The sequence below is a fragment of the Oncorhynchus mykiss genome, chromosome 30 (genome assembly GCF_013265735.2).
Source record: "Oncorhynchus mykiss isolate Arlee chromosome 30, USDA_OmykA_1.1, whole genome shotgun sequence".
Classification (NCBI taxonomy): Eukaryota; Metazoa; Chordata; class Actinopteri; order Salmoniformes; family Salmonidae; genus Oncorhynchus; species Oncorhynchus mykiss.
Genome location: NC_050570.1, coordinates 35,320,530 through 35,581,936, shown reverse-complemented (window position 1 = coordinate 35,581,936; position 261,407 = coordinate 35,320,530). Strand labels below are relative to the sequence as shown.

The window sequence follows — 261,407 nt, the reverse complement described above, 5'->3', positions numbered from 1 at the left end:
GGGTTAGCAATTAGGGTTAGGACTTAGGTTTAGGGTTTGGGTTAAGTTTAGGGTAAGGGTTAGGTTTAGGGGTTAGGGAAATACGATTTTGAATGTCCACACGAGGATAGAAGAATAAAATGTGTGTGTGTGTGTGTGTGTGTGTGTGTGTGTGTGTGTGTGTGTGTGTGGTGTGTGTGTGCGTACATGCCTGTGTTCTCTGTGGGAGGGTAGGCTAATTATCTCTCAGTGTTTCAGTCTATTGTTGAAGGTCAAACTAAAGAAGTCTTGACACTGAAATGTTTACTGTTTCTTTCCAACAGATCACTATTGAGGAAATTAATGTAGTAAGAGACTATCAGAAAAGGAAAGGCTAATGAACATATCGAAGGCGATCCAATATTGGTCATCTTTAAAAAACAGTAAGTGAGTTGTAAGTTTCAGACAATTGTGACAGTTCATCTCTAATGAGACATTCATTACAACAGCATTCATAACAGTATTCATTATAACAGTTTTTGGTAACACTTTACTTGATACCCAGCATCATAACATGTTTATGACACAGATATAACTATGTCATAACAACTGACATAACGTGTCATAACCTGTTATAATATAGTCATAACACTGTCATGACACATATTTAGACCTGTGTGACATATATTGCGTTATTTTATGGCTGGTTATGACACCTACATAAGAGTGTCAAAACGCACAAAACCTACCACACAAGGCAAAACATTACATTACACCATAGCCTACATGTCAACAGTATGTTTATGTTAATATATATATATATATATATATATATATATATATATATATATATATATATATATATATATATATATATATATATAATTGTGCACACATTGATGTCAGACATGCACCTACCCCAATGCTCTGTTGCTGGTGACTGGGATGAATGCAAGAGCAGGACAAGACACCCTCTTTTTGACTGATGACTGATGTAGGTGTGCATAATAGGCCTATCTGGCATATGTGATTACGATGGTCATAATGCTTCTTGACAGTGTCATAAAGTATATTTTCTTAGTCCAAGTAAAGTGACACAGGATGGTCATAATGCATCATGACGGTGTTGTAGTTGTAATAGATTCTCTACCGTCATTTATTTTCATCATATTGTAAATAACTTGTGGAAAATGCACTTTATGACAAATGATGTGAGAAACAAACTTTCAAACGAAAGGGAACTTCTTGGCAGGAGAAACAAACAAACTCAAGCTCATGTAGGCCATAACCAACCATAAAGTAACGCAATATATGTCACAACAGGTGTAAATATATGGGTCATGACAGTGTTATGACTATATTATGACAGATTATGACATGTTATGTCAGCAGTTATGACATATTATGACATGGTTATGAGCATGAGCATGTGTTAAAGGCACTGGGTGTCAAGTAAAGTGTTACCTAGTTTGGTAAATCCTTTTATCACTGTAACACACATGCCTAGACACTAACAATATGCAGATCCCTCATCCAAGACAATGGGTGGTGTCCACAGGAAAAACCAGTTTGACAGCACTCTGTCACTTGTAGAGAGAACCTGGAAGTCAATCTTACTGATTTTAATCAGCACAATAAAGAATGAGTTATACCTATTTCCATCTTATCATCTTACAGTATCTTTAAAGCGGCAATCAGCAGTAGAAACAATAACAAGGCGTTTCCCTGCCCCTGGTTCAGTAAAAAGCTGAGGGATAGGGCTGGAGAAATGTAAACTCTCTCAAATTCATAGACAAAGCTTTGGATGCAAGGACTGACCATCCATGATGTCACAATTATAGTTTTAACCATGTTTTAAGACTATATAGTGTTTGTTAACATTTTCTTTGTTTACAAAGTGTTGGAGTAAGACAAGCTTATATTTTGGGTTCTGATGGTGTCTGGTGTATGTAGCCTCGCTACTGTATATAGCCTCGCTACTGTTTTTCACTGTTGTTTTTATTTCTTTACTTACCTATTGTTCACCTAATACCTGTTTTGCACTATTGGTTAGAGCCTGTAAGTAAGCATTTCACTGTTGTATCCGCCGTACGTGGCAAATAAACTTTGATTTGATGGAGTAAGACAGTTGAACTAAGTTCATTAGGCATTTATATGTTGTATTCTTCAAGAATCAATGGGTAATTATCATTCATTTACAAGTCCAAAAATAGATGTAGCAACTGCTGAATGCCCCTTTAAAGATAATATAAAGATAATATGAAGACATTCAATCTTCACCACTAGGCATGAGCTCTTCTAAAAGGTTAACAGTAATGTGTCTTGGTCTCAAATGGTGTCAATTCTGAATATAATGTTGCAGTAATGTGTTGTTTACCATGTGGGGTAGCCTATCCTGTACACTGTACACAGACTGAACAGCCTTGGCCTCTGTACTTGACATTGACCAGAACGACTCTACCCCAACGAACTCAGCAGGCTCTGAGGAATCTCACAGCTCTTTCTGTGTGTGTGTGTGTAGGTGTGTGTCTGTGTGTGTGTGAGTGAGTGTGTGCATGAGAGCGTGCGTGTGTGCTTGCTTGCATAAGTGAGTGTTTATGATGATTGACTGTCAGGGTATAGTGTGTGTGCATAATTCATTTATTGCAAGACTGAGCGTCTCACATTAGCTCAAACATGTAACTGCAGAATGTTGCTCCTATGTGTGTGAGGTAGGCCTATTGTTGGAGACCTGGGTTATGACCCCTATGCTTGTTGTCATGGAAATGCAGAGCAACATACGCATAAACCACCCTTTCTTTATCAACCCGAATCCTTCCTTCCATTTCCAGAAGTGTCAAACTTTTAATAGCAGCAGTGTGGGTGGATTGATTTGTGTAAGCTATATCGAGTCTTGGAGTTTTTTCATGTAGAAGACCATTTCAGTACCGCCCTTATAATCACTAGGCTATAGAAAGGGTTGGTTGTTAAGCAGCGAAACTGAACACGTGTGCAACTATGGGGTAAAACAGACGGGGTTGGCTTAGATTGTTGACTACATGTAAACTATATTTAATCTCCAATGTTTATTGAAAACATACAGTGGGGCAAAAAAGTATTTAGTCAGCCACCAATTGTGCAAGTTCTCCCACTTAAAAAGATGAGAGAGGCCTGTAATTTTCATCATAGGTACACTTCAACTATGACAGACAAAATGAGAAAAAAAATCCAGAAAATCACATTGTAGGATTTTTAATGAATTTATTTGCAAATTATGGTGGAAAATAAGGCTTGACATTTGTATTCAGTAGACTCACCAAGTCCTCAAATTATTTCTCTCCTGGCTTTGCGCCGGGCTCAGTAAATTCCTCATCAAGGTGTAGGTTTGCACGCCCACACAGCTCAGTAAAATGGCCCTTTGCTTTGCTGCGTTGGCGATCTCATTTGCAACAAAAAAAATTGTTGAAAACTTCGCAATATTCTTCCCACAACTGTGTCTTGTAGTCAAATGGTGCCACCAATCCTACTGTGCCTTCCATCCTTTCTGTCGTCCAGTCACTGCTTCCAAAAAGAAGGCATTTGCTAGCTTCCCCATGTAGCTCTCACTCGCTTAGCCTTTCCTAGCTAACTAGCATGCTAATATTCACTCACGGTAGTTTCACCGTTCATAACTCATACAACTCTGTAGTCTCACCGAAAACTTCTTTCCCGATTTTGTCTCGTCGCCAAATGTAGTATATCGAATAGACCAACATATAATTGGAGGACACAGGATGTAATCTTTACTTGTAATTTATTAGGAACTGATTTACACCACTACCTATCATGGAGACCAATACTCAACTAACTAACTCTATTGCTCACAGAACAGTTACCAACCTAGGACCGGTGATAGCGCCGCCTATTGGTTAGATGAGCCAGCATAATTTTTCACTCTAACAAAAACAAAAATCCACCCTTGTTGAACTGATAAAAATGTAATTGATCTTCAGAAAAAGTCTTCATCTATATGTAACAGTATAACTTTAGACCGTCCCCTCGCCCATACCCGGGCGCGAACCAGGGACCCTCTGCACACATCAACAACATTACCCACGAAGCATCGTTACCCATCGCTTCACAAAAGCCGCGGCTCTTGCAGAGCGAGCGGAACCACTACTTCAAGGACTCAGAGAAAGTGACGTCACCGATTGAAATGCTATTTAGCGCGTACCACCGCTAACTAGCTAGCTATTTCACATCCGTTACATATATCTGCCGACTTTTGTCCATGCAGCGTTTAAGGTGATGTGAGCTGTAGCTGTTGTGAAGGAAGTTGTCAATTGAGATTTGTTTTATACAGGCAGGACCTCCAGCCCCCTCCTACCAGTCATGTCAATGTGGAGCTATACGGCGCTATATGGAGCCCTCCGCATTGTTACAAATTTGGGAGGCGTACAGCGATGTGGTACGGAGCTCAATTTGGCCTCTGCATGCCGACAGGGGCTCCGCCATTGCGTCACACCCTCCATAGGCGCCTGCGACCACATTTCCAAGCAAGCATAAATTGGCTTTAAACGTGGGTCAATGGAACCTGCCTACTGTCAAACATTAGGCAATGCATTATACCAGAGAGGAAGAGGCGAAGAGAAAGGTTTCACTCTTGCCAAAATATGTCAAATATAAGCCCAATTCGGTTTCTATCGGCTTATTTTGGACCTAAAACGTTTCGCCTACCTTCCCGCCTTTAGAAAAACGACTCCCATTGTTAGGGCGGAGACACGAGTATCTCGTTATTATGTACTGATCTCTGATTGCACTCGCCCTTAGTTTGTGATCATTTGGCGCCCTCTGGCGTCATACTATCCACACATCACCTTGCGGAGGCGACAATGTGATAATTGTACAGTAGGCTGCAGCTGCAACCCACCTGAGTGACAGGCTATTGTCATCTCCAGAAATGCAAACGTTATTATCTATTTATGAGTCAGACATTCTGACATGGATATTATAATCAACTGAGCTCGGTAGACTGTGATTGGGAGCCCCTCGCTCGCTTTAGTTGACACAAATCATTATAGCTTCCAACACATATTCAGTTAATCTACCTACCCTCATCGACAATAAACAGTAATTGTAGTATTTCGCATAAACTCATCTTATTATTTTATGGGAAATGGGACACGGGTTAAACAAAGGAGATCTTTGTTGCCGTTTGGTAGGCCTGGGTTACGGCACCGATGCCCAATTGCGCGTGAGTGGTGCAATCGCCCCGTAAACACTGACCAATCACAGCGCGGTGCACGACCAGGGCGGGCGGGGCTTGATTCTATCTCTGAGACTGGGTGTGGGATCGAATTGTTCAGGACTGGAGACCCAGACGAATAGAGAAATAGGTTACCTGTTCATGGAAATCAAACGGTGATCTCTTATAGTTTGAGAGCCGGACGAGATGTAGGATAACGGTTGGCTTTGTCTGTAAACTGGAGCAATGACCACCACCACAATACCTGCGAGGGGTCAAGGATTGGACAGGTGTGTTACCTGTGGAGCGCGTGGAGGGGCTAGCAGATGTGCAGCCTCGAGTTTAGACTGATCGGTCACCCACACCTCTTTGCCTGTGTGTTAGCCCGACATGGAAGCTATACCTGGTTGGAACACAAAGCACATGGTAAGCATGCCTGCCTCTCCGAGCCACCACCTTGCCTGTGTCCTCACCTCGGCTTTCCCCTGAGACCCAGGCTCCACCTGAAACTGTTATTCGGTCGGCCCATTCTAACCGGAGCACCATGGTGAGATGACCAACCGCTCGGTAATCTGCCAGACCTCATTCTATGCGTCTTTGTTGGACACACAAGATTGGTCTGCCTGCGCTCCGGGTTTCCTTTGTAACAAAGGGTTTACGCAGAGCGGTGTGGACAGGGCAGCAGAGCGCCCGGAGTTTGGCTGTGGGGTTTGGCACCTCTTTGTTGTATAGATAGATGGCAGCGGGACCAGAGCGGCCGGTGGCGGAGGCGCAGCCGCAGGACCGGGAACAACCGCCACCGGAGAACGGCTTCATGCGGCTGGAGCAGACACAGGCACCTAGGCTCCTGCCGCACGTCGACGGCACGGTACTACCGTCTCTCGGGGGATTTGGGAAACACCAAAAACAGCTCGTTGTTCTGACGTGGATACCGGCTTTATTTATCGGATTTAGCCAGTTTTCGGATTATTTCCTTTTGGCGCAACCAAAAGGCACGTGCGTGCAGCCTCTTGTTAACGGAAGTAATTGGACCGTTGGTTCTTCAAAGTTACCGGTGACCGCCACTAACGGAGACATTGGTAAGCCCGTGCCTTACAGCGGCGGCATGGAGTGCGAGTGCAAGGAGTGGAAACTCGAGCTGCAGACGGGACTCAGTCAGAACGTGGTTACCAAGGTAACGTGTGCTCCATATACCATACCTTCCTTCTGATGATTTCTGCGTCTGAAAATACATAATAGGCCTAATCATCAGAATCACCAACACTGCATCCTATGCAACTATAGGGCGGGCACAAGCTAATTCTCAAAGAAATGTAGCCTACCCAGCACCATGGACAGCGCATGCACTCTGTCCAGTGTTCCATTCTGTGCCATAGGCCTACTGTAAAACAGATCACAGTTTGCTCTCAGAGCACACAGTAACTCATTTTTCAACCACTTTAATTTATCCTGTGACCTGAATTGGCATTATCAAAAACACGCTGCACTCTGGAGTATAATTATCCATGCAAGCTAATTTAGTTATTCAGTGTTTAATGTGATATATGTGGCAGTGTAGCCTCTGTGGTGCTAATGAGAGCAAGGAATGTGATTATTCCACGATCCATCATAGAAGAAGAGTAGGTGTACGCTGTCTCTTGTTACCCCAACACATGAACCAGCATATGAGCAGGTTTGACAAACAATCAATTTCATCTTAAACTTCTATGAGATAAGGTTTCAGTGTGTGTGTTGTTAGTGTGTGTGATCCTTTATGGATGTTTTACTGTGTCTGTGTCTATGTGTGTGTGTGTGTGTGTGTGTGTGTACAGTGCCAGACATCTGCTTTCTCTGATAATGCTGAGTTTAAATAGCCATTAGATACACCTATTACAGACTGTGTCTTTCTTTATCTCACACTGCCCAGGCCACTGCAGACTTATCACTCATACCCAATAATCATCTCTCTTTCCTTCTTATCCTCTTTCTCTCTTTCCCTCTCTCTCTCTCTCTCCTCCCCTCCTGCTCTCTCCTCTCTTTCCTCTCCCCCTCCATCTATCTCCATCTCTCTCTTTCTCTTCATCTCTCTCAATCCCTGTATCGCTCTTTATCATCCCTCTCTCTGCTCCCTCTCCCATCCTGCTCTCTCTCTCTCTCTTCCATTTCTCCCTCCAACTCTCTATCCCTCTCTTCTCTCTCTCTTTCCCTCCCTCTATCTTTCCCTCCATTCTTCTCCCCCTCCTCTTCTCTCACTCCCTCCGCTCTGGAACGAAGCTGGGGGCTCAGCAGGGTGTGAGTCACTGTTAAACAGCCATACTCTTTCACTAACAGCTGCTTGACATCACACACACACCAAAATGCACACATTGAAAGCTGTTTTAAATGAACTACACCATTGTGTGCATTGACACAAAACATAGATGTTCTTATTATCTGATACTCATGAACACAGACAGGCTCTTTGTGACTTCAAATATATCTTCAGACTTTCATATATCACTCTCCCTCACATGTACACACACACACACACACACACACACACAATCTCTGGTTTCCTTGTGGGGCATGTTTGAATGGTACACATGAGATTACAACATGTTTGCACACTCAAAACTCCAAATCGCCCTTCATGAATAATCAACACATTCAGAGCATAACAGAGGGAAAGAAAAAAGGAGCGAGAGGGAGGGAGAGAGAGAGAGAGCAAGGGATAGAAAGAGATAGAGAAAGAGTGTATGAGAGACAAAGGAAGAATTAGAGAGAGAGAGAGAGATAGAGCGGGGAAGAAAGAGAGACAGACAGTGTTGATAAATCACACCACTCTGTGCTGTCTGTGCCTTCCATCTGCACACAGGTTCTCAGGGTAAAAAAACTCCAACCAAATTGTGCATAGGGATCTTTTAGTTTTTTTTTCTCTATTCTCTAACGAATGACTCATTACTCTTCCTGTTGTGGTGTTTGCTGTGGGATATAATGCTGTTGATATATATATGGTGTATGTTTGTCCCTCTCTTTCTTTCACCACCAAATAAATTGACCATGAAAATATAGATTTTTGTTGCATTAGGAACTAGTGGAATTATAAGAGGGGTTGGGGGTAAAAGGTGATACAAAATACTCATAACCAATAAGGATGTTTGAGGTATTATTTCATATTGTTAACAATATATTTAATTTCCTCTCTCTCTCTCTCTCTCTCTCTGCAGTGGAACTTGGTGTGTGATTCAGCCTGGAAGGTTCACATCGCTAAGTTCTCTTTCCTAGTGGGATCTATCTTCGGCTACCTGGTGATGGGAGTCGTAGCCGACTGGTACACTACCCTGCACTGTCCCCTTCTTTCATTTCACATCTGTGGCTGCATCCCCTTCTCCCATACATCTCAGAATAGAGCATCGTCTTGTGTTGAAACACCTACTGCTCTCCGTGTTGAGGTTGTCTGTAGGCAACAGAGGCTATAGCAACAGAGGCTATAGAATAACTGGTTCACAACTCTGACCCAATGACCTGCTGACCTCTGAACCAAACAGACTGTAGAGGATTGGAATGTTCTCTTCCAGACCAAAATACTAATTTCTTCCTCTCCACTTCCATTTCACACCATTTCTCTCACTTTCGCTCTGTTTCTCTGTCTGCCCCCCTCTCTCTCTATGTCTGCCCCCCCCCCCCCTCTCTCTCTCTCTCTCTCCTCTCTCTCAGGTTCGGTCGTCAACCTGTTCTGATCGTCTCGGTGCTGTTCATGTTGGTGTTTGGTTTGAGCGTAGCGTTCTCCTTCAACGTGACTATGTTCAGCACACTGCGTTTCTTTGAGGGTTTCTGTCTAGCTGGCCTCACTCTCTCCCTCTACATACTGAGTAAGTAGGGCACCTCCACTTCCTGGTATCTACTTCATACTTCCTGCTCTAGACGTTCTGCTTCCTGTTTCCTACCTGTATCAGATTGATAGATGTGCTTTGGTAAATTAGAGCTTGGTTGGTCCCTTGTTCAAGAAGGTCCTCATAGACTGGGGGGGGTGTAAATTCGTTTTAAACCTCAATGGGCTCTGAGAAGGCATCAACAATGTGTAATTCGATTAAATACACAGCATGAATAAGATGATTAGCATGAACTATCACTTAAAGGTCTTTGATGGGGGGACCTTGACAAAGTCTGGCATACTGACACCCCACCCCTTGATGGGGACATCAGTGTTGTCTATCTTGTCCTTTATCTACAGCGATGCCTGGTATTCTATCCTACTTACCCCCTACACCATATACCACCTAACCTCCAACCCCCCACTCATCTCCCTTGCCCCCTAGGCCTTTTATCACCAGAGAGATTAGTCAGTCAGTTTGAGGTTGGGGCTAAGGGGGGGGGGGGGGGTTCTATGAAGGTGGTCTTGGGAAGATGGTTTTGAGGCTAAAATGTGATGAATATAGGATTTCTAGTTTAAATCGTTTTGTTGTGTACTATGCATGTGTTTGTGAATGTGTAGCCTCAGATTGGTGTTGGTGTTGTTTGTGTGTTTGTCTCAGAAGGCTTCAAACAAAGGACTGTCTAAAACCTCTAAGTCACGTTTTCTCTGTGTGTGTGTGTGTGTGTGTGTGTGTGTGTGTGTGTGTGTGTGTGTGTGTGTGTGTGTGTGTGTGTGTGTGTGTGTGTTTGTGTAAGGTCATTGATACCAGGCCATACTAGAAGGGAGGCTGACAAAGCGTTTTTTTCCCCCTCCATCATGACTTCTGCTAAAAACTGTGCCATTACCTTTTTTCACCTGATCAGGTTCTTTCTCTAATATCAGCATTTCTTACCCTTTTAAACTCTTGTTTGGGCCCTGCAAGAAAATAGAAAGTTACATATAATTTGAAAGCTACAGCCCTTGTCTTTTTGGAAATTTGATTCAAATCTTAGTGTTAGCAACTTCTCAACATCATGTGATCTCCTACTGATATCTAGTGGACAAACTGTGAATTGGACAGGGGATATATATTTACATCAAGGAGAGACAAAAAATGAAGGCATGGCAAGTTGCAAAAAGGTAAAAGATCAAACTTTTTTACGAACAGTAAAAATGGGGATAAAAAAGAAGTACATTTTAGGTTTCTTTGGACCGGCTGTATCTCAGACTCTTATCATCGGCTCCACCGTTCTTACGCTTCTAACAGTACTAAGCATGTGTTTGTAGGACATACAGTGCCTTCGGGGGAAAGTATTCAGACACATAGACTTTTTTCCACATTTTGTTACATTACAGCCTTATTCTAAAATTGATTTAAAAAATGTCCCCCTCGTCAATGTACACACAATACCCCATAATGACAAAGCAAAAATAGTTTTTAGAAGTGTTTGCAAATGTGTATAAAACTCCCCAGAAATATCACATTTATATAAGTATTCAGACCCTTTACTCAGTGCTTTGTTGAAGCACCTTCGGCAGCGATTACAGCATGGAGTAAAAATAATATTTAAAAAACTCAGTAATCTACATACAATACACCATAATGACATGGCAAAAACAGTTATATTGACATTTTTACAAAAGTATTACAGATAATTAACAGAAATACCCTAGTTTAAAAAGTATTCAGACCCTTTGCTATGAGACTCAAAATTGAACTCATGCGCATCCTGTTTCCATTGATCATCTTTTAGATGTTTCTGCAACTTGCAGTCCACCTGTGGTAAATTCAATTGATTGGACATGATTTGGAAAGGCACACACCTGTCTATATAAGGTCCCACAGTTGACAGTGCATGTCAGAGCAAAAACCAAGCCACGAAGTCGAAGGAATTGCCCGTAGAGCTCCGAGACAGGATTGTGTCGAGGCACAGATCTGGGGAATGGTACCAAAACATTTTTGCAGCATTGAAGGTCCCAAAGAACACAGTGGCCTCCATCATTCTTAAATGGAAGAAGTTTGGAACCACTGAGACTCTTCCTAGAGCTGGCCACCGGGTCAAATTGAGCAATTGGGTGAGAAAGGCCTTGGTAAGGGAGGTGACCAAGAACCCGATGGTCACTCTGACAGAGCTCCAGAGTTCCTCTGTGGAGATGTGAGAACCTTCCAGAAGGACAACCATCTCTGCAGCTCTGCACCAATCAGGCCTTTATGGTAGAGTGGCCAAACGGAAGCCACTCCTCAGTAAAAGGCACATAACAGCCCGCTTGGAGTTTGCCAAAAGGCACCTAAAGGAATCTCAAACCATGAGAGACAAGAAAAAGGAGCCATTGGAGTCATGCTTGGCCGCGCAGTCGTTGATGACAGGGAGTACAGGAGGCGACTAAGCACGCACCCGAGGAGCCCCCGTGTTGATGATTAGTGTGGCAGATTTGTTGTTGCCTACCCTTACCACCTGGGGGCGGCCCGTCAGGAAGTACAAGATCCAGTTGCAGAGGGAGGTGTTTAGTCCCAAGGTGTCCCAAGGCATCTTAGTGATGAGCTTTGTTGGCACTATGGTGTTGAACGCAGAGCTGTAGTCAATGAACAGCATTCTTACATAGGTGTTCCTTTTGTCCAGGTGGGAAAGGGCAGTGTGGAGCGCAATTTAGATTGCATCATCTGCGGATCTGTTGGGGCGGTATGTGAATTGGAGTGGGTCTAGGGTTTCCGGGGGGATGCTGTTGATGTGAGCCATAGATAGAATTATGGTCAGATTTGCCAAATGGAGGGATAGGCAGAGCTTTGTATGCATTTCTGTATGGAGTAAAGGTGGTCTAGAGTTTTCCTGTGTTAAATTCTCCGGCTTCAAGGAGTGCCGCTTCTGGATGAGCATTTTCTTCTTTGCTTATGGCCTTATGCAGCTCGTTGAGTGCGGTCTTAGTGCCAGCATCGGTTTGTGGTGGTAAATAGACAGCTACGAAAAATATAGATAGTGTGGTCTACAGCTTATCATGAGCTAATCTAACTCGGGTGAGCAAAACCTCAAGACTTCCTTAATATTAGAGATTGCGCACCAGCTGTTATTGACAAATAGACACACACCACCATCCCTCGCCTTACCGGAGGTAGCTGTTCTGTCTTATCGATGCACAGAAAACCCAGCGAGCTGAATATTATCATGTCGTCATTCAGCCACGACTAGGTGAAACATAAGATATTACAGTTATTAATGTCCCGTTGGTAGGATAGTCTCAAACAGCGCTCATCCAGTTTATTCTCCAGTGATTGCACGTTGGTCAATAGGACAGATGGTAGAGGCGGGTTACCCATTCGCCAACAAATTCTCAAAAGGCACCTGGATCTGCTGAGATTTGGGCCTGGTCCGCGAGCAGCAGTACATTCTTAGCGTCAGACTTAATGAAAAAATCTTTGTCCGGGTGAGTAATCACTGTTCTGATATCCAGAAGCTCTTTTTGGTCATAAGAGACGGTAGCAGAAACATTATTTACTAAATAAGTCATTAATTTTTAAGTTTTTGCTTTAGAGCTTTAACTAAGATGTTTGGTGCAGTATTTTTCACAAAAAAATGTGCATGAAAACAAGTCGTCTATCAACAAAGACTCTATTGAAAAATCCCTACTTTTGACCAATTTCCGATGGAGGAGCAAACACTTTGGCTCCGAACTTCGGGCTTGCCTCCAGAAAAAAATGTGTGTACCCGAACAACCCAAAGAAACCTCTCCGGAGTCTAATATATGTACAACTGTTTCGGCTGGGAAGCATGCAGACGTCTTTACGGCCAAGGCGAAGGTGAATACTGCTGCTTTGTAGAGGAGGACCTGGTCATAAAGGCTATGCAAGTCCAGGGTTGAGTGGTGGGCCAGGTAGACGTTGGGTTTTTGAGGCACAGTCATGGGAATGCTTGCATTTACCCGCTGTATGGTAGCAGGGTGGAAGTCTTTTCATAGGTCTATCTCTCTCTCTCTCTTTTCTCTGCAGGTGATCAATTTCCGCCTTAGTCAGATGTTTGCCTCCTTGTGAAAGAAGTAGGAGGGGAACAAGGCCAGGGTGTGGAGGAAGAGGACAGGGCGGGAGTGGGAGCTTTTGAGGGTAGAGCCACTTCAGCTGAGAAGAGAGAAGTGGGGGAGGGAGGGAGAGAGAGGGATCAGCCTTGGGAAGAGCAGAGGAGGGGAGGGAGAGCAGAGGAGATTAGGAGAGGAAGGGAGGAGAGGAAGGAGAGAAGGGGGGTCAGTGAGGTAATCGACACAAGAGGAGTCTTTCTCCCTTTAAGCTGGAACAAAAGTCCCTGCCTGACTCACAGTGCTGTGTGTTTGTGTGTGTGTGTGTGTGTGTTTGTGTGTGTGTGTGCCATATCAAATTGTATTTGTCACATGCTTCGTGAAAAACAGTGAAATGCTTACTTACGGGTCCTTTTCCAACAATAAACAGTTAAAGATAAAGATTTTTTTTAAATAAATACAAATTGAAATAATGACACCTCACTAAGGGGTTACATTTTTGGGGAGGCAGCAGGGGTTACTGCTATATTTAGCAAGTAATTATATACCAGGCTCTTCTAGAGACATCTTTATTGTGAGCAGTACATGAAACTAGTGTCATACAGACTGCTACAGCATCTGTCTAATGAGGAGGTGGTTTGGACTTGGGCTCTGGGTCTGATTCTGTTTGAACAGAGGGGGCTGTGCTGAGTGGGCAGACTTTCATCACACACACACACACACACACACAGAAAGAGAGAGCGAGAGAGAGAGAACTTTGTGTTTGGGCTCCAGGGGAGAGGAGTGGGTGTTCTCAATCTTCAGGTATCAGCTGACTCCTAGCTCTCCTCCCTAGTGTAGAGAACATGACAGGGGGAGGAGGAAGGGGAGATATTCCCCTGCTGCAATACACTTCTCCTTTTTCAGTCTCTATGGCATTTTCTCAATTGAACTCCTGGGTCCACTCTCGCCTCCTTTTGAAAAGGTCAAAGGTAATCGATGAGAGGTGACAAGGAGAGTGAACATGGACGAAAATGCTCTTGTATGAAATGAGAAGCTTCTTCTCCACTTTACAGGGGTGGATTCCAAAACAAATATGTAACGTGATAAAAAAAATAAGTAGCATTTCGTTTTGAAATGTGCGCATGCATTTCTCCTCTGACAATACAACAGCTGGTTCAAAGAGGGTGTGGATCAAAACACTTCCACGGTAGGATACACTTGTGCTTCCTTGCCAAAAGGAGGCTATCGAGGAAGGGAGAACCATCTTCCGATTGCCTACTAACTAATTGACACACTCCTCAACCACTTATTGGTTTCCGGGTCACAGAGGAGAGAGGACAGACTTTTGCCCAAATGAGAATAGGCCTAACCAATTTTTATTTTTTTCTCTCTCTCTCGGTCTCTCTCTGTCTCTCTCTTTCTTTCTCTCTCTCTCTCTCTCTCTCTCTCTCTCTCTCTCTCTCTGGTTTATTATTATTCAACCAGTGAGCGAGCTGATGAATGGAGGAAGTTCTCCATTCAGAACACTTATTTGTGTTCTGCAACCTCTGCATTCTTTCCTTTCTCCCTCCTCTCTGTCATCTCTGCTATGGGAAGTGACATTACATGAGCCCTGGTTAGTGAGCATACAGCATAGAACCCCCCCCCCCCCCCCCCCCCCCCCCCCCCTCTCCTAAACCCCCCTACTGGTCGCATTTAAATAGACCTTGCCATCTGGAGTGGACCATCTGGTCTGTACCACAGGGTAGCCGGTAGAGGGATGAGATGACAGCCCAATCAGGGAAGAGATGGGCGGTGACTGTGAAATGGCTCACTGACTGAACTGACTGAACCCTTGAGAATGGCCATAGTGTGGATTTCTGACAGAAAGGCGAGCTCATGGTTCACTGGTTCTTAACTGGTTGTTAATGGTTGGTTAACTGCCGGCTTCTGAGGGAATTTTGTGACACAGATAGGTATTAAATTATTAATTGAGGGAATGAGCTGTAGGTTGAACACCTAAGCTACATCAGAGAGCTACAGCACTATACCTCAGTAATGTATGCCATTATACCCTTTCACACTATCGTGGCTACCCGAACAGAACTGTTCCCCCACATTGTCCTTTTCAGCACTGTTTCAGCAACAATGGTGGATTTGTAACCAGGACAGCCCAGTACAGTTTGAATTGGGCTCAGCTAGGTTCGTCTCAGTAGGATGAAAAGCCCTTAATAGCAAAAACATACAAAAAGCTCCGAGACTGAACTCACTGAACCCGCCCAATTTATCTGGCTGTAACTTCTGTCCCGCTCCCTCTCTCTCTATGGAGATTGGGCTGTGCCTGCCAAGCTGGCATTTCTCCATGGCCATGGTGGCTATATGACTAACTTCTCTCCCCTCTCTCTCTCCTCACCCCCTCCCCCATAGGGATTGAGCTGTGCCTGCCAGGCTGGCGTTTTTCCATGACCATGGTGGCCAGTTTCCTCATGGTGGGCGGTCAGCTGGTGATGCCCGGGGTGGCGGCTCTGTGTCGTGATTGGCCGGACCAGGATGACTGGCAGGTCCTGCAGATCATGATCATCTGCCCCTTCATCCTGATGCTGCCCTACGTCTGGTAAAGAGTCCCGCCCAGTCTTACATGTTACCACCATTCTGTTGAGACAATCCTCCTAGAGTTAGAGGTTGAAATTAGTTGTACCATGGAGTCCTTCCCACTGAGGGGATTGCCACACCCACTTAGGGAGTGGCTCCTCCCACTCATGAAGTAGCTCAGCACACTGAGGGGTCTTTTATCAATTAGATTTGCTTACCTCATGCGTCCTCTCTCCTCCGTCCCCTCTCAAACTCCTTTAAAAAAAAAAGTTAACCGAGAAGAGTGAATGCGGTTGGAAATGCGTTTTCTTCAAATGAGACTGTTCCACTCCACTCTCGCGTCATTAAGCAAATTACCTGAAATAAATGTGTAAAGTGCTTAAAAACATTATTTGTTGGTAATGCAAGACAGTTCATACTGTAGATAAAACAATAAGTAGCATATTGTTTTTAAATGTGTGCATGTTTTTCTCCTTTGACAAAACAAAAGCTGATTCAGGGGGGGTGTGGCAGATTTCAGAACTATTCATTGGTATGATACACATGAGTAGTCTATCCTCGATGGAAGGTGGCTATCGAGGAGGGGAGGACCCTCTTCCGTTTGCCTACTAACTAATTGGCACTCTCCTCGACCACTCAGAAGAGAGAGGAGAGGACGAAGCAAAGAGGACGGAGGACAGACTTTTGCTCAAACGAGAAAATCCCAGGGATTCCACCATGCTGTGGGGTTAGAGGATAATTAATAGGCTAGTGGCCAGTCCTCAAAAAGGATAGCCCTACCCGAGGTAGAACAAAACACAACCATGTTTTCACATCTCTTATGTCTCCATTTATGAAATGGATGGTTGTGTAAATTTCTTTGACTGCTAAAGTGGTTCAATTGATAGATATTGTGACACACCCCTTAAACTCAAAAGGTGCAGAATAATGCCTGGCTGGAGGGGGGATTGGCCACATAAGCTCATGTAACCCAATATTGCAAGCTCTGACATTGCTCAAATGTGAAATACAATACACTACATTAACAAGAAACAGCATTAGGATGTCTTAATGCATCTTGGAAATATAGACCTGTAAACACAGAGATATAATAGGCGTAAATATATATCTATGAATATTTATGATGAATGCAAGCTTTACTTTTTGGTAGCAGATTAATAGGCAACATTCCAAGTTAAAGTTGCTCTCATTCACTGTTGTATGGTCCTGACAAAAAATGTCTTAAAGTTGTGGCTATTGTGATCAATTTTTCATTTTTTTTAAATGTAACCTTTATTTAACTAGGCAAGTCAGTTAAGAACAAATTCTTATTTACAATGACGGCCTACCAAAAGGCAAAAGGCTTCCTGCGGGAGTTTGGGGTCACTTAGAAATGTCCTTGTTTTCCATGAAAACAGACATGAAATGAGTTGCAAAATATAATCAAGGTTTTTAATAATGATTTTTAATTGAAATAATAATTGTGTCCTTCAAACTTTGCTTTCGTCAAAGAATACTCCATTTGCAGCAATTACAGCCTTGCAGACCTTTGGCATTCTAGTTGTCAATTTGTTGAGGTAATCTGAAGAGATTTCACCCCATGCTTCCTGAAGCACCTCCCACAAGTTGGATTGGCTTGATGGGCACTTCTTACGTACCGTACCATACGGTCAAGCTGCTCCCACAGCAGCTCAATAGGGTTGAGATCCGGTGGCTGTGCTGGCCACTCCATTATAGACAGAATACCAGCTGACTGCTTCTTCCCTGAATAGTTCTTGCATAGTTTGGAGCTGTGCTTTGGGTCATTGTCCTGTTGTAGGAGGAAATTGGCTCCAATTAAGTGCCGTCCACAGGGTATGGAATGGCGTTGCAAAATGGAGTGACAGCCTTCCTTCTTCGAGATCCCTTTTACCCTGTACAAATATCCCACTTTACCACCACCAAAGCACCCCCAGACCATCCCATCAAGCACTCTAGCATCTTTTCTTTTTTTCTGCGCCTCACAAATGTTCTTCTTTGTGATCCAAACACCTCAAACTTAGATTAGTCTGTCCATAACACTTTCTTCCAATCTTTCTCTGTCCAGTGTCTGTGTTCTTTTGGCCATCTTAATATTTTATTTTTATTGGCCAGTCTGAGATATGGCTTTTTCTTTGCAACTCTGCCTAGAAGGCCAGCATCCCGAAGTCGCCTCTTTACTGTTGATATTTATACTGGTGTTTTGTGGGTACTATTTAATGAAGCTGCCAGTTGAGGACTTGTGAGGCGTCTGTTTCTCAAACTGGACACTCTAATGTACTTGCCCTCTTGCTCAGTTGTGCACCGGGGCCTCCCACTCCCTTTTCTATTCCTGGCAAGAGACAGTTTGCGCTGTTCTGTGAAGAGAGTAGTCAAATCAAATCACATTTTATTTGTCACATACACATGATTAGCAGATGTTAATGCAAGTGTAGCGAAATGCTTGTGCTTCTAGTTCCGGCCATGCAGTAATATCTAACAAGTAATCTAACAATTTCACAACAACTACCTTACAAGTGTAAAGGAATTAATAAGAATATGTACATAAAGATTAATGAATGAGCGATGTCCGAACGGCATAGGCAAGATGTAGTAGATGGTATAGAGTACAGAATATACATATGAGATGAGTAATGTAGAGTATGTAAACATTATATAAAGTGGCATTGTTTAAAGTGGCTAGTGATACATTTATTACATACATTACATACATTTTTCATTATAAAAAGTGGCTAGAGATGAGTCAGTATGTTGGCAGCAGCCACTCAAAGTTAGTGATGGCCGTTTAACAGTCTGATGGCCAGTCTAATAGAAGCTGTTTCTCTGTCCCCACTTTGATGCACCTGTACTGACCTCGCCTTCTGGATGATAGCGGGGTGAACAGGCAGTGGCTCGGGTGGTTGTTGTCCTTGATGATCTTTTTGGCCTTCCTGTGACATCGGGTGGTGTAGGTGTCCTGGAGGGCAGGTAGTTTGCCCCCGGTGATGCGTTGTGCAGACCTCACTACCCTCTGGAGAGCCTTACGGTTGTGGGTGGAGCAGTTGCCGTACCAGGCGGTGATACAGCCTGACAGGATGCTCTCGATTGTGCATCTGTAGAGTGTTTTTGGTGACAAGCCAAATTTCTTCAGTCTCCTGAGGTTGAAGAGGCGCTGCTGCGCCTTCTTCACCACGCTGTCTGTGTGGGTGGACCATTTCAGTTTGTCCATGATGTGTACGCCGAGGAACTTAAAACTTTCCACCTTCTCCACTACTGTCCAGTCGATGTGGATAGGGGGCTGCTCCCTCTGTCCACGATCATCTCCTTTGTTTTGTTGACATTGAGTGTGAGGTTATTTTCCTGACACCACACTCCGAGGGCCCTCACCTCCTCCCTGTAGGCCATCTCGTCATTGTTGGTAATCAAGCCTACCACTGTAGTGTCGTCTGCAAACTTGATGATTGAGTTGGAGGCGTGCAATGCCACGCAGTCATGGGTGAACAGGGAGTACAGGAGAGGGCCGAGAACGCATCCTTGTGGGGCTACAGTGTTGAGGATCAGCAGGGTGGAGATGTTGTTTCCTACCCTCACCACCTGGGGGAGGCCCGCCAGGAAGTCCAGGACCCAGTTGCACAGGGCGGGGTCGAGACCCAGGGTCTCGAGCTTAATGATATGTTTGGAGGGTACTATGGTGTTAAATGCTGAGCTGTAGTCGATGAACAGCATTCCTACACAGGTATTCCTCTTGTCCAGATGGGTGAGGGCAGTGTGACTGTGTCGTCTGTGGACCTATTGGGGCGGTATGCAAATTGGAATGGGTCTAGGGTGTCAGGTAAGGTGGAGGTGATATGGTCCTTGACTAGTCTCTCAAAGCACTTCATGATGACGGAAGTGAGTGGCGGAAGTGAGTGCTACGGGCCGAAAATCTACTCCAGTCAAAATATGTTTCTATTTACTCCTCAGACACCCTAAAATGTAATCAAACTAATATTTATTTCGGAAAGAAGTATGTTCAAAAGGAAAACGATTTTAGCAGGTGCGCAACTTCGCCAAAACCACGGATTTCCAAGACTGTGTCCTCATACAAAAACTGTTATTTCTTATTCGTTGTTGAAGTTACAAGCCTGAAACCTTGAACATAGACTGCTGACACCCTGTGGATCTCTTGCAATTCCGGTTGGTTTTTCTTTTGATTTTCTCCTACCATATCTATTGTGTTATATTCTCCTACACTATTTTAACATGTCTACAAACTTCAAAGTGTTTTCTTTCCAATGGTACCATTTATATGCATATCCTGGCTTCAGGCCCTGAGTTGCAGGCAGTTTACTTTGGCATGTCATTCAGGCAGAAATTGAGGAAAAAGGGGCCAATCCCTAAGAAGTTTTAACAATGTCTACACTGTATTTCTGATTAATTTTACATTAATTTAATGGACTTTTTTTTTTTTCTTTATAAAACAAGGTCATTTCTAAGTGACCCCAAATGTTTCAATGGTAGTGTATATAAATATAGGACAAAACACACATCACGACAAGAGAGACAACACACCACTAAATAAAGAGAGACCTAAAGACAATAACTTAGCAAGGCAGCATGGTAGCAACACAACATGGTAGCAGCACAAAACATGCTACAAACATTATTGGGCACAGACAACAGCACAAAGGGCAAGAAGGTAGCCATAATCCACTGGTTGTAACTGTCCGTAAGAGTGTCCATGATTGAGTCTTTGAATGGAGAGATTGATAAAGCAGCTTGTTTCAGTCACTAGCTGCATCAAACTGAAAAGAGGAGCAACCCAGGGATGTGTGTGCTTTAGGGATCGTTAACAGAATGTGACTGGCAGAACAGGTGTTGTATGTGGAAGATAAGGGCTGCAGTAGATATTTTATCTTTATTTAACTAGGAAAGTTCTTATTTTCACTGACGGCCTAGTGGGTTAACTGCCTGTTCAGGGGCAGAACGACAGACCTTGTCAGCTCGGGGGTTTGAACTTGCAACCTTCTGGTTACTAGTCCAATGCTCTAACCACGAGGCTACGCTGCCGCCCCATATCTCAGATAGGGGGCAATGAGGCCTAAGAGGGTTTAATAAATAAGCATCAACCAGTGGGTCTTGCAACGGGTATAATCGGCTCTAAGAAAAACAAGTGGGCTCGTCTGAACTGAAAAGAACATTACCGTTTTCAGTGTCTACTGAAAACGGTAATGTTCTTTTCAGTTCAAATTTCCTCTTGTACATTAGGGGGGCTCCCTAGATTTGACTAATCCAATATGGCACCCAAAATCCAATATGGCTGCCACAATAGCATTAAATGGTGGGTAAATCATCTGTATGTAGAAAGCTTTGATTTGTGTCCTGTTCTTATGACCTTAACTCAGTACTATTTCTGTGCAATTCAACTTGGTTGTAAATCCAATATGCCTGCCAGAATTACACTCAAAACACGTTTGTCTGGGTATATACTGAACAAAAAAATATGAACGCAACAATTTCAAAGATTTTACTGTTACAGTATGTGGAAATCAGTCAATTGAAATACATTCATTAGGCCCTAATCTATGGAATTCACATGACTGGGAATACAGATATGCATCTGTTGGTCACAGATATCAAAAAAGAAATTGGTCTCGGGATCTCGTTACGGTATTTCTGTGCATTCAAATTGCCATTGATAAAATGCAATTGTGTTCGTTGCCTGTAGCTTAAGCCTGCCCATACCATAACCCCACCGCCACCACGGGGCACTCTGTACACAACTTTGACATCAGCAAACCACTCACCCACACAATGCCATACACGTGGTCTGCGGTTTTGAGGCTAGTTGGACGTACTGCCAAATTGTCTAAAAACGACGTTGGAAGCGGCTTAAGGTAGAGAAATGAACATTCAATTCTCTAGCAACAGCTCTGGTGGACATTCCTGGAGTCAGTATGCCAATTGCACTCTCCCTCAAAACTTGAGACACCTGTGGCATTGTGTTGTGTGACAAAACTGCACATTTTAGAGTTACCTTTTATTGTCCCCAGCACAAGTAATGATCAGCTTCTTGATATGCCACATCTGTCAGGTGGATGGATTATCTTGGCAAAGGAGAAATACTCACAAACAGGGTTGTAAAATGTGTGCACAAAATTTGAGAGAAATAAGCTTTTTGTGTGTATGGAACATTTCTTCAATCTTTTATTTCAGCTCATGAAACATGGGACCAACACTTTACATGTTGCGTTTATATTTTTGTTCAGTGAAGAAAGGGCAACAGACTGCTTGGCATGGCAACATTAATTTGTCAAAGTTTATACAAGCCTCTTTGAGGATCAATGAGGCAACTCGGAGGCTCCAGCGTAAGGAGAGCAAATCCAACCCTGGACTCTTGACACCCTCTCCCTAACTTTACATCTTTCCCCCACTGTGGTATAACTTGTGCCTCCAGGATTGAGCTCTTAAGTCACCTCCTTATCATTTAGAAGGGAGCTTTGATTCATGACTAGTCCATTACGGCCTCCTGAATCCAACATGACTTTCCGCTGGCTCACTGCATTAGTGGTCCACATTGGGATGTTCGGGGGGGGGGGGGCACTCTTATGCTATTTAGGTTGAGCTGGCACATTGCTTTTTCCAGAAAACCATGTCCCCCATCCTGTCTGTCTGCCATGGATGTATGTTAACTTGGTGACATTATGGAGTGTGTGTAGAATGCAACCACACATGATGAGAAGCACATAAGGCAGGTGTTCACTATAATGAACCAACACAACCTGACACTCATTGACAAGAAATGCCATCAACTTACGAGGCCTTCACATATTATGGTAGGAATTGCACCTCTCCAATGTCAATGCCTGAATCTCCCAGAACTGTTCTCGATAGGCCCACTCCACAATAATTCCTCCCCTCTGGCAGTTACTAATGACAGACACCATGGAACTGGACTGCCAAAGGTCAGGAGGCCATTCGACCTTGACTAAATTACAAGAGTAGGGCCTTAAATAACAAAATCCTTCAACCCACTGAGCATACACTTGTTGAATCAATGTTGTTTCCACATCATTTCAATGAAATGACGTTGAACCTACGTGGAATACACGTTGAATTGACGTTTATGCCCAGTGGGAAGGAACCTTGAATCCCCAAAAATCGAATTACGATGTCTGAACCCACTTGATTTCCTTATAGCAGATTACCATGGCCACAACATCAAAAAACATTTGTAACTGTATGTATTCTTGTCAGTCAGGACCACGCAGCAGTGAATGAGAGCAAATCTGACTTGGAAGGTTGTCTATTAACCAGTTAACAAAAAGTAAAGCATACATTCATCCTAAATATTCATATTTACAGTAAGTTGACATTTCCGCCTGTTGTGTCTGTGGGGTGACAGGCCTATGCATTAAGATACCCTAATGCTGTTTGTTTGTGTATGTAGGTTACATTAGCTTTTGGTGTCCTTCCCCCCTCCAGCCAGGCATTATTCTGCACTTTTTGAATTTAGGGGTTGTGGCACAATATCTATCAATTTAACCACTTTTGCAGTAAAATATTTTTACACAACCATCCATTTCATAAATGGGAGACATTAGGGATGTGAAAATACATGGTCGTGTATTGTTCTACTTCGGGTAGGGGTATCTAAAAATATGGTGGACCTTGCCACTAGCCTATAAAGACTTGCTCATCAGGACCAGGTTTTGGCTTGAACAGTACACAGCACACTGCAGTCTCAGACAATACGATCTTTCTCGCACTTTCCTTCTGTCATTCTCTCTCTCTCTCTTTCTCATGTTTACTCCCCCCCCCCCCCCCCCCCCCCCCCCCTCCTCTTCTCTCTGTAGGATCTTCCCAGAGTCCCTGCGTTGGCTCCTGGCCACCCAGCACTACGGCTGCTCTAAAGCCATGATGCTCCACATCGCCAGGAAGAACCAGGTCGACATGACAACTGAACCCAGCGCTATTCTAGCAGGTGAGGAAGATGGAGAGGCAGGGAAATGTAGACAGACATTGAAAAAGAAGAGAGATGGAGAGATAGAGACGTGGTAGGTGATGATACACAGATGGGAGAGGTGGAGAGAACGAGGGGATATGGAGAAGTAGAGAGAAAGAGGAGAGATGGAGAGGCAGGAAAAACCCAGAGTTAAACAGAACCACACTTATTCCACCAGTGTCTACACACACCTCTGGTTTATAGCTGGCCATGCAGAATATACAGTTGAAGTCGGAAGTATAAACTTAGGTTTGAGTCATAAAAACTTGTTTTTCAACCACTCCACAAATTTCTTGTTAACAAACTATAGTTTTGACAAGCCGGTTAGGACATCTACTTTGTGCATGACACAAGTAATTTTTCCAACAATTGTTTACAGACAGATTATTTCACATATAATTCACTGTATCACAATTCCAGTGGGTCAGAAGTTTACATACACTAAGTTGACTGTGCCTTTAAACAGCTTGGAAAATTCCAGAAAATGATGTCATGGCTTTAGAAGCTTCTGATAGGCTAATTGACATAATTTGAGTCAATTGGAGGTGTACCTGAGGATGTATTTCAAGGCCTACCTTCAAACTCAGTGCCTCTTTTCTTGACATCATGGGGAAATCTAAAGAAATCAGCCAAGTCTGGTTCATTCTTGGGAGCAATTTCCAAACGCCTGAAGGTACCACGTTCATCTGTACAAACAATAGTACGCAAGTATAAACACCATGAGACCACGCAGCCATCATACCGCTCAGGAAGGAGACTCGTTCTGTCTCCATGAATGTACTTTGGTGCGAAAAGTGCAAATCAATCCCAGAACAACAGCAAAGGACCATGTCAAGATGCTGGAGGAAACAGGTACAAAAGTATCTATAGCCACAGTAAAATGAGTCAACAACAAGTGGGACACAATCATGAAGTGGAACGACATTCATTGGATATTTCAAACTTTTTTAACAAATCAAAAACTGAAAAATTGGGCGTGCAAAATTATTCAGCCCCCTTAAGTTAATACTTTGTAGCGCCACCTTTTGCTGCGATTACAGCTGTAAGTCGCTTGGGGTATGTCTCTATCAGTTTTGCACATCGAGAGACTGAAATTTTTTCCCATTCCTCCTTGCAAAACAGCTCGAGCTCAGTGAGGCTGGATGGAGAGCATTTGTGAACAGCAGTTTTCAGTTCTTTCCACCGATTCTCGATTGGATTCAGGTCTGGACTTTGACTTGGCCATTCTAACACCTGGATATGTTTATTTTTGAACCATTCCATTGTAGATTTTGCTTTATGTTTTGGATCATTGTCTTGTTGGAAGACAAATCTCCATCCCAGTCTCAGGTCTTTTGCAGACTCCATCAGGTTTTCTTCCAGAATGGTCCTGTATTTGGCTCCATCCATCTCCCCATCAATTTTAACCATCTTCCCTGTCCCTGCTGAAGAAAAGCAGGCCCAAACCATGATGCTGCCACCACCATGTTTGACAGTGGGGATGGTGTGTTCAGCTGTGTTGCTTTTACGCCAAACATAATGTTTTGCATTGTTGCCAAAAAGTTCAATTTTGGTTTCATCTGACCAGAGCACCTTCTTCCACATGCTTGGTGTGTCTCCCAGGTGGCTTGTGGCAAACTTTAAACAACACTTTTTATGGCTATCTTTAAGAAATTGCTTTCTTCTTGCCACTCTTCCATAAAGGCCAGATTTGTGCAATATACGACTGATTGTTGTCCTATGGACAGAGTCTCCCACCTCAGCTGTAGATCTCTGCAGTTCATCCAGAGTGATCATGGGCCTCTTGGCTGCATCTCTGATCAGTCTTCTCCTTGTATGAGCTGAAAGTTTAGAGGGACGGCCAGGTCTTGGTAGATTTGCAGTGGTCTGATACTCCTTCCATTTCAATATTATCGCTTGCACAGTGCTCCTTGGGATGTTTAAAGCTTGGGAAATCTTTTTGTATCCAAATCCGGCTTTAAACTTCTTCACAACAGTATCTCGGACCTGCCTGGTGTGTTCCTTGTTCTTCATGATGCTCTCTGCGCTTTTAACGGACCTCTGAGACTATCACAGTGCAGGTGCATTTATACGGAGACTTGATTACACACAGGTGAATTGTATTTATCATCATTAGTCATTTAGGTCAACATTGGATCATTCAGAGATCCTCACTGAACTTCTGGAGAGAGTTTGCTGCACTGAAAGTAAAGGGGCTGAATAATTTTGCACGCCCAATTTTTCAGTTTTTGATTTGTTAAAAGAGTTTGAAATATCCAATAAATGTCGTTCCACTTCATGATTGTGTCCCATTTGTTGTTGATTCTTCACAAAAAAATACAGTTTTATATATTTATGTTTGAAGCCTGAAATGTGGCAAAAGGTCGCAAAGTTCAAGGGGGGCGAATACTTTCGCAGGGCACTGTATGTTTGGAGGGAAAAGGGGGAGGCTTGCAAGCCGAAGAACACCATCCCAACCGTGAAGCACGATGGTGGCAGCATCATGTTGTGGGGGTGCTTTGCTGCAGGAGGAACTGGTGCACTTCACAAAATAGATGGCATCATGAGGGTGGAAAATGACATGCATATATTGAAGCAACATCTCAAGACATCAGTCAGGAAGTTAAAGCTTCGTCGCAAATGGGTCTTCCAAAAAGACAATGCCCCCAAGCATACTTCCAAAGTTGTGGCAAAATGGCTTAAGGACAACAAAGTCAAGGTATTGGAGTGGCCATCACAAAGCCCTGACCTCAATCCCATAGAAAATATGTGGGCAGAACTGAAAAAGCGTGTGCGAGCAAGGAGGCCTACAAACCTGACTCAGTTACACCAGCTCTGTCAGGAGGAATGGGCCAAAATTCACCCAACTTATTGTGAGAAGCTTGTGGAAGGCTACCTGAAACGTTTGACCCAAATTAAACAATTTAAAGGCAATGCTACCAAATAAAAATGTTGTGTATGTAAACTTCTGACCCACTGGGAATGTGATGAAAGAAATAAAAGCTGATATAAATAATTTTCTCTGCTATTATTCTGACATTTCACATTCTTAAAATAAAGTGGTGATCCTAACTGACCTAAGACAGGGACATTTTTACTCTGATTATATGTCAGGAATTGTGAAAAACTGAGTTTACATGTATTTGGCTAAGGTGTATGTAAACTTCCGACTTCAACCGTACGTATGGGATGTCACACGTAGACTCACAACAACACATTGTCAATTGCATTTGCACGGATTGTATTGTGGTAATACACAACATGCAGCAGCAGGTCTCTGATTTCAGTTATGAAATGTGTATGCAATGGATTCAGTCATTCAGACACAGTGACACACACGGACTATGCACATTCATTTTAACATGTGCAACTGCAGGACTCTAGTTAAATTTGATGAAATATCTGCACAGCTTAATCCCAGACACACACACAGATATAAAATCTGAGAAAATATTTTAAAGCTGGTAGCAGATTAATAGGTACTGCTAGATCAATAAAATAAAGTGTTTTATTTCAGATCTCATACACACACATCCACCAACAGAAGAACATTACTAAAGAGTCTGTGTGGTGTGGATTTCCCGAGGTGCTGGCTGGCTCTGTCTGTGTCTCAAATCAAATAAAATCAAATAAAATTTTATTTGTCACATACACATGGTTAGCAGATGTTAATGCGAGTGTAGCGAAATGCTTGTGCTTCTAGTTCCGACAATGCAGTAATAACCAACAAGTAATCTAACTAACAATTCCAAAACTACTGTCTTGTACACAGTGTAAGGGGATAAAGAATATGTACATAAGGATATATGAATGAGTGATGGTACAGAGCAGCATAGGCAAGAAACAGTAGATGGTATCGAGTACAGTATATACATATGAGATGAGTATATAAACAAAGTGGCATAGTTAAAGTGGCTAGTGATACATGTATTACATAAGGATACAGTCGATGATATAGAGTACAGTATATACGTATGCATATGAGATGAATAATGTAGGGTAAGTAACATTATATAAGGTAGCATTGTTTAAAGTGGCTAGTGATATATTTACATCATTTCCCATCAATTCCCATTATTAAAGTGGCTGGAGTTGAGTCAGTGTCAGTGTGTTGGCAGCAGCCACTCAATGTTAGTGGTGGCTGTTTAACAGTCTGATGGCCTTGAGATAGAAGCTGTTTTTCAGTCTCTCGGTCCCAGCTTTGATGCACCTGTACTGACCTCGCCTTCTGGATGATAGCGGGGTGAACAGGCAGTGGCTCGGGTGGTTGATGTCCTTGATGATCTTTATGGCCTTCCTGTGACATCGGGTGGTGTAGGTGTCCTGGAGGGCAGGTAGTTTGCCCCCGGTGATGCGTTGTGCAGACCTCACCACCCTCTGGAGAGCCTTACGGTTGAGGGCGGAGCAGTTGCCGTACCAGGCGGTGATACAGCCCGCCAGGATGCTCTCGATTGTGCATCTGTAGAAGTTTGTGAGTGCTTTTGGTGACAAGCCGAATTTCTTCAGCCTCCTGAGGTTGAAGAGGCGCTGCTGCGCCTTCTTCACGATGCTGTCTGTGTGAGTGGACCAATTCAGTTTGTCTGTGATGTGTATGCCGAGGAACTTAAAACGTGCTACCCTCTCCACTACTGTTCCATCGATGTGGATAGGGGGGTGTTCCCTCTGCTGTTTCCTGAAGTCCACAATCATCTCCTTAGTTTTGTTGACGTTGAGTGTGAGGTTATTTTCCTGACACCACACTCCGAGGGCCCTCACCTCCTCCCTGTAGGCCGTCTCGTTGGTAATCAAGCCTACCACTGTTGTGTCGTCCGCAAACTTGATGATTGAGTTGGAGGCGTGCGTGGCCACGCAGTCGTGGGTGAACAGGGAGTACAGGAGAGGGCTCAGAACGCACCCTTGTGGGGCCCCAGTGTTGAGGATCAGCGGGGAGGAGATGTTGTTGCCTACCCTCACCACCTGGGGGCGGCCCGTCAGGAAGTCCAGTACCCAGTTGCACAGGGCGGGGTCGAGACCCAGGGCCTCGAGCTTGATGACGAGCTTGGAGGGTACTATGGTGTTGAATGCCGAGCTGTAGTCAATGAACAGCATTCTCACATAGGTATTCCTCTTGTCCAGATGGGTTAGGGCGGTGTGCAGTGTGGTTGAGATTGCATCGTCTGTGGACCTATTTGGGCGGTAAGCAAATTGGAGTGGGTCTAGGGTGTCAGGTAGGGTGGAGGTGATATGGTCCTTGACTAGTCTCTCAAAGCACTTCATGATGACGGAAGTGAGTGCTACGGAGCGGTAGTCGTTTAGCTCAGTTACCTTAGCTTTCTTGGGAACAGGAACAATGGTGGCCCTCTTGAAGCATGTGGGAACAGCAGACTGGTATAGGGATTGATTGAATATGTCCGTAAACACACCGGCCAGCTGGTCTGCGCATGCTCTGAGGGCGCGGCTGGGGATGCCGTCTGGGCCTGCAGCCTTGCGAGGGTTAACACGTTTAAATGTCTTACTCACCTCGGCTGCAGTGAAGGAGAGACCGCATGTTTTCATTGCAGGCCGTGTCAGTGGCACTGTATTGTCCTCAAAGCGGGCAAAAAAGTTATTTAGTCTGCCTGGGAGCAGGACATCCTGGTCCGTGACTGGGCTGGATTTCTTCCTGTAGTCCGTGATTGACTGTAGACCCTGCCACATGCCTCTTGTGTCTGAGCCGTTGAATTGAGATTCTACTTTGTCTCTGTACTGACGCTTAGCTTGTTTGATAGCCTTGCGGAGGGAATAGCTGCACTGTTTGTATTCGGTCATGTTACCAGACACCTTGCCCTGATTAAAAGCAGTGGTTCGCGCTTTCAGTTTCACGCGAATGCTGCCATCAATCCACGGTTTCTGGTTAGGGAATGTTTTAATCGTTGCTATGGGAACGACATATTCAACGCACGTTCTAATGAACTCACACACCGAATCAGCGTATTCGTCGATGTTGTTGTCTGACGCAATACGAAACATGTCCCAGTCCACGTGGTGGAAGCAGTCTTGGAGTGTGGAGTCAGCTTGGTCGGACCAGCGTTGGACAGACCTCAGCGTGGGAGCCTCTCGTTTTAGTTTCTGTCTGTAGGCAGGGATCAACAAAATGGAGTCGTGGTCAGCTTTTCCGAAAGGGGGGGCGGGGCAGGGCCTTATATGCGTCGCGGAAGTTAGAGTAACAATGATCCAAGGTCTTTCCACCCCTGGTTGCGCAATCGATATGCTGATAAAATTTAGGGAGTCTTGTTTTCAGATTAGCCTTGTTAAAATCCCCAGCTACAATGAATGCAGCCTCCGGATGAATGGTTTCCAGTTTGCAAAGAGTTAAATAAAGTTCGTTCAGAGCCATCGATGTGTCTGTGTGTGTGTGTGTGCGTGTGTATTGCCCTGCCAGTGGGAAAGTCTTACAGCATGTTGTGTCTCACCACCAGAACTGGAACATGTGCTGCATAAGAAGCCAAAGAGGACCTGCATCATCAAGATGACCAGCACCAGAAACTTTTGGAAGAACATTGTGGTGCTCTGTGTCAACTCGTAAGTCTCTCTCTCTCTCTCTCTGTGTGTGCAGCTGAGCAAAATCAAGTCAAATCTTGTTTTTCTTGGCAAACAATTGGTGTAGACCAGGTATTCCCAAACTGCCATCGGGGGTACGCCAAATAAAGTGTACTTTTTTTCTCTTCACATTTTCAAACAGTCCATTTATATTTTCCAACAGGGGTATACATTTGAGTGAATTTTTTTCTCTCGCCTGAGTAGCCTCGTTTCACTGCCAAAAATAAAATGAAACCATCCAGTGTTCAGGGAAATAACAACACAATGTGAAATACAGGTAGCCTAGTCAAGTAATTAACATCCAATCACATTAAGCGTTACTCTCTCGCGGGAATTCCACTAACAGTCCGTAAGTAGCCAAATGTAGCTGCTGCTCATGTTGGTATCTATACTGATGGAGCAAAAGCCATGACAGGGAGACATAGTGGAGGAATTGATGCCCCCGATGTTCCTGCTAAGGAACTGATGCCCTTTGCAACCACGGACCTATGTGAGAATGGATTCTCGGCCCTCACTAGCATGAAAACTAAATACAGGCACAGACTGTGTGTGGGAAAATGATTTAAGACAGACTCTCTCCAACACAACCCAACATTGTAGATTTATGTGCATCCTTTCAAGCACACCCTTCTCATTAACCTGTGGTGAGTTATTCACAATTTCCAATTAGCAAATAAAGTTGTACATGTAAGATGGTTAAATAAAGAGAAAAATTATTGATTATCGTTATGTTATTATTTGTGCCCTGGTCCTATAAGAGCTCTTTGTCACTTCCCACGAGCCGGGTTGTGACAAAAACTAACACTCATTCTTATGTTCAATAAATGTATCGTATCTAGTGTGTGTGTGGCAGGCTTACCATGATGACCCTGGTGCTAGGGGGGGTACGCAGCTGGAGGTTGAATGTTTGAAGGGTTACGGGACTATAAAAAGTTTGGGAACCACTGGTGTAGGCTAACAGTGAAATGCTTACTTACGGCTCTTTTCCAGCAATGCAGAGTTAAAGATAAAAAATAATAAAAAATAGTGATATGAGGAATAAATACACAGTAAATGACGAATAACAATGCAGAGTAAAAATCGTATTAAAAGGCAGAGGGCAATGTGCCAAACAGAACATGAATTACACATGAGCTAGGTTCCCCATGAAGACAAGGCTCCGTACCAGCGTCTTGCTTCTAGTACTGATGGTGTGTGTGTGTGTGTGTAACTGGTAGGATCTGAACCCGGGTCTCCCACTTGGAAAACCAATGTCATGACCCTGAGACCAAGAAGAGGGTGACACTGATTTTAAGTTACTTCATCGCACTAGCGTCAATCCCACTCACCTCCGCTACATGTGTCTCTCTCTCTCTGCTGGTTGACGGGGTACGGTATCCACCACTGTTTTTGCTCTTACCAATAATGTGTTTATGTGTGTTTCTCTGTAGATTGACGGGGTACGGTATCCACCACTGTTTTGCCCGCAGTATGATGGACCCAGAGGCCCCTGTGTCGGCCATGTTCAATGCCGACTACTACACCATGGCCGGCATCGCCGTAGCAACCTGCCTGGCGCTGTGCCCGGCCGTGGCGTTCATGGGACGTCGGGGCGGACTCCTCACCTTCATGATCATCACCGCCCTGGCATCACTGCTGCAGCTGGGCCTGCTAAACTGTGAGTAGAGTACAGACAAGTGTTGTGCATTTAACACACGTGAAACACACACACACACAGAAATTCGATGTCCATGAAATAAACCTTTAGGTCAACCGCCGGCCTTTGAAAGCCCACGTTTTGTCAGATGTTTTAATGAGTGAGCAATGTGGGCATCCCCCTCATCGTCATCATCCACAAAGAGTTGTTTACATGGAAATTACAAAGCCACAACATCTCATTATATCCTGTTACACACAAAGGACGTACTCTGATAATGGAGTTATTTCAGTGATTCAGAGGAGTCACTACCAGAATGCCCTTTTCCGGATCATTGCCTCTGTTGTCCTCATATCAGATCTGTATCGGTCAGAAAAATCATGAGATTCTCTCATGGCTGTACTCATTTTCACTGTTTTTCTTCCCCCGCCCTTGACCTTGCCTTGAATGCAGTGATTGGGAAGTACAGCCTTCGCCATGACACAGGTACACAAAAAATATGCCAATCAGGTGCTCTGGGTTGCAGCTCCACAGGCCAGGCTCATGCTCCATCTGTTGATTTTGTGTGGTAGAATCAACAAAACAGTTGTTAAACAAAATGAAAGGCTGGCCAGTACACCAACTGTTTTCCGTGATCAAGTTCTCTGTTATGACTAGACCCAGTAATTGACATTTGTATATTTATGATGTACAGTATGTGTCTCACCTCCTCTCTCATGTTTCTCATCCTTCTTGCCTGGTTAGTTCTGAGGGACACACTAAACAGGAAGTTCTCTGTGGCATTCTCCATCATCGGAATGTTCTCCTCTCACGCCGTCAGCACCCTCAGCATCTTCTTCTGCGCTGAGATCACTCCCACCGTCATCAGGTAACACACACACACACACACGCGTAACAGTATAAGCTTAAACCGTCCCCTCGCCCATACCCGGGCGCGAACTAGGGACCTTCTGCACACATCAACAACTGACACCCACGAAGCATCGTTACCCATCGCTCCACAAAAGCCGCGGCCCTTGCAGAGCAAGGGGAACTACTACTTCAAGGTCTCAGAGCAAGTGACGTCACTGATTGAAACGCTATTTAGCGCCCACGCTAACTAAGCTAGCCGTTTCACATCCGTTACACTCACCCCCCTTTTGACCTTCCTCCTTTTTCCGCAGCAACTAGTAATCCGGGTCAACAGCATCAATGTAACAGTATAATTTTAGACCGTCCCCTCGCCCATACCCGGGCGCGAACCAGGGACCCTCTGCACACATCAACAACAGTCACCCACGAAGCATCGTTACCCATCGCTCCACAATTGCCGCGGCCCTTGCAGAGCAAGGGGAACTACTACTTCAAGGTCTCGGAGCAAGTGACGTCACTGATTGAAACGCTATTTAGCGCCCACGCTAACTAAGCTAGCCGTTTCACATCCGTTACACACACACACTATGTATGGTCTGACCGCACCCACACCAACAGTTATTGGATTCCTATATCGCACTTATTTGGTAAAATTATGTCCCGCCAAGTACGTTTGTGTTAGAATGGCTTACTAGCGCCATCTTGTGGTGCAATCTGTATGTGTCATATAAATGCAATTTGACAGACTATTGTTCAGGAATATCAGCCTGGTCTCATAGACTAGACTGGTAACATAGTAAACATACGTCTGAGACACTCAAATGAGTATGATATGTTACGTTTGCTATGGTTACATAAGACAGAAGGTTACTTAAGGCAAAAACGATGTTAGAGTGGTTGCATGTTCATATCTCATCATGGACAACTTTAGCATTTTAGCTAATCAGCAACTTTGTAACTACTTACTACTTTTTAGCTACTTTGCAACTACTTAGCATGTTAGCTAACCCTTCCCCTAACCTTAACCCCTAGCCTAGAAATCGTTAGCCACAACAAATTTCCATTCGTAACATATATGTTTTGCAAATTCGTAACAAATTGGAATTCGTAACATATCATATGAATTATACTTCTTAACATTTCATAGGACAAACGGATGATGGACATCCACAAATGAATACATACCTTACGAAACGTAACATATCATACTAATTGGAGTGTGCCGATTTACTATTACAATGTTACTTGTACCCGATTCCAGGTTGATAATTTTTTTTTATGTTGTCTGGTTTCAATGTTTGGCTAGCCGTTTCTGAAACTAGACTCTCCCTCTTTGTCTCCCTCTCTCGTCAGGGGTGGTGGTCTGGGTCTGGTCCTGGCCAGTGCTGGTTTCGGCATGCTGACGGCCCCTATCATGGAGCTCCACAACCAGAAGGGCTACTTCCTGCACCACATGATCTTCGCCGCCTGCACCCTGCTGTGCATCATCTGCCTGCTGCTGCTGCCTGAGCCGCGCAACCAACCTCTGCCAGAGAGCCTCGTGGACGGGGAGAGCTACACCCGCCAGCCCCTGCTCACCCACCGGCCTGGAGAACAGCACCTCCTTCTCACCAAGCCTGGGGATAGGGACTTATACTCCCGCGTCCATGATACGCCGCTGCGTCTCACGGCCACCGGGGGCGCCACAGCAGCAGCGGCTACTGCTCTTGCAGCAGTGCCTACGTCTTTTGCGTACGCTACCGGAGGAGAGGTGATCAGTAATAGTATGGTGGTAAATGGCGTGGGAGGGTCATTGTAGCAGCAAACACACACCCCCCCCCCCCCCCCCCCCGACACACACAGACAGAGGATAGGACAAGACTGTACTGTGCTGTGGGGATAGCTTGAACTGTCCCACTCCTGGTCACTATCATGACTGGTCTGATTCATTCAGTCCTGCTGGTAAGATTCTTCCACGAGGAACTCTTTCATTTTTAAAACTTTAAAAAACCTTCCGTTTGGTTTAATCGAGAAATGATGACCCTCTCATTATCACCCTCAGACACTCAATATGATTTATTAATATGATTTATGAAGTATTTGAGGGCCTGCAATAGGACAGGATATTCTTGAAACAAATGATGGAGTTATTCACACACCTGTGTATGTCTTTGCAATGAACAGAAACTCATTACAATGACTTACATCTATTTGTGCCCATAGGGTAGTTGTTGCCACGGGTTGGCGGTGTGTCTATGGGTACCATGGTCCCAGCATGGGACTGGGGAGGGATGTCATGGTGTCGGTTGTACGTTATAAGCAGAGTGGTGTACTCTAAACACAGAGAGACACATATAGAGCAGCAGAGCAGACCTGTTTCATTTGAAATGTCTTTCAACAGTGATGTGTGCTCTATGCATTTCAAATTCTATTAGCGTAACTTTTTTTGCACTAAAATTCAAAGTTCAATTAAATGTAATCAAAATGTGTCAGTCAGCTCATTTGAGACACTGGTTTTGGGTGAAACTGCTGCACTCTAAATGTAATAAAAGGAGAGGTCAGGCCTATATACTGAAGCCTACTTGATGGGTTCAATTGTGAATTTCTGCCTCCCACCCCCCTGTCAAAAGTCCAAGTTGGCACTTTATCCTTATTAGTAGTATAATCAATGTAAATACTTAAGAAAACTGAGTACTGCAGCCCCTATTAAATGTTGGTGAATGACAGCCGGAAACCTAAAGAAACTGTGATGGCTTAGGAAATTAGTTTGGACTTTGAATCTTTTTGTGTTTTTATTTCCATATTCTATGGAAAAATCAAAAGGCATCGAGTGTTGAGTGGACAATACTAATGTCCAGTTAGTTACTAGTATGTCTGCGTCCCAAATAACAGTCTATTCCTTACATAGTTCACTACTTTTGAGCTTTGACCAGAGCACTATGGGCCCTGGTCAAAAGCAGTGCACTACATAGGGAATAGAGTGCCATTTGGGATGCAGCCCGTCTACTGCTACCACTATGAAACATCTCAGTTATTGAATGGCTTTGTCACAATGGTTGTTCAGTTTTAAAAATCCTCTGATTTCAACTGGACAGGTGACTGAAAATAATCTATCAGTAATTCAGTATTTATTTTTTGTCATGTTGCCAAGGGGATTATTGTCGCTTGACATACCTCTAGTTTAAGCTAATTTTCACCTGGTAAAAAAAATGTTAGTTGTATATTGCTGTTTTTAGTACTTGTTTAAACCGCTCTCTAGCACGGTTAAATAATGTCTGGCCATGCCATGAATGAATGTCTATAGGGGTTTTGAAATGGTTAGTGTCTAGAATAGATGAAGTTATAATGCAATAGAGTGATCTAGTTAGAATAGCTGTGGCTGACAGAGTGTTTGTATACAAACTTTATACTCTTACAAAATGATTGAATACCAAATGTAAGGTATGTATTAATGTGCCATCCATTGACAATGCATGGACTATCATACGTTTTATGTACTATGCATATCAAATAGTTTTCATAGCACATTTTGTCACACGTATAGATGACCTTAAAAAGGCCAAGTATACTCTATACATTTCTACCATGAACTATATTTGAAGCAAATGGCACATATTTTGACACTTTGTATGGTTTATTTGTAAATGTTTTCAGCGATGAAATGTTGTGGTAAATAAAATGAATTTCCATGAGTGATCGATTGTCAACCACTAATATTTTGTACGTGTTTATTTTTTTATATATGATGCATTTGCAATATTAAAGCCATAAATGTTGTTTTGATAATAAACTTGTTGATTATGTCAAATAAATGAACTACTGAGGTGATACATGTCTGTAGACTTGAGTTTGTGGGCAGTGGGCACAGAAAATATAGTGTGTCTGCAGCCTCTACACAGAGACGTCTCTGGTTAGATCTCACTCATGAGTGCTAAAACAGCAATCGACAGAACATTCCAGACAGGTAATGTTGTTTTTCTTTCCTTTGTTTTATTTTGGTACAAAACAATTAAACTAGTAAAAAAAAAAGTGGGGGAGGTTAAAACTTAAAACTTGTCAGGGTGAACTTCCATCTCTTTCTTTATCCTGTTCTCTACCAGCAGAGACAGGTTGGAGTCAGTCATGGGCAGGCAGTAGCTCACATACACCTGTTTCTTAGTCCTTTTAGCTGAAACACAAAGGAGACGGAGGACAGCTGGGTTAGTGGTGTTTCAGATGGTGAAAACTGACACCAACAATAGAACATAATACTGGTTAGTAGTTTAAGCATCTAGCTTTCGGTTATTGTTCTGAAGAACATATAGCTATCAACGAAATCACTATATAATTGATGGTTAGACAGATTTGACTGTATAAACAACGTTGTGGCAGCCTAAAATTGCCATCAGATCATTTTGATGTTAGTAGCCTCGTGTTGGGTAACAATAGAGGCGTCAGGAATCAAATATCTAGCTTCCCATTCTTTACTTGGATGAGTTTGAACAAACTAACTCAGCAAATACCAAAATCCAGAAATTCATGACATACATAGACTGTGCTTGTGTGTATTTATGTGTGAGTGTATATGAATTGGTGGTTTGTTGTCCCCCACAATGAAATTGAGGAGGACTATCGGTCTGTCTGTCTCCGTTTGTACACCTGTTAGTATGTACACGTTAGTACATATGTAAGTCACACGCAATCTCAGACATATATATATATATATATATATACACACACGCCCTGGGGCAGCAGGGTAGCCTAGTGGTTAGAGCGTTGGACTAGTAACCGGAAGGTTGCGAGTTCAAACCCCTGAGCTGACAAGGTACAAATCTGTCGTTCTGCCCCTGAACAGGCAGTTAACCCACTGTTCCCAGGCCGTCATTGAAAATAAGAATTTGTTCTTAACTGACTTGCCTGGTTAAATAAAGATAAAAAAAAAGAAAAACACACACGTAGATTAATCGGTATCTGCTTTTTTTGGTCCTCCAATAATTGGTATCTGCATTGAAAAATCATAATCTGTTGACCTCAAATTAAGTTGCCAAAATGCCACGTGCGTTCACTTAAATCAGTCCATTCATATCAACCTAACCATCACGAACGTTTAATTTGATCAAATAAGCCTCACCTAGCAAAATAGCTATAACATTTTTTGTTGACCAAATTCGACACACATTGACCTCCATACAAAAATTCGTGTCCAGATTTGGAGCAGAGTAAAACCTCTTGCTCTCTGAGACAACAAATACCCATGAGAGAGATATGATAGTATCAGGATGAAAGGGTGCTTACTCAATCTCTGTGCCAGTGAATTTGGAGTGGTGTCCGATGGGTCCCCCAGGACTAACGTAGACAGCGGCATCGAATCCTGAATGAATATATATATATATATATATATATATATATATATATAAACACACAGATACGTAGGTTAGCTAAATTACAAATAGGACATAGCATCATCAGCCGTTAGAATAACGTTATAGTAGCGTAGCTAGCTAACAACATTGCACGGTGAAGCTAGCTAACAATCCATCTGTTAACTAGTCTGCTTTAAAACAATATATTTATAGTAGACTACTCACAAATTTACTTTCCATTGAAACAGCCAAGTTGGACAAGACGGGGTTCGAGCCCACCCAAAGGAAAAATCCTCCATTGAGTTTTATGACGTGAAAGTGAACCGTCTGCTCGAGAATCTTCTCGGAGAAATCGTGCACTGTAATGGCATCGCCTACTGCTCCACTTTCTGCTATGTTCATATTGAATAGATGTTTGTATGAAGAAAAGTACAATGAAACCAGACCATTATTCAAACATATCAACCACCTCATGTGCGTCCGTAAACAACAAGTCACTTCCTTGTTTTCTTCGTCGTTGGTATTCTTCTTAGGTTGGGTTTATCGGTGGTTGGCATCCAACGTTAAGGTGCAATACCGCCACCTACTGTAGTGGAGTGTGGGCCAGAGACGGAGAAACTATATAACAAAATATTTGAGACTTTATCTAATGAAGTTCTACTCGATATACTCTTTAAACTAATTTCCTGTATCCCTCATACTAGATCTCAGCCTCTCTCTTTCCCTCTGATACTGCCCACACTGTAGCAATATATGCTCCACGGTCTCTGTTTCCAAGCAATAATCACACTTTCCTGTTGGAAGCTTTTCCATCACATTTAAGGACTTATTCAACTGATTGTGTTCCACCCTTAATCTTGTAAAAATAGCCTCCTCTCTTCTGTCTCTTCCTGCCGTCCTCCCCTCCCCGACTTTCCTCTGCACTTGAAATAAATGACTGCTCTTAGTATCTCTATTCCACTGCTCCTGCCATCTTTGCACCATCACTGTCCATAATCAGGCTTTTTTCCCCTGCCTTGCTCATCGAAACTAAAACATTAACATCCCCACTTCTAAGTGCTTGTACATCAGCCAGCACTTCAACTGCCTCATTCCCCTCCACCTCCACATGGGCTGGGACCCAAGTAAATCTTATCTGTATACCCATCTGTCTAATCCTGCCATGGGTTTGTAGCACCTCATAAAACAGATCTTGTTTGGTACGTAACCTAAAGGACTGGAGACTCATTAACACTGCACATGAATCAGAACAAATAACTACTATGTCTGGCTTGACTTCCTCCACTCACTGCAAGGTCAACGGTAATGCAATGGCATATCCCCCATCTCCACCTGTAGTGCAGCCACTGGGGACGTCCAAAATGCCCCACTACATATTCTGAGTCCTTGCCCCTGTATGACATCTAGCCTTTCCAAAGATGTCCGGGCTGCGGAACCATACGGTATACTGCCATAGTCTATTACAGGTCGGATCAATGCAACGTACATGGTCCTCAATGAGGAACGGCCAGCCCCCCCACTCCTTCTCCATCAGACAGTGCATCACATTTAGTACCTTCTTACACTTTCCCACAACTCTCACAATGTGTTCTGCCCAGGTCAGTCTAAGTGTCAAAGTATACCCCAAGGAACCTGAAGGCCCCCACCCTCTCCAAGTTTCTCACATATACCCTAAAGCATATCTCATCATCCACCTTCCTCCAGGTAAAGAACACTGTCTGAGTTTTCTCTACAGAGAACCTGAATCCCCACATTAATGACAACCGCTCTACTTCATCAATTGCTTCCTGTACCTTCCTGACTATGTTTGGCACATTTCTTCCCCTCTTCCATAAGGCCCCATCATCTGCAAATAACAACCTCCCAATATCCGGCAGTACCTGAGAGTAAACATCATTGACCATGATTGAGAACAACAGAGGACTAATCACGCTCCCCTGTGGTGTACCATTATCCACATTTTTTGGTATCGTAGCGTTCACACATTTTGTTTGTGCATGCAGCCATCCTACTGTGCAGTAGTGTGTGATCGATCACGTTACATTTGTGATACAAAATAAAAAGGAAGAAAAAAATATATATAATAATTGCACCACCAACCAACCAACCCTACACCGATATACCACTATTTCATAAAAATCTGAGAACCATCATATAACTAACTCTTCTGCAGTAAAATCTCATACACCCAGGTACTTCTCTGCAGCTGCCACTTACACTCATTAAAATCCCACTACCCCATTCCACTACTACTTTCACCCTATCTGCTCCTGCACCATACCAATGGCCTGCCTGGAACACCACCACTCAACACACCCTTTAAATCTTAACTCAATTCTCGTACACCAAATATGTCTCTGCAGCTGCCACCACAACATCTATTTAATGTGATTTACGAATCATTTCTGTGGTACAGTTGATAACCATTGCTATCAGTGGTGCCTGCTGAGGGGAGGATGGCTCATAATAATGTCTGGAATGGTGTAAAATGGATGGACCGGAGTGAATGGAATGGTATCAAACACTTGAAAACCATGTTTTTGATACCATTCCATTTACTCCATTCCAGACATTGTTATGAGCCGTTCTCCCCTCAGCAGGCACCACTGATTGCTATGAATGCTAAGAAGCCAACCTTACTGAAGCATATGTAACAGGTAAGAAATAGGGTTTAGCTCAGTTCAGCCTTGGGAGGTTGAGCAACAAACAGAAATGTGTCTCTGTTGGCCAACACATTTAACCTCACCACAGTACTTAGTAGTAGCGGCACCTTTCCTAAGAGTATATGGTGAAAAGTTACAAACAACTCACCATATGCAGCTTGAATACAACCAATGAAACCATAGCAAAGAGTTTAGCAATCTTACAGCATTTATATCATCCCAATAACAAACAAACAAATAAAAAATAAAGAATGACAGACATTCCGATCACCCAAACTAGGCACCAAAAGGAATCGTCTGCTGCCTATGATTTACGATCGAGGTGTCATAAAACCCCCACATCCACCCCTCATTGTGTTCCTGATAAGCTACGACTGGGGGTGTGGCAATTTTCACATGGGTGCTGTCGTGCCAAAATCCTACATTTAGAACCATTTTCAATCTATAGATATTCTCCAGTTCAACAACCTGCAACGTCAGTAAAAATACACCCTCTGTGTGTGTACTCTGCAGTTGGTTATAAGGAGTCCTAAATTATCGCGGAGAACGATTCCCTTTGGGGGTCCGCTCGTGAGTACATCTGCTGGGTTGGTTTTGACTAGGGCGCAGTGTCAGGATCAGCCAAAGGAACTCCATCCTACAAAAACGCTTAATTAGAGATATTGTTGGATTATTTCAGTAGTTTGGTTTTTGTAAACGAAAATGTTATGACACAACAAATGTTGCTGATTTCCCTATTTCGAACAGCACAGGGCAGTACAATATCAACAGTGACAACGAACGTATATCTTGTAGCTGGGAAGAGAAGGTAAGGTGCAACTTATTGATCTCCTTGAAGGGATCAGCTGAGGACACAACAATTTTCTTAGTACCTCTGACTTTGCCAGGTTTCTATCTATTCGGTGCTGGCTTGCACCCCTTCTATTCCCATGAGGGGAGTGTACAACTTCATTTGATTCCTGTGGACCCACTTGAACGTGTTGTTTTGTCAACCTTTGCTGATTCTGATTTGATGAGCTACAGGTGACAGTTTCACCAAAATCTTGTGTGGCCCTGTCCAGTGAGGCAGGAACTTTGTTGTGACGCCCACAGGTTTGGTGTATATGACGTACCACACCTTATCCCCAACCTCGAACACGTGGTGTGAGCCCTTTTTGTCGTAATGGGTCGTGTCACCTTTTGAACTTCTTTCCAGCTTTCCTTGAGCGTGCGCAAAGGAAGTCTGGAGGTGGGTTCACAAGCCCATCACGTATTGATGAGTCGTGTAGGCGGTGGCTGCGGCGACATGTCCCTGTTGGTACAGAAGATGCAGTGGAAGTATCATTTGTTGGCCTGTCATCATCTCGAATGGTGTTATTCCCGTAGACTTGTTGCCTGTGGCTCTGATCGCCATCAGTACCAGTGGGAGTTTGACGTCCTAATCTCTGTGGTTGGCTGCCATGTATTTCCTCAGGATTCTGATGATTGTCTGGTGGCTCCTTTCTACCCTGCCGGAGCTCCTAGGGTGGTGCATGATGTGGAGGTTAACTCTGTCTCCCAGGAGCCTCCACAGTTCGGTCATTACAGCTTCCGAAAAGTGGGTTCCTCTGTTGCAGTCCACGGTTTCCCCTGGCAGGCCGAAACGGCTGAAAATGTGGTTTCCGCTGTGTCATTGGTTGCGGGCAGGCACTCCACCCAATTGGTGAATGCGCACGTCACTGTGAGGAGATACTATTTGCCTCTTGCCGACCTAGCAACTGGGCCAACCCAGTCAATCTGGATCGAGCTCCAGGGGTAAGACGCAATGGTGCACTGTGAAGTGGGTGGAAGGAGGGTTGAAACTGGCAGCAAACTAGACACCCCTTCACGGATTGTGCCACGTCTTGTTCCATGTGAGGCCAGTGGGCCACCTGTTGCAATGTTTCACATGTCGCCTTGACTCCCCTATGGCCTCCACATGGCTCATTGTGGGCATGAGGTATCATTAACCCCCTATGTGTTTTAGGAACCACCCACCTTTGTGTGGCGTCGGTTTCTGAAACATAAACCAGTAGGTCATCTACAAGTGTGAGGTGCTGTTTAGTTGCGTACAGCGAATGCAAGTCGTGTGAGCCTGCCAAAGCCAGTTCGGACATTGGGTGATTGACAGCATCAGACAAGAAAGCCATCAAAGTGGTGAGGGACTCATCTTGGTGTTGCATTGCTACCAGTTCACTGTTCAGGAATGAATGAGTTGAAAACACATTATGTTCGTGCGAAGATGTTTCCCGCGGTGCTACATGGCTACGCGTTACCGCAGACACCATGGGCACCTCGGTGATCATTGCGTCTCGAGCATCGAACACCCAAGGGGTGCAAGTGAATTGCCCCAGATTTCGCCATACTGTCGGCATGGTCGTTGGCAAGTTTGTTACGACCAGGTAATTTGGAGTGTCCCTTGACTTTCTACCAATACACCTCTATGTCGTGTTTGGTTATGAGGTCATCACAAGCTAGAATTAGAATGTTTTTCACTTATTTGCCTCTTGAAGTAGTCATGTGCTTTGTTTCCAAAACACCAAGTGGCATAAGAAGGTGAGTCTGGCGTAGTTTAAGTCAGTGCAGATTTCTAGTTCTGAAAATCGTGTTTCACCGCCGTTTGCAGTGTGGTAAGTACTTCTGCAACAAGCTGGTCTTGTTGCCTAGCTGAAATTGAAGAGGTTTGCATGGAATGTCGAGGTGCCATACCAATCCCATACCAGCTTGCAAGAGTTCTAGATGACGGTAAGAACAGCCATTCACACATGCCATCGGCATGCCGAGACACACATTCTGTTTCAAGTGGTGATGGTTCGAAGGCAACGGCGGAGCTACATTACACGGGAATGGTGCAAATTTGGTTTCATCGTCATCACACCGCCAAAGCCCCGCCCAAAGGCAGGTTTTTTTCTTTTGCGGAGTTGACTACCACATCATGGCTCTACAGCATCATAAGCCAAGCCGCTATTCTGCTGTTGAGTACAGCACCTTCACAGATTTGTTGGCTTTTCAGAAAGGTCACCAGCTGGTGACAAGTTTCTATGATCACCTTTTGTCCGCCGACATAACTGGTGATGTGCTTGACCGCCCAGACGGTTGACCGCAGCGCTTTTCCACAGTCTGAGCACTTGTCTTCGGCAGGGTTGAGTGGTTTGCTTGCGTAAGCAACCCTATGTCTGTCTTGGTCGTATTTTTGGTACAAGCCAGCACTAAGGCAGTGCTCTGAGAAACCAACATTCAAAAAGAACATATTTGTTGAGGTATACCAGGCAGGGTGCCTCACAAAGCAGGTTTTTCAAGGAAGTTACAGCTTCGTCGTGAGTGGCATCCCAAACGAACGTCTTTCTGAAGAAGATGGGTCAAAGGCTTTGACAAGTCGACATACATGTAGTTATCGATGAATTGATGGGAGTAATTACATACTCCCAAGAAACTGCGCACCTCATTAAGGTTTGTAAGTGTTTTGATTTTGCAGACTGCTTGGATTCTATTAGACTGTGGCAGGATGCTCTCAGTACCCATCAGAAGTCCAATGTAGTTTACCTTTGTCCTGCACCATTGTCCTTTCATGATGGCCAACTTAGCCCCTGCTGCCCCGAGTTGGGTAAGAACACGGTCCATTGAATCTGACAATTAATCTTGATTGTTGTACAGTTGTCTGTGAAACTGTGAAGGACCTCGGCGTTACTCTGGACCCTGATCTCTCTTTTGATGAACACATCAAGACTGTTTCAAGGACAGCTTTTTTCCATCTATGTAAAATTGCAAAAATCAGAAACTTTCTGTCCAAAAATGATGAATAAAAATGTATTCATGCTTTTGTCACTTCTAGGTTATACTACTGCAATGCTCTACTTTCAAAATGGGCCACACGGGAGCACTGTACATAATGTTGCATTCCTTGATTATCTGTGTACCTAATAGGGAGTCGATAATCTCTTCTACCACTGTGCACGCTGCAAGAGGAATTCTGTGTCGTCTCACAAACGTAGAAGCTGCTCTGGGTGGCGTAGGAATACACACCACATGAATACCTGCAACACAGCAATCCAGCGATTCTGGACCAGATCTCACTGTGTTAAATAATTCCCGCAAATGATTTTGTTCCGCGTCAGTCATTGACAAGTACACCTGCCTCCGACAGAAGTTTTAGTACCTGTGCATGGAAACCAGGATATGGTTCGGCCATATTGTACAGGTTTTCATCAGGTGGTGATGGCCTGTCAATTGTTGGGGAATGATCGGCTGTTCCCTCATCAGTGTTGTCATGACGTTGCCCTTTTTGGACACCGCGAGCACCATCCCCCTACCTAGACACCATCTCTCTCTGTCTCCTACAACCAGGCTGCTGTGGTCAGAGAGGTCGTAACATCCCAGGGAAGATCCTGCCTCATGGCCAGACAGTATAGAGAGAGATTGAGTTTCATAGAGAGAACAAAGGAATTTCTTCCACCTCACAGAACTGGAGAACCGAACAACATTTATGTTCTGGAGAATGTATAAAAGATCAGTGAAGAATCCAGCTACGAACTGGTCCGTTTGGTACAATTTTGTGAAACTCATGGGAGACAAATACGGCAACATTACGATAACACTGTTTATACAATAGCCTCAGTTATGAGGCTTACATCTAATTGTTGTATAAGATGAGTGAGGATGATACTGTTTGTGAAATTGTGTAATGTGATTTTGGACTGTTTAATGAAGGAAACTCCAATGCCCTAAAAAGTTTCACCAAGTCATTGGCACACCCTCATGGGCACATGAGACAGCCTTTTTCTATGTCCCAAATAAAACCCCCACCTGGGTTTTCTATCACCAGACCGAGCTCAATTACGAGATGGCTAAAGGTTGCAGACCAGCTTACCATGAGAGGGCCAAGGTTTGTGTAGAGACCATAAACCTGAGTATAAGCTAAGGTTTGAGTAGATGGCTGAATCTTTTAACCATACCACGTGGTTAAACTCTTAGACTATCGAAACAGACAGAATAAGAACAAGTCTTTGGTATTAATTACTAGACTGCAGCTAGGAATTCGGTATCATTGAACGCGAAGACCGACAACCGCCGAAACATCTATTCTATAACAACATGAATGAATGTCACTCTGAACTACCCATTCTATCCACGACAGACAGAGAGGGAGAGAGGGCGGACAGACTCTCCAACAGAAACAAACTTTTCAACAGAGATCCTGACGACAAACTGAGCGTAAATATATGTATTGCAATTGTTCCCGAATGAGTGAGCGTTCATGTGCAAAGGATTAGCATTTCAATTGTTATAATATTCAACTCTGTAGTGTCTCCTCAGCTGACCCCCCACTCCCCTTTTGTCTAACAAGCCACCATGCCGGTTTAGCCCACTAGGGCACATTCTCCTATCATTTCCTTGTAACCATATCTACTGTTTGTTATGCATTTCTGTGAATTACTTAGTTAGTAAATAAATTATTTTAAGAAAATGTATGTATGGATGACTCATAGGGGTGGCAGGGTAGCCTAGTAGTTAGAGCGTTGGACTAGTAACCGGAAAGTTGCAAGTTCAAACCCCTGAGCTGACAAGGTACAAATCTGTCATTCTGCCCCTGAACAGGCAGTTAACCCACTGTTCCTAGACCGTCATTGAAAATAAGAATTTGTTCTGAACTGAATTGCCTAGTTAAATAAAGGTAAAATATATATATTTTTTTTAAATAGTGAAGACTGGGTTCGTGCAGATAACCAACAATTTACGACGTTTGGAATGAGACTAACGTGAGCTAAATAATAATTTATTAATTTGAAGACTAATTGATCAGATATTAAAATATCTGAACGTTATATTAGGAAAATTATAACTTTGTAATCTGAATATTTTCCTTGGTGCTCCGACTAAATGTTAATTACAGTTACATGATTAATCAGTTTAATCGCGTAATAATAATTACAGAGAGTTATTTGATAAATAAGTCTTCAGTTTTAATGATGCCTAAGACACGACAGTGTGTACCTCACATGCAGAAGGAGATGAGGTATCATCCTCTATGACAATGGCGTATATCAACAGCTCTTTGTCAGAATCGACATCCAGCCTGAACGTCGATGTGTCATCAAGTGGCAATACGGGAGTTATTGCGATTGCCTTTGACGGACAAGTAAAAAGCGTTCCTCTCTCGCCACACAGGTCTAGGGAGGACAGAAGAGGCCCAATCACAGGAACAACAAGTTCAAAATCATGGAAGGAGTAATCAATCAATGTTCCTAGCTGAGTGTGCCGAGGAATGGAAATATCCGCTTGCGTCAGATTCTGTAACAAGAGATAAGTGGATCTTGCATTGGTATCGAGGTGAACACCCAATCTTACCAAAATGTCCGCTTCCAGATAGATTGTATGTGGGAGGTTCGCGACGACCAGTAGATAGTGAGATACTTCCTTGGTTCCAATGCAGAGTGATAGCGCATACACCCATAAGGCGGTGAGTGTTGTCTGGGGAGTCGTTGCCAGTGGGAATCTGAATGTTTTCGGAACAAGGGGGTGGCAGTTAGCCACTTTTGAAATGTTGTTGAACATTTCCAAACTGATTGCAGAATTTTCGGACCAGGTTGCCAGTATGGCATCCTCAACCATAGTGCCATTTAGGAGCAGACCACCTATCAGAGGAGGGCAGTATGTGTCGGCTGGTGAACCACCCAAGCCACACAGTAAAACCTCATGTTTGATTAAGAGTTGAACTTGTCACCCTGTAATTTGCCACCAATAGCGGACTCATGACCAAGTTCACCGGGGGTACGTCAGTAGATGATGTTGAACCCTCGTCGTTGCACAATGTATGGCATGTAGCCTTTGAAGAATGTGGTGAAGTCAACGGAGTTGGCATAGTTATTTTTGATCAGACTTGGCTGGTTTTCCAATCCATTAGTGGAACCAAAAGGTCAATTAAATCTATCCCAATCAGCATCTGTTCGGTGTCAGTGCTAGTCACGTACACGGGGTGGCTAAGTGACACGCATTTGAAGTTCAGTTTCAGTAGGAGACGCTTGGTTAGAGGCGAGGTAGCCTGAGTGAAACCTCGAAGTGTAGTGCTGCAACGTTCCGTTTTCAACCAAAATTTTGATGGGTCCACTGCTCTGTTGAGTTCATCCAGCAAAGTCTGCAATATGAGGGAAATAGTTGAACCCAAATCTATCAAAGCATCACAAGTCAAACAGTCCTCTAAGACGGCTTTAAGGTAAGGCCGGTTCAAGTTGGTTTCTCTCTTCAAAACCCCCACAAAGTGGAGTGGGTTGGAAGAACAGAGCGGTTGGTTATCTGTGTCGGTTTTCAAGACAGATAACCCACCTTCGTGTCCACTAACGGAATGGGAAAGGAGTCAGATGTATCAACGCTGCTTATTTTGTGCGTCTCCACATCTCTATCAGAGTTTGTAGACAAAACCAGGGGGCTTGTGTCTAGATCAAGTGTTCCCTGGACAGGGATTTGAGTGAGGGCCTGGGTAATGTGAATGTTGACGTCCTCACGAATGGTGTGAATTTCGGCGGACTCGTTCTCCAGCAATTTTACACCGAGTCATGGTGACTTATCCTTGTCCTCTTTCTCAAATTTCCTCCGCTGTCTTGAAGGAGTTCCCACATATGCTGAGCATTTTTTGGCTGCTTTTCCTTCACCCTGTGGTCCAACTTATCCCAAACCATCTCAATTGGGTTCAGGCTGGGTGATTGTGGAGGCCAGGTCATCTGATGCAGCACCCCATCACTCAAATAGGTCAAATAGCCCTTACATAGCTTGGAGGTGTGTTGGTTCATTGTCCTGTTGATAAACAAAGGACAGTCCCACTAAACACAAACCAGATGGGATGGCCTGTTGCTGCAGAATGCAGTGGTAGCAATGCTGGTAAAGTGTGCCTTGAATTCTAAATATATCACAGACAGTGTCACCAGGAAAGCACCCCCACACCATCAAACCTCCTCCATGCTTCATGGTGGGAACCACACATGCAGAGATCATCCATTCACCTACTCTGCGTTAGCAAAGACATGACGGTCGGAACCAAAAATCTCACATTTGATCTTATCAGACCAAAGGACAGATTTCCACCGGTCTAATGTCCATTGCTCGGGTTTTTCGGTCCAAGCGAGTGTCTTTTTCTTATTGGTGTCCTTTAGTAGTGGTTTCTTTGCAGCAATTCGACCATGAAGGCCTGATTCACACAGTCTCCTCTGAGCAGTTGATGTTGAGATGTGTCTGTTACTTGAATTCTGTGAAGCATTTATTTGGGCTACAATTTCTGAGGCTGGTAATTCTAATGAACTTATCCTGTGCAGCAGAGGTAACTCTGGGTCGTCCTTTCCTGTGGAGGTCCTCATGAGAGCCAGTTTCATAATGGCACTTGATGGTTTTTGCGACCGCACTTGACAAAACTTTAAGAGTTGTTGAAATGTTCCATAACGACCAATTTCACCAATGAACTTTTAAGGCATACCTGTTAATTGAAATGCATTCCAGCTGACTACCTCATGAAGCTGGTTGAGAGAATTCTAAGCGTGTGCAAAGCTGTCATCAAGGCAAAGCATCTCTAATATAACACTTTTTTGGTAACTATATGATATGTCCAAACTTTTGACTGGTACTATATATATATATATATATATATATATATACAGTGCCTTGCGAAAGTATTCGGCCCCCTTTAACTTTGCGACCTTTTGCCACATTTCAGGCTTCAAACATAAAGATATAAAACTGTATTTTTTTGTGAAGAATCAACAACAAGTGGGACACAATCATGAAGTGGAATGACATTTATTGGATATTTCAAACTTTTTTAACAAATCAAAAACTGAAAAATTGGGCGTGCAAAATTATTCAGCCCCCTTAAGTTAATACTTTGTAGCGCCACCTTTTGCTGCGATTACAGCTGTAAGTCGCTTGGGGTATGTCTCTATCAGTTTTGCACATCGAGAGACTGAAAGTTTTTCCCATTCCTCCTTGCAAAACAGCTCGAGCTCAGTGAGGTTGGATGGAGAGCATTTGTGAACAGCAGTTTTCAGTTCTTTCCACAGATTCTCGATTGGATTCAGGTCTGGACTTTGACTTGGCCATTCTAACACCTGGATATGTTTATTTTTGAACCATTCCATTGTAGATTTTGCTTTATGTTTTGGATCATTGTCTTGTTGGAAGACAAATCTCCGTCCCAGTCTCAGGTCTTTTGCAGACTCCATCAGGTTTTCTTCCAGAATGGTCCTGTATTTGGCTCCATCCATCTTCCCATCAATTTTAACCATCTTCCCTGTCCCTGCTGAAGAAAAGCAGGCCCAAACCATGATGCTGCCACCACCATGTTTGACAGTGGGGATGGTGTGTTCAGCTGTGTTGCTTTTACGCCAAACATAACGTTTTGCATTGTTGCCAAAAAGTTCAATTTTGGTTTCATCTGACCAGAGCACCTTCTTCCACATGTTTGGTGTGTCTCCCAGGTGGCTTGTGGCAAACTTTAAACAACACTTTTTATGGATATCTTTAAGAAATGGCTTTCTTCTTGCCACTCTTCCATAAAGGCCAGATTTGTGCAATATACGACTGATTGTTGTCCTATGGACAGAGTCTCCCACCTCAGCTGTAGATCTCTGCAGTTCATCCAGAGTGATCATGGGCCTCTTGGCTGCATCTCTGATCAGTCTTCTCCTTGTATGAGCTGAAAGTTTAGAGGGACGGCCAGGACGGCCAGGTCTTGGTAGATTTGCAGTGGTCTGATACTCCTTCCATTTCAATATTATCACTTGCACAGTGCTCCTTGGGATGTTTAAAGCTTTGGAAATCTTTTTGTATCCAAATCCGGCTTTAAACTTCTTCACAACAGTATCTCGGACCTGCCTGGTGTGTTCCTTGTTCTTCATGATGCTCTCTGCGCTTTTAACGGACCTCTGAGACTATCACAGTGCAGGTGCATTTATACGGAGACTTGATTACACACAGGTGGATTGTATTTATCATCATTAGTCCTTTAGGTCAACATTGGATCATTCAGAGATCCTCACTGAACTTCTGGAGAGAGTTTGCTGCACTGAAAGTAAAGGGGCTGAATAGTTTTGCACGCCCAATTTTTCAGTTTTTGATTTGTTAAAAAAGTTTGAAATATCCAATAAATGTCGTTCCACTTCATGATTGTGTCCCACTTGTTGTTGATTCTTCACAAAAAAATACAGTTTTATATCTTTATGTTTGAAGCCTGAAATGTGGCAAAAGGTCGCAAAGTTCAAGGGGGCCGAATACTTTCGCAAGGCACTGTATATATATATATTTTTTTATTTTATTTTATTTTATTATTATTGCAGAAACATCAGTATACATACATACAATAAGTATACAAACAGACAATGATAACATATGCTAGGTTGTACAACAAATTACAGGTTATACAAAGACCTTAAAAGATACACACATATTGATTGTTTTATCAGCTTTCTTTTGAAAGAATGGAAAGGTCTTAATGTACTGCTCAAATTCCTTAAAGAAAACATGGATGAGTGTTTTTATTAGTGAATTTACATTTGTGAATATAACATTTTCCCATTAACACAATTAGATATGAGGCAAAATTGTTTTTCTTTGTCCTTATTATAGTTAAGGAAACCGATCAGCACATTCTCCCATACTAAATTAAAGTTATCAAGAATATTAACAATTATTAAACTATAAATATCCAGAATAGCCATAATTTCTTTACACGTAGACAATGTCAAAATAAATGCAAAACTGTTTCTGTCACGAACCGGCTCAAAGCCCGTAACAAAGGGAGACAACGTGGAGATAAGGAGTAACAAAATATATATTTATTTACTAAAGCAACTAAGGAAAATATACAATGGTGTGTGTAATCAGTAATCAGTAGTGTAAGTGAGTATTTTGCATGCATGAATGTGATAATGCAGGGTGTTGAAAGGTGCCAAAGCAAACAAACAAAAGGCCACCAAGAACCACAACACAATCTACAAAGGTGTCTGCATGGAGAGAGTCCCTTCTATGAATGTGGAAGAGGTCTATTTATCCTGAGACACACCTGGCCCAGGTGTTTCCCATGAAGCTGACGACCCTCTCAACTCCGCCCACCGGCATCCTAATAAGGAAACAAGAACAAAGACAGAATACGGCAGACAGAGTGGGAGGGTCGTCACAGGAAGCTCAACACAAAAAGTACAGTTAAAGTTAAACAACAGAGTTTAGCCCAATTTATCTTTGAAGTATTATTCAAAATAGGAAAATCTTAAAAATTGAAACCACCATATTTATATGTGTTCATAGCTACAGAGGTTTCTATATAATGTGTAAAAATTTTCCAGATGAAGTTGAAAAGTCAACCGCTTTACCTATTTTGTTGTCAAGATGCAGGGACTGGGCTGCGTAAGTAAGTCTGGAGATACCTTCAGATTTAGAAAGCAATACTTGACCTTTCAAGGAGAAGCCCCTCTGCATCTAATGGTTCAAATTATTTTTGTTTTTTTCAATAACAGGTATGCAATTTAATAAGTATCTTTCTTGATGATCCTTAGATCCTAAGGTATGTTACTTTTGGAATATTGCAAATAGAGGGTATCACACTTGTCTTTAACAGAAAACAATTCACACTTATTAAGGTTTAGGCAGAGACCAGATGCTTTGGAAAAAATATTTATTACATTGACTGCTCTAAGAATCTGGTCAGCATCTTTTCAAAAAGAGGGAGGTGTCATCTGCAAGCTGACTTGTGATAATATCTCTGTCAGCAATTGAAATCCCTTGTATATCACTGGATTTAACAAAACTTGTAAGAAGTTGGGTTGCAGGCAGGAAGAGATAAGGTGAAATTGGGCAACCTTGCCTAATTCCTCTTTTCAAATGAAATCTATAAGTGCCATGTTTTAATTTAATTGAACTGTTCCCATTCATATAAAGAGTTTTAATAGTACAAAATAATTCCCCAAAACCAAATTTCTCAAGGGAGAGAAATATAAACTCGCGTTCCACTTTATCGAAGGCTTTATAAAAAAGTCTAACAAGACAATAAAGTGATCTTCGAAGATTAGATCAGAATAGTCAATAAGGTCTAACACCAGTCAGATATTATTATATATATATATGTCTATTCCTCATGAAGCAAGATTATAATAATTAACTATAATTGAGTCCATAATTGAGTCCAATACTGGCTTCATTCTTTTTGCAAATATAGAGGCTAATATTTTGTAGTCACTGAGCAGACAGATTGGACTCCAATTATCGAGGAGAAGCAAGTCTTTCTTGCGCTTAGGTATTAATGTAATTAGACCTTGGGTCAAACTGGGAGGGAGAGCATTATTTGCAATGCTTTCAGAAAAGACCAACAGAAACAGGGCTAGCTGTTTCATTTTTTTGTTTAAAAACTCAGTCCCAGGAGACTTTTTAAGGTGTTCAATAGAATCTCTTCAACTATAATAGGGTCATCACACCATTCCCTCTCAGCCTCCCCAATTGATTTCACATCCCCCAGAGAATAAAAAAACAAACAGTTGAGGACACCTCACAATAGTTAGAACTATATAAATCCCTGTAGAAGTTGCAACTAAAGATAGAGATTAATTTGGGATCATCTGTGATGAGACCATTCATCTTTAATTGTTGAATTGTATTATTTTTTAAAGTAGTATTTTTCCAACCTGAAAAAAAATATTAATTTTGTTCACCCTCCACTAGCCATTTCTTCCTAGATCTGACAAAGGCTCCCTCTGTTTTCAGTTTATACATATCATCCAAACAGAACAGATTTGTCCTCCTCTGAAAGACTTTCAACAGGCTTTTTAACAAGAGAGGTGATCTTTGTAATTACATCGTCTTCAGCTCTCCTTGTCTTGGCAAGAATACTCCCATATTTTCTCAGATTTAAAAACCTCCCAGTTGTTACTGTATGATATTTTGGTATTTTATTAGGATCCCCATTAGCTGTTGCAAAAGCAGCAGCTACTATTCCTGAGGTTCACATAAAACATGAAACATGACATAATACAGAAATTAATAGACAAGAATAGCTCAAGGACAGAACTACATAAAACATTTTTAAAAGGCACACTTGACAAACTATCTAGGTCAAATAGGGGAGAGGCGTTGGGCCGTGAGGTGTTGCTTTATCTGTTTTAACAAAAAAGGTTTGCTGTTTATTTGAGCAATATGGCTCTATATAATACTGTATGCTTTCTTGAATTTGTTCCTGATTTGTGGACTGTGAAAAGACCCCTGGTGGCATGTCTGGTGGGGTATGTGTGTGTGTCAGAGCTGTGTGTAAATTGACTATGCAATCAATTTGGGATTTTCAACACATTAATGTTTCTTATAAAGTGATGCAATCAGTCTCTCCTCAACTCTTAGCCAAGAGAGACTGGCATACATAGTATTTATATCAGTCCTCTGATTACAGGAGACGAGGAGATGCTCTTGTTCTCCATGGACTTTACAGTGTTCCAAAACGTTTTGGAGTTAGAGCTACATGATGCAAATTTCTTCTTGAAAAAGCTAGCCTTTGCTTTCCTGACTGACTGCGTGTATTGGTTCCTGACTTCCCTAAACAGTTGCATATCGCGGGGACTATTCGATGCTATTGCAGTCCGCCACAAGATGTTTTTGTGCTGGTCAAGGACAGTCAGGTCTGGAGTGAACCAAGGGCTATATCTGTTCTTAGTTCTACATGTTTTGAAAGGGGCATGCTTATTTAAGATGGTGGGGAAATTACTTTTAAAGAACAACCAGGCAACCTCGACTGACAGGATTTGGTCAATATCCTTCCAGGATACCCGGGCCAGGTCGATTAGAAAGGCCTGCTCGCAGAATTGTTTTAGGGACCGTTGAGGGGTGATGAGACAGTGATGACAGTGATGAGGGGTGGTCGTTTGACCGCGGACCCATAGCGGATGCAGGAAATTAGGCAGTGATCGCTGAGATCTTGATTGAAAACAGCAGAGGTGTATTTGAAGGGCAAATTGGTCAGGATAATATCTATGAGGGTGCCCATGTTTACGGATTGAGGGTTTACCTGGTGGGTTCCTTGATCATTTGTGTGAGATTGAGGGCATCTAGCTTAGATTGTAGGACTGCTGGGGTGTTAAGCATATCCCAGTTTAGGTCACCTAACAGAACGAACTCTGAAGATAGATGAGGGGCAATCAATTCACATATGGTGTCCAGGGCACAGCTGGGAGCTGAGGGGGGTCTATAACAGGCGGCAACAGTGAGAGACTTATTTCTGGAGAGATTCATTTTTAAAATTAGAAGCTCGAACTGTTTGGGCTTAGACCTGGAAAGTCTAAGAAACAGAACTTTGCAAGCTATCTCTGCAGTACATTGCAACTCCTCTCACTTTGGCAATTCTATCTTGACGGAAAATTTTGTAATTGGGTATGGAAATCTAATCATTTTTGGTGGCCTTCCAAAGCCAGGATTCAGACATGGCAATGACATCAGGGTTGGCGGAGTCTGCTAAAGCAGTGAGTTAAACAAACTTAGGGAGGAGGCTTCTGATGTTAACATGCATGAAACCAATGCATTTTCGATTACGGAAGTCAACAAATGAGAGTGCCTGGGGACACGCAGGGCCTGGGTTAACCTCCACATCACCCGAGGAACAGAGGAGGAGTAGGATGAGAGTACGGCTAAAGGCTATCAAAAATGGTCGTCTAGTGCGTTAGGGACAGAGAATAAAAGGAGCAGATTTCTGGGCGTGGTAGAATAGATTCAGGGCATAATGTGCAGACAGGGGTATGGTGGGGTGCAGGTACAGTGGAGGTAAGCCCAGGCACTGAGTGATGATATAAGAGAGGTTGCATCTCTGGACACGCTGGTTATACTGGGTTATGTCACTGCATGTGTGGGAGGCGGGACAAAGGAGGTATCTGAGGCATGTAGAGTGGGACTAGGGACTCCATAGTAAATTAAAACAATGATAACTATCCTAAACAACAATATACAAGGTATATTGACATTTGAGAGAGACATAAAGTGAGGCATAAAGCAATCACAGGTGTTGTTTGGGAGAGCTAGCTAAGACAACAACGGGTAAGACAATAACAGCTAATCAGCAGGTAAAATGGCGATGAATGGGCAGAGAGGGTCGGTTAACTACACACAGGGCTTGAGTTCGGGGCTAGGGCCGACAGATAAACAAAAAATAAACAAAGTGGAGTACCGTGACAAATGAACAGTCCAGCAGGCATCAGCTATGTAGCCAAGTGATCATAGGGTCCAGTGCACAACAATAGATGGAACAGGGAAGTCGCGGGTAGTCGCTACTACGCTAGCACGCGGGAGACACATCGTTTAAAGTTAGCAGGCCGCGGTAAGTAGAAGCGTCTGCTCCGACGTCAGGCAAAGGCCGGTTGAGGGCACAGTGGATGGAATTACGTCTGTGGGTCCGGTCCAGATGGCGAAAGAGGTATTGTAGTTGTAGTAACTTTGTTTGTTAGCCGGGAGATGCGCCTGGCTTGCGGCTAACAGGTGCTAGCTTCTGAGCAGGGGCGTTAGCCACTATAGCCACTCAGTAGCAGCGATGATCCAATGCAAAGGTCCAGAGCTTACGAGCAAGTATCCGGTGGAGTAGTGGATTCTAGCCATGCTGGGGGTAGAGTCCGGGAGGCATCGGCTGAGTAGCCAGGGAGGTGGGCTTGGCTCAGGGCTAGCTTCGGGGCTGGGTCACTCGGTGGCAGCTAGCTAACTGTGATGATCAGGAGTAATGGTCCAGGATTTACGGCAGGAATCCGGCGTTATTGTAGGAGAAAAACAGTCCGAGGCTGGCAGGTATTATCCAGGCTAAAAAAACGGCTGGTGCCTGTGCAGAAGGTAAAGGCCGCTAGCAGTGGCTAACAATGACTAAATAGCTAGTAGCTAATTAGCTGGTTAGCTGCTGATGGCTAGCTTCTGATGGAGGTTTTGGCTATAAGGTCTAAAAAGATGTCACATTGAGTAAGGCAGGTTACCGGAAGGTATATTTAATTTCAAAATTCCAAAAGAGATTGAAAAATAAATTGAAATATATACAAAAAATATGAAAAATACCAAAAGTAAACGAGAGGACGACAAACTACGTCTGCACTGCTACGCCATCTTGGGAGGAATAGCATATGAATAGTCACAAAGTGAAAGCATTTTTAATTAGTAAACAATATCATGTTGTACTTGTAACTTTTAGATAAGTAAATGCATTACCAGAAAGAGCCTATATTATCGGGAGTCGCACAACAAAAGTTTTCGCCGCCAAACCAATGGACGGTGCTCCCAACGCAAACTCTTGACACACATTTCTCATCTTTTACAGGCGACCAGCAACAATAATCTCGAACCCACAATATTATCAATAAATAGATGTGCTTCTCATCAACCGTAAATCATCATCAGTGTCTGGTTATTCATAATTTCTTGAGATCAATTGATGGAGGACAATCATCACAGGATCCTCGACTTGTGTTCTGTCTGTCCTGTGTTGTTCAGGCAACATCTGTATGGAGCTGCCTCAGATCAGCTGTCCCTCCCTCATCATCCACGGAGAGAAGGAACCCATGGTACCCAGCTTTCACCCTCAGTATCTACTCAAACACGTCAAGGGTTCAAGGTGAGCTGACATTAATACAGTTTTTTTTCTGAATGCTTAAAACACTAACAGTGATTATTGAAGCACCATCTCTGAAACCATTAACACTTGTAGCCAATGCATTTACCAAGTGTGCTAAACTGAATGTACTTTCTCTGATTTAAACTCAGTTTGTAATTTTATAACACACTTTTTACAAAACTGTAAACACAACTCACTGCTTTACACTCAGTTTGCAATTCAATAACACATTTCTAGCAAAACTGTAAACATTGCTCTTCTACATTGCTACGCTATTTCGCCAATTGCCTTTCTACATTGACACATGTGAAAACACTATTAGATAATGAGTTCACTTACAAATCAGAACACTATAAATAGGCCACAGGTAAACATTTGGTTTGGACAACAATGGAGGCCAATATTGGACAGAGAGTAAGAGGGGTGAGAACTAAAGGAGGACGAGGAGGAGGAAGAGGACAGGGGAGAAGTAGAGGAAGGGGAGTCAGGAACACAATAACTGATGAAATCAGAGCGACTGTGGTTGACCATGTTGTCAACCATGGGATGAGCATGAAGGAGGCTGTGCAACGGGCTCAACCAAATCTGAGCCGCTATACTGTTGCAGGTATCATCCGGATATATTGAAATGAGAACCGGTAAGTAACTGTAAGTGCTGTAGTCTTACTGGTACAGTAATATGGACTGTACTTTCAGAATGAGAAGGCTAAATCACTAAAACCATTCAAATGTTTTTACAGAACTGCAAGAAACTCAGTATCTGGTGGAAGAGGTCGACTCAGAGCAGGAGACCCACATTGTAAATATGGTCATTGCAAATAACTGCACCAGACTCAGAACTGCAGGACCACATAATGGCAGATAGCACCATATTCCAAAACGTTAACAGAGTGAGTCTCTGCACTGTCTCGTCTACTGAAACACAACATAATTAGGATGAAGCAGCTGTACAGAGTCCCTTTCGAAAAAGGAACTCAGACCGTGTGATACAACTGAGATATGAATATGTGCAGGTAAGCTATACTATCCTGTCATTGGTACTGGATCTGGAAGTGTATGGTGCTACATCATATTGACTGATCCTTGTCTTTTCGTAATGTGCTACATTGTTTTGTCTCTTTCAGAGAGTCATGGAGCTAGAAGTGCATCATGAGCGAATATAAGTGCACAAGGCAGGTTTCAACCTTGCAAAAACAAGGGGCCCGGCAGAAATATCATCGGACACCGTGCCATCATCAACGTCCTGGGACAACGTGGTGGCAACAGAACAATGTGTGTGGCTATTAGTCAAAACGGCGTCCTTCACCATCATGCAATCTTAGACCCATACAACACTGCACACATTATCACATTTCTGGACACCCTCCACAACAGACTAATCCCTAATGACCAGGGGCCAGAGCATCCCAGGTACTTTATCATCTGGGACAATGTTAGTTTCCACCGGGCTGCTGTGGTCCGCAATTGGTTCACAGGTTTCCCTCTTTTCATTGCACTCAATCTCCCCCCCACACTCTCCGTTCTTGAATCCTATTGAATAATTATTCTCTGCATGGCATTGGAAGGTGTATGATCTCCAGCCCCACCAACACATACTCTTTCTACAGGCAATAGAGGAGGCTTGTGGAGACATCGGTCAGGGGTCATGCCAGGCCTGGATAAGGCACTCCAGTCGATACTTTCCACGCTGACTAGCTCAAGACAACATCACATGCGATGTGGATGAAGTCTTATGGCCAGACCCACAAAGAAGGCGAGATGTAGCCTCATTCTATTCTGTTATTTTCTTTCTAGCACAAATGGTTTTGTTTTCTTCTACTGCACTTTTGTCGTTTGAGGAGTGTTAGAACATTTTGAGAAAAATAAACTTTTTCCCCTTATTTGTATTGATAGTGTGTTATGCTCGGAATACACATCCGTACTTTACACATTTGGATACCTGTGTGTATGTGTGTTTACTACATGTATGACAAAACTTGCAAACTGCTATGCCCTGCACACAGAAAAAGAAAAAGCCACAAGTGTTTTTAATTTATACTATCAGTACGTAGTTGGTGCTTCGTGTGCTTATTCAAATGGTTTGTGTGTACTGTATTGATGCAAAAACACAATTTTCTTAAAGAGTTTGAAGTGTTTTTCAAGAATTGTTTGCTTTTGCAAGAGATGTATAATGTTTTGCTGTTTGGTGTAACGTTTTCTGGTTTGTGTGTAGAGTTTTGCAAAAATAGTCTATAGCTTCAAAGACAGTGCCTAAGCAATCAATAAAAACTGTAACTGTCTTCAGCTGCGGCCCAAAGTAAGTCTGAGCACTTCCTGTGATAAGAACACACACAGCTTCACAGAACATTTAACCCGCACAACACCGGTAACAAACATTAAAGGTTTCTATTCTACTGTTGAGGGCCCAAAAAACGGTATTTATGAAGTTGTTAAACTGTAGGCTAATAGGTTTGAGGTCCTCTCAACATCAGTCACCTCTCAACATCAAAGTCACTATAATTAGTGTTGATGCTCTGATGGGCAGACGCCTTAATCAGTAGTGCGACATTCATGATTTAGGCTACTTTACATTTGAAAGAGCTCATCATCTACAACTTTAGACAGTTCATGGATAAGTTTGGATGAAGTGACAGGTCAGAGTGCTGTGCACCAGACACTTATAGCCTGGGGACCATGTTACTAGTGTTGTTACCTACCCAGAGCTCCAGGAAGTAGTAAAACAGCATGCTTTCCTGTTCCAGCCTGCTGGTAGAATAGATCCACTCCATTCACACACGGTCTGCCTGATACCGCTGAGGTACTGTGGGGGAAAAAAACAAAAAACAATTAGACAGATATCTACTTGATGAATAATACTGACAATTCGTATGTATTTTAAGTGGAAATATATGACATATCACAAATCAAATTGTTATTACTTGTCATACAACGCAACTGAAGCCTGAGCTGAGTGAACAGCACCATCTCCTGTCCCTAAATGAAACTGCACTGAAAGCCAGACAACAAGCATGACAGCTGTGTTGGTGCAGTGAACTGCTAACCACAAACATAGAACACTGCAATATTTGCAAAGAGTTAGCTAGCTAGCTACTGTAGAATGGACATCATATTTACTGACACTAACACTTCATTTTAATTACCAGTAGAGCTGGACCTTGCACAGCCTTTTTGCTAACTGTATTGCAAAGTCCTCTCCCCCACAATAACAAGCAATTTTCAAAAACGTTTCTAAATCACTTTGAACGGTTTACACTTGACTCAAAATTATCATCAGGTTAACGTATAAAGTAAAGTTTGTTTTGTTGAATCAATAGCTTGAAGTTCCTGCCGACACCTTTGACACAAGTGTGCGTTTTGGCTAAAGTACGGAGGGGAATCTTTCACTAGCTCAAATTAGCCTAACATGTAATTGCAATATAATTGAATTCTACTGCAATTGAGCAAATAAACTATGTTAATAAAATAACAATTGATTTAGAAAAATTATTTAGAAATAACATGAAAATATGTAAAGGATTCAATAGAAATAAATACATGAAAAATCAAATAGTTTTGAATTACTGGTAAATGTTAGTCAAAGCTCCACAAATCTTTGTCAAATGCATCTTCAATACCTGGCCTTCATACTATGGAGGATCAAACCTGCCATAATTACAAATAAATGAATAAATAAATGCACACATAAATAGATAAATACATGAATAAATAAATAAATGCACATATAGAGTAATTATTTTTTAAATGTATATTATTACTTAATTTATTTATATTTACTTTGCTTCATCCAAAATGACAATGAGGGGTTGTCAAGAAAACGTATGTGGGTGATATCTAACAGACAATTGCTTGATCAATGTCACGGCGCTCTGCTCAATTTGGATTTGCCTGGGGTGCGTTCAGTAGGACAGAACGGTGTTCAATGTTTAATTAAATGGAAACGGTACTGTACTTAACGACCAGTTGAAAACAGTGTGATTACGATTGCCCAAAGGGTTATTATCTATGGTATGCTGCACCAGGACACTCTGTTATCACTTGCAGCCGTACAACCTGCCAGAAGAACTGGGCTACTGTAGCTACAGTGATCTCCTAAAGTATTGTAACATCTGCTGATGTAAAAAGGGCTATATAAATACATTTGATTTGATTTGTGTGTGTAGTTCAATTGTTTACTTTTTAGGACAAACCAACCAATGGTGTGTTAGATACCACCCACAGACATTTGATGATAGTAGATCAATCATTTAATACAAATATATACTGTATGTAGGTCAGTAGTTTTGTATTTCCTTGCTCATTGACTTATTTAAGTGTGCATTTATTTATTAATTAATTTCAAATTATGGCAGGTTTGATCTTCCATACGAGTAGCCTATAGGCCTGTTGTACAGTCCTTTCTCACATGCCTTTCTGTAGCGTACATTTATTTTAAGCTTTATTTATTGAAACACACTCCTAGGTGGGAAATTTACCTCTGTTCTCCATTTACCTCCAACTCTTAGAGAAAATCCCCCCTCTTCCTTGTTTCAGAATCATTTCCTCAAATCTTATAAACCTACTACCCTCTTCTGCCTCCTCACACTGTACAATGTGGGATGGTGCTGTTGTTCATCTGAAGTGCTTTTTACTGAAATGGAAAATGGAATATTGTGCTTCGGTTTGTTGAACCTATTCTATTAAATTTGTCTGAAATTAAATAAGGAATCTGCATTATCAATTTGATTTAAAAAATGTAATGAAAGCTTCTAAATTGCTTTCAACACCTCATGCACAAGTGCATTGGACAGAGGTGGGGGCAATGTAGCAGGGGCAGTCTATCAGAATAGTTGGAGGTGTGGCTTATTGGGGGCCTGGCTTCCCAATTTTTTTTTGCCCACCCGTGAAAACTAATGTCATTCTAGTTAATGTGGTCTGTTGTATTTGTTATTCACTGACATCTTTACACTTTACCATCTATTGTAATACTTGCATAATTGCATGTGAAGATAATGACCCTGATAGGGTTTCTGTGTTAAGATAGTCATTACTTATTTATGGAGTTATGGTTGCTTACTGTAAAGGTGAAGAGTAAGTTTGGAAACAGTATTTCACATTGGACAAAAGGTACTTGCATTGTGCAAGGAATGTACAATACTGGTCAAAAGTTTTAGAACACTCACTCATTCAAGAGTTTCTTTATTTAAAAAAAAATTCTACATTGTAGAATAATAGTGAAGACATCAAAAAGATGAAATAAGATATATGGAATCATGTAGTAACCAAAAAAGTGTTAAACAAATCGAAATATATTTTATATTTGAAATTCTTCAAATAGCCACCCTTTGCCTTGATGACAGCTTTGCATACTCTTGGCATTCTCTCAACCAGCTTCACGATGTAGTCACCTGGAATGCATTTCAATTAACAGGTGTGCCTTCTTAAAAGTTAATTTGTGGAATTTCTTTCCTTCTTAATGTGTTTGAGCCAATCAGTTGTGTTGTGACACGGTGGGGGGGGGGTATGGAGAAGATGGTCTTTTACCAAATAGGGCCAAGTCCATATTATGGCAAGAACAGCTCAAATAAGCAAAGAGAAACAACAGTCCATCATTATGTTAAGACATGAGGGTCAGTCAATACAGACATTTCAAAAACTGAACGTTTCTTCAAGTGCTATGATGAAACTGGCTCTCATGAGGACCGCCTAAGGAATGGAAGACCCAGAGTTACCTCTGCTGCAGATTATATGTTCATTAGAGTTACCAACCTCAGAAATTGCAGCCCAAATAAATGATTCACAGAGTTCAAGTAACAGACACATCTCAACATCAACTGTTCAGAGCAGACTGTGTGAATCAGGCCTTCATGGTCGAATTGGTGCAAAGAATCCACTACTAAAGGACACCAATAATATGAATAGACTTGCGTGGGCCAAGAAACATGAACAAGGGTCACGAGACTGGTGGAAATCTGTCCTTTAGTCTGGAGTCCAAATTTGAGATTTTTTGGTTCCAACCGTTGTGTCTTTGTGAGACATGGTGTGGGTGAACGGATAATCTCCACATGTGTATTTCCCACCGTTAAGCATGGAGGAGGAGGTGTGATGGTGTGGTTGGGCTTTGCTAGTGACACTGTCTGGGATTTATTTAGAATTCAAGGCACGCTTAGCCAGCATGGCTACCACATTCTGCAGCGATACGCCATCCCATCTGTTTTGGGCTTAGTGGGACTATCATTTGTTTTTCAACAAGACAATGACCCAACATACCTCCAGGCTGTGTAATGGCTATTTTACAAAGGAGGACAGTGATGGAGTGCTGCATCAGATGACCTGGCCTCCACAATCCCCCGACCTCAACCAAATTGAGATGGTTTGGGATGAGTCGGACAGCAGAGTGAAGGAAAAGCAGCCAACAAGTGCTCAGCATATGTGGGAACTCCTTCAAGACTGTTGGAAAAGCATTCCAGGTGAAGCTGGTTGAGAGAATGCCAAGCGTGTGCAAAGCTGTCATCAAGGCAAAGGGTGGCTACTTTGAAGAATCTAAAATATATTTGAATTTGTTTAACACTTTTTTGGTTACTGCATGATTCCAAATGTGTTCTTTCATAGTTTTTATGTCTTCACTATAATTCTACAATGTAGAAAATTGTAAAAAAAAAAAAAAAATGAAAAACCCTTGAACCCTTGGGTGTTCTAAGACTTTTGACCGTTAGTGTTTATAATTGCTGCTTACTGAATTGAGGAAATGTAGATAGAACATCCCATAGTAAAAAGTGAACTTAAAATAAGATTAGTTGATTATAAATGAAATATTAGTTTTTCTGTAATTTATTAGATTTAACCAAAGAGGAAAAGTAAGTTGATTGTTGAACGAAATAGGTTGCAAAGTGAAATATAGGTTTCTAAATAATCAAATAACATTTGGCATTGAATCCTATATTTGGTATCAACAAATTTAGTTTTTGTTCAATTGAGAGAACCTAACTCATTTACTTGTAACTAGTTGAAGTCATGTTCTTTTAGGTTGATTCGAACATGACCTCCCTCATTACTGTGTCCAACCCCCTCTCCACCCCCCTTACTTTCACCAGTGTAGGTATACATACTTCTGCACTGTGCATGAGTTCTTCACCCCCAAGTACCATTGTACCATTCACCCACACATCCGTCATATCTCTATGAATGTTTCTCTTCATGAAACTTCTCTTTTATTGTGAACGCCTCTCCTCTCAGCTGCGTGCCATCTCCTGCTGTACACACAAACCACACACATGAACACGCCAGATCCAAAGCTCTGCTAAAAATGCATCACAGAACAGTGGAGGTGAAACAATGTTAACGTCAAAGGTTACTGTAATTGACATGAATAAAAGCATTTAATAGAATAACCTACCACAATGACAACAGCAGCATAAGAATATTGAATATAGAACAGAATATAATGAATTAATACTTTATAGTCCATTTTTGTGAGAAACAGAATTGTGCCCAAACCACGGGGCCTACTGGACGTCCAAAATTGTTTTTCTTTCTTCAATTTATAGACCTAGTGCGGCTGTACACCTACTGCAAATGCATGTATCTGCACAGCAAATTGGCCTGTGTTACCTAGTGTAGATTTTTTTGTGCCCGTGTTGATTCAGGATTTAAATGAACTATCTAACAGTGAAATTAACAACAGTTGTGTAAAATTACCCCAGTGTTGATGTTAATAATCAGTGTTGAGTGTGAGGGTGTGATTGGGTCAGTTTTACTCTGTGGCCATGAAAATCACATTGTTTCACCATCATTATCATAATTCCCAGCATGCTCTACTGCAGCTAGAATGTTTAGGATTGTTTTTAATATTTGTGTTTTTGCATGTACATTGATTGATTGATTGATCTTATGTTACACAAAGATAAATAACATACATTTTTCTAAACTAATTCAATCAGTTAGTTAGATTTATTGCACCTGTTACTGAAATGGTTGTTCTAGTTTAAATGGTTTAGGTAGTCTTCTTTATCAATGGCCCTGTCACGACTTCTACCGACCGAATTCAGGTCCTCTCCTTCTTCGGGCAGTGTTCTGCGTTCAACGTCACCGGTATCGCCTACGTGTTGTGTATTTAACTCTCTGTTACCCCCATATCTTTGTGTGGTATTGTTTGTTTGTAAGTGCTTGTGCACATGTTGACTGGTGCGAGTCGGCTTTTGTACCCAAGTTGTTATTTTCTTGATGCCGTTGGTTTTGTATTAAACTGCTCCGTCTATTACCTAGTTCTGCTCTCCTGCGTCTGACTTCCCTGCCACCAGTTACGCACCCCTTACAGTTCCTAATGATAGACATTCAGAATGCAGGTTGTGGGTGTATGAAAATTAGAACTGTTGGATGTCTTAACTTTGGCTGGATTCCAATAGGAATTACACATCATGTTGTAAACCAGCATAATCAGACTTGCTGGCCTTATGCGGCATGTAACCCAGAAGGTTCCTAACTCCACGGTGTTAGGGTTAATCTTGGACATCAAAGTAAAGCCTCATGATATATGTAATGTATTGTCATACATCACTTTACTTGTACTGAGAACATTCAACAACAGTAAGAACTAATGTGGTGAAGTCCACAGGACAGAAAATGAACAAATTCAACAAAGTGCATAGTCATTTTACCCCTATCTATGTATTACCTCAATTACCTTGACTAACCTGTATCCCTGCACATTGACTCGGTACTGGTACCCCCTGTATATATCCTCGTTATTGTTATGTTATTGTTACTCAGTAATTGTTTTACTTTAGTTCATTTAGTAAATATTTTCTCAACTCTTATTTTTCTTTAAACTGCATTGTTGGTTAAGGGCTTATAAGTAAGAATTTCACATTAAGGTCTACACCTGTTATATTCAGCGCATGTTACTGTCACGACTCCTACCGAAGGTGGCTCCCCTTCCTGTTCGGGTGGCGCACAGCGGTCGTTGTCACCGGCCTACTAGCTGCCACTGATCCTTTTTTTCCCCTTGTCTGTTTATTAGTTACACCTGTGTTTAATTAGGTTTATTGGTGGGGCTTTATTATCCAGCCGGCCCGCCTACTGGGTGTGCGGGATTATTCTCTGTGTACATTTGTGCACGACTGTAGGTTACGGTTGTCCGAGTATATGTGTATTGTCTGGACTGTTTAGTTCCCCGTGTTTTGGGGCATTTGTTTGGGTTGGCATCGGTTTCACCTGTGCAGTGAATTAAAAGTATCACTACCCTGAACTCTCTGTTTCCTGCGCCTGACTTCTTCCTCCACTACAACCAGGGCATTACAGTTACAAATAAAATTGGATTTGAATAAATTTGTCTCTGTCACGAACAAATGCAGTCATGGGTGGTAACGCTACAAATTACTCAAAAAGGCAAGTCACACTGGGAAATGATATTGGAGACATGGCTTGGTCGGGGCGTGGCTTTGAATTAGTTATTTTTGGCCACATGTGAGTGAAAGTGTTATACCAGTTTAATTGGTCTAGGTTGATGTTAATCAATGTTTGAACATATTGGTTACCACTTCAGATGTCTTTGTAAATGTGACATAGAAGCATGTGTCAATAAAGACTTGTAAGAAAATACTATTATGTGAGGATGACGATCATGCAGATGTGGAGGTCCTGGGCTGACGTGGTTACACGTGGTCTTAAAATGACATTGGAGGTGGCTTATGGTAGAGAAATTAACATTGCATTCTCTGGCAACAGTTTTGGCGGACATTCTTGCAATCAGCATGCCAATTGCTTGCTCCCAGCATGCCAACTGCACATTTTAGAGTGGCCTTTTATTGTCCCCAGTACAAGATACACCTGTGTAATGATCATGATGTTAAATCAGCTTTTTGATATGTCACACCTGTCAGATGGATGGATTATCTTGCCAAAGGAGAAATACTCACTGTAGTATCAGTGATCTACACTACATGGCCTCCCTTGAATGAGTAGGGGTTCTAAAACTTTTGACCGGTAGTGTATATCTGTTTATATTAGTTACTATGCTGTTACTTAGCGGTAATGTATTACGACAGTGTTATGTTACGACACCTAATCGGTAAGGCACATGCACACAATTGGGGTGGGCTGTAGAGCACGAGAGGTTTTTTTCTAAACCAAACTGTACTCCTGTATCCAGCCTGGTAATTTTCTCCACAACACAAATATTAACACTCAGAAGTGTGGACTTGTATAGACAGACACTGGCCAAGTGTCAAATTGAAAATGGTCAGTGTTGATTTAGCACTGGAGAATTTGCTTTGTGGTGAGTAGACGGTTAAAAGTTCAGATCAACTGAGAGATGGATTATTGGGGCTCTGTTGGAGCTCTGTGGGTTATGTAGGCTATTGTAGGTATGGGCTATGGGCTTGCCTCTTCTGCCCCCTGGATCTCTCTGTCTATCTTAACTCCACTCCACTGAGACATATATTTAGCCCCAGAGAGCAGTGGCCACGGGATGGCCACATACCAAAACAGTCACATAGCAGGGTTAAGGTCACATTGCGTCATTATTAATGACCAACAGTTAGATTAATCGACTGTCTGCAGCCATAACCACAACGGGCAAACCCGGTGCCACGCACACTCTATGAGAACTTCCAAGGTCTCATTAAATAGATGACGAGTTAGGAACAGGAGAAGATTGAATGGCCTGAAAACTACACGAAAGGAAAGACTACTATCTGCCTGTTGAGAGGGCTTGGCACCAGCTACCTGCTTCTGGGAGATAAATTATCCCGAAAACATTGGCTACTTTTCAAACAGGCTGTTCAGACTACTATGCTATCTATTTTGAATAAGACATTTAAGCATTAGGTTGAAGCGTCTGTCAGAGGGATACTTTCTTCCCAGGACATGGGGAATGGAATAAACAAGGTAGCGGTAATAATTATGTCAAATGGAGCACGTGTGTGTCCCGACGCTTTCTCGGAACGCCATCATCTGCTTTTGATTGTGAGAAAGGATAAGCTATAGAAATTCAGTTAAATAGAATGGCTCAAAGATAGACTGCAGTACATAGGCCACAATTAGCCGTCTCTTTATTATTATAAGCTATACAGAATCATTTGAGAATAAACATGCATTTCACCATGTAGGTGCTGCCTGATCTCTATCTGGGAAACTTCAAAGGTAAAGTCGTTCCCTCACAGTGTGTGTGTGTGTGTGTGTGTGTGTGTAGCAGTGGGTGTCCCACACCTGCTGTTCAGTTCTCCAGGTCCCTACAAAGATCCGCTCAAGCACAGTTATGAGGGTGTCTTTATTTAATAAGACTGTATGCTTGTGTATTAAGCATATACAGTGGGGTCCGGAATTGTTGACACCCTTGATAAAGATGAAAAAGAGGCATTTGCAGTTCATTTTGTTTGTGTTTTAGATGATTTTTTTTAATAGAAAGAAATGGTAAATCATGTATTGTGAAATGTTCAGTCACTTTTATTGTAAATAGGAATAGAATATGTTCCTGAACACTTCTACATGAATGTGGATGCTACCATGATTACAGATAATCCTGAATTAATCGTTAATAATGATGAGTGAGAGAGGGTCAAAGATCATACACCCAAGACATGCGAACCTCCCCTGTTATTGGTAATGGCGAGAGGGAGAGGTTATAGCATGTCTTGGGGCTATGATCTTTAACCCTCTGTAACTCTCTCACTCCGTATTATTCACGGTTCATTGAGGATTATCCGTGACCGTGGTAGCATCCACATTCATGTAGAAGTATGTGTAAAAGTGTAATGTAGAAACAAAGGATATTCTTATCTAGAATAAAAGTGACTCCAAAATGACACAAGACATTATTTACCATTCATTTCTATTGGGAACAAAATCATCTGAAACACAACCTATCTGAACCACAAATGCATCCAATAAGTTTGGAGATTCACACGCTTGATGTTGTCATTGTGTGCTATGAATATGGGACCAAATACTTAACATTTAACTACATTATTTATTAGAATCTTTGTGGGGTGTCAATACTTTTTACCCCTACCTTTTTGAAAAAAAGTATTACTTGTTAAACAAAATCTCTTTCTCTAAGCAATTGTATTAGTATAAAATAACAGAATTTCCATTTTTTTTGCATACAATACAGCTCAGCATTTGAGTTATTTATTTTATATATCCATTATTGCTCATTTTTATCAAGGGTGTCAATAATTTCGGACCCCACTGTATGTGTGTTTGTGTGTGTGTGCTATATTGCTCTAAATAATTGATTTGATGATTGTTATTATATAATAGATTACACCAGCCAATATCAATTCACTGTGCATGGTTTGGGTTGGACGTCATTTCATAATCAGGCTTGGGCCTAATTTCCTCAGTCCTTTCTAGTCCATATGTATATCACCTCACCATTCAGTAAACCAACCCAGTGTGAGAAAACATGCCCTTGGCACATCTGACCTAAGTAGAGAACCTTTAGCTTCCTTTTAAAGACTGAATTTGATTAGAAGATTTACTGTTTCTTGCTTTTGTGCTCTTTTAGAAACACTGGTTTTCCGGTTTTTCTTTCAGTTCAAATGAAGAAAAAACCTGTTTGTGAGAGCTTATTTGCTTGGAGATCCTTGGGGAGTTGGTTGTTGTTGTTGAGCAGAAAACTCTTTATTTAGGACAGGGGCGCCTAGGGTCTTTGTAATTTGAGGACAGGGCCTACGTGATTTTTATCAGCTGGTAAGTGTGTGGCGCTAGCAACTCCAGGGTTGTGGGTTCGATTCCTGCAGAGATCATGTACATACAGTAAACTTAAAATGTTAACACTCGCTGTACTGTAAATCGGTTTGGATAAAAGCATATCCTAAATGACATATTATGTTATATTATTATGTTTTCTATTCTCAGATGCGCGGGACAAGGAGCTGTTGGCGAAGCACAATATCACCCACATCCTTTCCATCCATGACACCGCTGCCCCCATTCTAGAGGTGAGACTATGCCTTGCCCACCCCTGACACAGATTAAGCCTAGTCCTGGATTGGAGATGGAGATTCTCCATTGAAATTGTATATTAGCCCGGGACTATGCTTTATCTGTGTCCAGGGAAACATCCCTTTGAGTTACGACCTGTGTGATATTGGAATCAGCAGTATAACCTGACCAATCAGTCTACTGCCTGCCTTGTTATATTAGCATGGAATGATATCTGGTTGCAGTAGTTGAATGGAACGATAAGTATAGATCATTTTTGATCCTACTCTACTTATATTATAACCTTGGGAGGCCATGCTTGATCTTGAATACCTAACACCCACTTAATCCCACTTGATCACAGTCATATCACCAATAGCAATACAAGGGCTGAACTTGATATAATCATTACATTGTGACAGTTGGAAAGTGTTCTGTTCTTTCTAGATTCGGCTGTGTGTTTTGTAAACAGTGTATTCTAGTCAAAGGTTCTACGCCTCAATGCCTGTATAATAATGGTTCTCAGATAGTTGTGGATGAAAGAAATACCCATAAGTAATTGCTGCTGTGTACTGAGTCAAATACTCATACAATGTTCATTATGTCACCAATTCACACTTCTCTGTTACGACTCCTGAAATAGAAAACTGAAGTTGAATTGAAAGTCGAACTTTCCTATCCCCATTTTCAATTGTTATATGGAAAGTATTAGACTTCTGGTATCACTCACAAGACAATGGGGTTCTTCACTCAGAAAAAAAGGTTCCAAAAGGGTTCTTCAGCTGTCCCCATAGGAGAAGCCTTTTGGGTTCCATGTAGAACCATTTTGGGTTCCATGTAGAACCATGTGGAAAGTGTTCTACCTGGAAACAAAAAGGGTTCTTCAAAGGGTTATCCTATGGGGACAGCCAAAGAACCCTTTTAGGTTCTAGATAGCATCTTTTTTTTAAAGAGTGTACCTCATGTTATGCAACTCAAGGTGGAGTTGTTGGTGAGTTTAAATGATTCTACACTTTTTTTAATCAAAATGTAGGCATGCATGCATCATTTTGCAGTTAGATTTCTGCCTTTTCTGATGACATTATTGAAACCTTATATTCCTACAAGCTTTAACAGTCTCACGTCAGAATGAGACGATCATCCATGTTTCGGAAACGTCAGATTTCGAAGTTGTTCCAAATGTCAAATTTCAAAGTGTTTAAGGTTAAGTTTAGGCATAAACTCATAATTCTTAAGGTTCGTCATTAACTTCGAATGGTACATGTAAGGGTTAAGGTTTGGGATAGGCTTAAAACAAAAATATCAAAAACAACTTTCTCTCGCTGTACTGGAACATGCAACCTTGAAATCAGAGGAAGACGCTTACACCTAGTGATGGGAAACCAAATTGTGCGCTTTCACCAAATTGTGCCAAAAAACGGTAAATTATTCAAAGCCTCTTTATCTGGTAGTAATGCACATTAGTGACATCTGCTGGTTAGCTATAAATAGTATCATGTGATTATCAGATAGAGGTATTTTTTCTCTGTTGTGTTCTTTATAACACCTTGGTGGAGCAGTAAATTGTTAGATTTAGTAGCCTATAATCAGTTGGAATACCAGGTTTGCATCTTACACCATGCTTCCTTTTTGCTATAGAGTGGACACTATATAAATAATTCCTACTGAATAGGTGGTGGACTTAACTGCAGTATAGTATTATTATTATTCATGGATGTTGGTGTTGACCATGACCTTTACCCTCCTGTGATGTCATCACACAGAGTTGGCACAGTATTAACGGGACACTACCTCATGTTGAGTTGGGTGTATCGATCTCCTGTTTTCAACCTTTGTTACATGGCTGTACCCCTTTATTTTGTAGTGTGCAAGTAAAGGCAAGGAAACATTGAAACGCATGTGGATAATCCTTGTAAAGTTACCACACTTTTTTTGCTTTCAAGTTCACTATTTAAAAAAACTGAATCGAAGGCATGATTTAGGATGCTTACGACAGAAGCTTATACTACACTAAATAAAACAAATAATTTGAACAACAGTGCAGAAAGACCAATTTTCAAAATAGTGTGCCTTTAACAGGATTCAAACTCATACCTTCACGAATATTCCTTAGTTCCCTCCTCTATGTACCTGCTAAACTACCGGTTAGGTGAAATGTTTTGTACAAAACCCGAACTATATTTACGGTGTCCACTAGAGGTCGATGTTTGAAAGCAGCTTGGAATAAATACAAAAAATCACTGGAAACACAGCAAAATCTGTGGGAGCTTGCATTTTGCAACAAATGATTTGAAAAAGCACGTGATCAAACAATGCTTCGGACGTCATTGACGACGTACTTCTGATAAACTGATACACGCAATGGCACACTGCTTCGAAGTTAGCTGCTTAGCAATTTCGAAGCATGCCTCGGAGCTCCGGTATCAAATGTAACAACACTACTTATGCCCATGCACAACTCCCTAGCAAAACCAAAACCTACTTGAAGGTGACAGTGCTCACTGTTGCCCCTAGTGGCCAGTTTTCACAGAATCTCCCGACATCCTGGAACATGTATGGATGTTGAATACTGACTTGTATCACGGGTGACCTGCCTGCATATTCATAATTACATGAAAGTGCAACTCTATCAAATCAAATCAAATTTTATTTGTCATGTCCAACAAATACAACAGGTACCTTACAGTGAAATGCAGGATCTAAACAACTGTGCAATTTTTAAGTAAAAAAAAGGTATTAGGTGAACAATAGATTAGTAAAGAAATAAAAACAACAGTAAAAAGACAGTGAAAAATAACAGTAGCGAGGCTATATACAGGCACTGGTTAGTCAGGCTAGTTGAGGTAGTATGTACATGTAGGTATAGTTAAAGTGACTGCACATATGATAAATCGAGAGTAGCAGTAGAGTAAAAGAGGGGTTGGGTGGTGGGACACAATGCAGATAGTCCGGGTAGCCAATGTGCTAGCTTAGTCGGGCTAATTGAGGAAGTATGTGCATGAATGTATAGTTAAAGTGACTATGCATATATGATAAACAGAGAGTAGCAGCAGCGTAAAAGAGGGGTTGGGGGGGGGGGGGGGGGGGGGGACAATGCAAATAGTCTGGATAGCCATTTGATTACCTCTTCAGGAGTCTTATGGCTTGGTATACTTACCAACATGGCTTGGGGGTAAAAACTGTTGAGAAGCCTTTTGGTCCTAGACTTGGCACTCCGGTACCGCTCGCCATGTGGTAGTAGAGAGAACAGTCTATGACTGGGGTGGCTGGGGTCTTTGACAGTTTTTAGGGCCTTCTTCTGATTCCGCCTGGTGTAGAGGTCCTGGATGGCAGGCAGCTTAGCCCCAGTGATGTACTGTGCCGTACGCACTACTCTCTGTAGTGCCTTTCGGTCAGAGGCCGAGCAGTTGCCATACCAGGCAGGGATGCTCTCAATGTTGCTGCTCTTTTGAGGATCTGAGGACCCGTGCCAAATCTTTTTAGTTTCCTGAAGGGGAATAGGCTTTCTCGTGCCCTCTTCACGACTGTATTAAATGTTTATCTGAGTTTTCAGATAGGGCTTCATTCGGATGTTCAAATATGTTTCTATATGAGAGAGTGGGAAAGGTGTGTTTGTGTGAGATAAGTACAGATGGGGAGAGGACAAATCTCAAACTGAGAATGCTAAAATGAGCTGTGCGGTTAGCTACTAGTTTTCCTTCAGTGCTGTTGACTGCAGCTGTTTCAGTTGCACTGAAAAGCAATAAAATACCAAATACACCATATTTGTGTACAAACACAACTATTGTCTCTGAACTTTAATATTTTCTCATTGAAAGCCAGCCTGGAAACCATGTATCAATCTCTTTACACTTTATCAGTCTGTGACAGCATCTCAGTTAGTTGTTGTGCATACAGTAGTGTGCTTTCACTATTATTATGCTGGAGAGAGAATGGCAACTTCTAAAACAGTATTAAGATACACAATAGTAGATTTTGGTAGACAGAAGGTGCTCTTTGATAAAAGGGGTGAATTGGTTATCAAAAAGAAAGGACGACCAAGGCACTCTTCATATAACTAACTAAAATGCCTTTATTCGTATGGCATGTTCAATGGAAACAAAGTTTCAGGGAGACCAGGGAGTACTCCCTGTCGAAGGCCATGCAGCTGAAACGCATCGGCGAGTCGTCACACTACTAGAGAATGCGTTATCATTCTACCTGTAAATCAGCTGATCAACTGTTTAGAAAGCCTCTATGACTCAGCTCTTTGCAGACTAATGGCAAGCCAGATGGAGGGTCAATTTGCATACCCAACAGTCAACTTGTGTGGTTATACTGATTGATTACTGCAAAGATAGCTCTGTAGTTTTGGAGAGGGAAGAGGTTAGTTAACAACCTGGTGAAGTTGACATGGGCAATTTTAGCAGAAATTGGTAATGCTTCTCAGGATTAGTATTCTATGTATTAATTGCGGTGTATTTTTCTAAATCTAATTCGTTGCACACAGTTTTGGTTAGAGTTGTGTGGTAAATTGTGGTCATGACTAATTGCTATGATGATTATTGATCTTGACAGTGTTGTGTTGTGGGTAGCTATGCTGATTGTGATGACTCATTGTTTGGGTGACCAGTTGAGATGAGTTTATTAAAAAATATCAAGTCGAAATGAGTTTTGGGACTGCTCCCACCTGTGTTCTACTGTCTATCGGGCGGCTGTCTGTCTGACCTGTCCAGTTGGAGGACTACCGTGGCTGTCATGTACTGTCATGTTGTGTCTTGTCTCTGTCCTTTCCCTTCACCCTGTCTCCCTCTGCTGGTCGTTGTTAGGTTACCTTTTCTCCCCCGCTTTCCCCCAGCTGTTCCTTGTCTCCTCTAACTACCCATTCACCCCGTTTCCCACCTGTTCCCTTTTTCCCTCTGATTAGGTCCCTATATCTCTCTCTGTTTCTGTTCCTGTCCTTGTCGGATTCTTGTTTGTTGTGTTTCATGCCTGAGCCAGACTATCGTCATGTTTGCTGTAACCTTGTCCTGTCCTGTCGGAATCTGCCGGTCTATCTGAGCCTACCTATGTTTGGTTATTAAAGAAGCTCTGTTTAAGTTAGTTCGCTTTTGGGTCCTCATTCACTCACCATAACAGAAGAATCCGACCAAGAATGGACCCAGCGACTTCGGATCCTCTCCACTCAGCCGTCGGGATCCAGGGAGCGATGCTAGGCAGACACGAGCAGGAAGTGTCTGCTGCTCGACATGCCGTTGAGACCCTGGCCACCCAAGTCTCCAACCTCACAGAACAGGTTCACCATCTCCGCCTCGATCCACCGGCCACTTCCAGGGCTTTCGAATCTCCGGAGCCCAGAATCAATAACCCGCCGTGTTACTCTGGGGAGCCCACTGAATGCCGCTCGTTCCTCACCCAGTGTGATATTGTGTTTTCTCTCCAGCCCAACACTTACTCCAGGAGCACTGCTCGTGTCGCCTACGTCATATCTCTCCTTATTGGACGGGCTCGTGAGTGGGGCACGGCAATCTGGGAGGCAAGGGCTGAGTGTACTAACCAGTATCAAGACTTTAAGGAGGAGATGATACGGGTTTTTGATCGATCTGTTTTTGGGGAGGAGGCTTCCAGGGCCCTGTCTTCCCTATGTCAAGGCAATCGATCCATAACAGACTACTCTATTGAGTTTCGCACTCTTGCTGTCTCCAGTGGCTGGAACGAGCCGGCCTTGCTCGCTCGTCTTCTGGAGGGTTTCCGCGCAGAGGTAAAGGATGAGATTCTCTCCCGGGAGGTTCCTTCCAGCGTGGATTCCTTGATTGAACTCGCTATTCGCATTGAGCGACGGGTTGATCTTCGTCACCGAGCTCGTGGAAAGGAGCTCGCGCTCTCCGTCGCCTCCCTCTCCGCATCACTACCATCTTCCTCTGCCGGCTCGGGTGCTGAGCCCATGCAGCTGGGAGGTATCCGCATCTCGACTAAGGAGAGGGAACGGAGAATCACCAACCGCCTCTGTCTCTATTGCGGTTCCGCTGGTCATTTTGTCACTTCATGTCCAGTAAAAGGCCAGAGCTCGTCAGTAAGCGGAGGGCTACTGGTGAGCGCTACTACTCCTGTCTCTCCTTCAAGATCCTGCACTACCTTGTCGGTCCATCTACGCTGGACCGGTTCGTCAGCTTCCTGCAGTGCCTTAATAGACTCTGGGGCGGAGGGCTGTTTTATGGACGAGACCTGGGCTCGGGAACATGACATTCCTCTCAGACAGTTAAAGGAGCCCACGGCCTTGTTCGCCCTGGATGGTAGTCCTCTCCCCAGGATTCAGCGTGAGACGCTACCTTTAACCCTCACTGTTTCTGGTAATCAAAGTGAAACCATTTCTTTTTTAATTTTTCGTTCACCTTTTACACCTGTTGTTTTGGGCCATCCCTGGCTAGTTTGTCATAATCCTTCCATTAATTGGTCTAGTAATTCTATCCTCTCCTGGAACGTCTCTTGTCATGTGAAATGTTTAATGTCTGCTATCCCTCCTGTTTCCTCTGTCTCTTCTTCACAGGAGGAGCCTGGTGATTTGACAGGGGTGCCGGAGGAATATCACGATCTGCGCACGGTGTTCAGTCGGTCCAGGGCCACCTCTCTTCCTCCACACCGGTCATATGATTGTAGTATTGATCTCCTTCCGGGAACCACCCCCCCCCCCCGGGGTAGACTATACTCTCTGTTGGCTCCCGAACGTAAGGCTCTCGAAGATTATTTGTCTGTAGCTCTTGACGCCGGTACCATAGTCCCCTCCTCCTCTCCCGCCGGAGCAGGGTTTTTTTTTTGTCAAGAAGAAGGACGGGTCTCTGCGCCCCTGCATAGATTATCGAGGGCTGAATGACATAACAGTGAAGAATCGTTATCCGCTTCCTCTTATGTCTTCAGCCTTCGAGATCCTGCAGGGAGCCAGGTTTTTCACTAAGTTGGACCTTCGTAACGCTTACCATCTCGTGCGCATCAGGGAGGGGGACGAGTGGAAGACGGCGTTTAACACTCCGTTAGGGCACTTTGAATACCGGGTTCTTCCTTTCGGCCTCGCTAACGCTCCAGCTGTCTTTCAGGCATTAGTCAATGATGTCCTGAGAGACATGCTGAACATCTTTGTTTTCGTTTACCTTGACGATATTCTGATTTTTTCACCGTCACTCCAGATTCATGTTCAGCACGTTCGACGTGTCCTCCAGCGCCTTTTAGAGAATTGTCTTTTTGTGAAGGCTGAGAAGTGCTCTTTTCATAACTCCTCCGTCACATTTCTCGGTTCTGTTATTTCCGCTGAAGGCATTAAGATGGATCCCGCTAAGGTCCAAGCTGTCATTGATTGGCCCGTCCCTAAGTCACGCGTCGAGCTGCAGCGCTTTCTCGGCTTCGCGAACTTCTATCGTCGTTTCATCCGTAATTTCGGTCAGGTGGCAGCTCCTCTCACAGCCCTTACTTCTGTCAAGACGTGCTTTAAGTGGTCCGTTTCCGCCCAGGGAGCTTTTGATCTCCTCAAGAATCGTTTTACATCCGCTCCTATCCTTGTTACACCTGACGTCTCTAGACAGTTCGTTGTCGAGGTTGACGCGTCAGAGGTGGGCGTGGGAGCCATCCTTTCTCAGCGCTCCCTCTCTGACGACAAGGTCCACCCATGCGCGTATTTTTCTCATCGCCTGTCGCCGTCGGAACGTAACTATGATGTGGGTAACCGCGAACTGCTCGCCATCCGGTTAGCCCTAGGCGAATGGCGACAGTGGTTGGAGGGGGCGACCGTTCCTTTTGTCGTTTGGACTGACCATAGGAACCTTGAGTACATCCGTTCTGCCAAACGACTTAATGCGCGTCAGGCGCGTTGGGCGCTGTTTTTCGCTCGTTTCGAGTTCGTGATTTCTTATCGTCCGGGCTCTAAGAACACCAAGCCTGATGCTTTGTCTCGTCTCTTCAGTTCTTCAGTAGCCTCCACTGACCCCGAGGGGATTCTCCCTGAGGGGCGTGTTGTCGGGTTGACTGTCTGGGGAATTGAGAGGCAGGTAAAACAAGCGCTCACTCACACTCCGTCGCCGCGCGCTTGTCCTAGGAACCTTCTTTTCGTTCCCGTTCCTACTCGTCTGGCCGTTCTTCAGTGGGCTCACTCTGCCAAGTTAGCCGGCCACCCTGGCGTTCGGGGTACGCTTGCTTCCATTCGCCAGCGTTTTTGGTGGCCCACCCGGGAGCATGACACGCGTCGTTTCGTGGCTGCTTGTTCGGTCTGCGCGCAGACTAAGTCCGGTAACTCTCCTCCTGCCGGCCGTCTCAGGCCGCTTCCTATTCCCTCTCGACCGTGGTCTCACATCGCCTTAGATTTTGTCACCGGACTGCCTTCGTCAGCGGGGAAGACTGTTATTCTTACGGTTGTCGATAGGTTCTCTAAGGCGGCTCATTTCATTCCCCTTGCTAAGCTCCCTTCTGCTAAAGAGACGGCACAAATCATCATCGAGAATGTTTTCAGAATTCATGGCCTTCCGTCAGACGTCGTTTCGGACAGAGGTCCGCAATTCACGTCTCAATTTTGGAGGGAGTTTTGCCGTTTGATTGGGGCTTCCGTCAGTCTCTCTTCCGGCTTTCACCCCCAGTCTAACGGTCAAGCAGAACGGGCCAATCAGACTATTGGTCGCATCTTACGCAGTCTTTCTTTTCGTAACCCTGCGTCTTAGTCAGAACAGCTCCCCTGGGCAGAATACGCCCACAACTCGCTTCCTTCGTCTGCGACCGGGCTATCTCCTTTTCAGAGTAGCCTCGGGTACCAGCCTCCGCTGTTCTCATCTCAGTTCGCCGAGTCCAGCGTCCCCTCCGCTCAGGCTTTTGTCCAACGTTGCGAGCGCACCTGGAAGAGGGTCAGGTCTGCACTTTGCCGTTATAGGACGCAGACTGTGAGGGCTGCTAATAAGCGTAGAACTAAGAGTCCTAGATATTGTCGCGGTCAGAGAGTTTGGCTCTCCACTCAGAACCTTCCCCTTAAGACGGCTTCTCGCAAGTTGACCCCGCGGTTCATTGGTCCGTTCCGTATTTCTCGGGTCATTAATCCTGTCGCAGTTCGACTTCTTCTTCCGCGATACCTTCGTCGCGTCCACCCGGTCTTCCATGTCTCCTGCATCAAGCCCGTCCTTCGCGCCCCCGCTCGTCTTCCCCCCCCCCCCCCCCCCATCCTTGTCGAGGGCGCACCCATCTACAGGGTCCGTAGAATTTTGGACATGCGTCCTCGGGGCCGTGGTCACCAGTACCTCGTAGATTGGGAGGGGTACGGTCCTGAGGAGAGGAGTTGGGTTCCCTCTCGGGACGTGCTGGACCGTGCGCTGATCGAGGATTTCCTCCGTTGCCGCCAGGTTTCCTCCTCGAGTGCGCCAGGAGGCGCTCGGTGAGTGGGGGGGTACTGTCATGTACTGTCATGTTGTGTCTTGTCTCTGTCCTTTCCCTTCACCCTGTCTCCCTCTGCTGGTCGTTGTTAGGTTACCTTTTCTCCCCCGCTTTCCCCCAGCTGTTCCTTGTCTCCTCTAACTACCCATTCACCCCGTTTCCCACCTGTTCCCTTTTTCCCTCTGATTAGGTCCCTATATCTCTCTCTGTTTCTGTTCCTGTCCTTGTCGGATTCTTGTTTGTTGTGTTTCATGCCTGAGCCAGACTATCGTCATGTTTGCTGTAACCTTGTCCTGTCCTGTCGGAATCTGCCGGTCTATCTGAGCCTACCTATGTTTGGTTATTAAAGAAGCTCTGTTTAAGTTAGTTCGCTTTTGGGTCCTCATTCACTCACCATAACAGTGGCTCTCTATATCGCAGAGGTTCTTTCCTTGCCGAGGCGCAGTCATAACGTGACGGTTCGTTTCTGCCCGCTGAGGCCATGGTTCACCATCAGCTGTCAGGTGCACATTCACCACACACACACACACATAGAGAGAGAGAGAGAGTAAACCTGTATTGTCATGATGCGCTACTGCATGGGGTTTGTCCCTTGTTAGGACCTGAAAGAGGAAGAGAGCAGAAGACCCCAACACCACAGAGTTCAAACTGAAGTGATAAAAGAGCCTCATCACTAGATATAGTACGTTGGCATACTGCATTACGACACAGTGTTTATAGACCCAAATGCATCATGTCAAATGCCCAATTGGGTATGTCAAAGTTTTACATGTTGTTGACTTGTTGTTCAGCTCCAGTTGTCCTCTTCCACAGGAGATGAAATACCTCTGCATCCCTGCTGCGGATGCCTCCAAACAAAACCTGTAAGTGTCTGTGTTTGCGTGCACGTGTGATGTGTGTGTACGCGCCAGGTGCTCTGGTGTGTGTGCGCGCGTGTGCGTGGTTAATTAACAAATGAAGAACGCCACGTGACTTTATATCCCCTAAATGTTCGTTTATTAGCTCAAACTGCAGCCCTAGTCCAAGCTTTATATCTGTCTTCAGGACCCCGTTTTTTAAGGACAGCATCATTTTCATCCACGAGTCCAGACTCAAAGGGAAAGGCTGCCTGGTCCACTGGTGAGATTTTTTTTTATGTACTGATATTTGATTGAATGTATCGATGAAATTCTAATTTTTGTAATTGATTGACTGATGTGTTCCCAGTGTTGCAGGTGTGTCTCGTAGCGTTACGTTGGTGGTGGTTTACATCATGACAGTTACTGGGCGGGGCTGGGTGGAGTCGTTAGCTGCGGTGAGGGTGGTACGGCCGTGTGCTGGACCTAACGTGGGGTTCTTAAGGCAGCTAGAGGACTTTGAGAATCTAGAGTTGGCACAGGTCAGTGACAGTCTTCTTTCGCTCTCTCTCTTCTTAACCCACTGAGTATTGCCCCTCTCTCGCTCTCTCTTTCTCTCTCTCTCCTCCTCTTATCTATTTATCTTTCTCTCACAATCGCTATCACACAAGTTCTCTACTCTCTCCTGGGTCTTCTCTCAATCAATCTCTTTTTCTGCTCCCTCTCATCTTTCCCTCTCTTGACTCTCTCCTCCTCTCAACTCTCCCACTCTTCTGACACTCTCTCCGGTCTCCTTCTCTGTCCTCAGTATAGGGAATGGTTTAAGGACAGGTATAAGGAGAACCATTTTAATGATGAAGAGGAGATCAGAGCCCTTCTGTGGCAGAAGTCTCAGGCCATCAGTGAGTCCATAGCAACGGCCACGGCAACGGCGGCTCAGCTAGCCACCAGCAACACATGACCCCATGGTCTCCTGCCTGCTCAGCCCACGCCAGACAGCTGTCACTCACCCAATGCCCAGCCAATCACCGTTTGACTTCAATATATATAGGTGGGACTGAGTTTCTTATTCAGTTCAACCAACTGTAGGTTAGACCAACTGGAAAATGTTGATTACAAAAAAATGTACAGGTACAGGTCATGAGGGGGATTTCTCAGTGGTCCCTGTGTGCGACTGGGTTCTTGCTCTCCCTTAACAGTCACAGCAACATGCAAGAGCAGTCAATCTGAACGCTCAGGAAATATACATTACAAGCCTACATTACACACACAGAGAGAGAGTGAGAGAGAGAGAGTAAACCTATAACTTCTATAATCTCCCCCACTCCTGTCCATACACACTCCCTCCCCCTCTGAGTGTGGCGTGTGTGGGTTTGTGTGTGTGTGTGCTTTGTGTTTAGCCTATTACAAGGAATACATCTCTGTATATTCATAGGCCTAAAAGTTATGTGAAACGTAGCACTGTATCTTTGTAGACCGACAGAGATTTTGATTGATTATTCTTGACCATGGATTATAAAAAAGTACTTAAAATGTGTCTACTGTTTCCATGCATATAGAGGTGGTTAAACTTAGGCAATATCACCAAGCACAGACACATTTTCATGTTATCCCCACTAGGCAATCTTCTTTATCACAATGATAATTAGCCTATGACTTTAGGAATTATAATGATTACATAGGTTACTTATTAAAAAATTGGTCTCTGATTAAGTTTGTTGGGTCTTTATTTGAAAGTTGGAATTCGATTTATAGCCCACATCTATAGCCTACTGGAGACAGATTTTATCATGAAAATAATATAGGTTTAGGCTTTCCGTGACAGGATGTAGAATTAGCCTATATCATTGGTTTATACAATTTCAAAGAATTGCTTTGCTCTCGACTGGTGAACAGATTGCTCCACTTTCCAGCGCTGCGGGTGTCTTTTTCTGCGACTGACGTTCGCGAGGGTTTCCCCTGCCGTTTACGGGAGGCATGCGCAGCATGAAGGTTCACAGACACGAAAAGCCCAGCATCCACGCTCGACTTCATTTCGCCCCGCCCCCATCTACAACTGATTTAAGTTGAGTTGTCACGCTGCATTATGATCTTTCAAGACTGATTGATTTCAAAACTCAAAGGGGTTTCGAGTTTCAGCGGTAAGTCAAGGACATTTGCTCTGCTCCCGCTCAAATCTATAGGCTACCTGCAGCAAAAAAAATACGTTTACATGCAAGTAAGTGTTCAAAAGTGAATGTAGCCTATTCTTAAATTATTTGAATACAATTTACATAATTGGTATGCAGTTTTAGTATACGCAAGCAATTTGTCACAAAAAAACTCCAGCAATAACATTTTCGCAGATATTTTTAGGCAAATTCATGTGTTATGGATAATTTGTAGTCTAAATATCTTAGTCCCTATAATATTTACCAATATTGCCTATACTGTCCTGACCATTCACCTGTCTCTTGGCTAGAGATGAACCCTGAGTCGGACTACGGGATGTCTACGGTGAGCTGTGGGAACGGAAAGCTCCGCTCGTGGCTAATCGAGCAGGTGGATACCGGGAAGTACCAGGGCCTGGTCTGGGAGAACGAAGAAAAGAGCATCTTCAGGATACCATGGAAGCACGCGGGCAAGCAGGACTACAACCGGGACGAGGATGCCGCTCTCTTCAAGGTAGGCTACTGTATGGTACGGGGCCTCAAATGAATGTCTCCAACATTCTGCATTTAAGCACTGCATGTGCGAGAGATGTGTAGGCTATTACATTTTAATATTTTAGCAGACACTCTTCTTCAGAGCTACTTACAGTACTGAGTTCATACATTTGAGCCACACAAGGAGCTACACACAGTACAATTAGACTAGTGATGAGTTAAGTAGGTGCTTTTTATTTATTTGAAATTTGTGCAGGATAAAATAACTTGAATCAAATCAAATGTTATTTGTAACATGCTTCGTAAACAACAGGTGTAGATGAACAGTGAAATGCTTACTTATGGGTGATTTCCCAACAACACAAGAGTTAAAAATAAAGATAACAAAAATAAAAAAAATGAAATAGTGACACGAGGAAAAAATGCACAGTGAATAACAATAACGAGTAAAAATAACATGCCTATTTACAGGAAGTACCAGTACCGAGGCGATGTGCAGAGGTACGGGGTAATTGAGGTAGCGATGTACAAAGGGTAGGGGTAAAGTGACTAGGTTAGATAACAGACTTAGCTGTTGCGGTAGCATCTCGTTTTCAAGTGTCCAAATATAAATATATATTTTAAATACTTAGTAACAAGAATAATATAGCAACTACTGTCTTGTAATAATAACAATGAAATAATAATAATAATAATACAAAACTTTAATTAACACCATAAAAAATTGTTTTACAACTACTAGGCCTTCCACTAATAAAAGCTACTGCTACAACTACTAACTTCAACTAAGCTTTGGTTAGGTTGAGGTGCCAAATCCATTACGCATAGGATTTACCAATTTATGCACAACTGCACCGGTGATTCATTACCCGTGTCTGACGACTCCGTTTTATGCGACTTTTCTGCAGGCTTGGGCGCTGTTTAAAGGCAAGTTTCGGGAGGGCATCGACAAACTGGACCCGCCAACGTGGAAGACTCGCCTGCGGTGCGCGCTCAACAAAAGTAACGACTTCGAGGAGCTCGTGCAGCGAAGTCAGCTGGACATCTCAGACCCATACAAAGTCTACCGGATCATCCCGGAGTGCGCCAAGAAGCGTCAGTTTAATATTTTTTGCATTTACTTTAAATATAGTGGCCTAGGATTCATGCTGCAATTTTACGTTGCAGTTTATAATGAATTCAAATGATGAAATTTGTGGAAAAACCTATAGAAAAAGTTATTGAATCAGCTTCCATATATGTATGTTTTTATTATATGCACTACTATCAGAAGGAAACACAGATGGCACCCATGCACTGAATGCCCCAGCAGGTTTTGATAGGGGCCAGTGACTTATGTGCAAATAATAGAAACAATAGAAACATTTCAGTATACTGGAAAATCAGGCTGCCAAACCGCAAGACTTTGGCAGCCTGACTTTGGCATCCATTTGCTTTCTCTGATATTTCATATTCATTATGAACTTTTATGATAAAGTCTTGATTATTCATGTGTAATTACAAACTACTATCTACCCTCTCATAATTTAAGAGTGCCGTTGAATGTCTGTGTGATTACTCATGTGGCGTGTGTTTAAATTATTACTCCTATGTAACAGATTTCTTGCTATCAGGATCCAAACAGGAGGATGGTGGCAGCCCCCTGAGTCCTCTGAGTTACCCCATGCTACCCTCCTACCCCGCCCTGCAGACACAGGTAATTATGGTAGTCTGTAAACTCTCACCTCTTAGAGGTTTTGTTTGTGGCGTGTGTTTACGTGTGTGTCTGTATGTGTGTTAGTGAGTGAGAGAGTGAAGGGAACAGCTGCATGGATTGGCGAGTGTGTCATCAACATCACATGACGAGGGACTCAGAACCCACCCCATGAACTCACACAGACACACTAGTACGCACATTGAGTGATTAGCGCACAATATCACATGAGCCCAGTCTTAGTGATACTTCCTCTTCCATTCATATTCTGAATCATAGTTGGTCCCGTGTGTAGAGGTGATTGTTTGACTGACAGGTATCTCTTTCTCTATAGATGCCTGGGTACATGCCCAGTACAGAGAGAGGTTGGATGAAGGACTATCTTCCAGAGCAGGCCTCTCTTCCTGAGCTGCCCTATGCCCAGTGCCCCTACCCCTCACGCAGCCTATCCTGGGCCCAGGGGCCCAGCATGGACAACGGTAGGCCTAATACCACAGCATATATATTTTTACTTGTGTGATAGAATCTAATGTAGGCTATGCAGCTGTTATGTATCTGTAGTTATGCAAAGGGCTCTCATGGGCCTAAACCCTAACTTGACATCTGCTCAAATAACTCACTTTTTTTGCGTAAGTCTTCCATTGACCTCAATGTTTGATCGTCAATTCAGGCTCATGATGTTTGCGTGTATGCTTTTCTGGTGTGTTGGAATACGTGCCTTTATTCAGGTCCTGTCTCTCTGTGTTTGCAGGGTACCAGATCACAGGGTCCTTCTACACCTACAGCGCTACTGACGCCCAGCCCTCCCCCTTCACACTGGACACCAGCATGAGATCAGCAGAGGCACTCTCAGGTACACACACACACACACACACACACACGCTTATTTACTTCAATGTTGACTTACAAATTATAATTTAGATTTTAGTCCACGTAATTGCGCATTATACTTAAGGCAAATTTATACTGTATTCCAAGAGTTAGCTAAATACTCTGATTTTTATGCTGTTTCTCTTACCTGTACTCCTTCCTCCACCCCAGATATGCGGTTACATGTGTCAGTGTTTTACCGGGACTCTCTGTGGAGGGAGGTGACCACCTCCAGTCCAGAAGGCTGTCGCATCGCTCCCTGCTCCCCAGACGAAAAGCTTTATTCCCCCACTGTGGGTCCAGACCTGGTGCCCCTACCCCTGGACAGCCTCCCAGCCCTGGGGAGGGGGGAGGAGTGTCCTCCTAGCCCCCCTAGTTGTCCCCTGGAGAGGGGCGTGCTACTGTGGATGGCCCCAGATGGCCTCTACGCCCGGCGGCTGTGCCAGGAGAGAGTGTTCTGGGAGGGAGGGTTATCATCCTATGTAGACAAACCCAACAAGCTGGAGAGAGAACACACCTGTAAACTACTGCACACACAGGACTACCTCACAGGTAAGTTAACGTAAACTGCAGGCAGTCGCACACGCACACACATCTCATTCACTGGCAAACTAAACCGCAGTTGTCATGCCGTTTCCTTGTCGTGGACAGGAAGCAGACACGTCCTCCTTTCCTGTAAATATTATGTTGAGCTTGCCTCCATACTCCCCACCACACACTTTTAAGAATAGGACATTATACAGTCATGTGACCTCATCCCCGCCCACCTTGCCCTACCACAGATGTGTTCAGCCTGATTGGGTTAATTTGCATATAGACACAGGACTTTCCACCCAGTCACATGACCTCTAAAGTAACCACCACACCAGTTCATAGGAATTCACATTGGTCAAAATTAATAAATTCTCTACCACCCCTCTCTCTCTCCTCCCCCCCTCCGCTATCTCAGACCTGCAGGGTTATTCCCTCCAGTCGCCCCTCTCCATGCCACTCCTCTGTACCTAACCTGACCATCTAGACCCTATTAACCTTTATTTCTCTGTCTACCAGAGTTGCAGGGCTATGCCCTCCACTGTCGGCCCCCTCCACGTCTCCAGGTGCTGCTGAGCTTCGGAGACGAGTGTCTGGATCCCCAGAGACAGAGGACCCTCACTGTACAGGTATAGAACCATCCCCTAACATCAACATGACCTCTACCGGTCTTCAATGCCCCTCTCTACTTTACTCACACCCCATCAACTAATCCTGACCCTCTATATACCCCGTAACCTCCATCTGTCTCTCACAAAATATCAGTTTGATTCCTTGTAACACCCACACTCATACATAGCACTTACAGTACAGTCCCCCTTCTATCTCACCACCTAACCCGCTTACCACCACCACCTCTGTGACACCAGTAGTAATCCCTGCTGTTCCCATCCACTCCTGCAGGTGGAACCCATGTTTGCCAGGCAGCTGCTGTACTACACCCAGCATCAGCAGTCCAGCGGACACTACTACCGCAGCTACGACCTCCCTCTCCCTGGGGTCACGGAACACAGCATGACCCCTTCCATAACCGAGGACTACCAGAGGGTCATCACACATCACCATAGCAACACCCTGCAGGACTGACTAATCTGACCATCTCTGATCAGTCAGACTGCGGTGCAGGACATGGGGAGAGGAGAAGAGAGGGAGAGCCTGGGGAGCCGAGGAAAGAGTTGTCACACTGTACTCTGGATCACACATTTCCATCAAAGCTGAAGTAGAACTATGCCCATCCAAGCCAAACTGAACTTAACCAGGCCATGGGGGAACGTACACTGGGACCACTGAAGAGGCTAACAGATAGTTGTATGCTGTAGATGTGTGTTGTAAGGGAGTCAACACCCCAAATTCTTATGGATCAAACTGTATTTCACCTACTCTCAGGGAGCCATCCTTTGGCCTTAAAGACTCAAACTTGACCGCCGTTTTGCAAGGTCCACTTTGTGACAACAGAACTGACAGCTGTAGTGATTGTATCGACATGCTCTAGAGTCGTTTGTGTGTGTGTTTTTGTATCTGCATTTTATTGTATGATCGTGTGTAGTATGGCCATGCTGATGTTGACATGCTTTCTTCTGTAAATACATTTGCCCTGTTACTTCTAGTGTATAGCATCACATTTCCTCAATCATAAATACTGCAGTTCAGAGATGACCAAAGACTACCACTGAGATTTGATCACACTGAAACACGTACTAGCATGCCGAACCTTTGGATTGGCTCACTGTGTCATACACTGGGGAATGTTTTGTAATGGAATAATTAAAATGTTTTAAGCAAAAAAACTTTGCATGTTTTGAGACACACATCAAATGAATAGAAAGAGGGCTCGTGTTAGATAAGGGATTTGTGAGAAGTGACATCCTTTGTGTGTGTACAGGAAGCCTGGTTCAGATGCAGGATGATGCTGGTTAATCAAACACACTCGCAGGAGAACGCGGTCATAAACAATGGGTGATGACATCACCAGGGGAGGAGGAAGAGGTCGGCCACTCTTTCCGCCCCAGAGAGGCATTAGAACTGAAGAGGGTTTAGAACTGTTTCCTGGGGTGCCTTTGACATGCCAAACAACATTTTAACTTCCATGGAAGAATAGTGAAAACCCCAGAATGAGTGACACATCTGTGTGGTTACTTCTCCACGGTCTGATAAGGTAAACAAGGCTGATGACGCCACTTGATACCACATTGTAATACCTTATGGAGGAGAAATGGCTGTCAATGTAATCACACAGAAAAATGTGCACACATGCAGCCAACTTAAATAAATGAGAAAACATACAATGGCAAAATAACAGATTTTTGATAATAATCAACACAGATAACCAACTGGTTTGCCTGACACTTTCCACTCCACCATCTACATACAAAAATCCCTCTACCTACTGCCAGTGTCAATATCACCTATTTCAGAGAATGAGATCAATGTAAACATGTTTTGATTGATAGGCCTGGTCCTCTCGACCTGCGGCGTCCCGGATGGAACAGAAGTGTGGTGTAAAACTCCCCTCCTCACCTCTCTATTGCTGTAAACAGTCTACCGGTGGAAGAAGGATGAGACCCGAGGGCTTTGAACCTACTGCTGTTGTGAATGAATCCGTGGGTGGACAGAGACAGAGCTAAGTTTAGAACAGACAATCAAAACACCCTGTCTAAATGACTTTTCCCCCTGCCTGGCCTTAGAAAAAAATGGGCTGCTGCTGCTGATAATGTAGCCTACATTAAGAAAATTGAGGTTTGACTTGTCTGAAACAGTCGATAGTGGCAATAAGAACATTGGCACGTTTTTGGGTTTGTTTCGTCGATAAGAACATTTACTTATTCAACATTTTAAGCAGGACGAAATCTCTTTTTCAAATGTCCCCAAAACCGACCACCCCCCCCCCCCCCCAAAAAAACCAATATACAGTAACAAGACTAATATGGCAAATTGTCTAATAATAATAAAAAACTAAAACTTACATATTGTTGTTAGACATTTCAATCTCATGATCTTTTATTATAATTTTTTGGTTAGAGCTAGTTGATTTCTGGTAGGTTATTCAAGTCCCCATCATGTTTTGTGTTGAGTTGTCTCGTAATGAGTGATGTTTTCATAATCAGTCATGTACGTGTGTAAAATGTTACAATATTTTGTGATAAAATCCCACAGTGCCGGTTCTAGGGACACGCCCTTTGATAATCCCACGACTCATGGGTGTGGCAGCCTTCGTCTACTACTACTACTACATCTGACATACGACCACACACACACTTCAAAACCGCAACCATCCATCCCAGTTCAGTAATTGCTAACTCCTCACACCTACAACCGAATCTCTGTGCAACATTTTGGTTTATAGCCAGTAACTAAGGAGTTAACATAGACCACTCCCCACCCCGCCCTACCAATACCCTAACCGGCCCTACCCCAGACTCTATTGTGCCAGACATTGCGTGAGCTGTCAGTACAACAACCGCCAGAGGTGACTGTTTTGGCTATTAACGTACTGTTGCACGGCTGAGGCCTTACCGTCTACGGGACAGAGATGACTATATGCTCTCCCTTTCACTGTCACAAATGTGGCTGGTTACAAGAACATAAATAATATAAATGTGTCTTTATTTGGCAATGGAGACAGTAATAAGAGGACAGAGCATAATGTGCAGTTTCTTTATGAACATACAGAAATCAGGGACCACATATGTTGACTGGTTTCTCAGTAGAAGAGAGACAGTCTTGTCTCAAACACCAGGCTAGCATGACCTAGCTTGCCTACAAGGGACTGGGATGCTGATTTCTAGATGAGTGGCCATCTAACAATAGCATAATTAGCATGATTCCACAGTAGAGGGGCTGCCCAGATTAACTATGAGATTAACTCAGAAAATGAATGTGCATATCTAAGATTAAAAAATAGATTAGCGTGAAAAAGACTAGTGTGCTAATTTCCATTCTAGATCTTATAACTATTTAACAAAAAGCTACGAGAGTTTATCGGTGCAAGTAAATAGGCATTGCACATATTTGATAGAGATACTATAGTGCCATTATATTAATGTTGAAGAGACATTGTACAGACTCATCTCTTGACAGGCTGGACATTAGAGGGCTGGAAACAGGTGAGCTGGAGCTGCATACTGCTCTTAAACTTATTCAGCAGCTCCTCCAGTAACCTAGAAAGAGAGAGAGGGAGGGAGAGAGAAGACAAGAGACAGACAGAGGGAAAATAAGAGGTAGAATCATCCCCACTGTACTGTGCAGGTTGGCATTTTTCATCATGAATCTTGTTCTAGTGGCAGCTTGAACCTTAATGAATTACTTACTTTTTGTCTGCTCCAAATATGACCTTGACGAATTACTTACTTTTTGTCTGCTCCGTTGTGTAGCTGGGGAAGGACCTCCAGAGCCTGCTTGAAGCTGGCGCTTAAACAAGATATACACAGTTAACACAACACCACACATACCAACAAATTATACTACACACAGAAGGAGAGAGAGACATACCATAACACAAAGACATACTTATATTAAGTCACAGAACCTGATTAAACTAGTTGGATTGCTGGTAAAGTTCTGCTTAAGTCACAGAACCTGATTAAACCAGTTGGATTGCTGGTAAAGTTCTGCTTTCGCTTCCTTTTCCATATACCACCAGGTGATGACGACTAGAGGTGTGGGGAAGATGAATGTGATTTACAGGAATGAAAGTGAGAGTAATGTATAATCTCTGTAATTCATGTACATTTGTATAGTATGCACAGTGTATGGAAGTGTAGTGTATGTGTACGTGTGGTAAACAGGTGTGTAGTGGTGTACAGTGTCAGTGGGGGTTCTATGGGCCTTACTGGCTTTCAGATGACAGGTAGGAGGCTACAGCATCTCTCAGAGAATCTATCTCCAAACGGGCCTGCAGAGAGAGAAAGAGAGGGATGAAAGAGGATAAAGAGCAAGAAAGGAACAGATAAAAGCATATACAGATATACTTAGGGTACTTAAAGTATCAACATCATATGACCCAGATGCAGACACCGGAGGTGAATAGTTCGATACTCAGAATATTTATTATACAAAGGGGCAAGCAAAGGGCAGGTCGAGGGCAGGCAGTGGTTCGTAATTCAAGGCCGGGTCAAACAGGGACAGAATGGCAGCCAGGCTCAGGGTCAGGACAGGCAGAAAGGTCAGATCTGGGAAAACAAAACTTGAGAGCAAGAGAAACGGGAACAGGAGACACAGGGCAGTGAGACAGAGGTTTAATCCTAGACACATGGAAAGTGGGATGTATACAGAGGGTGCGGGGCAACAGAAGACGATGGGGCTAAGGACTTTAGAGATGGGGAAAGGGCTCACCCGGAGTGCAGAGCCATACCCTCTGCCCGAGACGATAGCGGACCGCCACCGGGTCCCGGCTACCAGCTATACCTCATCCAGGTATGCCGACAGCGGTGGACAAACATCTGGAGCCGAGGGTGTTGACCTCTTCCTCTTGCTCAGGGAAGAGCCGGGGCTGATAACCCACGGAGCACTCGGAGGGCGAGAGACCAATTGTCGAGCAGGGAAGGATGTTCTGAGCGTATTCCACCCACACGAGTTATTGGCTCCAGGTGGGTGGGATTGGCTGAGATGATGCACCGAAGAGTCGTCACCAGGTCCTGATTGGCAAGCTCCGACTGGCCGCTAGATTGAGGATGAAACCAGGAGGACTGGCTGGCTGACGACCCAATGAGGTTGCAGAAAGCCTTCCAGAATCATGACGAGAACTGAAGACCACGATCCGAGACTACGATCCGAGAAGAACGCTGGGACAGGACGGGTCCAACGTCCGAGGTGTCAACCTCCACTACGAACTGACAGGACGGGTCCGGATGGATTACGAAGCTGCAGCTTCACTCTGGATGTGGGGCCACTCCACCACCGCTCTCACCTTGTCCGGATCAATCTAAAATGTTCCCGGCAGCGATGACGTATCCCAATAAAGGAGATGGTGGAGCGATGAAATTCACACTTCTAGTTCTTCAGGAGGTGCTGGAGGACTTGTCGGATGTGGAGAACACACTCCTGAACCGAATGGGAATAGACAGTGATTTTGTCAAGGTAGACAAACACGAACCAGTTCAACATGTCACAGAGCACATCATTGACCAGAGCCTGGAACACTGTGGAAGTGTTGGTCAGTCCGAATGGCACAACCAGACACTCGTAGTGCCCATTAGCTGTGTTAAAGTCTGTCTTCTATTCGTCTCCTTCCCGTATCCGAACCAGACGGTAGACGTTCCGAAGGTCCAACTTCGAGAATACGGTCTCCCCCTGGAGATGCTCGAAAGCCGAGGAGTGGTAGCAGGTAACGGTTCTTTACCGAGATATCATTAACTAGGGCAGGTGATCCGCTAGCGGAACCCCTCGACAACATTCCACTGAAAAGGCAGCGCGCAAAATTCTAAAATATTTAACTTTCACACATTAACAAGTCCAATACAGCAAATGAAAGATAAACTTCTCGTTAATCTAACCATCGTGTCCGATTTCAAAAAGGCTTTACAGCGAAAGCACAACATATGATTAGGTCATAGCCAAGTCAAAAAAACACAGCCATTTTTCCAGCCAAAGATAAAATTAATCACTAACCTTTATAATCAAAATCAAATTAAAAAATGTATTTATATAGCCCTTCGTACATCAGCTGATCTCAAAGTGCTGTACAGAAACCCAGCCTAAAACCCCAAACAGCAAGCAATGCAGGTGTAGAAGCACGGTGGCTAGGAAAAACTCCCTAGAAAGGCCAAAACCTAGGAAGAAACCTAGAGAGGAACCAGGCTATGTGGGGTGGCCAGTCCTCTTCTGGCTGTGCCGGGTGGAGATTATAACCTTTGATGATCTTCATCAGATGACACTCATAGGACATCATGTTACACAATACAATTCGATAATGTGCATATTTATATCCAAAAATCTCAGTTTACATTGGCGCGTTACGTGCAGTAATGTTTTGATTCCAAAACATCAGGTGATTTAGCAGAAATACTCATAATAAATATTGATAAAAGATATAAGTGTTATTCATAGATAGACTTCTCCTTAATGCAACCGCTGTGTCAGATTTAAAAAAAACTTTACGGAAAAAGCATAATCTGAGTACGGCGCTCAGAGCCCAATCCAGCCAAAGAAATATCTGCCATGTTGGAGTCAACAGAAGTTAGAAATAACATTATAAATATTCCCAGGAATCCCAGTTTGACAATAAATGACTGATTTGTTCCATAAAGTCCATAATTTATGTCCAAATAGCCACTTGTTGTTAGCGTGTTCAGTCCAGTAATCCATCTTCATGAGGCGTGAGCACCACGTCCAGACAAAAACTTTAAAAGTTATGTTACAGGTCATAGAAACAAGTCAAACAATGTATGGAATCAATCTTTAGGATGTTTAACATAAATCAGCAATAAGGTTCCAACCGGAGAATTCCATTGTCTGTAGAAAAGCACTGGAACGAGAGCTAACTCTGTCGGGAACGCACATCACGAGCCCGAGACACTGCCAGACCCATGACTCATCCAGCTCCCATCCCCCCTCCTTTATAGCAGAAGCCTGAAACAAGTTTCTAAAGACGGTTGACATCTAGTGGAAGCCTTTGGAAGTGCAACTTGACCCCATAGACACTGTATTTGGTAGGCCAAGCTTTGAAAAATTACAAACCTCAGATTTCCCACTTCCTGGTTGGATTTTTCTCAGGTTTTCACCTGCCATATGAGTTCTGTTATACTCACAGACATCATTCAAACATACTAATAATAATATGCATATATTAGCATCTGGGACAGAGTAGGAGGCAGTTCACTCTGGGCACGCTATTCATCCAAAAGTGAAAATGCTTCCCCCTATCCCAAAAAGGTTAAGGCCCCAGTAGTCGACACACGGGCGCAGGGTTTTGTCCTTCTCCACAAAGAAGAACCCTGCGCTGGCAGGGGAGGAAGAAGAATGAATGAACCCTGCTCCCAGAGAGTTCTCAATGTACCCTTCCATGGTCCTGGTCTACGGGCAAGACCGGTAATAAAGCCACCCCAAGGCGGTGTAGTGCCAGGGAGGAGGTCAATGGCGCAGTCAAACAGTTGATACGGGGGAAGAGAGGTGGCGCGTGCCTTGTTGAAAACCTCCCAGAGGTCCTGATACTCCACGGGAACTGCGGAGAGATCCAAGGCTTTCCCCAAGCCGAAGGAGGATGTCCAGAGGCGGGCTAAGCTGCCCTGAGGCAATGCGCATGGCAGAACGGGTTCCAACCCAGGATAGAGCCCGTTGCCCAGTCGATCAGGGGGTTGTGCCTCTGGAGCCACGACAAAACCCAAAACCACGGCTGCACGAGGACATTCAATGAGCAGGAACCGCATGGACTCACTGTGATTCCCTGACACTCGCAGGTTAATAGGAATAGTACTGTGGGTAACCCTGCCAATAGAGCGTCCATCCAACGCTCTGGCGTCCATGGGAACGGAGAGGAGTTGTGTGGAGATACCCAGCTCCGACACCAGGGTAGTGTCTATAAAGCTCTCATCGGCCCCAGAGTCCACGAGTACCTGGAGAGATTTAAACCGGTCACCCCACAACAGGATAGCATGGAGAGGAGTATGAGTAATGGGAGCTGGGAAACTCCCCGTATGACCCACCAGCGTATTCGTACCTACTGATGAGCCTGGGCTTTTTACTGGACAGTAATGTAATGTCCTGAAATTCCACAATACATACAGCTTTTAGAGCTCAGTCTGTGTAAACATTCCTCAAGGAACAATCTAGCATGGGCGCCGTAGGAGGCGAGTCGAGGAATGTCAATGATTTCTGAGGGAACTTTGGTGATATTGGATTCTCTTGGGAATGCAAGCATTACGGATTTCCGGGGTTCTTCGGAGGCGAGGGGAATATCGTGGACGGGTGCGTGTGCCCGGGATCAGACCTTTCTCTACTGCGTTCCAGTAGTCGCCCAACGATCCTTATGGTCAAGGCTATGAGAGAGTCGAGGTCCAAGTGCAGCTCCCGGGCTACGAGGTCATCCTTAATTCACACTGATAATCCATGAAGGAACATGTCGAACAGGGATTCTGGGGTACAGGCACACTCAGTGGCTAAAGTGCGAAAGTCTACTGCGTAGTCTGCCACACTACAGGGGTCTTGACACAGTTGAAGTAGCTTTACGAGCCACTTCTCTCTCAGACAACAGAGAGTCGAACACCTTCCTTACATCTGCCATTAAATCCTCCAGCCTAAGGCAAACAGTGGATTGTTGCTCCAACACCGCCATAGCCCAGGCGAGTGCCCTCCCGGACATCAGCGTTATAAGATATGTTATCTTAGAATGGTCAGACAGAAATGTAGAGGGCTGCAGCCTGAAAATGAGGGAGCGCTGGGAGAGAAACACCCGGCAGCTTCTGGGATCACCAGCATAGCGCTTCCGAGGAGGTAAGCCGGGATAGGCTAGGGAGAAACGCCGCTGGTAGCGGGGTTACAGAGAGTCTGGGAGGTTACCGTAGTGGCTTGCTGCCTGGTAGATAATCTGCGGAATAGCTCCAGTAATGCATTGAAAGCATGGTCATGGTGTTCTGCCATGGTCTGGAGTCTTTCCATAAGCCTATGAAGGAACTCCTCATGTCTTCCAATGGTAGCTACTTCGGAGAAAACAGCGTTGCAGAGCTGGTCTGAGTCTGCTGGGTCAGTCATGGCCAGTTCGTGCTACCACAACTCAGGATATGACCCAGCTGCAGAGACAGGAGGCAGATTGTATAATAAATATTCTGCATATCGTACTAAGGGGCAGGTAAAGGGCCGGTCGAGGGCAGGCAGTTCGTAATTCAAGGCAAGATCAAACAGGCGCAGAACGGCAGGCAGGCTCAGGGTCAGGACATGCAGAAAGGTCAGATCCGGGAAGAAAACACACTGGTAAGACCTGACAAGACAAGACATACTGGCAACAGACAAACATAAAACGCAGGTATGAATACACAGGGGATAATGGGGAAAAAAAGTAGGAGACACCTGGTGGGGGGTGGAGACAAGCACAAGACAGGTGAAACAGATCAGAGTGGACCAGTAGGTAGTACAGCTGGTTTGGAAGAGGTAGTTGGGGGTTACTGTGGTCAGTAAAAGAGGGTAAATCCCCGCACAATTGGCCCATTTGACTTACCCGAGAGAGTGGCAAACTGAAAGTGTGTGTATACCTGTATGGCTCCGTTCTTGCTGAAGGAGGAGACACACTGCATCAGGCGACTCATCTCTTCCGCCACACCCTCAATGATTCTACTCAAAACCCTGGGAACTAGGTCCTTAGACACTGTAAAGACCTAAATGAGAGAGAGAGGGTCAGATTGGAGGTGTCCACTGATTCAATGAATTATGTAAGTCTACTGATTTAATGTAAGTAACGGTGAGAGGTTCTAGTCATTGTACAGAAAAGCAGTGGTCTAAGGTACTGCATCGTAGGGCTAGAGGCGTTACTACAGACCCGAGTTAATTCCCGGGCTGTGCCACAACTAGCCGTGGCCGGGAGTCCCATAGGACAGTGCATAATTGGCCCAGCGTCGTCCAGCTTAGGGGAGGGTTTGGTTTTACTTGGCTCATCTCTCCCTAGCGACTCCTTGTGGCGGGCTAGGTGTCTGCAGGCTGACCCTGGTCGCCGGTTGAACAGTGTTTCCTCCGACACATTGGTGCGGCTGGCTTCCGGGTTAAGCTGGCGGGTGTTAAGGAGCACAGTTAGGCGGGTCATGTTTCAGAGGACACGACTCCACTTTCGCCTCTCCCGAGCCCGTTGGGGAGTTGCAGTGACGAGACAAGAACGAAATATGGGGAGAAAAAGTCAAATACACAAAAAAAAGAAAGTCATTTTTAGTCATGCATGTCTTTGAGTACAAGATTTACCTCTGCATGGACAGTGATGATGTTCACCAAGGCTTCTTTCAGGTAGTTCCTCACACCTGTAGGAGAGTAGTTTTGCAATGACATCAAAACCCAGTCCAACACCCAAACCTGATCAAATGAAAATGATCCCAGACCAAACACTGACACGCTTTCTTTTACAATAAGACCAGACTAAAATGGAGTGGGTGTGGAACAAAAGTTGTGTCAAGCTTGGAGTTCTATTTTTGTCTGGCATTAAGGCGGCACTAGTGTCAAACACACATTCATTTGCAATTTCGACCTATTAAAGCCAGCATTCTGCTACTTTCTGTTGAGCAAGGATTGTTAATTTACTGGTCTTAAACCAGCGTTGTGACTTTTTTATACTGGCAATTTTATGATATCATTAAAATGTACATGTATTTATTGTTGTTGTTTAAAAACAAAACAGATTGGTAAATAAAAAAAAATAAAAAATGCTAACTTATTTGAATGATTCAGTGTCCTGGCTTTATTGTGAGATCGTCCATGGTGTGCATGCAATGCAACTTCTGGAGAAGTGTGAATGTCATCTGATCTGTTAGATGGTTGTGATTATGTTTATACAATTATATTTGGCAGCAGCATAACGGTGAGTGGGCATTCTCCTTTATTCTTTATATTGTCTCTTTGTGCAGCGACTGAGAAAGGTTTGGATGTGTGTAACACCCTCCACAGTCTGCATTGTTCTAATATTATATGCACACAGTGAGAAATGAGGGTGCCTGTTAGTGTATTTAGAGAGAGCCTATTTGAAACAAATGGTTTCAATCGTTTAGAATTGGATTAGAATTATTCGCTCTCGGGGCCTCCCGTTTGAGGCGTCACTACAGACCCTGGATCAATCCCAGCTGGCCGTGACTGGGAGACCCATGAGACGGCGCACAATTGATCCAGTGTCGTCCGGGTTAGAGAAGGGTTTGGCCGGCCGGGGATTTCCTTGCCCCATTGAGCTCTAGCGACTCCTTGTGGTGGGCCAGGTGCCTGCAATGTGACTTCGATGAAGTCGAAGGTGTTTCTTCCGACACATTGGTGCGGCTGGCTTCCGGGTTAAGCGAGCAGTGTGTCAAGAAGCAGTAGGGCTTGGCAGGATTGTGTTTCGGAGGACGCATGGCTCCAGACCTTCGCCCCTCCCGAGTCTGAAGGGGAGTTACAGTGATGGGACAAGACTAACTACCAATTGGAAATCACAAAAAAGGGGTAAAAGTACAAAAAAATATATAGGAGTTGAAGTCGGAAGCTTACATACACTTAGGTTGGAGTCATTAAAACTCGTTTTTCAACCACTATGCCATATATTTTGTGAAGTGCACCAGTCCCTCCTGCAGCAAAGCACCCCACAACATGACATTGCCACCCCCGTGCTTCACGGTTGGGATGGGGTTCTTCGGCTTGCAAGCCCCCCCCTTTTTTCTCCAAACATAACGATGGTCAATATGGCCAAACAGTTCTATTTTTGTTTCATCAGACCATCAGTTGCAAACCATAGTCTGGTCTTCCTGGCTGATTGGCCTGTCAGGTTGTGTCGATATAGGACTTGTTTTACTGTGGATATAGATACTTTTGTACCTTATTCCTCCAGCATCTTCACAAGGTCCTTAGCTGTTGTTCTGGGATTGATTTGCACTTTTCGCACCAAAGTATGTTCATCTCTAGGAGACAGAACGCGTCTCCTTCCCGAGCGGTATGAAGGCTGCGTGGTCCCATGGTGTTTATACTTGCGTACTATTGTTTGTACAGATGAATGTGGTACCTTCAGGCATTTGGAAATTGCTCACAAGGATGAACCAGGCTTGTGGAGGTCTACAATTTTTTTCCTGAGGTCTTGGCTGATTTCTTTTGATTTTCCCATGATGTCAAGCAAAGAGGTACTGAGTTTGAAGGTAGGCCTTGAAATACAACCACAGGTACACCTCCAATTGACTCAAATGATGTCAATTAGCCTATCAGAAGCTTCTAAAGCCATGACATAATTTTTCTGGAATTTCCAAGCTGTTTAAAGGCAGGCACAGTTAACTTACTGTATGTAAACTTCTGATCCACTGGAATTGTGGTACAGTGAATTATAAGTGAAATAATCTGTCTGTAAACAATTGTTGGAAAAATGACTTGTGTCATGCACAAAGTAGATGTCCTAACCGACTTGCCAAAACTATAGTTTGTTAACAAGAAATATGTGGAGTGGTTGAAAAACAAGTTTTAATGACCCCAACCTAAGTGTATGTAAACATCCTGACTTCAACTGTAGTTGATTTTATTAAAAAAAAAAAAACATAGGGTTTGTCTATATATGGAAAAATACACATTTAAACATTTTTACCAATTGATTAGTCGAAATAACACTTTTTTGTTTTTGTCGGGGACAGCCCTAAACAAGTGACATCATTAAGGGACCATAGCTTTCACCTGGATTCAACTGGTCAGTCATGGAAAGAGCATAATGTTTTGTACACTCAATGTATATTTCCATATTGAAGCCATGCAATTACTTAGAACAATGTGGACAGCAAACAGGTTCAAGTTAACGTATTTCGCAAGATGGGATAGGTCTACATGTTGTTATGTTGTTTCTGTAAGCTATTTAACAAACTATAACAGACTAACATTGGAATTGGAGTTGATGACAATGCAATACATAAAAACACACAACTTGAAGCAACCACGTATTTAGCTATGGAGCGCATTCTCATTGGCCAGTGAGGGGCCAAGTCTCGACACACCCACAACTGGTTTATTCATCAAAACACAGCCCTTTGGCGCCACAGCCAGCAACGGCGGCCATAATTCTGGATGTGAAAATAGCAAAAATAGTTCTGACACAGCCCTGAACCTATTGCGCTACCGTCAGAAGTTAGATTTAACATTTTGTTAGATCGGTCCGAAAAATGCCCCTGGTCTTGGTCTTTCTAATGAGAAAGTGGCTTATAGACCCACATTCACTCTGGGGAATGGTGGATGTATAAATATAGCCACCACTAACAAGCCATGTTGAAAAGACAATAGAAGAGTTGTATGCTGGTGTCTGGTACGTTAGGTTAATACTTCCAAGGGGCGCTGTGAGAGTAATACCACGAGAAAAAAAAAGACCAAAACCAGTGAAAGTTGTCTTGCTTTTTCCGCGGGTAATGGTTTGCAGCATGCCCATACTAAATCACACACACACACATACATAGGCTAGTCCTGCACACGCTAAGCCAGTGAAAGTATCATATCCTATTCCTTATAGTTGTGGTTATTAAGTCCAAATGTTCCTGTTTCACTATTAGCAGAACACACACACACACTTTCACTCCTTGGAGCATTTTGGAGGTGGGGGAGTGGGGTTATGTCAAACACACACACCGATTAACTTCCTGTTCCCGTAAGGTACGTAAAACCACCAAGTTTCACCTGGTCTCACTGCACATCCGTGTGCACGTGTGTGTGCATGGACCTTTGCACACACCCAAAACCACAGACCATAATGATATATTGTCCATGTCACTACTTATATCAGATCAATTTAGATTGTGTGTGTGTACAGAACGAAGATTCACTGAGAATTCATGTTTGACATTTCCTGCACTGTGCAGATGACACACACAAGGAGCTCCCCCACCCACAAAAAAACAAACAACTTCTTAAGAGAGAATATAGAGAGAAAATGAAAGAGAGAGAGAGAGGAAAAATATACAAAGGGTAGACATCAAGCCCATAGAGAAAACTCATTTTTGAACCCCTGGCTAAGTGCATCCAAGCACTGTTTACAGTAACACTTCAAACAGACACACAGAGACATTACAGTATGTACTCCACATATGACATACACATAAACCACAAAACACACAGGGCTGCTCAGACAGTCCCATGAATTCCCCTGACAGTGGTCAGGTTTAGTATATTTCGAGGTAAGCCAAAAGACTACATACAGTGCCTTCGAAAAGTATTCAGACCCCTTGATAAAATCATTTTTTCCCCTCAAATCTACACAGAATTCCCCATAATTTCCCATTTACATAAGTATTCAGACCCTTTCCTTAGTACTTTGCTGAAGCACCTTTGTCAGCGATTACCACTGAGTCTTCTTGGGTATGACGGTACAAGCTTGGCACACTGGTCCACTGGTGGACTCCAATCAAGATGGAGAAACATCTCAACGATGATCAATGGAAACAGGATCCACCTGAACTCAAGTTCAAGTCTCATAGCAAAGGGTCTGAATACTTATGTAAATAAGGTTTTTGTTATTTAATACATTTGCAAAAAAAATTAATGTTTTCACTTTGTCGTTATGGGGTATTCTGTGTAGCTTGCTGAGGATTTAAAAAAATGTATTTTATCAATTTTAGAATAAGGCTGTAATGTAACAAAATGTGGAAAAAGTCAAGGGGTCTGAATATTTTCCGAAGGCACTATAGGTCAGGGGTTATTATGGGTAAACCCCCCTCTCTCTGTCACACATGTGGCTTGGCTCAGAAACTCAACATTGCGAAGGCAATCTCTGAAAACATTTGGGAAATTGCATTTTAAAAGTCTATCAACAGTGCAGAGGTCGTTAATCTGTGTTTGTTTGAATCCTGGCCATAGCGCATAATGTCCTGCGATTAAGGTGTGCAGTCCCTCCAATTGAAGTAGACAGCATAGACCTGTGTGCGTGTATACCTGTGGGTGTTCCGCAGTCTCTCCAGTCGAAGTGTCCAGCATAGATGCCTGGTTCCAGGGATCCTACGATGGGATCAGACTTCCTCTCGATGTAGGCATCAAACAAACTCTCATCTAACTCCTTCACAGCATGTACAGTCACCTGGAAACATAGGTAGAGACAAACCTAATTAACACAACTACACAAACACTAACCTGGGAGCAGATTTCAATGTCTTTTATTTAGAAATCCCTTCCAACATCAGCAGTTGTCGCAAAGTGCTTTTACAGTAACTTTATTGGTGGTCTTATAGTCACAATATTGTTCCCTAGGCAAAAACCCAATAAACTGCCCTGAGTGGCTTTGAACCAACTGCTACAGGCGCTCAGCTGTCTTTACGGGAAGGTCCAACCAATATGTGAGAGAGAGAACGAGACTGACTCAGAGATCTGACATTTAAGTGTTTAAAGAGAAAGTGAGTGTAATTGCTCTGCCCTGAAACAAACTTCTTTCTCATCATATCTTCGGTGACAAACATTCTTCTTCACAGAACAGCAAAAACTAAACACCAAAATATCTAAGGGGCCAGTTAACGGTTTGTTGTTTCTTAAAGTTGCAGCTTCCCAAGGTTGTGCGTGTGTGTGTGTGTGTGTCCTCTCTACTCACCCGTGTGATCTTCTCAGTCCCAGTGAATCCGTGTCGCTCAAAGTGTTCAGCCAGATTAAGGAAGGTGTGTTTCTCCAGGTACTGACAGTTACTGAGGATGATCAGCAGACGCTGCTCCTACACACACGCGCGTGCGTGCGTGCAAGTACACACACAAACACACAGAATTTTAAAGGTCAGAACGTTGGATTTGTCATATTGAGTGGTCTCTGAACATTATCTGCCAGTAATCTCATCTTTGACTCCAACCCTGTTTTACTGCATACCACACACTCCGGGTTTCCCTCTGATACAAGTTAAATGAGAACAGCTACCTCACTGACATGATTAGTGTAACAGGTAGGATTCACTCTTAACACAAAAACCGTCACAGGCCAACAGCCACTGACCTTTGATTTTGTCAATTAAATTATTATTATTATTTTTTAATGTCCTGCTCCTTCCCTGACTTTTCCTAAATGTTTGTATTTTACACTGCTCATTTGTCAAAATGTTGAAATCACAAACAGAAAAGTATTGAGCCTTTGTACCATTTGTTTCCACACCTATTCCCAACTTAACCCGCCAAGACAATGTGCTGTTGGACGTTGGTACCCAGTCCCAAGCTAATGAGTCTCTCTCTCCTCACCGAATGAATGTCAAATAGGTGAATGGGCGATAATTGTGCACCTTACTTCACAATTGAATTTAAATGAGGCCTAACTGAATGATAAGGAAAGACAATAGTGTAATGATGAGTTTGTGTTATGCCTATTTAAATCAGCAACCAATAATTTGACAATAACCTCAAGGAGTGAGGGTGAGGCCAAGAGAACTAATCTGGGGGAAGTGTTTGGAGTCAAAATAGGATATCGTCGGGTCCCAGGTGGAGTAAAATGAGTTGGTTGACCCTCGAATGGTATACTTAAATTGATTCTAATTTTAGGAACAGCATCAAATCTTTGAGCCAAAGAGAAGCTAAGGGTGGATTTACAGATTTTTACAATCCAATAAACTCCTTCTGCGGGTCAACAGAGAGGCAAAGGCATCTAGCTGTCTATTGGTCAGGGAAGGATTGTTGTTTGGTGCTCCAAAAATAACTATTTCTGTACTAGGCTGCAACTCTATACCAAATGCTTCAGAAAGGGTTTTAAATATAGTGGACCAATAGCCTATCAGATGGGGACAGGACCAGAACATGTGAGTCAAGTCCACCAAAGAGCTTTTACATTGGTCAAATGTACCTTCAACGTTTGGGTAGAATTTGGACAATCTGGCCTTACTGATATGGATACAGTGAAGTACCTTAAACTGTACAAGGCTGATTAAGAGGAGCTTCCATTTACCCTAAGTAAGGAACTATTCCAGACTTTGTCAGATCTCTCCGCCAAGTCCTTTACCCCACTCAGATCAGATTTGATTAAATGACGGATTATCAAGGGACATGAACGATTATCTAAAAAATATGGGAGATGAGTCCCTTTAGTTGAAAAGGTGTTTTCAAAAGGGCATTCAAACTCGATCCGGGTGATAGAATTGGAAAGGCGGGGGGGCTTTGATTGCAAATAAACTGGCGGATTTGGAAATACTCAAATAAACTTGAATGGGGTAGATTCAATTTGATAGAAAGGTCATCGAAATTGGCAAAGGTGCCATCAATATAAAAGGTAATTAAACTTAGTAAAGCCATTCCTCTGCCACAGCGTAAAAGCTGAATTTGCCTGGAAAGAAGAGTTGATTATTACATATATGACCATGAATATAAAAACACAGAATGTAAAACATTGATGGAATTGAGTAAAACATTTGAGTATTGACGACAATTGGATTGGCTGTGTAGCGCAAAGCTAACAGAGGAAGATTGGAGGTGACGAAAGCTGACAAAGAGGAAGAGAAACAGTAGTTGGCTTCTGTTTGACACCAGTCAGTTTCTGGGGTGCGAAGCCAAGTAAACAATCTTTTGTATATTTCGCTGCCTAGTAATAATACATGAAGTTAGGAGGGGCTAGTCCTCCATGTGTAATATCTCTCTGGAGGAATGCTTTACGTATTCTTGGATTCCGACTGCCCCGTTTAAAAAAAAAAAAGATGAAAGACTTGTGAAGAGAGGGAGACGTTGGAACAAATACTGAAATTTGGGCAATTACATTCCTCTTAACACAATTCACTTTACCAGCTAAAGTAAAATGGAGAATACTCCATCTCTGAAAGCCCAGTTTAAGTGTGCTAATCAGGGGGATAAAGTTCTCATCGTGGAGGGAAGACGAGGTACGGGTGATATTGATGCCTAAATATTTAAAGCCAGACTTGGACAAACGAAATGGAATAGTGTCTCGTGGAATGTGTAAAGCTAATTCATTAATAGGAAAACATACATTTAAAAAAAAAAAAACAATTTCTGACCTGAAAATACAACAAACCTACACAGTAGGTCCACTGTATCAGGGACACACTCTTCGGGGTCTGAGAGATATAAAAACAAGTCATCTGAATACAAGGAAACGTTGTGTTCCAGTCCACATCTGTAGATACCATGTATTAAGGGTGTGTCCTTTAGCATAATAGAAAGGGGTTCTAGTAACAGAGGGGACAATGGATATCCTTGGTGTGTGACCCTTGATAATGGGAAATACTGTGAACAAAGTTTGTTTGTAGGTACTGATGCCTTGGATGATGAGTACAACAGTTGGACCCAAGAAATGAGGTTCGCACCAAAGCCAAATTCTCTCAGTACAGAGAATAAATATTGCCATTCTACCCTGTCAAATGCCTTCTCCGCATCTAAAGACATAATTACTTCAGGAACATCCGAAGATGCAGGAACGTATCACATTAAGCCGATGTTGACTGTTAGAAAAGGGATGGCAACCGTTAATAAACCCTGTCTGATCCGTTGATATGTCGTCTGTCATAGTGGACTCTATTCGAGAGGCGAGCAATTTCGCAAATATTTTAACATCTGCATTTAAAAGTGGGATCGGTCTGTATGAACCACATTCAGACGCACCTTTGCCGTGTTTTAACAACAGTGTGATCGACGCCTCTGTCAGGGTTTGGGGTAAAACACCATGGTCCTGGGTGTTTTCTAACATTTCCAGCAGGAGAAGCGCCAGGTTGGCAGAAAACCTGTAGAATTTGATTGGGTAGCCATCTGGGCCAGGGGATTTCCCACTTTGCATTGCTGTAATTGAATGAAAAATCTCCTCGAACTGCAAAGAAGTTGATCAATTTCCCCTCTCTTCTCTGTACTCCTCTGGTAGGAGTTTCCGAATGGTCAAGAAAATCATTCATAATTGAATTGTCTTCAGGTGATTCTGATGTTTAAAGGTCTGAATAAAATGGTTTTGAAAGTATTATTGATTTCAGTGGGACTAACTGATAAAACACCTGAGGAATTTGAGGGATCAGCTGTGAGGCAGATTTGAACTCGAGTTGAGAAGCTAGAAGTCGACCAGCCCTTTCTCCATGCTGGTAAACAAAACCTGCGTGCGTGAAGTAGCTGCTCCTCAGCCTTATCAGTGGATAGTAAATTGTACTGAGTTTGAAGACTCAGCCTTTCTTTATGATGTTCTGGTGATGGAAATGTGGAGTATTGTTGGTCTAATTCCAGAATGGCGTCGATCAGCTGCTGTTGTTTAATTTTCCGTGGTTTATTGAGGAGAGGAATAGGACATTTGTTCTGAGAGGATAAACACTTTTAAGTGTTTCCCAAAGTGTAGACAGAGATCGAATCTGTTTTATTTGTCTCAATGAAGACATCAATTGCATTCGATAGAATTGGGCAGAGGGAATTGTTTGAAAGTAAAGATGAGATGAGTCTCCATGGGGGGGGGGGGGGGGGGGGGGGGGTGATATGTATAGTTCAATGAGAATGAGAGGTCGAGTGACAGAGGAGCATGGTCACTAACAACAACGGCAGAGTATTCTACTTTCTTTACAGATGGGAGACGGGCTTTATCTACATAAAAATAAAGACAATTCCTTGTTATTGGAAAAAAGGAATCTCCATGGATCTACACATCCTGCCAGTCTCATGAATGTAGACAAAGCGCTGGACATTTTTGAGGGAGAAAATGCTCTAGGGTTTGAACGCCTTGAATTGGATCACACAATTCAAGTCACCTCCAAAAATGAAATAGTGTGAGAGTTGAGATTGGGCAGCAAAGAAATAAGTTTGTTAAAAAAAAAAATCTACATCATCCCAATTGGGAGCATAAACATTTACAAGCAAAACAAAAAAGGTGTGAAAGAGAGAACCAGATACCATAACAAAACGCCCCTGTGGATCTGAGATTATGTCAGGAGAGGTAAATTGTACTTTCTTTGAGTAAGTATTGCTGTTCCCCTTGACTTAACATTGCATTTTGAATGCAAGTGTGTCAAAAATAAGGGTCCTCTCCCTTGTAAAAGACATGAAAAGTTGAGGAGCTGAAACTTGACCCCTTCTTGTAGAGACAGGTTTTGATTTCCTTGAATTCAGCTTCACGAGGTTGGCACACAGGTCCAGGTAGAATCATATATCTTGGCCACGGAATTTTGCTCCCTCGCCCAGCGCATTGCACGTTCCTAATCTTGGTAATGATGAAAGTGGGCTATGATTGCCCTAGGCTGCTCCCCTGAGCTGGGATTGGGGGCGAGAGATCTGTGTGTTCGGGCGAGACACCATTTCCCATCACTACTACCAGCATGTCAGAGACAAATTTCACAGGGTTGACTAGTCTCAACGATCCAGATACTTTCCCTTCTGGTTTAATTCTCCAACGAATCTACCCATATGCGAGGCAGCTGCCTCTACTAGCTCGGCAATATGCTTGGCGTTGTTAGTGGAGAAACCTTCTCGTGTAGTGAGTGCCCAAAAGTGTTGACTATTTCCCAAAAGGCATCAACGGAAGTTTGGAGAGGTGCCAGCGAAGGGCTGATGACAGAAGCCATATCCTCTTTTAGGCTACTTATTTGTTTAGCTAGCTCAGCTACAAGCGTGGTCATAGACAAGGGCTCCGACTCTGCATCAGGGCTGGCCGTGGCAGCCATTTTCAGTGTTCGAGTAGTTGGTTCGGCCTTCGACGATGTGTTGGTTGTAGCAGTTCTCTTCGGGTTGGTCTAGCTCATGGTACCATAAAAAATTATTCAAATAATATAACCAACCGATACAGCAACAGAAAAACAGCGGTGTCTAAAAACGTAAAAATTTAAGTTTTAATTAGGGACCTCTCTCAAAAACGTCTTCGTACATCGCCCGAGCGGAAGTCCACTGCAAAACATTTCCTTGACTCTATCCAAGTTGATGAGCGGGAAACAAACAATGCCTGCACAGCCGGCCCATTGAAACGACACCGAAATTAATTTCACACATAATAAGAGTTAGCCTATAGACAAGATAACATTTACATTAATCTGACGAGTGACAATATTAGGCCTATCAGTTTGTACATGATGAGATGGGCGCATCTTGTAATTGACAGATAGAGGGAAAGGAGTATCAATTTGTCAAATCCTCAATCAGAGTCACATGCAGGTAAAACATTTTGATTTCTATATAGTATCAGAAAGAGCATGTTCTGCAGCTTCTATGACATGTACCTTTGTCAAATAACTCTCAAATTCAAGAGGTGCATCTCTATTTACCAATGTCACTTTTTCCAAGAATATCCGTGCTGTCCATGCATTCAGCACATGACCACTCGAGTGGCAGCATTGCGGTGGCTACTAAGCAAATACTAGTAACCTAATAACATTTAAATATGCTATTCTGTTATCAATGGATGAATGGGCGATAGAAACCAAATAGAAACTGATAATGGTGCATGTGACTTCAATGAACTGAATGATGAGGAGGGTGATTAAACTAGATTTATCTGAATAATGAGGGTTAAGAGGATGATTGAATTTAGAACAATAGTGTAATGATGATGAATTGTGGGCTGTCTAATTATTGTATTATGAAAGGCTGGAAATTGTATATAATTTCCCATCGGAGAGTCAAATCAGACACTGAGTGTAGTTCAGAATGGCAAGCCGAACCAAACGAATGGACGCACTGACAGACTAGATGAATTGGAGTAACGAATATGGAGCTTGAAAATCGACATTGCTGATGAAGAGTCTTCATCTGATTCTGATGTTGACTTCGAGCCTCCGTCTCCGATGCCTGAGTCTCGCCGCGGAAAAACCAGAACAGAGCCAACTGAGGCGGTGAGCCCAACTGCCACCATGAGACAGGAGTCTGGGAGGGACGGCACGGTTTGGGTAGAAAAGAGTGACGAGTTTATGTGGCATGCAGATGTTGTAGCACATCAAAGATTGTACTGTTGCTCATGCGCACAGAAAAATAAACAGTATGTGGGACATGTCTATGGATGAACTCAAAGCATTTATGGCACTCTTGTATGTCTGTGGGGCATACGGCGGTAAGAGCATGGATGTGGAGTTATTTTGGTCTGATAGGTATGGTGTGGACTTTTTCAGAGAGACCATCCCACGCAACCTCTTCCCAGAGATTATGCAACACCTGTGGCAGGTGCTCACAAAACAAGGCTCGTGAAAACTGTGTGCAGTGCCACCAATTTATTTCCGGGGCTTTGTGTGAGCAAAGCAAAAGTGAAGAGGCGACTCCGGGATGCTAGCGTTCTAGGTTCCTCTGTCCAGTGTCTGTGGAATATAAAAGGCCACTCTAACATGTGCAGGTTTGTCACACAACACAATGCCACAGAGTGCAATTGGCATGCTGACTGTAGGAATGCCCATCAGAGTTGGTTAATTTTTCTATCATAAGCTGCCTCCAACATCATTTTAGAGAATTTGGCAGTACGTCCAACCGGCCTCACAACCACGTGTAACTACGGCCGGCTCAGGACCCCCACATCCGTTTTCTGAGGAGTATTTTGGACTGTAATAAAGCCCTTTTGAGGGGGAAAAACCCATTCTGATTGGCTGGGCCTGGCTCCCCAGTGGGTGGGCCTATTCACTCCTAGGCACACCAATGGCTGCGCTCCTGCTCAGTCATGTGAAATCAATAGATTAGGGGCTAATAAATTAATTACACGTGACTGATTCACTTATATGAACTGTAACTCAGTAAAATTGTTGAAATTGTTGCATTTTGCATTTATATTTTTGTTTTGTTTTGCTTGGCATGTAGCCTAGCGGTTAGAGCGTTGGGTCAGTAATTGAAAGGTTGCTGGATCGAATCCCCGAGCTGAACAAGGCAGTTAACCTACTGTTCCCCATGACCCGTCATTGTAAATAAGAATTTGTTCTTAACTGACTTGCCTAGTTAAATAAAGGTTAAATAAAATGAAAATAAAAAAGTATCTTACTATGAATATTTCTTCATGCAATTAATCCTTTACAATGGTTTATGCACTATTTATCAAGCGTTGGTGCTCATAAATAAACTCTGGGCATCTGCTCTGAATATTGCCTGGCTGTCAGTCTCACCATCTCACCCCTGCTAGAGACTAGGGGAAACCCCGTCTGCCCCCTGCTCTATTTCCCTTTACCAGAAAAACCCTACACACACACTCCTCTGTCATCACCCCCCCCCCACACACACATGACACCCATGCCATTCACTCTCATCTCAACATATAGTATTTACAGGAAATAAGGTTGTGCCTGCTTCCTGTCCATAACCAGGAAACAGCATCATAACACAGAGTGGTTTGGTTTGCCAGTGAAAGAGATACATGTGTGTGTTTGTTTGGTGTGTGTGTGTGTGTGTAGTGGGGTGAGATTGTAAGAGAGATAGAGCGCGAGAAAGAACCCTCATTGAGAACGCTTACTGACATCGGTAATCCTGTAGAGTGAAATTGAGGCCAATAGTCTCAGAATGAGAAAAATAAGATTTTCATACCAGTGTTGGACAGAAGTCCTCCTGAATGCCACTGAACAAGTTTGGAGAGGCCTGGTCCACGGACATACTGAGAACACACACCGAAGAGTTTAAAAAACACTAATGCAGACATATAAAAGGACACTGGAAGTAAAGTCCCTGCCTGTACTCACCGTGAGGTGTCGATGTCTCTGTCTGTTTTAGTGCTCAGCTGCTCCAGGCAGTTGATGAACACCTGGAATAGGTGTTACAGGTCAGTCACATATACAGATCAGTTACTCAGACACACCTAGACAACAGTAACAGTGTACTATATTCTAAATGTCTACTGAATGGGGTGAATGGATTGCACTGTAAACCTACAGTAAAACTACCTAGAATCTGTAGTGATTCCTTTGGGGTAATAGGAGTGTAATCCTAGTCTCTTATCTACTCTGTACCATACCTTATTGATGTCCTTCCAGAGCTTTTCCACTTGCTCTCGAACCTGCTCGGAAAGTAACATCATCTACATGTCTACTGAATTTGAACTGAATTTGTGCACTGAAGACCTACAGTAAACGACTGGTTTCTGTAAGTATTCCTATGGTGAAATATGACGTAATCCTTGACTCTACTTTGTACCGTACCTTCATGATCCTCCCACAGAGCTTCCTGGCCCCTTCATGCTACAAAGTTAAAAAGTCTACAATAATCTAAGGGCCAGTTCAACGGACATAGATAGACTAATCTCAGTGGAGATTCTCCATTGAAAGTCCAGGACTAGTTTTAATATGTGTCCTGGAAACTGTCCCTAAATGCCTACCGGACTTTTGCATTGTAGCTTATAGACAACCTGTGACCTGTAGGAGTCCCTTCAGTGTAGACAGAGTGAAATATAGAGTAAACTTATTCTCTAGTGACATTCACACCATACCTTCATTGCTAAACTACCAGTAAATTGAAGGGATTCCTATGTTGAACTATACTGTAATATGAATCTCTACTCCGTATTATTGTGGTAAAATATACTGTAAACCTAGTCTGCAGTGACTGTACAGTACCTTTATGATGTCCACACAGAGCTCTGAGGCCTGGTCCTGATCCAACTGGAGGATCTGAAGACAGGAGAGGAGAGCAAGGTGAGACAGGACACTCAGCCGCATAAAACAACTATCACACTGTAACATGGTCCAATACAACAACATATCCAGGAAACTACCAAAATAAAGGAAACACTTGAGTAAATGAGGGACACAACATATATTGAAAGCAGGTGCATCCACACAGGTGTGGTTTGTCAATTAAGCAATTAATATCCCATTATGCTTAGGGGTCATGTATACAAATGTCCAGTTGCCCATCATTTTGGCTACCATGGCTAGAAGAAATCTCAGGGACTCTGAAAGAGGGGTCTCAAAGGAGCATAGGGGGTTTAAAGGGTGTGTGTGTGTGTCTCATTCACCAAATCTCAACCCGAATTGAACACTTAAAGGAGATTATGGAACGAAGCCTGAGAATCTATGCCAAGGTGCAGTGAAGCTGATCTGGTGGCTCGCGTTGGACCAACACCCCTTGAGACACTTTATGTTGGTGTTTCCCTAATTTTGGCAGTTACCTGTAGTTCACATAGATGAATGAGATTCTGTGATAGTGTAATATGTGTGTGTTTGTGTGTGTTTCTTACATTGACCTCCCCAGGTTTGGTCTCCATGGGTTCTTTGAGTGACTGCAGCATCTGCACCATGCACTGCTCAAACTGGGCCGGCTGCTCACAACGCACAGATCGAATACATACAGTGTATTCAGAAAGTATTCAGACCACTTGACATTTTCCACGTTTTGTTACATTACAGCCTTATTCTAAAACTGATACAATTATATTTTTTTCTCATCAATCTACACACAATACCCCATAATGACAAAGCAAAACTGTTTTTTAGAAATGTTTGCAAACGTATTAAAAATAAAGAACAAAAACCTTATTTACATAAGTATTCAGACCCTTTGCTATGAGACTCGAAATTGAACTCAGGTGCATCCTGTTTCCATTGATCATCCTTGAGATGTTGCTACAACGTAAATGGAGGCTGTGGTAAATTCAATTGATTAGACATGATTTGGAAAGGAACACACCTGTCTATCTAAGGTCCCACACTGGACAGTGCATATCAGTTAACCCACTGTTCCCCGGGCGCCGAAGACGTGGATGTCGATTAAGGCAGCCCCCCGCACCTCTCTGGTTCAGAGGGGTTAGGTTAAATGCGGAAGACCCATTTCAGTTGAAAGCATTCAGTTGTACAACTGATTAGGTAACCCCTTTCCCTTCCAGAGCAAAAACCAAGCCATGAGGTCAAATAAATTGTCTGTAGAGGCACAGATCTGGGGAAGGGTACCAAAACATTTTCACAGCATTGAAGGTCCCCAAGAACACTGTGGCCTCCATCATTCTTAAATGGAAGAAGTTTGGAACCACCAAGACTCTTCCAAGAGCAGGCCGCCTGGCCAAACTGAGCAACTGGGGGAGAAGGGTCTTGGTCAGGGAGGTGACCAAGAACCCGATGGTCACTCTGACAGAGCTCCAGAGTTCCTCTGTGGAGATGGGAGAACCTTTCAGAAGGACAACCATCTCTGCAGCACTCCACCAATCAGGACTTTATGGTAGAGTGGCCAGACGGAAGCCACTCCTCAGTAAAAGACAACAGTCTGCTTGGAGTTTGCTAAAACGCACCTAAAGACTATCAGACCATGAGAAACAAGATTCTGTGATCTGACGAAACCAAGATTGAACTCTTAGACCTGAATGCCAAGCGTCACGTCTGGAAGACACCTAGCACCATCCCTACGGTGAAGCATGGTGGTGACAGCATCACACAGTGGGGATGTTTTTCAGTGACAAGGACTGGGAGACTAGTCAGGATAAAGGGAATGATGAACTGAGCAAAGTACATGGAGATCATGGATGAAAACCTGCTCCAGAGCGCTGAGGACCTCAGACTGGGGCGAAGGTTCAGAGAGGGTCTGGTGAGAAGAATGGGAGAAACTCCCCAAATACAAGTGTGACAAGCTTGTAGCGTCATACCCAAGAAGAATCAAGGCTATAATCGCTGCCAAAGGTGTTTCAACAATGTACTGAGTAAAGAGTCTGAATACTTAGATTATCTATAAAACATTTGCAAAGATTTTGAAAAAATGAGATGCTTTGTCATTATGGGGTTTTGAGTGCAGATTGATGAGAAAAATATATATATACATACACACACATACACTACCGTTCAAAAGTTTGGGTTCACTTAGAAATGTTTTTCATGAAAACATACATGAAATGAGTTGCAAAATGAATGAAGGTTATAAATAATGATTCTTAATTGAAATAATAATTGTGTCCTTCAAACTTAGCTTTCATCAAAGAATACTCCATTTGCAGCAATTACAGCCTTGCAGACCTTTGGCATTCTAGTTGTCAGTTTATTGAGGTAATCTGAAGAGATTTCACCCCATGCTTCCTGAAGCACCTCCCACAAGTTGGATTGGCTTGATGGGCCAACAGCTCAATAGGGTTGAGATCTGGTGACTGTGCTGGCCACTCCATTATAGACAGAATACCAGCTGACTGCCTCTTCCCTAAATAGTTCTTGCATAGTTTGGAGTTGTGCTTTGGGTCATTGTCCTGTTGTAGGAGGAAATTGGCTCCAATTAAGCACTGTCCACAGGGTATGGCATGGCATTGCAAAATGGAGTGACAGCCTTCCTTCTTCAAGATCCCTTCTACCCTGTACAAATCTCCCACTTTAACACCACCAAAGCACTCCCAGACCATCGCATTGCCTCCACCATGCTTGACAGATGGCGTCAAGCACTCCTCCAGCATATTTAATTTTTTCCTGCATCTCACGAATGTACTTCTTTGTGATTTGAACACCTCAAACTTTAGATTTGTCTGTCCATAACACTTTTTTTCCAATCTTCCTCTGTCCAGTGTCTGTGTTATTTTGCCCATCTTAATATTTTATTTTTATTGGCCAGTCTGAGACTTGGCTTTTTCTTTGCAACTCTGCCTAGAAGGCCAGCATCCCGAAGTCACCTCTTTACTGTTGACGTTGAGACCTGTGTTTTGCGGGTACCATTTAATGAAGCTGCCAGTTGAGGACTTGTAAGGCGTCCATTTCTCAAACTCGACACTATAATGTACAGTGGGGCAAACAAGTATTTAGTCAGCCACCAATTGTGCAAGTTCTCCCACTTAAAAAGATGAGGCCTGTAATTTTCATCATAGGTACACTTCAACTATGACAGACAAAATGAGATTATTTTTCTCCAGAAAATCACATTGAATTTCTTTTAATTATGGTGGAAAATAAGTATTTGGTCACCTACAAACAAGCAAGATTTCTGGCTCTCACAGACCTGTAACTTCTTCTTTAAGGGGCTCCTCTGTGTCCTCCACTCGTTACCTGTATTAATGGCACCTGTTTGAACTTGTTATCAGTATAAAAGACACCTGTCCACAACCTCAAACAGTCACACTCCAAACTCCACTATGGCCAAGACAAAAGAGCTGTCACCAGAAACACACCAGAAACAAAATTGTAGACCTGCACCAGGCTGGGAAGACTGAATCTGCAATAGGTAAGCAGCTTGGTTTGAAGAAATCAACTGTGGGAGCAATTATTAGGAAATGGAAGACATACAAGACCACTGATAATCTCCCTCGATCTGGGGCTCCACACAAGATCTCACCCCATGGGGTCAAAATTATCACAAGAACGGTGAGCAAAAATCCCAGAACCACACGGGGGGACCTAGTGAATGACCTGCAGAGAGCTGGGACCAAAGTTTTATTTTATTTTACCTTTATTTAACTAGGCAAGTCAGTTCAGAACAAATTCTTATTTTCAATGACGGCCTAGGAACAGTGGGTTAACTTGCCTGTGCAGGGGCAGAACGACAGATTTGTACCTTGTCAGCTCGGGGGTTTGAACTTGCAACCTTCCAACGCTCTAACCACTAGGCTACCCTGCCGCAAACAAAGCCTACCATCAGTAACACACTACGCCGCCAGGGACTCAAATCCTGCAGTGCCAGACGTGTCCCCCTACTTAAGCCAGTACATGTCCAGGCCCGTCTGAAGTTTGCTAGAGAGCGTTTGGATGATCCAGAAGAAGATTGGGAGAATGTCATATGGTTAGATGAAACCAAAATATAACTTTTTGGGAAAAACTCAACTCGTCGTGTTTGGAGGACAAAGAATGCTGAGTTGTATCCAAAGAACACCATACCTACTGTGAAGCATGGGGGTGGAAACATTATGCTTTGGGGCTGTTTTTCTGCAAAGGGACCAGGACGACTGATCCGTGTAAAGGAAAGAATGAATGGGGCCATGTATCGTGAGATTTTGAGTGAAAACCTCCTTCCATCAGCAAGGGCATTGAAGATGAAACATGGCTGGGTCTTTCAGCATGACTACGATCCCAAACATACCGCCCAGGCAACGAAGGAGTGGCTTCGTAAGAAGCATTTCAAGGTCCTGGAGTGGCCTAGCCAGTCTCCAGATCTCAACCCCAAAGAAAATCTTTGGAGGGAGTTGAAAGTCCATGTAGCCCAGCAACAGCCCAAAAAACATCACTGCTCTAGAGGAGATCTGCATGGAAGAATGGGCCAAAATACCAGCAACAGTGTGTGAAAACCTTGTGAAGACTTACAGAAAACGTTTGACCTCTGTCATTGCCAACAAAGGGTATATAACAAAGTATTGAGAAACTTTTGTTATTGACCAAATGCTTATTTTCCACCATAATTTGCAAATAAATTCATTAAAAATCCTACAATGTGATTTTCTGGATTTTCTTTCTTCTCATTTTGTCTGCCATAGTTGAAGTGTACCTATGATGAAAATTACAGGCCTCTCATCTTTTTAAGTGGGAGAACTTGCACAATTGGTGGCTGACTAAATACTTTTTTGCCCCACTGTACTTGTCCTCTTGCTCAGTTGTGCACCAGAGCCTCCCACTCCTCTTTCTATTCTGATTAGAGCACTCACTGTATATAGACTTTGTTTTCTACTGTATTATTGACTGTATGTTTTGTTCATTCCATGTGTAACTCTGTGTTGTTGTATGTGTCGAACTGCTATGCTTTATCTTGGCCAGGTCGCAGTTCCAAATGAGAACTTGTTCTCAACTAGCTTACCTGGTTAAATAAAGGTGAAATAAAAAAATAATCAATTAAAAAAGTTTGCGCTGTTCTGTGAAGGGAGTAGTACACAGCGTTGTACGAGATCTTCAGTTTCTTGGCAATTTCTCACATGGAATAGCCTTCATTTCTCAGAACAAGAATAGACTGATGAGTTTCAGAAGAAAGTTATTTGTTTCTGGTCATTTTGAGCCTGTAATCGAACCCACAAATGCTGATGCTCCAGATACTCAACTAGTCTAAAGAAGGCTAGTTTTACTACTTCTTTAATCAGAACAACATTTCTCAGCTGTGCTAACCTAATTGTAAAAGGGTTTTCTAATGATCAATTTGCCTTTTAAAATTATAAACTTTGATTAGCTAACACAACGTGCCATTGGAACACAGGAGTGATGGTTGCTGATAATGGGCCTCTGTATGACTATGTAGATCTCAGCTATTTCGAGCTACAATAGTCATTTACAACATTAGCAATGTCTACACTGCATTTCTGATCAATTTGTTGTTCTTTTAATGGACCAAAAAATGTGCCTTTCTTTCAAAAACAAGGACATTTCTAAGTGAACCCAAACTTTTGAATGGTAGTGTATATATTTTAGAATAAGGTTGTAACAAAATGTGGAAAAAGTCAAGGGGTCTGAATACTTTCCAAATGCACTGTAGATTACACCATGACATATTTTATATCATACTGTATCTTACCATAATAAATCATGATATTTCACTAAGTGGAGTGTATATTATAGTAACTATAGCTTTACCAGGCTGGTGATTCCTTCATTGTCTACGACCCAGTCCTCTTTCTCTGCAACCCTTTTGACATCTGACAAGGCACATACAAAAACATTAATGATTGTAGAGGCTACAAATGTGTGCACTCTTTACATGATTTTTGATCTACTAGGTAGAAGATGGCTAACAACTGAATGGTCATGACCAGTTCACATTACATTTTAAATAGGACTGAGAGAGTTGTTTGGAGGAAGACTGCAGTAGAGAGTGAAATGACCCTCTAAACTAGTGTATAACTAACTACCTTCAAAACCACCTTTAGTTGGTACTATCAACCCAGATGTTCTATAGAACTAGGACCACTGTCAGAATAACCACACTTGTTAACCACAAACCATCTTTCACTGAACACTAACACTTTCTCTAACCTCACATAACTCACCCCTTCCATTTCTCCTCTCCCCTATCCCCCAACCTCGCTATCCTTCCAGCTCCCCCTCTCTCCAGGGTGCAGAGGGCAGGATGACCAGTTGATGTCTCAGCTCCTACAGTAGATCCCTCCCTCCCTCCCTTCCACTCTGTGGTGTGGTGCAGGGTGACCAGTCAACAGTGGTGTCTCAGCTCCAACAGTAGATCCCCCCCCTCCCATATCTCCATCCTCCCTTTCCTCACCCTCTGCAGTGTGGTGCAGGGTGACCAGTAGACAGTGGTGTCTCAGCTCCAACAGTAGACCCCCCCCCCCCCATATCTCCATCCTCCCTTTTCTCACCCTCTGCGGTGTGGTGCAGGGTGACCAGTAGACAGTGGTGTCTCAGCTCTAACAATAGATCCTGGATCACCTGCAGTAGATCATTGGGGATCTCGAGAGCTACCAGAGCCTCAAAAATTATTCTGAAGACGTGGGAGAAAAAGAGATAGAAATGAGGGAGAAATAGAAGGCAGGAAAGCGATAGAGACGGTGGAAGTGGGATTGGGGGTCAGGAATATGGGGTACACACACACACACACACACACACACACACACACACACAAAATCAGTGATCATCAATTAGATTCAGATTTATCTTGAGCGGATGGTCGGGGGGCTGAAACATAATTACAAATCATTTGTAGACTACAAACTGCAAATTGACCGCAAGAATGCAAAACAGATATAATATTTGACTAAAACATAATCAATTCAAACCTGGCTTACATTTGTACAAACAGTTGAAGTTGGAAGTTTACATACACGTAGGTTGGAGTCATTAAAACACGTTTTTCAACCACTCCACAAATTTCTTGTTAACAAACTATAGTTTTGGCAAGTCGGTTAGGACATCTACTTCATGCATGACAAGGAATTTTTCCAACAACTCTTTGCTTGACATCATGGGAAAATCAAAAGAAATCAGCCAAGAGCTCAGAAAATAAATTGTAGACCTCCACAAGTCTGGTTCATCCTTGGGAGCAATTTCCAAACACCTGAAGGTACCACGTTCATCTGTACAAACAATAGTACGCAAGTATAAACACCATGGGACCACGCAGCCGTCATACCGCTCTGGAAGGAGACGCGTTCTGCCTCCTAGAGATGAACGTACTTTGGTGCGAAAAGAGCAAATCAATCCCAGAACGACAGCAAAGGAGCTTGTGAAGAGGCTGGAGGAAACAGGTACAAAAGTATCTATAGCCACAGTAAAACAAGTCCTATATCGACATAACCTGAAAGGCTGCCCAACAAGGAAGAAGCCACTGCCCCCAAACCGCCATAAAAAAGCACGCCTACACATGGGGACAAAGATCGTACTTTTTGGAGAAATGTCCTCTGGTCGGATGAAACAAAAATTGAACTGTTTGGCCATAATGACCATCGTTATGTTTGGAGGAAAAAGGGGGAGGCTTGCAAGCCGAAGAACACAATCCCAACCGTGAAGCACGGGGGTGGCAGCATCATGTTGTGGGGGTGCTTTGCTGCACGAGGGACTGGTGCACAAACCAAAATAGATGGCATCATGAGGAAAGGAAATTACGTGGATATATTGAAGCAACATCTCAAGACATCAGTCAGGAAGTTAAAGCTTAGTCGCAAATGGGTCTTCCAAATGGACAATGACCCCAAGCATACTTCCAAAGTTGTGGCAAAATGACTTAAGGACAACAAAGTCAAGGTATTGGAGTGGCCATCACAAAGCCCTGACCTCAATCCTATAGAACATTTGTGGGCAGAACTGGAAAAGAGTGTGCGAGCGAGGAGGCCTTCAAACCTGACTCAGTTACACCATCTCTGGCAGGAGGAATGGGCCAAAATTCACCCAACTTATTGTGGGAAGCTTGTGGAAGGCTACCCAAAACATTTGACCCAAGTTAAACAATTTAAAGGCAATGCTACCAAATACTAATTGAGTGCATGTAAACTTCTGACCCACTGGGAATGTGATGAAAGAAACAAAAGCTGAAATAAATAATTTGCTCTACTATTATTCTGACATTTCACATTCTTAAAATAAAAGTGGTGATCCTAACTGGATTAAATGTCAGGAATTGTGAAGAACTGAGTTTAAATGTATTTGGTTAAGGTGTATGTAAACCTCCGACTTCAACTGTGTTTCTTTATTATGCGTGGGAATACTTCGGAACAGATTTCCAAAATTAAAATCACTTGGAGCTCATTTCCTTGTGTTTTTAGAGTCTTATGTCCAACAATAAAGATAATAATAATTGTCAGCGAATTTGGGGGGCCAAATAAAACCACCCACGAGCCAAATTCAGTGTGTGGGCCACCAGTTGGGGAACTCTGCACTACAGTGACATGTCCATACCTAACGATGTGTATGACCTGAGTGAGCCAGGGTCCAGTGAGCTCAGTCTTATTCTCCCAGCCACCGTACAATCTCAGCTCCAGCTCTGTCAGGGTGGAGGGGAGCAGAGCACCTCTCACCAGCTTCACCAAGCGATGAGTCACCTCCTCTATCATTTTCTATACAGACACACAGAAACAGACTTGAGTCCTATAACAATACAACAATACCACTTTGGACCATTACAAGGCACTGCCCATTTTGCTTTAGCTCTGAAAACTGTACACTGATGAGAGGGCATTCTTATGGTTATAAAAAGTGTATCTAAAACTATATCCAGCACAACTCACCTTAAAGTCGTTCTGTCTCTGCCTGGCATTCTTCTTTGACTTTTCAACCTGGCCAGATTTCTCTCCAGTCTGATAAAAGCACACGTTTGACAACAGTGAAAATATGCTGTGTTGGATCATTACATTCATGACGCCCAATCACTGTCTGTTTTGCATACCTCGCTGAAGAGGCTGCCGTTGACGTAGGAGATCCAGAGCTTCCAGAAGTTGGGGAGCTGGCCAATCACCACGTCCGACAGCTTCTCCACAAACTGCACCTGCTGGGGTGTCTCATAATGCCAGGCTGCAACACACAAAGACAGGAGACAGACCGGTTATAGTGTAAATAAAAATACAGAATAGTTCACAATTAAACTTTACAAATGTACACAGTGCTGATGTTTTTTGGGGAAACATGTCCACAACCCTTTCAAAACTCCCAGGTTGAAAAGGTCTGGTAGAGTGTGTGCATTGTTATACTGTACTATAATATAGTAGGGTTACTCACTGCTGTGGCGTGGGGTATGCAAGATGCCCCCCTTATTCAGAGGAGCTGTGTCCCTGATCCTACTGAAAGCCGATGGGCGAGGGTCCCCCTCTAGATCCAGGGCTATGGCCCCCAAGCCCACTGAGATGGAGAGATAGAAGGAGAGGGGGAGAGAGAAAAATAGAGAAATAAACCCACAGGAACACATACTTGAGATTAAATAAACCTTTTTCATAAAACTCCCCATTCCTCAATAATCTCAGCAGGCTTTCACACCAAACAATCCCTCACTCGCTCCTCTCCTCCGTTCTTTATTTGTCTTCTCGTCCACCTCTCCCCTGGCCAGTAACAGATAGAATGCCCTGTTGTTTCAGGGTGAGAGAGAAAAGTAAAAGCGGGAGGATGAGGAGAGGAGAAGCGAGCAAAGGGGAGCTGAAGAGAGTGCAACCCCACTGTTTGTACGGGGCAGAGGCGAACTGGGTTTAGCTGGGCCACAGTGATGTCTGTGCGGATCTGGGTCAGATTACTCTGGCCTGATCAGGCCGCTCACTGCTCTCCACAAGATGGTGATAGAGAGCTACAGTGGTACTGCAGCCAGGGGGTGACTGGCTGACTGGCACCCTTGCTTCCAGTGCACTTGGCTTAGTGCACTCCTGTGGGTCACTGGGAGAGGTTTGGTAAAGAACCAAACGGGGTGAAAGGTCAGCCCCGTGACCTTTGGTCTTTGACATGAAAGTGAAACCTGCACTGATAAAAGACTATGATAGAAACTCAGGGTAAAGCACTAGTACAACAACACTACTAGAGCTTAAATAGCACGCCCACAGATCCTTATTGTAAACGCATTGAGAAAAATAACAGGGCTTATTTCCAGAACATATGACACACACACAGTGAGTCACAAACTCGTTCTCTTGTGTATGTTGCGGTCTATGAGCTTTGGAGAAAACCCCAGACTGCTTGGGCAGCAGGCTTACAGTACAGCAGATCAAACCCGTCCATCTCCAAATGTGAGAAAAGTCTACAAGGTGAGTCAGACAGACCAGAAACGGTTTTTCAAACACATGAATATATAGACGCACAGTAAGTAGAAACACATATGTTTGGAAGTTCATATTTAGGCATACACACAACCGCGCACACACACACACACACACACACACGACACCATGGGAAAGGGTTCACCCGACACCTGGATCAACAGCAGCAGCTCTCATCCCTCTCTCTATAAAAAGAAAGATAGGAAAACATGGACAAGAATGAGAGAGAGAAAGCAGCTCCATATGTGCAGTGTGTGTCTGTGTGCCCATTATGTGTGTTTATCGGGTATGGCCATACACTGATTGAGAGTGTGTTACAAAGTTTCTTGTGTGTTTAGTGTGTAAGATTAGAAAGTTAATTCCTTCTGTGAGTGTGTATATGCATGTCTGTGTGTGTGTGTTGAAGACCCTGTGTGTCTTCTGTCAGCGCGGTGCAGCTCACTTCCTTCTCTACCCTGCAGGTCGCACGACTTCCTGTTCCCCACGGGGTCGCAACCCCGACCACACACACACACACTGCTTTCTGTCTAAACACCATACACACACTCCCCCTGTCTCTATTGCACTCACTCTCTCCCACACACATACACGTGCAGAAGATACATATCCAGTGATCCTGAAAAGGACAAACACATTCTACATACACACAAAAGTATGTGGACACCCCTTCAAATTAGTGGATTTCAGCCCGTTGCTGACAGGTGTATAAAATAGAGCACAGCCATGCAATCTCCATAGACAAACATTGGAAGAAGAATGGCCTCACTGAAGAGCTCATTGACTTTCAAAGTGGCACCGTCATAGGATGCCACATTCCAACAGGTCTGTTTGTAAAATGTATGCCCTGCTAGAGCTGTCCCGGTCGACCATAAGTGCTGTTATTGTGAGGTGGAAAAGTTGAGGAGCAACAACGGCTCGGCTGCGAAGTGGTATGCCACACAAGCTCACTGAATGGGACCGCCGAGTGCTGAAGCATGTGGCGCATAAAAATCATCTGTCCTCGGTTGCCACTCACTACCGAGTTCTAAACTCCTCTGGAAGCTTCATGAAATGGGTTTCCATGGCCGGGCAGCAGCACACAAGCCTAAGATCACCATGCACAATGCCAAGTGACGTTGGAATGGTGTAAAGCTTGCTGCCATTGGTCTCTGGAGCAGTGGAAATGCATTCTCTGGAGTGATGAATCACGCTTCAGATCGGTGTGGAAGAACTTGACTGGCCTGCACAGAGCCCTGACCTCAACCCCATCGAACAACATGGGGATGAATTGAAACGATGACTGCGAGCCAGGCCTAATCGTCCAACATCAGTGCCCGACCTCACTAATGCTTGTGGCTAAATGGAAGCAAGTCCCAGCAGCAATGGTCCAACATCTAGTGGAAAGCCATCCCAGAAGAGTGGAGGCTGTTATAGCAGCAAAGGGGGACCAACTCCATATTAATGCCCATGATTTTAGAATGAGATGTTCGACGAGCAGGTGTCCACATACTTTTAGTATATGGAGCTGCTTTCTCCCTCTTATTCTTGTCCATGTTTTCCTATCTGTTATTTACATTGAGCTGTTCAAATGACAGAATTACCAGGCTGTTGATATGAATACAGAGATTCAGCCGAGTTTGAAATTGCCCCGTCAAGTTTTTCTTAATACCCTAACACTGCCTAATAAATACCCTAAGACTGCACAGTGAAGATCTGCACCAGTCAGTGTGTCCTGGCCTTCTAATCATTCACCTGACTGACAACGTTATTTTCCTACAAACACAATTGCTGCTAATTGTATTTCTCCTTGGCGGGGTGTGTATTGTTCAGGAACTAAAAGCAACACAGTTTGTAATTGAATTGGGCAGAGATCGATTGAGATAACAGACAAATAACATGGGAGCTTTTAGACATACAGAAGCAACTGACTGCTAGCGCTGACCTGCTCGCGATTAATTGGGTTTCAAACAAAAGGAAAATACATTTTAGGGTATTTTCACAGGTAATTATTTAGAGTCAAAACACACTAGAATGAGCTTCCGAACCTTCACGTTCTGGAACATTCCAGACATGAGAGGAAAATTACAAGAGTTACCAATAAATCGAAGAGCTATAGGCTTGCCCTGTCACGCGTGACTCTGACAATAGGTCAAGGCCCATTCTGCTAGCTACAACACTGGATAATAATTAGTGTGTGCGCACATTTGATGATAAAAACAAAAAAGTTAAATAAAAATATTGAACCTTTATTTAATGACGATGATTGATGTGAGGAGAGAGAGTGGGGCTGGTGGAGGAAAGGTTTGAGAGATACTGGCCTCAGGTGTAGCTAGCTGGATGTGGTCTTGGTGGGGTTGGGGCAGTGGGTGCTGCTGTTGAGGGATGCTTTTGGTAAGCACTGGTTTTCGGTTTGGTGTGTGTGTGTGGGGGGGGGGGGGGGGGGGGGGGCTGAGGGAAGCGGGGATGTGGTCTAGGAGTGTAAATGGCTGCCAGGTGCGTAGAGTGGCTGAGCTCACAAGACAGGGGGCAGGAGACAGCTGCTGCTGAGTGTGTGCATGTGTGTGCATTTGATATTCAATGATTCCTTTAAATAATGCCATAAGTGTATCTGAGTGACATCCATGTACTGAATTACAGACTCACCTTACATACAGTAGGCCTATGCACTACGAGCCCAAACTAAATTCACAGACAGACACTTGACTTCCTGTCTCCATATAGGCTAACAGCTGTCTGACAGCTGTGTCCAAGTGTCCATGTCTGTAGCAATGTGTAACTAACTCGATCCCAGAGATGAGTGATGCAGCTCTGTAGCTCAAGGTGAAGAGCATTAGAGAGCGCACAATAACCCCCCCCATACTCACGGAGCCCCGGAAACCACTGTTACCCTTAGCATTAGCCCTGTTTATACTCTGACTCCACTATATACGACAGCCACCACCCACGCAGTGTTCTGTCTGCAAGCCTAAGATCACCATGAGCAATGTCAAGCGTCGGCCGGAGTGGTGTAAAGCTTGCCGCCATTGGACTCTGGAGTGATGATTCACACTTCACCATCTGGCGGGAGAACGTTACCTGCCCCAATGCATAGTGCTAACTGTAAAGTTTGGTTAAGGAGGAATAATGGTCTTGAGCTGTTTTTCATGGTTCGAGCTAGGCCCCTTAGTTCCAGTGAAGGGAAATCTTAACGCTACACCATACAATGACATTCTAAACAATTCTGTGCTTCCAACTTTGTGGCAATAGTTTCAGGATGACAATGCCCCTGTGCACAAAGCGAGGTCCATACAGAAATGGTTTGTCGAGATCAGTGTGGAAGAACTTAACTGGCCTGCACAGAGCCCTGACCTCAACCCCACCAAACACCTTTGGATGAATTGGAACTGACTGCGAGCCAGGCCTAATCGCCCATCAGTGCTCGACCTCACTAATGCTCGTGGCTGAATGGAAACAAGTCCCCACAGAAATGGTCCATCAACATCTAGTGGAAAGCCTTCCCAGAAGAGTGGAGGCTGTTATAGCAGCAAAAGGGGGACCAACTCCATATGAATGGCCATGATTTTGTAATGAGATGTTTGACGAGCAGGTGTCCACATACTTTTATACACAAAATGCCCCATGTAATGTTAATATTCAGAAGTATTCAACTCCTTGAGTCAATGTTAGAATCACCTGTGGCAGTGATTACAGCTGTGAGTCTTTCTGGGTAAGTCTCAAAGAGCTTTGTACAAACCTTGCCCATTATTCATTTTTTTATTCTTCAAAATCTGTCAAGTTGGTTGTTGATCATTGCTAGACAGCCATTTGCAAGTCTTGCCATAGATTTCCAAGCTGATTTAAGTCCGTAACTAGGCCACCCAGTGTATACTTGGCATTGTGCTTTAGGCAACTGTCCTGCTGAAAGGTGAATTCGTCTCCCAGTGTCTGTTGGAAAGCAAACTGAACCAGGTTTTCCTCTAGGATTTTGCCTGTGCTTAATTCTATTCTGTTTCCTATTATCCTAAAAAACCTCTTGTGGTCCTTAGCCAATGACAAGCATACCCATAACATGATGCAGCCACCACCATGCTTGAAAATATGTGGTACTCCGTGAAGTGTTTTGTTGTATTCAGGACAAAAGTTAATTTCTTTGCCATATTTGATGCAGTATTACTTTAACTGTTTTAAGATCACCATTGGTCTCAATGGTAAAATCCCTGAGCATTTTCCTTCCTCTCCGGCAACTGAGTTAGGAAGGGCGCCTGTATCTCTGTAGTGACTGGGTGTATTGATACACCATCCAAAGTGTAATTTATAACTGCACCATGTTCAGGGGGATATTTAATGTCAGCTTTTAATAAAAAATTTAACATATCTACCAATATGTGTCCTTATTTGCAAGGCATTGGAAAACCTCCCTGGTCTTTGTGGTTGAATCTGTGCTTGAAATGTACTGCTCGACTGAGGGACTACAGCTAAGTGTACGTGTGGGGTACAGAGATGAGGCAGTCATTTAAAAATCATGTTCAACACTATTGTTGCACACAGAGCGAGTCCATGCAACTTATTATGTGACTTGTTAAGCAACTGTTTACTTCTAAACGTATTTAGGCTTGCCATAACAAAATGGTTGAACACTTACTGACTCAAGACATTTCAGCTTTTCGTGTCTGTAGATCAGTGACACAAAATCTCAATTCAAATCAATTTTAAATTCAGGCTGTAACACAACAAAATGTGGAAAAAGTCAAGAGGTGTGAATACTTTCTGAAGGTGCTGTACATCAAAGCTGTGATCGAGAGACTGAAAAACAGCTTCCATATCCCTCCATCAAACTGTTAAAACAGTCATCACTAGCCGGCCTCTGACCGGTACCCTGTCCTGAACCTTAGAGACTGCTGCCCTATGTACATACAGTCATTGAACACTTGTCACTTCTAAAATGTTTACACACCCTTTTACCCACTTTATATACTGTATATACTCTATTCTAGTCATGGCTCATCCTATATAACTAGAACAATAATGTCCATATTGTCTATGCACACCCTTATATAGACACTGAGTGTACAAAACATTAAGAACAACGTCCTAATATTGAGTTGCTGCCCCATGTTGACTCCAATGCTTCCCACAGTTGTGCCAAGTTGGCTGGATGTCATTTGGGTGCTGGACCATTCTTGATACACAAAACTTTTGAGGGTGAAAAACCCAGCAGCATTGCAGTTCTTGACACAAACCGGTGTGTCTGGCACCTGCTACCATACCCCATTCAAAAGGAACTTAAATATTGTGTCTTGCCCATTCACCCTCTGAATGGCACACAAACACAATCATGTCCTTCTTTAACCTGTCTCCTCCCCTTCATCTACATTGGATTTGGAAGTGGATTTAACAAGTGACATCACTTAGGGATCCTAGCTTTCACCTGGATTCAACTGGTCAGTCTGTCATGGAATGAGCAGGTGTTCTTAATAACAGGGGTGGCTAGCAATATGTACATTTGTGTGTGCGTGTCTGTGCATGTGTGTGAGCATGGGTCTGTACTGTTCATCCTGAGCAGATGGTTTCACATTATTCCTGGTACTGATTTAACAGAGAGACATCTTCATTGGGGTTAATTGTTCCAATCTATCTGTGCAGCTTAGTGTCGGTCGGCGTGTGTGTGTGTGTGTGTGCTGTAACATGTCGGTCCCTGAAACCCAAGTCCAACGCCAAGAGAGAGATGACAGGAGGGAGCGTGTTGACATATGGCAACCTAACCAGTCTGACTGAAATTGCAAAACGGGGGACTTTTCTTTATATCTTCCGTGCGTGTGTGTGAATCTGTGTGTGTGTGTGTGTGTGTGCATGTATACATAGATATAACATGTGTGTGTGTTTAACTCACCTCTCTGGTAATTGATAAACTCCTCCTTGCAGTTCTGCATGAGTCCGAGGATCCACTTGTGCTGGGCGGAGATACACTGCCAGGCAGGGTCCCCTGATGCATGCAGGTCAGACAGGTACCTGGAAGGAACACACACAGGTAAGGGTGAAAATGTGGGCGCAGCACTTCACAGGTGATACTGACACACTCAGGTGAGAAATGGGTGTAAACAGCACTTCAATAGGACACCCGTTAAAATCTAAACCCTGTGCCCTCGATCTCCCTCAGCCTTTGCCTTAACCTAACTTCCTCCCAAAAATCATCATCCCATACCCACAGTCCTCTTCCCCAGTACATTCCCTGTACAGCTGCACTCGGTACTCTGTTGGATCATCACAAAAGAGTCTGAGTCACTGACTGTGGCTCTGGGCTGGCTTCATCACATAGCAGGCAGACCAGACTAATTTGTTCCTCATTACAGGAGATGCCTCTGAACCCCTAGCCAGCCAGCCTCTACAGTATGTCCCCACAAGACCTGGGTTCAAGCAGTATTTCCCAAATACTTTAGACATTTCATTGCCTAGAGTACCAGACGGGGCGGGTTTTGGTATGCACTTTGGGGAATATTCTATTGGTTAAATTTGACCAGGCAAATTCAATCAAGCACAGTATTTAAAAGAACATAAATTGAACCATTTTACTGTGACATGTGGTTCGTCTCTGGAGACATTGTACCAATGCGCCAGGCTTGACACGTCTGTAGAAGTTCCCGTGTCAGTTGGGACAGAGAGGACGAGTCAGAAACTGGAAGCGCGTCACCGGTAACGCCACAGCTAAATTACTCAAATGTAAACGTTATGTAGAACCCAGGTCTGGTTTAGCCAACTTGGTCTGGCATACACTACAGGTCTGGTTTAGCCCCTTCCACAGCCCCCACCACAGCCCCCCAGCCAGCTAACCAGCTAGTTCACCCCCAACACAGCCTGCTAGTCCCCTTAATGTGTGTAAGGTAAACTGGGGGTATGGTGGGCGTGTAAAGCTAGCTAGCTATCATGTAATGTAATGTAGGAGGATGAAAGATGGCTGCTGTGGTCTAGGGCTGCGCTCTCTCGTTCTGACGAGTCAGTCTGAGCAATAATAAACCAGCCAAGACCACAACTATGCAGGATGTCGGGAAAGGGGGCGAAAGAGGGAGAGAACGAAAACGAGGGGAAAAGAGGAACAAGGATAGAGAGAAACAGGGACGTGAGCGAGAAAGAGAAAATGAGAGAGAGAGGAGAAAGAACAAGACATGAAGAAAGATTTATTTTAAAAGTACATTTTCAGCCAAATGACCGCGGTCACCGTAGAGTTACGGGGGGGGGAAGACCGTCAGGAAAATAAAATAACCGTCATAACGAAAAAGAAAAAAAATCATAACTAAAATGAAGACTGTTTCAGCAAGGGGTTGTTGCAAACCAATAAGCAACCATGTTTCATTGCGTTGTAAAGAGCATGTTACCACGGAAACGGACTCAACCGCACGTCGGCAGCAGCCGTCTTCAGTCCACTGTTTGCTCCACAACACAGAATTCTAAAACTGTCTAGAGAGGACGCAGTTTTAGAGTTTTGTGGAACAAACAGCTCACTGAAGATGGCTGCAGCCGACGTAAGGTTGAGTCCGTATCCATGGTAACACGGTCCCGTTACACGATTATAAAATTAACGTGCCAGCCCTAAAGATGAGGCAAACAACGAGCCAGAGACAGAAAGTAAGAAGAGCGAACAGAACGAATATGGGAAATGTAATACACTAAAACCATAAAGACATGACTAAATTTTGCACTGCGTGACATCTAACCCTCTACAGTGCAGTATGTGTATACATAGTGAGACCTTATGTATCTCTTCTGGTCATGCAGGGTTGAAGGTGTCTCCAGTAGCTTGTCCAGGAGCAGAATCTTCAGAGCCCCGATCCTCGTCTCCACCTCGGCATACACTACACACAGACAGGAGAGACAGGAGAGAACATGGTCATTTCTCTTGTTTCCAGCACAGTAAACTGGACATCCCCCCCCCCCCTTCCAAGAAGCTCAGTTCACCCTACCTTTTTTAAAGACCGAGACCTCCGTGTTGCTGAACAGAGACTTGGCTTTCTCATAGTCATTGATCACCACGTCATAATCTCCCTGAAGGAGAAAACATACAATTCTCAAGACAGCAATATCACAATGCTTAATTAAAAAAAAAATATATATATATTTTATTTGACAGGGGTTTATTTCATACGTGGAGACACTTGTGTGTAGAGTGCACTGGATATGAACATGACACTTTGACATTCTAGCTTCTCTAGCACCACCTTCTGGATGCCGGGCTGGAGTTTGAGCAACAGGTTGAGGTGTGCATGCTGTGCGTGTGTTCCATGACGTAGACTGACCAGGTGAATCCAGGTGAAAGCCATGGTCCCTTATTGATCTCACTTGTTAAATCCACTTCCATCAGTATAGATGAAGGGGAGGAAACAGGTTAAAGATTTTAAAGAAACAGGAAACAGATTAAGCCAATTGAGACAATTGAGACGTGGATTGGGTGTGTGCGCCATTCAGAGGGTGCCTTTGAACGGGGTATGGTAGTAGGTGCCAGGCGCACTGGTTTGAGTGGGTCAAGAACTGCAACGCTGCAGCGTTTTTTTTTCACGCTCAACAGTGTCCTGTGTATCAAGAATGGTCCACCACCAAAGGACATCCAGCCAACTTGACAAAACTGAGGGAAGCATTGGAGTCAACATGGGCCAGCATCCCTGTGGAACGCTTGACACCTTGTAGAGTCCATGCCCTGATGAATTGAGACTGTTCTGAGGGCAAAAGGGAGGGTGCAACTCAACCTTAGGAAAGTGGTCTTCATGTTTTGGAAACTCAGTGTATACCTTCTGTATGTTGCGTTCGATGTTGAGCGGCAGGTTGAAGAGGAACTTGAAGCGCTGCAGGACGTTGAGGGCGTTCCGCGTCGAGTCAGCTTTATCCTTCCGCCCCAACACCTCCTGGAACAGAGTGTCTGCTGTATCACTGGCTCCTGGGGTGGAGGGAGTGGGGAGGGGAAAGGGGAATACAGGGAGAAGATAGAGAGAAGAGGGGAAAGGATAGAGAGAGAGAGATAGAAAGAGTGAGGGTGAGTACTACAGACATCAAGAAAAAGTTAAAAGGTTACATGTTTTTATTATTTCACCATTAATACATATCTCTCAGACTTTAAGAACCTGGTTTTCCTCTGTGGTGATGGCATGTGTGTTATATTATCTGAACTTAGAGGGGTGGAAAAAGAGTCAAGGAGTGTGACAGCTATCTCTTACTCTAGTCCCTCTTTTTCTCTCTGGCCCATTAGTACTCTCCGGCTTCTTGGGTGGCCTCGGAAGTGGAGGCGAAAAAATTAAAAACAAGGACTCGCTAAAATGAATTTAAATCAGAAAAAAAAAAAAAAAAAAAAAAGACTCACCTGCTCCCGCCAACCCCAAATCTCGAAAGGAAAAAGATTGAGATTTAAAAACACTTTGCTCCCGACTCCATGCTCTGACTGACGAGATGTCATGTGTTTGATATTTCGAGGGGTTTGTGATTAGCTGATGGGTTGAGGGTTTGATGGGCGGGTGGGGTGGAGGTTAAGGGGGTGTATGGGAAGAAGACAGGGGTCTTGGGTCGAGGCGCTGAAGGGATGAAAGCAGCGTCCAGCTGGGAGGTTTATTAACCTTCAACCCTGAGGAAAGGACCTTTTCGTTTACTGACCCTCCATGATAGGAAATGCATTATCATGTAGGAGATGAGAGGGGCAGACAGAGGATCCGGCTGGAAGATCTACTCTCCAGACAGGGAAGAACAAACACACGCGGCGTGGTGTGTGTATGAGAGTGTGTGTGAGAGCTTGTAAAAAAACGTCCTAGTAATTGAACTTCCAAAAAAGACAGAAGTGGAAAGAGGATATTAACTAATGGCACCTGGGATGACTGTGCTCAGCTCACACTACATGATAATAGCAAGAAGTAGAAAGATGGAGAAATGCAGATGGATGGGTTGATAGATGATCATTCGTACATGGATAGAAGGATGGATGGATGGATGAACAGATAGCTGTATAGATGGATGAAAGATGCTTACTGTTGAGAACATTCTCCAGGCGTTGTGTCATGGAGCCTTCCACCCTCTCTGTCCCGTCTGACTCCAACCTCTGGTGTATAGCTGCAACAGAACAATACAGTTTTATTCAATTATGTGAAAGATTGTGATGATAACAGCTCAGTTCAATCAAAGTAGGCTGGCGCTCTTAGAAATCTCAGAAATCGATACAATGCACTCTTTTTTTTTTTATAAAGCCCTGCATGCATTAACTTCCAACGTACCTTACTTCATTGTTAATTTATAGACATAGGAGATACCAGACCCGGTCTCAGGGATGGCTAACTCTGGAGATCTCTGAGTAAGGTAAATCTGCTTTTCATTTCTTTGCATCTTACATGTGGAATAGGGGTGGCAGGGTAGCCTAGCGGATAAGAGCGTTGGGCCAGACACACATATAAATAAAATGTTATCTTATACACACAATATATGAATGAGTGATGGTTACAGAACGGCATAGGCAAGATGCAGTAGATGGTATCGAGTACAGTATATACATATGAGATGAGAAGAGTAATGTAGGGTATGTAAACATATAAAAGTGGCATTGTTTAAAGTGGCTTGTGATACATGTATTACATAAAGATGGCAAGATGCAGTAGATGGTATAGAGTACAGTATATACATAAGGGATGAGTAATGTAGGGTAAGTGGCATTGTTTAAAGTGGTTTGTGATACATTTTTTACATCCATTTTTCCATTATTAAAGTGGCTGGAGTTGAGTCAGTATGTTGGCAGCAGCCACTCAATGTTAGTGATGGCTGTTTAACAGTCTGATGGCCTTGAGCTTGAAGCTGTTTTTCAGGGCAGGGCAGGTAGTTTGCCCCCGGTGATGCGTTGTGCAGACCTCACTACCCTCTGGAGAGCCTTACAGTTGCGGGCGGAGCAGTTACCGTACCAGGCGGTGATACAGCCCGACAGGATGCTCTCGATTGTGCATCTGTAGAAGTTTGTGAGTGCTTTTGGTGACAAGCTGAATTTCTTCAGCCTCCTGAGGTTGAAGAGGCACTGCTGCGCCTTCTTCACCACGCTGTCTGTGGGGGTGGACCAATTCAGTTTGTCCGTGATGTGTACACCGAGGAACTTAAAAAAACGTACTACCCTCTCCACTACTGTCCCGTCGATGTGGATAGGGGAGTGCTCCCTCGGCTGTTTCCTGAAGTCCACGATCATCTCCTTTGCTTTGTTGACATTGAGTGTGAGGTTATTTTCCTGACACCACACTCCGAGGGCCCTTACCTACCCTCACCACCTGGGGGCGGCCCGTCAGGAAGTCCTGTACCCAGTTGCACAGGGCGGGGTCGAGACCCAGGGTCTTGAGCTTGATGACGAACGAGTTTGGAGGGTACTATGGTGTTAAATGCAGAGCTGTAGTCGAACAGCATTCTCACATAGGTATTCCTCTTGTCCAGATGGGTTAGGGCAGTGTGCAGTGTGGTTGCGATTGCGTCGTCTGTGGACCTATTGGGGCAGTAAGCAAATTGGAGTGGGTCTAGGGTGTCAGGTAGGATGGAGGTGATATGGTCCTTGACTCTCAAAGCACTTCATGATGACGGAAGTGAGTGCTACAGGGCGGTAGTCATTTAGCTCAGTTACCTTAGCTTTCTTGAGAACAGGAACAATGGTGGCCCTCTTGAAGTATGTGGGAACAGCAGACTGGGATAAGGATTGATTGAATATGTCCGTAAACACACCAGCCAGCTGGTCTGCGCATGCTCTGAGGATGCGGCTGGGGATGCCGCCTGGGCCTGCAGCCTTGCGAGGGTTAACATGTTTAAATGTTTCACTCACGTCGGCTGCAGTGAAAGAGAGTCCGCAGGTTTTGGTAGCGGGCCGTGTCAGTGGCACTGTATTGTCCTCAAAGCGAGTAAAGACATTGTTTAGTCTGTCTGGGAGCAAGACATCCTGGTCCGCGACGGGGCTGGTTTTCTTTTTGTAATCCGTGATTGACTGTAGATCCTGTCACATACCTCGTGTCTAAGGCGTTGAATTGCGACTCTACTTTGTCTCTATACTGACGCCTAGCTTGTTTGATTTCCTTGCGGAGGGAATAGCTACACTGTTTGTATTTCTGTCATGTTTCCGGTCACCTTGCCCTTGTTAAAAGCAGTGGTTTGCTCTTTCAGTTTCGCGCGAATGCTGCCATCAATCCACAGTTTCTGGTTTGGGAATGTTTTAATAGTTGCTGTGGGTATGACATCGCCGATGCACTTGCTAATAAACTCGCTCACCGAGTCACCGTATTCGTCAATGTTGTTGTTTGACGCAATGCGGAACATATCCCAATCCACGTGATCGAAGCAATCTTGAAGCGTGGAATCAGATTGGTCGGACCAGCGTTGAACAGACCTGAGCACGGGAGCTTCCTGTTTTAGTCTCTGTCTATAGGCAGGGAGCAACAAAATGAAGGTGTGGTCAGCTTTTCTGAAAGGAGAGCGGGGGAGGGCCTTATATGCGTTGCGGAAGTTAGAATAACAATGATCCACGGTTTTTACCAGCCCTGGTAGCACAATCGATATGCTGATAGAATTTACCATAGCAACAAAGTCATAAAACACACACACACACACACACTAAAGTGTTCCCCCATTTTCTAATTGGAGGGTCGACTATAAGGGGAAAAAAAGAACTGTCTCTATGGCTACAAAGAACACAGCTTTTAAACCTGTCCAACAATGTCATGAATTCCACAGATTAGCCAGGTCTGAGTTCATGTAAATATCATACAGCTATTAGATCGAGCCTAGGCTACTTCTCCATGCACTACTCACACAATGTCAATATAAGAAAAGATATACGGCGAGGCGTGGCTTAACGTGACCACACACCCAAGTAGGGTACTCCCGTTACTCCCATGTAATTAGCCTAACTTTGGCGTCATCCTAAACAAACTACTGACACTTTCAGCAGCATCACTTGTCGTTATTAAAATACTTGGCTGTCACAACAAATTACTTGCATGATACTTATTCTGCCATTCATTTATTACCCGATCTGCTAACACTTATTCTGCCGTCACTGTTTGTTTCCCCATAGCTTTTTCGCCGGTTAGCTGATGTTAGCGAGATAAGCAAATTAGATTGAGATTAATTTGTCTGAGATGTCGTGTCGTGTCGCGTAGCTACTTCCTGTCTTTTCCTACTCTTGAACGGTCTTGAGTTATTTGGCCTATATGTCCTTCCGACTTTCCAGAGACTAACTGGGGACACAACCCTACCAAATGGACCAAAGCAAAGTAGCCTATGATGAGATCTACACCCAGTTGGTGGAATCTCCAGGTTTGCGTAAATATCCAAATGCAGAAGAATATTATAGCTGTTACAGCTCACTCGTCATAACTACAAGATAACTAGCAACCTTTATACAAAGCGATTTACCGCGGATTAAGTGTTTGAACACACATACATGTATAGCGTAACCGGAGCCCACCGTTTTACATCGTCATCAAGCATGAAACAATGAGGTCCGCCGAACCAGGTACTTGGGCAGCTGATGAAACTGAATTTGGTGGTCTTTTCTCATACCATTGTTGAAACAAAAAAGGATACAACAGCTTTTCGGCATCTTAAAAGCAGGGTTAGTTAGCTAATTGAAGAAAGTCCGTTGGGATCGGCTCTTTGGCTGATAATCGTGACTTGCATTCCATGTGACAGTCATGCTAACATTGTTCATGCTAACATTTTTACATTTAGAATGAAAGTGTTTTTAGGTATGATGTCGTTTGTTGATTAAGTTAGTTGAATGAAGACTAATTCAGCCATGGCATTGTAAACATTATTTTGGTTAGCTAGCTAGCTAGCTAGCTAGCTAGCTAATGCTGTGCCTATTCAGTTTTTTTCTGTTATCTATAGAAACACCTAGGAATGTGTTTATGGTTGAACTTTCTGTAAGTTTTCCTTCAAAATTGTTGGTCAAAGCTGAGTGCATAGTGGAAGTTTAAGCACCACAATAGAGTCAGACAGCGCCACCAAGACTGAGTGCACACTGCAAAGAGCGTGTTGTAGGTTGCGCGTCAAAGGGTTTGTGTGGTGAAGAAACAGGGGTGCGAATAACGGCTTAAAAATGTTCACTTTGACAGGCCTGGTATTGATGTGTATGCAGGATTCATCTGAGAAAGAGACCTTTGTATCAGCATGACTCCCACTCGAAACCAAGGTTGAATTAAAAAAGACATTTAAAAAATGAACACTGAAAAATGGCTGAATTAAGAAGAGGCACATAATCGGGGATAGAGAAATAAGCAACAAGCAAAAGACAGAAATACAGAGAAAGAGTTATTTTAAGATCTCTGTGTGTTCTATAATGACAAATCAGACCGAGTGCCTCTGCTGCTCAATGTAACATGCTTAATTCTGAGATTCTGGAACATTTTCAATTTAAGGAACCAAAGGTAAAACAATAAACAGCCTCTCTGCCCCAGTGGTAGATGAGAGGTAACCTGCATGACCCTCCATCTACAGACACTTCTGTCAGACTCTGACCACACCTCCCTCTCAAGCTTTCCCACGCCAACCACTGACCTGACCCGGTCACCACAAGAACTGTAACGCATCAATACACCTGACCTGGCTTGACCAAATCAGCAGTACCACCCAAAATCGACTCCAAATGAGTATTTTCCCTACTATCAAAGCTGTTTTGGGGACCCCAACTGGAAACTACTCTATTCTAGGGGTTCCAAATGGAGCATAGACAGTACACACTCTGCACCCAAAGACAGAGTCCGGAGGAAATGTGCAAATTTTAATGTTATATCAGTTGGAGGAATAATATTTGGGTGAGGAGAGCTGAAAGACTGGAGAGCACTATTTCTACTGCCGAGAGGGATGCTGCTAGTGTCAGGTTGACTATACAAGAATAATGAAGAAAGAAAGATCTGTAGGGTGCACATTCCAATATCAACACTGAGTAGGACATAGTGCTGGTGAGGTAAGGCAAGGAGAAGTGGAAGAAAGGCAGAGGATGTAAAAAGGTGAGAGGACGAGAGGAAACGGAAATAGAGGAGAGGAGAGGTCAAAATAGATCTGAACATGTGGACCAGAAAGAGATTCATGTCAGAGATGGAGAGAGTAGGGTAGGCAGAGAGAGAAATAAGTGAGGGGGAGAGAAATAAGTGAGGGGGAGAGAGAGAGAGAGAGAGAGCGCACGTCAGGGCTGCTCACATGAACAAATAAATTGTGGCTGTAGTTAGGCAGCTGGGTGCTGAGAGGGGCAGTGTGGGTTTATTGATAGAACAGAGGGGGAGAGGAGGGATAGAGGACGGAAGAGGGGGAGAGAGGGTCGAAAGGGGGAGGGCGAGCGGACGAGATGAGAGAAATTGACAAGGGAAAGAGAAGGAGGGGGGAAGGAAAGAGGGAAGGAAAAAGAGAAGGAGGGGAGACAGTTCTGTAAATAAATGTGGGTATGTTCCTTCTGACAGATGGGAGGCTGGAGGCATTCCGGAACTTCACTTATAGTGCCTTTGGAAAGTATTCAGACCCCTTTACCTTTTCCACATTTTGTAACATTACAGTCTTATTCTAAAATGTATTAAATACATTTTTGCCCCTCATCAATCTACATACAATAGCCCATAATGACAAAGCAAAAACAGGTTTTTAAAATGTTTGCAAATGTATTACAAATAAAAAAACAGAAATACATGATTTACATAAGTATTCAGACCCTTTGCAATGAGACTCAAAATTAAGCTCAGGTGCATCCTGTTTTTATTGATCATCCTTAAGATGCGTCTAAATTTGATTGGAGTCCACCTCTGGTAATGATTTGGAAAGGCACACACACCTGTCTATATAAGGTCCCACAGTTGACAGTGCATGTCAGAGCAAAAACCAAGCCATGATGCCGAAAGAATTGTCTGTAGAGCTCTGAGACAGGATTGGTATCGTGGCTCAGATCTGGGGAATGGTACCAAAAAAATGTCTGCAGCATCGAAGGTCCCCAAGAACATAGTGGCCTCCATTATTGGTCTGGACAAGGGGAAAAGAACGACATTAACGCAGACACGGGGAAGCCGGCTGAGGCATGACGTGGGATGGGAGCCTGCCGAGCCAACCGAAGCAAGAAAACCTCCCGAGCCAGCTAAGGCATGGAAGCCCGACGAGCCAGCTGAGGCACCCCCGGTTCCTTCGGCAGCGGCACCCGGACCCGACGTCACCAACCCCAACGGAGGAAAAAAAAAAACTCCCCGATGCTTCCAATATTTGAGTTTGCATTCTGTGAGGACAGACACTGGGAGACGAGAAGCAAGTACAGGGAGTGAATATTTAAAATAATGGACATGAAACAAAACAAGGACAGCGTCGGAACAATGGGAACAAAACAACATTAATGTAGACACGGGGAAGAAACTGAGGAAGTGGCAGATATAGGGGAGACAATCAATAAGGTAATAGAGTCCAGGTGAGTCCAATGAAGCGCTGATGTGTGTAACAATGGTGACAGGTGTGCGTAATTATGGGCCCTCGAGCGCCTGAGAGGGGGAGTGGGAGCAGGCGTGACAAAGACTCTTCCTAGAGCTGGCCTCCCGGCCAAACTGAGAAATGGGGGCGGGAGAAGGGCCTTGGTCAGGGAGTTGACCAAGAACCTAATGTTCACTCTGACAGAGCTCTAGAGTTACTCTGAGGACATGGGAGAACCTTCCAGAAAAATAACCATCTCTCAGCAACACTACACCAAATCAGGCCTTTACGGTAGAGTGGCCGGACGGAAGCCACTCCTCAGTAAATGGCAAATGACAGCCCGCTTGAAGTTTGCCAAAAGGCACTTAACCTCTTTGGGCTGAGATCCTGCTAACGGGATCGATATGACAGTCAGTGAATGTGCAGGGCGCAAAATTCAAAACAGAAATCCCACAATTAAAATTCCTCAAACATAAAAAGTATTTTACACCATTTTAAAAGATACACTTCTTGTTAATCCCACCACAGTGTCCAATTTCAAAAAGGCTTTACAATGAAAGCAATCCAAACGATTATGTTAGGTCAGAGCCAAGTCACAGAAAAACACAGCCATTTTTCCAGCCAAAGAGAGGAGTCACAAAAAGCAGAAATGGAGATAAATTAATCACTAACCTTTGATGATCTTCATCAAATGACACTCGTAGGACTTCATGTATGTTTTGTTCGATAAAGTTCATATTTATATTTAAAAAATCTGTTTACATTGGCGGGTTACGTTCAGTCGTTCCAAAATATCCGGTGATTTTGCAGAGAGCCACATCAATTTACAGAAATACACATAATAAACATTGATAAAAGATACAACTATTATACATGGAACTTTAGATAAACTTCTCCTTAATACAACCGCTGTGTCAGATTTCAAAAAAGCTTTACCGAAAAAGCACACCATGCAATAATCTGAGTACAGCGCTCAGAGACCAAAACAAGCCAAACAGATATCCGCCATGTTGTGTAGTCAACAGAAGTCAGAAATAGCATTACAGGGCCTAGCGAGAGACCACCACAGACTCTGGGTTCGCGCCCAGGCTCTGTCGTAACCGGCTGCGACCGGGAGGTCCATGGGGCGACGCACAATTGGCCTAGCGCCGTCCAGGTTAGGGATATCCTTGTCTCATTGCGCACCAGCGACTCCTGTGGCGGGCCGGGCGCAGTGCGCACTAACCAAAGTTGCCGGGTGTTTCTTCCAACACATTGGTGCGGCTGGCTTCCGGGTTGGACGCACGCTGTGTTAAGAAGCAGTGCAGCTTGGTTGGGTTGTGTATCGGAGGACGCATGACTTTCAACCTTCGTCTCTCCCGAGCCCGTACGGGAGCTGTAGCGATGATACAAGATAGTAGCTACTAACAATTGGATACCACAACATTGGGGAGAAAAAGGGGTCAAATTCAATAATAATAAATAAAATAAAAATAAATAGCATTAGAAATATTCACTTTGATGATCTTCATCAGAATGCACTCCCAGGAATCCCAGTTCCACAATAAATGTTTCTTTTGTTCGATAATTTCCATAATTTATGTCCAAATACCTCCTTTTTGTTTGCGCGTTTAGCCCAGTAATCCAAATTCATGACACGCGATCACTAGGTGCAGACGAAGTCAAAAAGTTCCATTACAGTCCGTAGAAACATGTCAAACGATGTATAGAATCAATCTTTATGAAGTTAACATAAATCTTCAATAATGTTTCAACCGGACAATTCCTTTGTCCGGTTGAAACAAGCTAACTATCACGTGAATGAGCGTGGCCAGCTCGCGGCTCTCTGGCAGACCTCTGAGTCATTCGCCCCCACTTCACAGTAGAAGCATCAAACAGGGTTCTAAACACTGTTGACATCTAGTGGAAGCCTTAGGAAGTGCAATATGACCCCATAGACACTGTGTATTCAATAGGGAATGAGTTGAAAAACTACAAACCTCAGATTTCCCACTTCCTGGTTGGATTTTTTCTCAGGTTTTTGCCTGCCACATGAGTTCTGTTATACTCACAGACATCATTCAAACAGTTTTAGAAACTTCAGAGTGTTTTCTATCCAAATCTACTAATAATATGCATATATTAGACAGTTTACGCGGGGCACCTTATTCATCCAAGCTACTCAATACTGCCCCCAGCCATAACAAGTTAAAGGACTATGACCATGAGAAACAAGATTATCTGGTTTGATGAAACCAAGATCGAACTCTTTGGTCTGAATGCCAAACGTCATGTCTGGAGGAAACCTGGCACAATCCCTACCGTGAAGCATGGTGGTGGCAGAATCATGCTGTGGGAATGTTTTTCAGCGGCCGTACAGAGATCCTTGATGAACCTGCTCCTCAGAATGGGGCAAAAGTTCACCTTCTAACAGGACGACGGCCCGAAGCACACAGCCAAGACAAAGCAGGAGTGGCTTCCGGACAAGTCTCTGAATGTGCATGAGTGGCCCAGCCAGAGCTCGGACTTGAACCCAATCGAACATCTCTGGAGAGACCTAAAAATAGCTGTGCAGCAACCCCCCCCCCAACTGTTTTTGCTTTGTTATTATGGGGTATTGTGTATAGATTGATGAGGGAAAAAAATACAATTTAATACATTTTAGAATAAGGCTGTAACATAAAAACATTTCAAGTGGTCTGAATACTTCCCGAATGCACTATACCAAAACACGCCATCATATCATGGCTGCCTAATCGGCACAACCATCACTGGATCACCACAGCAAGCATAAATGGCTAGAACACCAGCCCCATGGTTTGGTAGAGGACACTCAGAGAACCAGGGCAGGAACCATAGACTTTAGCCTATAAGCAGAAACAGGGAGACCAGAGGTTTTATGGAAGAAGAACGCCATCTGCCTCTGCTCTGAAAAGGATAGGGTAGAGAAGAGAGAAGTCTACAATAAGTCTTTGTACTGTCTAAACAACCCAGTTATAAAAGCATTGGCCTGATTCTGTAGACATATCTATAGGGGGACAGGACTGGTGTGTGAGTACGCACATGCATTGCACACACACACAGCCTGAGGGGTTCTGGTTCTTGTCTCCTCAGAGAACCCTGTGCCTCCTTGCCAGCTGTGTGTCCTCGCAGTCTGCCACGCACTCTCGCTGCCGTGGCTATGACGTCACGGCTAACCTAAACACCCCGTCAGGCTCCGGATAAAACAAACACACACACACAGAGCAGCGGAGGAAGAGACGCAGGCAGCCCCACTCAGCTTCCTGGAACCCACTGATTCTAAAGCTGGAGATGTTTTGTCTCCCGACTGCTGTAGAGGAGTCGGAGGTTCGGAGCTTTGGGAATACGGCCCTGGGAAATCTTGGATTTTGGAACACGGTAGCGGTGGTCTGTTTCCTGTATTGCAGGGCCACTTCCTTTTCACACAACAATAAAAAAACTTGAAATGTGTACATTTTTCAGAGTCCCCCCCCCCCCCCAAAAAAAACCCTGCCTCTATCAGTCTGTTAGCCAGGTAGTCAGTCAGCCAGGTCTCAGAAGATCCCTGTGAAACATGGTTCATTTTGTTAGGGGATCAGCCTAACCAAACAGCCCCCTAGCATGAATATAAACCCCAATGCCTTTCACCAAGCTGTCTGGATCACAAAAAGTTTAGAGAACGGTTCCTTCACTTTCTTTTTTTACCCAGCTCCTGGCCCACTGGATGGGTGACCCCAGACATCAAGGTAATTTGACCTCTGCGACCTCATGTAATCCCTCAATGCAGACATGTACCCTGCAGGTACAAGCGTCAGTCTAACAGTGTAATAAGGGTACGAGGTTGTAATAAGGGTGTAATACAAATGTGCTTTGGGATGAGGGTGGGGTTAGCCATTTAGCAGCTAGTGCTAAACTGTGTTTAAGCCCAGCAGGGAAACACAAAGGCCATTATTACTGAGAGACATCAGTGGTCATACAGACACACACCCACACGCACATACGCGCGCGCACCCACACGTCTCGGTTTCTGTTGGGAGGAGACGAATGAGGTGAGATTGAGGATCGGAGAGGGCGGGACAAAAGAGAGAAAGCCAAGAAAGAGAACAGGAGAAAGAGAAGAAAACCATGGATTCTCAAAAACACACCACTTGTTTGAAGCATTTTGTTGTTGAACAGAACTCATTTAATTTTCCAGATGATTTGGCCTACGCAGAGACATTCCTTCCTTATTTACACACTGCGATCCCCAGTCCCCTACTCGCTCTTATTAATAAAACATTGGGCTTTTACAATAGCCATCAATAAAATTCTCACATACAGGCAGAAGAGAAAATAAACTGAAGAGGAGACAAAAAGTAAAGGCATTAAACGGTAATTGAGTGAGCTGGAGGCACCACAAGCTAAACATCAATTAGTACCGTGCCACTTTTAATGCAATACATTCTGACCACAGAGCACACCGACATGCACGTGCGCGATCGCACAAGCGCACTCGGACGCATGCAAACACACACACGTCGTTATTAAATTTCCTTTCAATTTGTACAGCAACACCTGAGGTGTAGCTAATTTGGAATGACTCCAACTGACGACCTGCCAAACACAGAGAGAGACAGAGAGAGAGAGAGAGAGAGACAAAGAAAGGATTCACAGTTTCACAGACGGCTGTGCTAACTGGGCATGGCAATGAGCGACTGCTGGAGCCGCCTAGAGCCGTCTGGCACGTTACTAAAGCTTACCCTTACGATATGCTGGGCTAGCACTCAGACATGCTTTATAACCAACCAAAACAGGGCCTCAGAAGCATCATTCTAAAAACAGGTCATAATCAGAGGACTAAATACTGTAATGAGTCAGAATATACTCTCAAAACCTGTAAAGTGAAGTGCATCCTAATGTCAAAGGTCAATTGGACTTTCACCTTACAGTCCATTGCTTCCTGACTCACAGGTCATTGGAGTCCATCAACGAGCACTACTTCCTGGGTCACTGAGGACTTGTGCCTCCCATTGGGTTCATATTGGGCATGATTAGTATAGTGAACGTGAGAAAGGGTCTGTATTGTTCCCCTCGGTCATGTTAGGGCCGTTATCACCCCGATTACTCTTGCCTGCATTGTGTGGCCCTGCTCCATTTATTTAGATTCAGTTGCTAACAATGAAAACATTGCCTCGGACCCCCCGCTCCTACAGGGCACAAACATTACATTAGCAAAGCAATAATAATAATGACAGAGGCATATAAATAGTAAGGGGAAGTAACTGAGTGGTTATGAGGGGAAATAAGAGTAAACAGACAAAAATATGAATGATAGAGTTGAACAATTGATTTCACTGAACTAACTGGCAGAGCGACAGTAGTCACAATGTTACCTCAGAGGCTTTAGAGAGTGGATCATAAAGGCTGTGTGTGTGTGTGAGGGGGGGGGGGGGGGTCAGTATATGTGTGAATTAGTAAACGTGTCTGTCCAGTATGTGGATGTTCCGTACGTGTGTTTGTGAGTATAGTGAGAGGCAAATGTAAGTGTGTATGTATAATCACAATTATAATTTGTGTAATGCAAATCAGCACACTCCACTCTAAGGTTATTTTTTTACATGTATTATTTTAACCTTTATTTAACTAGGCAAGCAAGTTCTTATTTACTATGACAGCCTAGGAGCAGTGGGTTAACTGCCTTGTTCAGGGGCAGAACGACAGAATTTTACCTCGTCAGCCTTCGGTTTACTGGCCCAACGCTCTAACCACTAGGTTACCTGCTGTCTATAAGGACACAGCAGAGCAGCAGTGCAGAGCAGCAGTGCAGATTGCCTCATGGCCCTGCGTGTGCCTGCTACCGTGCAAGTAGTGTGATTGACAGTTGAGAGCTGACGTGGTTTTAATGAAAGTGAATTAGGCGTGTTGTGGTTGGCTAGCCGTACTGCAGTACACTAAAGCACAGAGCACCACTCCACTGTAATCAACCACTGTTAGACCACACCGCACAGCCGCGTGATGATACACACACACAGACCCATGCATGTCCACACACACACACACACACACACACACACACACACACACCAGAGTTCTGAGAAATTGTCGGGTGTTACCTCAAAAGTCATTAGATTAGATGTCCACTGCAAAAGACTACTTAACCTTATCCCAAATCATGCTTGGCTTAGTCTTACACACACCCCGAGCCCGACAAACTCTTACCTGCATCATGAGAGCCAAGTTCCATCAACCCTGTAACAATTTTACATTCAATGTCTTAACAGTGTTAACATCTCTCGGTGTAATAACACACGTAAAATGTGTACCACACACTCTCTGTGTAGTATTGGCGTACTGTGTACCACACACTCTCTGTGTAGTAGTGGCGTACTGTGTACCACACACTCTCTGTGTAGTATTGGCGTACTGTGTACCACACACTCTCTGTGTAGTATTGGCGTACTGTGCACCACACACTCTCTGTGTAGTATTGGCGTACTGTGCACCACACACTCTCTGTGTAGTATTGGTGTACTGTATCTTACCTGCGAGAGCATCCTGAGCCTCGAAGAAGGTGCTGAGGCCTCCCTTCACATAGGCCAGACTGCCCTCATTCTTCTTAGTGGCCTGCTTCTTCAGGTTACTGGCTGCCATACGCAACTGGTCGAAACTGAGAGGGGGGAGTGCCATCAGTCAGAGGAGTTGTGTGTGCGTATTCTTTTGTGTGTGTAACAGAGTGCATGTGCGCCATGCCTGAGTGAGTGTGAGCTTGCGTGTCCGCAGGAGGGTGTGTGTGTGTGTGTGTGTCCTGGGAGTGAATGGAGGTTTCCTCTGGAGGAAGAAACACATGCCCTGTCAACCAAAAACAACCCGACCCAATGGACCCTGAAGTTCTGCAGTAACTAGTCAGCACTCGGCAGGATCCAACCGTTAGACTGGGGGGGGGGGGGGGGGGGGGGGGTTAGTTGGAGGGGAACCATGACAGATGACGGAAAGGAAACCAGGGGAGACCAATAATAACCTGACAGACAGGCTGACAAACACTGTCCTAGTATGACAAAGACCAGGGGTTAGAGGTCAACAAGAGAAAGGACACTTCCTTCACATGTCCAACGTTTTCTTGTTAGGTCAAAAATCAAAGTAGGAATGGAGGTAGATTGTATTTGTTTACAGACTAAACCGGTCTCTGGGTTAGTGGATAGATTGGAAGGTCTGAGAACCATGTAAAAGACAACATTAAAAAAGGTTCTCTCGTCTCAAGTCACACCAATAGTTTCAAAAGTTGAACTAAGCTGCCGACAAAGAAAACATCTAGGATTCATGTGTATGTTTGTGACTAGTAGTTTGGTTGTTTGGGCTGACGTTCATGAAGACGTTACAGTGCCTTCAGAAAGTATTCACACCCCTGGACTTTTTTCACAGTGTGTTGTGTTACAGGCTGTAATTACATTTACATGTTGTGTCCCTGGTGGACACAGAATACCCCACAATGTCAAAGTGGAATTTTGATTTTAGAAATGTTTACAAATGATAAAACATTTAAAGCCGAAATGTCTTGAGTCAATACGTATTCAACTCCTTTGTTACGGCAAGCCTGAATATATTCAGGAGTAAAGACTCATAATAAGTTGCATGGACATAATGTGCATAATGTGCAATATTAGTGGTTAACAACATTTTTGAATGACTACATCATCTCTGTACCCCACACATACAGATAATTGTAAGGGTCCTCAGTCGAGTAGTGAATTTCAAAAACAAATTCAACCACAAAGATAAGGGAGGTTTTCCAATGCCTCGCAAAGAAGGGCACCCATTGGTTGATGGGTAAAAAAAAATAAAAAGCAGACACTGAATATCCCTTTGAGCATGGTGAAGTTATTAATTACGCTTTAGTTGGTGTATCAATACACTCAGTCGTCCTTCCTAACTCAGTTGCCAGAGAGGAGTAAAACCGTTCCGAGCAATGGTGATTTTAAAACCGTTCCAGAGTTTAATGGCTGTGATGGGAGAAAACTGAGGCTGAATAAAAAACATTGTCGCTACTCCACAATACTAACCTAAATGACAGTGTACAAAGATGGAAGTCTGTACAGAATAAAAATAATTCCAAAACATGCAATAACTTTGCAATAAGGCACTAAAGTAATACTCCAAAAAATATGCCAAATAAATGAACTTCCTGTCCTGAATACAAAGCATTATGTTTGGGGCAAATCCAACACAACACATCACAGACTACCACTCTTCATGTTATGGAAATGCTCGTCATCAGCCAAGGATTAGAGAGATTTTTTTTAGGATAAAAAGAAACAGAACAGAATTAAGCACAGGCAAAATCCTCGAACCTGGACTTGGTTCAATCTGCTTTCCAACAGACACTGGGAGACAAATTCACCTTTCAGCAGGACAATAACCTAAAACTCACAGCCAAATATTTCACAGTTGCAAACCAAGACAACGGAGTGGTCTACTTGCAGTTTGACTTAAATCAGTTTGGAAATCTATGGCAAGACTTGAAAATGGCTGTCTAGCAATGATCAACAACCAACTTGACAGGGCGAGGAGTTTAAAAAAATAATAAAATGGAAAAATATATTACAATCCAGGTGTGCAAAACTCTTAGAGATTTACCCAAAGGTGATTATTGATTCAGGGTGTTGAAAACTTAATGCATCTAATCAAGATATTAGTTTGTCGTTAATCTTATAATTTACACTTGACATTTGAGTATTTAGTGTAGATCGATTAAAAAAAAAGACAATTCAATCCACTTCTAACCGAATTTGTAACACAAAAGTCAAGGGGTGTGATTACTTTCTGAAGGCACTGTAGTTGAAGGAGTGCTGTCTGATTGGCTGGTATAGGAGAAAGATGGTTGTGATTGGCTGCGTCTCAGACCCAGAGGCCGTAAAAAATAAAAATTGGTTGGTCTGACCTACCTGGTGACAGAGTGGTTCTCGATAAGGTACCAAGTAGCTGAGAAGTTCTCGCTGGTGAACTCTCCACTCACACCTGGAAACAATGCCTCCAGATCTTTCAGAGGGACCTTACCCCTGGGGGAGAAAACACACACATACAAGAGATTACCAAGGAAATTAAATATGTATGTTTTATGTCTCCTATGTTATGATCATGCTGTGGTCCCTGTATGGTTCAGTTGGTAGAGCATGGTGCTTGCAATGCCAGGATTGTGGGGTTTGAATCCTGGGGCCACCAATATGTAAAATGGATGCATGCATGACTGCAAGTCACTTTCAGTTAAGTGTGTACTAAAAGGCATATATTATTATGCTGCAAAACCCATTTCCCTCTTTGACAATAAAGTTGGAGCATGAAATCTACACAAACACAGAATTAGAGGGAATGCTTACAACTGTACATAGTTACTCAAATAAGAAAGAACATTTACCAGTTACATATATACAAAATAACAAGAACTTCATTCCATAATGTGAAAGGTAAGTTGACGTGTTGGTATAAAGTCCTCCAGCGGGGTCAGCGTGAGGCCAGGCCGTGCCCAAAGAGGAAGGCCCGGGCATGGGAAGAGCAGTGTGTGACGCCACTGGAGGACCCAGAAGTTGTTAGGAACGTTTGATCTGTGGTAATGACCCGTGGGCTACACAAACTAAACTCTAAAATGAAACCCACCACCCACCCAGCCTCTACTGTAGTGGAACACACTGAGCCCTGAGGGGATAAATACACACACACACACACACAGCAGAGCAGAGCAGAGCAGAATTATCTCAGTGCCGATCGGTAAAGATGGGTAGTCATGGGAAAGAATTGGGAGAAAGAGAGGGAGGGTGAAACTGCAAGTTTGATCACCATGAAAGTTTAACGTCAATTAACCTCTCAAAGCTCTTTCGTCTCAAAGTTCTCGTGCTGCTTCTTGTAACGGTGTGGCTCAGTTGGTACGAGTGTTTCGCTAGCAATGTACAGGTTGCAGACTGAATTCCTAGACCATATATATATATATATACACACAATAAAAATGTACTCACCGCACTGTTAGTAGACGCTTTGTAAAGCGCCTAAGTGGCATATTACATTTATACAGTTGAAGTCGGAAGTTTACATACACTTAGGTTGGAATCATTAAAACTCGTTTTTCAACCACTCCACAAATATCTTGTTAACAAACTATAGTTTTGGCAAGTCGGTTAGGACATCTAAGTCATTTTTCCAACAATTGTTTACAAACAGATTATTTAACTTATAATTCACTGTATCACAATTCCAGTGGGTCAGAAGTTTACATACACTAAGTTGACTGTGCCTTTAAACAGCTTGGAAAATTCCAGAAAATTATGTCATGGCTTTAGAAGCTTCTGATAGGCTAATTGACATAATTTGGGTGAATTGGAGGTGCACCTGTGGATGTATTTCAAGGCCTACCTTCAAACTCGGTGCCTCTTTGCTTGACATCATGGTAAAACCAAAAGAAATCAGCAAAGACCTCAGAAAGAAATGTGTAGACCTCCACAAGTCTGGTTCATCCTTGGGAGCAATTTCCAAAGTTCATCTGTACAAACAATAGTACGCAAGTATAAACACCATGGGACCACGCAGCCATCATAACGCTCAGGAAGGAGATGAGTTCTGTCTCCTAAAGATGAACGTACTGTGGTGTGAAAAGTGCAAATCAATCCCAGAACAACAGCAAAGGACCTTGTGAAGATGCTGGAGGAAACAGGTACAAAAGTATCTATATCCACAGTAAAACAAGTCCTATATTGACATAACCTGAAAGGCTGCTCAGCAAGGAAGAAGCCACTGCTCCAAAACCACCATAAAAAAGGCAGACTAAAAAAGCAAGTGCACATGGGGACAAAGATCATACTTTTTTGGAGAAAATGTCCTCTGGTCTGATGAAACAAAAATATAACTATTTGGCCATAATGACCATTGTTATGTTTGGAGGGAAAAGGGGGAGGCTTGCAAGCCGAAGAACACCATCCCAACCGTGAAGCACAGGGGTGGCAGCATCATGTTGTGGGGGTGCTTTGCTGCAGGAGGGACTGGTGCACAAACCAAAATAGATGGCATCATGAGGGTAGAAAATTATGTGGATATATTGAAGCAACATCTCAAGACATCAATCAGGAAGTTAAAGCTTAGTTGCAAATGAGTCTTCCAAATGGACAATGACCACAAGCATACTTCCAAAGTTAGGGAAAAATGGCTTAAGGACAACAAAGTCAAGGTATTGGAGTGGCCATCACAAATCCCTGGCCTCAATCCAATAGAACATTTGTGGGCAGAACTGAAAAAGCGTGTGCGAGCAAGGAGGCCTACAAACCTGACTCAGTTACACCAGCTCTGGCAGGAGGAATGGGCCAAATCCACCCAACTTATTGTGGGAAGCTTGTGGAAGGCAATCTGAAACGTTTGACCCAAGTTTAAATTGTTTAAGGCAATGCTACCAAATACTAATTGAGTGTATATAAACTTCTGACCCACTGGGGATGTGATGAAAGAAATAAAAGCAGAAATAAATCACTCTACTATTATTCTGAAATTTCAGATTCTTAAAATAAAGTGGTGATCCTAACTGACCTAAGACAGGGAATTTTTACTAGGATTAAATGTCAGGAATTGTGAAAAACTGAGGTTACATTTTTTTTGGCTAAGGTGTATAAACTTTCGACTTCAACTGTACATATGTATCTTGAAAGAGAGCGAGAGAGAAAAAGAGAGGGAGATTGAGAGAGAGAGTAAAAGAGAACTTTCGCAGTCTGTTCAGTTATTCCCTCACCTCCAAACCTGGCAAAGTATCAAAGCCTGCTTTAATATATATCGGCTCTGCTGCTCTGCTCTACACAGACGGACAGGAAGCACATACGTATACGCTGTGAGAAACCCTGCCCAAGTTCAGTAGGCTAACTCAAAATAAGCAGTTACAGTCCTGACTCCGGAAATGATCACTCGAGCATCGCGGCTTGGACGGTGCTAGGACGGGGTTTGTTCCTCTGTAGCATGCGGACCAAAATAAAAAGGAACACGTTGATGAAGACATCACCAGGAAGTGTTTCGCAGACCAACAAGAGGACTTCCTTTAAAAATATAGACTTTTTCAAACAATATAATCATATAGATAAAGAAAACAGACAGACCCAAACATTAACGATATCAAAGCTGTCCAGACCCACATGTTCCTACTGCATCCATCTCCAGTGATTGTAAGACTCTTTGCCATATGACCTCAAATTGAGCTATTCTGCATTTCCTCTGTCACCTTTTCAATATTGAAATAATGATTTGATTCTTCCATATATATTGCTGTAGAGCATGAGTTAAGTGTACCACAACAAGATGACTTCTTGTTTGACCTCTCTGTATAACCAATCAGTGACATCACCACCAGACAAACCTGTTTAAAAATCGGTTCAAGACATCATAATTATAATCACGATGGGTTTAAACGTATTGAATTACTATAACTAAAAAGGTTGTCCGACTTCGTCCGCTTCAATTCTTCTGGTCAGCTATTTCTAGTCTGAACAGCTAGCCATCGTCTCTATAGTGAACAGAATTGGCTACATTCATTAATGTGAAGCGTTTGTGTATTGTGCACTGTGTATGTGTGCGTGTGACCCTTTTCGAGTGTGTTGACTGTACTATGTGGTTATAACATGAAGAGAAGAGCCGTACAGTTTATTAGTTAGAGCTAACTGACTGATGTAAGGGTTGTAGTAGCCTACCAGTAGGCCCAGGAAAGTGACCCTGGACATGGAGGGTTTGCAGCCCAGTCAGGGGCTCTCCTCCCTGTCCACGAGCGATCACTTGCCCCCTGGATCCCCTGGCCTCTCTAAACCAAACAAACATCAGAAGGCCTAGAGCACAGATATACCAGAACTAAACATTACATTACAGACTGTACATTCCCTGCCAGTCGCGTGGGAGGCAGAAGCCACACCATACGACCTGCCTGCTATGGCCATGTGTGGTGGCTTGCAATCTTTCTATTCCACTTTTTCCTCTCTTCTTTCTCCTTCCTTTCAGGCCATGTGTAGTGGGTTGCAATGTTTCTTTCCAACTCAATCCGCTCTTCTTTCTTTCCCTCTCCTTTAAACACAATTATGGTGTTTCCAGTGCCTTTGTGCAGCAGAAAAAGCCAGTTGTAGCCATTGCTGTGTTGGCATAACATCTCAAACATCTCCACATGGGGATTGTTTGTTTGTTAGACTCAATGACTTAAGCCTGTGTGTGTGTGTGTGTGTATGTATGTATGTATGTATGTGTGTGTCCCTACTTGTCAAAGTCGATGCCTAGCGGATTGCTGGGCCGTAGGGAGAGGGGGGAGATGCCTTTGTAGCGGTCGGTTCTCATGTCGTAATAGTTCATCTCATCCACCCACACAGCAGACTGGTCCAGAATACCTACAGCACAGACACACATCATCGCTGAGAGGACAGCCCAGATCACACACACCCAATTATAGTACCTGACAGAGCTACTATACAGTTTGTAAAGCAACACAGGACAATAGAGTATGGGTTTGTGGTGTGTTTCCATACTCTATTTCCTAGTTGCCTGAGCTTGGAAAAACTGAGAAAGATTGTCTGTTCTTGTGCAACGGGGTAGTCATTCTAGAGTTCCTCTGATGATTGACAAAGAGAGATGTGTTTGTAGATTTATATTAGAACTGCCGTGGTCGCCGAGGGCAGAAGGAGTATCTTACCGATCTTCTCAGCCTTGAGCAGTTTGAAGGAGACGGTGGAGGTGCCGTGGCCTCCTGACTTGGTGCTGACGATGATCTCTCCCTTATCGTCTTTGGCTGGGCCCACACGACACACTATCTTACTGGCTGACATCCACTCAGCCGTCAGCAAGCAGTTGTGACCACATATGGACAGACCTGAGAGAGAGAGAAAGAAGTGAGGCTAATCAAATATATAGGCGAGCTAACAGCAACAGGATAAACAACCAAGTAATAACATGAGAGAAACACTGAGAGAAAAGGCATGACACATTGACACAAACAGCAGTTTAATAAACCCGTCATTAGGGGTCAAAGTTCAGGCCAGGTCCAGTCAGTCCTGTGGGTGGCCCTGACACGAGTCTCTCACAGCTTCATCATTCTGTCCACACAGAGTGCTGTCACTTCAATGCTAAGTGGCTCAATAAATATCTATTTACTGTACTTTTACACTCTGACCCTTCTTCTCCTTGTCAGTGTGAACACTGGAATAAAGAGCGAGAGGAGAGCAAAACTCCTTCCTCTAATTTATCTGACTAGATGGAACTCGACAGTGTCAGACATGTGTAATCAAACATCATAAAAGCTTGTGAGAGATGATACAAAAATAACCCTTGAAACAAACTGTGAATAATAATATGGCCATTAAATTAAAGCACATTTCCTGCCTCTGTACTGGTCATATGCAAAAACACTATTTTTTTGCTATCTAACATATACATTAAAAGGCTAAATTTTAGGCTCTGGGGACATTAGTGGTCAGAAATAGATCCAAATGATTGGCCAGGACTCCACCTGCCAAGTCCAAGTATGTGTGAGGCCATGTCTTTCATTCGCGGGTGTCTTGATTTTAATTCTTGAAAATAACACACTGAAATTCTAGGTATATTCTAATTGGTGACATTTTGACAATATAAAAAAGTTCATAAAATGCAGCAAAAAGAAAAGGGGTAGTGGAGTTTATTTTTGTTTCACTAGCGCTACTCTTTTTCAAAGTAAAAAAAATTGTGGCCACAGATGCTTAGCTTTTTAAAAAATGTGTTCCGTTTTTAAAGTTCTGTTAAAAAAATTCAATAAAAAAAAAATTCTGTGAAACAAATTCACTAATTATAAAATATCTTACACTTTTTGGCAATTCAATTCAGATTACATTTAAACAAAACATGCAGTATTTAGATAAAATGATTAACCTGATAAGTATTTTAACCAACAATCTGTTCTACTTAAAAATATCTATTAAACAAATCATGTTCACTTATATTCCAATTTTTTGTAGAACATTTGATGGTGGTGTAGTTTTTTCTTCTTTCTTTTGCATTTTTTCTTGCAATTCAAACATGTTCTCCATGGAGCTGAGATCCATTTTTCATTTTAAAGCTAATTTCCTGCAATTCTACACATTTTACCATAGAGCTGAGACAACATTTTGCAGTTTTAAGGCTAATTTTATGCAACTATGCATTTTTCCATGGCTAAATCTGTGTTCTTACGCACAAACATAACAAAATCAATACTGCTAAATTCATTGCTTTTGGAATTTCATACTCCCTAACTTTTATTTTGGTGATTGTTAGTTCTCAAAGACTAAAGAAATATATAGGTCTATTATCTTTCATACATAGTTTATATCTGGTTTCAGGTGTTGAAGTTTTTCCATGCCGAAAATGTATTTAAAACAATATTATTCTATTTTTTTACATGCTTAGGTGGCCTGCCCAAGGATTACAATGGCAGAAAAATCTCTGCCAAAGGCATCCAATTCAATATGATTCAGATATCCAATCATTTTCTTCAGCATATAAAATCAGTTAGTTAAATGACATTCTAAAATGTTAGTCATTATTTTTTCACTTAACCAATGTTGATTATCTTGGGTGTTTTAAATGCATTCGGGTTAAACGAAACAAAAAAGTAATTTCATCTAATCTAGATTCATAAAAATGTGTTTTCCACTTCATGAAGTCATGAAAACCCATTCAATTTGATCAACAGCAACAAACAGTCCGTGTAATGTAAGCAGAGCCTGACCATCGCTGACTGGTCCAGAGAGTTCTGTGGTAGACTGTAGGCTAGTAAGGCTCTAGCCTGGCTCTGGGTAAATTAGTTACGGAGTCCAACTGCGGACGGGTCATAACGGCATGAACTCTACTGTACACAGTCTAACACACTCTCTCTCACACACACACACACACACACACACACACACACACAAACAAATGTCATCAGTGCCAGTGAAAACATTCACATCACAAACAGAATAATTGAATGCATCAAAAACAACCGCACCAATGAATTCACACACTGGCTCATTTTGAGATTACCATTACAGGAAAGTGGGAGACAAAACATTCTAGGAAGTGATTTGACTGTTGAAAGTCAAATCTAAATAACAGTGTGTGTGTGTGTGTGTGTGTGTGTGTGTGTGTGTGTGTTAGTGCTGGTCATGGAATTTCAGGTGTCATGGTCGGCGTGTCATATGTGCACAGTTATCAGCACCACACTAGCGGATATGGGCCTAACTGTCTTGCTCTTGAATAATTCATTAATTGTCAGACACAGACACCCAACCTTTTTTAACAGATATTTATTTAACATAAATCAATAAAAACCTGCATTGTTTTATAGAAAGTCTACACAAACTTTCTCTACTAAAGTGCCATAGGCTAGCGCTTATACGATAAATTACCACTAACAACAGCAACATAAATAGGTAAGAGCAAATATTAACAGTATATCTATAGGGCCATAATAAAACAAAAATAATTAAATAAATATAGAATAAAATGTTTTGCTATTTTATAGCAAACGGCGACAGCTTGTAAAATGCAAACTATGCATATTGACTTTGTCCGGCTTGAGGCACAAGCGGACAGGGTTAACAAATGTATCCCCACAGTGCTGAACATTCGCTCTGATGCGGTGTTCCTTGGCTCAAATACACACGCATCTGCGTGCCAGCTTCGACATCAATGGATAGCGAGTCTGGTTGTCTCACCACCAGGTCAGGGGATTATTTGTTGGGTCAGGCTGTTCCTGCAGGTTGTTAGTAGGTTCGGTGTCTGCACGGACTCTGAGGGGAACAGGGGCAGTGTTTTGAACTCCTCGCTTCTGGAGGAGATCCCCTAAATTCCTTTTCTTGGCAGATGGTGGCGCACTCGCACCATCATTCGAGTCATCATCTCCCTCAGTTGCAATAGCAGCAATTGCACCGACACCCCGGCTCCGGCACCCCCTGCTTCCACAATCTCTTTGAAGAGTGCATCTGTCATCTCGTTCAAATCATGCCCTTTGTATCTTGGGTCGAGGAGGGAAGACGAGGATAAAGCCATTTTATTTCCGGTAGGCTGTACTTGTCCTCGAGAACATCTTCTGGACATCTCCCTATTGAGGCTTTGTGTCAGGCCGGTGTCGTTGGGGAGGCCGGCATGAGCAGATCTCCCCCAAGTAACTGGAACACAGGCTCCACTAACTCTCAACCGAGAGGACATCAGTGAAGTCAGCCACAGGTTTCAGTGCTGCTTGGACAGATGGCAAGAGGTCTTTATCCTGCCATTTTAGGATGAGGCGATTATGTTTACGATCCGAGACCAGGACTCGTTCAATGGCTGGTGCTTCCGCCAAAACCCGCTCTACCATTTTTGGTTAGGTTCCCCACCTAGTTAAACAATGCCTTGGAAGAAAACATTTGATTGGCAGGATAAAACAAACAAATGTCAATATGCATAGTTTGCAATTTACAAGCTGTCGCCGTTTGCTATAAATGACAACACCCCCCCCCCCACCCCCCAACAACATTGAATGATTCAATGTTGCATTACTATAAGCCAATAGTAATTTCACAATAAAATTAGCTTATGTTCTGAGAAAAAAAATGTATTCAGTGCACCTGAATAACATAATTCTACGTGAACAATAATTGAATATAGCATAGCTCTGGGATTGGCAAATTTGCTGGGGTGGGGGACACAAAATCTGAATTCACGAGGGGCCACAGATGCTCGTGCGTCTGCGTACTCACATGGCAACCCCCCCCCCCCCCCATCACATTGCGAACAAAACATTTTAGCAGCCCCCTTCTTGACAGCGCAGAGACATTTAAAAAATATGTAGTTTAAAGCAGGTTTGCTGCAATTCCACACATTTTGCCATTGGACGGAGAGGAACATTTGCTGGTTGCAGATTTTAATATAATATATGAGTGACACTGACTAAAAATATCAAACAGGGGCACCAGGCTGGGTTAATTGAGTGGCTATCAGTGGCTCCCGAGTGGCGCAGCGGTCTAAGGCACTGCATCTCAGTGCCTGAGGCGTCACTAGACACCCTGGTTCCAATCTGGTTCGAATCCAGGCTGTATCACAACCGACCGTGATTGGGAGTCCCATAGGGAGGTGCACAATTGTCCCAGGTTGTCCGGGTTTGGCCGGTGTAGGCCGTCATTGTAAATAAAAATTTGTTCTTAACAGACTTGCCTAGTTAAATAAAGGTTCAATTAAAAATATATAAAAATTCTATATGTGTATTCTAATATTCTTACTTGGAACAGTAAGTTCAGACCCAGACTGAGTAAAACATTTAAAAAAGAATAAACAATTAAGTCACTGAAATATATATATAAATCACCGAAATAGATAAGTCACTCAAAAATACAGTATATTTTATATATATATATATATATATATATATATATATATATAAAAATATAAAGGTCACTCAGGTTTATCTCACTGGTCATCCCCAAAGCCAACACCTCCTTTAGCCATCTTTCCTTCCAGTTCTCTGCTGCCAATGACTGGAACGAATTGCAAAAATCGACTTGTATCTCCCTCACTAACTTAAAACATCAGCTATTTGAGCAACTAACCGATCGCTGCAGCTGTACACAGCCCATCTGAAAATAGCCCATCCAATCTACCTACCTCATTTCCATATTGCTTTTATTTACTTTTTTGCACACCAGTATGTCCACTTGCACATCATCATCTGCACATCTATCACTCGTGTTAATTTGCTAAATTGGAATTACTTCGCTACTATGGCCTATTTATTGCCTTACCTCCTCACGCCATTTGTACACACTGTACATAGACATTTTTTATTTTGTGATATTGACTGTACGTTTGTTTATTCGATGTGTAACTCTGATGTTGTTTGTGTCGCACTGCTTTGCTTTATCTTGGCCAGGTCGCAGTTGTAAATGAGAACTTGTTCTCAACTGGCCTACCTGGTTAAATAAAAGGTGAAAAAATAATATATAGATATATATATACATACACACACAAAATTTAAGGTCGGAGGTTTACATACACTTAGGTTGGAGTCATTAAAACCAGTGCACACATTTCTTGTTAACAAACTATAGTTTTGGAAAGTCGGTTAGGACATCTACTTTGTGCATGACACAAGTCATTTTTCCAACAATTGTTTACAGACAGATTATTTCACTTATAATTCACTGTATCATAATTCCAGTGGGTCAGAAGTTTACATATGCTAACTTGAATGTGCCTTTAAGCAGCTTGGAAAATTCCAGAAAATGTCATGGCTATAGAAGCTTCTCATTGACTCAAATGATGTCAATTAGCCTATTGGAGGTGTACCTGTGGACATATTTTAAGGACTACCTTCAAACTCGGAGCCTCTTTGCTTGACATCATGGGAAAATCAAAAGAAAATCAGCCAAGACCTCAGAAAAACATTTGTAGACCTCCACAAGTCAGGTTCATCCTTGGGAGCAACTTCCAAATGTCTTAATTAAGGTACCACGTTCATCTGTACAAACAATAGTACGCAAGTCTAAATACCATGGGATCACGCAGCCATCATAACGCGCGTTCTGTCTCCTAGAAGTTAACGTACTGTGGTGCAAAAAGTGCAAATCAATCCCAGAACAACAGCAAAGGACCTTGCGAAGATGCTGGAGGAAACAGGTACAAAAGTATCTATATCCACAGTAAAACAAGTCCTATATTGACATAACCTGAAAGGCTGCTCAGCAAGGAAGAAGCCACTGCTCAAAAACCGCCATAACAAAGTTGTGACAAAATGGCTTAAGGACAACAAAGTCAAGGTATTGGAGTGGCCATCACAAAGCCCTGACCTCAATTCTATAGAAAATGTGTGGGCAGAAATGAAAAAGTGTGTGCGAGCAAGGAGGCCTACAAACCTGACTCAGTTACACCAGATCTGGCAGGAGGAATTGGCCAAAATTCACCCAACTTATTGTGGGAAGCTTATGGAAGGCTACCTGAAACGTTTGACCCAAGTTAAACAATTTAAAGGCAATGCTACCAAATGAGTGTATGTAAACTTCTGACCCACTGGGAATGTGATGAAAGAAATAAAAGCTTAAATAAATAATTATCTGCTATTATTCTGACATTTCACATTTTTAAAATAAAGTGGTGATCCTAACTGACCTAAGACAGGGAATTTTTACTAGAATTAAATGTCAGGAATTGTGAAAAACTGAGTTTAAATGTAATTGGCTAAGGTGTATGTGAACTTCAGACATCAAAAAAAAAATATATATATATATTTATTTTGTGTGTTTTCCTAGGGCCTTCAAAAGTGGGACCCGCCAGTTGCCCATCCCTGGCATATCGTATTCTTCAAACATTGAATAGGCTAATTTCTCACCAGAATGAGGCTGTGATTTGGGAGGTTCAGCTCCGTCTCAGCCTTCAGTAGGGCCCTCTTTTTTTTGCCAGATCTGCAAAAAAGTGCCCACCAGGGTTCCACATAGGCCTCGAGCCCTGCCTGTGTGTGCGCTTTTGCTGTTCACGCCTTTGGTGACGATGAGATGGAGATTGTGGCCAAAGCAATTTAGCCAGAGCCAGTTTAGTTGCCTCACTGCAGCCACAATGTTGTCCCGTGTGGTGATACAACAGTTTATTTTCATCAAGGGCCCAGTCTAGCCATCCCGAACACAGGGCTTTGGACAGGTTGTTGGCTGTGTGGGATTCCGGCATGTAGGTTGTTTCTTATCAGCGGGTTTCACTGTCAGGCACTCATATTTAAATTTGACCAATGTTCCCTCTAAGCTGCGCGCAGCAGCCCGAGACTGCCATGCAGCGTACCTGTTAGTTAACACTATCAATGTTACCCTTTATTGTGGCAATTGTGATTGAATCAACGCAATATTAGCCACTTTCAATGCAACATACAGAAACAAAAACAAACTATGCAAGAGATTTTGTTGTAGGCAGAACGCATCGGAGTAGGATTCTATTGCACAAGACTCAACACAGACTGGTGTGGCATAACCAATCAGAGCTGCAGTAGGCTTATATTCAAATAGATCATTGCCATATATGGATATGTGCCATTTACTTTGAACTGGACTGTGTTTACAGCTGTGGTCGTGAGTAGATGCGCTTGTTTTGAGATCAAAGCAAGAGCTGCATGTAGCCACGTGGGCACATTTTGTTCATGTTCTTTGCTATTTAGTGAGTCATTAGCCCAGTTATAGATAATTTGTAGTCAGCAATAGGGGATTGATTGCTTCCTACAAGAGCACAAAACATGTACATTTCCTTGAAATTGCTTTGAAAAGCGAGTCAGGTAAAGAGGGTTTTTATTTTTGTCTTAAAGGGGCAGTGTTGTATTTTGAGACATTTATTGGTGTCTGCAAACATGTTAGTCCAAGTCATCTGGTTCTCCATCGTCGTTAAATTTGAAACCAAAATGTACCCAAAGATAGGATGTTACTTTTTGTTTTTGCTACGAGAGCCAAAACATTTTCACCTCACTCCTCCAATCTACTGGAGCAATATTAAGGCCAGAGGTGAAGTGCAGTGGACACACCCACCCTATAGAATATAGATACTAACTATAGTTCCACCTGGTCCTCACTTCTCACCCCACCCCCTCCATTCTTCAATGAAATGACCTTCAAAGATTTTCTCCTATCCGCACCTAGCCCCTGCGCATATAGCGGATTTGCTGATTGTGGCATATACAGCTTGATAGACACACTAAGTGTCTGTGCAAGTTTGTGCTTTCATGTATACATGTGTGTGTCGTACCAACGAGGTCAGCGGGACCCGTGCCCAGGTTCTCTCCTCGGATGGTGACCTTGGTCCATGAGGTGCCCTCGTTGGGCGAGATGCCCGTGACCAGCGGGGGCTGGCGGACACGAGACATGGTAGGTCACGCTGATCGTCACGCGTGTGCAGGAACACAGGAAGAATCAGTCAGCAACCTGTGAACATGCCAAGGGGCAGCGGGAGGAGAGGACAATAATGGCTATTAACATGGAGATGAGGAGAGAGAGACAGTTGTAATGTACAGTTACAATGCATTATTACTTTTTCATGTCTTTATAAAATGTATTATTATAAGATATTTAATACATCTTAAAAAAGGTGTCTAAGAGTTTAAGTAGGAAGGCTACAACTTCTACACAGACAGGAGGACATGAAGGTGCTGGTAGGAGCTCCGAGTCTGAGACCAGACAGAGGGAGAAAAAAGGGGGAGGAAAGGAAGAATGTAAACCTCGGAGAGAATAATAAATAAACGTGCTCGCCCTCATCGATTCCACATAACCTACTCAATGTGTGTATGAGACTGTATAGCTAGGCCTAGCCTAATACCTAGAGGAGGTACGTGTAATGTGTATGTAATAATGGGGGAGAACATAGACAGTAAAACACCAATCACCTGCGTAGATGATATGCCAATGTGGAAGAGAAATGACACAGGCCAGTTAAAATTCTGGAAGAAATGTGCAACTATTAGCCTATCAAAAAGGAGGAAAACAGGATAGATGTGTTATGAATGGATGTGAGAATATCAACAAAAAAAAAAGCCAGTATGAGGGTTTTTTATATTTTTCGCTAACACGTGTGGCAATAAATTGCTGCCAGGTCCGGTTGAAAACCTAACTGCTTTGCAAACACTAAATCCAAAACACGTTCCCCACAAACAAGGCAGGAATTCACACGGAACAGAGCAGACAAGCAACCAGGGGTGACGCAGCAGATTCGTGGCAACATCATCTCAGAGCATACGTGTAGGCTTGTTGAACAAATCTTTCTATACACGTTTAGTTAAGAGCTTGTTGCGTAAAGAGACGGGGGTCTGTTAACTCAAATAAAGAATAGGAATATTTGTCACATGCTTCGTAAAAAACAGGTGTAGACAAATAGTGAAATGCTCACGTGTACTTTTCCAACAATGCAGAGTTGAAGATGAAAAACAAATACGGAAAAAAATTATATAAATAGTGACAAGGAATAAATACACAGTGAATACGAATAACAATAATGAGTAAGAATAACATGGCTGTATACAGGAAGTACAAGTACCAAGTCAATGTGCAGGGGTACGAGGTAATTGAAGTGCCTTCAGAAAGTTAATGTAGTGGATCACATATCCGTGTCCCCATGTTAAAGCTTTTTGGGTACAAAAAAAATAGCAAAAATCTAAGTAGCCAATCCTTCGGAGCATTTCATTGATTATTGACCGACGAGGTTGAGGTTAGGGAGGGAGCAAAGACAGAGCAATACTCTAAAAAGCAGCGTCTTTCCTTGACTTATTCCACGTTGCTGTTTTAAAGCCTGAATTTTTTTTCTCTCACCCATCTACACACGTTACCCCATAATGCATTGTTTCCCAAACTCGATCTTCGGGGCCCCAAGAGGTGCACATTTACGTTTTTGCCCTAACACTACACAGCTAATTCAAATGATCAAACCCTGATGATTAGTTGATTATTTTAATCATCGGTGTAGTGATAGGGCATTAAAAAAAACGTTTTAAAAAATGTGCACCCCTTGTGGTCCAGAGGACCGAGTTTGGAAACCCTGCCATAACGACTTAGTGCAAACACATTTTTAGAAATTGTAGCAAATTTATTGAAAAGGAAGTACAGAAATATCTAATTTATTGTACAGTACATAAGTACTCACCCCTGAGTCAATACACGCTAGAATCACCTTTGGCAGCTGCAAGTCTTTCTGGTTAAGTCTAAGAGCTTTGCACACCTGGATTGTAAAAAAAATGTTTTTATTCAAGCTCTGTCAACCCAGTCATCTACAGCCCCATCAATGTAGTCCTTTGTCTTGCTGACATTGAAGGAGATGCTGTTGCCCTGATCCACACTGCCAGGTCTCTGACCTTGCTATAGGCTGCCTCATCGTAGTCCGTGATCAGACCTAGGTCGTCAGTGTCGTCAGCAAACTTGATGAGGGTGTTGGGGGTCATGCGCGGCCACGCAGTCATGGGTGAACACTGAGTCCAGGAGGGGACTAGGCACACACCCTTGACTCAAAGGGGATGTAACTTAAGTAGCATAACCCCTGCTGTCTTGTGCTTGTCAGAGGAAATCTAGGAGCAGGGGCATCTGACATGGAGAAGATAAGAGGTTAACAAGCCTTAAACAAGCCCCTTATCTGTCATTCATCTAGCCCATATGTTTAGGGTGGGAGTCAGAGTGGAGGGGGAATGTGTGTCTTCTTCTGCATAACTGCACAACATGACTGTTGTGTTACCTCAACAGGAGTGATTCTATCCCTGTCTTAGGAATACATGCGAAGACACACACACACGAGGCTGGGCAGAATGACAGCTCTGCTCGGTTGCGTGCGAGGGGCCGAGCTGGCGCTGTGTGGTCTGTGTGTATGCGAGAGAGCATGTGGAGGGATATGTGCTGCGGAGAGGTCTGGGTAGTGTGTGTGTGTGTGTGTGTGTGTGTGTGTGTGTGTGTATATATATACATATGTGTGGTCTGGGTGTGTGGTCTCTGGCTCGGGCCTGGGGAGAGCCTGTTGACGGCTGGGATGAGAAAAGAGCTGCTGTGTTTACTTTACTCTGGGGGCCATGCATGGACATGGGAACACAGCCCAAACCCCTCCGCTCTGTAATACACACACACCCGTCACTGGAAGTAAGGGGTCTGAGTCCGAACCATGAAAAACGTCCCCAGACCATTATTCCTCCTCCACCAAACTTTACATACGGCACTTTGTATTGGGGCAGGAAGTGTTCTCCTGGCATCTGCCAAATCCAGATTTGTCCGTCGGACTGCCAGATGGTGAAGCGCGATTCATCACTCCAGAGAACGTGTTTCCACTGCTTCAGAGTCCAATGGCGGCGAGATTTACACCACTCCAGCAGACGCTTGGCATTGCACATGGTGATCTTAGGCTTGTGTGCGGCAGCTCGGCCATGGAAACCCATTTCCTGAAGCTACAGACAAACAGTTATTGTGCTGACGTTGCTTCCAGAGGCAGTTCGGAACTCGGTAGTGAGTGTTGCAAACGAGAATAGACGACTTCTACATGCTACGGGCTTGAGCACTGGGCAGTCCCGTTCTGTGAGCTTGTATGGCATACCATTTCGCAGCTGAGACATTGTTGCTCCTAGACGTTTCCACTTCACAATAGCAGCACTTACAGTTGACCGGTGCAGCTCTAGCAGGGAAGAAATTTGACGAACTGACTTGCTGGAAAGGTGACATCCTATGATGACGCCAACTTGAAAGTCACTGAGCTCTTCAGTAAGGCCTTTCTACTGCCAATGTCTATTGAAATTGCATAGCTGTGTGCTCGATTTTATACACCTGTCAGCAACGAGTGTGGCTGAAATAGCTGAATCCACTAATTTGAAGGGGTGACATACTTTTGTATATATAATTAGAATTTACATGACTGTTTATTTATTTGACAAAAATGCTCTAGGGGGCATTACAGGACCCTATTTTGACTTGTGGCAGCAGCCTACAATGAGAATCACCTAGAAGCCAAGGTAGGCTTCCCAAGTACACAGCACAGTTTTAACAGTTCACTTAAAGTCATATACAGTACCAGTCAAATGTTTGGACACACCTACTCATACAACAGTTTCTTTACTATTTTCTACATTGCAAAATAATAGTGAAGACATCAAAACTATGAAATAACACATATGGAATAACATAGTAACCAAAAGTGTTAAACAAATCAAAATATATTTTATATTTGAGATTTTTCAAAGTAGCCACAGTTTGCCTTTATAAACAGCTTTGCACACTTGGCATTCTCTCAACCAGATTCACGAGGTAGTCACCTGGAATGCATTTAAATTAACAGGTGTGCCTTGTTAAAAGTTAACGTGGAATTTCTTTCCTTCTTAACGCGTTTGAGCCAATCAGTTGTTTTGTGACAAGGTAGGGGTGGTATACAGAAAATAGCCCTATTTAGTAAGATACCAAGTCCATATTTTGGCAAGAACAGCTCAAATAAGCAAAGAGAAACGACAGTCCATCATTACTTTAAGACATGAAGGTCAACGCGGAACATTTCAAGAAAATTGAACGTTTAAGTGCAGTCGCAAAAACCATCAAGAGCTATGATGAAACTGGCTCTCATGAGGACCGCCACAGGAAAGGAAGACCCAGAGTTACCTCTGCTGCAGAGGATACGTTCATTAGAGTTAACTGCACATCGGATTGCAGCCCAAATAAATGCTTCAAAAACGTCAAGTAACAGACACATCTCAACATCAACTGCTCAGAAGAGACCGCATGAATCAGGCCTTCATGGTCGAATTGCTGCAAATAAACTACTACTAAAAAGGACACCGATAAGAAGAAGAGGCTTGCTTGGACCTAGACACACGAGCAATGGACATTAGACCAGTGGAAATATGTCAGTCAGTCTAATAAATCCAAATTTGAGATTTTTGGTTTCAACCGCCGAGTCTTTGTGAGACCCAGAGTAGGTGAACGGATGATCTCCGCATGTGTGGTTCCCACCGTGAAGCATGGAGGTGGTGGTGTGATGGAGTGGGGGTGCTTAGCTGGTGACACAGTCTGTGATTTATTTAGAATTCAAGGCACACTTAACCAGCATGGCTACCACAGTGTTCTGCAGTGATACACCATCCCATCTGGTTTGTGCTTAGTGGGATTACCAATTGTTTTTCCAACAGAACAATGACCCAACACACCTCCAGGCTGTGTAAGGGCTATTCGAGTGCTGCATCAGATCACCTGGCCTCCACAATCACCCGACCTAAAACAATTGAGTTGGTTTGGGAAGAGTTGGACCGCAGGGTGATGGAAAAGCAACCAACAAGTGCTCAGCATGTGGGAACTCCTTCAAGACTGTTGAAAAAGCATTCCAGGTGACGCTGGTTGAGAGAATGCTAAGAGTGTGCAAAGCTGTCACCAAGGCAAAGGGTGGCTACATTGAAGAATATAAAATATATTTTGATTTGTTTAACATTTTTTGGGTTACTACATGATTCTATATGTGTTATTTCAAAGTGTTGATGTCTTCACTATTATTCTACAATGTAGACAATGGTAAAAATAAAGAAAAACCCTTAAATGAGTAGGTGTGTCCAAACTTTTGACTGGTACGGTAAATGGCACTCTCGGTCAGTTTCTTCTGATCATTCTTGTTGTTAAATCCTGTGTTGTTTATCAAACATCTGCCTACTCATTGGCCACATGACTAGTGCTTAAGCATTCTCCCCCTCCCTTTCTCCCTCGCTTCCTCCCTTCCTGCTTACGTTCTAATTGGGCTAAAATGGCAGGTTTATTTTACTTGGAGAGGGACTTATAAACAAAGTGACTGCCCCTCCTCTATTTGGTAACTCTGTCACCCCAGAGCCTAGGACTGAGCAATAGGACCAGAGCTAACAAGCTCAGGGAGAAAGGAGCTCTCTGGCTAGGCAAGACTGTAGCCTTGCGTTCCAAATGGCACCCTATTCCTAATATATTTTGACCAGAGCCCTATAGTTGTGCATTAGCCTATAGGGAGTTGGGTGCCATTTTAAACACAGCTGTAGAATGGGCTGAATATGAGGAATGGATTGCTTCATAGGAAGTATGCTGTATATTTATACTATAACAGATGAAAATCATATAAGCCTAGGCCCTAGGACATTTACTACAGCACACTTTAAACAATATATACCCCACACTCACAATGCCAGGACACTGTTCTGTTTCAGAAAGAGGCATATGGAAGCTACACAGACAGCACAATGTTCTGAGAACCATATGTTTCTTTATTGGAATTTCAGCATAACATTTCCTACAGGTTTCCTCAAGGTTCTATTTAAAGTAATGTTCTCAAATTGTTCTGAGAACGTTAAGAAACAGCATTCTTCTGTGGGAATATCTATTTAAAGTCATGTTTTTAGAACATTAAGAAAACTTTCCATAAAAACCACAAGAAAAAAAATGAGTAACGTTCAAAGGACATTCTAAGAATGTTATTTAAAAAAACATACATTCCATTCTCAGCGTCAACAAAACTCCATCTATCTTCCATCTTTAAGTGTGTTCAGGTGTGTTGGCCGCACCCACTAATTTGCCACACTTGATCTTAATGATTGCTTGATTCCGTTCTCAAAATGTTAATAATGCCTCCCTGGAAAACTTTCAGGGAATCCCAGTAAAACATTCTCAGAACCTCCCTGCAACCAAAAAAATGTAGGCTTCCAGAACAGGCAAATTTTCATTTCCGTTGTCATAACGTTTAAAGAACATTCAGTTTTACCGGTCAGGAAACTTATGGCTTCATTCCCAGAACCAAAGGAACACCAAAAACGTGTGTTCCCACAACTTCCAAGGCAGTGTGACTGATAATCAGTCTGTCATATTAGCCCCCCTCTGAGAGCCTGCAGGGTGCAGTGTGGGTTTTAGGGGTTTGGCTGATTTTCCCCTGCTGTTTAGGCTAATGCACTGGATAGAGGGGGGGCGGGTATTCACACGAAAAGGGGGTGACTGTACTTACTGCTCCCAAATGTAGCCCTAAAGTTGTTTATTTAGGTCATCTGTTCCTAAACTTTCGGACTTACAACTTCCAGCATGAGTCCCCCCTCCTGCTACAGAAGGAATGAGTCACTGTGAGATGGACCTGTGGCGTAGAGGGCGGTTAGAGAGGGTGGAGGAGGGTCAGAGAGGCATCCCCTTGGCTATCAGGGGGATATCCCTGCTGGAGACAGTACTGGGCTCTTCACAAACAAATCCTGATACTCGCTCACGTTACACACATAACTGTCCTGCTCATTCTGAGCCAAATACTGGGTAGTGTAGAGGTCACCTTTGCTCTGGTCTGAGCTCTATGCTTGTTCTCTTCTTCTCAGCTCCCCATGTGGGAGTGATTGACAGGTGAGAGGGGGTTAGGTTGAGTGTGTGTGTGTGTTATGTGTTATGGTCTGGGCTAGGGGCACAAAGGGACCCTTTCAGAAATATCCGTCTGCCCCCCACACTGCCACCCCATCAGTGCTGCTACCACTAAGCCTCTCCCAGTACCCCACGCTAACACTCCAGTCAGCCCCCAACATTAAACAAACACCAGATTCCATCAAAGAGCACCCTCAGTCTGAATACACAGAGCTGGCCAAACATCATGGCCCTGGTATGACTGGCCCTGATCTCTGATCTGACAGACCAGCAATTTAAGAAACCATTCCTCACTCCAAACTCACACCAGAACTCATACAGACTGTTTTGAACTGACTCTCAGTTGCAGACTGGCAGGGGACAGAGAGAATGCTGCCAATAGTTTAACAGAGAGCATCAGTTAGGCTACACTCTGTCGGATTTGTGCATTAAAGGAAAAGGAATGTGATCAATTAAAGTTCAGAAGACTGAACTAGGCTAATACATTGGCACATTTGTGACTCGTTTCAGGAAACTAGGCCTATGTCGCGCGTCACTACTTCACAGGAGAGGCATTTGAATGTTTTTTTGGGGGCAGAAATGCCATCTGGAACATGTGAACTTTCAGGTGCCTTAATAAACACACTTGTATGCCATCTGTAAATACAAATTTTAAAATTACGAGCCTAGTTAGTTTAGCCACGGAAATAAGAAGGAACCGCTATCTATGATTGGCTGATATAATGGATGGGCTGGACATGCTGAGAGATGAGTTTGGATTGGTCTGCCATGTAGCACACTTCTGTCTACAACATAAGCTGCTCAGTCTCTGTAGGCAATCATTTCTAACGTGTTTTTTTTTTTTTAAAGATGCTCTCCACTTTTTGGAGTTTTGAAATCAGTGGAATGTCTGGTGGAAGTAGAGTATGACAGCTACGGAGAAAATTCTGCCGTTTGATTGCAAATATACAGAGGGAGTCGAAAAGAGACCACACAAAAAGCTGTTGCATAAAACAGCTGTATCTGGGTTACATCTTCAAACTAAGGTCAACCATGGCATCCATGACAGAGAGGAAGAAGTGTTAATCTATGTATTCGGGTAAGAGATTCTAGCTAGCTACATTTTCAGTTATTATACATATCTAATTTTGTCAGAAAGTCAATTTTATTGCAAGTTAAAGCGTACTGTTAGCTAGCTAGCTAAAGTTACGTGTATGATCTGTGTAGGAATATTATTCGTATCTCAGAGCTATTTGCATTGCTAGTTATAGCCTCATGCTTGCTAGCTAGCTGGCTGTATCCTGTGCTAGCTAGCTGGCTAGCTAGCTAACATTGAACCTAGTTGGTTAGTTTTAGCTACCAGCAGATTCATGCATGGTAGTAACATTAAGAGTTGGGATTATGGTTCATTGTTTAGCTAGCTAGCTACATGTCTAAACAAAAGACTCCGCTATGCAAGTAACCATTTCACTGTACCGTTTACACCTTCTGTATCCTGTGCATTTGACAAACTTTGATTTGATATAGTGTGTATTTACCAGAGACGGGAATGTGAAGAACAACATGACCTGCGCCAAAGTCATATTAGGATAACATTAGACCTACGAGACAGTATCCAATTTCTAAAATTCTGCGGTAGAGTGCCCTACTTTCATCACACACAACCATAAGCTATTTTCTGTAATTAGCTCACCATTAACTTGTAAATAATAATATTGTAAGTTTATTTTTCTGTAATAATGAATGCAAATTAGCTAAAGTTCAGACAGGTGTCAGCTTATGACATGGTCATTATTTGAAACGGGTAGTCAGCTAGCTATCTAACAAGCTAGAAACAAACCAAAACATAATTTAGAAAAGTAACTTTTAGTTGCCTGGTTTGCTGGATTGACATATACTAAATACATTTTTAAACGGGTGGGTTTATTGGGTGTTAAAATACACCGTTATCAGCAGCCTGGTGCCCCAGAATAGCATGTCATGTAGCCTGTCGTTTTTGAGTTTATACATTTTCGCAACGACAAGTTTGATGTCGGATAAAGAATGTTCATGATGTGACTGCGAAAACTGTCTACAGACATGTCGATAGACGTAGTATACATCAGGCTTTAGTCTTGAACTCTTTGGTTGTTCAGTACAATACCGTACTCACTTTGTTCAACACCTGGCCTCACATGTGAACCCTTAAAGAGATGGGTGGGGCTAAGGCTTAAGAGGTGGTGATGGATGCTGAATGGATGTAGACAAAGAAGAGCTCTCCAGTAGGTATACCAAAACATTCAAGGGCCATTTTTTAAAAGAGCGGTTACAAGTTAATCAAATTTCAATACCGATATTACTTTCCCATTGTTCCTCAACTGTAGTGTATGATATACCATTTTCTATCTCTGAGTCTCTACTTTTATCCAATGTAAAAAAAACAATTTCAGGAGTCCTACCCTCACATCACACCCATTGGCTGTGCTGCTCATGCATTGAATCTGCTCCTCAAGGACATCATGGCACTGAAAACAATGGATACACTCTATAAGAAAGCCAAGGAAATGGTTAGGTATGTGAAGGGTCATCAAGTTATAGCAGCAATCTACCTCACCAAGCAAAGTGAGAAGAAGAAGAGCACCACATTGAAGCTGCCCAGCAACACCCGTTGGGGTGGTGTGTCATCATGTTTGACAGTCTCCTGGAGGGGTAGGAGCCTCTCCAAGAAATGGCCATGTCACAGTCTGCCAATATGGACAGCACCATCAAGAGGATCGTCCTGGATGATGTATTTTGGGAGAGAGCGGTAAGCAGAGGAAACTGCAGTTCTGAAATACATCAAAAAGCGTGAGGACTTCTGCCTTAAGCTCATACACGCTGCAGCGTACATGTTGGACCCCAAGTATGCTGGCAAGAGCATCCTTTCTGGTGCAGGGATCAACAAGGCCTATGGTGTCATCCCCACCGTGTCTCGCCACCTTGGCCTGGATGAGGGCAAGGTTCTTGGCAGTCTGGCGAAGTACACACCCAAGCAAGGGCTTTGGGACGGAGATGCAAAGTCGTACCAATGTATCTCATCAGCCACCTGGTGGAAGGGACTTTGTGGATCTGAGGCTCTTTCCCCTGCTGCCTCCATCACCCTCCAAATCCCACCAACATTAGCCGTCTCAGAGTGTAACTGGTCCTTGTTTGGGAACACACACACCAAAGCATGCAACAGGCTGACCAATACAAACATTGGTGGCCATCCGGGCAAATTTTAGGCTTTTTGAGCCATACAACGAGCCATCCTCAACAAGGTTGGAAAGTGACAGTGAAGATAAGGCGTCAGTCGGATGTTCAAGAGGTGGACATTGAATAGGTCCACAGAGAAGACATGGAAGCCTGAGAGGAAGACAACAAAAGCTTTAGCTTCCAGACTACCATTTTACAGATGTTTGCTGAAAATGTTTTTGGGAGATGCGATGGATCATTGGGGATCATTTAATATTCCCTTTATTTTGTTGTTCAGTGAAATCATCCCATGTGAAGAGTCAAATCATTTAATTAAAAGTTAAATTTGTAACTAAATCAATTTTTTATTTCTATTGGAAGGATTTAATAATTTCCAATTATGTCTATTTATGATAAGGTAAAAATATTTATGTTTCACTCTCCATTTGATATGCTAGATATATATCCAATGCAAAAAAAATCTACATTTGCATATATTCCCATGGAAATTTTCCACAAAATGTGCAACCCTAAAAGGCAGGCATAAGCTATGGATAATGAACACAATTGCATTTTATGGATGGCATTTCAATGCACAGATATATCATGAAGAGATCCAGAAGCCCATTGTCATGCCATTACTTCATATTTCAGCATGATATTGCATGGCCCCATGTCACAAGGATCTGTACACAATTCCTGGAAGCTGAAAATGGCCCAGTTCTTCCATGGCCTGCATATTCATTAGATACAGTATGTCACCTATTGAACATGTTTGGGATGCTCTGGATCGACGTGTATGACAGCGTGTTCCAACTCCCGCCAATATCCAGTACCGCCGCACAGCCATTGACGAGGAGTGGGACAACATTCCATAGGCCACAAACAGCATGATCAACTGTATGCGAAGGAGAAGTGTCACGCTACAAGAGTCAAATGGTGGTCACACCAGATACTGACTGGTTTTCTGATCCACGCCCTACCCATTTTTAAAGTATCGGTGACCAACAGATATGTATTCCCAGATCGAATCCCTGAGCTGACATGGTAAAAAGTTGTTCTGCCCCTGAACAAGGCAGTTAACCCACTGTTCCTAGGCCATCATTGTAAATAAGAATTTGATCTTAACTGACTTGTCTAGTTAAATAAAAGATAAAATAAAACAATGGCAGTGGTATTCATATTTTTGAGCAGACAGACATTATTCGTTGTCAAATTCGTTGGCCAGTCAGCACTTCTCAGCCAACTGTAATACAGGACAGTAAGAGAGTAACCAATCCCAACGCAGTACAGTGAAAAGATCTAGGAGAGCACCAGAATGGCGCAATAAGGGGTCCGGCGTCCGGGTTTAGTTCTCTCTATCCCCTCTGTCTCACTCTCTTCTCCCATTTGTTGTCCTTTGGCAAGTTCTCTGTTTGTTGGTCTCAAATTGGACTTTTAAGATCTAACTTCTCCTCTCAGAATCCTGGCTAAATAAACCGAATTTGAAATGTGGGCGCATGAATGCAGGCTGAGGTTTATAGAGGGCTTAGGATGTGGAGACAGCCATAGAATGAGATTCCACGGGGAGTCAGGGTTTAAACCTTGGTAATGCCGTGTCACAAGTACAGTAACTAATATTTACATACAAAAACATGGCTCATGATGAGCGTGAGAACTGGGAACAAGGACTAGGGACCGATTACCAGGACATTTACTCAGAGCATGCGTGGAACAACTGGCAAGTGTCTTCAATTACATTTTCAACCTCTCCCAAACTGAGTCTGTAATACCTACGTTTCAATCAGACCACCATAGTCCCTGTGCCCAAGAAAGCGAAGGTAACCTGCCTAACTGACTACCGTCGGTAGCCACCATGAAATGCTTTGAAAAGCTGGTCATGGCTCACATCAACACCATCATCCCGGAAACCCTAGACCCACTCCAATTCATGGGTCCTCAAAAAGTTATACAGCTGCACCATCAAGAGCATCCTGCCTGACTGGTTGCATCACAGCCTGGTATGGCAACTGCTCGGCCTCCGACCGCAAGGCACTACAGAGGGTAGTGCGTACAGCCCAGTACATCACGTGGGCCAAGCTTCCTGCCATCCAGGACCTCTATACCCGGCAGTGTCAGAGGAAGGCCCAAAAAATTGTCAAAGACTCCAGTCACCAAAGTCAGACTGTTCTCTCTGCTAGCGCAAGCGGTACCATAGTGGCAAGCGGTACCAGAGCACCAAGTCTAGGTCCAAAAGGCTCCTTAACAGCTTCTACCACCAAGCCATAAGACTTTGATCAGTTGTTCAACATGGCCATCCGGACTATTTACATTGACACCCCACCCTTTTGTTTTTAGACGGCTGCTACTCGCTGTTTATTATCTATGTATCTATGAAAATGGGCAGGGTATATGCACATGTTTAATTGAACCTTTATTTAACTAGGCAAGTTAGTTAAGAACAAATTCTTATTTACAATGACTGCCTACCCCGGCCAAACCCGGAAGACACGGGGCCAATTGTGCGCCGCCCTATGGGACTCCCAATCACGGCCGGGTGAGACACAGCCTGGATTCGAATCAGGAACTGTAGTGACAGTGCCTTAGACCACTGCGTCCCTCGGGCAGTGTGTAGTATAGTATTCTACAGTTTCCTTAAGGACTCTTTAGTAAGTACTCATTGTGGGAAAGGCGGGACGACAGGGGTGAGAGAGAAGTGCCACTCCAAAAACATTGTCCGCATCAACCTTTCACCCCTGCTGTGACCGCTCTGGTTCAATCCACCCTAGCCTAACCCTATAGCAGGGTCTCCCAATGTCAGCCCTGGGGGCCCCCCCTGGGTGCACATTTTGGTTTTTGCCCTAGCACTACACAGCTGATTCAAATAATCCAAGCTTGATGATGAGTTGGTTATTGTAATCAGCTGTGTAGTGCTAGGGCAAAAGGACAGAGTTTGGGAAACCCTTCCTTAAAGCAGAAACCACTGATGAGAAAGTGCCGCAAAAATATAACCCGCCACTGCATTCCACCAAAACAAACAAGCAGGGGCCAGCCGGGCCACCCAACATTTTCAATTAGAGCCAGAGAGAGGGCAGGAAACAGCCCTGTGTCCCCTGCAGGGAGATGGGTGGAAGTCAGGGGTGAGGAAAGGGGTCTTCAAGGCTCCAACCAGAGAGAGGCTCAGCAACAGCTTAGCACTAATTTCCTGTGATATCATTGTGTGATTAATACACAGCATACATACACACGTGGTGGAAAAAGTTGCAGAAAATGTAATTTAAAAAAAAGATTTAGTAATTTAAAGAATCCCTCAAAATAATACAGTAGGCCTTATTGATATAGGCTTGCACACCCACACTAAAATATTTCCAGTAAAACGTACAGCAATTTACTGGCAGCAATTGGCCAGAATGTTACTGAAATGTATTGTAATCCATTTTTGGATAATCCATTTTACAGTGCCAAAAATGTTACGGTAACCTAATTTATAGTACATTACTGGAATTACCCATGCTGCGGCATATTACCCAGTGTTCTTTGCAAGTTTTCTTTTTTCACATTTACATAGAAATGTTGGTCATTTAAGTAGGCGCTCATGTCCTTAGCAACTTAGTCAGTGCAATCAACCAAGGTTGATAAAACATGTAAAAAAAATATTAAAAAATAACATTACAGTCAGTCAGTGTTTTCCAATAAGGCCGGCTGTCGGCTAATCAGAAGGTTACTGACTCATTTTAAGTCAGCTACATTTTCTACTTTCTACTACTTTTCCTTTAAAAAGTTTCAAATTGCTAGTCCGTCAAGCCTTCTCCTGCTAGAATGAATCATATGCATCTTCTAGTGATCTATTGATGGAATAGGTGCCTGTCAGTCAAAGTGAGTGATGACAGGGAGCGAATTACAGCAAAATAAGCCCAATGCGTTTCTATGTGCTTACTTTGGATTTAAACCTGTCAACTGCCTTCCCGCCTTTGGGACAACGACTCCCTTTGTTAGGACAGAGACATTAGCATTTTGTCATTATATACAGATCTCTCGTCGCTGTTTAATTATTATTTTCGGACACATTCGTTTATTTCCTTTTGCGTGTTTCACATAGCCAGCCACGCAGAGTCGTGTCGCATAGTAGGCTATTTACTCTGCGTTGGTTGACAATCATGTGATCAATCCATGAGGGCATACACAAAATGCAAGAATAACAGATCCTTTAATAAAAGCACAGAGAGTGGGAAACACTGAGAAGTACCTATATTACTGTTAGTCTTCATTCTCCAGTTGTTGTTTAACATACTGTATTCCTAGGTGTGATAACAGCAGAGGGCTTACGTTTCATTAAGCCTGTCATACCTTAAGCCGTAGAGAAGGAAGGTTCAAAGCTGCCTGTTCAGTCTCGCTCTCCTTGCCCACTGCTCCACCTGAAACAGCACACCAGTGTGCAGTATTTGAGGATGCACACACACACACACATCAACATCTATGCTCTGACCTTTCACCTCTGAGGGTAACACAGTAGGGGGTAATGTTTCTCTACCAATAACATGACCCCCTCAACACTGACCTGACACACAAAAAAATATCAATTAAAGACAGCGCTTGCTTATCTGCAACACTTAGGCCTACATCATTTTGGTGATGTCAAAGATTAAAAATCATACAAGAAGCTTACACAAAATGTAGGCTATTGCAAAGTCTCATTTAGATCAAAAGTCTGATAAAGCAATGGGGAAAAATGTATCCAAGGGGACTGAAGCACTAAGGTAACAATCATCTGCATAGTTTCAAGGCACTGACCTTATATCAGCAATATGCTGCTGTAGTGCAATTCCATGGTAACAAAATTATGCTTTGACTCAGTTCACTTTAAAATGTAAGCCAAACAAAAACCATTGACTTAAAAGTTTAACAAACCATAAAACTGTATGAACAAGGACAAATTTTAACAATTTCCACAGAAAATGTTACAAAAACAAATTCAGTAAAGTTATATCAATGCTGAATCAATGTCTGGGAAGAACACAATTTGCATTCCTCAAAACATAACCGAATATTAGCATAATAGGCCTATAAGTTTACTGTTACACCAAAAACACAGAATTTCTTAATGAGATTTTAGGATGGCTAGCTGAAGCTGAATATTCCCCCAAAAAGTATCATGCGCGAAAACTCAGAGCGCACAACCAGGCAGGATTTATGCTTTGATTAAAACAATATACAATTAATGCTAATAGTTTGTTAACAGTATCTGCACTTATTTAAAAAGATCTAAATGCATATTACCATGAAACTGATTGAGATAAATCAAGTGATTGACATGGAGATACAGTTTGAACGTTTCACCGATAAAACGTGAAGAATTATCATTCACAACTGACAGTGATGATGGCCTATTTTGAAATAAATTGGTGTTGAGGGTATTAGAAAAAGTAACCTTTTCTTTAGACAATATGGCATAGGCAGACATCGCAATTGGTGGATGCATTTTATGCATATTCTATAATGATAGGCTGGCTATTCAATTGGCTAAATATGTTGGTACAAACTTTGATTACCTTTTTAAAAAATTATTATTACGATCCCTCACCTACAAAAATAGCACTACACCACTGCCCATTGTGGAGTTGAGTTTAGTCGGCTACCATCAATCAAACAAAACAAGAGGCAAAGGCTATTAGTTTGACAGGCCATGGTTTCCATTATATCCTACAGAACTCCTCTACATCTGCGTAGTCAAATTTACACATATAAACACCGGATATATTTCATGAGACTGGCCTTACACAGGCCTAGCCCTGCGCTACAGTACAGTAGTGCCGAATAAACCAAGGAAAGCAGTAAGCAAGACCACATCGTTCATAAATGTGTCATTCTCTTTGGCAAGACCGTCCCAGGTAGGAATGTAGATTCTGTGTGGTCAATGACCCCTTGATGCGATACCTGTGCGCATGTCAAGAAAGGTGAGCAAGCGAGGTTGTTTTTTGGGGACATGTCAGCTGACACAGACAGCGCTAGCAGTAGTTAGCTAGCGCAACTAATAGTTAAAACATTTCTCAAGTGCGTTCGCTGCCAGACCAATATAATTACTTATACACATACTTAGACCATCAGACAAACATACATAGTAACGATATGAACAGTAAATTGGAAGTTGGAAACTGTTAGCTGACTAACGTTAGTAGCATGCAAGCCAGCAGGCTAGCTTTGATAACGGAAATGTAAACAATCATCGGAGAATTCTGCAAAATGAGACGAACTAAGACCGTGAATCCAATCCAATGGTAAAATAAAGCTTTCATATGTGTCACAATATTTTGTAAAATAGATAATAGGGTAACTTACAATGCAGCAGTTGAATGAAATATTCCAGCTAACCTTTTCAGATATCAACTTTGTTTGCCACTTCCTGCAACGCCCAGTCGGCGATGATGTCATCACGCACTCATCTTCATCCCCCTCGGAGCATCAGAGCCATCAGCGCAGGAGCTGGGTTGAGTTGAGTTGAGTACAATTTGGTATGGTGTGGATTGTTACTCAAAACACTGTAGCTAAAATGCATTGCACTGCTGAGCGTACAAAACATTAGAAACACCTGCTCTATCCATGATGTAGACTGACCAGGTGAATGCTATGATCCCTAATTGATGTCACCTGTTAATTCAACTTCAATCAGAGTAGATGAACGGGAGAAGACAGGTTAAAGAGGATTTTTAAGCCTTGATACATGGATTGTGTATGTGTGCCATCCAGAGGGTGAATGGGCAAGACAAAAATATTTGTGTCTTTGAACAGGGGATGGATGGTACTAGGTGCCAGGCGCACCGGTTTGAGTGAGTCAAGATCTGCAACGCTGCTGGGTTTTTCACGCTCAACAGTTTCCCATGTGTATCAAGAACTTAACACAACTGTGCATCCCTGTGGAAATATTTTGACACGTTGTACAACAATTCCCTGATGAATTGAGGCTGTTCTGCAGGAAAAAGGGGGTGCAAATCAATATTAGTAAGGTGTTCCTAATATTTTGTACCCTCTGTGTGTGTGTGTTTGTGTACTGAACAAAAATATAAACAGTTCCTGTAAGGGAATCAGTCCAATATCAATAAATGAATTATGCCATAATCGATGGATTTCACACAACTGGGCATGGGTGCAGCCATGGGTGAGCCTGGGAGGGTATAAGCCCATGGTACACTTGGGAGCCACACCTACTGATTGAAGGGTTTTTCTTTATTTATACTATTTTCTACATTATAGAATAATAGTGAAGATATAAACTATGAAATAACACATGAAATCATGTAGTAACCAAAAAAGTGTTAAACAAATCAAAATAGATTTGAGATTCTTCAAAGTAGCCACCCTTTGCCTTTGACAGCTTTGCACACGCTTGGCATTCTCTCAACCAGCTTCACCTGGAATGTTTTTCCAACAGTCTTGGAGTTCCCACATATGCTGAGCACTTGTTGGCTGCTTTTCCTTCACTCTGCGGTCCCAAGTCATCCCAAACCTACTTTGAAGATTTTTTTAACACTTTTTTTGGTTTCTACATGATTCCATATGCTTTTTTTTATAGTTTTGATGTCTTCACTGTTATTCTACAATGTATAAAATGAAGAAAAACACTTGAATGAGAAGGTGTGTCCAAACTTTTGACTGGTACTAATATTTAGTGCATTTGGAAAGTGTTCAGACCTAACTTTTTCCATATTTTGTTATGTTACAGCCTTATTCTAAATTAAATTAAATCTATCTACACACAATGCACCCCATTTGAAATTGAGCTCAGGTGCATCCTGTTTCCATTGATCATCCTTCAGATGTTGAGTCCACCTGTGGTAAATTCAATTGATTGGACATGATTTGGAAAGGCACACACCTGTCTACATAAGGTCCTACAGTTGACAGTGCACGTCAGAGGAAAAACCAAGCCATGAGGTCGAAGCAATTGTCCATATAGCTCTGAGACAGGATTGTGTCGAGGCACAGATCTGGGGAAGGGTACTCAAAAATGTCTGCAGCATTGAAGGTCCTCCAAAAACACAGTGGCCTTCATCATTATTAAATGGAAGAAGTTTGGAACCACCGAACTGAGCAATCCGTGGAGAAGGGCCTAGGTCAGGGAGGTGACCAAGAACCCGATGGTAACTCTGACAAACCTCTAGAGTTCCTCTGTGGAGATGGGAGAAACTTCCAGAAGGATAACCATCTCTGCAACACTCCACCAATCAGACCTTTATGGCAGAATATCCCAACGGATGCCACTCCTCAGTAAAAGGCACATGACAGCCTGCTTGGAGTTTTCCAAAAGGCACCTAAAGACTCTGAGACATGAGAAATTAGATTCTCTGGTCAGATGAAACCAAGTTTGAACTCTTTGGCCTGAATGCCAAGCGTCACATCTGGAAGAAACCTGGCACCATCCCTATGGTGAATCATGGTGGTGGCAGGATCATGCTGTGGGGATGTTAGCAACAGAGACTGGGAGAATCGTCAGGATCGAGGCAAAGTACAGAGAGATCCTTGATGAAAACATTCTCCAGAGCGCTTGGGACCTCAGACTGGGGGCGAAGGTTCACCTTCCAACAGGACAACGACCCTAAGCACACAACCAAGACAACGCAGGAGTGGCTTCAGGACAAGTCTCTGAATGTCCTTGAGTGGCCCAACCAGAGCTCAGACTTGAACCCGATCGAACATCTCTGGAGAGACCTGAAGTTATCTGTGCAGCGACGCTCCCCATCCAACCTGACAGAGCTTGGAAGGATCTGCAGAGAAGAATGGGAGAAACTCCCCAAATACAGGTGTGCCGAGCTTGTAGCGTCATACCCAAGAAGACTTGTCTGTAATCACTGCCAAAGGTCCTTCAACAATGTACTGAGTAAAGGGTGTGAATACTTTTGTAAATGTGATATTTCTTTTTTTAATTTTTAATTTTATTAGGATAAACGTCTAAACTGTTTTAGCTTTGTCATTCTGGGGTATTATGTGTAGATTGATGAGGGGGAAAAAACATTTAATACATTTTCAAATAAATAATATATTTAAAGTGCTTTCGGAAAAGTATTCAGACCCCCCTTGACTTTTTCCACATTTTGTTACGTTACAGCCTTATTCTAAAATTGATTAAATAAAACATTTTCCTCAGCAATCTACACACAATACCCCAGAATGACAAAGCCAAAACAGGTTTTTAGAATTTATTTCAAATGTATTAAAAACAGAAATACCTTATTTACATAACTATTCAGACCCTTTGCTATGAGACTCAAAATTGAGCTCAGGTGCATCCTGTTTCCATTGATCATCATTGAGATGTTTCTACAATTTTATTGGAGTCCACCTGTGGTACATTCAATTGATTGGACATGATTTGGAAAGGCACACGCCTGTCTACATTGTCCTTCGCTAATATTGGCACCATTGGTAAATATGAGCAAAACACGTTGTGAAAAAAATTATTTGCTATTTATCCTCTTCATCTTTCATTCAAAATATTCACAAAAATCTGACCTTTTAAATGAAGCAAAATGATTGAAAGAAATACATTTTAAATAAATATTTTTCCCCGAAAAATCTGTGCCACAATTATTGGCACCCAATTATTGGCATTCTTATGAATAAAATCTAACTGTAAAAGTAAATTCCCATTCATATTTCACATCTTTAAGTTCACCTGAGTGATTAGGAACACTTAAGTGTTAAGCCATGACTTCCTGTTTCACTGGGGTATAAATATGAGGTGACACACAGGCCAAGTTTCCATAGTCATCCATCACTATGGGAAAGACCTGAGACTACAGTGAGGATGTGTGACAAAAGGTTGTTGAGCTGTACAAATCAGGAAATGGCCATAAGAAAATAGCTCAACGGTTGAAAATGCAAATTTTCCACTATCAGGGCAATAATTAAGAAGTTTAAAACAACTGGAGATGTCCTCTTGTGGGCTGATTGTTAACATGTGTCTATATTGACCCCATGCACAGTGAGGAGGATGGTTAGAGTGGCCGAAAAGGATCACAGCTGGAGAATTGCAGACGATAGTTGGGTCTTGGTGTCAGAAAGTCTCCAAATCTACAATCAGACGCCACCTACATAACCACAAGTTGTTTTGCAGGGTTGCCATAAAAAAAGTATTTGTTGTCATCAAATAACAAACTCAAGTGCCCACCAGAGTTGGGTTTGGCGTAGACAGAAAGATAGCCATGCAGAAAAGTAACTCATCCCCACGGTGAAGTATGGAGGTGGATATTTGATGTTGTGGGGCCGTTTTTCTTCAAAAGGCCCGGGACAACTTGTTAGGATATATGGTATCATGGACTCCATCAAATATCAGCAGATATTAAATCAAAACCTGACTGCCTCTGCTAGGAAGCTTAAGCTGGGCCGTGTTTGGATCTTCCAGCAGGACAATGATCCAAGCACACCTCAAAATCAACACAAAAATAGTTCACTGACCACAGAATCAAGGTTTTGCCTAGTCCCCTGACCTAAACCCCATAGAAAACATGTGGGATGAGCCGAGCTCGGTATCTGAAGGATCTGGAGAGATTCTGTATGGAGGAGTGGTCTCAGATTCCTTGCCATGTGTTCTCCAACCTCATTACACATTATATGAGAAGACTCTTGGCAAAGGGAGGTTGCACAAAGTATTGAATGAAGGGGTGGCAATAATTGTGGCACACATATATTGAGAAGAATATTAGTTTTATGATTTATTTTTTCTTTCAATTATTTTACTTTAATTAAAGGTTAGATTTAATCACCTTCAAGACTATTGGAAAAGCATTCCTCATGAAGCTGGTTGAGAGAATGCCAAGAGTGTCATCAAGGCAAATGGTGGCTACTTTGAAGAATCATAAATATAAAATATATTTTGATTTGTTTAACACTTTTTTGGTTATTACATGATTTCATATTCATTATGCCTTCACTATTATTCTACAATGTAGAAAATAGTAAAAAATAAAGAAAACACTGCAATGAGTAGGTGTGTCCAAATGTTTGACTGGTACTATGTGTGTGTGTATATATAAATTCAGCAAAAAAAGAAACGTCCTCTCACTGTCAACTGTGTTTATTTTCAGCAAACTTAACATGTGTAAATATTTGTATGAACATAAGATTCAACAACTGAGACATAAACAGAACAGGTTTCACAGACATGTGACTAACATAAATTGAATAATGTGTCCCTGAACAAAGGGAGGGTCAAAATCAAAAGTAACAGTCAGTATCTGGTGTGGCCACCAGCTGCATTAAGTACTGCAGTGCATCTCCTCCTCAAGGACTGCAGCAAATTTGCAAGTTCTTGCTGTGAGATGCTACCCCACTCTTCCACCAAGGCACCAGCAAGAGCACTTTTTGCCAGTCCTGTCTGGTCCAGCGACGTTGGGTTTGTGCCCATAGGCAACGTTGTTGCCGGTGATGTCTGGTGAGGACCTGCCTTACGACAGGCCTACAAGCCCTCAGTCCAGCCTCTCTCAGCCTATTGCGGACAGTCTGAGCACTGATGGAGGGATTGTGCGTTCCTGGTGTATCTCGGGCAGTTGTTGTTGCCATCCTGTACCTGTCCCGCAGGTGTGATGTTCAGATGTACCAATCCTGTGCAGGTGTTGTTACACGTGATCTGCCACTGCGAGGACGATCAGCTGTCCGTCCTGTCTCCTTATAGCGCTGTCTTAGGTGTCTCACAGTACAGACATTGCAATTCATTGCCCTGGCCACATCTGCAGTCCTCATGCCTCCTTGCAGCATGCCTAAGGCACGTTCATGCAGATGAGCAGGGACCCTGGGCATCTTTCTTTTGGTGTTTTTCAGAGTCAGTAGAAAGGCCTCTTTAGTGTCCTAAGTTTTCATAACTGTGACCGTAATTGCCATACCGTCTGTAAGTTTTTAGTGTCTTAATGACCGTTCCACAGGTGCATGTTCATTAATTGTTTATGGTTCATTGAACAAGCATGGGAAACAGTGTTTAAACCCTTTGCAATGAAGATCTGTGAAGTTATTTTGATTTTTACGAATGATCTTAGAAAGACAGGGTCCTGAAAAATGTTTGCTGAGTTTATTTATATATATATATGTACATACACTACCATTCAAAAGTTTGGGGTCACTTAGAAATGTCCTTGTTTTTGAAAGAAAAGCAAGTTTTTTTGACAATTAAAATAACATCAAATTGATCAGAAATACAGTGTTACAACATTGTTAATGTTGTAAATGGCTATTGTAGCTGGAAACGGCAGATTTTTAAATGGAATATCTACATAGGTGTACAGGGGCCCATTATCAGCAACCATTACTCCTGTGTTCCAATGGCACGTTGTGTTAGCTAATCCAAGTTTATAATTTTAAAAGGCTAATTGGTCATTAGAAATCATTTAGCAATTTTGTTAGCAGAGCGGAAAACTGTTGTTTATGATTTAAGAAAATAAAACTGGCCTTCTTTAGACTAGTTGAGTATCTGGAGCATCAGCATTTGTGGGTTCGATTACAGGCTCAAAATGGCCAGAAACAAATAACTTTCTTCTGAAACTCGCCAGTCTATTCTTGTTCTGAGAAATAAAGGCTATTCCATGCAAGAAATTGCCAAGAAACTGAAGATCTCATACAACGCTGTGTACTACTTGTAAGGGATTTCCTCCTCTTCTTCCGAAGAGGAGAGGCAAAAAGGATCAGAGGACCAATATGCGGCGTGGTAAGTGTCCATGGTTATTTTAATACGTAAATGTACACATGAACAACTGAATACAAAAACAAGAACCGTGAAAACCCAAAACAGTCCTATCTGGTGCAAACACAGAGACAGGAACAATCACCCACAAACACACAGTGCAACCCAGGCAAACCTAAGTATGATTCTCAATCAGAGACAACTACTGACACCTGCCTCTGATTGAGAACCATACTAGGCTGAAACATAGAAATACCCAAAACCTAGTAAAACAAACAGACTGCCCACCCAACTCACCATACTAAATAAATACAAAACAAAGGAAATAAAAGGTCAGAACGTGACACTACTTCCTTCGCAGAACAGCACAAACGGTCTCTAACCATAATAGAAAGAGGAGTGGGAGGCCCCGGTGCACAACTGAGCAAGAGGACAAGTACATTAGAGTGTCTAGTTTGAGAAACAGACGCCTCACAAGTCCTCAACTCAATAGTACCCACAAAACAGCAGTCTCAACGTAAACAGTGAAGAGGTGACTCCGGGATGCTGACCTTCTAGGCAAAGTTCCTCTGTCCAGTGTCTGTTCTTTTGCCCATCTTAATCTTTTATTTTTATTGGCCAGTCTGAGAAATGTATTTTTCTTTGCAACTCTGCCTAGAGGGCCAACATCCCGGAGTCGCCTCTTCACTGTTGACGTTGAGACTAGTGTGCCCACACTAATAACCATATTTAACATAGAACCTGAAATATATTTGAACCATTCTGTATTCATCTCTCACATGATGCTTTATTTTGATCATAGCCATAGACAGAATGTGGGTCTACTGAGCTATTTGTTTTATACATTTTTCACAATTGTTAATTGTTTCTTTGAGAATAGGATCCCTATCGTCTTGATTGAACTGTAAATTATTGACAGTAAAATAGGCTTTTCTGCTGCTAATATTGCCATATTAGAGTTCTGTGCCTGCCAAGCACACTGCAAGAGTGTGCCTGTATTTTTCCTTCTAAAGCCATTGTTTCTTATTAGTTCATTCTTGACTCGCTGGGTCTCAAAACAAAGAGCCCAAACCAAACCTTGGGATGGCAACCTTTTTCTTTTCCTTGTAGGAAGGGATATAAGTGATATAAAACTCAAACATCTACTTGTGCTGGCTAGTTCACACAGACTTGCCCAGGAACCTACTGCACAGCAAACATCCTACCATTGTGCCTCCCGGGTGGCGCAGTGGTTAAGGGCGCTGTACTGCAGTGCCAGCTGTGCCATCAGAGTTCACGCCCAGCCTCTGTCGTAACCGGCCACGACCGGGAGGTCCATGGGGCGACGCACAATTCGCCTAGCGTCGTCCGGTGGTCAGTAGTAGTAGACACCTTCGATGCACCAGCGACTCCTGGTGGCCCGGGCGCAGTGCGCGCTAACCAAGGTTGCCAGGTGCACGGTGCTCCGACACATTGGTGCGGCTGGCTTCCGGGTTGGATGCGCGCTGTGTTAAGGTTGGGTGTATCGGAGGACGCATGACTTTCAACCTTCGTCTCTCCCGAGCCCGTACGGGAGTTGTAGCGATGAGACAAGATAGTAGCTAAAAAAAATATATATATTAAAAAAATAAAATGAAAAAAACATCCTACGCAACACTTCCAGGGAGACTGGCTGGTTTGGGGAAAGAATAACTCTTATATTGATATTATATTGATTCTGTCTGTGTATTGGCAATTTAAGATCATTTGAAATTAGAAAAACACATTTAAGAACTAGGCTTTGTTTTGCGGGAATTGTAGAGTACAGTAAATGTACAACACTGTTTCATTTTGCATTATTTCTGGAGTTTGCACTTTTGGGATTATAATGGGTTATTTTTTTCTCTACAATTCCCGCAAAACAAAGCATGGCCTAGTTCTTAAATGTGTTTTTCTAATTTCAAATGATCTTAAATTGCTTTTCTAAGCCAATACACAGTACACACAGTACACACTGTTTTAAAATCTTCCACATGGTTCTCTTGGAAATGTTCCATGCTCTATATTACTGTGTACTAGAATGTTAAATGTGTCTATGGATATTTATGAATATTTATGTGTAGTTGAATGTTTTTGTGTAAAATAATTCTACATGCTGAATGTTTCTGTTTATTATAATTGTTCATGGTGAATCTTTCTGTGTAGTAGATTTGTTCATGGTGAATCTTTCTGTGTCGTAGGAAAGTTCTCAGGGTCGTGCCTGGGGTCTGGGAAAACAGGAGCTGGATGGTGTGTCTACTGTAAGTGGTCATGAAACCCAATGGCGTGTGAAATGGACAACTGGGACTTGGTGTTGGATTTATCCTAGAATCCTCGGCCGCCAGGCAGCCACGCCTTGCATGCGAATCCCTCAGAACTCTAACTTGTTCGAAAAAAAAGAACCCATTATGACTCCCTCTGGACAAAGCACCAAAACCCCTCATCAAGTTCAGGAAGGAGCACCAGTCCAGTCGGTATGGGTGATATGTCACCTTTATTCTCTCTTCTTGGCAAAGGGCTACATTAGCCTACCCCTGGGGGCTGAGTGCCCACATCCTCCAGAGTCGTTAACCTAAGTTAGATGTTTACCTAGACAGATATCCCCTGCTGAGCTTAGAGCCAGATCTCAAAGTATCCACTAACACTCTGCAACGTGCTGTGTCTGGACCTGGGCCAAAGCACCAGAGAGATGGCGTAGTCGCTAAACCACCCGCCCAAATCTCAGTTTGATCCTCCATTATCACATTAACCCTGGCTAATTGGAAAATATAGGTTCCCCAGAGGAAGAGAGGGTATTTGTACTCCTTTAGGAACAAATCTGAACCTTTTTATCTGACAGTGTAATCCAATGACCTGAAACTCATGGTTTACAGGCCACATCAGGCCTGTAAATCACATTATGTTGGCTTGCAAGGTGATGTGTAAATCCGAATAAACACTCTGCCATGCCTTGGACAATTTGGTGAGATAAATATGTTGGTACTATCAGCGCTCAGAGCTCCAGTGTGCATTAGAGGTGGAAAAAGTACCCAATTGTCATACTTGAGTAAAAGTAAAGATACCTTAATAGAAAATGACTCAAGTAAAATTGAAAGTCCCCATGAAAATCCTACTTGAGTCTAAAAAGTCAAAGTATTTGATTTGAAATATAATTAAGTATCAAAGGTAAATTTAATTCCAAAAATATAAATCATTTCCAAGTCCTTATATTAAGCAAACCAGACGGCACCATTTTCTTGTTTTTTAAATTTACGGATAGCCAGGGGCACACTCCAACATAACAGACATAATTTACAAACTAAGCATTTGTTTAGTGAGTCTGCCAGATCAGAGGCAGTAGGGATGACCAGGGATGTTCTCTTGATCAATGTGTGATCATTTTATTTAGGAATATAGTGAAGTAAAAGTAAAAGTTGTCAAACATATAAATAGTAAAGTAGAAATACCCCAAAAAACGACTTAAGTAATACTTTCAAGTATTTTTACTTAAGTACTTTACACCACTGTGCCGTAGTGCTGACTGCTGACTCCCTGTCGTTGCTCTAATGTCGCTGCCTGTGCCTTTCCCAGAACAAGTGGAAATGCCACAGTGATACACTGTGAAGAGAGAGGAGGTCAGACTTACAGCTGGCATTTATACAAAGCAAATTCTCCCCCAAATTGTTTTACTGAGAGTGTTAACACTGAAGGTGTGGAGTCTGTGGACCCATATACACACCGGAACAGTGTTAAATTAACACTGCTTAGTGTAAAGTCTTACTCAAATATAAATATCACGGTTCGTTTTCTTCTGTTTGTTTTTGGTGTGTTGCATATTTATTAAACATGTGGAACTCTAAGTACGCTGCGCCTTGGTCCATTCCTTCCAACAACGATCGTGACAATAGCCAGCTAGCTAACATAGCATCCCTCTCTGTTTGAGACAAGTTTTTGAGTTGGCTAAACTAGCTAGCTGCATTCGCTAGCCAAGGAAGTGAAAGTTTAAAAAAAAAAAATATATATATAGTTAGTTCTCTCTTGATTCTCCATTTAAGAAGTGAATTCGTTCAATTATTTTCTTTCTCTCTTTGAGTCAACTACTCACCACATTTTATGCACTGCAGTGTTCGCTAGCTGAAGCTTATGCTTTCACTACTAGATTAATTCTCTGATCTATGATTGGGAGGAAAACAGATCAGTTCATGCTGCAATAGCTGATCAGTTGGTGTACATCCTCCGAAAGTTGTTATAACTACTGTGTAAGTCTATGGGAGGGGGTGAGAACCAAGTGCCTCCTGTGTTTTGTATTGAAGTCAATGTACCCAGAGGAGGATGGAAACTAGCTGGCCTTAGGCTACACCATGGTGCCACCCTACAGAGTGCTGTTAAGGCTACCGTAGACATCCTTTATTGCTAAACAGTTTTTTTATTTTATTTACCTTTATTTAAGTATAGTTATCTTTAAAGGGTAACGTTTGTAATGTTTCACTATTTGTACTATGAAATTCACTGAGGAGGATGGTCCTCCCCTTCCTCTTCTGAGGAGCCTCCACTGAAAGCTACTCTACTCGTGCCAAAATTTGACTGTAGGGTGTCAGCAAATATAATTAAAACTTGACCCTATTCACTAATGGCAAAGAGAATTTAATATTTCCACTTTCAACTGTGTCTGGTGTTAGCTAGTTACTGGCTAGCTATGTCTTCAGCCAGCCAGAGTCTCAGGCCCCTGTATTAGGCTAAGGTCATTGCTATCCGGTCCCTACCCTAAACCCTAACACCTATTTTAAATGTCAACTTCAATAGGGTAGGGACATCCCAAGAATCCCTGATAACACAGACCATTTAGCTAAAACTAGGCTCTCATAATAAGGCCCTATGAAATACAAATGGTATTGTGTTGAAAAATATATCTTTAATGTTTTAACATTCACTTAAGATCTCACTGGGTGAAGTCCATAGACCTGAGAACAGATGAATGCAACAACCATGTCTCTGTCACTAACAAACACAGTCATGGGTGGTAATTCTACAATTTCATAGTAAGGCAAGGCACTCTGGGAAATATTTGAATACGGCTTTACACTATGCAATGTGTTAATTTAACTATGTTCTGGTGTGTATAAGGCTCCACAGACTCCACACTTTCAGTGTTGATTTAACACTGTTATGTTTTAAATTTAATTAACACTGGAGAATTTGCTTTGGAGCATTCAAGAATGTTACGTTTGATGTTGAGTATCATTGACACTTCAGAAAGTTGCTGGCAGACCTCGGTCAAATACATATGTCACATACTTTCAAATACTTGTGCTGTGCTTGATTTGGGTTTACACGGTACAATTGAGCCAATGGAATAGTCTCAAAAGTGCACATTTCTGCTTAAAATCCCCGCTCAGGCATATTTCTTTTCCAGGTGTGCACTAAAGAGGGCCAGTGAAGTTATACCCCCCCCCCCCCCCCCCACACAATAAAACCAGGCCTAGAGAACCCCGCCCCTCCAATCCAACCCTCCCTGTCTCCCATGGCACATACTGTGTTGGCACCGTAGCTCAAACCCTAAAACCCTCTATTGTTCATTCTTTGTCTTTCATATGTTTTTCCCATGGGCCCCTGGCCGGCGAGAGGAAGAGCTCATTGTAAATATTACTCTCCTCCTCAGCCTCCCTCCCCCGGTCTCACTGTAGTTCAGATCCCAGGGTCTGCATCAAATGAGAGAGAGAATCGATCAATGTCAGAGAGCACTCCTATGAGACTGTGTACTGTTTTGTCATAACCAATACTAATACCTGGGTCTGGGCTGTGTGGATGGATTGTTGGCTCTATATACAGTACCAGTCAAAAGTTTGAACACACATACTCATTCCAGGGTTTTTCTTTATTTTCCAATTTAGTAGTGAAGACATCAAAACTATTAAACACATACAGAATCATGTAGTAACCAAAAAAGTGTTAAACAAGTCAAAGTATATATTTTATATCTGAGATTATTCAAAGTAGCCACCCTTTGCCTTGACAGCTTTGCACACTCTTGGCATTCTCTCAACCAGCTTCATGAGGTAGTCACCTGGAATGCATTTCAATTAACAGGTGTGCCCTGTTAAAGTTAATTTGTGGAATTTCTTTCCTCCTTAATGTGTTTGAGCCAACCAGCTGTGTTGTGACAAGGAAGGGTTGGTGTACAGAAGATAACCCTATTTGTATAACGCTCGTCTGAAGTAGAGGACCAAATCGCAGTGTGGTACGTGTTCATGATTATTTATTCAAACTTAACACTGAAACAAAATAACAAAGTGGAACAAAGCGAAACAGTTCTGTCTGGTGCAGACACAAAACAGAAAACAACTACCCACAAAACACAGGTGGGAAAAAACGATAGACAGCTACCTCTGATTGAGAACCACACCCGGCCAAACACAAAGAAATAGAAATAAAGAAACTAGAATGCACACCCTGGCCTAACCAAAATAGAGTATAAAAACCTCTCTATGGCCAGGGCGTGACAATTTGGTAAAAGACCAAGTCCATATTATGGCAAGAGCAGCTCAAATAAGCAAAGAGAAACAACAGTCCATCATTACTTTAAGACATGAAGGTCAGTCAGTATGGAACATTTCAAGAACTTTGAAAGTTTCTTCAAGTGCAGTCGCAAAAACCATTAAGCGCTATGATGAAACTGGATTTCATGAGGACCGCCACAGGAAAAGAAGACCCAGAGTTACCTCTGCTGCAGAGGATACGTTCATTAGTTAACTGCACATCGGATTGCAGCCCAAATAAATTATTCACAGAGTTCAAATAACAGACACATCTCAACATCAACTGTTCAGAGGAGGCTGTGTAAATCAGGCCTTCGTCCTAAAATTTCTGCAAAGAAACCACTGCTAAAGGACACAAATAATAAGAAGAGACTTGCTTAGGCAAAGAAACACGAGAAATTAACATTAGACCAGTGGAAATCTGTCCTTTGGTCTGATGAGTCCAAATTTGAGATTTTTGGTTCTAACCGGCGTGTCTTTGTAAAACACAGAGTAGGTCAACAGATCTCTGCATGTGTGGTTCCCACCGTGAAGCATGGCAGAGGTGGTGTGGGGGTGCTTTGCTGGTGACACTCTCTGTGATTTGTTTAGAATTCAAGGCACACTTAACCAGCATGACTACCACATCATTCTGCAGTGATACGCCATCCCAACTTGCACTTTGTGGGACTATCATTTGTTTTCAACAGGACAATGACCCCAAAACACACCTCCAGGCTGTGTATGGGCTATTTGACCAAGGAGAGTGATGGAGTGCTGCATCAGATGACCTGGCCTTCACAATCACCTGACCTCAACCCAATTGAGATGGTTTGGGATGAGTTGGATGGCAAAGTGAAGGCAAAGCAGCCAACAAGTGCTCAGATTTCATCATGAAGCTGGTTGAAAGAATGCCAAGAGTGTGAAAAGTTGTCATCAAGGCAAAGGATGGCTACTTTGAAAAATATAAAATATATTTTGATTTAACACTTTTTTGCTTACTCTATGATTCCATATGTGTTATTTCATAGTTTTGATCTCTTCACTATAATTCTACAATGTAAAAAAGAAAGAAAAACCCTTGAAAGAGTAGGTGTGCCAAACCTTTGACTGGTACTGTTGATTAAACAACATATAGACATCAATTAAATGTGTTGAAATAATGGAATCAACATTGATAAAACAAGGCTAATGATTGTTCACGAAGAGTCTAGCTCAAAGGACAGGGAATGGTTTTGGTGAAATGCTAGGGGGTCGGGGACTGTGCCCTATAACAGAGTGTTGTAAAGGCCATATTGCTCATTTTACCATGCAAGGATAATATTTTAGAGGTGTTTGAGACCCCATATGACACTGCATGTAGTGTTGCTGTGCCTGTAACGGGCCAAGAGACCAGATATGGCAGAACGGAGTGCATAGCCGGAAGGTAGGGAGGGGCAGATCCTCTTGCTGCTCCGTAGGCAAGCACCATGGTCTTTTATTTTGTATTTTATTGAACCTTTATGTAACTAGGCAAGTCGGTGAAGAACAAATTCTTATTTACAATGACGGCCTACCAAAAGGAAAAAGGCCTCCTACGGGGATGGGGACTGGGATAAAAAATATTTTAACAAATATAGGAAAAAACACATTACAACAAGAGAGACCTAAGACGACAACATAGCATGGCAGCAACACATGACAACATAGCATGGTAGCAACACAACATGACAACAATGTGGTACTGTAGCAACACTACATGGCAGCAGCCCAACATGGTAGCAGCACAAAACATGGTACAAACATAATTGGACACAGACAACAGCACAAAGGGCAAGAAGGTAGAGACAACAATACATCACGTGAAGCAGCCACAACTGTCCGTAAGAGTGTCTTATAGTGTAGGGTCTCCACACTCGCTCCTACTACCCTGTTGTAGTGAATGCGCGCTTCGACTGGAATCCAGTGGAGTGTGCGGAGGAGTGGGAGAACTTGGGAAGGGTGAAAGCCAGGCGTGCTGCAGCGTTCTGGATACATTGCAGGGGTTTAATGGTACAATCGGGGAGCCCAGCCAACAGCGAGTTGCAGTAGTCCAGACGGGAGATGACAATTACCTGGATTAGGACCTGCACTGCTTCCTGTTTGAGGTAGGGTCTCACTCAACGGATGTTATAGAGCATGAACCTGCAGGAGCGAGTCACTGCTTTGATGTTTGCAGAGAACGACAGGGTGTTTTCCTGGGTCACGCCAATGTGCTTTGCACTCTGGGAGGGCGACGCTGTGGAGTTGTCAACTCTGATGGAAAGGTCTTTGAGCGGGCAGGCCTGCCTAGGGAGGAAGAGTAGCGCCGTCTTGTTGAGCTTGAGGTGGTCGGCTGACATCCAAGCTGAGATATCTGGCACACACAGATCCGTGTTGCCACTTGGGTGTCAGAAGGGGGGAAGGAGAAAAGTAGTTGTGTGTCATCCACATAGCAATGATCGGAGAGACCCTGTCAGGATAGGATGAACCGAGTGACTTGGTGTATAGAGAGATGAGAAGAATGTCTAGAACTGAGCCCTGGGGGACACCAGTAGTGAGAGTACGTGGTGCAGACACAGATCCTCTCCACGTCACCTGGTATGAGTGCCCTGCAAGGTAGGATGCAATCCAAGAGTTTGCAGAGCCTGAAACGCCTAGCCCTGAGAGGGTGGAGAGGAGGATCTGATAGTTCCCTGTGCCAAATACAGTGGATAGATCTAGGAGGATGAAAACAGAGGACAGAGAGTCAGTTTGGCAGTGCGAAGAGCCTCTGTGACACAGAGAACACCCACCACATGAGTCACTAGTGCGCAATGGAACAAGGACAAACCCTCCCCTAACCCAGACAACACTGGACAATTGTGTGCTTCCCAGCTGCGACAGAGCCTGGACTCAAACCCAGAAACATTAGTGGCACATCTAGCACTGCGATGCAGTGCCTTAGACCACTGCGCCACTCGGGAAGCCCTCAATGTAATGATTTAATCTGTTCTTAATTAACCTACTTGGTCTTTTGAGAACAACTGTTTACTCTATAATGTTCATTGATTGCATTTATGACCATATAGAGTGAAAGAAAAACACTGTGTAGTGGCTTGTAAGACCAGGTTAGAGAATAGTTGTAGTGTACTGTTTACTAAAAGACTGTAGTGGAGGGATTGGATGTTGACTGCATATTTAGCTCAGGTTAGAGAGTGAGGTGTAGACGCCAATGAACATTCAACCATTTATTTTAGCACCAAAAAACCCGTACCAGCACAGAGAGCAAACACCTGAATGAGAACTGTATTTACTGTGTGAGTATTGTTTCTGTGAACAGACAGAATAAGTATTAAGGTAACTGAAATCTTAACATAAAGATTACACAATAGTAAGGCAACACACAAAGCTGTAGGCTACAGTGAACACACCATAAATGGGTCCTATGGCTTTAGATAGGCAGATAAACATAAAAAGCAAATGTGCTTCTACTCTTTAACAAAGGGCCATGAACATCATAAGTAACATAAAGTAGAACATTAGCAAATGAATACATGCTACATTGGCCTAACAAGAAATACTTGGGTCAATACAGACCTGAATTAAGTTCTACTAGCAAGAGAACATCCTAAATACTAATAGACCATATAGCTTAAGTGCTAATAAATGCTAATGACTAGAGTTCAAACACATCAAAGGTATAAGTTGAACTTATAGCTAAACATTGAAATAGCACATCAGTAATTCATAATCGATAATTCATAATGGCGCCGGAGGGATGGCTGCCGTTTTACGGGCTCCTAACCAAATGTGCCATTTTGTGTGTGTTGTCACATATTTTGTAACCTATTTTGAACATAATCTTGCTGCTATTGTCTCTTATCAAAAGAGCTTGTGGATATCAGAACAGCAATATTTTTCTTTAATGAGTCCGAAGCAAACGATATACTGCTTCTCTGAGACCAGATCCAAATCCATGTCATTCGTGTGAAGAAAAAAGGAAAATACAGGGGGCGGAGATCGGAGTGCCTTGTGAGAATTCTTTGGCGAGTGGGTAACACACCACTACCAGCCGTTCTATTGGCCAACGTGAGATCACTGGAGAATAAACTGGACGATCTCCATTCGAGACTATCCTACCAATGGGACATTAAATACTGTAATATCTTAATGTATGTTTCACTGAGTCTTGGCTGAACGATGACACTGATAATATACAGTTGGCTGGGTTCTCCAATCCCTGCTGTCAACATGTAAACATACAAAGCCTTGGATTCCAGGGGAAATGAAGAGAGGCTTAAGAAGCCCTGCCCCATGTGTGGCTAATCGCTAGCGCTCGCGTGTAGCACTGCTGTTAATATAAGAGAGATTTAAATACACCCCCCCCCTTCCCCGATATTTGGGTTTGTTTTCCTTTTGAGTTGCGCTCCAACACCCCTCCTGCTACCCAGCTCCCTTTCCCGGAGAAGCTAGTCCCTTTCCTTTGGCTCAGAGTCAGTGTTTGGCCTCTGGAAATCCAGGCCTGTGCCAGGCTTAGGTTGGAAAAGCACTGGGATAGTCACAATGGGGCAGGAAGAGACAGGGGAGAGCTGGGAGGAACCAAGACCCATTCAGTCAGCCTGCTGCTGCTGTATGCTGACGATACGAGGACAGAGCAGAGAGGTTAAGGGAGAAATGTAGGAAGAGAGATATGGAGAGAGAAGATGGAAAGGAATATTGTGATGATGATGTACCTATGTAACACTTGCTGTTGTCAATGTGTTGCATTCTTCTCTGATGCTTTACCTGAATTGACCTTTGAGGCTGAAACATCACACTTGAGATTGAAAGATGATGTTTATACCGCTCAATGGAGTTACACATCTGCCCAGACCTGCTGTCAAATAACTGACGAGTTCTGGCTCACACACACTGATATCATAACACACACATTAGCCATTTAGCAAGCACTGGATCTGCAAGCATAGGCAGGATCATATCAATTGAAAGGGGCTATGGTGGGATACATAGAGCTAGGTAAAGAGGGCAATTCACAGTGATGTCCCAAGTCTCTCTCCCCTCTTAACCTACACAACCTAGAGAACAGGCTACTGTGTCTCCCTGAACGAGCGGGATTATATGTAAGTCTATGGTCTGAATGTGGAAGAGCTGTCTCCATAGATAGCTTGGTCATTACAATGCATGATAGGAGAGACAGGAAGGAGGAAGACACGCTTATTGACCAGTGTTCCCATAAAAGCCAGTGAATACATAATACGAGAAATAAATACATCCTTATGGACCCTTTTTCCAACATGGCCACCTGTCTTCCACTGTAACGTTCAGGCCCATCAGCCAGTAGCCCTCTGATGGACAGTGACAGCTCAGAGTGTGTGAATACTGTTTGTTGTTTGTCAACAGGGGAAGCTTGTTACGGACTGATGTTTGGTTACCGGATGGGTCGATGCCAGGATGAAGAACGGACCCGGACTGCCGTGTTGGGAGTGAGGTCACTGGACTGGACTGAGGTAACGTGGCGCTGATACACTACAGCGGAGGTGGGTGGAAGAGGACACATTTTGGGGTCAAAGAAAATCAGAAACGATTCACACTATTGTCGTTGCTATCCGTATCGACCACTGTGCAAAATCCTTGCTCCCGTCATATGCAATAACTGTGGCGTACAATATAAACGTCACCGTGATGTAGTAACGCACCATTGTAGGCACACAACGCTATGAAGACATGAAACCCAAGTGCTTCATGCTTTCATCTTTACAGAAAATAACTTGGAACAATATAGTGATGTCGGGGGAATGGAGGAGAGGAGATGAGATGAGCACAGAGGAGAGGAGAAAGTGAAAGGATGCCTGCTGCTTGAGTGTGTTTGATACGTAGGCTGAGGTGTTATGACACCAGAAGGGGGCGCCTAAGAACATAATTTGCCAACCACCACAGTGGTTACAGCCGTGTGCATGGCCTCTTTCAGGGGAAGAGGAGAGTATGAAAGGTAGAGAGAGGCAGGAGTTGTAATGTCTATAAAGTCCAGAAAAGAATAAGAGGACCACAATGGAAATAAGCCTTTGGACCTTGTTGTGGTCGTCTTCAATGAGTATGTGTTGTCTCCAGCTGGAGAGAGTAATGGAGAGTCTCTGTCCCAACACTTTCTCACTCCCTCAGTCACTGCATTATCCCGTTTACCTTGTTTACTCACCGTTTACAGGAGGACACAACTTTATGAATACGTTGACACAGACATGTAACAATGGCCTGGAAGACCAGCCCAGGGTTTAGGCCCCATGTATGGCATCAGGACCATATCACGTGGACTGGCTTACATACTGTATATGTTGATCTTGATCCTCTGACCTCTGAATCTCAGATAAACAATGGACAAGATATTGTGTCTCAGAATTTGGTGTATGGTGGTTGGAGCATCATGGTTTGGGGCTGCTTTGCTGCCTCAGGGCCGGGACAGCTTGCTGTCATCGCCGGAAAAATGAATTCCCAAGTTTATCAAGACATTTTGCAGGAGTATGTTTGCTCAACAGAAGCTGGGTGATGCAACAGGACAACGACCCAAAAACACAGAAGTAAATCAACAACAGAATGGCTTCAACAGAAGAAAATACACCATCGGGAGTGGCCCAGTCCTGACCTCAACCCGATTGAGATGCTGTGGCATGACCTCAAGAGAGCAGTTCACACCAGACATCTCAAGAATATTGCTGAACTGAAACAGTTTTGTAAAGAGGAATGGTCCAAGATTCCCCCTGACCGTTGTTCAAGTCTGCTCCACAACTACAGAAAACGTTTGGTTGAGGTTATTGCTGCCAAAGGAGGGTCAACCTGTTGTTAAATCCAGTGATTTACCTACTTTTTCCACCCTGCACTGTGAATGTTTGCACGGTGTGTTCAATAAAGACATGACAGCGTATAATTGTTTGTGTGTTATTAGTTTAAGCAGACTGTGTTTGTCTATTGTTGTGACCTAGATGAAGATCAGATCTAATTTTATGACCAATTTATGCAGAAATCCATGTATTTCCAAAGGGTTCACATACTTTTTCTCCACTGTATGTAGCAACAGTGGATTGCCCCTTTAAGGCAACATCTGTATGTATGTATTTACATGTACGGTACAGTAGGTGTATTTATGTATTTACACAGTATGCATGCGTATGGCTGCTGATCCATGTATATGTAGATGTGTATACAGTCTACACGTGTGTACGTTGATCTGTGAACGTGTATGTATTTGTTATACATGGGCGGATGGGGAGTTTGAGTATGACTGTGGCTATTTGCAGTTAAAACACTGGCACAGAGGACAAGGTGAGGAAGCTAAACACAGAGCAGTCAGAAATGGAGAACAGGGTAATGCTGCTATTGTCAGGGAGTTTGTCAATGAACACTAGCTAGCATCTGGGGGGTGGAGTGGTCTGGTTGTACAGCTATACTGCTTTCTCCATGGGAAGTAGAAGGTGAGGGACAGGGAGAAGGACTTTTGCGGGACGAGTGGGCCGAGGTGGCGCATACAGGTGTATTAGTTTATATATGTGTGTCTGTGTCCGTGTGTGTGTAGTATTGGATCTCTATAGGTTCTCAGAGGATAAGGACCTGCGCAAGACCTTCTCAGAGGATAAGGACCTGCACAGGACCTTCTCAGACCTGCACCTGCACTGAAAGGCAAGACTGGGAGATGAGTTAGTGTGTCATGCAGGAAGTGTGTGTGTGTGTGTGTGTGTGTGTGTGTGTGTGTGTGTGTGTGTGTGTGTGTGTGTGTGTGTGTGTGTGTGTGTGTCTCAAGCTTTGATCCTTAAACTGGGCTAGATGAAAGACATCCTGCTTCCCTCACGATAGAGAGAGAGAGAGAGAGAGAGTGAAAAGTTTGTTTTCAGGGGTAGGGCCTTTTCCAGTGGTTGACATTTTGTGCCCTTTGGCTGCAGGTGTGTGTGTTTGACTGTGTGCATGTTTGCGTGCATGGGCCCACGAATGTGTGCCAGTGGACTTGCGTGTATGCATGCGTGTGTGTATGCATGTGTGTGCTTGGCAGGTGCCCACAGCCTTAGACTGGAAATCTGATCAGAACACACTATTATTAACAGTGGGAGAATGCAAATTATGTCTTTGTAATATCAAATGGTCCAACGGACAAATCAGTTAACCTGGGGCTGATCTCCCATCCTGGGAATAACTGAGCCAATCTAACACACAGTCAACTCTCTCTTGTGTGTGTACACACACACACACACAGACACACACACACACACACACACACACACACACACACACACACATACACACACGGCGGCGTACCGTATGGCTGCCATATTGAGGGTTCCGACCCAAACTTTGCTATTTGTGACTCTTTTCGCGATTATCTATCCAAGAACTATAGAACATCAGATCGGCAGTTACTAACTTCAATTCCAACATCGACTCATCTGCACATGACTCTTTGTGTAGTTCCGACCCCATTTTCGGGCTACTCAAGAGGAAATGCGAAAAAGAGGCAGGAGAGGGGGAGTTCTGGCAAGATTAAGGTAATGGATATCCGGCCACTTGTTCCCTCCATTCTATTGGCCAAGACACCTGATAATAAGATGGATGACCTACAATTGCGGGACTCTCGTAACTTCAATATTCTCTGCTTTTCTGAAACATGGCTTTCAGACAGGATAACCCCCATTGCTATCCAACTCGATGGATTCTCCATTCCCCGAGTGGACAGGACATTGGATTCAGGGAAATCAAGAGGGGGGGGGGGGGGGTATGCCTCTTCATCAACAGAAAATGGTATGCTGACTCTAGTGCAGTGGAAGACTCGACCCATAGTTCACCTGTCTTGGAATACCTGATGGTCAAATGCCAACCTTTCTACCTCCTGAGAGAAGTTTCTGCTGTTATCGTGACTGCTGCATATATTCCATCTCAGGACAAGAAAGACAACAAGTTGGCACTTAATGAACTGTATGAGGCTATAAAGAAGCAGGAAGCCATGCATCCGGAGGCTGCTTTTCTGGTTGGTTTAATTCCGCGACATTAAGTCATGTGATACCCAACTTCCATCAACACATCTCTTTCACCACTAGGCGATAAAGTCCTTGACCATTGTTACTCTTTAGCAAATCAGATCATGACTCTATAACTCCTGCTTCCTGTCTACAAGCAGAACCTCAAACAGGAAGTACCCGGGACACTCTCTGTAGAGAAATGGTCCTCTGAATCAAAGGCCATGCTACAAGACTGCTTTGCTTGCGCTGACTGGAATATGATCCGGGACTCCACCAATAGCATCGATGAGCTTCATTAGGAAATGCATCACCGACATTGCCCCCACAGTGAAGATTCGCTTCCCTAATCAAAAGCCATGGATTAACACTGAGGTTGGCGCTAAGCTAAAGGACAGGGTTAGCGGACACAGTACTATAGCAGCCAACCCCCGAGGCTACGGCTGAGGACACGAACAAGTACAAGAAGTCCTGCTACAACCTCCTCAGAGCCATCAAACAAGCAAAAGGAGAACATGTTCAGTCTTATGCAGCAAAATTTGAAATTGTGTTTTTTTACATTGGATAAAAGTGCAAACTCAGAAGTAGAAAATGGTATGTCATACACTACAGTAGAGGAATAATGGGAAAGTCATTATTTGATAAACTTGAAACCTCACTTTTGAGAAAATGTCCTTTGAATGTTTTGGTACTTACTGGAGAGCTCTTCTTTGTCGACACCCATTCAGCATCGTTCACACCCTCTTAAGTTTTAGTCCCACCCATCTCTTTAAGGGTTGATCCAAGTGTTCTTCAATCAGCAGTCAAGTACCCAAGCTAACTGGCTAACTTTGGATAATTTGCTAGCTACTTCCAGACACAAATCTCACTGACAATTTTACTCACCCAAACAGAGCTGATTAGGCTATTTTTGTGTTATCCAAAGTGTTGGGGACTGCAACTGTGCTGCTGGCAAATATTTACCTTTTTTGCCAACGTTTACTGACACCGGGCACATTCAACCGGTGTTGAGTGCTCATAAATCTAGCAGTTATTCTGCGCTCTGGCTCACTCAGATGAGAGTGATGAGCTACATCTATCAATAGTTGTCGCATTGGCATTCTATTGAAATGGTTACTTGCATAGTGGAGTAAGACATGTAGCATAGTGGAGTAAGACATTAAGACATGTAGCTAGCTAGCTAGGTAAAAAATTAACCATAATCCCAACTCATGACATTACTAGCTAACCAACCAGGTTCAACGTTAGCTAGCTAACATTAGGCTATAACTAGCAATGCAAATGAGATAAGAATAATATTACTACACAGATCATAAATGTAACGTTACCTAGCTGACCTAACAACTGGCTAACGTTGGCTAGCTTGCTAGCTACTTCCAGACACAAAAGACCCTGCACGAATCTGTGGTTAGCTAACCAACCAGGTTCAATGTTAGCTAGCTAACATTGGGCTATAACTAGTATAGCAAATGGCTCTGAGATAAAATTATATTCCTACTGTTGACTAACCCCATTGCGTACAAATTTGCGCAACCGTGGCATTCAAATGAGGCTGCAATGAAAACTAATGGGACTGTAGTGACTGTGTTGGCATCAACATCTGGGGTGTGAACTACGTTTCTATTCAAGCATTGAATGACATGGTAATGGCCCGATAGTATTGGAGAAAAGCTGAAAAAACTGACCCCTCCGATGCTTTACGGTAAATTGTGACATGTCATGATGTAACGTACAGCACGCATAAAGCAACTCACTCGGTGTTGTACAGCCCCTCTGAGGGGCGATACCTAGCCAATTGTACAACTGAATGCATTAATTTTTTGCGTCATCACTGCAATCCATCATGACTCTCAAAAGCCACAACAGCCGCTGTTTACTTCTGAAGATATCTTTAGTGCCGCCTTAAAAATCCGATTCAAATTCAAAACAAACCTTCAAATATGTATGTAATGACACATTATATAAACTCTTTATAGTGTTTCATTTACATTTTAGAGGTGACAAGTTGGACAGATCAGGTGAAAAAGCCATTTCCCCACACGGCTTATCTCCCCCTTTCCCTATCACGCAGTAGACGGAGCTCATTGCCTTCTTCAATCACGCAGAGCGGGCAGCATGAAGGTCTCATCATTGATTTTGCTGGAAAGAAGAGAAATTGTGCTTTGGAGCCAGCCAGCTCATTAACTAGTGAGCCAGCCAGCCAGCTAACGTTAGCTAGCTAGCTAACAGTTCACTTTGGTGTCAAGAAAATAACCTCACACTCAATGTCAACAAAACAAAGGAGATAATCGTGGACTTCAGGAAATAGCAGAGGGAGCACCTCCCTATCCACATCGACGGGACAGTAGTGGAGAGGGTGGTAAGTTTTAAGTTCCTCGGCATACACATCGCAGACAAACTGAAATGGTCCACCCACACAGACAGCGTGGTGAAGAAGGCGCAGCAGCGCCTCTTCAACCTCAGGAGGCTGAAAAAATGTGTCTTGTCACCAAAAACACTCACAAACTTTTACAGATACACAATCGAGAGCATCCTGTCGGGCTCTATCACCGCCTGGTACGGCAACTGCTCCGCCCACAACCGTAAGGCTCTCCAGAGGGTAGTGAGGTCTGCACAATGCATCACCGAGGGCAAACCACATGCCCTCCAGGACACCTAGACCACCCGATGTCACAGGAAGGCCATAGAGATCATCAAGGACAACAACCACCCAATCCACTGCCTGTTCACCCCGCTATCATCCAGAAGGCAAGGTCAGTACAGGTGCATCAAAGCAGGGACCGAGAGACTGAAAAACAGCTTCTATCTCAAGGCCATCAGACTGTTAAACAGCCATCACTAACATTGAGTGGCTGCTGCCAACATACTGACTCAACTCCAGCCACTTTAATAATGGAAAAATGTATGTAAAAAATTTATCACTAGCCACTTTAAACAATGCCACTTTATATGTTTACATACCCTACATGAATCATCTCATATGTATATACTGTACTTGATACCATCCACTGCATCTTGCCTATGCCGTTCTATACATCCCTCATTCATATATTTTTATATTTATTTTATTTTTATTACTCGTTGGATATTACTGCATTGTGGGAACTAGAAGCATACGCATTTCACTACACTTGCATTAACATCTGCTAACCATGTGTCTGTGACAATTAAAGATGTGATTTGATTTAATCCAGAGACGGGTGTTTTCAACAGCTATCATACTCTAATTCCACTGATTTCAAAACTCAGTCCTCCAGAAAGTGGAGAGCAACACCTACACCACTGGTCAAAAGTTTTAGAACACCGACTCATTCAATTTTTTTTTCTTTATTCTCACTATTTTCTACATTGTAGAATAATAGTGAAGTCCTCAAAACTATGACATAACACATATGGAATCATGTAGTAATAAAAAAAAGTGTTAAACAAATCAAAATGTATTTTATATTTGAGATTCCTCAAATTTGCCTTGATGACAGCTTTGCACACTCTTGCCGTTCTCTCAACCAGCTTCATGAGGCAGTCACCTGGAATCCATTTCAATTAACAGGTGTGTAACGGTTTTCTTCTATCTCCTCCTCTGACGAGGAGGTGTAGCAAGGATCGGACCAAAATGCAGCGTGGTTGTTATTCATGTTTTTTTAATGAAGAAAACTATACATGAATAAACAAAACAAGAAAAGTGAAAACCTAAACTGTCCTATCTGGTGCAAACACAGAGACAGGAACAATCACCCACAAACACACAGTGAAACCCAGGCTACCTAAATATGGTTCCCAATCAGAGACAATGACTAACACCTGCCTCTGATTGATAACCATATCAGGCCAGACATAGAAATAGACAAACAAGACATCCAACATAGAATGCCCACTCAGATCACACCCTGACCAACCAAAACATAGAAATATACAAAGCAAACTATGGTCAGGGTGTGACAAGGTGTGCCTTGTTAAAGGTTAATTTGTGTAATTTCTTTCCTTCTTAATGCATTTGAGCCAATCAGTCGTGACAAGGGGGGGGTGTCTTGGAAGACTCTCTGCATCTTCCATATTATGGTATTATGGCAAGAACATCTCAAATAAGCCAAGAGAAGCGACTGTCCATCATTACTTTAAGACAAGTCAATACGGAACATTTCAAGAACTTCGTGCAGTCGCAAAAAACATCAATCGCTATGATGAAACTGGCTCTCATGAGGACCGCCACAGGAATGGAAAACCCAGAGTTACCTCTCAGCCTCAGAAATTGCAGCCCAAATAAATGCTTTACATACAGTAGTTCAAGTAACAGAAATATCTCAACATCAACGGTTCAGAGGACACTGTGTGAATCAGGCCTTCATGGTCGAATTGCTGCAAATAAACGACTACTAGACAGTTGCGGTCTAAGGCACTGCATCTCAGTGCTAGAGGCGTCACTACAGACCCTGGTTCGATTCCAGGAGGTATCACAACCGGCCGTGGTTGGGAGTCCCATAGGGTGGCGCACAATTGGCCCAGCTTCGTCTGGGTTAGGGTTTGGCCGGGGTAAGCCATCATTGTAAATAGGAATTTGTTCTTAACTGACTTGCCTAGTTAAATAAAGGTAAAAGGTATTACAGTAGATGACAGTTTTCACATTAGGCAATAAACTTATATTACCCAACAAAATTGACAGAAAATCTATAATCCTCGTAATATCTATCCATGTGTAATCAAATCAAATTGTGTTTGTCACATGCGCCGAATACAGCAGGTGTAGACCTTACAGTGAAATGCTTACATATAAGCCCTTCAACAACAATGCAGTTTTAAGAAAAATAAGGGTTTACTAAATAAACTAAAGTTAAAAAATAAGAGTAACAATAAAATAACAATAACGAGGCTATGTGCAGGGGTTACCGATACCGAGTCAATTTGTGATTGAAGTAATATGTACATAGGTAGGTAGGTGTACAGTGACTATGCAGAGAGGGGTGTTGGGGGTCAATGCAAATAGTCCTGGTAGCCATTTGATTTTTGATTAGCTGTTCATCAGTCTTATGGCTTAGGGGTAGAAGCTGTTAAGAAGCCTTTTGAACCTAGATCTGGCGTTCCGGTACCATTTGCCGTGCGTTAGCAGAGAGAACAGTCTATGGCTAGGGGGGCTGGAGTCTTTGGCCATTTTTAGGGCCTTTCTCTGACACCGCCTGGATGGCAGGGAGTTTGGCCCCATGATGTACTGGGCCGTACGCACTACCCTCTAGCGGTGTGATCAACGAAGACATCCTCTACAATCATTTATGCAACAAATACAAAAAAGAATCAGATACTGGATAATTGCAACATAGATGTACTGTCTGAAACCAAATGTAACAAATTAAATTCCTTAAAACAATTTCATTGAGAAACACAATGGGGTGTGCAGTGTTGTGGGATCCATGTAACGGCCTACGTCCTACCACGCCATCTTCAGCGACAGCTGCGCACATGGAGATGTTTCCCCCACGTTGTTCAGGCACTTGTACGGTCGACCGGTTGGCCGATGAGGTTCCAAGCCTGCTTCATCAACAAAAATATATGGTGCATCAAGCACCATCACCCTTTAAAATATATATTTTGGTTACTTATGGTATGGCAACTCCACCGCCACGGACCGCAAGGCTCTTTCGAGGGTGATACGTGCAGCCAAACACACCATTGGGTGCACACTGCCTGTACTACAGGACACCTACAACACCTGGTGTTGCAGGAATGCCAAGAAGACCATCAGGGACCCCGCCCCCCACCCCAATGACATTCATCACTGTTGCAGTTGTTAATATGTATATTATTCCTTTGTTGTTTTTATGCTACTGCTCCCCCTATGGTCATTTCACCTTACCCCCTCAACAGTCTTTACTCTGCCTCCACCCCAATGGATAGGTAATTTATTCATCACTGCCACAGTTATTTTGTATTTACTGCTATTTCTATTTGTATTGTTTTCATGACCATCTTCATTCTTTTATTTCACTAGTCATTCATGTTGGAGCTCGAAGCCTAAGATTTTCACTGTACCCTGCAACCCTGTACATGTGACTATTAAACAATCTGAATCCGACTCAGTATCAGCATAGTTCCAGTATGATATTGTGAATAAGCATGTGCATCAAACAGCAACAGTAACACAGTATATAGTGCTGTACCTGAACATGCTCGACCCGCAGCTGTTTCACCGTGTTGTTGTTTCTTTCCAAATATTACCAGGTAACTGTGTTTCATAGAAACCTGGCACCTCTTCAAAAGGTGGGCATATTGTGGTAGGCTGATGGATGCCGCATTGGCAAAGGTGTCATCATTCTCCTCAATGGCCTGCTGACAGCCGTACGTCATTCCTGGCCCTCACCATTTTCACCACTGCCCATTCCCGCTGGTCGGTCAGCACACGGCCACCATCAAGGGGGCTTCTTTCAATTCTGAGGGTAGAACAGAGTATACTGTCAATAGATCATACTGTAAGAATACTGTAACGTTTTGTGAATTTACATGCATTACAATATGTATTTACTGTAAATGTAATGGTAAAGCATAGTGCATATCCTTGCAGACTTCCTGTTTTCATGACAAAATATTTTCATGATCGAATTGACAGTGTATCTTTTCAGATTGGAGTGAACAAATCTGTCACCCTCTGCCATGGTAATGCCTCTGTTTACCATGTGGTCAACAACGATGGCCCGGACTTCTTTAGACACAAGTTCCCTGCTGTCTGCCTCCGTCTTTCTTATGTCCCCCTCTTTGACGAGGCCCATGCCCACCTCTTTGACCTCTTTGACCGGGCCCATGCCCACCTCTTTGACGGGGCCCATGCCCACCTCTTTGACCTCTTTGACGGGGCCCATGCCCACCTCTTTGACCTCTTTGACCGGGCCCATGCCCACCTCTTTGACGGGGCCCATGCCCACCTCTTTTACAGGGCCCATGCCCACCTCTTTGACAGGGCCCATGCCCACCTCTTTGACCTCTTTGACGTGGCCCATGCCCACCTCATTTGACCTCTTTGACGGGCCCCATGCCCACCTTGTTTGACCTCTTTGACGGGGCCCATGCCCGCCTCTTTGACGGGGCCCATGCCCACCTCTTTTAAGGGGCCCATGCCCACCTCTTTGACAGGGCCCATGCCCACCTCTTTGACCTCTTTGACGTGGCCCATGCCCACCTCTTTTGACCTCTTTGACAGGGCCCATGCCCACCTCATTTGACCTCTTTGACGGGGCCCATGCCCACCTTGTTTGACCTCTTTGACGGGGCCCATGCCCACCTCTTTTGACCTCTTTGACGGGGCTCATGCCCACCTCGTTTGTCCTCTTTGACGGGCCCATGCCCACCTTGTTTGACCTCTTTGACGGGGCCCATGCCCACCTCTTTTGACCTTTGACGGGGCCCATGCCCACGTCTCTGACGGGCCCCTTGTCCACAAGCTTTTTGATTTCTTCCTCTCCCTTGCTGTCTATCCTGCTCCATGTTGAAAGAAATGGGACGTGTTCACACCCTTTTATATGGTGATCAATTCTGTCTTGTTTAGGAGACTTCTGATCATTCTGTTTTTTGGGCTATAATAGATGTGTGGTGGATGTGTTTATGTGAGTATTTGTTTACCTTAACAACTGAATTTTGATTTCATGTTTATAAACGGTCTTATTCTCTGTCCTGGTCTCTCTCCTCTCTCTTTCCTCTATTTTCAAGTCGAAGACCTCAAGTTAGCACACAGGTAACAGGATAGTAGGGTGGTTCTGCCAATTTAGTACCTTTAAGTTAATCAAGCAATCAGTCAAATGTTATTTGACACATGGTTCGTAAACAACAGAGGGGTATTCCAGAAAGATGGTTTAACAAATTCAGGATTTCCTGAACATATCCGGCTTGTCTTAACCAGATGAGGGAGTCCAGGATTTCTTGGTTCTAGAACGGCTGCATCTCGTTTAAGTTATTAGCCTTGGCGAAGCGCAGATTGGTTGATCTGACAATTGGCTTGTGCACACAACATTCAAAAGGTCCTCATGTCGATGACTGAAAAAACGATAGATAGAGTCGAAAGACAGAGTCCAATAGTCTAGAACAAGAAACAATTGTAAGAACATAGTGCATTCAGAAAGTATTCAGACCCCACAGCATGATGCTGCCACCAACATGCTTCACTGTAGGGATGGTGCCAGGTTTCCTCCAGATGTGACGCTTGGCATTCAGGCCAAAGAGTTCAATCTTGGTTTCATCGGACCAGAAAATCTTGTTTCTCATGGTCTGAGAGTCCATTACAGTAGGTGCCTTTTGGCAAACTCCAAGCGGGCTGTCATGTGCCTTTTACTGAGGAGTGGCTTCTGTCTGGCCACTCTAATATAATAATACTCGTAGGAAAGGTTTTCATCTTCACAATGTTTTCACACACTGTTGCTGGTATTTTGGCCCATTCCTCCATGCAGATCTCCTCTAGAGCAGTGATGTTTTGGGGCTGTTGCTGGGCAACACGGACTTTCAACTCCCTCCAAAGATTTTCTATAGGGTTGAGATCTGGAGTTCGGCTAGGCCACTCCAGGACCTTGAAATGCTTCTTACGAAGCCACTCCTTCATTGCCCGGGCGGTGTGTTTGGGATCATTGTCATGCTGAAAGACCCAGCCACGTTTCATCTTCAATGCCCTTGCTGATGGAAGGAGGTTTTCACTCATGGCCCCATTCATTCTTTAAGGGAAAAAAAAGTATTTAGTCAGCCACCAACTGTGAAAGTTCTCCCACTTAAAAAGATGAGAGAGGCCTGTAACTTGCATCATAGGTACACTTCAACAATGACATTGTAGGATTTTTTATGAATTTATTTGCAAATTATGGTAGAAAATAAGTTTTTGGTCACCTACAAACAAGCAAGATTTCTGGCTCTCACAGACCTGTAACTTCTTCTTTTAAGAGACTCCTCTGTCCTCCACTCATTACCTGTATTAATGGCACCTGTTTGAACTTGTTATTAGTACAAAAGACACCTGTCCACAACCTCAAACAGTCACACTCCAAACTCCACTATGGCCAAGACCAAAGAGCTGTCAAAGGACACCAGAAACAAAATTGTAGACCTACACCAGGCTGGGAAGACTGAATCTGCAATAGGTAAGCAGCTTGGTTTAAGAAATCAACTGTGGGAGCAATTATTAGGAAATTGAAGACATACAAGACCACTGATAATCTCCCTCGATCTGGGGCTCCACGCAAGAGCTCACCCCGTGGGGTCAAAATGATCAAAAGAATGGTGAGCAAAAATCCCAGAACCACACGGGGGGGACCTAGTGAATGACCTGCAGAGAGCTGGGACCAAAGTAACAAAGCCTACCATCAGTAACACACTACGCCGCCAGGGACTCAAATCCTGCAGTGCCAGACGTGTCCCCCTGCTTAAGCCAGTACATGTCCAGGCCCGTCTGAAGTTTGCTAGAGAGCATTTGGATGATCCAGAAGAAGATTGGGAGAATGTCATATGGCCAGATGAAACCAAAATAGAACCTGTTGGTAAAAACTAAACTCGTCGTGTTTGGAGGACAAAGAATGCTGAGTTGCATCCAAAGAACACCATACTTACTGTGAGCATGGGGGTGGAAACATCATGCTTTGGGGCTGTTTTTCTGCAAAGGGACCAGGACGACTGATCCGTGTAAAGGAAAGAATGAATGGGGCCATGTATCGTGAGATTTTGAGTGAAAAGGAGTGGCTTCGTAAGAAGCATTTCAAGGTCCTGGAGTGGCCTAGCCAGTCTCCAGATCTCAACCCCATAGAAAATAGTTGGAGGGAGTTGAAAGTCCGTGTTGCCCAGGAACAGCCCCAAAACATCACTGCTCTAGAGGAGATCTGCATGGAGGAATGGGCCAAAATACCAGCAACAGTGTGTGAAAACCTTGTGAAGACTTACAGAAAACGTTTGACCTCTGTCATTGCCAACAAAGGGTATATAACAAAGTATTGAGATAAACTTTTGTTATTGACCAAATACTTATTTTCCACCATAATTTGCAAATAAATTAATTAAAAGTCCTACAATGTGATTTTCTGGATTTTTTTTTCTCATTTCGTCGGTCATAGTTGAAGTGTACCTATGATGAAAATTACAGGCCTCTCTCATCTTTTTAAGTGGGAGAACTTGCACAATTGGTGGCTGACTAAATACTTTTTTGCCCCACTTTAGCCTGTGCACCTATGGGATAACAGGGTTGGTGTGTTATGCTCGACCCACTCAGTTTTCCACCGCAAAACACCAGAAAATGGCCAAAAAGAGCACATCCAGCTCACCATGATTTGACTATTAGATCAGTTAGTTTTTTTTTAAATAATTGTATTTAAAAAGGAATATTAAATATTAAAATGAGAGTTCAGTTCACATAACAGGGTTGACATTAAAATGAGCGACAGGCGTAAATTAATCACTAATCAAATTAAATAAATTATCTTCACAAGCAACTTGGTCAAAACAACAAAATAAGCAACAAAAAAGCAACAAAATAACTTGGGCTTTATAATGATGGTGAAAACTTTGGAATACATTTTGGAGTTAAGTGAGTTAAAATTGAATTTTCCATGTGGTCTGTATTAAATGGAACTGAATGTATACGAGGCTTTTAAAATTCAATATTGGTGCGTAATTTCTACTTAAAATGTCAAAGAATCGCAAAAGGCACTGTTTTTGTGGAACGATCCATTAAACTGTCCTGGTCTCTCTCTCTCTCTCCTCTTCACCTCAGGTAGGTGCTGTGATAGCATGGCCTGATCCTCCCACCCACAGGCCAGGACAGTAGCAGAACAGTATCAGTCCCAGAGGGTTTAATTTGAGTTGGAAGTTGGAGCAAAGAAGAAACTCTTCTCTGGTGTGGCCGTCTCCGGCATGGAAGTTTAGAGCATAGGTGAATCTAGGGGAATCAATCCTTTCCTACTATACTTGCATTCCCTTCCCTCCTCACCACCATGCTGATGAGCAGGAAATGGAATTTGAGGCATTTGCATTATTTAAAAAATGTTTCATAAACACAACAATAAGAACATCATTACAGAGTAACGATTTCCTCCACCCACATCCATCATGGAAAGAGCATGCACACAAACACATGTACACATGCTCACATGCTCACACACACGCACGCACGCGCGCGCACACAAATAAACACCAGAAAAAATATGCAGGCAGGTAGCCACACGCACCCCCCCCCCCCCCCCACTCAACCACACACACCACAGTATGTACTGCATATAAAACTCTTCCAACACCTTAACAAACGCAGACTTAAACACACAAAAAATATAGTATAGTATTACATCAATAATACACAGACAAAAAATCACAGCAGACATTTACACTGTTTAGATACTGTTTAGATACACCACACACACACACACTGATAGAAGTGCTATGCTTTGGCTAATTTTATTTTCTCTCAGTCTCCAACATAGGAGGCTAGTGAGACGAGCTATAGGAGGACGGGCTCATTGTAATGGCTGGAATGGAATAAATGGAACGGTACACAGTGTTAATATCTCGGTGTTATGTCCAGGGGTTGGAACTGGTTCAGGGAACAGAACCAAAAACCGGAAAAGAACAACATTTTCCAATGAACAGAATCAGAACCAGGAACGAAAGTGATCTATACTGTTCCAGAACATAACAGTTATTTTAAAAGCATAGGAACTGGTTAATAATGTTACTTTACGCTCCAGGCATTTGTTTCACAGTCCCACAAAGAAATGCAACAAAGTACATATGCAGAGCCCTCCCTCTGTCAAGCAAACTTCGTCCAATGGCTGCCTACCAGCTGAAAATCAGTGTGTGTGCCTGTAGGCTTTCCCCCTCCGAAGCATAGCTGTAGCCTGCTGACATTACAAGCGTGATTCAGAAGATGGGGAGAGAGATTTTTAATTAGAGAAGAATGGATTCACTTTTTCAATGCTAAATAGGGATACTATAGTTATCACATTTTACATTGGATTTAATAACTACAAAACGGTAAGACGTGTTTAAAAAATCTGGTGCCGCTTTCCACACGCAAGCTTGTTAGCTAGCTAGCTTCTCTGGTCCAACGTTGATCCAACTCTGAACTTTAAAGGCATTCAAAGATCCTCGATAGAATCCGCTCCACCATAGGTATAATTCTGTGGGCCTAATTCAGATAATGCATGTCATCACAAGATGCCCAGTGCTTCAAGCCAAGCCTCCTCCTCCTCCACTCTCTCTCTCTCTCTCTCTCTCTCTCCTTACCCGCAAAATGTCAGTTGCATCTCACTCCATACACTTGTCTTTACATCACACATGTAAGCAACTCACTGAGCTACAGCTTTCCCGCTCTGTAGCAAACTGCTCTATCCACACTGACGTAGTTTAATGATGAGCTAAATGTAAAAATAAAAAATAAAAAAATGGATTTCAAAGGTTAAAAAGGGAACAGAAAGGAACCATTTTGGGATCAAACTGATTCAGAACTTTATTTTTCTGGTCGGAACAGTGGAACGGAACGGAAAAAAACAATAGTTATGTTCAGAACAACACGATGGGGAAATAATTTTGGTTCCATCCCCTGGTTATATCTGAGTATTGATTATAGTGGGTTTAACACCAGTGAGATTGAAATTGAACTACCCGCGGTGATGTTGTTGTTACTCGGCTGTGTTGAGTTAATTTCTGTTAACACTGTTAGCATAAATTGGGCTGCTTTGTTGCAGGTTGTTTTTTTGAATATTTCGCTTTAATATCTATTTTATGTTTCTGCATGCACATTGATTAATTGCTATTGTAATATACAAATATAAATAACAAACATTTTATAAACTAATCCAATCTGTAAGGGGTTGGATTTATTGCACCCATTACTGAGATGGTTGTTCCAGTTTATATATTTTAAGTCAGAGCTACCTTCTTGTAGGTTTTTGCTTGACTCTGGTTTTACTTCATTATGCACAACCCTGATGTTGAAGATTTTCTGGGGTTGTGTCCCTTTCTCTACTCTCGCTACCCTCTCTATGCTACTCTCTCTTCTATAATTTTCTTTGGATGGACCTGGAGGCAGCAACGGTAACAGTGGATTGACCGTGGCTGGCGCTGCCTGACTGGTTCAGCTAGGAATGAAGGACATGGGGACGATGGATGGAAGGGTAACAGTGGCCTGATCACGGCCCGATGAAGGACTGGGGATGATGAAAGGTGGCTTGATCACGGCCCGAGCTGACTCCCCAGTCCACGGACCACCCCGGACCCCCCCCCCCCCCAGCATCCAGCACTGGACCAGCTGCTTGAGGAAGAGACGACAAATCGCAAGCCTTGAGGCGAGTAGAGTGTTGCCGAGGCAAGGCTTTCTCCCTCTACCCATGGCATGCAGCCCTCCTCCCCTGCCTTTATTTTTTCCCCCACCATCTGCCCTTCTCAGGCCACTAACGACCAGCAGACCACCAACCACCCGGAGCAGACCAGACAGCATTACCACCAGAACCAGAGGCGCAGAAGAAGGACCAAAGACACCAACCTACGCCTGGAGCGAGCAGACCACAGGGAGTGCCTCCATTGACATATGGGTCACGGGCTTCCAGGCGTGTCTGCCGCTCTGAGGTTTGTCCTTTCTCCCCCTGCAGAACAGGAGCAGACCCAATAATCAAGATGACCGGGATGAACCCAGGAGCGATGCACCGCTACAACTTGGTGAGGCTGATGCTAATTCTTAAAAAGGAGGCTGTCGAGGACAAAGCCGCCAATCGCTGGGGGGCTGCAGGAGCAGCAACAACAACCACCAGACCAGAAACCACGACCCGCCTATAATCCCCCAGGGCCACAGAAATCGTTCGAAGACAGTTTCAAGATCTCCCAGGTACAAAAAATTCTGAAAGTGCAAAGATTCAGCCTCGTTGTTACGGTGCGTGAATGAGGACCCAAAAGCGAATTAACTTAAACAGAGCTTCTTTAATTACCAAACATAAGTAGGCTCAGACGGACCGGCAGATTCCGACAGGACAAGACAAGGTTACAGCTAACATGACGACAGTCTGGTTCAGGCATGAAACACAACAAACAAGAATCCGACAAGGACAGGAGCAGAAACAGAGAGAGATATAGGGACCTAATCAGAGGGAAAAAGGGAACAGGTGGGAAAAGGGGTGACGAGGTGGTTAGGAGGAGACAAGGCACAGCTGGGGGAAAGAGGGGGAGAAAAGGTAACCTAACAACGACCAGCAGAGGGAGACAGGGTGAAGGGAAAGGACAGAGACAAGACACAACATGACAGTACATGACAGTACCCCCCCACTCACCGAGCGCCTCCTGGCGCACTCGAGGAGGAAACCTGGCGGCAACGGAGGAAATCCTCGATCAGCGCACGGTCCAGCACGTCCCGAGAGGGAACCCAACTCCTCTCCTCAGGACCGTACCCCTCCCAATCTACGAGGTACTGGTGACCACGGCCCCGAGGACGCATGTCCAAAATTCTACGGACCCTGTAGATGGGTGCGCCCTCGACAAGGATGGGGGGGGGGGGGGGAAGACGAGCGGGGGCGCGAAGGACGGGCTTGATGCAGGAGACATGGAAGACCGGGTGGACGCGACGAAGGTATCGCGGAAGAAGAAGTCGAACTGCGACAGGATTAATGACCCGAGAAATACGGAACGGACCAATGAACCGCGGGGTCAACTTGCGAGAAGCCGTCTTAAGGGGAAGGTTCTGAGTGGAGAGCCAAACTCTCTGACCGCGACAATATCTAGGACTCTTAGTTCTACGCTTATTAGCAGCCCTCACAGTCTGCGTCCTATAACGGCAAAGTGCAGACCTGACCCTCTTCCAGGTGCGCTCGCAACGTTGGACAAAAGCCTGAGCGGAGGGGACGCTGGACTCGGCGAACTGAGATGAGAACAGCGGAGGCTGGTACCCGAGGCTACTCTGAAAAGGAGATAGCCCGGTCGCAGACGAAGGAAGCGAGTTGTGGGCGTATTCTGCCCAGGGGAGCTGTTCTGACCAAGACGCAGGGTTGCGAAAAGAAAGACTGCGTAAGATGCGACCAATAGTCTGATTGGCCCGTTCTGCTTGACCGTTAGACTGGGGGTGAAAGCCGGAAGAGAGACTGACGGAAGCCCCAATCAAACGGCAAAACTCCCTCCAAAATTGAGACGTGAATTGCGGACCTCTGTCCGAAACGACGTCTGACGGAAGGCCTTGAATTCTGAAAACATTCTCGATGATGATTTGTGCCGTCTCTTTAGCAGAAGGAAGCTTAGCAAGGGGAATGAAATGAGCCGCCTTAGAGAACCTATCGACAACCGTAAGAATAACAGTCTTCCCCGCTGACGAAGGCAGTCCGGTGACAAAATCTAAGGCGATGTGAGACCACGGTCGAGAGGGAATAGGAAGCGGCCTGAGACGGCCGGCAGGAGGAGAGTTACCGGACTTAGTCTGCGCGCAGACCGAACAAGCAGCCACGAAACGACGCGTGTCATGCTCCCGGGTGGGCCACCAAAAACGCTGGCGAATGGAAGCAAGCGTACCCCGAACGCCAGGGTGGCCGGCTAACTTGGCAGAGTGAGCCCACTGAAGAACGGCCAGACGAGTAGGAACGGGAACGAAAAGAAGGTTCCTAGGACAAGCGCGCGGCGACGGAGTGTGAGTGAGCGCTTGCTTTACCTGCCTCTCAATTCCCCAGACAGTCAACCCGACAACACGCCCCTCAGGGAGAATCCCCTCGGGGTCAGTGGAGGCTACTGAAGAACTGAAGAGACGAGACAAAGCATCAGGCTTGGTGTTCTTAGAGCCCGGACGATAAGAAATCACGAACTCGAAATGAGCGAAAAACAGCGCCCAACGCGCCTGACGCGCATTAAGTCGTTTGGCAGAACGGATGTACTCAAGGTTCCTATGGTCAGTCCAAACGACAAAAGGAACGGTCGCCCCCTCCAACCACTGTCGCCATTCGCCTAGGGCTAACCGGATGGCGAGCAGTTCGCGGTTACCCACATCATAGTTACGTTCCGACGGCGACAGGCGATGAGAAAAATACGCGCATGGGTGGACCTTGTCGTCAGAGAGGGAGCGCTGAGAAAGAATGGCTCCCACGCCCACCTCTGACGCGTCAACCTCGACAACGAACTGTCTAGAGACGTCAGGTGTAACAAGGATAGGAGCGGATGTAAAACGATTCTTGAGGAGATCAAAAGCTCCCTGGGCGGAAACGGACCACTTAAAGCACGTCTTGACAGAAGTAAGGGCTGTGAGAGGAGCTGCCACCTGACCGAAATTACGGATGAAACGACGATAGAAGTTCGCGAAGCCGAGAAAGCGCTGCAGCTCGACGCGTGACTTAGGGACGGGCCAATCAATGACAGCTTGGACCTTAGCGGGATCCATCTTAATGCCTTCAGCGGAAATAACAGAACCGAGAAATGTGACGGAGGAGGCATGAAAAGTGCACTTCTCAGCCTTCACAAAAAGACAATTCTCTAAAAGGCGCTGGAGGACACGTCGAACGTGCTGAACATGAATCTGGAGTGACGGTGAAAAAATCAGGATATCGTCAAGGTAAACGAAAACAAAGATGTTCAGCATGTCTCTCAGGACATCATTGACTAATGCCTGAAAGACAGCTGGAGCGTTAGCGAGGCCGAAAGGAAGAACCCGGTATTCAAAGTGCCCTAACGGAGTGTTAAACGCCGTCTTCCACTCGTCCCCCTCCCTGATGCGCACGAGATGGTAAGCGTTACGAAGGTCCAACTTAGTGAAAAACCTGGCTCCCTGCAGGATCTCGAAGGCTGAAGACATAAGAGGAAGCGGATAACGATTCTTCACTGTTATGTCATTCAGCCCTCGATAATCTATGCAGGGGCGCAGAGACCCGTCCTTCTTCTTGACAAAAAAAAACCCCGCTCCGGCGGGAGAGGAGGAGGAGACTATGGTACCGGCGTCAAGAGCTACAGACAAATAATCTTCGAGAGCCTTACGTTCGGGAGCCGACAGAGAGTATAGTCTACCCCGGGGGGGGGTGGTTCCCGGAAGGAGATCAATACTACAATCATACGACCGGTGTGGAGGAAGAGAGGTGGCCCTGGACCGACTGAACACCGTGCGCAGATCGTGATATTCCTCCGGCACCCCTGTCAAATCACCAGGCTCCTCCTGTGAAGAAGAGACAGAGGAAACAGGAGGGATAGCAGACATTAAACATTTCACATGACAAGAGACGTTCCAGGAGAGGATAGAATTACTAGACCAATTAATGGAAGGATTATGACAAACTAGCCAGGGATGGCCCAAAACAACAGGTGTAAAAGGTGAACGAAAAATTAAAAAAGAAATGGTTTCACTATGATTACCAGAAACAGTGAGGGTTAAAGGTAGCGTCTCACGCTGAATCCTGGGGAGAGGACTACCATCCAGGGCGAACAAGGCCGTGGGCTCCTTTAACTGTCTGAGAGGAATGTCATGTTCCCGAGCCCAGGTCTCGTCCATAAAACAGCCCTCCGCCCCAGAGTCTATTAAGGCACTGCAGGAAGCTGACGAACCGGTCCAGCGTAGATGGACCGACAAGGTAGTGCAGGATCTTGAAGGAGAGACAGGAGTAGTAGCGCTCACCAGTAGCCCTCCGCTTACTGATGAGCTCTGGCCTTTTACTGGACATGAAGTGACAAAATGACCAGCGGAACCGCAATAGAGACAGAGGCGGTTGGTGATTCTCCGTTCCCTCTCCTTAGTCGAGATGCGGATACCTCCCAGCTGCATGGGCTCAGCACCCGAGCCGGCAGAGGAAGATGGTAGTGATGCGGAGAGGGGGGCAACGGAGAACGCGAGCTCCTTTCCACGAGCTCGGTGACGAAGATCAACCCGTCGCTCAATGCGAATAGCGAGTTCAATCAAGGAATCCACGCTGGAAGGAACCTCCCGGGAGAGAATCTCATCCTTTACCTCTGCGCGGAGACCCTCCAGAAAACGAGCGAGCAAAGCCGGCTCGTTCCAGCCACTGGAGGCAGCAAGAGTGCGAAACTCAATAGAGTAGTCTGTTATGGATCGATTACCTTGACATAGGGAAGACAGGGCCCTGGAAGCCTCCTCCCCAAAAACAGATCGATCAAAAACCCGTATCATCTCCTCCTTAAAGTCCTGATACTGGTTAGTACACTCAGCCCTTGCCTCCCAGATTGCCGTGCCCCACTCACGAGCCCGTCCAATAAGGAGAGATATGACGTAGGCGACACGAGCAGTGCTCCTGGAGAAAGTGTAGGGCTGGAGAGAAAACACAATATCACACTGGGTGAGGAACGAGCGGCATTCAGTGGGCTCCCCAGAGTAACACGGCGGGTTATTGATTCTGGGCTCCGGAGATTCGAAAGCCCTGGAAGTGGCCGGTGGATCGAGGCGGAGATGGTGAACCTGTTCTGTGAGGTTGGAGACTTGGGTGGCCAGGGTCTCAACGGCATGTCGAGCAGCAGACAATTCCTGATCGTGTCTGCCTAGCATCGCTCCCTGGATCCCGACGGCTGAGTGGAGAGGATCCGAAGTCGCTGGGTCCATTCTTGGTCGGATTCTTCTGTTACGGTGCGTGAATGAGGACCCAAAAGCGAATTAACTTAAACAGAGCTTCTTTAATTACCAAACATAAGTAGGCTCAGACGGACCGGCAGATTCCGACAGGACAAGACAAGGTTACAGCAAACATGACGACAGTCTGGTTCAGGCATGAAACACAACAAACAAGAATCCGACAAGGACAGGAGCAGAAACAGAGAGAGATATAGGGACCTAATCAGAGGGAAAAAGGGAACAGGTGGGAAAAGGGGTGACGAGGTGGTTAGGAGGAGACAAGGCACAGCTGGGGGAAAGAGGGGGAGAAAAGGTAACCTAACAACGACCAGCAGAGGGAGACAGGGTGAAGGGAAAGGACAGAGACAAGACACAACATGACAGTACATGACACTCGTTTAACAAACTCTGAGCATACCCCCTTTCCGACACAGAATCCAAGGTTGTAACAGTACAGTTTCACAATGAATGCATCCAGGACTATGACATACAAGTTTGGTTATGCAGGTCAGCAACCCTCAAGTAAGCAGCTAGAAGACAACGTCTGGACTGGGACATGAAAATGTCTGGTCCTGTTAAAACCGGACTCAACCGGAGTGTGCAGAGTCCAACACCTCCAAAGGATCATCACCCTGGGAAACAACAGAGGCTCCGTCCACTACTACAGCAGGCCTGAACTGTGCAGGAACTGCGGCCAACTGGACCATCTGGCCACAGCCATCATCTGCAAGATCTGTAAAGACAACCACTTTTTTCCGATCTTCCTCTGTCCAGTGTCTGTTATTTTTCCCATCTTAATCTTTTATTTTTATTGGCCATTCTGAGATATGGCTTTTTCTTTGCAACTCTGCCTAGAAGGCCAGCATCCCAGAGTCACCTCTTCACTGTTGACGTTGAGACTGCTGTTTTGCGGTTACTATTTAATGAAGCTGCCAGTTGAGGACTTGTGAGGCGTTTGTTTCTCAAACTAGACACTCTAATGTACTTGTCCTCTTGCTCAGTTGTGCACCAGGGCCTCCCACTCCTCTTTATATTCTGGTTAGAGCCAGTTTGCGCAGTTCTGTGAAGGGAGTAGTACACAGCGTTGTACGAGATCTTCAGTTTCTTGGCAATTTCTCGCATGGAATAGCCTTCATTTCTCAGAACAAAAATAGACTGACGAGTTTCAGAAGAAAGTTATTTGTTTCTGGCCATTTTGAGCCTGTAATCGAACCCACAAATGCTGATGCTCCAGATACTCAACTAGTCTAAAGAAGTCCAGTTTTATTGCTTCTTCAGAACAACAGTTTTCAGCTGTGCTAACATAATTGCAAAAGAGTTTATAATGATAAATTAGCCTTTTAAAATTATGAACTTGGATTAGCTAACACAACATGCCATTGGAACACAGGAGTGATATTTGCTGATAATGGGCCTCTGTACGCCTATGTAGATATTTACAACAATAACAATGTACACTGTATTTCTGATCAATTAGATGTTATTTTAATGGACAAAAAAAAATATTTCTATGTGACCCCAAACTTTTGAACGGTAGTGCACATTATGAGATTATTATGGATAATAGTTATATTATTTGTAGACCTATTTGTCAAACGGCAGCCAAGCATCTATCACCATGTCACCAGAATAAGAATAAGACCCATAATATTTGTTGGAAAGGAGCATCCTTCACCCTGTGAATTTCATCATAATTTATTTACTTTGTAGCCTAATAGACTGCATGCTTTCCGGAGTCGCAGTGGGAGGACCACATAAAATATCATTGCGTGACTCCATGTTTACTTCGATATGATGGTTATGATATCAATATTTGCGCATAAAGGCGTTTCCACCACCATTTCTCGCATAATTAATTTTACAGGCACAAAAAGATCCCACCATGTCAAATGAACAAATTGCCAGCATTTAGAAAATCTTACCGGCATTTTATGTTTCCACCAGCCTGGTGGTGACTTTTTTTAATGCGTCAGGTAATTAATTGATCCATATGAAATGGTTGGATGGGAACGTGGTTACAGACGCAGAATTAAAATCGCAGGCAAAAAAGAAAGCAGCTTCCGGGTTACATTTCATGAAAATAAAGTACAAATAAACGCCCCAAGATCACAAGATCACCAAATAGCAAAGTTGGGTCGGAGCCTTCAAAACTGCGGCCACACAGTACGGCACCATCTTGTTCACCCTACTGTCACGCCCTGACCATAGAGAGTGATTTTGGTTGGCATTCTAGTTTTTCTATTTCTTTGTTGGCCGGGTATGGTTCCCAATCAGAGGCAGCTGTCTATCGTTGTCTCTGATTGGGGATCATACTTAGGCAGCCTTTTTTCCACCTTTAGTTTGTGGGATCTTGTTTGTGTGTTGTTGCTTTCTGCACTGCATGTAGCTTCACGTTCGGTTGTAGTTTGTTATTTTTGTTTCGTGTTCATCTAATAAAATTATGTACGCTTACGACGCTGCACCATGGTCCAATCCATCTCTAAACGAACGTGACACCTTAATTGTTAAAACAACACCCACAAAAATACTGTAACATTAAATGTGTTATTCCCTAACACTGAGAAAGTTTAACAGTATCAACTCTACTAAAGTGTTATTTTAAATTGGAATTTGCAACACCCATGATGTTAGGGAACCAACACTATGGATGTTAGTTTGTCAACACTTTGAAAAGTGTTAGTTTAACACTATTTCGGTGGGTCACATATCATTTCTAAGAAAGTGTTATTTGGGAAACACTAGGCTTTAGAACACCAGCTAACTGTAACTGCAAATTGCCATATTGGCATTGTTAAATCTCTGGCAGGATTTCCTCTGGCAGGATTTCCCCAAAATGGCTGAATCCCAAAACTGTCTGAAAGACCATGAACTCTTCTGCAACATTTTCTGGTATCAAACCATATTTGAAAACCTGATACATGTTTTAAAAGATGAGAAACAGCCCTTTCAAATTATATGACATATAATAGCACTACATTAATCAAATGGTAATGAGTCAAGAAAAAACAAGTCAAAATGCTTTTCTCTTATATGACAATCAACGTCCCCCCCCCCCCCCCCAACACCTGCCATTTACACAACTTCCTAATGAAAATAGATACAAATTTAGAGCATATTGAGCCTTCCAGATTTTGTAAGAATTAAAAATCTGGAATCAGAATAGTAATACATTTTACTGTAAATGAGTTACAGCTGTTTTAGTGGACAGGGGTATTTTTATAGACATCTATAGAATGTTCATTTATCAGACACTTTGTGGATTGTATATCCACATATCTGCACCAAAACATATTACAAATTACATTTGTAATAGACCTAAAGCCTAATACACAAGGCCTATAGCCTTATACCTTCTACTAGGCCTACAGTATAACCTAATACACGAGGCCTATAGCCTAATACCTCCTACTAGGCCTACAGTATAACCTAATACACGAGGCCTATAACCTAATACCATTTACTTAGCCTACAGCCTAATACACAAAGAATCAGAATGGAAAAAAATTATAGTCATGCAAGGGAGGCGGAAGGACCAGAAAATCTGAGCTACTGGGTGAAGACCCACTAGGCAAAAGCTGATTTGATTCAACGTTGTTTCCATGCCATTTCAACCCCCCCAAAACTATGTGATGATGTTGAATCAATGTGGTAAACTGATTTTATTTGCAAAAAGTCCTCCACCCAAGGGCATTTCGTGTTTTTTTTCACCCAACTTGTAAATCAAATGACATGGTGACATTTTTTGTTGATTTCACATTGAATTCACATGAGTTTACAACCAAATGTAAATCAAAACTAGAACAGATGTTGAACAGATGTTTGTGCACACTGGAGACTAGGAGTCACTTTACTAGTGGCCATGTCCGCAATGAGTCGTACTCACTGGAGTACCACAACCAAACACAATTTCGGTCCTCTCTGATACATAACTGCTTGCCCTTGCATTCTGGTGGAACACAAAAAAAAACACATCACATCCTCCTTGGCTGCGAAGGCGAGTGTGTGATAGTCCCCCAAATCCGTCTGCAGCCTCAACTGCTTGTTGTCCAGTCTCTCTAACCCCGATCTGTACTTGGCACCGTGGGGAAAGCTTCTTTTGACTTACTAGTACAGAAGTGATATGTCTGCAGTGTCATCCTCCTCACAAAGGTCTGAGAGCTGACAGTCTACCAACGTAGAGTTGGGGATGACATACAGTCCCATGAGTGACAGACAACTGAGCCAATCGTGACAGAAAACTGAGACAATCAGGCGCAACACTATTTTCTGCTGGCTAGCCCCCCCCCCCCCCCCCCCCACCACCACCACAGAAAGTACTGAGCTAGGCTGAAACACCTGCATTTTGGAGCTGCCCTACAAACATCGTCTCTTTTTTGCTTTTTGAGTATGAGGCTTTATGTTTTACACTGTTTGCAAACTGATATGTGACATTTGCTTGTCATTAAGGCCAAAATAACATGCAAAACAGGCAAGCCCCCCAAAAAGTGTGGGGCTGAGCCCCACCTGCCCTGAATGACGGGCCGCAACTGGTGTCATACATTGTATAGTTAAAATAGTAATCCTGCTAACTACAAATCGAATAAGACACTAGCCAGTTCATTTTAGCTCTTAACTAATACCAATGACAAATGCTCTTCAAATTGTCAAAATGAGAATTGTACAAATATCAAAGAAAACATAACAAATACAGAGAAGGGCTAGCTAAATCAATTGAACAAACACTTCAAATTAAGTATGTGTTTGGTGTAGACTTACGTTGGCATGACGTTTTGATAACCATGTAATTCTCTCTCGGACAAGGTGAGTTTCATCAATATATTTGCCTCAATTTACTCCCCAAAAATGTGATGTCTACTTCAGACCTCATGGCATTTTTCAAGGATTAGCATAAGAGCATCAAAAGAGGAGGAGACCACTATAAGTCTGGCCATGTGGAGAAGTGCAGCTATAGTGATGGGAAACTTACCGGTTTGGTCAGGGCCAGCATGAAGCATAAAGTTTATCCTGTGTCGCTGAGTGTGGCTATTAAGTTTGAGCAGCTTAGCAATACAATGTGTTCTACACAGCTGTCAGCATTCTACAAGGAAAAAGCCATTCGGTCAGTGGAGGGTCTATTTCAATGCTATATCAACATCTTTGTCTGGACAGAAAATGCATTGTTTATCATAACACAAACCCACTTGGTCCCTCAACACCCAATCCTCATGCCTCATTGTTTGTTCTTGTTTTCCCAATTAACAGTCTTGATCTTCCTCTTCTGCCATGGTGGATGAGCTACCTTTTCTGGTAAATACAGGGCCATTTCTCTTTTCCACTGGAAAATTGCAGGTGCAGCCCCGAGTGTTGTCACTGGGTTTCCGGTCTGCCCATCTGAAAGAAAAAAAAAGTTACTTTTAATAGCTAGCTAAGTTTATTACTAAAATGGTTACAGCCATATTATAATACCATAACCCACAGACTTGACTATAGTAACGGTGATCAGGACAGTCTAGGGTACTATTTGCCTGAAGAAGTGATGTATTGCGATAAGCTATACGACTGTACTTCTGATTATAAAAAGTTAAAACCCTCAGCCGTGAGATCAATGAGGAGGACCAACAGTGATAGAGGGATTGTCTGAAAGGGACTGACATGCATGGATGGAACATAAGGATTTTGGGCACTGGCCAGCAGACCATGTTTTCTGTTAGCCCGGGTAACAGTCCTAAATCTGTGGCATGTGATGTTTGTAAAGGTAAAATTTCACTGCTGTGTCAGGCTAGTTTGGCACATTGTCTACTAGCCCAGTCTGAAAAGTACTAGCCTCTGGCTAGCTTAATTTCCATCCCTGAATACATGTAAAACTGACTTCATAGGTAATTTGATTAGTCATGAACAACAGATGCACAAATGATAAGCCAATGTTAGCCCACCAGAGCAGGGATATTTAGCTAATGTTTAGCTAGCTAGTTACATTAACTTATCATTAATGTGGTCCTACCTTTCCCCAGGTGGCCTAGTTAGCATGTTGACATGCTAACTTGGCCATCAGGGCAGGAATATTTTACGTTAGCTAGTTAGCACTAATCACTAACATTAGGCACATTCTCTAGCCTGACAGGAAAGTCAGACTACACTACGGTGAGATACCGTGCATAATGTAGCCAACTAGCAAACCAAGATGCCTAACTAGCTAGCCTAGTAGGTGACATTGAGCAAGCTATATCCCTCCTCTGGTGGGCTAACATTAGCTAGCATGTCACCACGTGAAAAAGTATGACTACACAAACAGTGAGCTAAGGTTAACTAGCTGGCTAGCTCACAAAGGACTTGTCAATAATAAAATTATACAACAGTCATTACGCTAGCCTATGCTTATTATCAGCTAGATTTATTTTTTAATGTAACCTTTATTTAACTGGGCCAATTGTATGCCACTCTATGGACCTCCCAATCACGGCCGGTTGTGATACAGCCTGGAATCGAACCAGGGTGTCTGTAGTGACACCTCAAGCACTGAGATGCAGTGCCTTAGACCGCTGCTTCACCTGGGAGCCTTAAACAGGGCTTACCTTATCACACAGCTTCAGCAACGCCTCTCGCATCAGTAAACAATAAAATGCACGTGCATATTGGAATAATGGTTACAATCTGGTACATAGCATAGAACCATCCTTGCTTCTGATCGATTGAGATAACTAAGGTTAGCAAGTTACAAAGGCCAGAGTAATTAAAAACAATTATAGTAATTAAAAGCTAGCTAAGCAATTAGAAAAATTATGAACAAGAATACACACAAGAAATGTACAATATCAATTGCTTACACTCGGAACAAGGCTATAATATTTACTTGCTAGGTTACTTGCTACAGTCGGTGCCAAAAGTTTTGCGAATGACACAAATATACATTTTCACAAAGTCTGCTGCCTCAGTTTGTATGATGGCAATTTGCATATACTCCTGAATGTTATGAAGAGTGATCAGATGAATTGCAATTAATTGTAAAGTCCCTCTTTGCCATGCAAATGACCTGAATCCCCCAAAAACATTTCCACTGCATTTCAGCCCTGCCACAAAAGGACCAGCTGACATCATGTCAGTGATTCTCTCGTAAACACAGGTGTGAGTGTTGACGAGGAAATGGCTGGAGATCACTTTGTCATGCTGATTTGAGTTCGAATAAAAGACTGGAAGCTTCAAAAGGAGGGTGGTGCTTGGAATCATTGTTCTTCCTCTGTCAATCATGGTTACCTGCAAGGAAACACGTGTCGTCATCATTGCTTTGTACAAAAAGGGCTTCACAGGCAAGGATATTGCTGCCAGTAAGATTGCACCTAAATAAAACATTTATCGGATCATCAAGAACTTCAAGGAGAGCGGTTCAATTGTTGTGAAGAATGCTTCAGGGCGCCCAAGAAAGTCTCCTAAAGTTGATTCAGCTGCGGGATCGGGGCACCACCAGTACAGAGCTTGCACAGGATTGGCAGCAGGCAGGCAGCATTTCATTTTGGGGGGTAATTATCGATAGTATATTGATAAAAGTTATCTTGTCCAAGACAGATTTGCGCGGTTCTCAAAACATCACGCCAGGGTAAGCCGACATGAAACACAGACCTTATATGAAGTAGTTCTAAAATCCCCTACGAAAAAAATGTATGTTGGAAAAATTATTGGAACCATTTCTGGGTTTACCCGCTAGGTTTTATGGGTGATATGACTTATACTGTTGTACTCAATGACACAATGTCAGTCGTTACTATGGCAATTCAAGATGGCGCTACCCATACCACTAATAAACGTTGTTCAATATCAAAATCCTAAAAATAGATATGTTTACATGTTAAATGCACATGTTTTGTATTTGTGGATGGAATACATCTCTTTGTTTAGCTTTACTTCCTAGTGTTTCCATTCACCTTTAAATGTAACACTGTGGGTGTTCAAATTCTAATCTCAAATTTGCTGTGTATCAAACACATCAAACATATGAAAACCACATGTTTAACTCCGTTCCAGATATTCCATTCCAGCCATTACAATGAGCCCATCCTCCTAAAGCTCTTCCCACCAGCCTCCTCTTGCCTCCACCCAGAGATTGGCCAGGCATCGTGTGAGACTGGTGTGTTGAGGGGAGGATGTACGGGGAGTTTTCTTAGATGTGGTAGAAAATGTAATCCAACCTGTAGAGCGATAATGAACTGACGGTTGGATTGTTATCGAGGTGAGGAAACAAAGGCATGACACCTCAAAGAGCTGGGATCTGATCTAAAGTCAGTCTAAACTGGAGGGGTGATTGAGAAACAGCTAACCTCACATAACTCACTTATTTTGGATCAACTTAAAAACCTCTTAAGAATCCGCCCTTTTTTTCAAATTTCGCCTAAAATGACATACCCAAATCTAACTGCCTGTAGCTCAGGCCCTGAAGCAAGGATATGCATATTCCTGATACCATTTGAAAGAAAACATTTTTAAGTTTGTGGAAATGTTAAAGGCATGTAGGAGAATATAACACAAGAGATATGGTAAAAGATAATACAAAGAAAGAAAACTACCATTCTTTTGTATTTTTTGTACCATCATCTTTGAAATGCAAGAGAAAGGCAATAATGTATTATTCCAGTCCAGGTGCTATTTCTATCTTGGCCACTAGATGGCAGCAATGTATGTGCAACATTTTAGACATATCCAATGAACCATTGTATTTCTGTTCAAAATTTGGTATCAAGACTGCCCAAATATGTCTAATTTGTTTATTAATGACTTTTCATGTTCAAAATTGTGCACTCTCCTCAAACAGTAGCACAGTACTCTTTCACTGTAAAAGCTACTGTAAATTCAACAGTGCAGTTAGATGAACAAGAATTTAAGCTTTCTGCCAAAATCAGATATGTCTATGTCCTGGTCTTGTTACTTCTTGTTACTTCTATGTCCTGGTCTTGTTACTTACAACCTCATGATAATCGCATTAGCCTACGTTAGCTCAACCGTTCCGTGGAAGGGACACCGATCCCGAAGAAGCTTTAGAGATGGCTGAGAAAGGCTGAAGTGCTTTGAGAGGCTGGTTATGGCACACATAAACTCTGCCCTCATAGACACCCCAGACCAGGGGTTCCCAAACTTTTTTCATCCATGACCCCATTTTGATATTTCAAAATTTTCACAACCCCAACCATGTGAACAAAATTGTCATTAACAGCCAATGTTTACTGTTTTACTTGGGGCTATGGCAGCCAATTGCAAAACATTCCAACTATCATGACACAAGGTTAGACCCAGATGCAGACACAGGAGGCAGATGGTTGGAGTCTTACAATGTTTAATAATCAAATCAAAGTTTTTGTCACGTGCGCCGAATACAACAGGTGTAGGTAGACCTTACAGTGAAATGCTTACTTACAGGCTCTAACCAATAGTGCAAAAAAGGTGTTAGGTGAACAATAGGTAAGTAAATAAATAAAACAACAGTAAAAAGACAGGCTATATACAGGAGCGAGGCTATAAAAGTAGCGAGGCTACATACAGACACCGGTTAGTCAGGCTGATTGAGGTAGTATGTACATGTAGATATGGTTTGTTACGATGAGTGAATGAGGACCCAAAAGCGAACTAACTTAAACAGAGCTTCTTTAATAACCAAACGTAGGTAGGCTCAGATAGACCGGCAGATTCCGACAGGACAGGACAAGGTTACAGTAAACAGGACGATAGTCTGGTTCAGGCATGAAACACAACAAACAAGAATCCGACAAGGACAGGAACAAAAACAGAGAGAGATATAGGGGACTAATCAGAGGGAAAAAGGGAACAGGTGGGAAAAGGGGTGACGAGGTGGTTAGGAGGAGACAAGGCACAGCTGGGGGAAAGAGGGGGAGAAAAGGTAACCTAACAACGACCAGCAGAGGGAGACAGGGTGAAGGGAAAGGACAGAGACAAGACACAACATGACAGTACATGACAGTACCCCCCCACTCACCGAGCGCCTCCTGGCGCACTCGAGGAGGAAACCTGGCGGCAACGGAGGAAATCCTCGATCAGCGCACGGTCCAGCACGTCCCGAGAGGGAACCCAACTCCTCTCCTCAGGACCGTACCCCTCCCAATCTACGAGGTACTGGTGACCACGGCCCCGAGGACGCATGTCCAAAATTCTACGGACCCTGTAGATGGGTGCGCCCTCGACAAGGATGGGGGGGGGGGGGGGGGAAGACGAGCGGGGGCGCGAAGGACGGGCTTGATGCAGGAGACATGGAAGACCGGGTGGACGCGACGAAGGTATCGCGGAAGAAGAAGTCGAACTGCGACAGGATTAATGACCCGAGAAATACGGAACGGACCAATGAACCGCGGGGTCAACTTGCGAGAAGCCGTCTTAAGGGGAAGGTTCTGAGTGGAGAGCCAAACTCTCTGACCGCGACAATATCTAGGACTCTTAGTTCTACGCTTATTAGCAGCCCTCACAGTCTGCGTCCTATAACGGCAAAGTGCAGACCTGACCCTCTTCCAGGTGCGCTCGCAACGTTGGACAAAAGCCTGAGCGGAGGGGACGCTGAACTCGGCGAACTGAGATGAGAACAGCGGAGGCTGGTACCCGAGGCTACTCTGAAAAGGAGATAGCCCGGTCGCAGACGAAGGAAGCGAGTTGTGGGCGTATTCTGCCCAGGGGAGCTGTTCTGACCAAGACGCAGGGTTGCGAAAAGAAAGACTGCGTAAGATGCGACCAATAGTCTGATTGGCCCGTTCTGCTTGACCGTTAGACTGGGGGTGAAAGCCGGAAGAGAGACTGACGGAAGCCCCAATCAAACGGCAAAACTCCCTCCAAAATTGAGACGTGAATTGCGGACCTCTGTCTGAAACGACGTCTGACGGAAGGCCATGAATTCTGAAAACATTCTCGATGATGATTTGTGCCGTCTCTTTAGCAGAAGGAAGCTTAGCAAGGGGAATGAAATGAGCCGCCTTAGAGAACCTATCGACAACCGTAAGAATAACAGTCTTCCCCGCTGACGAAGGCAGTCCGGTGACAAAATCTAAGGCGATGTGAGACCACGGTCGAGAGGGAATGGGAAGCGGCCTGAGACGGCCGGCAGGAGGGGAGTTACCGGACTTAGTCTGCGCGCAGACCGAACAAGCAGCCACGAAACGACGCGTGTCATGCTCCCGGGTGGGCCACCAAAAACGCTGGCGAATGGAAGCAAGCGTACCCCGAACGCCAGGGTGGCCGGCTAACTTGGCAGAGTGAGCCCACTGAAGAACGGCCAGACGAGTAGGAACGGGAACGAAAAGAAGGTTCCTAGGACAAGCGCGCGGCGACGGAGTGTGAGTGAGCGCTTGCTTTACCTGCCTCTCAATTCCCCAGACAGTCAACCCGACAACACGCCCCTCAGGGAGAATCCCCTCGGGGTCAGTGGAGGCTACTGAAGAACTGAAGAGACGAGATAAAGCATCAGGCTTGGTGTTCTTAGAGCCCGGACGATAAGAAATCACGAACTCGAAACGAGCGAAAAACAGCGCCCAACGCGCCTGACGCGCATTAAGTCGTTTGGCAGAACGGATGTACTCAAGGTTCCTATGGTCAGTCCAAACGACAAAAGGAACGGTCGCCCCCTCCAACCACTGTCGCCATTCGCCTAGGGCTAACCGGATGGCGAGCAGTTCGCGGTTTCCCACATCATAGTTACGTTCCGACGGGGACAGGCGATGAGAAAAATACGCGCATGGGTGGACCTTGTCGTCAGAGAGGGAGCGCTGAGAAAGAATGGCTCCCACGCCCACCTCTGACGCGTCAACCTCGACAACGAACTGTCTAGAGACGTCAGGTGTAACAAGGATAGGAGCGGATGTAAAACGATTCTTGAGGAGATCAAAAGCTCCCTGGGCGGAAACGGACCACTTAAAGCACGTCTTGACAGAAGTAAGGGCTGTGAGAGGAGCTGCCACCTGACCGAAATTACGGATGAAACGACGATAGAAGTTCGCGAAGCCGAGAAAGCGCTGCAGCTCGACGCGTGACTTAGGGGCGGGCCAATCAATGACAGCTTGGACCTTAGCGGGATCCATCTTAATGCCTTCAGCGGAAATAACAGAACCGAGAAATGTGACGGAGGAGGCATGAAAAGTGCACTTCTCAGCCTTCACAAAAAGACAATTCTCTAAAAGGCGCTGGAGGACACGTCGAACGTGCTGAAGATGAATCTGGAGTGACGGTGAAAAAATCAGGATATCGTCAAGGTAAACGAAAACAAAGATGTTCAGCATGTCTCTCAGGACATCATTGACTAATGCCTGAAAGACAGCTGGAGCGTTAGCGAGGCCGAAAGGAAGAACCCGGTATTCAAAGTGCCCTAACGGAGTGTTAAACGCCGTCTTCCACTCGTCCCCCTCCCTGATGCGCACGAGATGGTAAGCGTTACGAAGGTCCAACTTAGTGAAAAACCTGGCTCCCTGCAGGATCTCGAAGGCTGAGGACATAAGAGGAAGCGGATAACGATTCTTAACTGTTATGTCATTCAGCCCTCGATAATCTATGCAGGGGCGCAGAGACCCGTCCTTCTTCTTGACAAAAAAAAACCCCGCTCCGGCGGGAGAGGAGGAGGGGACTATGGTACCGGCGTCAAGAGCTACAGACAAATAATCCTCGAGAGCCTTACGTTCGGGAGCCGACAGAGAGTATAGTCTACCCCGGGGGGGAGTGGTTCCCGGAAGGAGATCAATACTACAATCATACGACCGGTGTGGAGGAAGAGAGGTGGCCCTGGACCGACTGAACACCGTGCGCAGATCGTGATATTCCTCCGGCACCCCTGTCAAATCACCAGGCTCCTCCTGTGAAGAAGAGACAGAGGAAACAGGAGGGATAGCAGACATTAAACATTTCACATGACAAGAGACGTTCCAGGAGAGGATAGAATTACTAGACCAATTAATGGAAGGATTATGACAAACTAGCCAGGGATGGCCCAAAACAACAGGTGTAAAAGGTGAACGAAAAATCAAAAAAGAAATGGTTTCGCTATGATTACCAGAAACAGTGAGGGTTAAGGGTAGCGTCTCACGCTGAATCCTGGGGAGAGGACTACCATCCAGGGCGAACAAGGCCGTGGACTCCCTTAACTGTCTGAGAGGAATGTCATGTTCCCGAGCCCAGGTCTCGTCCATAAAACAGCCCTCGGCCCCAGAGTCTATTAAGGCACTGCAGGAAGCTGACGCTGGACCGACAAGGTAGTGCAGGATCTTGAAGGAGAGACAGGAGTAGTAGCGCTCACCAGTAGCCCTCCGCTTACTGATGAGCTCTGGCTTTTACTGGACATGAAGTGACAAAATGGCCAGCAGAACCGCAATAGAGACAGAGGCGGTTGGTGATTCTCCGTTCCCTCTCCTTAGTCGAGATGCGGATACCTCCCAGCTGCATAGGCTCAGCTCCCGAGCCGGCAGAGGAAGATGGTAGTGATGCGGAGAGGGGGGCAACGGAGAACGCGAGCTCCTTTCCACGAGCTCGGTGACGAAGATCAACCCGTCGCTCAATGCGAATAGCGAGTTCAATCAAGGAATCCACGCTGGAAGGAACCTCCCGGGAGAGAATCTCATCCTTTACCTCTGCGCGGACACCCTCCAGAAGACGAGCGAGCAAAGCCGGCTCGTTCCAGCCACTGGAGGCAGCAAGAGTGCGAAACTCAATAGAGTAGTCAGTTATGGATCGATTGCCTTGACATAGGGAAGACAGGGCCCTGGAAGCCTCCTCCCCAAAAACAGATCGATCAAAAACCCGTATCATCTCCTCCTTAAAGTCCTGATACTGGTTAGTACACTCAGCCCTTGCCTCCCAGATTGCCGTGCCCCACTCACGAGCCCGTCCAGTAAGGAGAGATATGACGTAGGCGACACGAGCAGTGCTCCTGGCGTAAGTGTTGGGCTGGAGAGAAAACAAAATATCACACTGGGTGAGGAACGAGCGGCATTCAGTGGGCTCCCCAGAGTAACACGGCGGGTTATTGATTCTGGGCTCCGGAGATTCGAAAGCCCTGGAAGTGGCCGGTGGATCGAGGCGGAGATGGTGAACCTGTTCTGTGAGGTTGGAGACTTGGGTGGCCAGGGTCTCAACGGCATGTCGAGCAGCAGACAATTCCTGCTCGTGTCTGCCTAGCATCGCTCCCTGGATCTCGACGGCTGAGTGGAGAGGATCCGAAGTCGCTGGGTCCATTCTTGGTCGGATTCTTCTGTTACGATGAGTGAATGAGGACCCAAAAGCGAACTAACTTAAACAGAGCTTCTTTAATAACCAAACGTAGGTAGGCTCAGATAGACCGGCAGATTCCGACAGGACAGGACAAGGTTACAGCAAACAGGACGATAGTCTGGTTCAGGCATGAAACACAACAAACAAGAATCCGACAAGGACAGGAACAAAAACAGAGAGAGATATAGGGGACTAATCAGAGGGAAAAAGGGAACAGGTGGGAAAAGGGGTGACGAGGTGGTTAGGAGGAGACAAGGCACAGCTGGGGGAAAGAGGGGGAGAAAAGGTAACCTAACAACGACCAGCAGAGGGAGACAGGGTGAAGGGAAAGGACAGAGACAAGACACAACATGACAGTACATGACATGGTTAAAGTGAATATGCATATATGATGAACAGAGAGTAACAGTAGCGTAAAAGAGGGATTGGCGGGTGGCGGGACACAATGCAGATAGCCTGGTTAGCCAATGTGCGGGAGCACTGGTTGTTCGGCCCAATTAAGGTAGTATGTACACGAATGTATAGTTAAAGTGACTATGCATATATGATAAACAGAGAATAGCAGCAGTGTAAAAAGAGGGGTTGGGGGGCACACAATGCAAATACTCCGGATAGCCATTTGATTACCTATTCAGGAGTCTTATGACTTGGGGGTAAAAACTGTTGAGAAGCCTTTTTGTCCTAGACTTGGCACTTTGGTACCGCTTGCCATGCGGTAGTAGAGAGAACAGTCTATGACTGGGGTGGCTGGGGTCTTTGACAATTTTTAGGGGCTTCCTCTGACACCGCCTGGTGTAGAGGTCCTGGATGGCAGGCAGCTTAGCCCCACTGATGTACTGGGCCGTACTCACTACCCTCTGTAGTGCCTTGCGGTCAGAGGCCAAGCAATTGCTGTACCAGGCAGTTATGTTTCCTGAAGGGGAATAGGTTTTGTCGTGCCCTCTTCACAACTGTCTTGGTGTGTTTGGACCATTCTAGTTTGTTGTTGATGTGGACACCAAACTCTCAACCTGCTCCACTACATTCGGTCCTCCTTTTCCTGTAGTCCACAATCATCTTCTTAGTCTTGGTTACATTGAGGGATAGGTTGTTATTCTGGCACCACCCGGCCAGGATTCTGACCTCCTCCCTATAGGCTGTCTCGTCGTTGTTGGTGATCAGGCCTACCACTGTTGTGTCATCTGCAAACTTAATGGTGGTGTTGGAGTCGTGCCTGGCCAGGAAGTTGTGGGTGTACAGGGAGTACAGGAGGGGACTGAGAACGCACCCCTGTGGAGCTCCAGTGTTGAGGATCAGCGTGGCAGATGTGTTGCTACCTACCCTCACCACATGGGGGTGGCCCGTCAGGAAGTGCAGTTGCAGAGGGAGGTGTTTAGTCCCAGGATCCTTAGCTTAGTGATGAGCTTTGAGGGTACTATGGTTTTGAACGCTGAGCTGTAGAATGAATAGCATTCTCACGCAAGTTTTCCTTTTGTCCAGGTGGGAAAGGGCAGTGTGGTGTGCAATAGAGATTGCATCGTCTGTGGATCTGTTTGGGTGGTATGCAAATTGGAGTGGGTCTAGGGTTTCTGGGGTAATGAGTGATGTGAGCCATTACCAACCTTTCAAAGCACTTCATGGCTACGGGCATGAGTGCTACGGGTCTGTAAGCATTGAGGCAGTTCTTGGGCACAGGGACTATGGTGGTCTGCGGTGATCTGCTTGAAATTTGTTGGTATTACAGACTCAATCAGGGACATGTTGAAAATGTCAGTGAAGACACCTGCCAGTTGGTCAGTACATGCCCGGAGCACACGTCCTGATAATCCATCTGGCCCCTCAGCCTTGTGTATGTTAACCTGTTTAAAGGTCTTACTCACGTCGGCTACGGAGAGCGTGATCACACAGTCATCTGGAACAGCTGATGCTCTCATGCATGCCTCAGTGTTGCTTGCCTCGAAGTGAGCATAGAAGTCATTTAGCTCATCTGGTAGGCTCGTGTCACTAGGCAGCTCGTGGCTGTGCTTCCCTTTGTAGTCTGTAATAGTTTGCAAGCCCTGCCACATAAGACGAGTGTCGGAGCTGGTGTAATATGATTCAATCTTAGCCCTGTATTGACGCTTTGCCTGTTTGATTGTTCGTCGCAGGGCATAGCAGGATTTCATGTAAGCTTCTGGGTTAGAGTCCCACACCTTGAAAGCGGCAGATCTACCCTTTAGCTCAGTGCGAATGTTGCCTGTAATCCATGGCTTCTGGTTGGTGTATGTACATACAGTCAGTGTGGGGACAACATCCTCGATGCACTTATTGATAAAGCCAGTGACTGATGTGGTGTACTCCTCAATGCCGGAGGAAGGAATCCGGAGGAATCCCGGAACATGTTCCAGTCTATGATAGCATAGCAGTCCTGTAGTTTAGCATCTGCTTCATCTGACCACTTTTTTATAGACCGAGTCACTCGTGCTTCCTGCTTTAATTTTTGCTTGTAAGCAGAAATCAGGAGGATAGAGTTGTGGTCATTTACCAAATGGAGGGCGAGGGAGAGCTTTGTACGCGTCTCTGTGTGTGGAGTAATCCTAAAAGAGTAGGCAAGAGAATAGTTGTGGACAGGCAAAAGTTCAAAACCAGATCAGAGTCCAGGAGGTACAGAGTGGCAGAAAGGCTCACGGTCAGGCAGGCAGGTACAGAGTCCAGAACAGGCAAGGGTCAAAACCAGGAGGACTAGAAAAAGAGAATAGCAAAGGCAGGTGTACGGGAAAACCGCTGATTGACTTGGAACATACATGACGAACTAGCACAGAGACAGGAAACACAGGGATAGATACACTGGGGAAAACAAGCGACACCTGGAGGGGTGGAGACAATAACGATGACAAGTGATACTGATCAGGGTGTGACACAAACAGTATTTCAGATTGTAATCTCAACTCTTTATCACATACCTTTAATGTGGGCCCATTTTGAGAACTGAAAATGTTCGCGACCCCAACCATGTGAACAAAATTATGTCATTGTATTTGGGGTTATAACAGTCAATTGCAAATGAGTCTCTTGGAAAGGAGTCAATTGCAAATGAGTCAATTTCAATATTAGTCTGACATAATTCAAAACAATTGGGAACTTGGAACTTGGAAATATCCAACTTCTGACTTCAGTGCCTTCAAGACAAGGAACTCCAAAACAATACAAGTTCCGGCTGGAATTTCAACTCTGAAACTTGAGCCTCTTTCTAGAGCTCCGACTTTCCGACCTGAAGATCACTGACGTCATGGCTTTGGCTTAGTAATTTTTGACGTCCCATGAGACAAAATTAATGCCAGTTAATGTGTTATGTTGTGTTATGTGACTAACAGTAATGTAACAAAATGTGAAAAAAGTCAACGGGTCTGAATTATTTCCAAATGCACTGTACTTACTTACTTTATTGTGTTCTTCATATTGGTCATTTTTGTATCTGTGTTTATTTTTAGTGTTACATTGTCATTGTTTACTGCATTGTTGGTGATAGAGCTTGCAAGAAATGCATTTCACTGTACTTGTGCATATGACATTGAAAATTGAAAGGCTGACACCTCAGGAGACTAATTATTCTGGAGTTAGCCTGAAATAAAGGGATGATACTGTGAGACATCAGAGGGGGATGTAGTAGCCGATGCCAATTCACTCCCTACCCCTACCACTTGGCCTTAGCTCTTCCACATTTGCAGATACAGTATGTCCTTCTGTTTCTCTTCAGTAGTTTGTTCTCTCTCTCTCTCTCTCTCTCTCTCTCTCTCTCTCTCTCTCTCTCTCTCTCTCTCTCTCTCTCTCTGTGTGGTCTCAACAGCCTCCTGCTATTAGATTGTTTACAGAAGTTAAAGCTGAGTGCTGCTGGCTGCCTTAAGCCAGCATTCCAATACAGTGGCTCATACACGCACGCACACACACACACACACACACTTTACCTCCCTCTGCATTAGTACAAAATAAAATAACAAATACATATATATATTGCCGCATGCTTCATAAACAACAGGTGTGACAAACAATGAAATGCTTACATACTTCCCAACAACGCAGAGAGAAAAATGTAAAATGATTGAAAAACAATTGTAACACATAAATACACAATGAGTAACTTGGCTATACACTACCAGTCAAAAGTTTTAGAACACCTACTGATTCAAAGGTTTTTCTTTGTTTGTACTATGTTCAACATTGTAGAATAATAGTGAAGACATCAACACCATGAAATAACACATATGGAATCATGTAGTAACCAAAAACAATTCAAAATATATTTTATATTTGAGGTTCTCCAAATAGTCACCTTTTGCCTTTATGACAGACTATTGCACACCCTTGGCATTCTATCAATCAGCTTCCCACATATGCTGAGCACTTGATGGCTGCTTTTCCTGCTTTCTGACTCATCCAAACCATCTCAATTTGGTTGAGGTCAGGGGATTGTGGAGGTCAGGTCATCTGATGCAGCACTCCATCACTCTCCTTCTTGGTCAAATAGCCCTTACACAGCCTGGAGGTGTGTTGGGTCATTGTCCTGTTGAAAAACAAATGATAGGGTCACTACGGCCAAACCAGTTGATATTGAGATGTGTCTGTTACTTAAACTCTGTGAAGCGTTTATTTGGGCTGCAATCTCTGAGGCTTGTAACTCTAATGAACATATCCTCTGCAGCAGAGTTAACTCTGGGTCGTCCATTCCTGTGGCGGTCCTGATGAGTGCCAGTTTCATCATTGCGCTTGATGGTTTCCGTGACTGCACTTGAACAAACTTTCAAAGTTCTTGAAATGTTCCGTATTGACTGACCTTCATGCCTTAAATTAATGATGGACGGTCATTTCTCTTTGCTTAATTGAGCTTTTCTTGCCATAATTTGGATTTGGTCTTTTACCAAATATGGCTATCTTCTGTGTACCACCCCTACCTTGTCAGAACACAGCTGATTGGCTCAAACACAAGAAGGAGGGAAATAAATTCCTCAAATTATCTTTTAACCTCTAGCGACGAGCAATCCCGTATCCGGGAGCGTAATCATAGCCTCAAGCGCATTACCATAACGCAACTTTTCCTATTCATGAAAATCGCAAATGAAATGAAATAAATATATTCAAACACAAGCTTAGCCTTTTGTTAATAACACTGTCATCTCAGATTTTCAAAATATGCGTTACAGCCAACGCTAGACAAGCATTTGTGTAAGTTTATCATGGCATAATGCTATGCTAGCTCTGCTGGCAGCAGGCAATATTTTCACAAAAATAAGAAAAGCAACCAAAATAAATAATTTACCTTTGAAGAACTTCAGATGCTTTCACTCAGGAGACTCCCAGTTAGATAGCAAATGTTCCTTTTTTCCAAAAATAATATTTTTGTAGGCGAAAAACGTCCCGTTTGTTCATCCTGCTTGGCTGAGAAATCGACAGAAAAATACTTAAACTATAACGGCAAACTTTTTTCAAAATTTGCTCCATAATATCGACAGAAACATGGCAAATGTTGTTTAGGATCCATCCTCAAGGTGTTTTTAACATATGTATTCGATAACATATCCGTCGAGGCAGTTGGTTTCTCATAAGAAACGATTGGAAAAATGGCTACCTCAGTATTTTACGCAAGATTTTCTCCGGGAGACACCATGCGTCCACTCGCCCTATATGGTCTCTTACAGCCATTCTCCAATGGAAATGCCTAAAAAGACGTCACAATGCTGTAGACACCTTGGGGAAAACGTGGAAAACGTAAGCTGACTCCTAGCACCTTCACAGCCATATAAGGAGTCATTGGCATGAGGCGGTTTCAAAAAATGCGGCACTTCCTGATTGGATTTTTATCTGGGTTTCGCCTGTAACATCAGTTCTGTGGCACTCACAGACAATATCTTTGCAGTTTGGAAACGTCAGAGTGTTTTCTTTCCAAAGCTGTCAATTATATGCATAGTCGAGCATCTTTTCGTGACAAAATATCTTGTTTTAAACGGGAGCGTTTTTCATCCAAAAATTTAAAGAGCGCCCCCTATATCCAACTGGTTAACAAGGCACACCTGTTCATTGAAATGCATGCCAGGTGACTACCTCATGAAGCTCGTTGAGAGAATGCCAAGAGTGTGCAAAGCTGTGAATGTAAAGTGTGACTATTTGAAAAATCTCAAATATAAAATATATTTAGATTTGTTTAACATTTTTTTGGTTACTACATGATTCCATATGTGTTATTTCATAATTTTGATGTCTTCACTATTATTCTACAATGTGAAAATAGTACAAATAAAGAAAAACCCTTGAATGAGTAGGTGTTCTAAAACTTTTGACCTGTAGTGTATACACAGTTTACCAGTACTGAGTTAATATGAAAGGGTACGAGTTAATTGAGGTAGATATATACATATAGGTTGGGCTAAAGTGACTTGGCAACAGGATATATAATAAACATTAGCAGCAGGAGCTTATGTGATGAGTCAAAAGAGTTAGTGCAAAAAGGGCCAATGCAGATAGTCCGGGTAGCTATTTGGTTAAATATTTAGCTGTCTTATGGCTTTCGGGGTAGAATCTGTTCAGGGTCCTGTTGGTTCCCTACTTGGTGCATTGGTACCGCTTGCCGCGTGGTAGCACAGAGAACAGTCTATGACTGAGTGTCTAAATTCGTTGACAATTTTTAGGCCTTTCCTCTGACACTGCCTGGCATGGAGGTCCTGGATGGCATGGATCTCGGCCCCAGTGAAATACTGGGCCGTGCGTACTTCCTTCTGTAGTGGATGCCAATCAGTTGCCAGAACAAGCGGTGATGTAGCCCATCAAGATGCTCTTAATGGTGCAACTGAGTATCTGCGTATCTGAGGGCCCATACCAAATATTTTCAGCCCCCTGTGGGGGATGAGGCATTGTCACGCCTTCTTCATGACTGTGTTGCTGTGTGTGGACCATGTTAATTCCTTAGCGATGTGGACACCCAGGAACTTAAACTCTCGACCCACTCCGCTACAGCCCAGTGGATGGGGGTGTGTTAGGTTCTCCATTTCCTGTAGTACACAATCCACTCCTTTGTTTAGCTGACATTGAGGGAGAGGTTGCTGTCCTGGCACCACACAGCCAGGTCAATAACCACCTCCATATAGGCTGTCTCATCACCACCGCAAAATAGTACAAACGTAAACATGCGCAAAAGTCTGCAAACACAACAAACACACCTCTTAACTAGATCCCATTTCTCTCTCCCTCTCTATCTCTCGACCCTCTTTTGCTTTTCCCATTTGTCCTACCACTGTATAACCACTGTCCTACCCCCTCCCCCTCCCCATATATGTTATGTGTTACTCTCTCTCTTCCTCTCCGTGTCCCTATATCGCTATTTCATCAATCTACCGTATGTATACCTGTGAATGACAGCCAATTGTTGTGGTTGTCCGTTGGTGTGGTTGTATTCGTGTGGGGGTCTCAACGTCCGTTCTGTGGTCAGCCCCACCCTGTCATCGTTAGAGAACAGAACTGTCATGATCCTGAGAGTGACAGGTGATAAACGTGTGTGTCCAAAATGAGCTGTTACACGAGTATTTGAATGTACAGGAGAGATGTCTCACACAGATAAGAACCCCCACCCTGCGTTCCTGACACTCATCTGTGTGTGTGTGTGTACGGGTGAATCATCCCTTACTCACCCAGACCAACTGTCAAACAGGTCTGGTTCAGGACAGGACAGGGGAATCCTCAACGTTAATCAACCTATATACCTGTCAATCAGAGTGATGACTGGACACAATCATAGTGGTAAAGTACGCAACGGTTGCTAACATTCAAATACACACACACACACGCAAAGGTTACTGACCTTACAATCTATTGTTTAAATCTGTTGAAACACTACCTAAAAGAAAACGCACAACTTCAACATGCAGGGATAGTTCAGCTAGCCTGCTAGCTCGAGGCTAGTTTACATTTCAGACCTGGCTAGTAGAAAATATGTCAAACTAGCCTACCAGACGAGTGAAATCTTGTCTTTTCAAATATAGTATGGAACAGATTTTTGACCCGATTGATTGTCACCCGGACTAGTAGGAATGGTGGTCTCTTAGCCCGGCTTGCCAGTGCCCAAAATCCTTAAATTCCATTCCTGTCAGCATGTCTTACATAAGCACAAAGACAACAAAGATATTTTGATACAAAGACAACACTGATAATATAATTTCAAACATGTTAAATGGCTGTCTTTAAGTGTGTGCCTGTGTTCGTATCATTATTATAATGTAAACGTTACATTTCTTCAGTTTCTGTAAACTGAGCATGAATCAGTCAAATCAACATCTAGATTGTTCTCAACTTAAAGTGACGAAACGTCCGTTTGAGGACAGATTGAACATGTAGAACAGAAACTGTCTTAGTAACTATGGGAGCAGGGTCTGATCAGGGTCAAGTGTTATTGTTCTTAGAGACTAATGTAAGTGATATCATCCACCACCTAAAAGAAAAAATAACATCTTAATTGTTTTGCACATCGATAAGGGTGTCATTTTAGTCTCTCTCTCTCTTTGTCTGAGCGTTAAGTTTTGAAGTGCTTATCATTCCAGGTTATGTTTTGTGTGGAGTTTAAAATAGAGTTGGTTTTAAACGGGAACACACCTGAGTCTTGGGTTTGCGTTCCAAGTGGCACCCTATACCTAATGGGCTCTCGTCAAAAGTAGTATGCAACACAGGGATAGGGTGCCATTGGGACAGAGCCTTGTGGGGTAATGGACTGTCTTCTTTATCTAGTTTAAACAGCTCCGGTGTTTCAATGGCGAGGCTTGTCTGTTCACACCTAGAAACAGGCGAGAGAAACGCAGATAAAAACAGAGATAAACAGCGAAGCTGAATCTTATCTGCTACTGTTCACATTACTGTGTATACACACCCCACTCTGTACCTGCTTCAGTCACATATAAACTATTAGTCTGATAAAGAATTAAAACATCTGTGGGAAATGTGAAGTTAATGTGTTTTATTTAACTAGGCAAGTCCGTTAAGAACAAATTCTTATTTTATAATGACGGCCTACCCCGGCCAAACCCTCCCCTAACTAGGACGACGCTGTGCGCTGCTCTATGGGACTCCCGATCACGGCCGGTTGTGATACAGCCCAGGATTGAACCAGGGTCAGACACCTCTACCACTGAGATGCAGTGCTGAGACCACTGCGCCACTCGGGAGCCCTCGATTTAAACCCCTTGTATAACGTGTGTGTGTTTTATGTATGTGTGCATTTGTCTGTCACCTATCCTGTTACCCTGAGATATATGTGATTAATTAAGTAAATCTGTCATCAGATTTAGGCTAATGTCAACACTTACTCAGCCTCACAAAGCAGAGAAACAGAGAGGTTGTCCATATCCAACACTAGTGGGCTCTAATGTAGAGCCACAGTGATCCCCGAACCCTTCTCCACTTGGCTACGGTTCAGGACATGTGAGCCCTGCAGGTTAGATTGAGGACAGCAATGCTTCCCCATCTTCTTGTAGTCTACTCTAAACTAATTGGATTTCCTTTGCCACAGTGGCTACTGATGTGCTCCTGTGTAGCTATAGGACATTTTTTTATTTACTATAGCACTATGTACAGCCTAGATCTTGCCTCAGTCTCTACTGTGGCCCTGTCCTCCTCTGTCCTCCTAACCTCTGTTATGCATGTCCTTGTCTCTCCCGTAACCTGTACTGTGTTATACCGCACTGCTCAGTCTCCTTTGTGAGAACCTTATCTACAGTATATAGCGGCCATTTGTTGAGAACTGTGCATTGTAACTCCATCTACGTTTGCATACACAGTTCCTTATCAGATTAGACCTACATAGAGTACCGCCCATACACATCCCAGGTGAAGTATTGGGGACTGTAATTCATTTTTAAAAAAAAACTGTTTTAAGTGAATTATTAGTTTACGTCTGAAGCTGAAAAAAATAGAAAATTCCAAATAGATTTGGACCTATGCACTAACAAGGCTTTTCAGCGTAGACATGTCGACACCTGCTAGAGTACTGTAAATGTAAATGCGATACGTGTCAGGGTTTGGTATGAGGTGTATGGCGTCAGTGTGTCGCTGTGGCCCGGCGACACAGTCTGGGACCATCACAAGAACGCCTTGCATATGGAAGGTGAGATCAGCTGACCTCCTGGTTTACTCATGCGAGTCAAGGAACTGGTGCAGTGACATAAGTCAACATTTCATCTCTGTCCTTCCCGTAACCCCTCTCCTCACTGCAGGTCGGATGTGGGGGTTTTGTATTTCTCCATCGCCAACCACAACTCCCTGTACCATGTGCAGACCATGATGTACCCTGAGATCAGGCACCTCTGCCCCCGGGCTCAAGTCATCTTTGTCATAATTTGGGCAGCACATGCACCAAATATAGAACAGCTTGTTGCGTTGAGGGGATTTTGGAACCTCTAACCCTGGCACTTTGACTGTTAAACACATGGGTACACTAGGAGTAGCTGCCAGTCCTGACTTGAATGGGAACTTCCCATCTATGGATTACATTTCTGAGGTTGTTTGCGGTTGTCAGTTTGCCTACCGTTTGGAAGGCAAATGCCTACTGCTGAAAACAGAAGACTAATCTGTCTGTAGAAGCTAACAATTAAAAAAAAATGTTACATGGAGTACCAGTCAAAAGTTTGGACACACCTACTCATTCAAGGGTTTTTTCTTTATTTAAACTATTTTCTACATTGTAGAATAATAGTAAAGACATCAAAACTATGAAATAACACAATGGAATCATGTAGAAACAAAAAAAAACGATCAAACAAATCCAAATATATTTTACATCTTAGATTCTTCGAAGTGACCACCCTTTGCATTGATGACATCTTTGCACACTCTTGGCATTCTCTCAACCAGCTTCATGAGGAATGCTTTTCCAACAGTCTTGAAGGAGTTCCCACATATAATGAGCACTTGATGGCTGCTTTTCCTTCACTCTGCTGTCCAACTCATCGAAAACCATCTCAATTGGGTTGAGGTTGGGTGATTGTGGAGGCCAGGTCATTTGATGCAACACTCCATCACTCTCCTTCTTGGCCAAATAGCCCTTACACAGCTTGGAGGTGTGTTGGGTCATTGTCCTGTTGAAAAACGAATGATGGGCCCACTAAGCGCAAACCAGATGGGATGGCGTATCTAAATAAATTCAAAATAAATCACTGACAGTGTCACCAGCAAAGCACCCCCACACCATCACACCTCTTTCTCCATGCTTCATGGTGGGAACAACACATGCTGACATCATCTGTTGACCTACTCTGCATCTCACAAAGACACAGCGGTTGGAACCAAAAATCTCAAATTTGGACTCATCAGACCAAAGGACAGATTTCCACCTGTATAATGTCTCTTCTTAATGGTGTCATTTAGTATTGTTTTCTTTGCAGCATTTCGACCATGAAGGCCTAATTCACACAGTCTCCTCTTAACAGTTGATGTTGAGATGTGTCTGTTACTTGAACTCTGTGAAGCATTTATTTGGGCTACAATTTCTGAGGCTTGTAACTCTAGTGAACTTATCCTCTGCAGCAGATGTAACTCTGGGTCTTCCATCCCTGTGGCGGTCCTCATGAGAGTCAGTTTCATCATAGAGCTTTATGGTTTTTGCAACTGCACTTAAAGAAACTTTCAAAGTTCTTGAAATGATCCGTATTGACTGACCTTCATGTCTTAAAGTAATGATGGACAGTCATTTCTCTTTGCTTATTTGAGCTGTTCCTGCCATAAAAAGGACTTGGTCTTTTACTAAACAGGGCTATCTTCTGTGTACCACCCCTACCTTGTCACAATCCAGCTGATTGGCTCAAACGCATTAAGAAGGAAAGCAATTCCACAAATGACCTTTTAACAAGGCACACTTGTTAATTGAAATACATTCCAGGTGACTACCTCATGAAGCTTGTTGAGAGAATGCCAAGAGTGTGCAAAGCTGTCATCAAGACAAAGGGTGGCTACTTTGAAGAATCTCAAATATAAAACATATTTTGAGCAATTTAACACTTTATTGTTTACTACATGATTCCATATGTGTTATTTCATGCGTAAAATATTAGGGCGTCCACCCACGCAGGAATATTAAACAAGGGATATTGGTCAAATGAGCCACATTAACATTTCCTTAAAAACAGCCTATAACAAATGACAAAAACACTATTCTTTGTGTTCTGATGTGTAGCATATGCTAAACTTTCTAGCATATTGCTTAGTTGGTTTTTACTTTCTTAAAACAACATTTGTCCACCTCATGGTTCACTGTATGATGTTAATATTTAAAAAAAAAAAAATAGAAAGGAATAGAAGTTTAGGCATAGCCCCAAAGAGAGCTAGAGCTAGAGATATGCTGGTGACATGCTAAGACAACAACGTGCATTTCTTTGTTATCTTCAGACAGGCTGGCTACTGTGTCTGCTATGCAGATATAGGCGTACAGAATTAAGGAGGCTAATTAAAAAAATAAAAAAAAATCAGAATATTTTTTATAAAGATGAACATTATATTGTCAGATTATAGGAGTAACTCTTTGTCCGAAAACATTCTTCCTCACCTCAAGTTAAGCTGTCGGAGTCAATTGGAGCACTGCTTTCATATCATAGGCCTGCAGTATTATAGGCTAATAGCTACACCACACCAAACCTTCACAAACATTTCTAAACTTTATTAGGGTAATATCAAAAGTAAGTAAAGACATTGTTTATAGGAAAAATATGAGCATGATATTCTATCACGCCAAACACAAAATTACATTTGGAATTTAATTTGGCAAAAGAAAATAGCTCAACAGAACAAAACTAAACACTTGCAAACTGGTTTAAACCTTCACAAAAGGCTAGTGCCGACCATACCCAACAAATGACAGCAATAGGCTAATGATATTTATTTGACTGAAGGCCTACTTATAACCTACAGTATCTTAAACTACATACAGAGCACACAATTAAAAAGACAGATCAAACTTAATTTAGCCAACAAAAATGTCTCAACAGACTGAAACAAAACATGTTTGCATATTTAAATAAATTGTTAAGATGAACCCTTTAGACCCCGATAGAATTATAGAATGCTGCCAGTAGATTACTGCGAATTTTCAAGATAAAGCACATTTTAACACACATTTCAAACTAACAAACAAAAACAAATGACAATTACAAGTTAACCTACTTTTAAAGAGCACAACCTCTTCTTTAATATGACAACACAATGATGTGAATAGGACACAAATATACTCTTCCATTGTGTAAAAACACTATAAAACAAATGATTGACATTCAACACAAAAAAAAACAGTAGTATTTAAACTGTAGAACATTTGACTAAATAACACACTCAAAATGTACCAAGTATAATATGTCATACTTATAAATGTAATTTACATTTAAATATTGAAACAATTATAAAAAAATGTGACCAGATTACAATATTCATAAAGTATTTCAAAACCCACACAGAGTAGGCTATTTGATTGACAACGAGTCTTACTTAAAATGAAAACAACCATTCAGAGACACTTTAATGTTGATAACCTCTCTCAATAAGAGTTAGTACAGTCCAGGCCTGACACAAAATGTAGAAATAGTAGCTTACTTTGACATCAATTCAGTGAATTGAATCTGGTGGCAGACAGGATGGTGTTAACAGACTCTTGCCACTTTTAAAAACAACTCCAAAACACCTGCCACTGTCACTTTAGACCCAGGCTGTTTGGTACAATGGACAATGTACTCTTCCGCCTCCTCTCCCTCTGCTTCATCCTCTCCCTCTGCTTCCTCCTCAATGTTCCTCTTCCTCTTCGTGTTCCTCTCTCTCCACTTTCCTTGCCCTTCCTCTCTCCCGCCACACTCCTCCCGCTCCACTCCTCTTCCTCCTCACTCCACATCTCTATCCTTTTATATGATCTCTAACTCCTCTTCCTTCTGCTTCTGAGCCCTGACTCTCCACATCACCTCCCTCACCTTCACTGACCTAGAGGAACAGACTAACCGAGGGAGAGGGAGAGACAGAGAGAGAGAGAGACAGACGCACACACAGTAAACAGTATCATCATGATGCTATACAGCACATTTAATCAGTCAATAGCCGCTGTGGGTTCTAAAGGGTTATTAATTCAAATGTCCTACAATAATAACAGTGATATACAATAATAATAATAATAATGATAAAACAAATTATTATAAATTCCCCCCAAAAAACAGTTCCAAAATTGCATTCTATCTGAATAGTGAGATGCACAGTAGGTGGCATTTGGCCATTTGTGTGGTATTGAAGAACATTCTGGTAATGTCTTCTATCAGGTAAATGACATAGAATTGCAGGCCCATTGAAAATATGAAGAGTGCTACTCAATGATGTGTTATGTTGGACTTGCCCCAAACACAACACTTTGTATTCAGGACAAAGTACATTTCTCTACAATTTTCTTTGCAGTTATACTTTTGTGCCTTATTGCGAACAGGATGCATCTTCTGGAATATGTGTATCCTTTTCAGGCTTTCTTCTTTTCACTCTGTCAATTTGGTTAGCATTGTGGAGTAACTACAGTGTTGTTGATCCATCATCAGTTTTCTCCTATAATAGCCATTAAACTCTGTAACTGTTTTAAAGTCACCATTGGCCTCGTGGTGAAATCCCTGAGCGATTTCCTTCCTCTCCGGCAACTGAGTTAGGAAGGACACCTGTATCTTTGTAGTGACTGGGTGTATAGATACACCGTCCAAAGTGTAATTAATGACGTCAACATTCTCAAAGGGATATTCAATGTCTGCTTTTTAAGTTTTTACCCATCTACCAATGGGTGCCAAGTTTACATACACCTTAGCCAAATACATTTAAACTCAGTTTATCACATTCCTGACATTTAATCCAAGTAAAAATTCTCTGTCTTAGGTCAGTTAGGATCACCACTTTATTTTAAGAATGTGAAATGTCAGAATAATAGTGGAGAGAATGATTTATGTCAGCTTTTATTTCTTTCATCACATTCCCAGTGGGTCAGAAGTTTACATACACTCAATTAGTATTTGGTAGCATTGCCTTTAAATTGTTTAACTTGGGTCAAACATTTTGGGTAGCCTTCCACAAGCTTCCCACAATAAGTTGGGTACATTTTGGCCCATTCCTCCTGACAGAGATGGTGTAACTGAGTCAGGTTTGTAGGCCTCCTTGCTCGGACATGCTTTTCAGTTAATCCGTGAAGAGGACACTTCTCCAGCATGCCAGTGGCCATCGAAGGTGAGGATGGTTGGATGAAATGCCAAACTCTCTAAAATTATGTTGGAGATGGCTTATGGTAGTGAAATTAACATGACATTATCTGGTATGAACCCCGGTGGACAGGAATTGCAGTCAGCATGCCAATTGCACTCTCCATCAACATTTGAGACATGTGGGTGGCATTGTGTTATGTGACAAAAATGTACATTATAGAGTGGCCTCTTAATGTCCTCAGCACAAGGTGCACCTGTGTAATGGTCACGCTGCTTAATCAGCTTCTTCATATGCTACACCTGTCAGGTGGATGAATTATCTTGGCAAAGGAGAAATGCTCACTAACAGGGATGTAAGGAGAAATAAGCTTTTTGTGCACATGAAACATTTCTGGCATCATGTATTTCAGCTCATAAAACATGGGACCAACACTTTACATGTTACATTTATATTTTTGTTCAGTATAGATCCTTATAGTCCCAAGCTCTGGGAATACTAATGGTAATGACAATCAATAATAAAAGAACAGCAGAGTAATGGTATCTACAACTCTAATCAATAATAATTTTAGCAACAGCGTAGGTGTGAGAGGGTGTATGTCGTCAGTAAATGAGTGTGTGAGTGAAGGTATGTGTGCGTGTGAGTAATAGTGGCAATGTAGGTGTGTGTGTCTGAGTGGGTAGGAGACTTGTGGATGGGCATAGAATGAGGTAGACAGTGTGGATAGTCTGTGGGAGAGGGAGAGCATTAGTTTTTTGTCTTATGGCCAGGGGATAGAAGCTGTTTAGGCAGACTGGTCTCATATACTAGACGTAACATAGTATATGTAAATCCGGGGACATTCAAATGAGTATGATATGTTACGCTTGATATGGTTACTTACATAAGATAAAAGGTTACTTAAGGCATTAACAAAAGGAGGGTGGTTGTTTGGGGTGGATGGTTGAAGTACAATGCGAACAATGTGATGATCTAGCAACCCAAATGTTGCGTGTTCAAATCTGATCACGGACAACTTTAGCATTTGAGCTAATTAGCAACATTGAAGTACTTATTACTTTTTTTTAGCTAATTTGTAAATACTCAGCATGTTAGCTAACCCTTCCCCTAACCCTAACCCTAACCATCTTAGCTAACTCCTAACCTTAACCCCTAACCCTAACTCCTAGAGTTAACGTTAATGAGCTAGCTAATTAGGTGGCTAGGCGAATTTGTAACATATCATACTTAGCAAATTCGGAACATGTTGTACAAATTGCTATTCATAAATTCTCATACAAATTGTATTTCGTAACATATTAAATGAAATGGATGATGGACATCCACAAATTAAAACATATCATACTAAATGGATTTACCTACAGAATAATACTAAACTTAGACCACTTGGTTGAGGTGTCTGTTAGTCTGAGCCTTTATGCACCGGTACCTCCTGCCAGACGGGAACATGAAGAGAAGTCCATGTCTAGGGTAGCTGGAGTCTTAGTTAATTTGTCATGCCTATCTCAGACACCAACTGTCAAGTACATCCGGGATGGCTGGGTGGCAGGACCCACTACAGGTACTCCAAGTTCCACTCCTGTGGGTAGAAAGGTGGAAATCTCTACAAAGAACAAAACAAATATCTGTCAGACAAGCCCCATAGATAGCTAGACATTCATGTTACCCATCTGGTAACAGGTATTATCCCGATACCATCATTGCCATTGATAGTTGTAGTATGTGGGGCTGGGGGATTTTCTCAAATGAATGGTATGGGTGAAGGTAGTTACTATCCCACTGTCTGTGTGGAGACCAAAGCTGGGGTTGGCGAGGAAGCATGCACCCTCCCCAATCCCAGCTAGCATTCCTTGCCCCAGTGCCCACTCCTGACAGCAGTGTTATTCCTCTTCTTTGGCCATCAACAGTTGGAAACGTAACTTTATGGCTATACTTGTTGGTTGCTTGGGTGGCATGTTTAACTCTTGAGCCTGCTCAATGTAATCTAACATAAATATAAAATTTTAAGCATTCTGTCTTGAATTCAATTGTGAATATTGCTGAGAATTTAACCAAATAGAGTATATTGATCACCACTGTTGTCAGGATATAGCTAATGTCATGTAGCAAGTTAGCTAGCTACTGGTTGCCACCAGTGCCAATTAGTCAAGACAGGAGAATGACGTCACAGACGCGAACATAAAACACATAGATCTCCAATGCTGCATTCTCACTTGGATTTAGACTGTATGATTTGTAATCCTAATACTGTCTATCTTTTTCAATTTCTCCTTCAACAAAAATGATATATTAGCCTGTTAGCCCCCATGTAATTAGTTAGCTTTCCTTCATGCCTTACTGTAAAAGTTAGCATAGAAAATATATTTTTTAATTACATCAACAACACCTTTCTCGGACATTCAAAGGACTTCTGGTATGTAATCGTTCTCTGTCATTCGAGTGTCACCTTTGACAATTTAGTGGAATTTCTTAAATGTCTTCATAGAATGTTACATTTCTATCCATCCTTCCAGCGTGAAAACTAGCGTCCTCTGCTGATCATTGAAGGAATATAGTTCTCAGCCGGTGGCCATATTTTTTTTTTCATAATATGGAGTATTGACAGAGAAATTCAAGAGAGAAACCCACTTTAACATGCATTGCTGGCTCAAAACCTAATATATCATTGTGTCTATAATTTACAGATCAATTCAACACAAACAGATTCAAAGGATGAGATGAGTTCATGTTTTTCAGAATAGAAGGACCATACACTATAAAACTATGAAACGTGATACGTTTATAACCAGACGTCAGTGTATAAAACTTCAACATTAGGCATTTAGATTTGCCAATAAGTTTTCTCATCTTAAACACAGGAGTTTAGAATGCAAGATTACAACACATGACTGTCAGCTCCATAGTGTTTTAGATTAGATTTGAAACGCTATTGTTTACTTTCCCATCGTCCATTTAGTCATTAGAAATGTCTGACTTTCCATGCCTTTTATTCAGATCGGTGGTAAGAATGCATGTCACTTTACCTACATTTCAACACAACTGAACAGGAGATTTGATTCAAGTGATCTGTTCAATCGCATGATGTTATTGTTACTCGACTGTGTTGAGCTCATTTCAGATACTCTCTGAGTGAAAAAGATGTGGGAGGGGGCTAATTATCATATTTCCCAGCATGCTTTGTTGTGGGTAGATTGAATAGTTTGTTTTGAATAGTTTGTTTTAATATCTATGTTTCCTCATTGATTAATTGATCTTATACTATACACAGATAAATAACTTACATTTTTCTAAACTAATCCAATCTGTAAGGGGTTGGATTTATTGCACCTGCTACTTTGATGGTTTTTCCAGATTATATGATTTAGGCTTAGTTCAGTCTTTTGCTATAGTAGTCATTCTGAGTGCAGGTTGTGGGTGATAAAATATTTAAAGAGTTGGATATCCTCCCTCTAGGCCATAACTAAAGGCCTAAGGAAATGTATATCTGTCCATAAAGGGTTTACTTTTAAATGGAACACATTCATTGAGGCCAGGGATGGGCAGCTGGCGGCCCGGCCCTTATGAAGGTCCTCAAATCAATCCCCCCCCCAAAAAAAACACAGACTGCAATTTTTACATTTTGTTGTGCATCAGCAGTTTTTCTCTTGTCATATATCATTTTTGATAGCTAAATTAGTTTAGCAGCCAGCTATCTAAACAAACGTATCATGGTCGAATTACCGTCTGGGTGGCCCCCATTGATTATCACTCAGGTTACTCAAATAGCATATTAAAAATTGCAAGTATTTCTCTCTACACTATGGCAAAATGTGTAGAATTGTAGGAAACTAACTGTAAAACAGCTCATTTACCTCTCTGCTCAATTTCAAAATGTGTAGATCTGCAGCAAACTTGCTTTAAACTGCAACATTTTCTGAATTCCCCTTGGACTGTGTGTCTCCTACTCTCTGACACACTCACTCCTATGTCTCATAGCCTTTAATGTAAATTCAGGTTTTAGGTGTTAGTGACTTGGCGAAATGGATGACACAGTTCCAGCTCAGATGTGTTTTTACATCATTTGGGATAATTTACTTAACGTCTTTGTGTGTATCATAGCAATGGGTGTTTCTTTGCCTGTGTGTATATGATACGTAAAGGTTCATTTCTGTGTATTCTGTCTGTGTGTGTCTGCAAGTTCAGTGTTTGATTCTTTGCCTGTATGAATATAATACATAAGGGTTTGTTTCTGTATGTTCAAGTGTATTTTTCTATATATTGGTGTCTACACATTTTTCATTTGAGGTGTTACTGTATTTACAGTATATACAAGTTGTGCATCTGCATGTGTTTGTGTGTGTGTGGGGGGGGGGGGGGGTTGTGGGTTGTAGGAGGTTTTGGGGTGATGATCACCTTGTGTAACACCATATGTCTTGGTGTGTCTGTCTACGAAATTATTTCTATTTTTACCCCTTTATCTGAAACCTAGGGGCATCATGTAACAAAATACTGTGAGTGGATACTATTTATCTTTATGTGTGTGTGTGTCTGTGTGTGTGTCTGTGTGTGTCACGATCGTCCTCCTCTTCGTCTGAAGAGGAGAGGCGAGAAGGATCAGAGGACCAATATGCGGCGTGGTAAGTGTCCATGGTGAATCTTCAATAAAGAAAGACTGAACACTATGCAAAAGAGTAACGAAAACCATAAACCAAATACGACCGTGAAGCTACCAAAATGAGACCTGTGCTGACACAAGCCACTAACATAAACAATCACCCACAAACAAACAGTGCAACCCAGGCTACCTAAGTATGATTCTCAATCAGAGACAACTAATGACACCTGCCTCTGATTGAGAACCATACTAGGCCGAAAACATAGAAATGCCCCAAAACATAGAAAAACAAACATAGACTGCCCACCCAACTCACGCCCTGACCATACTAAATAAATACAAAACAACAGAAATAAAGGTCAGAACGTGACAGTACCCCCCCCCCAAAGGTGCGGACTCCGGCCGCAAAACCTTGACCTATAGGGGAGGGTCTGGGTGGGCGTCTGTCCGCGGTGGCGGCTCTGGCGCGGGACGCGGACCCCACCTCATCATTGTCTTAGTCCGCCTTATTGTCCGCCTCCGTGGCTCTCTCAGCATGACCACCCCTCTCAATGACCCCACTGGACAGAGGGGCAGCTCGGGACAGAGGGACAGCTGCTCGGGACAGAGGGACAGCTGCTCGGGACAGAGAGACAGCTGCTCGGGACAGAGAGACAGCTGCTCGGGACAGAGAGACAGCTGCTCGGGACAGAGAGACAGCTGCTCGGGACAGAGAGACAGCTGCTCGGGACAGAGAGACAGCTGCTCTGGGCAGAGGGGCTCCGGCAGCGGCGCCGGACAGGCGGGAGGCTCCGGCAGCGGCGCCGGACAGGCGGGAGGCTCCGGCAGCGGCGCCGGACAGGCGGGAGGCTCCGGCAGCGGCGCCGGACAGGCGGGAGGCTCCGGCAGCGGCGCCGGACAGGCGGGAGGCTCCGGCAGCGGCGCCGGACAGGCGGGAGGCTCCGGCAGCGGCGCCGGACAGGCGGGAGGCTCCGGCAGAGGCGCCGGACAGGCGGGAGGCTCCGGCAGAGGCGCCGGACAGGCGGGAGGCTCCGGCAGAGGCGCCGGACAGGCGGGAGACTCCGGCAGAGGCGCCGGGCAGGCGGGAGACTCCGGCAGAGGCGCCGGGCAGGCGGGAGACTCCGGCAGAGGCGCCGGACAGGCGGGAGACTCCGGCAGAGGCGCTGGACAGGCGGGAGACTCCGGCAGAGGCGCCGGACAGGCGGGAGACTCCGGCAGAGGCGCCGGACAGGCGGGAGACTCCGGCAGAGGCGCCGGACAGGCGGGAGGCTCCGGCAGAGGCGCCGGACAGGCGGGAGGCTCCGGCAGAGGCGCCAGACAGGCGGGAGACTCCGGCAGCGGCGCCGGACAGGCGGGAGACTCCGGCAGCGGCGCCGGACAGACAGGACCACCTGCAGGGAGGAGACAGAGAGACAGCCTGGTGCGTGGGGCTGCCACAGGAACCACCAGGCTGGGAAGACCTTCAGGAGGCTTGGGGTTAAGAGGAGGCACCTGAAAGACCGGGCTGTGGGGGAGCACTGGAGCTCTGGTGCGCAACCTTGGCACCACTTCCCCAGGCTGGATAACCACTCTAGCCCGGACCGTCCAGAGTGCAGGCACAGGTTGAACCGGGCTGTGTGTAAGCACGGGAGATCTAGTGCTTACTACACGCACCTCTCCCTTCGGCTCCATTCCCACAGTCGCCCGGTACGAGCGGAGCGCGGGCAGAGGACGCACTGCACCCTCCCAGCGCCCCGGAGACACAGCACGCAGAGCCGGCGCAGGATACCCTGGGCCAAAACTGCGTACCGGCGACCAGACCCGCTGAGCAGGCACCATACGCCCTGGCTCGATGCCCGCACTCGCATGACACTCTCGGGGGGCTGTCCTATAGCGCACCGGGCTATGGACACGTACTGGCGACACCGTGCGCTTAACCGCATAACACGGTGCCTGCCCAGTATCGCGCTGCTTATAATAAGCACGAGGGGTGAGCGCAGGTCTGCTACCTGGCTTAGCTCCACCCCTCGTGTGCCCCCCCCCAAAAAAAATTTGGGGCTGTCTCTCGTACCTGTCGCACTGCCGTGCTGCCTCCTCATATCGCCGCCGCTCAGCTTTCGCTGCCTCCAGCTCTGCTTTGGGGCGGCGATATTCCCCAGCCTGTGCCCAGGGTCCCTCTCCGTTCAGTATCTCCTCCCATGTCCAGGAGTCCTGTGATACCGGCCGCTGTTGTTGTTGCTGCTGCTGCTGTCGTCGCTGTTTTCTACCACGCCGCTTGGTCCTTGGTTGGTGGGTGATTCTGTCACGATCGTCCTCCTCTTCGTCTGAAGAGGAGAGGCGAGAAGGATCAGAGGACCAATATGCGGCGTGGTAAGTGTCCATGGTGAATCTTTAATAAAGAAAGACTGAACACTATGCAAAAGAGTAACGAAAACCATAAACCAAATACGACCGTGAAGCTACCAAAATGAGACCTGTGCTGACACAAGCCACTAACATAGACAATCACCCACAAACAAACAGTGCAACCCAGGCTACCTAAGTATGATTCTCAATCAGAGACAACTAATGACACCTGCCTCTGATTGAGAACCATACTAGGCCGAAAACATAGAAATGCCCCAAAACATAGAAAAACAAACATAGACTGCCCACCCAACTCACGCCCTGACCATACTAAATAAATACAAAACAACGGAAATAAAGGTCAGAACGTGACAGTGTGTGTGTGTCTGTGTGTGTGTGTGTGTGTGTGTCTTGTGTGTTGTGTGTTGTGTAAAAGTCATTTTGGGAGGTTTTGTGACACCCTAATCATCTTCAGATTTCTCCTCGTCTGGGAAAGCCTTACATAAGGCATGGTCTACTATATGTATACACTCAGGCCATGTTACTGTCACAGATATTTAAAGCACGACTCTAATTTTAGCCTGTCTGATTTGATTTCCTTAATAAAAACAGTTTTTTTGTGGTACTTGTGTGTAAAATCTTCATCGTTATTAGTATAATTGTATTTTTTTCCATTGGTTTTGGGTTGCTGGATTTACAGAAATGCATTCATTTCCAATTAATCTTTCCATAAAGCTTTCTGCTGTGTGTAATATTTCAACCACTCATGACGTTGGCTGCCTACAGATACTGTAATGGAGGACAGAGAAGTTTAGTTCTAGATGGTGAGTGTGGTGTGTGTGTACCCTCCCCACACCTAATCAACAACCCCTCCTCTCCCGCTCTTTTTCATTCTCTTTCTTTGTTAAACTCCCTCCCTGAGGGTCAACGCAATTTGGCCCTTTGTACAGTGTGTGTGTGTGAGTGTGCATGCATGACTGTGTGTGCGCATGCATGCCTGTGTATGTGTGAGTGTGCATGCGTTCCTTCGTGTTGTGTGTGTGTGTGTGCGTGCCTTTTGTGTCGTGTGTGTGTGCGCGCGCGTGCTCGTGTGTGTGTGTGTGTGTGTGTGTGTGTATGTGTGTGGGCCTCTCCTTGGGTAAACCACAGGGCAGGTGCAGTGGGGTTCTCAGTGAATCCCGGCAGAATAGCGTGACAAGGGGAAGCAGCTGCAGGAGAGGTGTCGAAATGCTCTGTTCCTCTCCATCCCCACCTCTCTCTCTCTATTTATCCTCTCTTCTCTCTTCTTCTCTCTCTTCATCCCTCACTTTCCCCTTCTCACTCAGTATAAGTGTCTTGTTTTCAAATTCGTCCCCATCTTCTCTCCTCCAAACATTTTTTTATGTTTCACTCTTAGAAAAAAAAGCTGCTGTTTTGAACCTAAAAGGGTGATTGGGCTGTTGCCATAGGATAAACTTTTGAAGAATGGTTATTTGTTCCATGTAAAAACCTTTTGGATTCCATATAGAACCCTTCCCACAGAGGGTTCTACGTAGAACCCAAAAGGGTTCTACCTGAAACCAAAAAGGGTTCAACCTGGAACTCAAAAGGGGTTCTACCTGGAACTCAAAAAGGTTATCTTATGGGAACAGCTCAATACCCATTTTAGAACCCTTTTTTCTAGGAGTGACCTGTGCTTCCCTATTCCATGTCACGCTCTCCATCCATCTCCCAATCTGTTTCTATTACTCTCTATCTGTGGGGCGTTCTCCCTCACCCTGATAAACTTTTTCATTGCCTCTCCAGTACAGTGAGTCTGTAACAGTCTGCAATGCAATCCTTAGTAACCTCTAAACCAACATGAGAGATACAGGGAGGGACAAAGAGAGAGGGTGGAGAGATAGAGAGATCTAAGTCATTGCATTACATGGTCGTTTCACATCGTCTCCTCTCCCCGGTTCAAGTGTAAGAGTACATGTCCCTGTTTCCCCCTAAATTCCTAACATCTTATAGAGTGAACCTTCTGAACTCTTGATGTGGGGTGAATTAGGTCCAAGAGAAACTGTGTGTGTGTGTGTGTGTGTGTGTGTGTGTGTGTGTGTGTGTGTGTGTGTGTGTGTGTGTGTGTGTGTGTGTGTGTGTGTGTGTGTGTGTGTGTGTGTGTGTGTGTGTTTGTCTGTAATTGACACGTAATTGTAAAGTAATTAAAATGGCACCCTGAGACACGGCTAAATGGACCCCTTCACACACACATACACACGCACACACACACACACACATACACTTTACTACGTAATCCAGGTGTGTTATGTTTGAGTGACTGGGTAAACACAGTTTTAGAGATAACTGGTAACACCCATTGCTTTACATGAAGTGTATCTACACTCATTACTCATGCCTATCTACAGCTGTTAACACAATGTAGGCTGACGTGTGTGCGTGCGTGTGTCTTCTGTATGTTTATTGTATGTGTGCTAGTGCTGCTAGTTCTGTTCATGTGTATGTTTGAATGAGTAAATCCATCCATTCGGAAATCGTTTGGATAGGTAAATGAAACAGTCTGTTTTATTTGATCACCCCCCCTCTCTCTCTCTCTTTTCTCTCACAGTGTTTAATGTTTTGTGTTGGCTGTTCAATACAAAAAGACATACACACGCCATACGGAAGATACTTTTTTTTTAGGATACATGTGAAATATTGCAAATTGGCCAAATTGACCAAAACATTCCAAAATATATCAAACCAAATGATGTATTTTGGAACATATTTTCACATGTATTCATCAATTTATTTGGTAAAAATACACAATATACAAAAGTATGTGGACACCCCTTCAAATTAGTGGATTCGGCTTTTTCAGCCACACCCGTTGCTGACAGGTATAAAATCGAGCACACAGCCATGCAATCTCCATAGACAAACATTGGCAGTAGAATGGCCTTACTGAAGAGCTAAGTGACTTTCAACTTCGCACCGTCATCGGATGCCACTTTCCAACATGTCAGTTCGTCAAATTTCTGCCCTGCTAGAGCTCCCTCGGTCAACTGTATGTGCTGTTATTGTGAAGAGGAAACATCTAGGAGGAACAACGGCTCAGCCGTGAGAAGTGGAAGGCCACACAAGCTGTCTGTCCTTGGTTGCAATACTCACTACCGAGTTCCAAACTGCTTCTGGAAGCAACGTCAGCACAAGAACTGTTCATATTTAGCTTCATGAAATGGGTTTCCATAGCCGAGCAGCCGCACTCAAGCCTAAGATCACCATGCGCAATGCCAAACGTCGCCTGGAGTGGTATTAAGCTCGCCGCCATTGGACCCTGGAGCAGTGGAAATGCGTTTTTCTGGAGTGATGAATTGCTCTTCACCATCTGGCAGTCCGACGGACGAATCTGGGTTTGGCAGATGCCAGGAGAACGCTACCTGCCCCAATGCATAGTGTAAAGTTTGGTGGAGGTGGAATAATGGTCTGGGGTTATTTTTCATGATTCGGGCTAGGCCTCTTAGTTCCAGTGAAGGGAAATCTTAACTCTACAGCATACAATGATATTCGAAACGATTCTGTCCTTCCAACTTTGTGGCAACTGTTTGGGGAAGGCCCTTTCCTGTTTCAGCATGACAATGACCCGTGCACAAGGCGATATCCATACAGAAATGTTTTTTCAAAATTGGTGTGGAAGAACTTGACTGGCTTGCACCAGGCCCTGACCTCAACCCCGTCAAACACCTTTGGGATTAATTGGAACACTGACTGCGAGCCAGGCCTAATCGCCCAACATCAGCGCCCAACCTCACTAACGCTCTTGTGGCTGAATGGAAGCATGTCCCCGCAGCAATGTTCCAACATCTAGTGGAAAGCCTTCCCAGAAGAGTGGAGGCTGTTATAGCAGCAACTCCATATTAATGCCCATGATTTTGGAATGAGATGTTCGACGAGCAGGTGTCCACATACCTCTGGTCATGTAGAGTATGAATAAAAAATCTGACGACATTAATATTTTACACACACATGAATGTACCCATAAGCAATAATTTCTGATAAAAATTGGTGGATATTGCCACGCCCTGACCATAAACAGCCTTTTTATTTCTCTATTTGGTTAGGTCGGGGTGTGATGTGGGTGGGCATTCTAGTTTTTCTGTTTCTTTGTTGGACGGGTATGGTTCCCAATCAGAGGCAGCTGTCTATCGTTGTCTCTGATTGGGGATCATACTTAGGCAGCCTGTTTTCCACCTGAGTTTGTGGGATCTTGTTTTTGCATAGTTGCTGTCTAGCCCTGCAGAACTTTACGTTCGGTTTTGGAATTTGTTGTTTTTTCGGAGTTCAGTATTAAAAATCACTTTCCATGCTGCGCTTTGGTCTCATTCCTCTAACGACGGACGTAACAGATATAGCGTTTTGGAAATTAACTCTTTCATTTACTTTTTAAAAAATGATTTTGGATTCAGTTGCCCCTCCTTTTTTTGTGTAGATGAAAGGAAACATGTTTTTTTTAATGAAGTTGAACATGTGCTCTTTTGGACAGAATGTTACATTTGGGTTCAATTTGATTCACCATCACACTTCATCTTCATTATATCACTGCCAAAGTTTAGGATTGATGGCCAAAAAGATTATCTCCATTGGTCAGTACATAAATAGTCATTTAAGAAGCCGAATTAGGAACCTCTTTGGACACACTGTATACTAGATGTCATAACCATACATTTCTGAAATGTATTAAAAATGTATTAAATTGTTTTTCTTCCTCATCTATTTACACACAATACTCCACGGTGACAAAGCAAAAACAAGTTTTTAGAAATTTTTGCAAATTTATTAAAAGTAAAAAGCTGAAATATCACATGTACATAAGTATTCAGACCCTTGACTACGTACTTTGTTGAATCACCTTTGGCAGCGATTACAGCCTTCTTGGGTATTCTTGGGCGAATATTCTAAAACCTTCACAAAAACAATATGGCATTTCAGAATTTCCTTTTGGAAAATTTGGTGCCGGACATGACAGAGAAGATTTTAATTTACCGGACATTTGAAACATGTCATGGACATCCACAGGCAATCAGATCCATCCTGGCGCAGCCAGCGCCATCAATAAATGAGGGATGTTGACCATGTGAGCCACATTTACATGTCCTTAAAGCCAGCCTATAACAAATTGCCTATTTTTTGGGGTGGGAGTTTTAGGCTACTTTCCTAAAACAATAACTTTGAGCCATTCAGTTGTGTTGTGACAAGATAGGGCTGGTATACAGTAAGACAGCCCTTTCATCTGGAGTCCAAATTTGAGATTTTTGGTTTAAACCGAAAGACACGGTGTGGGTGAATGGATGATCTCTGCATGTTCCTACCATGAAGCATGGAGGAGAAAGTGTGGTGGTGCTTTGCTGGTGACACTGTCTGTGATTTATTTAGAATTCAAGGCACACTTAACCAGCATGGCTACCACAGCCTTCTGCAGTGATATGCCATCCCATCTGGTTTTTCAACAGGACAATGACCCAACACACCTCCAGGCTGTGTACGGGCTATTTTACAAGAAGGAGAGTGATGACCTGGCCAGATGACCTGGCCTCCACAATCCCACGACCTCATCCAAATTGAGATGGTTTGGAATGAGTCGAACCGCAGATTGAAGGAAAAACAGCCAACAAGTGCTCAGCATATGTGTGAACTCCTTCAAGAATGTTGGAAAAGTATTCCAGGTGAAACTGGTTGAGAGAATCCCAAGAGTTTGCAAAGCTGTCATCAAGGCAAAGGGTGGCTATTTGAAGAATCTAAGATATAAAATATATTTTGATTTGTTTAACATTTTTAACACTTTTCTGGTTACCACATGATTCCATAAATGTTATTTCATAGTTTTGATGTCTTCACTATTATTCTACAATGTAGAACATTCTAAAAATAGGGAAAAACCCTTGAATGAGTAGCTGTTCTAAATCTTTTGACCGGTAGTGTATGTATGTATAGCCTACATAAAAGAAGAGAAGCTTAGGCCTAATCCCAGAGAGATAGAGACATGCTGGTGGCATGCTATGACACCAACATGCATTTCTTCATGCCAGATGGCTACTGCATCTGCTACACAGATTTAGACATACAGAAGGAGTGTAATAATAGCCACACCATACCAAACCTTAACAAATGTTTCTAAACTTTATTAGGGTAAAGCCATTGTTTATAGGAAAAATATTAGGAAAAACCCTCCCCTGTCCCCCACCCCCTCAAAAAAAACACATCCCTCCAAAAACCCAATTTTCTTTGGACAACCCTTCCCTATTTTGGACCACCACTCTCCAGTAAATGTCGATCTGTCCCTTATGTTATGGGAATAGGGCACATGACAAACCTCTCTGTCATTGTCCTGTGTTATAGTACTGTGGATATGCAGAGTGCGATGTCTCGGCTCTGTCATTGTGGGCTCCATTGAGATGCGTAGAGAGCTGGAGGGTAGGAGAAGAACAAGCGTGCTGCAGATTAGACACTGTTACAGCGACTCTCGCCACTAATCCACCCCCCCCCCCCCCGCTATATGCCATGGGTGATGTTCCCCAGCTCAAACATAGGTTCCGGATTAAAACCTAGAGTTATCAGCAAAGAGAACCACACAACGAGAACTGTATTAACATAGAGAACGACGACGCAAAGCTGGTTGCTATTGTGTGGGGCAGACAGAGCAGAGTAGAGCTAATCAGGCATTTCTGGATCAACAGAAGTCACCATAGAAGGAGGGAAGAGGACAGACAGAGAGGTGCAGATATGTATAAACTCACTTTCTCTAGAAGAGATTATAGAGCAGGTTATAGTATAGCAATGTATAGAAAGTGGAAACTTGCTCAGTCTGATATCCTCATAAAGTTGAAATATAATCTGTTTACAGACATACTGTGCACATCATCTATACACATTTATACTCTATTCCTGTATCGGGACAAATATAGGCCTACCACAGCACAGAGAAGGCCATACCAGAACTGATGGCCACATACCATAGTTTGTACTAGTTATGTCAACCATTAACTAATTTATCAACTGCTGTTATGTCAACAACTAGCCTAACCAATTAATCATCCGCCCACATCGTTGTTAGGTTACCCAAGATTATGCCGTGGCGTGACTCATGATGCTTGGCTGCTTGGCTTGGTGGTAGACACTGGAGAATGTGCGTTTGTGTCTGTGTTTGTGTGTGTTTGTAATTTCCTCCACAAATGTTGTATCAACTATACTATCCAGCTCGACATTGTGAAAGCTAGGAATGTCCAGACATGGTTAATCAAACTGATACCGGACATGCCATCTAAGCCCACACTTTTCACCGTTTTAATAGTTTGGTAACTTTCTTTCCACCTGCAACATACCGTGCTTTTTCTTCATTGCAAAATACTGTGTTTTCAATCATCGAAATAGACCTAAACAAAGTATATTTGTGAAACAAAAATTAAGATAAGACTATGAAAAAATATCAAGCAGTATTTCAACATAATGTAGTGTTGAACGTGAGCTCAGGTCTACCTTTAGGCAAGATCATTTGATCATGTACTGTTTTTGCATTATCCCATTATTGTGTCTTTTGATGAAGCTGTGAACTTTGGAATGCGGCGATGCCAGCTAATGGTTTTCTGTCCAGTTAATGAGAGGAGTTATTAATATAAGCCCATTAGTCATCTGTAATCAACAGTTCTAATCAAATGGCCTGATATTCAGTGACGTAAGCTAAAGGGCTAATCGACTGAAACGAAATGAACCCTTTGAGTGTCTTACAAAACGTACAGTACAGTGAGTGCATACATTTTTAGTGTACGTGGGATCTCTGAGGGAACGGAACTACACAAAACATGGCCCACAGAATAAAAAAAATACATGCATCCTTATAATCATCATCATCATCATACAAATCATACAATCCAGACTATTAGGCATTATTAACTGTTAAGACATTAATAATACACACAAATCAAAACCAATGCCTTCCTTTCTCTATTAGATTATTCAGTCCAGTAGCGGAGGTGTGTGTCTGACTGTGTGCATAGCTTTAAGATTGCTTCCCACAGCTTTTCACCCTATACAGATAAATCTTGATGGTTCACCCCTCATTAGGTATTAACAAACATCAGATCTGTTACTGGGTTGGGGGGGGGGGGGGGGGGGGGGGTCGACAAAAACTGTGTCCCAAGTGGCAGCCTGGTCCCTAAATAGTGGATTACTTTTAACCAGGGCCCATATGGTTCTATGTGGAAAATAGGATGCCATTTGGGAATCAGGAAAAGAGAGACATATGACCTGCAGATTCTACCTATCCTATGCACTGGAAACATACAGCCACAAGGACGGATTGCTCAATAGCCTGATATAGCAGCCGCAGCCGATTGGAATACCTGATGGATATATGACAGTGTAATTCAGTTTGCACTGTTAGTTTTAGTGCTTATGTTTATTGAATCCTTCCCGCCTGCGCTGAATGTCACCGCAGTTTTTATAAGTGTATGAATTCTCACTGTGTATTAATCTTGCTATCTGTTCAAATACGGGTGATAAAAATAACTAGGCTACTTTAACTTGATTAATATTTAAGGTCCTTAGAATTTAAATCAGGTTCTAAAGATTTTAAACATTCCAAGCTCTCACATATTCTAAACATAGAACTCTCCACCCTAC

At 43.5% G+C, this 261,407-nt stretch overlaps 5 protein-coding genes across 14 annotated transcripts; 3 read left to right on the top strand and 2 right to left on the bottom strand.

Annotated features, from left to right (window-relative positions):
• Positions 1–4,889: 4,889 nt before the first annotated feature.
• LOC110520993 (solute carrier family 22 member 23) lies at positions 4,890–36,361 on the top strand. 2 transcript variants are annotated; one of them, XM_036968865.1, is made up of 10 exons: positions 4,890–6,335; positions 8,347–8,450; positions 8,837–8,991; positions 15,405–15,591; positions 23,381–23,508; positions 29,946–30,048; positions 31,497–31,723; positions 32,156–32,188; positions 32,447–32,570; positions 33,908–36,361. In XM_036968865.1, the coding sequence occupies exons 1-10, from the start codon at positions 5,898–5,900 to the stop codon at positions 34,350–34,352; spliced, it is 1,944 nt and encodes a 647-aa protein (XP_036824760.1). In that variant the 5' UTR covers positions 4,890–5,897; the 3' UTR covers positions 34,353–36,361. The 2 variants fall into 2 exon arrangements, with proteins under 2 accessions (XP_036824760.1, XP_036824761.1); XM_036968866.1 differs by lacking the exon at positions 32,156–32,188.
• A 140-nt stretch (positions 36,362–36,501) lies between these two features.
• Positions 36,502–38,430, bottom strand: psmg4 (proteasome (prosome, macropain) assembly chaperone 4). Its single transcript, XM_021599609.2, has 3 exons — positions 38,101–38,430; positions 37,808–37,883; positions 36,502–36,701 (listed from the first exon to the last, which is right to left on the bottom strand). Exons 1-3 carry the CDS (start codon positions 38,347–38,349, stop codon positions 36,580–36,582), a joined length of 447 nt encoding a protein of 148 aa, XP_021455284.1. The 5' UTR covers positions 38,350–38,430; the 3' UTR covers positions 36,502–36,579.
• Positions 38,431–67,544: 29,114 nt separating this feature from the next.
• LOC110521763 (dual specificity protein phosphatase 22-B-like) lies at positions 67,545–81,949 on the top strand. Of its 3 annotated transcripts, none has more exons than XM_021599607.2 (7): positions 67,545–67,986; positions 68,208–68,241; positions 69,961–70,043; positions 80,218–80,267; positions 80,449–80,523; positions 80,611–80,782; positions 81,049–81,949. In XM_021599607.2, the coding sequence occupies exons 1-7, from the start codon at positions 67,966–67,968 to the stop codon at positions 81,199–81,201; spliced, it is 588 nt and encodes a 195-aa protein (XP_021455282.1). In that variant the 5' UTR covers positions 67,545–67,965; the 3' UTR covers positions 81,202–81,949. The 3 variants fall into 3 exon arrangements, with proteins under 3 accessions (XP_021455282.1, XP_021455280.1, XP_036824954.1); XM_021599605.2 differs by having other exon boundaries at positions 80,407–80,523; XM_036969059.1 differs by lacking the exon at positions 80,449–80,523.
• Positions 81,199–87,983, top strand: irf4l (interferon regulatory factor 4 like). Of its 3 annotated transcripts, none has more exons than XM_021599602.2 (10): positions 81,199–81,291; positions 82,137–82,381; positions 82,702–82,904; positions 83,794–83,980; positions 84,499–84,581; positions 84,913–85,057; positions 85,330–85,431; positions 85,620–86,000; positions 86,499–86,608; positions 86,883–87,983. In XM_021599602.2, the coding sequence occupies exons 3-10, from the start codon at positions 82,704–82,706 to the stop codon at positions 87,063–87,065; spliced, it is 1,392 nt and encodes a 463-aa protein (XP_021455277.1). In that variant the 5' UTR covers positions 81,199–81,291; positions 82,137–82,381; positions 82,702–82,703; the 3' UTR covers positions 87,066–87,983. The 3 variants fall into 3 exon arrangements, with proteins under 3 accessions (XP_021455277.1, XP_021455276.1, XP_021455274.1); XM_021599601.2 differs by having other exon boundaries at positions 81,200–81,291; positions 82,137–82,458; positions 84,484–84,581; positions 86,883–87,982; XM_021599599.2 differs by having other exon boundaries at positions 81,201–81,291; positions 84,484–84,581; positions 86,883–87,766.
• A 1,578-nt stretch (positions 87,984–89,561) lies between these two features.
• On the bottom strand, positions 89,562–176,368 carry LOC110521760 (exocyst complex component 2). Of its 5 annotated transcripts, none has more exons than XM_036969306.1 (30): positions 176,156–176,368; positions 174,167–174,234; positions 159,576–159,751; positions 151,531–151,707; positions 151,102–151,228; positions 146,786–146,899; positions 144,389–144,513; positions 144,066–144,095; positions 131,469–131,549; positions 130,247–130,392; positions 129,425–129,506; positions 129,214–129,316; positions 127,360–127,478; positions 120,493–120,612; positions 120,164–120,288; positions 120,006–120,074; positions 119,677–119,834; positions 117,645–117,766; positions 116,905–116,966; positions 111,639–111,719; positions 111,016–111,069; positions 110,146–110,207; positions 109,994–110,060; positions 102,163–102,279; positions 101,517–101,658; positions 96,858–96,913; positions 96,161–96,283; positions 90,809–90,870; positions 90,327–90,386; positions 89,562–90,136 (listed from the first exon to the last, which is right to left on the bottom strand). In XM_036969306.1, the coding sequence occupies exons 3-30, from the start codon at positions 159,691–159,693 to the stop codon at positions 90,043–90,045; spliced, it is 2,796 nt and encodes a 931-aa protein (XP_036825201.1). In that variant the 5' UTR covers positions 159,694–159,751; positions 174,167–174,234; positions 176,156–176,368; the 3' UTR covers positions 89,562–90,042. The 5 variants fall into 5 exon arrangements, with proteins under 5 accessions (XP_036825201.1, XP_036825202.1, XP_036825203.1 ...); XM_036969307.1 differs by having other exon boundaries at positions 176,189–176,368; XM_036969308.1 differs by lacking the exon at positions 174,167–174,234.
• Positions 176,369–261,407: the final 85,039 nt, after the last annotated feature.

Bases quoted from the DNA above. Each gene is read 5' to 3' on its own strand.
- LOC110520993 (XM_036968865.1), top strand. From the start codon at position 5,898: ATGGCAGCGGGACCAGAGCGGCCGGTGGCGGAGGCGCAGCCGCAGGAC. The intron at 8,451-8,836 runs GTACACTACCCT...CCTCTCTCTCAG, and splicing joins ATGGGAGTCGTAGCCGACTG to GTTCGGTCGTCAACCTGTTC. The intron at 31,724-32,155 runs GTGAGTAGAGTA...CCTTGAATGCAG, and splicing joins GCAGCTGGGCCTGCTAAACT to TGATTGGGAAGTACAGCCTT.
- psmg4 (XM_021599609.2), bottom strand. From the start codon at position 38,349: ATGAGGTGGTTGATATGTTTGAATAATGGTCTGGTTTCATTGTACTTT. The intron at 37,884-38,100 runs GTGAGTAGTCTA...ATATTCATTCAG, and splicing joins TTTCAATGGAAAGTAAATTT to GATTCGATGCCGCTGTCTAC. The intron at 36,702-37,807 runs GTAAGCACCCTT...TTTGTGTTTCAG, and splicing joins TTCACTGGCACAGAGATTGA to CTAAAAGGACTAAGAAACAG.
- LOC110521763 (XM_021599605.2), top strand. From the start codon at position 67,966: ATGGGGAATGGAATAAACAAG. The intron at 67,987-68,207 runs GTAGCGGTAATA...TTCACCATGTAG, and splicing joins TGGGGAATGGAATAAACAAG to GTGCTGCCTGATCTCTATCT. The intron at 70,044-80,217 runs GTGAGACTATGC...CCTCTTCCACAG, and splicing joins CCGCTGCCCCCATTCTAGAG to GAGATGAAATACCTCTGCAT.
- irf4l (XM_021599601.2), top strand. From the start codon at position 82,704: ATGAACCCTGAGTCGGACTACGGGATGTCTACGGTGAGCTGTGGGAAC. The intron at 84,582-84,912 runs GTAATTATGGTA...CTTTCTCTATAG, and splicing joins ACCCCGCCCTGCAGACACAG to ATGCCTGGGTACATGCCCAG. The intron at 85,432-85,619 runs GTACACACACAC...CCTCCACCCCAG, and splicing joins ATCAGCAGAGGCACTCTCAG to ATATGCGGTTACATGTGTCA.
- LOC110521760 (XM_036969306.1), bottom strand. From the start codon at position 159,693: ATGTCTCGTGTCCGCCAGCCCCCGCTGGTCACGGGCATCTCGCCCAAC. The intron at 127,479-129,213 runs GTCTCACTATGT...TGTTCCTTCCAG, and splicing joins GACCAGAAGAGATACATAAG to GTACCTGTCTGACCTGCATG. The intron at 117,767-119,676 runs GTATGGACATGT...CCACGTCTTCAG, and splicing joins CAGGTCATACACATCGTTAG to AATAATTTTTGAGGCTCTGG.